This window comes from Leptopilina boulardi, unplaced genomic scaffold (genome assembly GCF_019393585.1).
Source record: "Leptopilina boulardi isolate dan_hultmark-lab unplaced genomic scaffold, ZJU_Lbou_2.1 LbouV2_377, whole genome shotgun sequence".
NCBI lineage: Eukaryota > Metazoa > Arthropoda > Insecta > Hymenoptera > Figitidae > Leptopilina > Leptopilina boulardi.
Window position 1 is genome coordinate 1,474,812 of NW_026137948.1, and position 288,358 is coordinate 1,763,169.

The 288,358-nt window shown below is 30.0% G+C and overlaps 6 protein-coding genes and 1 long non-coding RNA gene across 7 annotated transcripts; 4 read left to right on the plus strand and 3 right to left on the minus strand.

Annotated features, from left to right (window-relative positions):
• Positions 1-2,268: 2,268 nt before the first annotated feature.
• Positions 2,269-3,489, minus strand: LOC127287914 (uncharacterized). Its single transcript, XM_051315066.1, has one exon. The coding sequence runs from the start codon at positions 3,487-3,489 to the stop codon at positions 2,269-2,271; it is 1,221 nt and encodes a 406-aa protein (XP_051171023.1).
• A 5,832-nt stretch (positions 3,490-9,321) lies between these two features.
• On the minus strand, positions 9,322-13,143 carry LOC127287915 (uncharacterized). The gene has a single exon (XM_051315067.1). It carries the CDS (start codon positions 13,141-13,143, stop codon positions 9,322-9,324), a length of 3,822 nt encoding a protein of 1,273 aa, XP_051171024.1.
• A 41,123-nt stretch (positions 13,144-54,266) lies between these two features.
• On the plus strand, positions 54,267-224,682 carry LOC127287876 (ornithine aminotransferase, mitochondrial-like). Its single transcript, XM_051315017.1, has 5 exons — positions 54,267-54,735; positions 108,895-109,199; positions 124,821-125,021; positions 195,078-195,303; positions 224,472-224,682. The coding sequence occupies exons 1-5, from the start codon at positions 54,312-54,314 to the stop codon at positions 224,642-224,644; spliced, it is 1,329 nt and encodes a 442-aa protein (XP_051170974.1). The 5' UTR covers positions 54,267-54,311; the 3' UTR covers positions 224,645-224,682.
• Positions 224,683-229,734: 5,052 nt separating this feature from the next.
• Positions 229,735-230,240, plus strand: LOC127287877 (uncharacterized). The gene is made up of 3 exons (XR_007843953.1): positions 229,735-229,800; positions 229,893-230,009; positions 230,066-230,240. It is a non-coding gene; the product is annotated as an uncharacterized LOC127287877 (long non-coding RNA).
• A 7,615-nt stretch (positions 230,241-237,855) lies between these two features.
• On the minus strand, positions 237,856-238,734 carry LOC127287916 (uncharacterized). The gene has a single exon (XM_051315069.1). It carries the CDS (start codon positions 238,732-238,734, stop codon positions 237,856-237,858), a length of 879 nt encoding a protein of 292 aa, XP_051171026.1.
• A 26,798-nt stretch (positions 238,735-265,532) lies between these two features.
• Positions 265,533-267,089, plus strand: LOC127287917 (uncharacterized). Its single transcript, XM_051315070.1, has one exon. It carries the CDS (start codon positions 265,533-265,535, stop codon positions 267,087-267,089), a length of 1,557 nt encoding a protein of 518 aa, XP_051171027.1.
• Positions 267,090-267,197: 108 nt separating this feature from the next.
• LOC127287918 (uncharacterized) lies at positions 267,198-271,076 on the plus strand. Its single transcript, XM_051315071.1, has one exon. It carries the CDS (start codon positions 267,198-267,200, stop codon positions 271,074-271,076), a length of 3,879 nt encoding a protein of 1,292 aa, XP_051171028.1.
• The last annotated feature ends 17,282 nt before the right edge of the window (positions 271,077-288,358 follow it).

Below are 288,358 nucleotides of genomic sequence, written 5' to 3' on the forward strand. Positions count from 1 at the left end.
GCGTCAAGTGGGGATGGAGTTCAGTGGTGGGATGTTGTGTATGGTGGGGACTACATGTACCTCAGGCGATTCCCGTGGCAAGGAAAATCATTCTGTTCTAGCTTCCAGAATCAGCAGCATCAGACCTCTGGCACTCGCAGCAGTAGAATTAAAATAGAGAATCCCACCCACATTCCTCCCACTTGGTCACCCTCTACCACCCACTCACGTCATTTTAAGCTTCCCTCCAACTTTCCACCCACTAATTTGCATGCCGATTATATTTTTCATGGTATGTAACTATTTTACCATATACTAATGTTGTTTTTTAGAAGAAGGCGGCACTTTTTAAAACTTCTTTTTTCCATGGTAAGCCCCTATTTTTCAATGGTAACTCTACTTTATCATAGACCGATGTTACCGACTGTTGTCGCAAGATGGCGCTGTTTCTCGCGGGAATTTTTAAATTTTTAACCCCTTTGCATAATTCCCTATTTTTCAGTGGTAACTCTACTTTACCATAGATCGGTGCTACCAACTGTTGTCGCAAGATGGCGCTGTTACTCGTGGGAATTTTTAAACCTCATTGCATAGTCATTTTTTGAACATTCTACCCACTTTCCTCCCACTTGGTCACCCTCTACCAACTACTCATTTCTTAGCTCTTCTCCCACTTTCCACTCTCTTGACAACCAGAGTGGGGTTCATGCGCACTCCCTCTCTCGCCCCATCAACATTGCGCGCGCATTATTATAATAGAGTGGGGGTACATAGTATATGGTGTGTTGCGTGCGCAGTTTTTTTGTTTAAAGTGGGAGTGAAAAGAAGTGGGAGAAAAAAGAAGAGTGGGGCTGATGGCATATAATGCAGAACACAAGCCCGGAGATAGCATAACTGTTACAGATATACTGAAGCAACAACATCCACAGCTGCCACAGCATTAGCATCACTACTCCATCTTCTATAAGGTATATATTCTACTTTAACTCCTTTTTTTAACCCACTTCCCTCCCAGCTTAATTTTGATTTTTATATTAAAATTTTCCATTTACTTCTGCTTACAGATATAAAAAGAAATCATGGATTTACAAAAACTCAACGCTATTGGTCACATGGAAAGCTTCCTGCCAACAAAACCGCTTGCTGAGTTGACTCCAAATGCTTTATATACTGTAACCAAAATAAAGAGGGTGCAGACAAAATTCGGAGGTAGGATTGTAGCAGAACTAGATACTACATTCAACACTTTCCTCCCAGCAAGGTTCGCGAAGCTGTTCGAAACTGAACCTGCATCATTCACAATGATGGAAGAAGCCGCGCAATCTCAAAAATTACAATTAAAATATATCGGCGGCAAGTTTAATGTAATCGAATTTGAATATAAGTAATATTAAAAAATTATTAAAATATAAAAAGAAAAAATAATTGTAATATAAAATTGTAAATATTCATAATGTGAGAAAAAATAAATGTATTAATTTACATAAAAAAATGGTTTCTTTTCTTATTTTACCTTCATTATTAGTCTTAATACTAAGGGTATAGGTTCAAGTAATAAATAGACGTTTTTTTTTTATTTTTTAAAAACTAATAAATTAATTTATTCAGATAAAGTATTTAAAATTTATTATACATAAGATTCAGAATTTTCATAAAAAGATTTTAAAGTAGTATAAGTACAATCCACTTCATCGACACCATCTGATAAATTTCTCAATTCACTCGATACATTCAGAAACCAATTTCGAAGAATCATAACAATGTTTACAGCACAATGATTAGTTTCAGTAATATGATGTGTACATGTAGTTAACAATGATTCAGTTTTAATATTTTTAATCGCTGGACAGTCTATATCTTCTAAATTTTGCACATTTAACAAATATTTTTCTAACCACTGCTTTTTTTCAACACCTTTCGTGTAGATAGTTTTTGCACCTCGTAATGTTTCTTGTATAATAGTACGCAGTTCATCATAAGATACATCTCCAGACATCCAGTGGATTCCATGATAATTGTTTGTTAGCCAGAGATTTTCACTTTTATAACGTTGAGGTAATGAATTCCAAGCACATGGAGGTTCAAAGAGGTAAACTCGAGGTTGAGCATCAGCTTCAAGAGGAAGTATAGCCAACTCTTTGAAAATGAAATCGTTGCAGGGTTTCTTGAAGCCTTGAACGTCTACGATGAACTCCATCCTGGAATAGAAATAAATTTCTATCCCAGGAACGTGAGTTATATACCTCTCAGTTCAACCCCCACTACTTTCATTTTACCCCCTCCACTGCTTTACATCTTTTTAACTATACCGCTGATTGGTTTATACTGTACAATGCGATCATGTATGATGAGGCAATAAGCAGTTGTTTCAGCAGGTATATTATTTCTAGCTTCAAATTCCAAACGTACATCAACTGACGTTTGTTTGAGAAACTCGTTTTGTTTTGAACAATCAATAACAATTAGAGGAGCCAATGATTTAAAAGTGTCAAGCTTTAATATGGGTTCAGAATCTCTTCCATAGTAGGAAGATTGAAAATTAGCATACATATAAAGTATAGAATATTGATTTTGATTAAAATTTAAATTTAAATTTCCATAAGGATATGATTGTGAATTCAAAAAGAGTTTTACATTTGTAATGTCGCAGTGATCAAAATAACTGGCAGACTTTTTACGTTTATCTTTTCTTCCTGTTTGGAATCCAACAATTACATATCGAGGCTTCTCTAATTGTGTTGACGATTTTATTTGCCACATGACTCTTGTACTTGACGGAATTAAGGGATATTCAAACATTTCCCATGATCGAAAACTCATTGAAATTAGTGGATCTTTCTCGATAAATTTCAATAATTTGATTTTATTATTATCAGATGGTAAAACATATGGCACTAACCATTCCACTTTATTAATTTGTACTTTGAACTGTTCATCTGCACCTTCGCCCGTTTGAATAATAGAATTTAAATCACTACGTGCTCTTATTAAAATCAGTTCATGTTTCGCATTCATAACAATTTTTTTATAATCTTCAGCAAAACCAAAAATCATACCAAGTGGTACTGATACATCAAAATATCCATCTTGTAATGACATTCTTGTATTCAATTCCATATTCAAAATTCCTGCATTTTCAGCGCGGTTAAGTTGAGGTGGTGTTAATGAAACCAAGCTTTTCATAGTAGTTGTATGTCCAACGTACTTGCAACGGTCAATCTCAATACCATTCAATTCATAACGAATTTCATCAAACAAATAGGCTATCGCATTGTTGGTGAAATGAATATTTTGTGTGGCATCAGTTCCATCAGCATTAGTCAACCTTCCAAAAATATGTAATACACTATTGCTTGGTAAAATAGATAAATCTTGATTTTGTACAATAATGCGAATTTCATCACTATTGTTAAACGATGAGGATGCATATGGTTGATGACTGTGAATCTCATAATTAGCTATGGATTCATCAAAATTCACTGATGCTGAAATGCTGAGAATCTCCTCCATTTTTCTTATAACAGCGACACAAAATAAACAAGAAAAAATTTTCTCCTCTTCTCTTCTTTCTCTTCCTTAGTTTTGATTTCTGACTCGTAGACCTAGCTGCTTCAGGAATTGTCGACTCTGAGGTGTTAACACCTTGCGAGCTGTATTCAAACTGATCTTCGATGGACATGGTGTTTGAGTTTTATAACTACTTCCGACTTTTCGATTATAAACAATACCCATTACATTGATTTAATGTGTAAACGGATTGTTATTGTCTCTCCTCTAAAATTAACTAAAATACCGTTCTGATCTACTATACGTAGCTGAATGTTATGTATTGTCCTTACGGCGACTGGAAGGTAAATGATGTGTGCTGGAACTTCTACAATCTTATATCCCGGTGGAACAGTGGGGAAAAATTCATGTATAGTGTGGACTTTTTCATTATTTATATACGCTCCAGTGGTAATATTACATTCAATGCGTAGAGCATTCACTTTCAATATTTTTACAGGTAAATCAGAGGAATGTTTTACATTTGGTGGTAGTTTGCGAGCAGTGAATCCCAATAAACTAGCAATAGAATCTTCAGGAGTAAAGTCAATCCAAAGATTTGATTTAATATAGCATCGTAATGTACTATTGTTGCACTCTATTGACAAATAATTTTTTTCTGTTATTTGACGTTTTAAATATGCTTCTATATCTTTAATTTCATAACTACCAGTAGGTATAGTAATCTCAATATTATTTATATAAAATTTGTTGGAACTTTCATCAATATTAGGAATTGAGTTATATGTAAATAAATCAACAAGTCCAAGTGTATAATTTTTATTAGGTGAAAGTTCAATAGGTGGGAAGTATGAAGCCTCCAGAACTGAAGACTTTCCCGTTAACGTTAAAGTAAAAGAGTCATTCATGTTGGACATCTACTTTTATACTGAAGGTTATAATCGTTTACATATTCTTATATAGATTAAAACTGTTCTTAACGTTAAGTTGCTTACATAAGAATTTAAGACATAAATGACCACATATAAATGTATCAAAATTTTGATATCTCTCATGATTATATTTGATATAGCTACCAACACCTAGATAAACAATGAGATCCAATGGTGGTGAAAGATTTCCAAAACTATCAAAATATTCAGTTTCATTGTTTATCTTTTTATATGCTACCCAATGTGTTCCAGGACCTTCTTTATTATCAAGATTAATTATGGCTGATTCACATTTATAAGGTCCTGTAATAGGTAATTCATTTCTCATGAAAACTCCACGAAATTGAGGTATTTTCATAAGTTTAGCATATTTAAGTAAATCATAGTCGGTTAGTGCGCGGTGAGGTAGCTTCAATATTAGTTTTTTTGAACACTCTTTGTATATTTCAATCCATTTCCTTGATGTGGTTTAATATAAAGACCAAGTCCTTTACGATAGGGTTTCAAATATATACCCTTTCCTATAGCAATGGCCTCCATTGTTTCATTATGTCGATGAGTTTCTGAAAGTTGTTTTTTAGCAGCATTAGCATCATTTACTGCTTTTACAATACCACTGACTCCACCACTAAGTGCTCCTAATGCACTAAGCCCCGCAAAAATTGGTATTAGTGGTAAAATACCACCAACTTTTGAAGGTACAGGAAGAATTCGAGGAGATGAAATTTTACATTTACTACCAAGATTTTTAATTGCATTTTGTGCACCAATCATTGCTGTTTTAATAGTGTCCGTTGCGTTATGATTATTTTTCATATTATTTTTAGCAGCATGAATAATCTTCCCTAATGTCATGCGTTTATTTTTCTTGGAAATTGTATTCCTCTTCTTATTCTTCAACTTCTTCTTCTTCTTCTTCACAATCTTTTTCTTAATATTATTATTAATTTTTAAACCCATCCCAAATTTAGATTTAGCTTTCATTATATTAGTTACAGCTAATGCAGCTGCTTTTTCACTAATTTTAGCGTCCTTGGAAATTACTCGTTCCCACGCCTTTTCCGCTAGTATTTTGTCTGCAGTATTTCTTGCAGCCACGTCTTTATCTTTTGAATAGGCTATATCATGCTCCTTACAAGCCGTATCCAAAGGATTTATACCAGGATCCCCTCGTGCAAGACGTTTTGCCAACTTTGTTCCAGGTCCACAATATTGATAACCAGGAATGTGACACTCGAATGGTAATTTGTTAATTAAAGTATTGAGAAATCCTTGACCACTGCAAGAATTTTTCTTCACTTTATCGTGAGTAATCATTCCTCACTCGACAATGGTCTATAACCAACTGATTGAGGGTGACTATATAAGTGGGGTATTTATAGTTTTTTTCATTAGTCAATTCCAAGATGCAGTTCAAGGTACAAGCTGAACAACTCCCGATTGCAAATGTGGATAACCTCATTGAAACTAAAGATAATGGGGTTAAACGACATGGAAGTTTATTTTCAAATAGTATTCGAGCAGCTTTTTGTGGACCTTCAAATTGTGGAAAAACGAATGCACTTCTTTCTCTGATTATACATCCGAATGGTTTAGGATTTGAAAATATATATTTATATTCAAAATCATTACAGCAGCCGAAATATAAATTTTTGGAACAAGTACTTAGTAAAGTAGATGGCATCGAGTTTTTCCCATTCAGTGAACATGAACAAGTTGTTACACCTAAAGATGCAAAAACTAATTCAATTTTCATTTTTGATGATATCGCTTGTGAGAAGCAGGACAATGTTAAAGCGTTTTTTTGTATGGGGCGACATGTTAACGTCGACAGTTTTTATCTTTGTCAAACATATGCTCATATTCCAAAACATCTTGTTAGAGATAATATTAATTTGCTTGTGCTATTCAGACAAGATGAAAGGAATCTCAAGCATGTTTACAATGATCATGTTAATACAGATATGACCTATACACAGGTTCGAGATTTATGTTCAGTATGTTGGAACTCTGACAGATATGGATTTGTAGTTATTGATAAAGACAGAAATATAAATGATGGAAGATATAGAAAGGGATTCGATTGCTTTATTCAGTTATAAATATTAAGCATTTCAAGAGAATTGCATTAGTTCAGTTTGAGACTTTCATAAATAAACATGTTTCGAAAGGAGCGAGAGACGCTACATCAAATAGCTGCAGCAAGTGATGCTATACGTCGAAAGCATCGTATTCTTAAAAGTGGTAGAGAGTCAGCTGAAAATATGTTGAAAGAAACCTTTCAACCATTAGTTACACCATTGGAAAAATTAGTGAATATAACTAAAAATCCTATAAAGATTGAAAATTTTCAAAACCATGTAAAGAAAGAAGAAGAAGAAGAAGACTTTGAATCATCTTTTAAGACGGCCATTAGTAAAGATACACCTTTCAACAAATCTATTTATAATGATAATGTAACGTTTTATGATCCTATTTATAAAGAAGAAGAAGACATGCAAAATTTATCAAAAGAAAATATAATTGATAGATTGTCAAATCAAGAGAATCATAATGTTATTACTAACGAGCAAAATAATAATATACTTAATGATGACTTTCATGAGCAAGGCATGTATGATATTAAAGATGAAAGTAATGTGGTTAATACTGTGGAAGAAGAAGAAGAAAATTCTGATAAATTAACAAAGAAATTTCTACAAATGTTGGACAAAAATAGAAAACAATATATAGATATGGTTTATGGAGTACGTAAACTTCCTGACGGTACATATATGATTGGTGATACGCAAATTAATTTTGAAGGTTCTTACATTAACCTAGTTGGGAAGAAAAAATATTCTAAAACGGATGGATTATTGGAACTCATATTCCGACAAAAACCTGATCAAAAGTTAACAAATGCTAATGATTTCGTAAACTATAAAGAAATCCTGCGTACTACGAATGCATATAGAAAGAATTATAGCCCAAATAAACCTATTCGTAGTAATAAGACTTTCAAATATACTAATGTTATTGCAAAACTTTTGCTCAAATCTGGAGATTCTTATTTGAAGAGAAAAACTCAATTACCACAATTTATGACGGTGAAGAAAGAATCATATCCAGACTATGTCTATTGGGATGATCCAAACGAGATTGTTGATCGTCTACGCTTACTTGTCGCATCACAACAGGCTGGCAATTCAAGTCATAACAATGAAATTATGTCAATAATTGAAGAATTACGGGAAGCTCAAATTATATATTAAGAGTGAACTTGTAAAATTAAGATCATTATTATATTGAATATTGTTCTATCAAGATCATTTTTTGTTACAAATCCTTGAACATGGATGATAAAAAGTTAACAGTTGTGACAGAGTTACATAGGCAAGCTCGGAGAAATTATCCACGTCGAAAAGTAGAAATGCGTGGAATTGATGAAACCTGGCAAGCAGATTTAGTTGAAATGATACCTTATTCAAAAGTTAATAAAGGTTTTAAATATATGCTTACAGTTATAGATATATTTTCCAAGTATGCATGGGCTATTCCTGTAAAAAGTAAAAGTGGAAAAGATGTTTCTGAAGCTATGGAATCTGTACTTGTGAATGGACGTGTTCCTAAAAACTTGCATACTGATAAAGGGAAAGAATTTTATAATTCTGTATTTGAAAGTTTAATGAAATCATATAAAATTAAACTGTATTCAACTTATAGTAATTTAAAAGCTTCAATTATTGAAAGATTTAACCGCACATTAAAAAATATGATGTGGCCACAGTTCAACTTACGAGGAAATTACAAATGGGAAGACATTTTACCATCTCTTGTTAAAAAGTATAATAATAATAAACATCGTACTATTGGAATGAAACCTAAAGATGTCAGCAGAGAAGATGAAAAGAGACTGTTGAAACGCATATCCAAACAAAGGAAAATTTTACCTAAGAAAGCAAAATTCAAAGTTGGTGATAAAGTGCGAGTTAGCAAGTATAAGAATGTTTTTGAAAAAGGATACACACCCAACTGGACAACTGAAATATTCACCATCACTCAAGTAAAATCAACAAAGCCGGTAACATACAAGCTAAAGGATTATCAAGATCAACCCATCGAAGGCGGTTTCTATGAAGAAGAAATTTCCAAAGTCAAATATTCAGATGTTTATCTTGTCGAGAAAGTTCTTAAAAATCGTCAGAATAAAGTCTATGTAAAATGGCTTGGATTTGATAATTCTCACAATAGTTGGATAAATAAATCAGAAATTTAAAATTTTCTAAATGTTAAAGTTAACTATTTAAAAAGTTAAAGTTAACTATTTGAAAAGTTAAAGTTAACTATTTGAAAAGTTAAAGTTAACTTTTAGAAAAGTTAACGTTAACTATTTGAAAAGTTAAAGTTAACTTTTGGAAAAGTTATATGTAAAATGCATGTAAATATTTGAAAAGTTAAAGTTAACTATTTGAAAAGTTAACGTTAACTATTTGAAAAGTTAACGTTAACTATTTGAAAAGTTAAAGTTAACTATTTGAAAAGTTAAAGTTAACTTTTAGAAAAGTTAAACTGACTTTGAAGTAATGTTGAACTAAAATGTAATAATGTCTTGTATTTATATGGAAGTTACTTTTAAATAAAATATGTATAAAAAATGTAAACTTTTTAGTGAATTTCTTTATTTCCTAACTGTTAAACTATATTAAGGTTCTATTAAATAAAAGTAGACAAAGTTTCAGAGTATATAGAAAAAATTTTTCATTTATTTAAAAACCAATGTGTATAACAACATCAATAAAATATTTATCAATATAATAAATAACATCAATAAATATTCATAAATATACATAAAATTAGATTTCTCTTTTCTATTTACAATATAATACTTATATTCTATTACAATAAATACTTAAATTCTATTTTATAATTCTATCATTTCTACATCGTTTTCTATGGCTTTATCTCTTTCTATAATATAATGACCCCATGCAAGAGTGTCAGTGTTGTGTTTCAATAAAAATCTTTTGTCATCATAGGGACTTAGGGCTATTTTTTTCTGTTTTAAAGTAAGGACCTTGTGGAGTTTGGAGCGAATGGAATATTGAGTTCGAGATTGGATTTTAATATTTTTTAAACAATAAATGTAATCATTAAAAGTTATATGTTTCTTAACTACATTAGACTTTACACCTTTTGCCTTTTTTAAGAAATCTTGATTATCCACACGTAAACTATACATTTTACTACGCAAACCAACAAATTCAGTGACAATCCTCCCATTGCATTCGTCCTTCATAAGACCTAACACTTTTTTGTTGGCTTGCGGAATGCCATATATATTATTCATGGGATAATCAGAAGTATCAAATTTGAAAATGTCTGCTTTCATATCAGAATAGACATCCTCACATTTGATATTATAAATAAGGCTGTCAGTGTCAGTATAAAGCAGTTTACAGTTGTTTCCATACTTTTTCCTCATATAATCATAATGAAAATCGTACATAAGGGTTTTTGAGATGTCTAACACGCTAAGACCTATATAAATCGGCTTATTCATGTACACCTCAGTCTTCCTAAGTTCCACAGCTATCAAATTTTCGCTAAAGATAGCTCGCGTGTGGAAGTTAGGTTTAGCAATTAATGCTTCTGCCCCATACCTACCCTCCCACTTTGTCACGAGTTTCACGTTTACGTGATTACGTACATTCTCCATTGTCTTACCATACACCGCATTGTTCATTAATTTAAACAAGTTTTTCTCGAATTCATTACTAGCCTTTGTTCGTTGACTAGTATTGAAATCGACATAATCTTTAAGCCAAGTTGACTGTTTAAATTGTAAAATGCGGTGGATGTGAATCAACTTAAGCCCATTGGCTAATGCTTGTTTAAGTGCACGATAATGGAGAATGTATTTTCGTTTCGGTTGGAGAGTAGTTAGAAGCTTTTCTTGCTTTGACCCTGGTGGTTTCAAGTGTTCAGGACAAAATGGGAAATCATTATGCATATTATGTAGTTCTGTAGGATAATCTAAATCAACTTCCAAAATATAACCTATAGTTGCATCATCTGCAACGTTAAAATTAAAGCTATTGTCAAATTTTGAAACCCACTTGAAATCACCATAGGGAAGAGACTGTACCATGGCCCAACCATATAGATTATTAGCGTCTAAATATACAATGTAAGAAGTCTCCTCATTGACATTGTGCTCTTTCATATATTGATTATTTGCTTTGGCATAACGATTTGTACATTGACTTATGCCCCCTCTTATACCACGTTCAATAAACATTATCATATCAATGTCAGTGAGCAGTTCTAGTTTTACATTTGTATATTTTAACATAGCATCCCAAGTAAAACCCGGTGTCGTGTAATAGTGTGCAGGATCTAACCCGTATGCTTTTAAGCATTGTTCACGGCAATTTTCAAATACATCAGCAAGCAGCAAGATGTCAGTTTTCATATATAAATAAACATAATCACTAAGACTTTTACAATTAAATTCTGACCATACTTGCTGAGCATGTGAATATTCTTGATCTGATATATTTGAATCATTCAATGTACTATAAAAGCGTTCTTTTTGGGGTAACTGAGTTTCTTCGAGTTTTTCCTTAGAGTCGAGATACTCGTAAGGAAAAACTCCTTTTCGGGTTAACAAATTAACTTTATTATCACTATAAGCTGAAAAGTTTGATTTAACAATTTTATATTCATTTAAATATGATGCTAATTTGTCTAAAGATGATGCCATAAATCTAAATGAATCAATGAATCTAAATTTAATGAGACTTGCTTCAACATGTTTTGTAAAACTAATATATTTTTCCTTATTAATGGGAAGAACGTCAACTTTACCTTCAAACTCATTCGCGATTGCTTTAATAATAAAATGTGCATCATAACCACTTAAATTATGAAAGACTACAGGAACTATTCGAGAATCTTGATAATTGACATTACAATCTTGATGGGCTGCACCTCGATACACCCCAGTCAGATGGCAATGATCTCTAACTTTTACTTCTCCATGCTTGATAGTTTTCATACAAATATGGCAAATATTAGCTACTTTAAATGAGGCTTTTTGATCTGCATTTAGAGTATCCATTGGAATATTTACCATAAATGTAGGTTCAATTTCTTCCGCCAACTTTTTCAACTCTTTTGCAAACCATCTCGCCGGATCTTCTTCATTCCTGGGTGATGCCCGGTATTCATTTAAAGAGTCATCATAACTCTTTAAATAGAATCCAATGCTGAGAAGTTGATGTTGTTGAACTACTTCTGTGTGACATCCCATAGATGAAGAATTCTCCCCTGGAACTAGTAGACTCTCGCAATCTGCATATATGATGAATGGTACTTTTTCTTTATTACTAAAGTTCTTGAATTGAATACTACTAGATCCTGGTTTAGGTAAGATGATTTTGGTGTTATTCATTTTTTGGCAATCCTCAACGTGCTCGGTAAGTTTATCGTTGCTTCTGAAGTAGTGAAGACAACGATCGCAAATAAATAACGCATGTCCATCTGTCGACACTTGGTTATTTATAAGACGTGATAGAGATTTTATCCAAACATAGTGGAATTTGTTGGAAATTGCGGAATCTTCTTTATCATCGTCCTCATCAATATAGCGATCATCAACACGTAGAAGATTAACATGTTTGGATTGTTTCTGCGAGGTTAGGTGTATTGGCGAGACGGTAAATTTCCCCTTTCGTTTAACAAGACAGTAAACATTTACTGAAATATTGTTAAGCACTTCAAATCTTGCAACGTCATTGAGTGCTACGGGGAATTTAATATTTGTAAAATTTAACTGATGTTGAATATTTTCATAGTTTTGCAAACGAGATGGATTTGACGAAGCTTGATACAATGCCGATAATATTGCCCACTTGAAGCATTCATTATCCTCTTCATTTCTGACATTGACACAAGCACGTTTAGCTTTAATAGATGGCGGTAGATCAATGAAAGAACCAACACGCAAAGGATTGTATTTGTTAATATTGACATCTAATCTATGGATTGAATAGAGTTGCCAATTTGATTCTTTATCTTGAAAATCTTCAATTTCTTTAAGTGTTTTCTGTTTTACATAATCATTATACCAATCGCGTAACTCAGTTGAAGGGAAAATTGTCTCTGACTTATTAATGAAATATTTTATATCGAATTCTGTAGTACCGTCAGGTAAAAGCTTTTTATATTTTGCATTGAATACTGTATATACTTTCAACGGACCGAACGTGTCTAAGCAAGTTCTAATATGATTTTCAAAAGGAACAAAGGCATCATCTAAAAATTCATTAACATCTAAGTGACTTAAATTAATGACTGTACCGGTTTGTAGTCGATTATTAAAAGCCGAATCAGTTAGAGCCCATTTAATTTTTTCATTTGTTTGATTAAGTCCTGCACCGTGCTTCATTAGCGAATCAAAGTGGCATTTCAAGTAATTTATATGATGTAATAACGTTAAGATTCTATGTTTTTGAGGAACTGAGAAGCTATATTTTCTAAAAAATTTAATTAAAATTGCATAATTTTGTCTAGACTTGTGATGCCACTGAAATGCACTAATGAGTCGATCGTCACCGGATTTTCTAGAGCATAACTCTATATTGGCAGCATCAATGAAATTGTCTGAGGCTTCACAAATCTCATTGAAACTATCAATAGAGGTGTATGGTTTAGATGTTTCGATATTTCTACGATTAGCCATTTTTTAAAAATTCTGAAAAGGATTGTATGAGGAAAAAGCTGAAAAATCTGAAAAAGAACGCTGAAAAAATGCTAAAAAGAACTCTGAAAATAACGCTAAAAGAATGCTAAAAAGAACGCTGAAAATAACCTAAAAAAAAAAATCTGAAAAACCTATCAAAAGAATTTGGAATAAGTTGGAAAGGAAGTAGTGGAGGTGAAGGGGTGGGGTGGGGGTAGTGCTCGATTTTAAAGATGTCTGCCGAAGATGATGTTGCGAAGCTTCACTCTACTGCTTTTAGTATATCTGAAACATAAATAGAATTACAATCAATTTTATGAATATTAAGAGAAATGTATACAAAGATATGGAATTTGAGTAAACTTACAATGCTGCTATAAAATTTGGCAATGCAAATGAATGTTTGTCTCTTGTAGGAAGATTGACTTGATATTCTTGAATCTAAAACAGGAAAAAGGATTATGATTAATATAATATAATTTATATATAAGAATATAAGACTAAGGTTAACTTACGCTGATGCTCTTGGTACTGCTTCTTCAACAAAGTTTTGTACTGGAATGAGACCTCTGAAGAGGATTGCTGTAGATATATGGCTATTGTTGGAGGTCTGATGCTGCTGATTCTGGAAGCTGGAACAGAATGACTTTCCTTGCCACGGGAATCGCCTGAGATACATGTAGTCCCCACCATTCAGAACATCTCACCACTGAACTTCATCCCCACTTGACGCATGGACTACCAACGGGCCCGGTGACCGTACGCGCTCATCTGCCGCGCACCTTTCACTTTACAGTCATCCACTGTGCACCACCCACAGCCACCCACTCCTAACCACCCACAGTCCCGCGCAGTATCTCGCGAACCCTTTGTTCCTCGAGGTTCTAATTATGATTTTTGAATTTTTGGAACCATATATGTTTATACTAGGGCGGGTCAAATTTTTTTTCGATGAAGCGTATAGCAAAAACATAATCTATAGATTATTCTGAGCAAATTTGTTCAAAGAACCAGAGGTCCAAAACGAATTTCGAGCCCCCGAAATTTTCAAAATTGATATTTTTTAATTAATTTCAACTTTTTTCACTAAAATTGCCATAATATTTTTTTTTAAAAGTGGAAATAGTAATTATTAATACTAACAAAAGAGTTAAAATTGGCTTTTAACTAATAAATTATCTTTTTTTGAAATTTTTTTTAGAAAAAAAAAATGTTTTTCTTTATAAACCGTCTCAAAAACAGTAAAAAAAAACTTTAATCACTTTTGTTAATTCGTAGTTTAAATTAGATATGCACATTATTTTATATCATAGGGAAACTTTTTGAATTTAATCTATAATTTTTATTTTTTGAAACTGTTAATTGTGAAAAATAATAAGAGCTTTAAGATATAAAAATTTTTAATTGTAAAATATATTTGTCGTTTCAATTTTTTTACAATAATGTTATTTTGAAAAATTTACTTTATTTTTATTAATTTAAATTTGGCGCCATTTTGCTTAGTTCATTAATAGTGGCACTGGTGTATGTTTTTACAAGGTTGGCAGCAAGAAGAATAGAAGTTTTTAGTTTTCTTGGTTGGCAGACAAGGCAGTTTACAATTTGCTAATTGTTATCCTCAAAAGATTCTTTTGTTTTGCTTTTTAATTATGAGGAAAATAACAATTTGAAACAATATAAGGGAACTATTTGCAATTTTTAAATCATCCTCAATAATGGAAGAACAAAAGGCAACAAGTTCCGAGTTTAGATTGTCTTTTCCAAGATTTGGGATGGAATTTGATTTAAAAAAGGAAACGATGCTATACTTCATGAGTATATGTAATTTAGCATTACTGTACTTATACACATTGTGAATTATGCATATTTTAACATTAAAACTGAAATCTTTCATCAGAATTAAAGTTTTTGTATTAAATTATAAATAGATAGATTGTTAACTTCTTCCATATTAATATAAATAGATAAATTTTAAAAATAAAATATCAATTTGAATATATTAATATCAATATCAAAATACCAATGTTAAATAATAATTAAAATATTTTAATAAATGAATTTAAATAGTTTATTTTCATTATTTCTAATTTTATATTTAGAAAAAGTAAACATGCAATTTATAGGTTAGGTGTGCATACAAGTCTGATAATTAAAAGTATAAATAAAAAAATTGACAAATAATTTGGATACATATAAACGTGCTTAAAAACTTGATATTATTTTTTTATTTGTATTTAGAAAAACTAAACATGCAATTTATAGGTTAGCGGTATACATAAAAGTCTGTGATGTTTATGTATATAATAGTTCGGTGTACTAGTTATATATTATATACTTTCATATGAAAAGATCACGTAAATGGAAAAAGTTATTTTGACTTAAAAACAAATCCATAATCATTTATAACTTATCACAAAAACACATTATTCGACGAAACACGCGTATAAATATATATGCCGCAGTACATATATAGGAAATTTTGAAACTAGAAACTGAAGCGCGACATCTATGCCAATAATAGGGAAAGCATGTGATCGACACCTTTGGGCCTAAATTTTCCTAATTTTTCTCCCTAAATTGTGAGGCACATTCGACAAAGACGAAAGTGAGTACTTTACGAAAAGCCTACTTTTAACCTAACGGTTGAACATAAAAAGCCAACCTCTCGCCCAACGTTTTTTCAGTGCAGATTCATTGGCAGAATTGTTTTATATTGGTAAATGCAACTGCAATATAAAAAGTACAAAATGCTCGTGTGGTTTAATTCCACAACATTTAACAGAATTCATGATGGATCAGCACAATGATAGAAAATTGACAATACCTGAATATTTAGAAGACATTTTACCGATAAAATCAACGACAATATCAAGATTTCTAACAGTTAGTGACGATCCAACATACATTCCGCTTCAATCAAATGTAGATACAATCGAAAATGAAGAGGTTAGGAACGAAAATACTCCAGTAAAACGAGGACATTATACTAAAAGATTTGACGCTACGAATTTCGCTATGATGTGTGATAGATTTGGAATCTCGGATAGAGTGGGTTCATGTTTAGCAACATCTCTTTTCGAGGATATAAATTTCAGAGATGGTCATGGAGAACTTGTCATTATGGATAAAGCTAAAGTGGCTAGAGAGAAAGTTAAATCTAGGGATGCAGTGCTTCGTAAACAACACACAAGTTCCTGCATAACTGCATTCTCTTTCGATGCTAGAAAAAACGATTCATGGACTAGAGAGATAATTGATGGGAAATTCCATAATAATATGGTTAAAGAACCTCATTTAGTTGTTTTGAAAGAGCCAAATTCGGAGTTAATAGGATATATAAATTTGGGTCATCAAGAAGATGCAAAAACTAAACAAATAAAATTAAATGAATTTTTCGCTAACAAAACATTATCAATTGAACAATTAATTGGCATTTGTTGTGATAGTGAGCCAGTGAACACTGGCACAGAAAATGGTATTTTACGATTATTCGAGAAACAATTGGGAAAACCACTACATTGGTGAGTATATCTTCTACATTTCAATGAGCTGCCATTTCGCCATTTGTATGATACATTGGAAAAAACGGTTACAAGAGGTCCGCGGGCATCAAGTGGAAAGCTATTCAAAGACATTCAGGAATGTGAAAAATTGCAGGTAATGAATATTTTACTTATTATTATTTTGCTGTTTAAAGTTCAAAACGAATTAAAATAAGAAAATTATATTTTTATACAGAGCTAAATATTTTATTTTTAGGTAGTAAATGATTTTGAAATGATCACACTGGAAAACATGCCTCCAACAATGGAAGATAAAGACGAACGTGAATTATCTACTGATGTAAAATACTTGTATAAAATGGCTAATGCAATTTCAAATGGCTTCTATTCAATAGATTTAGCTAACATCAAACCAGGACCAATTGTACATTCTCGTTGGTTAACTAAAGCTAGTAGAATATTGCGGTTATATGCAACAACTAATAAGCCAACAATAAATTTAAAAATTCTGGCGACATATATTATTAAAGTTTACGTTCCGATGTACTTCAATGTGAAGTACTATTCATCTGTTGTATATGGCAGTGCACTGTTAGCAAAATTCATAAATTGGACACGATATTTACAACCAAATCTGCGTGAAGTAGTCGATAAGACAATTCAAAACAATTCGTACTTTGCACATCCGGAAAGTATTCTACTAACAATGTTATTTGATGATAGAAAAGCCGTGCGTGATATCGCTATTAACAAAATTTTATACTTTCGAGATAAACTGTACGATCCAACGATTCTTAGGCCATATAAAAAACATGATATAAATTTTGATTTTGCGGATTATATCGATATGGTTGACTTCGATGATGACAGTGTTTTATCCGAACCGCCGTTTACTAGAGACATCCCGTATGATCACTTATTAGAATATTTGCGCTTTGATGAATCACCAATAATCGATCCAGAAATACCTTTGCATATTCAAGAAACCGAAAGACATGTTCAATTATTGACTAGTGTTTCCAAACGTGTCGTAGATAAAAATCGCGAAAGTGTTATGGCGGTAACAATCGAAAGTCGCAAAAAAGTGCCTCGAATGGAAAGTAAACAAGATTTTAAAAAATGACAACGACACCGATAAACAATATTAAAAATAAATTAGCATAAAAATTAAACAACTGTGTTGTATTGTTTAATTCTTGAAAATAATTATTTTGAAATTTGTGTGTTTTTTTATGCAGATGATTTGAAAAATAAAAAAGTCGGCGATATCAGAAGTAATTTTAAATTATATATGCACTTTAATAGTAATAAATTTTACTTCAAAATAATCAGTGTCGAGTTTTTTTATAATTTTAAATTTCCGGTCATTTCCCGGTTTTTCCCGGTCAATTTTTTGGAATTTCTCGATCAAAATTATAGGAATTTTTTTTTGTATTTTTCAACATTTTTTTCATAAAAAAATTTTTTAAGAACATTTTTGCATACGCATTATTTATATGAAAAAAAATCACGTTTTATTTAGATCTGTATCAAATTTTTAGAATTGCCCAAAAATTCCCGGTTTTTTGGTAATTTTCCGGTTATTTCCCTGTTTTCTCGGTCCATTTTTAAAATCCCGGCCAACTCAGGAAATAGGTAGAGAAAAAATACGTTAAAAAAACAAAAAGAATATTAAAATCATAATTTATTAGTTAAAAGCCAATTTTAGGTCTTTTTTTAATAATAATAATTACTATTTCCACTTTTTTTTTAAAATACTAATGTTAATTTTTCAAGAAGATAGTAAAATTACCTTTCCAATAAGCGTATTCTGAGCAATATCCTATTATTCAATCGATTTTTATGGCGATTTTAGTGAAAAAAATTGAAATTAATTAAAAAATATCTATTTTGAAAATTTCGGGGGCTCGAAATTCGCTTTAGACCTATGGTTCTTTGAGCAAATTTGCTCAGAATAATCTATAGATTATGTTTTTGCTATACGCTTCATCGAAAAATTTTTGACCATACAAATTGACCCGCCCTAGTTTATACATAGGGAAGACATATGCAAATTAGGGGGGGTGGGTAGGCGACCAAAAGGGTTAAATTTTAAAAAATCATATGCAAATAAGGGGGGTGGTGGGTGACCAAGAGGGTGGAAAGTGGGTGGTAAGGGAGGTGACCTAACGGGTTAAAAATTTCAAAAATTCCCGCGAGCAACAGCGCCATCTCGCGACAACGGTCGGTAACATCCGCAAAGGGTAAAGTAGAGTTACCATATGTCGGTAAGGTAGATACCTGCATTACATGTGTTTTAGAACTGGTAACAGCCATACTACTCGCATCTTTCGTCCTTTACAAATACTTTGAGAATTTGTACTTTTATTAATCATTTTATTAATCATAGTTATATACAATAAATGAACAAAATATTTCAACTTTCGAGAAATTTTCGTTTTTCTACAATACTCTGAGTTCAACATTTTTTTACCGACAGCTGATTAAATTTCAAGCGCGAACTTTTGAATTCATTTTAATAAGCAATAAATTTTAATATTATTTTTATAGACATTTATTAATAAACAATTAATAAACAAATTATTTTAAATTATTATTAGATATATGTACTTTTCAAAAAAAATCGAATTTTTTTTTCATATGATATTACTCTTAAATTTTGAAGTTTTAATGATACAAAGTCATTTTTCTCATTTGACGTACTGATCGATTTTTTTTCAAAAAAACTACTACTTTTTACGACACTTTTAAGCCTGGGCCGGTAATGGGCAAAAAATTTTTATAATATTTTCTGATTTTTTTAAATTTTTTGGATTTCTTAAAAATATTTTTGGGTTTTTTCTATACTCTCTCAAAAAATTGGAGATGCAATGGCAGACGGACTTTCACTTTAGCGTGGAATAATTATATATACATATATATGATATATTATTTTTATTTAATTTAGATAAATTGTAATTGTGTCAATAATTTCTGTATCTCAAACAAATATATTTAATTAATTAAAATAAAGATTATTTATGACAAACAAACATTCATTTGATAATAATAAAGTAACAGATTATTTGATACACATAAATGATTTTCCTTAGTGTCATTTAACCCCTTAACTGCGATGACGACAATTTTGTGCGTCCAATTGTTGTCATCAGCAGTTAAGGGGTTAATTATAATATGTGTGAACATTAAAAAATTCCACGAGAAATTTTAATTCAAAATTTTTCTCCTCGAAAATTTTTTTAAAATCTGTATAGAAATAAAAAAAAGTATTTTTTTATTTTTTTATTTCATAAAAATGAAGGAAGTTACACGGAAAAAAATTTCTTGTAGCGAAAACACTATAAATTTCAGAAAAGACAATTCTATAAATTGTCATGACTATACGAAAATTGTGTTTCAAACACATAAATTGAGAACTCTATGAAATTTGCTTGTTTTTCAAATCTCAGCGTTTTGTGAATACTCCAATCGTGTTTTATAGAAACATTTTTTTATCTATTGTACTAATGAATAAAAAATTATATTGTATATGAAATTTGTTCACATTTTCTTAAATTTTTGAAATATGTGTTCAAAAATAACGCATCTATAATGGAAGCAACAAATAGAGGAAAAAATTCTTCAGTCATAAGAGATTGTAGTGCAAAAAAAAATTAAAAATCGTACACTGAAAAAAAAATTTATTTGACTCAAATACTCAATTACTTAACTATTATCAAATAAATATTTATCTGTATCAAATAATTGGTATTCGAGATAATTAAATTGTATTTGTTTCAAATACAAAAATAATTGGTTTAAATACACTTTATTTAATTCAAATAATAATTATTTGGTTCAAGTAAATATTTATTTGATAATAGTCAAGTAATCAAGTATATGAATCAAATAAATTGTTTTTCAGTGTAATTAGTGCCTCTTTTTGAGAAAACTCAATTTTTAAATTTAATTTCAACTTTTTTGTTACTTTTATTATTATAGGTAAATTATTTTTGAGCACATATTCAAAAAATTTGTAATAAAGTGGACAAATTTCATATACAGTATAATTTTTTTATTCATTAGTACAATTGATAAAAAAAATGTTTCATAAATATACTGCTGTTGATGACGTAAAATTTTAATAACTAAAACTTCCTTAGTTATGAAATAAAAAAATATTTATTTTTTTATTATTTATATATATTTTGAAAAAAAAATTTGACTGAAAATTTCCCGTGGAATGCCCCATATAGTAGTTATGATTTTTCAAAAAATCCACTGTTCACTTTCGATAAAAATGTTGCCTCATATACATATATTGTATCTGTAAAATACTTTAAAAATTCATAATGATTATATTAGCAAGCTTATAAATGTACTTTTTTAATCTGTTAAATATTAAAATTTTTAAACGTTATTCTTAATTACTAAAATTATCATTCAAACTTTTTTAAAATTTGAATTTTAAATTATTTATAATTTTAACAAATTCCAAATTCCTTTCAAATTACTAATAGAATATTTTCATTTTTCTTATTATTAATAATAATAAGAAACAACTATAAAGTAATATAAGTAGAAATAACATTTATTATTATACTCATATACTGCATTTGAGAAAGACGTATTCTTTATTCGAGTAAAGAATGTGAAAATGTTTCAAAGAAATCGCTTGCCCTGTCATCTGGTGTTTCGTGCGCTAAGTAAATTTGCATGGTAACTCGTACCCCGCAACTGCGTGGCAAGTGTGAGTAGCTGACAGTCGGTAAAGTCAGTTTGTTTATAATATGTTACACTTTTAATTATATTTATGGAATAATTAATAATTAAATAATTCTTTAATTATTAATTATCATATTTTAATATTCCAAAAAATTACAACAATTATTTTTTAATTTTTCAAAGAAAATTTTTTGTCCAAACGAAAATCACGCACAGTTCAAGTGACAGGTAAGCATCTTTCACTTTTCACATTTATTTTTAATTAATTTCAGCATAATATAATCCAAATATATGTAAATCTAACCTTTTTGCAAATATTTATTAATACCAATTGTTTTTTTGTTAAACAATTGTTTTCTATTGTTTTTTAACAAAAGGTTTAAGCAGGACTCAAGGAGGTATTTAACAGGGTCGGATTTGAACTCCCTTCAGCCAAAACAATCCGCTAGAGATTACGCCACTTTACGTATACACTTGATACCCCTGCTAAAAATAAAATCAGAAATCAGTCTCAAAACGTCAGAAATCCTGACGTTTTGAGACTATTTTGATGTTCTGTGATGCTGCTGACTAATTCTGACTTAAATAGTTTTTATGGGCCTGACGTTTTCTAAAAAGTGACGATTTCTCACTACGTTTTATTTTTTTTTGTAAAAAGGGTTCCAAGAGAGGTACCAAGGCCACTCAAACCCACCATATAACTCTATTATATTATATATTCCCTTTTTCCAACAGAAGGGTCCTTTCGAGGGTCTATCAGGTTTTATGACTTTTTAATGCAAAATAAAAAATTATTTAAATTTAAATAAATATTTTTTTAAATGTTATATTTGTAATTTATAGATTTTAACGATTCCAATGATATAAAACATTAAGTAAAAACTCTAAAATTACATAATGATTATACAATAAATACTCCATTAATTAAAATTAATTCTCAATAATTTAAAAACATTTGCAAAAAATTTTATATCGTTGTAATTGTAGTATCATGTACATTACGAATATAATATTTAAAAATTATTTTTTTCAAATGCAACAATTTTTAATTTTGCAATGAAAAGCCATAAAACCATAAAAGATCCTTCTGGCCTATACTTTTCTTTTTGTCCTTTTCTAACGTACATATAATATATATGGAATCACGTTTGTAAGACAAGGACAGAAAAGGGAAGGCGTCAATGACTACTGGGATCTGACATTCGTACACATGCCATCCACGGCGTTCCTTAACCAGCATTAAATAAAAAATGAATGGACCTCCGATTTTTTTCGGGGTTTTGAAGTAGAGGTAAAAATATTACTTTTTAGCCCAAAACGAAAATCTTCGGTCGAGCTTAGAGTTTTTTTTCAATTTTAATTTTTTATACAGGTTTACAATGCATTTTTGGAATTATTTATGCGTTATCCAGCATATATATAGTATATACATATATGTATTTATGTATATATCTATATATATGTATATTATGTATATGTATATATATACATATATATATATATATATTATATCTACACTCACACACGCACACATACACATATACACGCGCAAGCAGAATATATCTTATACAAAATAAAACACAACAATTTTAAATTTAATTTGCAGAAGCAAAAATAAAAATGAATTTTTTTAATACTCAATAGAAATTCATAAAGTTTTACATAATTTTTTTTAACTCAACGAATGATAATAATAAGATCAACAATAATAATACATATTTGAAGAACAATATAGTAAGTTGCAATTTAAACATTACTTATAGGGTAAAATTAAATGTTACAATTTAAATATGATAAGAATTATATTCACCAACTGCCCGCATCAATTTTGCACCATAATCTGGGTTTTGTTCATAAACTTTATACTTCAGCCAAGTAACATTAAAGTCGTGGTGTACGGACTCCATAGCCTGCTCCCCGTAGAAGCCTAAGCCACATTGATATATCTCACAAAAATCTGGTACATGGAAAAATACTGCATGAACCTTTGGTGTTACTGAAGTTTCTAATTTTAAATAACTTGATTTGAAATCTTCAATGTAATTTTTATAATTGTCATCCAACGTAATACCAAAACAGGCTTCTATGTGTATGTGTGCGTGTGTGTGTGTAGATATAATATATATATATATATGTATATATATATATACATATACATAATATACATATATATAGATATATACATAAATACACATATGTATATACTATATATATGCTGGATAACGCATAAATAATTCCAAAAATGCATTGTAAACCTGTATAAAAAATTAAAATTGAAAAAAAAACTCTAAGCTCGACCGAAGATTTTTGTTTTGGGCTAAAAAGTAATATTTTTACCTCTACTTCAAAACCCCGAAAAAAAATCGGAGGTCCATTCATTTTTTATTTAATGCTGGTTAAGGAACGCCGTGCATCTGGTGTTGAAAAATGTAACTAGTTTTGGATAACTGTTTGTGTCACTTGCAATTGTAGTTCCGCTATCATTGTTAATTATTTTATCATTATGAATGAAGCTACATTTTTACCGCGTGAGAAATCTTCCTGCAGAATTAAGTGTTCTGTGAGAGGCTGTGGCAGTACTGTAGCGAAAAATTTAAGCGTAAGTTTTCATAAATTTCCGAAACCAAAACAACGAGTAGTCGATGTGAAAAATACGTTCGATAATTTTGAAAAAGTCGATCAATTAAAGGCCTGGAAAAATGCTTTAAAAATAAACAGTATAAAGCCTTCTATGAGAGTATGTTCTCTGCATTTCAAAAGAAGTGATTACATTTTGCCATGTAAGTTTAAGATTTTAAAATTTGGAGGTTATATAATCTTTCATATTACCCGTGCATGTGAACATTTTGAAAGTTAATTTATCACTGTAAAAACGGATAAATAAATTTTTTTCACTTCTTGTTAACAGACTTTTACAATGAAAAATGAAATACATACATTTATAAATTTTCATATAATTACATGAAATATAAAGGAAAATACAATACTTTTCTTGCACAAGTATCGCTGGATTTGAGAAAATAATTTGTATAAAAATAAGATTTCTTTTATATTTTTATTCATGTTTGTAAATAGGAATGTAAATAGTAATTTTGTATTAAAAAAATTCACTTATACATTTATTAAATTAAGCAATATTTTTTAAACGATTTTAAAAAAGATTTTTAAACATGCATCCCATGTTATTCCCATGTAAATTCACTAAAAGTGTTACCCAATTTACGCCATATTGCTTTAGGCCCCGCCCCCATGTCAGATCCCAATACTTTTAAAGTCCCTACTTCAAATTTGTATTTATTATTTTACAGTAAGCTAGTTTCCTTACATTTAGTTATAAGAAAGCAACATATGTTGAAAACCTATTCTATTTCACATAAAAGTTTATTTTTTTACAACTAGATGAGCAAAAACATTCTGGTCTCTTGTAAAATAGAATATAAGAATTGATCGCTCAATCAATCTCTGAGCGAATTTGATCCAGTTTTCACTAAATATAAATTTGATTTGAACCAAATATTACATCTAATTATAGTGCAGTATGCTAAAAAGAGAAATTAAAATTAGTAATTATTTAGTTGATTTGTGGAAGAATTATGTTAAATTGAATTTTAATAATATAGTAATTAATATATGCATATTAATTAATTCTTATCATTATAATTAATTATAATAGTAATGAATGTGCTAAAACGTGAGCGAAAAACCTGATAAAATTCGCTCAGAGTTTACTTGAGACAATCCGACAGAATCTTATTATTCTAGACTATTTTATTTGTATATTACACATATTCTTTTAAGTTCGAATTCAAATAATATTTACATACGAATTTTTTGTTTAATTAAATATTTGCTGAAGCAAATTTTATTAATTGAATACATTAATATATGATAATTGGACTACAAATGTTTTTTGATCAATATAACAATATACCTATTTTAACTTTACTTGTTAATTTTTAAAAATTATAAAATTTTTTTAAAATAATAATAATAATTATCAACAAAATATGTTGATAAAATTGAAGAAAAGTAATAAGATCTTCTATTTTCATAAAACCGTATTCTATTTTTAAGATCTCAGTTAGGTTAGTTTAGCTCAGGGGTTAGGTATTCGGTTTGCGTTCGTTAGGTTGTGAGTTCGATTCCCTGCGTTTGCGAGATTTTCTTCGATAGGAGTAAATAAATATAATAAATTGTAAAAATAATAATTAAGAATGTGTAACGTAAAGATAAAAAAATGTTGTACGATAATTTATTTTTTTAATGATAAAATATTGATTTTTTTTAATTTTTAAATATTTGTAGTCAGAATTCATGAGAAGTAAGTCAGGAATCTTCAAAACTATTTTATAGAAAGAAATGTCATTTAACATCACAAATAGTCACAGGGTTTAATGATTTATGGTATGGCAAAAAAAAGGGTCTCCGACCCTCATAAAAAATCTGACTACTATTGACGATTCTTTGACTAAACCTCACTTATTGTGGTGTTCTGTGACTGCAATCGTAATAAAAACAGTCTCAAAACGTCAGAGATTCTGACTAATTTTTTGACGTTTTGTGATTTTATTTTTAGCAGGGACTATGAAAAACATTTAAACTTTTGAAAAATTTTGTTGAATATACACTAAACATATTATGAATTTAACGAAAACACAAGAAATTACTTTATTTAACACCAAAAAATTTAAAAGAATAGAAAATAAAGGACGCGTTATCCTACACGTCAACACTCTAGGCCTTAGTCCGCCATCTTAGAACGCAATCATATGTTTGTTCCCTGCACATGCGCAATAAATAAATCCCGCGGGAGATATCCCTAGGATCTCCCGGGGATGTCCACGGGATATCCCTGGGACATCCAAATTTCCATCCCGTGAGATATCCCAGGGATATCGCGAGATGAAAATTTGATATCCACGAGATATCCCATGCTGTGAGGGTAACAACCCTAGTGGAAAAGCGAAGAATTACAGGTTACGTGGAACATCGTTTTAAAAATGTTCACTTTTACTACAATAATTTTTATTCCTTTCCAAAAATCATACAAAAAAATTATGTTGAAACTTGTCAATAAAACAACCCACATAGCACGACTTCTTGCTTTATGGTTACTGTAAGGATATCTGTAAGGTTTGTAAGGTTACCGTGTAAGCCTACAGTAAACTTGAGGGCATCTTAAAACATCCGCCATTACAGTAAGCTTACACAGTAAGCTCGTGGTAAGTTTACATGGTAAGGTTGTGGTAAGCTTACACGGTAAGGTTGTTGTAAGCTTCTCGTGAGGTTACTTTAAGGTTGCTGTAAACATAGAGTAATATGAAAATATATTCAAAATAATTATATTATAATATATATTATATTATAAATTTTTTTTATAAAAAATTATATATTTAATAAAGTACTTCATGAACCCCAATATGGTTTGTTAAATAAAAATTTACTGCGCAACCGTATGTGCCATAGAAAACTACTGCGCATAAATATTAATAAAATTTATTTGTTAATAACATTATATGTTTACAGTAACTTTACGGAAAGCTTACAAAAACCTTACCGTGTAAGCTTACCACAAGCTTACCATGTAAACTTACAACGACCTTACTATGTAAGCTTACTGTAATGGCGAAAGTTTTAAGATATGACCTCAAGTTTACTATAGGCTTACACGGTAACGTTACAAACCCTACAGATATCCTTAACAGTAACCTCACAGCAAGAAGTCGTGCTATGTGGGAGTTATTAGTACATTTATCGGAAACTGATGAAAATATTAATTAAAAAAATAATAAAGTTAATATTGAAAGTCCTAAGTACACCGGTTTTCTGCTAGAGGAGTTATAATCGGTGATATGCAATTTGGGATTATTTAATTCTTCTAAAATGGGGCTATGTGCTTAACAATAAGTGCTCCTTATACTACTTCATGATAAAATCTAAGTTGGTTTAAGAGGAGAGAGCAGTGAAATTTCAACTCATCGAAATTAATGTTGAGTCAATTTTTTTCTGATATTATTTAGGATCTAAAATTATTGTAAATTATTAAAATTAGAAAAAAATTATGATCTTTTTAAAATTCTTTTTTAAAAATGATAAAATTTTTAAATATCTATATGATTGATTGTTCAGAATCATGAAAAAAGCCAACAAAAAATTACCGATATAAAATAATAAAAATTGTAAAAGAAGTTGAATTTTTGAGAAATAATTGATAAAATTTAAACCAAATTTAATTGGTTTGGTTCAACCCCTTCACTGTCAGCTCTAGAATCCTAACGTTTTAGGATACCTTAAAAATGGTGCATACCATATGAAAGTACAATATAAGGTACCTTTTGGCCATAAAGAAAAAAATTTAATTTACAAACAAGATTTTTTTAAAGAATTCTTTCAAATTGTTGTAAATTTCGATTTGAAAAAAGTGTCCCCAAGATGGACACCTTCATAAAATGCATTAAAAAACGGGTAAAATAAAAATACAAAAAATATATATTACATAATTTATATTATATAAAATCCAAGTAAGGATTTTTAAACCAATTTTCTGTTTCTTTATTATATTTTTTAAAAGTTCTAACATTTTTTAAATGTTAAAAATTAAATAATATTGCAAGAAAATTAATTTTAACGAGAATAATTTAATTAAATTAATTTATTTAATAAGAGATTAGTTATTTTATACTTAATTAAAAGAAATTAACAATAAATCTCTCTAAGCTGAATTGTCTGAGTCACAATTCGGACATTCGTACCAGGGTATGCAGATTTTTTCGCACTTTAAGTGTACGTTTCTCTGACAGTTATGGCACGCAATCATATTTTCTATTGATAACATCACAATTTCGAAGTAGAAAAAGAAAAATTGATTTTTAAATTTTGAAATGATAACTTCAGATTCGTAATGAGCCCCCAAGTAACAAATTTTATACTAATCTAAGAATTTTTAAAAAAATTTCTAAAAAATCATTATTTTTCAAAAAATTTGTCCGCCATATTTGATACGACTTTTTGAATTTTTAAAATCTGACTTCAGATTTGTAATCAGCGATCTCAAATACCCCTAAATACTCAGTTTCATATAAATCCATCAATTTAAAAAAAATCATATACCACCAAAAATGTGAAATGTTTCTTGAGGTTAGGGAGAAACCTACACGTGCAGGAGCAAAATGGACTTCAGATTCGTGTACATCGGCCCAAAATACATGGGGGTAGGGTACTTTGATCTCCCAACCTGGGCACTTCTTTTTGTGTGGCTGTGTTATGAGGCTTAGAGCATTATTAAGAAACTGTAACATTGAAAATAAATAAAATTAATAATGTGTAATGTCCATCTTAGGGCCACCAGACAGTCCATCTTAGGACCAATCACCCCATTTTTTTGGCACAAATAAAAATTATTTACAAATTCAGTGTCAACGGAATTATTTTAGAATACTATTATACTATAAATAAATGAGGTTATTACGATATGTACCTATTCGAAATCAAAAATATAGATAATTTTACCGACTGAAATAAAAACTGTTACAAAACTTTTTAAAACGAAAAATCCACGTGATATGTGTTGCAGGAAGAAAAATAATTCTTTCCGATCCGTGTTTATATAAAAAGCTTCATCTAAACAAACTAAATCATTTAAAAAAATCACGAGGCGACATACACTTATAGGAAAATTTTATATCAAATGTCCATCTAGGGTCTCTGTCCATCTTGGAGCACTCTCCCCTAATATTTTTAACTAACAAACAATAAAAAAAACAACTAAAAATCACAAATTTTTTTTTATAATTTACAGATACAAAAAACCCTATTACATACTAAGTTTAATAGCAATTTGTCGACCAAAATATTTTGGACATTTTGGGACCACAGTATTAATTTTTTCTTTAACAGTGAAGGGGTCATGGGTAACAAATTAAAAAAACTTTTAGAGCCTCAAATCATATTCCACTGTGAATAACGAAAAAAGTAATTTTTAACAATTTTTTTCAGTGAAATTGTCACTCGAACAAAACATTTTTTTTCGATTAATATGTGTTTTTTGAGTAAGAAAATCATATTTAAAATTTTTTTCCTTCGTGCAATTTTTTGTAACAGCAAATTATGCATTTTCGAGGTGTGACGTCACTTAAAGTCACCGGTAGAGACAGCAGTTAATCCAAATGTAAAAAATAAATCACCATTTGAAAGATAATTAAATTACCTCTCAAACCATTGGTCAACCAATAAAATCCATTCAAAATTGTCAGAGTTGCAGTCAATCAAAGTTAAAATTTCAAGCAAATTTTAATGATTTTTAGACATTTGTCTAACTTTCGCTAATTTTTTCAAAGTCACACAATCAAAAAAACGCAAGTTTTTCAAGTGATTTCGTTCTATATCAGTTTTGTATAAAACTAAGTTAAGCGATGCTCACCAAAATGAGTACTCGGGGGTTATCGGGGTCGCTGACTACGAATCCGAGGTCAGTTTTTCAAAATGCAAAATGGCGGATCCAATATGGCGGACAAAATTTTAGTAATTAGAGCTAAGTACACCAAAATGAGTACTCGAGGGTTATCGTGGTCGCTGATTACGAATCTGAGGTCAGTTTTTAAAAATTCATTTCTAATTATTAAAATTCTGTCCGCCATATTGGATCCGCCATTTTGCATTTTGAAAAACTGACCTCGGATTCGTAGTCAGCGACCCCAATAACCCCCGAGTACTCATTTTGGTGAGCATCGCTTAACTTAGTTTTATACAAAACTGATATAGATCGAAATCACTTGAAAATATACTAAAAGTGAAAAAGTACTTTGTTCAATAAATCTAGTGTAGAATTGTCATTTTTTATCCGATCGAGGTCTATAAAGGCTTAAAAGTTTTGCAATTAAATATATTATTAATAAAGATTTTAAAACTTGCGTTTTTTTGATTGTTTGACTTTGAAAAAATTAGCGAAAGTTAGACAAATGTCTAAAAATCATTAAAATTTGCTTGAAATTTTAACTTTGATTGACTGTAACTCTGACAATTTTGAATGGATTTTATTGGATGACCAATGGTTTGAGAGGTAATTTAATTATCTTTCAAATGGTGATTTATTTTTTACATTTGGATTAACTGCTGTCTCTACCGGTGACTTTAAGTGACGTCACACCTCGAAAATGCATAATTTGCTGTTACAAAAAATTGCAAGAAGGAAAAAAATTTTAAATATGATTTTCTTACTCAAAAAACTCATATTAATCGAAAAAAAAATGTTTTGTTCGAGTGACAAAAAAAAAATTGAAATTTGTAAACCTGTGAAATCCATACGATTGATTGTTTAGAACCATGAAAAATGTATAAAAAAATCAGCAATGAATAATAATAAAAATTGCGACAGAAGTTTAAATTTTTAGTTTTTGAAAATATAGACTTTTATTTTAAAAATTATTAATAAATTAATTGTTTATCAATTTCCCATAGTATATTACATTTTAAATATTCAATATTAAAAGAAAAGAATTGATAAGCATAAACGGCCTAAATTTTGAAAGGATAAAATTTTAGCAGGCTCTTGACCTGGAATTTTGGCCTTATTTTGAGGTTATGTTCGTCGGTCATATCTGTAGACATCTTCATTGAAAAGAATGAATTGTCCAGTATTTTCGAATTGCATTTCTCTTTGGTTTTTATTCTCTGTTAGAAGTATATGTATCCCTTAAAAATGAATTCTAATCTATCATAGTTTAATATTTAACTAACTTTTTATTTATTCAATTGTTTTAAATTTATTGTCTGTTTAATTTATTTAAAATTTTATTTCTTAGAATCTAGAGAGAATAACTTTGCAAAAAATTTTAATAGATAATGAAATAGAAAGTTATGCTGACTTTTTAAAAAACGTAAGTTTCTTTATATTCCCGTACTATTTATTATTTTCAACATATAACTTATTTTTAAGTATACCTTATAGAATTAAATTTTTACTTCTATTTCTAGATAAATATTGATACACAATCAGCTATCAATGAACCAGCTGCAGCTACAATTCCTGCAGCTACAATATTACTAGTAAGTCATCTTTCAAAATTCAAAATGTTCCTTGGGGGTTTCTGGGTTATTGATTACAAATCGGATGTCATTTTTTATAAATTGAATATGAGGCATTTAATATTGCGGACAAAATTTTAAAAATAAAAAAAAATCTTTATGTGAGAATTATTTTTAAAATTTTTATTAATTTTTAATATATATTTAATTTTTGTCTGACATATTAATCCCTTGACCGTGAACTTACATTCTAAGATGGGCTTACTCGAGAATTTTAAAAGTCGCTGAATACGAATCTGATATTAGTTATGCAAAATTCAAAATGGAGGATCCAATATGTCACACAGGAAAATTAAAAATCATTAGAATTTACTAATATCAAATTCGTAGTCAACGACCCTAAAAACACCCGAGTAAAGATTTTTAAGCAATTCTATCGAATTTAGAAAAATATATCCGTTATATTGGTTCCGCCATTTTGGATTTTAAAAAACTATACTGAAAAAAATGTTGCCGAGAGATTCTACTACCATAGGATAGGTGACTAAAAAGTAGTTAAACTAACTACTTTCTTAGTTAGTCTAATCATGTTTATGTAGTTAATCAAACTATTTTCAAGAAGTTAATAAGTTATAGTTGATTTTACGTAAATATGTAGTTTAAGTACAGCTACAGGTTGGTAGTAAAATTAACTTTTTTAACGTAGTTAAAACAACTGTAATTGTAGTCAACTGAAAATTTCAAGAGTAGTAAATTCAACTACTATTTACCAGTTATATGAAAAGTAGTAAAAGGAATTATTTTCTTTAATTGATAAAACTGCTTTTTGAGTAGTAATTTTTTTTGTTGATTTCTGTGATTTTAGAGGTTTTAGTAAAATTCTTGTTGTAGAATTAACAAGTCGTCTGTAATTGAAGCTACTACTTTTAGTAGTGTATTTATATTATTTTTATTAATTCGATAAGCTTGAAGAACATTTTTGTTTTAGAATTTACAAATAGTTTCCAGTTAAAACTACTTTAAGTAGTAGATTTTACTACCAAAAATAATTCAATAGGCTTTAAGAACGTTTTTGTTGTAGAATTAAAAAATCCTTTGTGATTAAAACTACTACTTTAAGTAGTAAATTTTACTATTTTAATTAATTCAATGAGCTCGATGAAGTGGATTTACCAATCGTTTCCAGTTAAAACTACTACTTCAAGTAGTAGATTTTACTACTAAAATAATTCAATAGACTTTAAGAAAATTTTTGTTGTGGACAGCAAAAAAAACCGCAAGCAAAGCGGTGAGGTGCATTAAATGCACTGATTTGATAAAGCAACTGCAGGAGTTGAACCAGCAGCTGGAAAATTCTAATATTGAAAAAGCCCGATTAGTAGCCGAAAATTCTCTTCTTAAAGAAGAGCGAGAAGCGCGTAATTTTCAACTTTTAGCTGAGCGAGAGGCGCGTGACAATTACCTTTTAGCTGGTTTTAACCAACTTAAAGAAACTGTCAAGGCTCAACAAGCAGTTGTACGGAACGAAACTGCAAATACTGTATGTACTTCATTATGTTATATTAAGGGGGAAAACACCAGTTGTAACTCAACAAATAATGCTTTTTACAAGAATATTTTCGAAAAAAACAATGAAAGTTTTTAAAGAATACTATTTATTATTTAAAAGTACATGTAAAAAACTGTAATTTAAAAGAAAAAAAATGTTTTTTAACAAAAACTTTTGGAGATATGAGCCATTGAAGTGGCGCCTTATTAAAAAAAGAGCGAATTGCTGTGACCAACATTCGGCAAGTATACTTCATCGGAAATACAAAAATGAAATTGATTTACATTTATTATAAGATTATCTAGTTTGTGATCGAAGGATTAAAAAAAAGAAAAATTTGACAAAATGACGACCTGTCAAAGTCAAAAGTATGATTTTCGTTAAAAAATACGGTCGATTTTTAGCTATATAAAAAAAATTTTGCATAAAAAAATCCTTCGATCACAAACTAGACTTATATGTGTAAATGAAGCACACTAAATTTCAAATAAATTGGTTTAATGGTTTTCGAGTAATCGTGGTCACCGACTTGGGAAATGTCATTTTGAGAAAAACGCAGTCAAACTTCCAACTTACTTTTTTTTGTTTGGAAGAAATTTTTTTTCCAAGTTACAAAAAGTAATCGATTCCTGGACCATATAATAATTATAATTTCTAAATATGTATACTTTAAGAAAATGCACAAAAAAATCGATTTTTCGAAAGTTAGAACTGGTGTTCCCCCCTTAAAGTGTGCCTAAGTGACAGTTGTTTTAATTTTTGAGAGACATTTTTTACGTTCTTTAGTATATTAAAGTTTACGAGAAATGTCATAATTTTTTTCTTCCATTTTTTATTTCATTAAATTGAAAGATAGTTTTGAGTTTTTTAATTGTTTTAATATTCTTTGGTTTTAAAAAATACAATTAATTTGTAGGAATATTTAAAAACAATTAATTAATTGTAATAATTAACAAGGTTTTTATTCTTTGCACAATTCAAAATAAGTATATCAATAACATATTAAAGTTGATCCATAATATAGTGTATTAAATATATATCAATAATAATTTTTTGTAGACTCTCTGTGCTGGTGTGTTACTTGACACCGATTGGTATCACAAAGCATTAAGCGCGCAGACAATCAGTTGTGGAGTGCGCAAAATTGCAGCAGGCTACTGGCCCAAAGACGTGATTAAAGTCATTGCGGCCAGGAAGCCTCCTGGTGTAAGGAATAAAGACTTTCTTCAAATTCATATGAAAGATTATTACAATATTGACCGTAAGTATGTTATACCCTAATTTCGTTATTTACGAAAGTTATTTAAATAAAATAAGTTAATTTTTAATGAACAGATCAAAATTGAAGAACTCAAAGTTGCTCTGATAAACACTGGCGCTTCAACGGCCTAAGATTCAAATCTATAATAGAAAATTATCACATTAACAGTCAAAGTTGTAGATCTATAACAACGTATCACACAACTGCTAGATACTTAATTCCAGCACACTAATATTGTAATTTTAAATAAAGGTGTTGTAGAGGAAATGCAAAATGATCCTAAGACAAGAATAGTTGGATTCGACAAACAATTATATAAAAAAAATTTAAAGAAACGGTACAGAAGGCTCTTTCCTGCAGACACGTTACGTAAGTTGTTTAATATTGTTTTTTTGAGTAATTTGCATGTTTCTGTTAATAATAATTCAGATTTTTTTAAAGTTAAATATTTATAAAGTAATTGTAACTGTTCCGTATAGAAAACGGGGTTGTTTATTAAGTTGGTTTTTATTTGAATAGATTGTTTGTTTGATTTGTTTCAATCAGTTTTATCGTTCGAATTTCCTTTGTTCTTTTTTTGCTGTGTTCGTTTATGGTATAAATAAAATTAATGATTTGAAATTATATAAAAATCATTGTGAACTTTTACTAGAAACTAATAAACCATTGAAAAGCAATGGTTGGCCAGATGGGCTGATTACTGACAGTTGGATAAAATGTTATCAACTGGGCTGAATTTATTTGACTGACAACTGAAACAAAGTATTCAGTTGGGCTGAAATCCCGAGATAGACACTGAAAGTCAGATTGAAATTGAATCTGACTTTGATGTGTTATTTTCTTTGATAATTGCAGTACAGAAATCATAGGTACGCCTATGGTTCATCGAAAAATTGTTAAATTTATTAATAAACGTGGAACATAAATGCTTCAAAAAAAATCTTGTAACTGACCGTGAGTGGGGATGGATATTTCTTTGTCCTTTGCGGTCAGGTATAGGGAGTAATAACGTCAGGCGCCGAACGGTCTAGACTTTTTGGCGCGACACGGTGAAAACGAGAGGGGAAGGGGACTGACGGAAAAAGGGACTCAGGCTGGAGAAGACAGAAGAGAGAAGATCAGTCTTGATTTGTAATTCAAGGAGTTAACGTCGAAATTTATAATAAAAATACACGATATAGATTTGTTATCGTTTCTTTCATTTAACCCGGAACAGTAACCTAAAGGTCGATTATGTAATTAAGCTTCATAATATTCACTGCTATTAATCCCTTGACTGTTAGGTACATCTATAGACGTACTAACAAAAGTGGGCTCTCACTGTTAGATACGTTTATAAACGTACTTACAATAAATTATTTTTGAAAGACAAAAATTCGCATATATGGCGCATCGCGAAGAAAGGGACCTTAGAAGCAAACGAATTATAGGTTACGTTTATGACAGTTTTACCTTGGTGAAAAGTTTATTGTCGTTTTTGTAACATAAAAATAAGTTTTTATTAATTATTTTAGATATAATGAAAACTTAATTATCATTGGTTTGCATTAAGAATTAATCCTCTTTGTTTTTGTTCATTTTGAAATTTCAAAATATAACCTATCATTTTTTGCTTCTTAGATCCCTTTCTTCGCGACGCGTCACAAGGCACTGACGTTATTTAAGGTATTTTGAACGCTGAATCAGGATTTGGGGTCAAAATTTAAAAATTCGAAAACCCAAATCCAATATGTCTTTTCAAAAATGATCTATTTTAAAATTCACTTGTAACTGATCACTGCGGTTGTTTTTTACGTTATTAATTACGAATATGAAGTCAGATGTAATCGAAACTCGTTACTCGGGTTTTTTATAGGTCACTGAATTTGAATCTGATGTAGGTTTTTCAAAATTCAAAATGGCGGTTTCAATATGGCAGATGAAAAAATAAAAATTGATTGGATTCGCTTGACACTTATTACTCGTTTTTATAAATGGAGGAACCAATGTGGCTAATAGGAAAATTAAAAATCAATACAATTTAGTATAATCAGATTCGTAATCAGCGACCCTAAAAACCCGCGAGTAATTTGTTTCAAGCAAATCTGTCGAATTTAGAAAAATATATCCACTATAGTGTGTCAAAAATTTTGGTGGTAAAACAGTTTCTTAACATTTGGATCCACAATTAAGATTTTGCTCCTCACAGCGAAGGGGTTAATTTTGATTTTAAATTCCATGACTTCTGTTTTCACTTTTACCGATTTTATTTTTCACATGCATTGATTTTTATCATGACTTTCCCTCTTGCTTACAAAGATTTGTATCGAATTGGTGGATGGAAAAAATTTCGAGTGGAAAAAATTAATTCTTTTTCTTCTGAAGGAGAGAGAGAGAAGAAGAAGAAGAAGAAGAAGAAGAGGAAGATTAAGTATATAATGAAAGTCTAACGCCAGAAAATGATGAAAACCTCGAAGATGATGATGATGATGATGATAATTACGACGATGTTGATGAGTTTTGATTAAAAATTTTATCTTTTAATTTTATAAAATAAAAATTTATTTTCACCTACCTACGTTTTTTACTTTGCCTTACCTATTATTGTTCCCACATGGAGGAAGCATTGTAATACCGAAATTTTTCGAATTCGAGTTTTTGATATGTTGATGTTTTTAAAATCACAGTAGGGAAGGATGGGGCAAGGATACTTAGTTGCTGTTGTGCTTAGACGACTTGCTCAAAAAATCGCGTCATACATAGTATATTTGTGCCTTAACACAAATAGATGACATTAAAAGTTGGAAGCCAATCTGCCACCATTTGCGAAGTCAGGAGTTTTTTTGTAAAAAGTCTGTTTTGCTAAAATGTCAACGTAGTATTTATCATATTGTTTTCTATATTAGTGCTTCCGAATATTTATTTACGTAAATATTTTCTAGAGTAGAATATGGGCTCATGGGGCAAGGATAGTTAGAGCTATGACGGCTAGATAAAATCCTGCTAATGCGACTGCAAATTATTAAAAAATGTTTAATTGTTCTTTTGAGGTTGATATACACAATGGTGCGTAATTATATACGGAAAACGAAGCTTAGTAACCAAGAAATTGCTGATCATCTGAAGAAAATTGGTTAAACCTCAGATTGTAGTTCAGACGAATTTTAATGCAATAATTAATATTTAGGGAATGTTCAAAACATGTTGCTAATACTTGATATATCAATATTGAATAGTATAAATCCAATAAAATAAGGAAAACGAAAATTTACTGATTTTCTATTACATTTTTAGCATTCGGATTCTGTTAAATATCCTTGCCCCGGTACTGGAGCAAGGATAGTTATTTTTTTTTACTTTTTCATTCGCATCTCGTAGGGATTGCAGTCTGCAGCAAAATAATATATAGCAAAATTATAGCCAAATAACCAGGCCCCGGTATTGAGACAAGGTTAGTTAATTTTTTTTTACTTTTTCAATCGTATCTCATAGGGATTGCAGTCTACAGCAAAATTATATCCAAACAACCAGGCTTTCCAAAAATTCTACTTGTTTGTAGATACAAATTCAGACTTGGTCACTAGATTTGAAAACGTGTTACCTAACTATTTTTGCCCCATCCTCTCCTGTAACTTTCAAGTATGATAGTCAAGAGTGAAATAATATCTGTAATGGGCCGGACAAACTGTTTATAATTTTTGTATATATATATATATATATGTTATAATGTTGTGCATTATATTTAAAAAATTTTATTGTAATTTTTAAACATCACATTTAATGAAAGACGGCCTTAAGGGGGGCGCCTACTTTATCGGGTCAAAAAAATCGATTTTTTAAAAGTTGTCTTAACTGAAAGTACAACTATCAGAGAATATGCTCTTAAAATATTATGTCAAAATACAAAGTATTTTTCGAGTTACAGCTTGTAGAACGCAATAAAGCGCGTGGCCTGGCGCGCGAATCCACTCGCGGTCTCTAATACTTTTCATAATTTGTTGCGCTTATCTACTATTACATCTACCATTAAAATTACCATGTATCAGTAAAATGTCGTCTTATCTAAGAGCTACCCATAAAAAAAATAGTCGTTCATCGAGGCCTGTGACTGCCGTAAGTTTTTAAAAAACAGCACTTATATGTTTTTCAATCTTTAAACTCGTTTTTCTCAAAACACTGTTTTTGTAGTTTGCGTACACGATAGACAAAAATCTATTCAACCGATTAAGGTCTACCTGGGCTTGTTTTGAAGATAAAAAGTGTCTCTTCTGTATGAATTAAATTTGTTTTAGATAGAGTTAAATTTAGTGCTTTTTTTAAAGAAAAAATGAGATTTTTTTTTGCGAAAATTAAATTTTTTTTAAAAAGTCATGTAAAAATGTCAGTTTTTACTTTCTATTGAAATCTTTTAATTCATACAGAAGGCAATAATGTATATTTAAAGAAAAAATTTTGTTTTTTTGTTTTGGATAAGAATTGTGGACCCTAGGTTGTACGCAATGGGAAAATTTCAGCAGCGAGACGTTACATATATGGCGTTTATTTTATTATTAAATTCTATTTTCATTTAATCAAAAAATTATATTTCAAAGATTTAAATATATAAGAAAACATACACTAAATCTCGCATCGATTTATTTAAATGTGTTTGAGAAAAAAATTCCTGAAATGTACGCAGTTTTTTACATTCTAAAGTAGGCGCCCCCCTTAAGGCTTGCTCGTAATACTGAGGCTTCTCATGAGGCACATAATAATGCTTTTTTTAAAGAAATTATGAGCAATTTTCAATCGGTTTCACATTCCTGTCAATCATATTTATTGAAATACTACTATTACTACTACTACTAATACTAATTATGCTGAAGTATAACTAAATTCTGATTTGATTTTTATGAAATATTTTTATGTTTTTAAAAGCTTTCCCATGATGCACAAAACTGGCGACAAGAATTAACATTGAAAACAAGTTGTAAATTCAGATGTTCATTACATGAACATTTTGCTTCCTCTTTACGATAAGCAAAAAAATTTGCTTCCTCGTGGAGAAAGCATTAACACTAAAATAAACATACATAAATAATATAATAATATAAACATTTGAGTACCTATACATTTGTGTTAAATTTACAGAATGAATGGAAGTTAAAAAATAAAAAATTCATATTTTAACCGAAATTTCTAAATATTAATGAAAAATAATATATAATTTATAATTATTTACAATTAAATCGATTCCTTTTAATGCAAGGAACACAATTATTTTATATTTAAACTTGAATTTAAATAAATATAAAATTTTTTAGCTAAAATGTGTATTTTGTATTTTTTAACTTTCATTAATTTATTAAATTTACCTCAAATGTAAATTTTATATATACCAATCGATTCGTTTTTATGTAAGGAATACAATTATTTCATCTATAAACTTAAATTTAAATAATCACAAAATTTTATATCCAAAATGTGAATTTTTGATTATTTAACTTTCATTAATTCTTTAAATTTAAATTAAAACTATACTTTATATATACTGATCGATTTGTCTTGACGTAAGGAATACGATTTTATTATATATAATCTTAAATTTATCTATTTAAAAATTTTTTCGATTAAAAAAAAATTTTGGAAAAAAGGCGATAAAATTTTTTTTTTTTGTGTTTTTTTTTAAATCCTTTGGTCAGATTTGAGATATTAATGTGATAAATGAGCCTACCAAATTTTATCTAAATCCATTAAAACCTGTTAAAGTTATCTTCTAAACAAAAAAAGGGATCCACACACACATACATACATCCGGACAATTGATCAGGATCTCATATAACATGTTTCTATATAGAGAAAAATTTGTTTCCGCCACTTTGAAAATTTTTATAAACGAAAGGACTACAAAGCTTCCTCCACAAAGAAGCAAAAAGATTTCAAAATTTAATTTTTTTAACAAATAATTTTTTTCTGTATTGCAGTGGGGTGGAGTCTACAGCAGCGGTATATGCAAAATAGTAAACACGGCCTTCGGCCGCGTAAGGTACTGCTCGCTTCTCTTTTTAAGAAATCTTGGCGAGAGGGGATGGATGTGTCCGAAAGTAATTTGCGGAAATTGTGGGGTGGAGTCTACAGCAGCGGTAAACGCAAAATAGTAAACACGGTCTTCGTACGAGTAAGGTACTGCTCACTTTTCTTTTTAAAAAAACCTTGGCGAGAGGGGGTGGATATGTCCGAAAGTATTTTGCGGAATTCGTTGGATCCTGAGTAATGATGAATATGATACTATATACGAGTCAAATAATATGTCTAACCATGACTGTTGTATATGTTTTCATTATCATGGTGTTTTTGGTTTTTTCGATTTTTCTTGAAAAATAATGACTTTTGGTAAAACATGCATAAAACATAAAATATGTGTTTTTTTGAGGTCTATAACTTTTGTCTAAAACTTTTTTCGAAATTTTGCGTTTTTTACGGGATAATCGCAAAAAACCATGATTTTATGGTGTTTTTTATGGTTTTTATTATGATAATCAAATTTGCGCCAATTTTCACTATCATTTTCGTAATCAGCGCACCAAAAAATGTTAGTATACCAAGTTTCATTAAGATCGGAGGTACCCCTACTTCGGAAGTACACCCTATTTTTCTATCAAATCATAATTTCCAACAATTTTGCTTCCTCGTGGAGGAAGCTTTGTAGTCCTTTCGTTTATAAAACTTTTCAAAGTGGCGAAAACAAATTTTTTTCTTTATAGAAACATGTTATATGAGATCCTGATCAATTGTCCGGATGTATGTATGTATGTGTGTGTGTGTGTGTGTGGATCCCTTTTTTGTTTAGAAGATAACTTTAACAGGTTTTAATGGATTTAGCTAAAATTTGGTAGGCTCATTTATCATATTAATATCTCAAATCTGACCACAGGATTTTTAAAAATACCTCAAAAAAAAAATTTTATCGTCTTTTTTCCAAAAATTTTTTTTTAATCGAAAAAATTTTTAAATAGAAAATTTTAAGGTTATATATAATAAAATCGTATTCCTTACGTCAAGACGAATCGATCAATATATATAAAGTATACATTTGAGGTAAATTTAAAGAATTAATGAAAGTTAAAAAATCAAAAATTTACATTTTAGAAATAAAATTTTGCTTTCTCCACGAGGAAGCAAATTTTTTTGCTGATCGTAAAGAGGAAGCAAAATGTTCATGTAATGAACATCTGAATTTACAACTTGTTGCTACAAGTTTGCCCGACGAGTAGATTCACATTTGACAGATGTAAATAAGAACTTTATCTATTTTTTATTTCTTACTTAGTGTCAGTGGTCTTAATTAAGTATCTTCATTAAGTTATATAATTTAATAAATTTAATTGTTTTTTTTGAGGTCAAAATTATGCATATTTATAATTTCCCGAAATGAGGGAGGAATAAGGTAGGAACGAGGTAGAAAGTATTTCGCTGTAAATACTTATTTTAAATTACTATTATTTATTAATTGTTGTTTAATTTAGTATAAATATTACATAAAAACAATTAATAATAGTATTGTACTGTTATTAATGGTTTTTGTTGCATTATTTATCATTTACTAATCTTTTGTTTCAATTTCCCCAAACCAGGGAGGAACGAGGTAGAAACCAGGGTCGAATTCAACCCACATTCCTCCAAAACAAGTCGCAAGGGTTTAGACATAAGACATAAGACATAAGACATAAGACATAAGACATAAGACATAAGACATAAGACATAAGACATAAGACATAAGACATAAAACATAAGACATAAGACATAAGACATAAGACATAAGACATAAGACATAAGACATAAGACATAAGACATAAGACTTAAGTCATAAGACATAAGACATAAGACATAAGACATAAGACATAAGACATAAGACATAAGACATAAGACATAAGACATAAGACATAAGACATAAGACTTAAAACATAAAAACTACGAACGGACGCCCGAGTCCCTAAAAAAGACCCTTCTGGAAATTACATATTTTTTAGGAAAATATCTCAGCTTTCGAACTAAAATATATTCAAAAAAAATAAAAATAGTCATAATTGAAAAAAATGAATTTTTAGTTCAATTTTTGAAAAAAAGAGTTCAAATTTTGATTTTTTAACCCTTTAATGGCCGAGATTTTTGTCTTTATTATTAGAGTTAATTATTTCAGTTTTCAATATGAATCAAAAATTTTTTTTAACACGTTTCACCCCTTAAAACCACGCCTAACGTTTAATACTACCCCGAAATATTGATAATTCATCTAAAGGATTAATTTAACATTTTACAGCTCCTGCGTACTTTATAATTATTTCTGAATATTTAATGGTTGCTTTAAAATTGAAAATGATAATCAACAACTGTTAAAGGCGGATGTTAATTAACAAAAAAAAATAAAAATAGATAATTTAAAGTGAAATAATAAATGTTTAGAAAGAAAACTAGTTTTTATTATTTAACAATTCCGCTTATTTGGAAATCGTAAACTGCTCTTCGCTAAACAAGTTAGAAAAAGGTAGTGGACTGTCACTCAGAAATATTATTCGTTCAATAAACCCGAATAGACGGTATTTTATTGAAAATGATTAAAAAGAGAAATGAGACAAAAACATCAAAACTTGATTAAATAAATCGAAACTTGAATAAACATAAAACCAGATTACATTTATTCACTCAACCCCCAAATAGTTTACATTTTGTTTCCCAATTGATTTTTAATAGAAAAGGTTTACAATTTAAATAATATTTACTTTAAGCTACTTGATTAACAAAATTAAGTCTTACAAAAATATCATTTATTGCAAGCACAATAAAGAGTTCAATAATAGAAGAAATGATTTTAGCAACAAGAAAATAATTCGTGTATTTGAAGTAAGTGTGATAGTGTATGTTTTACGAAATTCTGTAATTTTCAGATAGTGTATATAAATCCAGAGAAACTCACCTAAATAATAATAAAATAAATCATACCGAAAAGTATCTAATTACCTTCCAACGCTTGAGAATTTGACCTTCGTATTTATATATATGATTCTCAAACATGCGGAAGTATATTTTTCTTCCTCTGTTCTCTATAAATTTCCTTTTATTAAACTTGTAATATTTATTGACTTGAAACAATTATTTTAATATTTCAAAAATTTGTTTATTAAAAATTCAGAAATTTGGGTTTACCAAACCTGAATTTTCCAAACAGTTAATTTTGAGATATAAACAATTGTTGTAAAAAAACACTTTCTGGATTTAACTGTAATTTGCACTTTTAGCATTTATGGCTCTTAAATAATTGAATATTTATATTTTTCTTTTCTTTTCAAAACGATCTTTTATAATTCGATAGATTTCACTAATCGTAGAATATTCACTTGTATTTTATCGATAAATTCAACACTTTCAACCCTACTGCGGGGAACAAATAGAACCTCAACCACTCTCAGTGGGAGTTAAACTTTTATAATCGTCCGGCTTTTTGCGGGAAAAATACCTCCGCTCTGCGGGAAAAACAAAATAAGACTCCTCGAACAATAATTCGGTGGCAACGATCACGCCCTGTTGGTATGTAATTTTAAGTGGTGGGAGGTTTGAATTTGCAATCAGCACCTCGTTGTTTCCATGCAAGTTTTAGCAAACTTGCATTTTATTAGTGGCGTGATCGGTTCAACCACCTGAATTACCTTTATGATTTCTTATGTTTCCCAATTTTCCAAATTAATGTGGCAACTTTTATACATGTAAGTCCCACAATTAGCGAAATCGATTGACAATTTAGTTCAAATTATTTCGCAATATGAAATTCAATAATCTGAAATCATTTGCGAAATTACCATTGATTTCGGAATTTAAAATAAATATAACATAAAATTATTAATAATTGTTAAATAAATTTAAATTAATAATTGAATATTTAAGATTAGAAAAGTTTATATATGTATGTGTGTGTTACATTTGATGTTTGGTTATAATTGAGAAGAATGTTTACAATATTTTAGTAACAAATATTATTTTTAATAAATAATATTTAACAAAAAAAAATTAAAAATTACGGAAATCCGTCCGTAACAACAACCACTTGAAAACCACTCTTATAGCTAAAAACCACCTCTTAATGATAAAATTTTTGTAAATGATTAAAAAATGTTTATTAATTCTTAGTGCATGTAAATTATAAAAAAGTATTTCTAAGCTACACAGATTAGAATAATGATGGTAAACAACACCTTGGAACCCACCAACCTTCATAATTATTTTTAGATACTGACATTTGTTTTGAAAAATTTTTAAAATAATTTTGACTGATTCTGTACGTTTCAAAATTATGATTCATCATAAGTGACGAGTAACAAGTTTCAAGTGAATTTGATGAGTTTTAAAAAATTCGGCCGCCATATTGGTGTCTATGTACCCATTTTCAAGCGAATTACATTAAATTTTCAAATTGTCGTTCGACATATTGGATCCGACATTTTGAATTTTGAAAAACTGACACCGGATTCGTAATCAGCGACCTCAAAAAAACCCGAGTAAGACATTTCAGGCAAATCTGATCAATTTTAAAACTTTTGGTTTAATGGGATAGTTTTTGATATTTTTCTTTACCCATGTGGAGAATTTTTGTTACTTATTTTTTTACAAGGTTGACAATATTTGTAAACATATGTAATAGTGAAGACTGAAAAAAAATTTTACATGGAATTTATACTGTTTTTCAAATTTTGTGATTTTTCGACTTTTTGGAGGGTTATATTTCAAAAGGGGTAGTTTTAAAAAGGGCATGGATGTGTATTTGTTACTATTGACAAACCATTCAAAACGAGGCCAATGCGGAGTTAAGGGGGGAAATAGGTGTAGGACGACGTTTTTGAAGTAATTTTTATGAGTTTTTTTAACACAAGGAATTTATATACAATGGAACCTCCAACCATTGCAGCGCGCGTGTCTTATGTGCAATGGATGGAGGTTACCCTTGAAGATTATCATAAAGTTATTATTAATGCTAAACATGAGCTCATTCTAACCAGACCAAGAACTGATTTAAATGCAGTTATACAAACAGCACCTCTTGAAGAATTCAAAATAGTAATTGAAAAATTTGAATGGTTATTACCGTACATAAAATTATCAGATGCTCGAAAATTTAAACTGTTAAAGAATATTGAAAAGGATCCATCTATTCCTATCAGTTTTCGCAATTGGGAATTGTATGAGTATCCTCTATTACCTGTAACTCCTAAGCATATTTGGAGTGTAAAAACTTCAACACAACTGGAAAAACCTAGATTTATTGTGTTGGGGTTTCAAAGAAGTAGAAAAAATAATACAACACTAAATTCAAGTTATTTTGATCATTCTAATATCTCTGATGTTAAGTTATTTTTAAATTCTCAATGTTATACATATGGAAATATGAATCTCGACATTGACAAAAACCAATATTCTACTTTGTATGAAATGTTCACTAATTTTCAAGCTACATATTATGGTAAAGAATCACAACCAATCTTAACAAAAAAAGAATTTTTAGAGTACGCTCGCATACATCTGACGGAGATTTTAACATGGAAAATAAAAAATTACGCAATGTAGCGGAAGCTTCTTACAAAAATGACGTAGTAAATTTAGAATTGTTGCGCAATTTATTGCAAAAAGAAGCAGAACAAAATAATAATAATCATAGAATTTTAAGACAACAAATTAATGACACTATTCACATGATTAAAAATTTAGAGTTTGCTTTCGAGAAAGAATTTTTAAGTGACAATAAAACATACTATGCGGAACTACAAAACTTAGTACATAAAAATTCTGAAATTATTTATCAACTGGACAGCAGGCTGCAAGCACTTGAAGTTAAAAAAAATTCGTGAAAATAAAATGGAAAATCGAGACATTCGAGGTATTGATGAAACTTGGCAAGCGGACCTCGTTGAAATGCAACTATATGCGCGAGAAAATAAGGGATTCAAGTACATGTTAACTGTTGTTGGTACGTTCTCCAACTTTGCTTGGGCGGTTCCAGTCAAGTTCAAGAAAGGTGAAGATGTCACTGCAGCAATGGAATCTGTTTTTAATAAAAAAAACGCGTACCGAAAAATTTACAAGTTAGCTTTTATGAAGAAGAACTTTCTAAGGTTAAAGTATTTATACCTGATTGAATCACTGCAATTTTCTTTTCCTGTAATTGCTTTTAATATTTTTAAATCGGATTTTAAATATGGTATCGAAAATGCTTCAGATAGTTTACAATAATCTATTAATAATAACATAAATTTATTATAATGATTCCCATTCATTAGATTAAGATTCAAATCAATCAGTTTTTCTCGAATTAAGTACAGCCTGTCTTCGCACTAGTTCTTTATATTACACTTTTTCCAATGATATTAACACTACAAATCTTTTCACAAACTGTTTTTGAAAAATGTTTTAAATTAAAGGTAATAATATCAACAAATAAAGTCTTAAATTCTGAACTAGATGCATAATCGTATTTTCTTTCAAGTTTTATAAGAAATGCTTTATAATTTTTTTTTTAAATTACTTCAATTTCTTTTTCATTGAATATATTTCCAAAAAAGAAAATTTCCGCAACAGATTTTACAATTAAATTGTAAATTTCGTTTAAACGTATAGAAAATAAACATTTAAGTCGATGATCAACACAACCAATGAGATTCTTGAAAATTTTAAAAGAAGCCTCTTTTAAAATAAAAGGGTAATAAAACTGTCTGTCTCTTATATCCTCCAACGCAACTGCATTTTCTCCATGTAAAACTCCAAATCGTAAGTAAAAATTGCCGCATTTTATTTCTCGAGAAGGAGTTTCTTCACCTTTAAAATATGCTCCAATAATCCTGATATGAGTTTTCAAATTGGTCCAATCATCTAAATTTAAAGAAATATTACATCGTGGATGGCTTCACAAAAATTTAACGACACTGACTAACTCTCCATTTGATGAAAATTCGGCTCCTATTGTAAGTTGTTTTGTGTATGATGAATTTAGATTAAATGAACTTGAAAAAACTAGATGATTTTTTGGCACAAAAGTCATTTAAATTTCTCACTGTTCGATGAATTCAATAAAATTATGTGGTCCTCCCATATATTTCAGTGCAAATTTTTTTTGTGCAGATAATTCTTTCAAATGCGGTAATAAAGATTCATCTTCACTTATTACATCAGCAATTCTCTTCGGTAAAAACACTTGATATTCTTTTTCGATTTCTGCAACAACCCTGAGTCCGAATCTGGTCTGCACAGTTTTCACGTCCGAAACAGTATACAGTTTATTTTCTTCTAATTCATTCAATTTTTTTGTTGGAAGAAATCCTCGGCCAGCATTATTTAATTTTGCAAAGCTCATTTTTTACTAATGTATAATTTTCCAAAATCTTTTATTAATTGACGAAAATCTTGCAAACTTTTAATGCTCTGCTTTACTTCTTGAATCTCCTTTAAAAAACTGTTAATGCGAGACTGGAATTCGGCTCTCTTTGCACTATTTGACATGTGGATCATTCACCAAATTTTATTCAAGACTGATTGAAAACCCCTCGAATAATAATACCGTTTATATACTAAAAAAATTACTCATCAAATTCCAACATGATGAGACAATAACTATAATTAACCAAAACAATGCCCTTATGAATCATCATAATCTATAAAAAGCAAAAGGTAGAGTAATAACAAATGACGTCATATACTCTTATTTCAATATACAAGGGATACTTTTTAAAAAAAATTCTGAGAAAAAAGGAAACAAAAACAGATAAAGATTGCAGGAAGTTATAAACTTGTCAACATATTGTTTATAACATTTCTAACTGCCCAAATGTTTAAACAAATGATAAGTGAGAACAAAGAACCTGAAATACGTCATCCGTAAAGAATGCACCCTCCAAAGATACTTTCTAACAAAAAATTCTAAGAAAAAAGGGAAAAAACAGATAAAGATTGCCGGAAGTTATAAACTTGTCAACATATTGTTTATAACATTTCTAATCGCGCAAATGTTTAAACAATTAATACGTGATAACAAAGAACCTGAAATACGTCTTTGTTATTTAACTAAAATTGAACAAAAATACTTCATATAGGGCTTTTGGATGCTTGTTGTTAGTAAAAAATAAAATATTTTCAAACAAATAAAGTTATGGTAATACTGAACTTACCAATTGAAAGTTAAGCTAATTCCGCATCCAACGAGCCCTATATGAAGTATATTGGATAAGTAGATTGTTAATAAACAATTGCAATGTTAACTAATTGTTTATTAACAATCTACTTATCCAAAATACTTTATATAGGGCTCGTTGGATGCGGAATTACGTTAACTTTCAATTACTAACTTCAGAATTACGGTAACTTTATTCGTTTGTAAAATATTTGATTTGTTATAAACATTAATTAATTAATTAATTAATATCTCAAAAACTTTAAAAGATCCAACTCTGAAAATTACATGTTTTGTAGGAAATTAGTCAAGCTTTCCATTGAGATAGTTAAAAATAATTTTAAAAAATCCGTTTTTGAGATGAACGTAAATTAACATTTTGACCTTGAATTTCAAGGTTAAAAAAAAATAAAATTTTATTAACAGCGTGTAGCCCGTCAAAAAAGCTTTAAAAATCATTATATATATGTTAACTTTTATGCATTCTACTTATAAATATTGTACATTGAAAAAAAATTTTTTTTTCAAAAGTCAAAAATTAAAAACGTTGTAATTCAAAAACTATTTTATTAAATTCAATAATAATTGATTTTTAGACTTTCACCAACAATAACAACATTTTAGAAAAGTATGGATTAAATTCGAGAACTTTTAATTTTTTGTTCGGACATTTCAGGAATTTTGCCTCATATACTTTTTTTGTGTATTTGAATCTTCAAGAGCACTTCGGTGTTGTAGGTCGTTTTTTTATTACGCGCTCTTTAGCCTATGAAGTATACATAATTTCAACGTAATATTCATTTTGGTTATCAAAAATTTTGGAACATTTTAGTACATAGTCCTATACTGCCGGAAAAAAACGCACTAAAATTGACTTAAAAATATTGATTTTGTTTAAAGATATGAAAGATTTAACACTAAAGCCGAAAAAAACGTACTTAAACTTTAACTGCGTTTTTCTTAAAACGTTGTTTTTTAAATCGGTTGCAGGGATTGTGAATAAACGGATGGATATTTCGGCCTAATTTTTTTGCATATTGTTCAAAAATGTATTCTTTAGTGGTTTTACCTAAAAAATTTAAAAAAAAATTTTATATGTTTTTAAACAATAAAATCGGACAAGTGCGAGTTACACTCGCACTGAAATCGAGGGTTCCGTACTCTAAGCGAACTTATTTGGTATAAAAACAAATGTTTAAAAAATATGTGTTGTATGACAACTAATATAAGTGATACGAAGAGGAACAATTTTGTAAAATTCAAGAAAAATGTTCCTCTTCGTATCACTTATATTAGTTGTCATACAACACATATTTTTTAAACATTTGTTTTTATACCAAATAAGTTCGCTTCGAGTACGGAACCCTCGATTTCAGTGCGAGTGTAACTCGCACTTGTCCGATTTTTTTTATTTTAGAGTTGTAACGACTGAAGAAATGAACTCAATCATGTTTATTAAATTATTTCTATAATCTACACATAAAAATACGTAAAAATAGAAAATTTGAAGCCCTTTAGAAAAAATTTGTTCCGTTATTGGGAGAAAATTCATGTTTTTTTCTAAAATTATCAGTTTTTTCTTGACAGACCCAGAAAAATCAACTCCAATCATCCTCGCTATATTTTTTTGTAATCTACACGTAAAAATACGTCAAAATATATAAATTTGAATCACTTTAGATCAACTTTTTTGCGGAAAAATACATTTTTTTCTTAAATTTATCATTTTTCTTCAAAAATTTGAAAAAAATTGATCATCAACTCCAATCGTGCTTACATTTTTTCCCTGTATTTTTCACGCAAAAATACAGTTTTACAGCAAATATGAACAATTTGGGTTGAATATTGTGTGCGCTAGGGAGAATAAATCATTTTTTTCGAAATTTTTGATTTTTCCTTGACAATGCTATGTAAATTGATTCGAATCAAGTTCGCTATATTTTTCCTGTAATTTTCACGTAAAAATACGTAAGTGTGCAAAATTTGAGCTCTTTATGTCAAGAGATGTGGCTGCTAGGGGGGGGGGGGTACATAGTCATTTTTAGGTATTTTTCGTAAAAATTCATGGTTTTTCCTTGACAACGCTATGATAATCAACTCCAATCATGCTCGCTATATTTTTTTGTAATCTACACGTAAAAATACGTTAAAATATATAAATTTAATTTCCTTTAAATAAAATTTTGTTCGTTTTTGCTGGAAAAATACATTTTTTTCCTAAAATTGTCATTTTTTTTTGAAAAACTTGATAAAAAGTTAATCATCAACTCTAATCGTGACCGCTTTTTTTCCCCCGTATTTTTCCCGTAAAAATACATTTGTATACTAAATATAAACTGTCTGTGTTGAATATTGTGTGCGCTAGGGAGAATAAATCATTTTTTTCGAAATTTTTGATTTTTTCTTGACAACGCTATGTAAATTGATCGGAATCAAGTTCGCTATATTTTTCCTGTAATTTTCACGTAAAAGTACGTAAGTGTACCAAATTTGAGCTTTTTATGTCAAAAGATGTGGCCGCTAGGGGGGGTACATAGTCATTTTTAGGCATTTTTCGTAAAAATTCATGGTTTTTCCTTGACAACGCTATGATAATCAATTCCAATCAAGTTCGCTATATTTTTCCTATAATCTACACGCGAAAATACATATGTGTACTAATTTTCAGCTCTCTAGATAAATTTGTGTGGCCGCTAGGGGGGGGGTACACGATTTCAAAAAAACCGATATTAATAGGGTTCCGAACCGAGTACGGAACCCTAAAAATGGCGAAAAGAACGTCATTTTTTAAACTTTTTTGTTAAAAGTAGTGCAATTCTTTTTCAATTTTGATTTTTTAAGGTAATTTTAGGTATAAGCACTACATTAGTACTTTAACTTTAAGATTATTTTTTGATGTTTGGTTTTGAATCACTGCCCTAATGAAAATTCTCATGTAAGATAATATATATGATGGATTTGAACATAAGAAATCATATAGGATTTCATGTAGATTCTGAAATATCTATCTAAGATTTCACATGGAATTATATAAAGGAAACAATATATATATATATATATATATATATATATATATATATATTTATATATATATATATATTATATATATTATATTAATTATATTATATTAATATTATTAAATATTAATTAATTAATTAATATTAAATATTATATTAATATATATATATATATATATATTATATATATATATATATATATCAAATAATATTACTGCAATTCGACTGAAAAGAAAAAAATTTGTGCTTTGCAATAGACCTTCTCAGTTAAGAGACTCAGCTTTTATAGTATTCAAGACTGATCTCAACTGTGAGAAAAAAAATTTTCACCATCTGGCGGCGTAAGAGTGGAACTATGATGATCTATATCTATTTGGAATTTCCCATATAATTTCTCATATAATTTCCTACTTGGTATTTTAGATGGAAAATTAAAACAGTGAAATCCACACATGACATCCCACATGTATTCCTATATGATGAATTCTTACATGAGATCGTATATAGGATTTTATGTAGGATCCTATATAAGATCCTACATAAGATTTTATATCGATTTTTATATATATTCCTGTATGATGAATTCTTACATGAGATTCTATATAGGAATCCATATGAGAACATATGGAGCATCTTATATAGGTTCCTACATAAAATCTTGTATACGATCTCATGTACGAATTCATCATATAGGAATACATGTGGGATGTCATGTGTGGATTTCACTGTTTAAATTGTCCATCTAAGATATCAAGTAGGAAATTGTATGAGAAATTATATGGGAAATTCCAAATAGATGTAGATCATCATAGTTCCACTCTAACGTCGCCAGATAGTGAAAAATTTTTTCTCACAGTTGAGATCAGTCTTGAATACTATAAAAGCTGAGTCTCTTAACTGAGAAGGTCTATTGTAAAGCACAAATTTTTTTCATTTTAGATGAATTGCAGTAATATTATTTGATTTTTAATAAAATAATTTTTAATTTTTATAAATGGCCGCCTGCCAACTGAAAATCCCTATATGAAATCCTATATTGTTTCCTTTATATAATTACATTTGAAATCTTAGATAGATATTTCAGAATCTACATGAAATCCAATACGCAAAAAGTCTTTTTAAATTTTAAACTTAACTAAGCGAGAAAAATGTTGAATTTTGACATATTTTGCACACTTCTCATGAGTACCCTTTAAAACCTAATAAAAACGTTAGAAATAAATTTTTGTACATACAATAGGAAAAAGGTTACAGATGATTGAAAAAGTGGATGTTCATAAAAAATGAAAAAATTTAACCCCCTCCACATCCTACAGTTTTTGAATAATCTTAAAAATACTCCATGTCTGAAATGCTGAAACAACTTTGACAAATGTCTATATGCTATTTTAAACAGTCACATCATACCTTTACACGTGCGAGAACACACTCACATGAGTAAAATCCACATGTTACTCACTGATCACTTCGTGAATGCGATATGCGTGCGTTGTGACACGCATTAACTGACTCGCACGTCAAGTGCGTAACTTACGTCGCACTATTGTTATCTGGGATGTCATGAACTAATAAAATTGTTAAAGAAGTGTCCGGACTTTTCAAAATGAAGTCAAACTGGAAACAGCATTTATGCAATTGAGTGTACAATACTACATTTCTACTAAATTTCATAAAAAATTAAGACATATTTTTTATGAAAAATTTGACTGAAAAATATAGAAAATTTGATTAGAATTAATTTTATCAGCAGTTTAAATTAAAACTTAAAATACACAGAATGAAATGAGAATTGATTAATATTAAATTTAATAGAAGAAAACATTTCTTACAATAAGTATTTCATACACTTACAAAACAGTCAATTTTAAGGGTAGAGATCGGTGAAAATCCAACTCATCAAAATTAATGCTGTTAAAGGTTGTCAATTTTTTTTCTGGCATTATTTTGTATCAAAAATTATTGTGAATTATCAAAATTAAAAAAAAATTTTTTTGACTATTTTCAAAATTTTATTTTTTGAAAATATTAAAATTTTTAAAAATCCATATGATTTATTGTTCAGAATAATGAAAAAAACTTACAAAAAAATTACCGATAAAAAATAATAAAAATTGTAGAAGAAGTTGAATTTTTAAGGAATAATTGATCAAATTGAAACCAAATTTAATTGGTTTGGTTTAGCGGTAACAATTTTTTTTACAAATTTTTTTAGAACCTGAAATCATATTTCACTATGAAATATGAAAAAACGTTATTTTTAACAAATTTTGCATTTTTTTTAATTTTTCAAAAATTTTATTTTTTAAAAAATTGAATTTTTTCAAAATCCATACGATTGATTGTTCAGAATCTTGAAAAAAGTGTATAAAAAATCAGCAATGAAAAATAATAAAAATCGTGACAGAAGTTTAAATTTTTAGTTTCTGAAAAAATTTCGAGTTTTATTTTAAAAATTATTAATAAATTAATTGTTTATCAATTTCCCATAGTATATTACAGTTTTAAATACTCAATATTAACTGGAAAAAAATTGACAACCTGAAACAGCCTCGATTTTGAAATTTCAGCGGTCCCTCCCTTTAAAGTTAATGGGAATTCTTTTTACATAAAACTATTCCTTTTATCATAAAAGGATTCCTCTCAACATTAAAGGACTATTTTGTTTTATAATGTGTAACCAGAACGCGAATGCATCATGTAATTATATGTTTTAAATTTGGTTGCAGATTAAATTCTTTAGTATTGTTAAGAAGATAATCTAACGTGGTATTGATTGATAACATTATATTTATTTATTCAGTCAGTCATTCACATCTATTATAACCTCATTATCTAAAGAAGTAAATATATTTGTTTTTACTATCTTTAAATTTTTAGAAGCTAATTTTTTAAAATATTTTGCAGTTTATGCGATATAACTGAAAAATGTCAGTATCTTGAAACTCTTATGTTAAAGATATCGTTTCGTAGATATTTTGTAACGGATATTATGAATATGATTTCTTTTTTAAATCGAAAAATTGTTTTTTCAAGAAAAGAAATAAGTTTAAAAAGATACTTAAGTGCACAGGATATAATGGATCGAGATAAAAAATATGGAGCTCATCATTTCCAGCCATTGCCAGTTGTTTTATCAAAAGGAGAAGGAAGTCATGTATGGGATGTTCAAGGAAAAAAGTACCTTGACTTTATTGCTGGTTTTGCTACTTTGAACCAAGGGCATTGTCATCCTAGGTTAAAAAAAATTATGCATGAACAAATAGAACTTATTACTCATACCTCCAGAGCATTTTTTACAACCGCACATGGAGAATTAGCTGAATACTTGACAAAACTTTTGGGTTGGGATAGATTTTTGCCTATGAATACAGGTTTTTGTTACAATATTTAAACACTATTTATTAAGTAAATAAAGTAATGAGTAAAAATTCCTGAAGTGGATTATACCCAAATTAAAGATGTATTGTATTTGCTTCGAAATACAGAAAATTAAAACTACAAAAAACTTCAATTGTTTATAACTTTCAGAAATTTAATTTTTTTAAAAAATCCTTTGAGGCAGTTTTTCAAGTCATAATAATGTTTTAATTTTCTGTATTTCGAAACAAATACAATACATCTTTAATTTGGGTAATCCACTTCAGGAATTTTTACTCAATAAGAAATACATATTATGATTTTTTAAAAACAATAAGCAGACACAATTTTTAATTCAAAAAGCAGGTAACATTTGAAAAAAGTTTAAACAGCACGTAAATTTCAGATACATGATAAAAAACACATAACTCTATATGACTTTTTAGAGAAAATATATAACTTACAATAACACAGGTCTACAAAATAAGACTTTTTTTTAGTTGTCGGAGTGGTTTCCAATGTATTTTTGTGTGCTGAACCCGATGCCGGGTTTCAAAATTGCATATCACGTCAGGATTTTGAGTAAAGAGGGGGTAAAGTCTCCAAAAACAGTGTTTTTGAGGGTTTTCATTTTTTTCTCCTTAACCCGAAGTGCTAGACACTTCTTTATAGTCTTAAATTGAAGCTTACATCTTACACTTTAAGACTCATATACGCAAGATTAAAAAAATTTAAATTAAAAAAAAAATTAAAGTAAATACCCCAAAAACCGTGTTTTTAAGGTAAGTGTTTTAATTATTTTTTTTCGTAAATTTTTCTTAAATTTTTCTTTTTCTTAAGTTCTTTCGAATAGTTTATTTCGAATTTATTTATGTTTTGTTGACGTTAAAAATAACGATTAAATAAAAGTAAAATATGTAAATCAATCAATTAGTTTCTATGTAAGAAATGCAATTTTGCGTAAAATTTTGCGTAAATTTTTTGAAAATTTTTATTAAGAAAAAAGAAAAAATTTTTTTTAACAAAAACAAAAAATTTAAATTTTTTGAAAAATAAAAATAATGATTTCATCTATAAATTTAGGTAAAATATGAACTTAATATAGATTAAAAAATTCGTTTTAACGCAAAGAATACGTGATTAAAATAAATAAAGTGAATTTTTTATAATAAAAAGCTTTTTTATCAAATAATGTATTTTTAACTTTTTGAAAAAATGGTCCCAAAAAAAATTGTGTGGATATTTTTGGAAATCCTTGTGCCCGATTTTTGGTATTAGTAAGTAGAATTGGCATGCATAATTTCAGGGCGATCCGTCAACATTTGTTTGAGATAATTTGTACACAAGAAGCGGTGCCATATACACACATCTACACATACATCCGGACATTTGTTTCTCATGTCGATATAAAACTATATTAGTTAAAAATTTATTAAAATAATTGATTTTAGAAAGTTGGAAAATTGTCATCACTATAAAGCTTCCTACGAGGAAGCAACATTTTGAAAAAAAGGGAGATAATGATTCCAATAATCTTTTTAGGTGACTTGAAACTAATTTTTTTTCAAAATTAAAAAATTTTTTATCTTGCGCATATCAGTCTTAAAGTGTAAGATATAAAGTTTAATTTAAGCCTATATAGAAGTCTCTATCACGTCAGGTTAAGGAGAAAGAAATACTGAAAACCCTCAAAAACACAGTTTTTGGAGACTTTACCCCCACTTTACTCAAAATCCGGACTAACGACTAAGTCCCCAAGAAGCACGTGATATTAACTTAATATCACAATAATATTACATGAATATAATAATATAATATTACAAGTTATATTGATGTAATATTGATGTAATATTGAGGTAATATTACAAGTAATATTGGGGTAAAATACAAGTAATATTGAGGTAATATTACACTGCAATATTAAAATAATATTTAGATAACACAGGTCAACACTCATTTTGGTGCGCCAAGTGTCAAAGCTGTTTCTGATAGGTTTTTTCATGCTGAACACGAATCCGTAAACGAAAAATTCCTATCTCTATTGAAAACCCCTGTACAAGATCTTGTGCACAAAATGTACATGTTCAGCAGCTGAACTTGTATCTGTTCTGGTGAGAACATGTACAAGTTCTTGTACAATTTCGGCACCAGAATTTGGAACAAGTTCTTGTACGAGAACTTGTAAAAAATCTTGCACAAGATTTTGTACATGTAAATATATTTAATATTTGTATACAATAAAATGTACATGTTGTCGTACAGTAGACCGGAGCGAAAAATAAAAAAGTTTCCGAATCCAATCGTAATAGTGCGGAAAAGTTGCTATTTGTTAATACAAATTCAGAGAAAATTTTTTTTTGAAATCGGACAATATCTTCCGTTCGTGCATCACATTTAAAGTTTACTTATTTTAAGAAAAATTAAATAGATTTACCAAAAATGGTATATCATCATTTATACTTCGCAAGTGATGTCCAAAGAAGATAATTTTATGTAGACAGAATGAACTTGTGGTACACTACATAAAAATGTTATTCCTTTTGTGCAGCTCTTCTCCCGCACTTTTTTGTACGGCTTAGAACTCACCACGGGAGGGTGGCTCCACCGCGAGTTCCATCCACACCCTTCCCAACCAACGAAAAATGGATGTAGAAAATTATTGCGGAATAGCAAACTCTGATTTAGTATCAAATTTAGGCATGGATGCACGAGAGGTGAGGGTTGCTCTTATCAACCCATCACGTCTTTCGGGTCCGTAAACTTTTGAGGAGGCTTGTGTTAGAATTTTAACACAGCGCTCTACAGCCTGAGTGTGGCATGGAATTTCTGCCAAATTTATGTCCAATGTTGGTTTGTGCTTACTAGATATTAATTGTGAAATTGTATCGAAGAAAGATTTGCCAAAAGTGGGGAAAACGTAAGTTTTGCTTCTGACCAATTTATTAACTCAAAATATTCATTCGCTTCGAAATTTACTTTAGGAACCAAAAAGTTTTAAACATTTTTCCCCTTTACGGGAACTTCTTTGGATTCTAAACTCGATTAAGTCCGAGTTCTCGGACATGCTCTCTGTTATCAACTACCATTGAGAAAAAAATATTTTCTGGATGGGCAAAGAAGGCATTTGTTTGATTGACTTCACACTACTGCCTGAATAGAGGAAGATAAGTTTCTACATTTTTTAATACATTCTAAAATATATTTAGGTCTGTCAACTATCAAAGATTTTGTTTTGATTTCGGACCACAGAGGTACGTATACCGCAAGAATGTATTTTACAATATGAATCAGGTTATTAGATGGTTTTCGCAGGGAAATGTACAACCTCAGAAACCTGTTCGCAGTTGTCAACCATCGAGAGTGTGATATTGGTCCCGGATCTCGATTTGCTAGGTCTGGCGAACAAGATCCAGCATCAATGGCAGTAGCAATGTCATTTAAGTATCTTTGATCTTTACTTAGGTTTTTATCATCAACTATTTGTGGAAGAGAGCACTCAATTCTCTGAAAAACAACGACAGGCAAAGATTTGCAATGTGTCAGCTGTTTACCAAGATGACCACTGAAAGACTCAGGCCCAGTGGTTTTCCCATCAAGTGATTCGACAAGATGCCTCAAAGGTAACTCATTGAAATGAAGGAGACAGATAGCCCATTGCACTGGTCTCTTTAAACGCATTTCAATATATTTAATGCTTCATTTTTCCAGCCGCTGTTTGTTCAAGTGCCATCAGATCCAACCACTACAATGTTGGATGAATCTATTTCACTTTCGTCAATGAAGTCTACAATGCAAAATGCTGTGTCTTTTCCACTTTTTGAGGTAGGAACTAAATGACTCCGATGTGGTCCGTTTCAGTCTACATTTTTCTTTCTCTCTTCTAATTTTACTCCCATTAACGATAAGGGATTTGTCACTGTCGGTAATAAGACCTAGATCTGTAAGTACGTTAGAAGTGATAGCAGCTGTGGCTCTGTCAGACACACCAAAGCGATCATTTGTCAAAGCAGTTGCTAGAAGTGATAATCGCATCTGTAAAGTTTTTGAATAACCTGATTGAGATTACAAAGGGCGTAGAGACTGAAAGTCAGAATTATCCTTATCATCATTAACATCAAAGGAAATCTCTGCTTTAGAGTCAATGTTACTACAAAAGGGTCCAGGCAGGCTGGTTTGATTTATCTGACGTGCCTTTCTTATAACCTTAGTGTAAGCTTTTGACTTTCCTTTACATCAACTGTCCCAATCTTACCTTGTCTAAGTTGTATTTGAGTATAAAGAAATTTTATTTCTAATGGAGGTATCGTTCTGTCTTTAGGGCAAGTGCAGTTGACAACTACCGGACTGAGGCCTCCGTTTCCGGTACCGATTTAGAGTACACGCGATTATTTAAGGTGTTATTAAAAAGTATTTTTTGGAAAGTTTTCTGTGTGAAGGGTGGGAAGAGAGTGAGTGGAGAGTGTAAAGTGAAGTGTGAGTTGCAAGTGGGAGAAAAAGTGCATGTGTGGAGTGGCGTGCAAGGGCATAAAAAAGTGAAAGTGTGTGTTGTGGTAAAAGTGAGGTTAGGTGAGATTGAATTGTGTGAGTGAGAGAGAGTGTTAAATTAGACAAAGAGGTAGGGGGTTTTTTGAAATAGAGTTAGTGTGGATAAGGTAGGGAGTATGTTTAAGACTCCGCCGAAAGATGGAAGAGGGCAGGAGGAAGCGGAGAAAGCAAAGCGCGCGAGAAAGACGGAGAGCGTGATCGGTGAGACGGTGAAAAGTGATGATAGGGGCAGCAAGAGGGAAGACGACGCATCGGAAAGGCAAAGCAGCAAGGCGACGAGTGAGAGAAGCGATGGGGATAAAGCATCGGGCAGAGATGAAGCGTCGAAAAGAAAAGCTGGCAGGCTGTCGGCTCAGGAAATGAGGGAGTGGTCGGTGAGCCTAGAATCGAAGAAAAATATGAGCATGTGGAGTCAGCTAGTGAGAAGGATAAGGAGCAAAACGAAGAGGAAAAGGGGGATGAGGGAGGGGGTGATAAAGTGGATCAAAAGGAGGACTATGTGCACGGAGAGAAAAAACAAGTGTTTTTAGCATGAAAGTTCTACCCTTAAACGCATAGGACATCAGCATACTACGATTGCAAGAAGTTTTGCTTTTTCGGTATAGTTTTATGCAATTGTAGTATAAGGCCACGCCTCTTAAGTAGGAACGTCCATACAAAATTATCATAGAGGGCTCCCATGCTACAAAACCTTGATTTTTCTAACCGTGTGGGATTTGGGCAGGGATTATGGGAAATTTTGGGGAAGCTGAAGAAAATGGGGGAGGAATCGAGTAGGAAGCTGGATGACATAAAGAAGGATATAAGTAAAGATAAGAAAAAAGTGGAAGAGAAGCATAGGAGAAAGAGAGGAGGAAAATAAATATTGTGGTGAAGGGATTGAAACTGGCGAAAAGGGAACACATCAAAGGAAGAAGGGCAGAAGGAATGATATCGGGAGTGAGAATGGGAATAGAAGAGGTGGATGAGGAGTCGGAAAGTAAAGTGGAGGGATTGATGGTGAGAGAGATCAAGTTGGTTAGAGAAAAGTTAAAGATAATAGGAATATATAGGAGAAGAGGAGAGACAAAAGGATGGAAAGTACTGGAGAAGTGGATGGAGAAAGGAAGAGAAGAAAAGGTTATAGTAGGGGGGGATTTTAATGCATGGACGGGAGAGTTGGGAGGAGGGGAGTGGGGTGAAGAAGAAGAAAAATTTATAAGAAGGTCCAAGCATAAAGAAATAGACAAGGAGGGAAGGAAGTTATTAAATTTATTGGGGGAGTGGGGATGGGAAATTTGTAATGGAAGCGTAGAGGGGGATGAACAGGGAGAAATAACGTTTATAGGAAAAGGGGAAACGGTCATTGACTATGTGCTTGCGGAAGGAAGAACGAAGGATTTGATAAGAAGCATGGAAGTGGGAAGGGAAGTGGAAAGGGAAGTGTATTCGGGGCATTTTCCTTTGATAGTGGAATTAAAGGAGGGAGGAAAAATTGATAGAAGTCGGGGAGGCGCGGGAAGAGAGAAAAAAAGGGGCGGTGACGGAAAAATGAAAAAGGAGATGTCGAAAGAAGAGGTGGAAGAGAGAAAAGGATGGTGGGATGAGGAATGCGAGAGGAGTCGGCAAGATTTAGGAAATGTATAAGAGAATGGAGAATGAAGCGAATGAGAAAAGAGGATTACAACAAGAGGCACAGAATACACGGAAAATTAGTAATGAGGAAAAGGGAGGAGGGAAGTATTAAGTTTGTAGAAGAGGTGGAGAAAGCGATCAGCGAAGGGAAAGAATGGGAGGTAATAAACAGGGAAGGGAAAAGAAGAAAGGATATCAGTGGAGAGATAAGGATGGAAGAATGGACGAATTATTTCAAAGGATTAAGTGGGGGTACGGGGAATAGGGTAAGAGGGGAGAGAAGAGTAAAGAGTGGGGGGATGGATTAAGAAGAAGTTGCAAAAGAGGAGGTATTTGAGGCGATAGAGAGGTTGAGGAGACACAAAGCGGCGGGATGGGATGGAAGGGGAATGCTCAAAGTACGGAGGAGAAAAGATAAAGGAAGAGATGTGGAGAGTAGTGAATATGGTGTGGAAAGGGGAGGGTTATCCGGAGGAATGGAGGACGGGATTAATTGCTCCCATAGTGAAAAAAGGAGAGGGGAGAAAGGTGGAAGATTGTAGGGGAGTGACGCTGTTGCCGGTGGGGTACAAAGTGTACGCGGAGGTGATAAGGAGAAGGCTGGAGGAGAAAGTGGAAGAGCTAAAGTGTATTCCGGATAACCAAACAGGTTTCAGGAAAGGGATGGGCACGCTGGACAATATTTATGTGCTAAATTATTTAGTGGATAGGAATTTGGGAAGGGTAAAAGGAAAATTGTTTACTGTGTTTGTTGATTTTAAGGCGGCTTTTCCATCAGTGAACAGGGGAGTGTTATGGAGGGTGATGAGGGAATGAGGAATCAACCGAGAATTAATAGAAAGGGTAAAGGAATTATACGAAGATACGAGGGAGAGAGTAAGGATAGGGGAAGAATTAGGGGAGGTATTTTGGTTGGAAAGGGGGTTAAGGAAAGGTTGCCCCCTGAGTCCTACCTTATTTAATTTGTTAATGGCTGATTTGGAAAAGAGAATGGCAAAAAGGGGAAAGGGTGGTGTGATACTGGGCAAGGGAAGAATTTATACGTTAGCGTATGCGGATGATGTGGTGCTCTTGGCTGATAATGAAAGTGGTATGAAATTGTTAATAAAAGAGTTTGAAAGGTATGTGAGAGAGATAGATTTGAATGTGAATAAAGAGAAAACGAAGGTGATGATTTTTAGGAAGAGAAAAGGAAAGGATGAAGAAGAATGGATGATGAATGGGAAGAGGTGGATGAGTTCTGCTATTTAGGGTATTGGTTTCAGAAAAATGGGGGGCATGAATTGAATGTAAGGAGAAGAATGGAAACGGCAGGAAGAGTGATTGGACAGGTGTGGGGAATTGGTGAAAGAAGATTTAGGGATGACTGGAAAAAAAGAGTGTGGCTGTTTGATGTGTTGGTGTGGTCGGTAATGAGTTATGGTGTGGAAATATGGGGGTGGAAAGAGAGAGGAAAGCTTAAGAGTATGCATGAGAGGTATTTAAGGTGGACAATGGGGGTAGACTGGAATTGTCCGGGATATATGTTAAGAGAGGAAATAGGTAGGGATAAGCTAAGTACTAGGCAGAGGATGAGGGCGATGGGAATAGAAGAGAAATTTAAACAGGGGAGGGGAAGCGCGATCGCAAGGTAATGTTGGAAGAAAATTAAAACGGGGGAGGGAAGAGGGGTTAAAAAGATGTCAAGATGGGAAAGGGATAGAAAAGAAGCATTGGAGGAGGGAAGAGAGTGGCGGAAGAAAGAAAGAGGAGGTAAAGGGGTGGATAAGAAAAGACAGAGAGGAGAGGTGGGATAGGATATTAGGATCGAAATAGAATAGATGGTATAAGATAGTAAGGGGGGATGGGTGACCAAAATATTTGGAGAAGGTGAGAAAATGTGGAAAGTGGAATAGAGCATGCAGATTTAGAATGGGTAAAGGAATGAGGGAATGTAAATATTGGATGGATGAAGAGAGAAAGGAGTGTGTGTCCAATCTTGTCTTAGTCTCTTGGATAAGATTTACGAAGTGCGTGGTATTTATTGTTGTTGTTGCTTCAGGCGACAAAACAGAATATGCATAGACCGTATAGAGATAGCTCTCGTGCCGTGTACTTTTGTTCATGTAATTTACCACAAGGTCATGCTGCAAAAATTACTTTTAATTAATGCAACACTAACCTCAAAATTGTTGGTAACCATTGCTAAATAAGTCTCCTTTGTTCAAAGTTCAAATTCGCATCCTTATGTAGTAAAACAAGAAAAAAAAATTTAAATGAACTAACACTAAAGATGGTAAATAAAAAATAAAGAACAATATGCCGTTAAATAAATATCAATTAAAACACTAGCCTAGCCACCAGTTCTCAGTCTCAAATCTAGATTCTTACCTTTCTTGGTATTACAATTGAGTGTCGTTTTTATTAAAAATATAATTATTATATAACATTTGTCTGAATTTAATATTAATATTAAGAAATTTCCAAATTTTTTATTATATAAAAGTTTTTATAATGGATTAAATATTTGAACTTTTTTTTTCTAAAAATTGTTTCAGATTATACCAAATTGCATTGGATGAGAATTATTTATAATACCTATGTGTTAATATTAGCCCGTAAAATGTACATTGAATAGAAATCATTTTATCTTTAAAAATTACGTAACATTTTTGAGCATATGTTATTTTTCATTATTAAAAATTATTTAAAAAATTAAATTAAAAATAAATTAAAATTAAATTAAATTAATTAATTAATTAAATTAAAATAAATAAAAATTAAATAATAAATTAAAGAATATTATGCATTTCATATTTCTGAGAAAGTTTTCTATCAGTTTAAAAAGATGGACTTAATATTCATAAATTTAAATTGAATATATGTTTTAAAAATATCTTGATATACAATTCACCTATGTATGTATTTATCATATGTTTCACGTCATAATTTGATGTGTAAATAAGAGTTTACTAATGTTTTATAGACATTAATTTTAAATTTTTATTAAAAAATTACAAATTTAAACTATATAATCATATATATGAAGAATCCCATGTGAAGTGATCAAGATTCAAAAAATATTTTTTTTCCGATCACGCTTAAACTCTGGGCATTTGTGGTACTCATAGATGTTAATCTTTGGTAAAAATATTTTTTCATTTAGTCCAATATTTTTCGAAGGGGCGAGGTGAAAGTTTTGTGGTTTTACGGTACACCTCATGTTTTAATTGTTTTTTCTTAAATATCAAAATAAATTTTTTTATCAATATTAAATTCCTAAAGATTTTTTGATACTCTTTCGATTAGTAGTAGGTATGCATTTTTGAAAAAACAAATTTTTTACCAAAAAAATTAAACTTAAAAGTAAATTTAACATATTCAAAGCGAAAGGTACAATTTTTTAACAAAAAGAGAATCAAAAAATCTTTCGAAACTGATATTGATAAAATTTTTTTATTTTGATATTAAAGAAATAAACAATTAAAAGATGCGGAGTACCGTAAAACCCCAAAACTTTCACCCCCTCGCCCTCGGAACATATTAGACCAAATGAAAAAATATTTTTTCTAAAGTTTAACATTTTTGAATACTACAAATGCATCGAGTTTAAGCTTTAAATTTGTGACGTGTGTGTGTGTGTGTGTGTGTGTGTGTCACATATTTTTGTGTACAAATGATCTCAAACACGCTTTGCTAGATTGTCTTGAAATTTGTATTAGATTATTGTAGTTATCAATATCTAAAATCAGACACAAGAATTTCTAAAAATATCCACATAATTTTTTTTGTAACTTTTTCAAAAATATGTTTTTTAACCAAAAAAGTTTTTACACAATGAATTTAATTTTTTGTCCAAAAAAGTGATTAAGGGGGGAAACCACATTAGGACGCTGTTTTTTAGCCGTTTTTCGGGATTTTTTTCAAAAGGCATAAATTTTTTAAATGAAATGCAAGAATGACATTATGTTGCACATATATTTATCTGTGTCTCATAATTTTTTAAGCCTTTTTATTAAAAACATTCCTAGTTAGTAGCCATTAAACCTATACCTGTGCCGTCTGAGTTTATGATTGCTGTGCAAAGTGAAGTCCACAAATTAATTTCATCTAATAGTAAAAAATGAAGGTTATTCACATTTTGTACTTTATTATTAATTCAACTAACTTTTAAGTGAAAATATTGAAAATTGATACTACTTTTAAGGGGAGGTTCCCATTGCGGGAGTAAAAGAAATATATTTTTTTTATTGCATTTTTTTGAAAGCTATATATATGTGGAATGTGTGTGTAAAGCGATTTTTTGATCCGAAGAATATTTTCGTTTTTATAGCGTCTTGAACTCACCGACGTTCCGAAGCTGAGAACCGCTGAGGTCGTAAGTCTTCCGCCATATTGGATCCGCTGTTTTGAATTTTGAAAATCTGATATATTCGTAATCAGCGACCCCAAAAACTCAAGAATAGGGAATTTCAGGCATTTGAATCGCTTTTTAAGAGTAGACAAATACACGGAGAAAATCTGAAAGCACTGAGTATTTTTTCTCACAGCACTGGCTACTGTGTAAACCAAAAAATTAAATTCCAGAGTTCTGAAAGTTCTCCACACAGCACTGAATGCTCTGCAGAAAATAATCACAACTTTTTTTGACAGTAATCAGAGTTTTGTTTTATATTAGTTGACAACAGATTATTCAGAGCTACGAATGTAGCAATAAATTCTTTGCTCGAAGTCGTGAGTGCTGTTGTCACTGCTCTGAGTACTGTGTAGAATTATTTTTTAGAATTTAGAAAACAAAGGAACGTTTAACGTCAATTAAAAGGAAGATAGCCATGATTATTTTTTCTTGTCAAATATTAATTTTAATTGGCATGTTTATAACCAGTTAATGAATAACAGAAATAAAGAAATGAAGAATTTAAAAAGTCTTTTTAAAAACTATCGGTTTTAAAAATTTTTTTAGTTATATAGCAAATAAAGTTATTATATTATAATGAAATAATAAATAATTATTTTTAAAATAAATTACTATAGGTAAATTTTAAATATTTATTTGTATTTCACAAGTTTTGAGATTTTAAGATTTCTTAGCTAATATCAAATTACAACCTAATCTAAATTTATAGATAATTATGATTAAAAAATAATAAGTTTCAACATTATTATTTTAAATATTTATCTCTTGAAGTAAAAAAAATATAAATAATCTTAGTCAAATAATCTGTTTTTCATAAAAATATTAGAAAACATCTAAAATTGATTAAAATTGTCTTGAACGCTTGTTAAAAATTGTTGTCTATTTTTTATTAAAGGTTTAATGTTCTTTCATTTCTTTAATCCTAAAAAATAATTCTACACAGTACTCAGAGCTGTGAGAACAGCAGTCACAACTTTGAGCAAAGAATTTATTGCTACATTCGTAGTTCTGAATAATCTGTTGTCAACTAATATGAAACAAAACTCTGATTACTGTCAAAAAAAGTTGTGATTATTTTCTGCAGAGCATTCAGTGCTGTGTGGAGAACTTTCAGAACTCTGGAATTTAATTTTTTGGTTTATACAGTAGCCAGTGCTGTGAGAAAAAATACTCAGTGATTTCAGATTTTCTCCGTGTATTACACATAAAAATGCTTCAAAATTTTCCCAAAACTTTAAACGCGTTTTTCTCGAAACAAGATTCTTCAAACTGGTGGGCATCGTAGCGTCTAAACTATTTAACCAATCAACTTCGGGTTTGCGGCTAATTAAAGGTAACTAAATTCTGCTGGGATTATACCTTTAATATGATACAATTGTTAACAATAAAGATTTTTTACAAGAGGTCAAACATGAAAAAATAAGGCAAAAAACGCAGTGTTTTAAAAAATTGGCCGCCATTTTGTCATTTGTTTTACTTTTTAACTATTTTATAGGTATAACCTATTCTTTAGGATGTCACCTTTCTAAAAAATGTTAAGTTTTTGTTTTAGACTTAAAATTGCGCATTGTAGAATGCCCACCGTTTTCCCTATTTAAAAAAACATTGTTTACTAGGTGCGCCATATTGGTCGCCATTTTGTTATTTTTTGAAAATGAAATATATGTTTTAAATGTTCAAAGATGTACCTTTATTTAAGAAAAGAACTACATCACTAAGTCTTAACCGTTCCCCGTAAAAAATTGTCAAAGTTTGTGTTGATTTTGGCCTCCGCAATGGGAACCTCCCCTTAAGTTAATGTTTGATTTTTGGCATATTTTTTTGCGTCTTTGAGATTAAAAAAAAGGTATTAAAATTTTTTTTCTTTCTAACGTTTAGTTCATTTAATAATAAATTTAATAACAAACAATTTCCAATTTTCTTTTTTGAAATCGGTCAATAACATTTTGAGCTATCCTGTACAGCAATTTCAAAAAACCTGTTTCGAGAAAAACTCGTTTGAAAAAAGTATCGACAATTTGAAAATAATGATAAGAAAAAAACCATTTATAGTGCTTACGCTTTAATTTGCTATTCCTGCACCATACATTAGTTTTTCTTTTTCTTCATAAGTCAAATCATAAATTCACAAAGGGACTTCCTCAGCGACACCGTTACCAACCTGCTTCGCTACTCGGAGCAAGCTTCATTCATTGCCTGTAGCACAGAGAGGACACCGAAATTCGCTGTAAAAACTTTTTCAACATACTTTTGAATACATAAGTTGACTATTTATGCAAAAAAAACAATTCGATTTTTTGAATCCCGTAATGTGGTTTTCCCCATTAATAGTGTAATGTAATGCAATTCGCTTGAAAATGGGTACTCCGGGGTTTTCGGCGTCGCTGATTACGAATCCGGTGTCAGTTTTCCAAAATTCAAAATGGCGGATTCAATATGGCGGACGAAAATTTAAAAATGTAATGCAATTCGCTTAAAAATGGGTACTCGGGGGTTTTTTGGGTCGCTGATTACGAATCCGGTGTCACTTTTCCAAAATTCAAAATGGCGGATCCAATATGGCGGAAACTTTTTTATAATTTTACTATATTCTCTTGAAACTTGTTATTCGAGGGTTTTTGGGGTCGCTGATTACATATCTGAGGTCAGCTTCTCAAAATTAAGAATGTCGGATTCAATATGATTGTCGAATTCTTAAGAATCAGGTCTTTTCGCTTGAAACTTATTTTTGTTTTTTTCTGGTGTCACTGGTAACGAATAGAACGTTAGACTTTAAAAGTTGAAAATGTTAGATGTGACAATCTTTAAAAACCAATCCCTTATGCTTGAAACATTTTACTCGGGAGTAACAGACACAATGTCAGTAAAATTTTAGAAATTTCTCACGCTCCTCAGCCATTAAAATATTAACAATATTCGTAACGTTTCCAGACTCTCACCGCGTGGAGGTAAACGTGAATTGGAGAGTCTCTTTTTTTTAATATTTTTTTTGTGATTTTAATATTTTTTATTGTTTTTGTGATTTACAATGTTTTTAATGTTTTTGTGATTTTAAATATTTTTTAATGTTTTTGTGATGTTTAATATTTTTCAATGTTTTTTAGTATTCTATGTTTTTCTTCTTGTAAAAAATTAACTTCTTATTTATAATGAAAATTTTCAAAACACTTTTGGCAAAAGGAAGCATTGCAGGTTGGGCAGTAAAAAAACGTTCTTGTGTTACATGCATCGTTAGAGCAACATTTTCTTTTTTGTGACTTTTCGGCTTTGTGACTTTGCATTTCACCAGTTTTTGATTTTGCCAAATAATTTCTGGCAATACTCATTGCAAATTCTTTAGATGCTTTCTTTTTTCCATCCTTTTCAACAGCATTTGAAAGAATTACAGCATTAGTAACAGACGATTGAATTAATCGCATTAGCACTGGCCAAGTACATTTTTTGCTTCTAAATGAATAAAAAATAATATATGAAGGATAGAATATAGCAAACAAATATTGTAAAAATTAATTGAATTTGCTTGAAACTTCATACTTGGTGGTTTCTGAGGTCGCTGATTAAGAATCTTAAGTTACATTTTAAAAATTCAAAATGACAGGTCCAAAATGGCGATAAATTTCCTGAAATTCCAGTCATTTTGCAAAAAGGCTTAATTTTTAAGAATCAGACAAATATTTTGGATCCGCCATTTTAAATTTTTAGAAACTGAGACCAGATTCCTAATCAGTGACCCCGAAAACCCCCGAGTACCCATTTTCAAGCGAAATGCATTACATTTTTAAAATGTCGTCCGCCATATTGGATCCGCCATTTTGAATTTTGGAAAACTGACACCGGATTCGTAATCAGCGACCCCGAAAACCCCCCAGTTCCCATTTTCAAGCGTATTGCATTACATTTTTAAAATGTCGTCCGCCATATTGGATCCGCCATTTTGAATTTTGGAAAACTGACACCGGATTCGTAATCAGCGACCCCAAAAACCCATATATTGTAAGAGTTATAAAATATCTTCACGTTATCAGAATTTTGTACACCCTACTAAGAATTTGCAATAAAAAATCTACTTTAGTCGCCATTTTTCGGCCGCCATTTTAAAATAAAATTTCAAAAATACTCTTACCTTGAAGCTTGACTATCCATGCCACGATATATGTATCAATAAAACATTCCTTTTCGGTAAAGTGCCCAAAAAAATTCATAAATCAAAAATAAAACTAAAAAAATCGTGTTTTTTATTAAAAAATTGCTTGCCATTTGTTTATTTATAAACATACATTAATTTTCAGTGCGGATTTGGAAAGAGCGATTCTTAAACTATAAGAAATGGGCATTGCAAAATTTTTCTCTTTAATTTTATCACAAAGAACAGGAGTGAAACTTCAAGAACAAATCGTGTACATTTGGTCCTTAATGGGTTAATGAGTTTTTCACCAAAAATATAAATTTTTTAAATATAAGCATTTTTAAACTATTGTTAATCTATTTGTATTCTTCAGAATCTTAAATATATAATATAGTTGAACGAGTCTTTTTTCTCTTCTTTTTTTAATTTTTAAACTAAATCGCCTCGGTTTTGCTAAAGTTGGGCGGGCGAGCTGTCAGCTGATCGAGGCTAGGAGCAGATACCAAGTACATTTCACGACACGCTTCGAGAGGTAGCCACGAGAGCGTGCTAACGCAGTCCGCTACATTAGACACAGTATACATATGCTATTAATGACATTTTGTTAATTAATATTAATTATTGAACGTACTTTCGGTTGGGTATACAGAAAAATTGTATAAAACACATGACCAGAAAGCTGATGCCCTGGCGGGCGAGATATATACAGGCAATCCCCGCAACCTGCATATTTCGCAACTTGACCATCCCCGCTACTTGACCATTTCGTATCCTCGCAAGCTGACTAAGAAAAGTGTCAGTTCTCGTACGCGAACAGTGCTGTATCTATACATAGTGTCCAGTGGTCAAATTTGAGTAGTGTCAATTTTATATAAATTTATTAAAACGAAAATATTTTTGAAAATTGAGTAGTTTGTCAACGAAAGTAAATATTTTTAATTAATTAAAAACATTTTATAATATTTCAAATTTTAATGTAAATATAAAAGTTCTAATTATTAATTACATAATTTTAATAAAAACATATTATTAAATAATTATTTATTTAGTTATTGATGTTTAACATTCAAAAAATAATTGATTCTATTTTTACTGATAGAAAATTATTTATAATACTATTCAGAAATAAAATATAAATAGAATTTATTTTTCGTCTATTTTGTTTTAATTTTTTATCAAGCTGATATAAGGAATATTCATTAACATTGTAATTATTAATTTTATATGAATTAAAATATAACTTCTATATTACAACGCAACGATATGTTACATCTGGTCATTTTTTCCGACTTTATTTTTTTTCTCTATATTTAATGTTTTCCACGTTTCTTATCTTTTTAAGAAAAAACAACATCTGTTTATTTAAAAAATCATGTTATTTCTTCTTATTCACCGACTCATAATGTATCTGTTTTTTCTCTTATTTCTTTTTTTAAGCAGATAATGAAGCGTGAAACCTTAGTGGTCAACATATACAGAATGCACTTTTTCTAAAAATCTAAGAAACTGAAACATCCGTAAGCAATAAAATTATAAAATACAACCATAAAATCTTTTCGGAACTCTACTAGTGCATCCTCCAGATGTCGATCGCTGGGGTCCTTTTCCTTTCATTTTCGTTTTTCTTAAGACAGGTCCGAGAGTCCCTGTCGCCTAGATTTCCTTCAGTTTGTAATAAAATTTGTCTAGGTTCCGAAAATATATGTTATACTAAAATTCACACACACTTATATAGTATGAATGAATGCATAAAATATTTTAGAAATAATATAAATTTTTAATAACAATTAACTTTAATAATTAATTTCATTATTATTATTATTATTAATAAATAATTAAATTTTTATTTTTCAACAATTTATATTAAATTTTAATAAAAACTAGTAATTGTCAAATTTTACATTCATTCAAAAAGTTATTCGAACACAAAAATTTCTCCATTCAAACTCATAAAGAGTCATTCAAAAGTTATTTTCAAGACTCAAATTCGTATACACCAACTCAAATCAAAATTCTAAAAGTTATTCATATATTCCAAATTCTAAATTTATTCAAATTTTATATTTTTAAATTCTCAAAAGTTCAGTGAATTTTCTACAATTATTACCGAATCATAAAATATCAAGGAAGGACGATTAATCCAATATATTTTGCATCTTCAGGGAAAATTATCTTTGATAAATAAAAAGTAAGTTTTAAAATTATAATTACTATATTTACTTTATTTCTTTTTGAAAACTTCTTTCACTTTTTAAAAAATCTTTCACAATTTCCCAATTCCAAAGAATACTGCCGTATTAAAGCTGGCGGTTATTCTTTAAAATTGTATTATTTTTACCTATGTGATTCCAAATTATTTCAACCTTTGATTCCAAAATTTGTTAACGTCACTTTATATAGTTGTGATTAACAAATTTTACTGCTTATTTTATGTATTCCCTTTATTTTTCAATTTTCTATAAGAAAATTCAATAGAGATTAAATAATCAAAATCAATTCCCAAGCTATTGGATGAGAATCCAGGCTTAAAATTGTAATTAAATTTTTATAACTATAATTTTAATTTAAAATATAAAAATTAAATTATTATTATTTGTTATAAAAATTTTAAAAATATTATTTATGTTACATTACGTAACAGATATAAATTATCATATTCATAATAATGTTGCGGAGAATATTGTTCTCTATGAACTATAGTCAAAGTATACAGTCCTGAAATCATTGGTTTTTAGTGGTGGGGGAAGATGGTCAGGTTGCGAGTTTGAAAAGGGGGGAAAATTCTGGAAAATAGTCAGGTTGTGGGGATTGCCTGTAGTGCCGAGGCGAAGACGAAGCCCTACTATACTATTTTTAATTGTAGGTAACTAATCTTTTCTTTGAATAACAAGCAGTAAACCACCCTTATTAAATGATTCAAAACAATAGGACCAACATTATTGAGGATCTGTTTTTGAGATTTGATTTTCTTTGAATAATAAAGCAATAAACCAGACGTATTGAATCACAAAGGAAAAACTTACATATATCCAGTTGCGTTGAAATTGAGAAAATTGAAAAAAACTGTTTGCTTTGAGAACTTTGATTTAAAATAAAATGAAAAAACAAATTTCACTTTTCTAATAAAAGTGCATGTGTAGATTCATATTTTCATAAAAAAGTTAATTATATGAACAAACTCTATGCAAAACTGGACATGCGTTGTCTACAGTTTGCAAATACGAAAGAAAAAGTTACAGATGGGGACTTGCGATCTTTGTTCCAAACGAGCCATCGAGCTCGGGCTGCCTGTCATGAACAAAAACTTACACAAATCCAGTGCCCGCGTGGTGAAAATCTGTTCTTTAAAAGAACCTTAAAATACAAATTTCTTTACAAAATTATTAATACTAAAACATGATTTTTTATTTTAATATAAATAAGTTTTGAATTTCTTTAACGAATAATAATTCTGATAGTTAATTTTAATTATACATTGAATTAAAAATAATCATATTTTTACATATCAATATTTTCAAATAATTTAGTTTTAATGTATGTGAATTTCTAAGTTCATTGCTGTAAATATTACGGTGTAAATTTTATTTCGTTTTAAATTATAATTTATTATTATATAATTATTTTATTTTTAAATATTGATCTGAATTTGGAAATTTTATCAAGAAAAAAATTTCAAAATTTTTCAAAGTTTGTAACTTTTTCTGAAAGCTTCAAAAAATTTGTGTTTCGCACATATTTTAATGTTGATTTAATTTAACTGTTATAAAAATTTGATAAGGGTATTTTTCTCCGTTTTAGAAATAATGAATTTGAAAAATTGTTTCTTAAAAAGGTTAATTCTCATAAAAAAAGAGAGAGATGTGGTATATTTTGTTAACTTCAACTCTTACCGATAAAATTTATTAATTTTGAAACGAAGCAAAATACTCTCATCAAATTTTCATGGCAGGTAAATAAATTATATTAGTATTAAAATATGTCTGAAACCCCAAATATTTTGGAGCTTCCAGGAAAAAGTTAAAAGCTTCAAAAAATTGTAAAATTATTTTACTGACAAAATCTTTAAATTTGAATTAACATCTAAAAATATAATAATAATATAATAATGATATAATAATTCCATAATTTTTTTATGTATCTCCGAATTGATCCGACAAACATCCAACGTTACCGAAGACGCACTAGCGTGGTGCCTCGGCGAAATTTCAGAGAGAAGAACTTACATATATACAGGGCATGGAGATGCGATGTCTTTATTTCTGACGCAAGGTTCTCACTCGACTACCGGTCAGAGTCGACAAGAACACAAATAACATTGTGTAAACTTTTCAACGTATTTCATACCTGCACTCGTTGACTCGTCAGATTTTCTGAGCACGCAAAGTATTATCTATAACTTTTTGTAAAGTATTTCTTCGTTTTCAACACTTTCTTCGATTTTTAATTATTGTTTTATTTAGTTCTTAATTAATAATTTCAATATTTGTTAACATAGTTAGATGCAGCTTTTCTTCCCGCGTCGATTGATACCAAAAACTCAATTTGGCAAAAATGGCGTTTATGTAAGTTTTTCCTTAGCACGTCAAAATAGTAGACTTGTAAAATATAAATTTAATTCTGATTTGTCCTTTCGGTCTGTTATGAAAAATCTCGCAAGGCATTGAGGATTTTTGCTGCATCATAAATACGTTGAGGACATCACTCACACATCACATCAATTTGAAGTCACCAAGGGAAGTGCTCCTGGTGTATATATTTGGATAAGAGTCCCAAAATATAAATCTTGATAAATCGTCCTTCTAACACTTTTATAAATTTCACCTTTAAAATTTGAAGTGAATATTAATAAATTGTGTTATTGTTAAATTCTGTCTCATTAATGGTGTTTCTCCTTATCCCCCCTCTCCGGGGAATTCCTGACCTGATTTAGTTTTTCCTAATTAGAATTATAAATATTAATTTTCGGGCAATTTTACTATTTTTTTGGTTTAGTTATTTTCCACAAAATAATTTGGCCTCTTGGCATAAATAATAATAATTAAAAATCCAGTTAACGTTGATAATATTATTATAAAAAATCTAAATTTAAAGTAAAAATTAATAACTAACATAAATTCATCGTTACAAATGGCAATAAATAAATAAAAACCAAATATAACGGGTATTTTACGTAAATTAATAATGAAATTAATTAATTATTGAAAATTTCATTAAATTCAATGAAATAAATAAAATACATATTACAGTATGTATATATGTGTCTGTATGTATGTCTAAATTTTTGTGCATAAGGATGACTTCAAGTAAAAGGGAATTCTGCCTCTGGTGAATGTTGGATTGACATTTTTTAACTAAGGTGTTACCAATATTTTTTTCGGGTCATTTATATCTTCAAAATTACGGAAATAATATTGGCCGAGCATAAAACGGCAGAATTTTTGTAAAAAGAACGATTTTGTGGCAGAAAACCGTCAAAATTCTGCCTTTTTTTACCTTGACAAATCTAACTGAATTGAAAACTTATAAACTTGAATATTACAAAATAGTAATTTATTATATTTTTATGATATGAACAGACAATAATATCAGATATTTTTGTATGCAAGTGGCACAGTAGAAAACTACAACAACAGGCAGAAATTGACTCTAAAAAATCAAATTCTGCTTTCGAACTTCTGCCACGGTATGAAAATCCAGTCTTTTCTAATAAAAGCTACGTAAGAATACTTTATTAACCTCCCACTGGACATAATAGAACACACTTTTCCTTTTTTCCAGTAAAATTTTCCATTACGAGGGCAAAAATCATCAGATGAAGCGTGGGACAGTAATGACATTTGGATATGAATTATGTTAGATTAAAGCATACAAGTATTTTACAATATATTTTGTCATCTTTGGGCAAAGATTTAGAATCAGACTTTTCTTTGGCCAAAGGTTTCGACTTAGATTTAACTTTGGGCTATTCGAAGGGATCATAATTTGGTTTTTCAAGATCGCACAGATTGCAAGGCGAGAAATCTTCAACATGAAGACAGCTACGTTTTCTCAAATATAAAGTATCTTTTTCGGATTTCCAAATCACTTGGTGGATCTTGAGGGTTCCAACCACAGCTTTTGATTCCTTGGGTAGAATTTTCTCAATTTCATCGATGTCTTCTGTGGTGATTTCGATGAGTTCTATAATCTCGTTTTCGACTTCATCAATGAATGATTTTACATCCACTATATCGACTCCATGAGCAACTTTGTTGTCGGCTTTGCATTTGAGAACAGCACCAAAGCTGTCTGATGGACCTTTGCCATGCCCGGTTTCTCAAAAATTCCAAACAGCAGTATTGAAACCAAATTCCTTAGCAAATTCAAACAAGAGAAAAAAGACAGACTTGTTTTTATATTGTCCTGTCGAACCATCAGGGGGTCGATTACGTAACTTTCCTACTTCCCACATCCCACATCTCACTTCCCACATTTTACATCCCACATCTCACTTCTTACATTTTACATCCCACTTCTCACTTCCCACATTTTACATACCACTTCCCACATCCAACATCTCACTTCCCACACTTTACATCCCACTTCTCACTGCCCACATTTTACATACCACTTCCCACATCGCACTTCCTACATCTCACTTCCCACATTTCACATCCCACATCTCACTTCCCATATTTCACATCCCACATCCCACTTCCCATAAATCACATGCCACTTTCCACATTTTACTTCCCACTTCTCACTACGCATCTTTCACATACCACAAATGTGGGAAGTGAGATGTGGAATGTGAAATATGGGAAGTGGGATGTGGTATGTGAAATATTGGAAGTGCGATGTGGTATGTGAAAGATGGGAAGTAGGATGTGGGAAGTGGGATATGAAAAATGGGAAGTGAGAAGTGGGATGTGAAATATGGAAAGTGGGATATGAAATATGGGAAGTGAGAAGTGAGATGTAAAATATGGGATGTGGGATGTGAAATATGGGATGTGGGAACTGGGGTGTGAAATATGGGAAGTGGGATGTGAAAGATGGGAAGTGGGAAAGTTACGTAATCGACCCCCAGTGAAAATGTTTAGATTTTCAATGCCCATCTCCTTAAATCTGGCGAATAATGGTTTAATATGAGCAAATACTGCAGATGCTGTGTGACGAACATCACTTGAAACACTACAAAATTTTTGGCATTTAACTTAATTTCTGTCTAAAATGTAATAAACGCATGTATGCAACGTCAATAACATTCGAGAACCTCCGTAATGCAGTGCCTGGATTTCAGTATTATACTTCGTGGCATAGTTCTCGGAAAATTCGCAATTGAGTATCGCAGATGCAGAGTCAAAATTTTGTTTGATTCTTTTTAAGTACTCGTGTTGATTGCTAATATTTAATTGATGTATGAGAAAATCGGGGATCGATTCATTCGTATCAGTCACAATTTGCTCTAGAGTCTTGGAAACTTTTTGCTTTGTCATAGCTTTGAAGGTATACTTTTCTCCCTTTTTATTGGTTCTCTCCTCTTCACATCTAAGCCATTGACAGTAAAAAGCTTCTGATTTCTTATCGTAATCTAAGGTTTGTAACTGCTTGACATTGCAGTTTTCGCATAAACCTAGCATGCATTTCTCTAATCGCTGACTATCGCATGTGGTGTTTTTCATGACTTCGTGCAAGTTTTTTGACTCAACGATTTTATGCTCTTTCAACTTATCTAATTTCAATTGCGCATTCAGATGTTTGACACATGCGCAAGTATCTCTCGCATTGCACTTGAGATGGACCACGTAAAAAGGCTTATAACTCGCGAAATTATTGTAACTGAGCTTTATTTTGTTAAGCTTCATGAACTATTGGTGCAAATTAGGCAAGGTATCTGTCATGTATCTCTTCAAGCGTTTCATTCGCTTGAAAGTTTTGAAATCTTTCTTATTTAGCGATTGAACAGTTATCTCATCATCGTGAAAAAAATCTGAAATGAGCTTTTGCAAATGACCTTTTTTGAATATATTGCGTTGCTGTTTTTTTAGCAAAATTCCGCGCTCATTTTTGTGATGAGTGTAACGTTTCAAAGATACTAGCTTTTTCAAATTACCGAGCTGCTTACATTTTTTCATACTTGGCCCTGCTATCGCCCGAGATATCAGTGTTTTCTCTTGAGATGAAGCTGCATTATAATTTTCTTTGATTTGCTTTAGCAGCGCGAATGAAAAGCTCAATTCTTTCCTAACCTCATCTGAACCCTCTGCCATTACTCGATCTGCTTCTCGATTCGGTGTAGGGGATCTTATTATTGTCCGCTGACGCTGCAACCGTTTTTTATATCTATCGGACTTTCGTTTCAAGTTGATCTGCTCACGGATTAACTGTCGATTTTCTTCTTTCAATGCAGCAATTTTTTTCGTTTGTCGTTTCAGATTTTGCCTTGATACATTCTTACCAACGATTCTTCCAGAACTTCTAGACGATTTGGACGATTCAGCAGCACCAGAGCCATTAGTCGCATCTAAGCCATCAACAACAACCGAGTCATCAACAGCATCTATTTTCTCCTCAGTTGATTGAGAATTCTTCGATTTTTCTCGACAATTGCGTTGGTTTTTCCGCCATTTCGATCGTTGGATGTTTTTTTCCTTATCAGTCATAACAGAGATAGATTTAAGAGATCCTCTCTCTTTTCTTATATGATAGTCACGCTGCGATTTCAATAAGAATTTTCGATGTAACTCCACATCTAAATAAATTTTTGCTCGTTGTTTTCGTTTTCTTTCTCTCTCATAATCTCTTTTTTCTTTCTAGGACTTGACATTTTTTTCATTTTGGTAAGTAAATGGGATTTTCCTTTGTTTACAACCAGGTTTCTATTTTTCTTTATCTTTAAAGATTGATCGTCATTAATAGTTTTTGAAGTCTCATTACTGATCCGTTTTTTGTCGTGATACCTTTTTCTCTCACGCAAACGTTTCAATTCTTTTTTCTCTTCTTCTTTTTTTAAACGTTTATTGCAGGCTTTGTTTCTGTCTTCTGTCAACTTTCGTCTCAATTGTGCAAATTTTTCTTCAAAATCTTGGAGAGAAAATTATAAAATCAATACACGGCGTCAATTAGTTTGCGAGGTTACATGAAGCTCATTTACATTTTGAATCATTTTTTAACTTGAAATTAGAAAACTTACCATATCTGCTTTTTGGCAATACTACATTACTATTTGTCAATAACAAAAACATTTTTATTACATTTGAAGAATGCAAAATATTCATGAACGACAACTATTTGTTGTGTACAAAACACTAACAAATGTGTCGTCTGCTCGAAGTTGCGAACCGATACGCGTTTTACGGGATGCGTGCGTCTATCGCTACAGGCTGCTGAAATTCATACGCGGTTAAATTTAAATAAAAAAATTTTAATATATTTGAGTTTCTGACAGCAGATAATGAAAAAGTAAAAAATATAAAAGAAATTTTTATCGAAAAAATAGGATATTTTAGGACGTCGTTAAAAATCTGTTAAATCAATAAAAATATTTTTTTTTATCTTCTGCAAAATCACACTCATTGCCCAATAATTATGGATAGATATGCACAGAATAACACATAAATTCGAACACATGCGTATAAATTTCACGTTCTGACAGTAATGACATTCTGCCGAAAATTGAATTTTATTCATTACATATGTGTTTTAAAATATTGTGGCCAAAGACATTCAAGAATGCCTTCAAATGCACTTTTAAATTCGTTATTTCTAACTAATTTCTACCATTTCCTGAAATCTGGGCAGACGTGACAGTAATGACAACAAAAGCTCGAAATATTCTGCCGTTTTTTCTACCTGCCTGTCAAATGCTAACGATAATCCGAAGGTGGCAAATTTCTTTTTTATTTTCGAGAATATGAATCAATATTATAGAAAATTCCACTCTGAAATACATATGTGAGATTAAAAATTTTAAAGATATTTCAGAAGTAGGCAGGTTCTTTCCCAAGATACAATTTACAAATCGGGCGACACCTGTCCGTGATTTTTTTTTGCATACAAAAATTGAAAAAAATTGTCAAAATGCGTCGGATTGTCCGACTTTAAGTGTAAACAAAACCGAGAAAATTTTTTTCCATGTTTCAGTAGACCATGTAAGAACAGTATAAACGTTTCAAGCTTACAGAAATATCCTGGGGACCGGGACAGTAATGACATTTCTGCCTACTTTTGCCTGTTTCTGCTAGGTTATCTCGTTTTCTGTTCTACCAATTTGTACCAAACTTGGAGGATTAATTAATTACACCACCAACTATCGAGAAAAAGCCTAACATTGGCAAAAACAAACCTAAAAGTCGATTTACGGAGCAGGGGACAGCAATATTCCCTTTTATTTGAAGTCACCCATAAATAATCTCAAGTTTGCTTTGACATCTTGTTCAGAAATGTAGGTTTATTGCAGTTTAATATATAAAATCAGACACAAGAGTTTCCAAAAATATCCACATAATTTTTTTATCACTTTTTAAAAAATTCGAAAATACATTTTTTAACCAAAAAATTTTTTACACAATAAATTAAATTTTTTAGTCCAAAAAAGTGATTAATGGTTTTTAAAATAATCAGCCTTCGGTGAGCAGCTGTTTCACTTTTGTGAATGGAAGTGGTATACCCTCTCTCTACCAGTCTTACCTCGAGTAAGACAGTGTGTCTGATTGTGAGTGACCTTCGCGGTCTTAATAAATTTTATTATTCTCATTAATGATTTTTTCACCAATAACATAAAATTGAACGATTAAACGAACTTACCTTAAGGGAAGTTCAATCGAAATTATGTAAGTACGTCTCGTCCGAATAGATCAAACCCTCCCTTACCCAAAAACTCTAATATATATAAATAAATTGCGATTTCACGTAAGGAAAAAGCGTAATGGCGATAGGCGAGGACCGGCACTGGCAAGAGGGGATAACATCCTGCGGTAACAAGGAGAACCATTTTAGCGCGCGTATCTTTAAAATTCTGTGGATTGAATCGAGCAACTGGCGTTACTACAAATTTGATTTAGAGGACGAGAAGACGTAACATAATTTTTAAATATAAACATTTTTGTCGATTTTGGAAATTTGTTAACTTAATATAATAGAAAATGTTTAGGTTTGAAATAAGAAATCGTGAATTTTTAAGTTGAAACAATTGATTTGAATGATATTTAAAATAAGGTACAACATTATAGGTTCGTAACCAAAAATATGAAAAACAACAATAAATAATAAAAAAGCAATTAAAATAGAACACAGACACACAAAAAAAAAGTTGTCTGTTTTTTGAACTAGACATAAATTTCCTATAGTATTTTGGCCCGCTGAAACCGAATCTGTGCTCAGAATTGCTCCATCACCCTCAGTTTTTTTTTAAATCGACCAAAACCACCCTTAAATGGACAAATTCACACTTCGGAGATAAAAAATAAATCAACTTATTTTTTTAAAAAATCGAATTTTACATCTACGCAACTTTGCTCCACTAACTCAAAAACAAAGCCAGCATTGATCCACCACCCTCTGAATTCTTTTAAATCGAAATATCTTCCCCTAATCTGAAGAATCATATTCAGGATGTAAAACAATAAAATAACTGATTAAAAAATTTTATAACCAGGTATTTTTACTCTAGCAATGCGGAAACAAAGCCAGAAATGCTCCTTCACCCTCTAAAATTTTTTTAAATCGAAATAACCACCCTTGAATAGAAAAATTCAAGTTTAATAAGTAAAAAATATTAAATTACCGGTTTTTTTGGAAAACAGAATCTTACATGTATGTAGTTTTGCTCTTCTAACTCAAAAAAACAAAGCCAGCATTGATCCACCACCCTCTGAATTCTTTTAAATCGAAATATCTTCCCCTAATCTGAAGAATCATATTCAGGATGTAAAACAATAAAATAACTGATTAAAAAATTTTATAACCAGGTATTTTTACTCTAGCAATGCGGAAACAAAGCCAGAAATGCTCCTTCACCCTCTAAAATTTTTTTAAATCGAAAAAACCACCAAAGAATCAAACTTAGAAGGTAATACAATATAATTATATTGTGTTACCTCCTAAGTTTGATTCTTCGGGTTAAGGGTAGTTTTTTTGATTAAAAAAATTCAGAGGGTGATGGATCAATGCTGGCTTTATTTTTTGAGTTAGAAGAGCAAAACTACATACATGTAAGATTCTGTTTTCCAAAAAAACCGGTAATTTAATATTTTTTACTTATTAAACTTGAATTTTTCTATTTAAGGGTGGTTATTTCGATTTAAAAAAAAATAAAGAGGGTGAGGGAGCATTTCTGGCTTTGTTTCTGCATTGCTGGAGTAAAAATATCTGGTTATAAAATTTGTCAATCAGTTATTTTATTGTTTTATCTCCTGAATTTGATTCTGCAGATTAGGGGTAGTTTTTTCAATTAAAAAAATTCAGGGGGTGCTGGATCAATGCTGGCTTTGTTTTTGAGTTAGTGGAGCAAAGTTTCGTAGATGTAAAATTCGATTTTTTAAAAAAATAAGTTGATTTATTTTTTATCTCCGAAGTGTGAATTTGTGCAATTAAGGGTGGTTTTGGTCGATTTAAAAAAAAATAAGGGTGATGGAGCAATTTTGAGCTCAGATTCAGTTTCAGCGGGTCAAAATACTATAGGAAATATATGTCTAGTTCAAGAAACAGACAACTTTTTTTTTGTGTGCCTGTGTAATAGAAGATGTTTAGGTTTGAAATAAGAAATGATAAAATTTTTAAGGTAAAAACAATTGATTTGAATGACAGTTAAAATTAGGTACAATATTATAGGTTCGTAACTAAACTTTGAAAAACCACAATACATAATAAAAAAACAATTAATAGTATATTTCGATACAAGGGGCCAAACGAGCTCAGCTTTTTTTTTCGAGCCACGTCGTTACACGAGTAATGGGCATACGCTCGTGAGGCAACGAGTATCGAACCATATTTTTCTTTATAAGTGCAGGCATAACCTCGTTTGACAGCTACTTGCAGCTATTCAAAATGGCCGACTCCCTCATTGTGCGCGCGGACGATGAGCAAAATGTTTTGGCCACCGCTTAACGGTGAGCAAAATACTTTGCTCATCGTCCGCGCGTACAGTGAGGGATTCGACTATTTTGGATAGCTGAAAGTGGTTGCCAAACGAGGTTTTTGCATGCACGTATAAAGAAAAAAATATTAAAAAATTGTTTTTGAGTAGCTTTCTAAAAGCCGAGTATTTTTATAGGTTTATATCCAAAAATTCCAAAACATTGCTTAAAATTACAAAATAACCCTTTTTTTAGGATTAAAATTACAAAAACATGTTAAAACAGTAAAATATGTAAGACTTTCTAAAAGCATTTGGCTATTACGTCTCGGAAGGAGATGCACAAATCTTATAACATAATGTTTTATTTATGAAGCGGAAGGCTTCGAACTAAGGGAACAGGTAGGAAACAGAATGCTGCTGTTTGATGAACCAAAGGTCCAGGCTGACGGAAATCCAAAATAGAGCAAACCGACTCAAAGCTGTCGGAGATCCAAAATGGAGCAAAATTTGCGGAGATCCAAAATAGAGCAAACAGTCTAAAAGCTGGCTGAGATTACGATATAAAACAGGTGTTCATCGTGCTACAGATCGATAATTTGCAGACATAATGTCGCAAAAACGTGACATGGCAATGGATTTTAATTTATTTGAAAATAAGTAAAAATAAATTTTCCAAGTTCGGTGTCAAGGTCACGGTGTCGCTTTTGGAAATTTGTTAACTTAATATAATAGAAAATGTTTTGGTTTGAAATAAGAAATCATAAATTTTTAAGTTAAAAACAATTAATTTGAATGACATTTAAAAGTAGGTACAATATTATAGGTTCGTAACCAAAAATTTGAAAAACAATTATAAAATATTTAAAAAATTGTTTTTGAGTAGCATTTTAAAAATGGAGTATTGCTTCCTCGTGGAGGAAGCTTTGTAGTCCTTTCATTTATAAAACTTTTCAAAGTGGCGGAAACAAATTTTTTTCTTTATAGAAACATGTTATATGAGATCCTGATCAATTGTCCGGATGTATGTATGTGTGTGTGTATGTGTGTGTGTGGATCCCTTTTTTGTTTAGAAGATAACTTTAACAGGTTTTAATGGATTTAGATAAAATTTGGTAGGCTCATTTATCATATTAATATCTCAAATCTGATCAAAGGATTTTGAAAAATATCCCAAAAAAAAAATTTTATCGTCTTTTTTCCAAAAATTTTTTTTTAATCGAAAAAATTTTTAAATAGAAAAATTTAAGGTTATATATAATAAAATCGTTTTCCTTACGTCAAGACGAATCGATCGATATATATAAAGTATACATTTAAGGTAAATTTAAAGAATTAATGAAAGTAAAAAAATCAAAATTTCACATTTAGGCTATAAAATTTTGTGATTTTTTAAATTGAAGTTTATATATGAAATAATTGTATTCCTTACGTCAAGACAAATCGATCAATATATATAAAGTATACATTTGAAGTAAATTTAAAGAATTAATAAAAGTTAAAAAATCAAAAATTGACATTTTGGCAATAAAATTTTGCTTTCTCCACGAGGAAGCAAATTTTTTTGCTGATCGTAAAGAGGAAGCAAAATGTTCATGTAATAAACATCTGAATTTATAACTTGTTTTTATAGGTATATATCCAACAATTTAAAAAAATTTCTTAAAATTACAAAATAACCATTTTTTCGGGTTAAAATTGCAAAAACATGTTAAAACGGTAAAATATGAAAGATTTCTTTTAAAGCATCTGGCAAAGGATTTTGATTTATTTAAAAATAAGTCAAAATAAATTTTTCAAGCTCGGTGTCGAAGTCACGGTATTGGTGTCGCTTTTAGAAATTTGTTAACTTAATATAATAGAAGATTTTCATATGAGTTTGAGGGCACTGACTTCATATTGATAAAAAATAAATAAATAATAATAATAAATAAATACTTACTTATCAGATATGATTAGGTTAATGAAATACTTAATAGGAGACACCTATATTTACCATCTTAACTACAATAGTAAAATTCAAAAACAAAATTACCATCCTCACTAGATATTTTCTAAAGTTCTTAATATTGACGTTGAAAAGTCGTGTGCATGGTTTCTGAATTCAGTGGAGTCGGGTCTCTCTGTAGCTGAATTGGTAGAGCATCTTACCGGCAATAAGAAGGTTCTGGGATCATACTCCAGCAGCGAAAAACGACCCTTTTTTTCAGAAACCATGTACGAAAAATATTTGTACGAGTTTCGTACATAAAAATTTGACAGTTTGTCAATTAAATTTCTACCTTATCAGTTATGATTAGGTTAATGAAATACTTAATAGGAGACACCTATTTACAATCTTAACTACAATATTAAAATTTAAAAACAAAATTACCATCCTCACTATCTCAAAAACATTAAAAATTTCAAATTCAAAATTTGTACACTTATTTAGTACCACTATCACTATAATTTACCAAATTTTGACAAAAATCCGCGACATGACCCCGTACTCTCATATGAAATGCCTCATATAAGTGTATAGTTTACAATGACTTCACGCGCTACAAAAGCTAAATAATTTTTTTCTCGGAAACTATAAGACATACCATCTTTTCCAAGGTCTTAAATTTTTCAGGACATTGTAGAGAATGTTCAAAATTGTTTTGAAAAAATCAAAGATATACTTTTCGAATTATTTAAACAATTAAAATTGTTTTTTTAATAAAAATTGAAATTTTCGAATTTTTTTTTCAAGATTTTTTTTCATGAAAGAGCATCTAAATACGAGTATTTTTAAAGAAGAATTCATCCCGATTGGTTAAAAATTACGAAAAATATAATAAATCAAAAAAAAATATAAAAATTTTAAATGTGCAATATTTTGAAAAATATTTTGAATTTTTTAAAAATACTTAGGTTTTTTTTAACCCTCAAAGGAACCCAAATTATCAATATTATAAAAATTTATCAAAATTGTCTAAATCCTTGCGATCATTTCACGTGGAGTCGCTCAACCTCTATATGAGACGGGATATCCGGTTTTTTACAATTTATACAATAAATTTTATCCTTAAGAATTTCATTTTTTAAAGACGCCTGACATTCGCCTGGTCCATGATCCATATCGCATTTTACATATGAGAGATTCTTTTTCAATCGCCCCAGCCCAAAAAGTCAATGTTTTGGGATTGGCTTCATACTTTGGTAAATTGTTGTCCTATATGATAGTAATAAATCCCTAAAATATAAACTCATTAAAAAAATATTTGTAGAAAGTAGAGGGGGTTGAAGTTTTGACGTTAAGGGTAACATTGTCATTTTCAAATCCGTATAACTATGACAAAAGTTAATGGATTTTAATTTACCTATAATGAATTTTAATGCATTTTTCACGTACTTTACAAAAATGTTTACAAAATTTAAAAAAAAAATTTTCACCCCTTTTTTTCAAAATCAACCCTTATTTTTTGTTTTTCACCCTTTCGGGAATTTTTTTTTAATTTTTTTTATTTTCATTGGAAAGCTAAGGTTTTTTCCCATGAGCTATGTAAATATGAAAATGGGACAACAATAATTTTGTGAGAAACAGAATATGAAAGTAGGCGGTGGCAATAAGGGTGCCGTTAAGGGTAACATTGTCATTTTCAAATCCGTATAACTATAACAAAAGTTAATGGATTTTAATTTATCTGTAATGAATTTTAATGCATTTTTCACGTACTTTTCAAAAATGTTTACAAAATTAAAAAAAAAAAATTCACCCCTTTTTTTCAAAATCAACCCTTATTTTTTGATTTTCACCCCTTCGGGATTTTTTTTTTAATTTTTTTAATTTTCATTGGAAAGCTGAGGTTTTTTTCCATGAGTTATGTAAATATGAAAGTGGGACAATAATAATTTTGTGAGAAACATATTATTAAATTAGGCGGCGGTGCCTACCTAAATCCTCAAAGATGATCTCCAGGTATACCTCTTATCGGCACCGCCTACTTTAATATTCTGTTTCTCACAAAATTATTGTTGTCCCATTTTCATATTTACATAGCTCATGGGAAAAAACCTCAGCTTTCCAATAAAAATAAAAAAAAATACCCGAAGGGGTGAAAATCGAAAAATAAGGGTTGATTTTGAAAAAAAAGGAGTCAAAAATTTTTTTTTTTAATTTCGTATACATTTTTGAAAAGTACGTGAAAAATGCATTAAAATTCATTATAGATAAATTAAAATCCATTAACTTTTGTCACAGTTATACGGATTTGAAAATGACAATGTTACCCTTAACGTCAAAACTTCAACCCCCTCTACTTTCTACAAATATTTTTTTAATGAGTTTATATTTTAGGGATTTATTACTATCATATAGGACAACAATTTACCAAAGTATGAAGACAATCCCAGAACATTGACTTTTTGGGCTGGGGCGATTGAAAAAGAATCTCTCATATCTATATTGCCGACTAAAATATTTACTCTCTATACCTGAATTAGTAAAAATGTTTACTAATTTAAATTAGTGACTCACTTTACTCTTTAGAATTAGTTTAATTTTACTAATTGCGAAGTAAAAATCGAGTCACTAATTCAAATTAGCAAATTTTTTACTAATTCAGATTTGGAGAGTAGCCACGTGCCCGAGTAGTTGACAGTTAAAACATTGTATTGGGTTTCTGCACGGAAAAGTTTTTGGGTGGACTGCTCTCGCCAGCAAGTGAGTTCTTCTACAAAAGTGACAGATTGATGAAATGCTTCAATTTGAGAGAACTGCTGTGCTCAATGTGAGAGCGCTGATGTCCCAAAGAGGTACAGCAGACGTCTCATATGACTTAACACCACTGCTGTGAGATAGCTGCTCACCCACAATGGGAGAGAAGCTCTCTCACATTTGTTCTGCAGAGTGACTATAGTTAGTGTAGCTAAGCGTAACTATAGCTAGTACATCAGATTACCCAAAAATTTTCCCGTGTGTGGACAATTATCTGAAATCATACCATTTGATGTGCTATGCGCGATATACCTGTTAATTCTGAGCTATTGCTGTCTCTGGATATTTTAATAAGGAAGGCCTCCCCCCTCTCTTTGATTTGGAAAACTCTTACATATTTACTTTTTTTACATTTTTTAATTTTATTGATTCAATTTCAGAGCAAAGATGCTGCCTCCCAAAATCACCAGATATGCGTTTTACTAGCCATGTAAAAATGTTTTCCTCTTTAGGGGCTCTAGAATGAAATTCGATTTTGTTTTTTTTTAAGATGTCAAATGCAATTTTTAAATCTGTGAATGTGTGCACATATAACGCGATTTTATTTTCCGATAAATTTTTGAATTACAATTATTTTTGATAACAAACTTACTATTACCGCTACCTGCCTTGTGAATGATGAAATGTGGTAGATTTTTTTACATTTACCCTTTGCGTAAAGACTTTTTTGGGATGTCCTAAGGATATCTTTAGAACGACTTTTTAACAATGTGCCAAGAACGTTCCGAAAAGAATGTCCTTGGGACATCCAGTGGATGACCGTGCCCATTGGGTTTAGTCTATACAAGGGGAATTTCATTTACGTTAAAAAAACAAAATCAAAAAACATTATAAAACAATAGCAAAAAAGAAAATACAAACACATACATTATCAAATTCCCGAGTGCTGGTATCAAAAATATTCCCTAAAATTAAATATTTCATTAATCATATAGACCATTTTTTGACTATGACGTACACTTTTTTGACATACAGTATAAAAGATTAAAATATGTCAATTTTTACGTGGAAGACTTTTTTAATTTTTTTTCTGCAATATCCTCTATTTTTTGGAAACAGTCGTAGTAATACTGTAAAAATTCACTACTACTTGACATCCAGCTTTTGAGCAATTTCAAACTGTCAAGTGGTTTTGATGGCGACATTTGATTTAATTGAGAATTATGGTTGTTATTTTCTTCGCCATGTAAAAATGTTTTCCTCTTTAAGGGCTCTAGAATGAAATTCGATTTTGTTTTTTTTAAACGTCAAATGCAATTTTTAAATCTGTGAATGTGTGCACATATAACGCGATTTTATTTTCCGATAAATTTTTGAATTACAATTATTTTTGATAACAAACTTACTATTACCGCTACCTGCCTTGTGAATGATGAATTGTGGTAGATTTTTTTAAAATTTACCCTTTGCGCTGTTTGCCGATGATCCGACTGGCTGGTGGTTGTCACTTGAATTAGTATTACTATCTTCAATTGGGTCTGTGTTGGTGATTTCAGTTTCTATTTTCCTCTTCTTTGATGTTTCGTTGTCTCTTTTCTTGCATGTACCCGACAGTTAGTTCTCTTCCTTGTTTGTGTTGTCCCTCGGAGAATGAATACTGTCCATTAATTCTATAGTCGTGTAGTAGTTGCCCTGTTTTTGCATGTTGTAGTGCCACTGTTGAGACTTTATGCATAGTGTTTAGCGTTAAGCTGTTTAAAGTGGAATTAATTATTATTGATGTATTTCCTGAAAACGCTGATAAATCTTTTATATTTTTTAACGTTTTTGTCTTTTCTCTTCTTAAGTTTGTTTTGGTGCTCCTTGTTAATAAAGAAGGTCTGCTCTTGGTAGGTGTTTTTATCGCTTCGGATGTCACATTGGAGATCAAGTATATTACACTCTCTATATATTTTTCTACAGGATATGTTACCTGTGAACCTTTTTTCTCAAGAATACTGTAAGAACTTAATCCCGCATGTATTTGCACAGATTGACCACACACTAAGTTATAATTGCACCATACGATAAAGTTCATCAATCATATAATTTAATTATTCCTCACGTGTTCTTTCGCGCCAAAATAGGCTTTGTGTAACGTCACAAATTACAATTTTACTGTTTTGCACTGTTTCTCTGTGAAATATATAATAAAATATGAAAATGAAATATATATATAAATATATATATATTATATATATATATATATATACTAGAGGGGCTACGCCCCCCTGCGCGCTTCGCGCGCCAACCCCCCTATTTTTGGCGGGAAATACAGAGAGAGATGAGGGAAGGGGGAAGGACTTACTGCTTTATTAGGTTCTTAAAACAAACATAACCTCAAAATTTAGGTCAATTTTTGGCGGAGGAGGGGAAATGAGAGGAGGGAGGGGGAACTTGCGGCTATATTCAGAGCCTTGAAACGAACATAACCTCAAAATTTAGGTCATTTCTGGCGGGGGAGGGGAGGGGACTTGCGGCTATATTCAGAGTCTTGAAACGAACATAACCTCAAAATTTAGGTCATTTTTGACAGAGGAGGGGAAATAAGAGGAGGGAGGGGACTTGCGGCTATATTCAGAGCCTTGAAACGAACATAACCTCAAAATTGAGGAGGGGGGACTCCCCCCTCCTAGGTCAAGAATTCTTGAAACAGCGGCGGCGGCGGAGGCGGCGGCGGCGATATCTTTTTGTTCTATATATATATATATATATATACTGTAAAAGATTTTTGTTATTATATTTTTGTTATTAGTAAAAAAGCAGTTTTGTCTTTATTTTTAGAAAAACTTGAAAAATATCTCTTTTGTATGTAAAAATGCAATTAATGTTAAAATCACGGCATACATTTTTAAAAAAATATTGTAATTCATTTGTAAACGGGAATACAATGCAATTACTGCAGTCAAAAAATTCGGCAACATTATTCTCGTCAGAAAAAATGTTTTTTAATCTATAATTTATATATTTTGTTAAAAAATGTGTAGGATAATTATTTTCTTTGAGGGTATTAAAAATAAATTGTATATTTTCTTCGTAAAAATCGACATTAGAAAGTTTAATACCTTTATCAACTAAACCGTAAATAATTGAAATTTTATTTTTTATGGAAGCCATAGAATCAAAATTCAAGTATCTTCCGGAAAAAGTACTTTTATGACACAAAAATCGTATACAGTATATCTTGTTAATATGGGTCTTCCTTTATTGGACAGACTATTCAATATATTAAAGATAGAATTACACAACATAAAAGTGACTGTAGACTCGATAAGAGAAACACCGCACTAGTTACTCATTCTCATGAATATGATCACATTTTTAATTTTGAAAATACTAATATTACTTGTTTAGAATCTAATTATAAACGCAGATTATTTAAAGAAATGTTTCACATTTTAAAATGCAATAATTCAGATAATAAAAAAATGCAATTAACCTCCCTACGGTTTGTCCCCAGTTAACTCGGGGTAAATTGACTGTGCCAAAACGGTTAACCCCGAGTATACTTGGAGTAACTGAATATTTAATAACTCGTTAACAATACATCGGAATTACATGATCCAATGTGGAAATTGAAGCTAATGCTCTATGCTTTTAAAAAATATTAGTTTGCAATGATAAAAAATTTTTTTGTCAAAGTTACATAACTTTAAATATTAGCTAAACAAGTAAGTTTTTCAATAAGTGGATAATGTGTATTTAATCAGAAACTTTATAAAAAAAATACTAAAATCGTTACTCGGGGGTTTTCGGGGTCGCTCATTACGAATCCGATGTCAGTTTTTCAAAATTCAATATGGCGGATCCAATATGGCGGATATTAAAAAAAAGATTTTTTTTATTTATCGGATTCACTTGAAAATCGTTACTCGGGGGTTTTCGGGGTCGCTGATTACGAATTGGATGTCCGTTTTTCAAAATTCAAAATGTCGGATCCAATATGGCGGATATTAAAAAAAAGATTTTTTTATTTATCGGATTCACTTGAAATCGTTACTCGGGGGTTTTCGTGGTTGCTGATTACTAATCTGGCATCAAATTTTCAAAATTCAAAATGGCGGATCCAATATGGCGGATATTAAATTTTTTTAATTTATCAAATTGGCTTGAAAATCGTTACTCGGGGGTTTTCGGGGTCGCTGATTACAAATTGGATGGTAGTTTTTTAAAATTCAAAATGGCGGATCCAATATGGCAGATATTTAAAAAAAGTTTTTTTTTAATTTATCGGATTCGCTTGAAAATCGTTACTTGGGGATTTTCCGGGTCGCTGATGACGAATCCGTTGTAAGTTTTTTAAAATTCAAAATGACGGATCAAATATGGCGGAAACATTTAAAATTATATCGGATTCATTGAAAACTCATTATTATCTGGGGGTTTTTGTGAGCCCTTATAACGAATACATTTTAAATATTTTTATTTTGAAAATTCAAAATGCTATATCCAGTAGAAAAATAATAAAACGTTTAGGATCTGTTGTTTCATAAACCAAAACATCCAGGATGCGCCGCGAGAAGGCTCTTAAATCCGATTTCGCACCCCATTTTTTTTTTAATTTTTAAAAATTTTTTTATATTTTTAGTTTTTTATTTTTTAAATACTTTTTCAGTTTTAATAATAATTTTTTTTTAATTTTTGTGTTTTAATTTTTTTATTTATTGCTTAGTAAAATTCAAGAAGTGATTAATTAAAACTCATTTTTAAAATATTTTAATAAAACTCTGGTTTCGTATTATACGTGTTAAAGATGAATTTTGAAAATTAGAAAATTATTCAATATCAAAGATTGATATTTTCTAAAACTCTAAAAGATCTTGGTACTTTAACATACGTTGCCCTTCGGACAAATTATATTGTATAGGTAGTGGATCCCTTCCTTACCTCACTATTGGGTGAGTTGGTTGAGCTCCCATATTTATCAGAACAATTGGTTAGGAGTATTTGAAATAAAAGATCAAACAAATATTTAATTAATTGTATATAAATATATATTGTGTAACAACCCAAACAGTACAATATTACAGTATTCTGTATTCTAGTACAATTTACGTGTGAATGAATGTATGTGTAAGAATGTTGTGTGTGTATTATGTTAAGAGTGTCTGAACTCTTACGTACATTTACCTTTGGAATTCCTCGTGTCTCAATTCAAACGTTATTTCAATTGTCCAATTTATTACAGTTATTTAATATTCTCTTTATCTCAATCAATTATGGTAAACAAATCTCAAAACTCAATAGAAAACATAAACTCAATTACTATTTATTTTCAATCTTAATTTCAAAACTAAGTGATCTCAAAAGAAATTCATTTATATACTCTTTAAATCAAACTCAAAAATCAGTTTCTCTTTATTCAACTACTTCAATTATCAATTCTTTGTAAAACTCAATACTTTTAAATCAAATCACAATTCAATACTAAATACTCTTTTTGTCAAAAAATCTTAACTCAAAAATAAATACTTTAAATAATCTCAACTCGAAAATCAAAACTCAGATAAAACTCAATAAAACTCCAAATGGAAACAACCTCAAAACTAGAGGTTGTAACGCTATTCTCTATCTCTCTCTACGAATTTCTTATATTCCCGTCGAACATGTGCTCAACGGAAAATTCCATAGAGAAGACGCTACAAAAATGGCGTTGATTATACACTTTTCCGATTTATAAATTCCACGCTTGGAATTTATAAAAAGATCCACGGTGATCCGTTTAGAGGTTCCTCCTCAGTGCCAGGTAAAAGATTACCCGGATCCCCGTTGACCGTTTCGAAGTGTGAACTCTACCCGGTCTAGCTCGACTTACCGCGAGTTCACACATTACACTAAGCGAAACATTTATTCTATTCTCAGGACGTGAGTTACACACACAGGTGAGAGAGAACGACACACTACACTGAATTTAATAAATAAAACACTGTAATTAAAATAATTATTATATAAATTATTTCTGAATTTATTAAATAACTCAATTATTACACTCGAGAAATCCACACTACTAGGCGGTGAGAACAGGTTGGCGTCCATTTTCCTTGCCATGCGGTCGGCCAATATTTTCCTGTTTATTCTCGGTTTTTCCGTGCAATTTCACTACAAGGAGGCCAAATGACAGGAAGAACTGCTCACTAACCTTTTATTTTATTTAATATCTTCCGATATTCCATATCTGCGGTTATACCGGTAAAACAATTAAACGAGATAAATAATAAAAAGTGATTTTGTGTCTTAATCGGTGAGTAGCCAAACTCGAACTGATTTGCAACAGCAGGGTCGCCTGACCCAGTGACCTGCGCAATGCGTGTGGCCCCTAAGGGTTGACATCCTCGGTATACTTCCGTGTCAGATCCCAATCAATATCGGATGTGATTATTAATTATGTGAATAATTAATAATATAAAGTCCAAAAATGTGAAGATCTTCTTCATTGAAATCTTCTTTCTCACCCGACTGATCAAGTTTTATAAAATAACAAAATAATAATCTGAGCAAATGTGTATTTCTCTATTTATTGAGAAATATATTTTCGCTCTTTTTCAGTAATAATTTGTACATGTTTTTTTTAAAAAATTATTATAAACAAAGTACATAAAGTAAGATTTATATATAAAAAATACAATAGTTATCTTTTACAAAATAATAACCAATAAGGAAAAATATAAAGGTTGAGTCCGGGTTTGGCTATTATTTTTCTTACTTTTTATTAAAAACGCGATATTTAATTAATATTAAAAATTCTAGTAATAACTTAGTTTTCGGCGAAACCTCTGAAAACTGTTTTAAACAAGATAATTAAATTACAACGTTACAAGGTGTATTTCAAAGAGTCTCTTACTTAGAGACTCAAACTCTAACTCAAAACTCTCAAAAAAACTCCAAGCTCCACACTGAGCTCACTTTCTCTCCCAAACAATTACTTACTCACTCTAAACAACCCTGGTCTAAGGGGTTGTTCCACCTGTCTCACTCGGAGACCACACTTGGAAGACCTCGATCTTTGTGTGTCAACTGATTTTATTAAGTTGACTTTTGGTGGGTAAAAGAATATTTTATTTAACAAATTTATTGTTGTCAATGTTTTTTTATTGCAACCTTGCAATATTGGGGTAGTGTTCCAGTTCAGTTTGAATGGACATACCTTGGATGCAGCAATCTTTATTGCGCCATCCTTTGTTTCTTGAATTAAATTAGTTCACATAGTTTCTCAATTTTATCATGAATTTTAAATAGGTCTTCTTTAAAATTGAGGTTATTAATTGAAAGTTAATATTTAATTTGGACATCTCTAAGAGATTCTAAAGGCATTTCTTATAATGTTTATAAAGTGTTATTTGTTTGTGTTGCATAATGTGTCCTCTTTTTCAAGTATTGTATTAATGAATTATTAATAATGTTAATAATTTATTAATAAGAAGTTACGAAATTCATACGTAACAATACATTTTGGTAAAACACGTTTTTAAAATATTTTAATAAAAATCTTGTTTCGTGTGGTACGTTTCAAAACAGGGAGCAGCACACAGTGCTACATTGCATTCAAGGCAAAAATACCGAGATTCTTTTCGACTTTTTTTTCCATCATTATCTCGTTTGTGACAACAGACAACACACATTCTAGTGGGATTAAGTTTCTTTCCAGTAGGCAAAATCATTTTCGGAAAATGACGAGCTGTCAACCTAAGTGGTGCAAATTCGAGATTGGCGTTTTCATAACTTGGCCTACTTCGTTTGCTTGGCGTCACAATACTTGGTAAATACTTTTAAAAAATTGCTTCACATAAGTGTAACTGAAAATCTGCATTTGTCAAATTTTTATCACAATACTTCTTATAAAGAACAAAAGAGTTAAAAGCAGTCTGTTCTAATAAGTGGCGAAATATTTTTTTGTAGTACTTCTTTTGTTGCTTTCTCTTCATAGAATACGAAGCTATTTGCTGGTCTGCTTTATCCACGCCACCCATAGTTGCATTGTAGTCTACAACTATTTGTGGTTTGTGGATGATTTTTCCAGTTTTCGTTGTCGCATCAACAAAAGAAGTGTCATGAAAAGTACTTATAAGAGAAACATCTCTCTTATCTCGCCATCGCATCACAACAAGATTTTCTTTCATCCAGCTTACAGACTCACCTTTTTTGAGATTCTTTTTTCCAAAATTTGTTGCGAGATTCTTTCTGTTTATTCTAATTGTCCCAAATGCATCAGTGTCGTTCTCTATACGATATTGAAATAACTGAGGAGAATTGTAAAAATTGTCCATAGTCAACCGATAGCCCTTATTTAGAAGTTTTTCAGAAAGAGTAAGAACTACCTGACCTGTCATGCCAAATTCTGCATATTTCTCATTTAAAATTGTGGTCTTTCCAGTATAAATTATACTGTTCCATATATAACCACTTTCACTTTCGCACAATACGAAGCTTTTGATCCCAAATCTTGATCGTTTACTGGGAATGAATTGTATCCAAGACAATCTTACTTTGTAACTCATCAAGCTCTCATCAATACATATGTCTTTTTCCGGTGTGTATACACTCTGGAAATTTTCTGTTAACATCGTAAATAATTCGCAAATCTTTTTTAGCTTTGGGCATGGATGCGTAGCTGGATCAAATGTTTCATTATTTGAAAAATGAAGATATTTCATAATGAGCTCAAAACGCGCAGATGTCATAACATCACTAAAGATGGGTGTCTCAATTGTTTTGTTATTTGTCCAATACCAGCGTTGTACTGGTTTGTGTACGACTGACTGTAAAATTAATAATGCCACGAACATCCATAACTCCTCAACTGTTATAGGAGTCCACCGTTTTGATCGCGAAAACGTACTTTTGCTCGATTTGTCCTGAACAGCATATCTAGTGTTGCATTCAAGCGAGAACTAACCAAAAAACATCAAGATTGAGAAGTTTGTTTACTTGTCAAGAAAAAGTTTCGTTCTTGTCTTGTTATTATTAATCAAGATTCTTGATATCTCAACCAAGATCAAGACGGAAATGATTTGAATGTTGCAATATGATCGAGAAATAACCCTAGTTTTAAAAATTGTTCGTAGAAACGTATTTTATAAATAATCTATTTAATAAGAATTTTTTAACAGTTAATTACCAAAGTAACTTAAAATCAATTTAACAACATTAATTAAAATAGTAATAAGAAATTATTTTTTTTATTTCTTTCAATAATTGGACTTTGTTTTTTTTAACAATTTATACTTAACTAGTATAAATTACAAATTTATAAAAGAAAATATAAATATCATTTTCTTTTTGTAAAGAAATTGAAAATATAAAAAATAATTGTGGTTGGACAAATCAAAACACAATTTCCTGAATCAGAATTTTATATTTTTATTCACAATAATTGTAATTTTAAGAAATAAATTTTTTAAATAATTTTTGTAATTATAATAGCTAGCGTTTATTTTAAGAAAAACTTTAAACTACCGTAATTTTAACAGTTTTAATTTTATTAATATATTAATTTTTGTGAAAAGTAAAAAATTACAAATGTATTTACAATAATGTAATTTTTAAAAAAATGTCATGTTAATATTAAAATCAAATAGAATTATTATTTTGACGTTTTTCCATTTCTATTTAGCAAATTCAATATGGAATTCGACAAACTGCAAGTGAGCCAAGAATTCAAACACATGCAGACTCTAGCCGATTCACTGTTCAGTCGGTTTCTATGCTTCCTAATTGTTAAACCTGCTTTGGAAAATAACCGTTCAGCTGGCACAGAGGTGGCCTGTATAGAAAAATAATCTCTTGCCATTTTGCTCAAAGTAGGATAAATATCCATGTGCTTCTTCCAGCATTGGGCTATGTCAGTTGCGGCATCAGCACACGGTGCTTCGAGATATCTACAAATTTCCTCTCTCCACGACAATGATATTTCGTTGTTATAATAAGTATTGATGTCAATTACGCTATCGGTATCACTACTCTCATCGTCATCAAATAAATGTCGATTGTTGTTCTGATTTGAATTTTCTTGGTTGGTAACTGTCTCAAGATTCTGGTTTCCACAGTAATCTTTGTAAATTTTTTCAAACTTTGCAGATGCTCCGGACTCCATTTCTTTCCCCCATTCTGTCTTTTTAAAAGACGTCATTTTGTGTCTTGGATCAAGAAGTAAAACTGCACAATAGCTCCAATTTGTTTTCTGATAGTGCTTCATAAGTTTTTCATAAGCAGATATAAGCGCATTATACAGTTGACTTTCAATATTTGTTTTACTTTTGTTCTGTAATTTTTTGATCGACAATTGCAATTTGTCTAAAAGTATGTTAAAGCCAACAACGACTGATGGGATAGTGATATATTTATCACCACAAAGTATTTTTGAGAGTATTTTGAAATTTTTCAAATGTTTAACAACCAAAGTCAAAAGTTCCCAATCAGATTTCTTCAAAGCATAATTTTTTAATTTTGGATTGGTAACGCACAATAAATCTAATGCTTTTTGCATTTTAAGTCCTGATTCTATCATGTCATTTGTCGAGTTCCAACGAGTTGACACATCCACGATAGAGGCTGACATTTCTATTCCCAGAGTACTGCAGCATGATTCCAGCTTCATTTTCAACTGCTCTGAATATTTTATTTTCTTAAAAATTGTTCTTAATTTGACTACTACTTTCTTATCGTTTACATTTTCGTAAGTCGTGTTTTCTGTCTCTTCAAAACTTTCCCTTTCTTCTCCATCTTTAGAGTCCAGGAACTCAACTTGGTCTTCCACCTCATCATCGTCATCACTACTGTCATCATCGTCATCTACTTGTAAATTTTTAATAAAATCTTGAGCAGCCAAATGTATAATGTGGGCGAAGCAACGAAAATGCAAATCCAAGGGATCGAAATTTAAGCCAATGAACCTATCGTTTAAGAGAATCGATAACTCGGTTACGAATTTAGTATTAGCTGCTGCATTGTCAAGTGTGATTCCTTGAAGCTTATCGAGTAATTTATACTTTTCCAGAACTTGAAAAAATAATTTGGCGATAGCTTTTCCTGTGTGTTCACCATTTGACTCTACAAAGTCTATAACCAGTGAATGCAAAACCCATTCTTCATTAATAAAGTGCCCAGTGATCCCATAGTATGACTTTCCATTGATAGAAGTCCATCCGTCAAGTGTGAATGAAATTTTGGAGGTGTTATTTTGTAAAATTTGTAGTACGATTGCTTGAGTTTCTTTAAATCGTTCAAATATTAAGCTTTTAAGTTGACCACGTTTTGGTATTACAGCCTCACTCCTTAAATATTTAAATAAATTTTGGGTACTCTCGTCATCAAAGAAACTGAACGGCAAATATTTTATTATTATCCAATCAGACACAAGAGTATTTAGTTCCCCTTGATTAAACTCTGCCTGAAATAGTAAAAAATTTAATTACTACTTGAATTTATCATTATTTATAACAAAATAAGTAATAATAATTAATAATTATAAAATTTGATTTACTTGTCCATTTATTTTCAAACAATTCATGTAAACATTTTTTTGGCAATATTAAAAATGATATGATTTTTATAAATTTAAAAATAATTTAATTAAGTAATTTTAAAATTTCGTGAAATAATAGTTGTTACGATTTGCAAAAAAATAAATATTATTAACAACTTATAATTATTTTTATTGAAACTAAATAGGTTAAAAAGCTTTTAGGACGGTTTTCGGGACTATTAGATTTTTTATTGACAAATTAAAAATTATTAAATATGTATGGTACTTTATTTAATTTTTAGCTTTGATTTTAATGAAGATGGTGCACCATAAATTTCTGCGTAAGCATCAGAATGACAATTTTCAATATGTCTTTTAACGCCGGAAGTGTTACTATTTTTCATTTTTATAATTTTTTCCGATTCGTTTGTCTTCTTACATTCTAAACATTTCGCAAATTTTTCCCCATTTGCATTCGTTCCAAATTCCATGATTTGCCTTAACCTTACGTCTCGATCAATTTTACATTTCTTTCGTGCTCGTTGTACACTAATTAATTAAATATGGAATAAATCAATTCATGTACATTTTACAAATAAGACTACCTACCTTTCCACTTCTTCTGATTCTGACGGTCTTTTCTCACCACTCGCTGTTGCATTAGCCATTTTTCACATTTAATAAAAAATAAATAGTTATCGTGTCACACCTGTCAAGAAACTCGCGACATTGATCTTGGTTTTATTAACAAGACAAGCCAATACAAAACAATAGAATGTTCAAGTTTTCTAACTTCAAGACTCTTATTATAACAAGAAATATCATTCAAGAATCAAGAAATTCTTGTCTTGAACTGCATCACTAAGCATATCGGTTTGTTTCTGTCACAATCATTTTCATGATGTTTTCGTCAAAAAATAATTCAAGTATTTGTAATGGATTTGAGTTTTTATTAATTGAAACTTTTAAGCCTGGTGTACCTACAAATGAGAACTCACTGTTAATTATTTTTTCACCAATGTGAATGGTAACCCAAATTTTATTTGATAGTAGAGGTTCTTTATCAGTTGCAAGACTATCAGCTTCTGATTCTGAAATATCTCCTTCAGATGACAAACTCTCAATGTCACTGTCATCTAATTCGTCACTGCTTTCACTCTCATTTCTATCATTTGGCAAAGAAGAGTTTACTTTTTCTGATAAATTTGATCTTCGAGACATTTTAATTATTTGTCTTGAAAGTACACATAGAAAAAATTTAAAATTAATTGACAGAAAATTAAAAGATGAAGATAATTATGATCGACGTTTTTAGCTATAGGCAATATGTAAGTTAATATAAATGATTTAAAATCAAATCACTTTTAAATTAAATATATTTTTTACATTTATTATGAGTTAGACAACTTGTGAAGAATTTCATATGCGGCAGCAGTCTAACACAACTTCTTAAATTTTTGACAGCCAGATTGGATCCGACATTTCAAACTTTTTTAAATACCCGCCATATTGAATCCGCCATTTTGAATTTTGAAAAACTGATACCAGATTTGAAATCAGCGAACCCAAAAACCCCCGAGTAACAATTTTTAAACGAATTTGATGAATTTTAAAGCTTTTTGTAAAATGTCCGCCATATTGGATCCGCCATTTTGAATTTTTGAAAATGGACACCGGATTCGTAATCAGCGACCCAAAAAACTATTAAAGCATGTTGAAATATAAAATTTTCTATGCAGGGTAAATTGAACCATTTTGGTACCGATTTCTGCAATTTAATTAATATATAAATCTCCTTTTCTCAACAACTTAAAATCATACTACTTATTTGAAAAAGATCCAAACAGCTTAACATCAAAACTATATATATATATTGTGATTGACGTTATTTTTTGTGATTGACGTCACAATTGCACCAATCGCAACTAAACTTTTGAATCTTTGTATTTTTGAGTTTCGCTATAAATAACGATTTAATGTCTACCGCATTTGAGTATTTCCTATACACTAAACTCTCGCTCCAATAGATTCGAATGTGCTGTGGTCCATTGCAGCAAGAGTACCCTTGACTCAAAGTCACGTAAACATTCAGGACCGTATGAAGCTTTAGAAACATGGGTTCCAATTATATTCCTCGATTTTATTTTTTCAATTATGCATATTTTTTAACTGAAAATAAATAATCAAGGAAGGGAAAAATAATTTCAAAAAATATTTTAGTTATTAATGACAATACGGCTCAATGAAATAGAAAAAAATTAAAGTAAAATTGTATTACTATACATATACGAAATAAAATTTACAATGAATAAAGTAAAATAATGTAAAAATTAAGTCACTTATTTAATTATAATTAATAAATAATAATAGTAAATAATAACTAATATTTAAATATTATTATTATCACTCTTAAATTATTTTTGTTAATTAATAATAAATAAATCTACAATAGTAGTAGTGTAGTGGTCGTTTATTGAAATTAAACGAGTAAGATATACTTGGTAGGAGACTATTTAGTCTATATAAGGGGAGTTTCATTTACGTTAAAAAAACAAAATCAAAAAACATTATAAAACAATAGCAAAAAAGAAAATACACACACATACATTATCAAATTCCCGAGTGCTGGTAACAAAAATATTCCCTAAAATTTAATATTTCATTAATCATATAGACCAGTTTTTTGACTATGACGTACACTTTTTTGACATACAGTATAAAAGATTAAAATATATCAATTTTTATGTTTATTTTTATGTTTTATCCTTTAATTTTTTTTCTGCAATATCCTCTATTTCTTGGAGACAGTCGTAGTGATACTGTAGAAATTCACAACTACTTGACATCCAATTTTTGAGCAATTTCAAACTGTCAAGTGCTTTTGATGGCGATATTTGATTTAATTGAGAATTATCGTTGTTATTTTCTTCGACACTCTCTTCTTCCATATTTTCAGTACTAACCGCTTCTTCATCCGAGTCCACAACTCCACGAGTAACCCATTTTATAATGTCTTCGTCGGTTGACCATTTCCAACCGCAATCCGAATCATCTGAATAAAACCACGTTGAAAGATTTTCTTTTAATTGCTTTCTTGGTTGTTCTAATCGCTCTAGAACTATAGATAATTGTTTGCAGATATTCTCAGGAAAATTAACTGCTTCATCATCCGTGATATTATTAACATTAACAAGTGTGCTTGGACAGTCATCAAATAAACTTTCTTCACTTATTAAGCAAGAATCGCCCAAAAGTAGCTTCCACATTTTATTGAGGGTGGAGGCTCTCAAGCTGTTCCAAGCATTGTAGAGATGAATAAAACAATCAGTAATATTAATCTCTTTAAGATATTTTAATGTTCCTCCACGATATAACAGTGTTGTTCTCAATAAATGGTGTTTGTAATGCTGTTTTGTTAAAGGAATCGCACCTTGGTCCATAGGCTGCGCGATGGCCGTAACGTTTGGATTCACCGCATACAGGTCATCTGCCTTTGGATGCAATGGAGCGTTATCCAATATGAGAATTACTTTTCCTGTCGTTCCTGACTTTTTTTGATGTTCGGTGACAGAAGGAATAAATAGTTCCCTAAACCTATAAGGTTTTAAAAATTAACAAAATGTGAACAAAATGTAAAAACAGGCCTTGAATTGTTTGATTTTTAAATTTTTTCAACAACCGTGGGTTTTTTTAGTTAAATATTTGTCCATTTTATTTATTTACTTCATCTTCTTGACATAAATTAGAATAATTTCCATTAATCATACTTCAAAAATTTATATGAAAAAATAAACTTAAAATTCGTCTTAAAAATCTAAAAAATTATTTCTCTTCAATTCTGAAATATTCTAAATAACATTTCTTAAACATATTTCTATGAATTATTCTTATAAAAAGATATTATATAATTAATGTTTATTTAATATTTTTCTATAAATAATAGTTAATAAAAAAGTTTTCATCATTTAAAAAAAGCTTTTTTCTACTTTTTTGTAATGCGATGCGACTAACGTGACTTTTCTGTGACTTATACTCGATTGACTTGATTCAAGGCCTGTAGAAAAAAATATTACACAAAAATTATGCGTACCATAACTTGAAGATTTTTGCATCCATCCACGCACTAGTTTGATGAGCATATGTGATTCCATATGCAGGTAAAAATTTCAAGGGTTTTTTTCTCATCGTTGGTGTGATGACTTTATTTAAACAGCGAGGTGTCGCAGATTTACAAATAATCAAAAGCGGAATTCTATGGCTGCCAATAGCGTTGGCGCAAAACAAAGTTGTTACACGTTCTTTATTTTGTTTATGGCCTGAAACTTGGGAAAAAGTGTAAGATAGTAACGTCTTCCAGTGAATACCAGATTCGTGAGCATTATAAATATTTCCCAAAGTTAAGTTTTCTTCGAGAATTTTTCGCCTTAAAATTTTCCCAAATTTGTCAGCACTCTCGAGATCATTAGACAGTTTTTCTCCTTTTAACTTATATTGCTTAATACCGTAGCGTTTTTTAAAGTTTGTCAGCCAACCAGAACTTGCCTGTAAAAAATTATTTGTATAAATATGTAGGGTCAACCGGGGTAAATCCGAACGCTTTTAGTAAGTTTCAACAATAACATAAGTTTTTTCTTAAAAAAAAAATACTTCCGGTAATCTGGTGCATGAAGTTGTTACTTTACTTCCATAGAACAATTTTATGGGGTAGAAAAAATTTTTGATAAATTACAATCGCAGGAAACTTAGCGTTCGTATTTACCTCGATACTTTGCAACTTTCCTAAAATATGGGGGTAAATACGAACGCCACTGTATTTCAGAAAAATCTTAGGGAAAATAAATTTAAAGTATTGCAATTGTTAAACTTATATAAAAACTAAAAAAAAATACGATAATAAACCTATTATGTAATAATGCATCATATATAAATACAAAAATCAAACAGGTTAAAAATTAAAATGCATTACACAATTAAAACCTTCAATAACTTTATCAAATCATAACGGATTTTTGCAAAACTTGCTACAGAAAGTATTTTGGAGTGATTGAATGTAAATACAAAAATAAAAGTTAAATTTTTTAAACTCAAAATGGCGTACTTTCCTAAAACTTATTTTTAAAAATGATCAAATTTGCTAACCCTGAAACCCCCCGAGTAACAATTTTCGAGCGAATCCAATGAATTTTTTAATTCTCGTCCGCCATTTTGAATTTTGAAAAACTGACTTCAAATTGGTAATTAGCGACCCCAAAAACCGTAGAATACCAAATTTTATTAAGATCCTGAAAAACTTTTTTCAACAAACCATTTGGCAAAAAAAATTGAAACACACCTTCGAGAGAACAGAGATTAAGTTTCTGCTTATTAATTACTAACGAGGATACGTATAGAAAGAAAAACTTTTTTCTATGTACTTTTATAATGTTAAAATAATAGTGTAATGAAATAAAAACAATTTTGTGTGGCTCTGATGTAAAAAAAAATGATTGAAAATACCGTTCGGATTTACCCCGGTTTTCCAATTTTCCTGGGTAAATACGAACGGTCTGATATTATTAATAAAATTTTACAGAAGGCAAAAATCAAAAATAGTCTCTGTTCTAGTATTCATAACAAACAATTATAAATAATAAAATTAATTTTTAGCTTCTTTTTCTTCAAATACGAGACAAAATACTGAAAGAGTGTCATCTTTGATTTTCAATCTTTTTTGCAATACTTGTTATCTTTGTTTATGCTGTTGCTAATTAACAAACAAAAAATGGGATAATACTTAGAATCTCTTCAAGACGATCTGAGGTAAAAATTCTCATATCGAACTTATTTTTAAAAATTTTAATTAAGCTGAAATAATTAGCGTTCGGATTTACCCCCCGTTCGGATTTACCCCGACTGACCCTAAATATTAGATTTTATTTTATTTAATCTCAACCGGGATTTTTTATTGACATAATTATTATGACTTTTTACTGAAACAAGTAATTTGTATAAACTAGAAAATTTTTTCATAATATTGTATAAATTAAAATTTTTATATTTGATTTTACCCTATTGAAAAAAGACGTATAATAATACGTATAATAAATATGTATAATAATACGTATAATTATACGTATAATTATAATTCTATTTAAAATTTAATAATAATTTTATTTTTTCATTAGTATTAATAAATCATGTGAAAAATAGAATTTCTTTATATTGTTTATTTAAAAAATTTGTCAATTCAAGAAAGGTACAAAGATAACCACAATAATATAATAGTTAATTGTTAATTATTATTTGTCGTTATGCAATTTATCGAAGAAATTATAATAACAAACAAACATTCAACAGAAGGTTATAGGTTTAACAATTGTTTAAACAATTAAGTGTTGTTATTTTCTAACTTTTGATATACATAACCTGGCAACTAGAACATTTTTGCAAATTTTGTATTTAATTAAGCTGATTAATGTGACTTAATGATTTTTTATTGCTTAAACGATGGTTTAAACAAATAATTGTGGTTATTTATTAACATTCAACCAAACAACATCTAGAAAATTTTGTTTTTTCTTCATTTGTTATTTACAAGTTGAGTAATATAAAACGAAGATATTTTAAGAAATTCAGCAATTGTTTAAACATTCAATTTTTATTAACAATATTTTGATTCCGAAAAAATTGTTCTTAAGTAGCTTCTGTTAACGACAGTTCAAACTTAACAATAGTAAACAAATTTTATAAATTGTGGTAACACAGTTATTGTACCGTTTAATAATATACTTCATTAACAAAAGTATCAGTACTTACAAATCTTAAAAAATTAAATATTAAAACAATTTTAAAACGTGAACATAACCTAAAATTTGAACGCAATGTGAAACCTTTATCTATACACGTAATTTTACTTAAAAGTTTTATTAACAAAAGAACAGCTTTTACTTATTTAGGTAAAATAAACAGATATTATTTACTTACCTTAAATCTTGGTAAAAGGTTAAGTTTCTCAGCAAAAATAAGTGCCTTTTCTTGAAGAATTGGCCCGATAATAGGCTCACCTTTGTCTCTGGTTTCCTGAAAACAGTTAATCATTGCTTCGTCTAAAACACTGTCACCATAAAATTTAGAAGTCTTTCTATCGATGGTAATACTCGAATTTATTTTTTCTAAAACAAATTTTTCACGGGAACACATTTTGTAACACGACGATTTACTAATACCATAATCACGTTGTATCACCTCTGGCGAGACACCAGATTTCAATTTCTTTATTACTTTCGCTTGATCTTTGTAAGTCAGAAATTTTCTTTTCTTTTTTACGTCTTTTTCACTCATGATCACAATTTTCTGCAACACGATTTCACGTAGAATAGCGCCCTAGTTTGTGAACCCGCAAAGGTTAGAAATTAGTACTTCGTTGGTGGCGCTGGGTTGACAAGCTCAGCGCTCCCGCTTCCCCGCTCACCACCTTATCACCAAACCAGTCTACTGCATCAACGTCCACTGCAGCAATAGTTCAGTGTACTTGACACAAGTCCACTTGAAATACTGGCGCTCCAGTTTTAAGAAATTTTGCATTAATTTAGTTTATGTTTGTCTTAGGTTTTCAGGCTTTGTCGAATTTCAAGTATGACAGGTAATTCAGAATTCTGGGAAAAGTAAGGTACGAAAATGTTTTTGATTAGTTTAAATTAAAAAAATTGTTGCATCATCTAGTGTCAATTTTAGTGTGAATTATAAATTTAGTTTAAAAACTCACTCTCTTGCCATCCAACCCTCATCGAGTCAACATATTAAGTTTTCAATAGTTTTACATTATGTGTTTCGAGTTACAGTTTTTGTGGTTACAGACATACTAATAAAATCTGAATTATTTCTAATTAAATATTATTAAAGTTTAACAACAATAAGTTCAGTTTATTTCAAATTAGTTACAATAACTCGTTTTTCTACCATGGGTCCAATCATCAATGTAGAGCATATCTGTAAGTCATTTTTTATAATTGTTTGTGAGAATCTTTTATTATTTACTATTGTTAACATAATAACATTAAAAATAAAGCCAAAAAGTAAAGGTTACAGATATTATATGGAAATCAATTAATGTCAATGGTTTATTTAATTACAATATAATGTTTCTTTTATTGTTAATTTATTGATTACAAATTATTTACTGTTACCATGAACTCTCTTATTGCTGAAGAAACCATCCCTCTCTCCACGACCTGCATAACTGACTAACACCGGCACGTGCAGAAGACTTAATTAATAATTCTCATTGGTCGATCTTAATTAGTGTTTTATTAGTTATAAGATTGAGATTTGTTTATTTGAGATTTAGATATATTGGTAAAAATTCAAATTTTTTATCAAAAAAAAGTTGAAAAAAATTAATTTTAAACGGACATAATTTATTTATTTATTTAATTATACACGGGTTTACAAAACACCCTTTATAATACATAAAAATAGTAAAGAACAAAATAAAAGTAAAAATGAATAGTGCGAGGCTGGAATTCAATCAAAAGTATTCAAATATTTAGACAAATCATTCATAAATCTCGATTTACAATCACCAAAAAAATCTAAATTATTTGCATGATTTGCTTCTCTACAAAGTCGTACCAAAGTAGAATTGCTGCTATGATTCGTACGACTGAAAGGCACCGTAAACGTCGATCTGTTTCTTAATGTTCTGTAAGAAACCGACAGCGAAATCCCAGACAGTAATGCAGGACACTTAATTTGACCATTAAGTATATTATAAAAATATTGTAGATCAAGTCGCAAAAATCTATCATGAATAGAGGGAATTCTCATAATGGAACGTAGTTCCGAGTAATCATGACTATAATAATTAAACGGTATGTTAAGCTGTTGTTAGAAATATTAATAGTTAGAAACCAAAAAGTGTCGGTCGTTGACGAATATAATCGAAAATAAACTATATGAAGGAAAATTGTGGAGAGAGACCAGTACACGACACGCAAGCAATAAATACACATTCATATTGTACATAATCTGATTTTAATTATAAATGAATGTGAAATGACTTTTTTCTTATTTATACATATTTTAAAGAAATGTTATATAAAAGTTTTTAAAGAATATTGAATAGCGATAAAAGTGTATTTAATTTTATATTGACTGTTATTATTATATCCATCAGCCACGCAATCATACTAACTAATACTATTTATTAAAAAACAATTGCGTTGAACAGCTGTCTTGTAGCGAATCTTAAAAATCTATTTTGAATTCTTTCCAATCTCACCATATGATAATTATATTGAGGTGAGTAAATGACCGAAAGGAATTCATAGTGAGGTCAGACGAAAGAAAAAATAAATCTTTAAGAACGCAAAGATTAAAAAAGACTGAGGCTTTTCGCACAATTAGACCAACAACGGACAGAGACGTCTTTACAACAAATGAAACAATAATGCTGAAAAAATGTATTATTTTATCAAAAATATTAATATTTTTGATAAAACAATTTTTTTATGAATATTTCCTTTAAAAAATAATGTTTTTTCAGACATTTTGTTTGAAAAAATAATTCATTTTTTCCAACAATATTTTTGATAAAAAAATTAATTTCTCACCAATATGCTTGTTTAAGTAATACATTTTTTTACCAATATTTCTGTTTAAAATTAATATCTTTACCTTTTTTTGATAAAAAAATTAATTTCTTTCACTAATATTTTTGATAAAAAATTAATTTTTTTCATATATATTTTTCATAAAACAATTATTTTTTAATGAATGTTTCCTTTAAAAATTATTCTTTTTTAGCCATATTTTTGAAAAAATAATTCATTTTCTTAACCAATAATTCATTTAAAAATTAATTTTTTTACAAATATTCTTGATTAAAAAATCAATTTCTTTCACCTTTGCTACCGTTTAAAATTAATTTTTTTCAACAATAATATTTTTATTAAAATATTTTTTTTTTAAATACATTTTTTGGCAATATTTCCGTTTAACAAATAAGAGTTATGCTTTTGAATTAAAAAATACAGAAAAAATTGAAAGAAAATAAACTGAGAGTGCTGCCACCTACCTGCTGAAAAGCGCGGCTGTATTGAATTTATCCACAAATGTTGATTGTAAACTGTAATAGATTGAAATTAATAAAAACATTAAATTGTTATAATTATTTATTAATAATGTGTGTGTGATATGATATACGCATTAAATAATGTGTACATTTGACATATTACATTTGATGAAAAGTATATTTTTAAATAAACATTGCAGGTGTTGAAGCTGGAGATACGGCATTAAAACTAGCTCGCAGATGGGGATACAGAATTAAGCGAATTCCAGAAAATAAAGCTGATGTTCTTTTTTCAAATAATAATTATTGGGGACGTTCATTAGCAGCTATATCAGCTTCTACAAACCCATCATTTTACAATGACTTTGGCCCATTAATGCCTAAATTTGAAAAAGTTGCTTATGATGATCTGGATGCTCTGGAATTAAAATTTAAAACCAACCCCAATATTTGTGCATTTATGATGGAACCAATTCAAGGCGAAGCAGGAGTCATTGTACCAAAAGTAAATAACTTTTGTATAAAAAAATATTGAGAGATATAAATTTACGCAAATAATAAAAATTTAAGTCAAAAGATGCGATTGAAACAATAACAGTGAAGTACTGAACGGAAAATTCATTTATTGCGAACATTTTTACGTTTTGTATTATAGGAACTAAAACTTTTTTAAATATGCCATGTGAGACAAAAAGTTCAAACTTTGACCTCCTTTAGTTTTTACATTTGTTAAAATAAATTAATAATATTTGGTATTTGTAATTGTATATAATAAGAGTACAGTTTGTGCAAACTTTTATCCTGATCCCAGACGTTCCAAATTTCGATCTCGATCACTTCACGTGGAGTGCCACATAAATGAGGCATTTTACGTGTAATGTCCTAAGTTGAAAAATTGATTTCTCGAAAAAGGGAAACTTGGGGAAATTGTTGTTCTATACCTGATAGTAAAATATCCCCAAAAAATTTTTTGACTTTTTTCAAATTTTGGGGGAGAAAGAGGGGGGTCAATTTTATTAGTTTTCCCTGATACCGCCTACTATTTGAATTTTTGCTGTCTATAAATGCAGTAAAAAAATTTTGGCATGTATGTTTTCTAAAGGTTTTTTCATGCTCTTTTTAATGGTGAATTTTGTTTTAAATTTTTTTTGAATTTTAACCTTGAATTTCTATAATTTAACATAAATTTGCTATTTTCACAAAATCGGTCTGTTTTTTAAAATAAATAATTGCAAACGAAGGCTGAGGTTTTTTCCGATCTATATATAAATTTTCAGAATGTCGATTTTTTTTGTTTTCGAGATATTAAATATCAAAGATTTTATGTTTTGACCTATATGTTTTCAAAAGGTTTTTTTCTGCTATTTCCATTAGTGAAAATTTATTTTTTAAAAATTCAAAATTTACCTTTTTTTTGTGAATATCAAAAATGAAATATTTTACAAACAAATAAAATTACCGTGATTCTGAAGTGAGCAATTGAAAGTTGACCTAATTCCGCAAACAACGAGCAACAAAAGATCTTATAGTACTACTCTTCAGCTTTAAAAGTCATTTTTTAAAATTATTTTATGATTTTTAAAAAAAAAGGTATGACATTTTGAAATTAACACTTTTAGTAATGTTAACATACACTTTGGCCATATATGGCCACTTTAGAAAAAAATATTAAACATAATTCAATTTTTTTGTTAATGAGTATTTATTAAGGTTTTTAGGGTCACTGAATCAAAATTTTAAGTCAGATTTAAAAAATTCAAAATGGCGGACACAATATGGCGTCCAAAAAATTAAAAATTTACCAGTTGTACTTGAAAATTGTCCCTTGGGGGTTTTTGGGGTCACTAAATGCAAATTTGAGATGAAATTTAAAAATTGAAAATGGCGGCCAAAAAATTAAATTTTTTTACTGCATTTACATGAAAATTGTGCCTCGGGGGTTTTTTGGGTCACTGAATCCAAATTTGAGGTCAGATTTAAGAAATTAAAAATTTATATTCATAGACCCCAAAAACCCCCGAATAACGATTTTTGAACGAATCGAACCAATTTCAAAATGTTCCGCTATATTGGGTCCGTCATTTTGGTTTCTAAAATCTGACCTCAAATTTAGATTCAGCGACCACAAAAAATTTTAATACGGTGATATGATATATTTTTACACTAGTAGGATCATTCTTTATTTTTACCTTTGTAACGGGTTTTTGATTTATAATTAAATAAACTTGCATCTAACTCGCCAATTCCACAAATGAATAATTTACTAAAAATTTTAAAAAGGGATTCGCCGAAAACAAGAACTTCTGATGCGTAGACGTTAAGGCAGGCCGAATATCTCACCACGCTTACCTTGAAGACGTTCAGCTGACTCTTGACCTGAAGCCGCTTGCCAGAAATGGAAAAATACTCAATGAGGAAACTTTTAATTAATTACGCCAATCTCGACGATTAAAACACAACACTTACAAGAACACTATTTATTTAGTAACGAGAAAAACTAATATAAACGAGTTTCCAATTACTTACAAGCTTGCGGCAAGTTAACAGCGCAAACTTGTTGCAAGCTTGTCTGAGCTAGCGAAATGTCCCACCCAGGGCAAGCTTGCCGTGAAAGCTTGCTGTAAGCTTTCCAGAAAAGGTTGCTGCAATCTTGCCATGAAAGATTGCTGCAAGCATACTAAGAATGATTGCGGCAAGGTTGCCGTGAAAGATTGCTGTAAGCTTGCTACGTAAAGTTGCAGGAGAATTTCAACAAGCTTCTGGAAAGGTTGCTGCAATTTTAAAAAAATACATTTTAATTTTTAAAAAAATTTATTTGTTTTTTTTTTAAATTTGAAAATCCTTGTGACGTTTATTATTACTAATTATATCCTGTTTATTTTCATTTGGAAACTTAACGAGAAAATTTTCGAAACAAATTTGAGGGGACTGGGAATTGAACCCGGGTTCGACAGACACTAACCAAAGACCCTAACCGAGAACCTACTCCACCAACTATCAGAGAATAAAAAAATCTTGCTCTTAACCCTCGTTTTTCAACTCATAAAAACAGTCGAGGGTTAAGAGCAAGATTTTTTTATTCTCTGATAGTTGGTGGAGTAGGTTCTCGGTTAGGGTCTTTGGTTAGTGTCTGTCGAACCCGGGTTCAATTCCCAGTCCCCTCAAATTTGTTTCGAAAATTTTCTCGTTAAGTTTCCAAATGAAAATAAACAGGATATAATTAGTAATAATAAACGTCACAAGGATTTTCAAATTTAAAAAAAAAACAAATAAATTTTTTTAAAAATTAAAATGTATTTTTTAAAAATTGCAGCAACCTTTCCAGAAGCTTGTTGAAATTCTCCTGCAACTTTACGTAGCAAGCTTACAGCAATCTTTCACGGCAACCTTGCCCTGGGTGGGACATTTCGCTAGCTCAGACAAGCTTGCAGCAAGCTTACACAGTTAACTTGCCGCAAGCTTGCTGCAAGTTTCCGTGTTATCTCGGTATATATATATATATATATATATATATATATATATATATATAACACATCTGCTTTATGCGAGTCTTCCGCATTCAGAGGTGTTATATTACATCTATCTTTCACTATTAACATCGTGAATGACTCATATGTATGTAATGACCTTTATTTAAAAGAGATAATTTAATTTGTTCATGATCCAACTTTTAAGAATTTTTTGGTACCGGGATGTAACAATAGGTGTTGGAACATTACCAAGTGCCTATTCTGGCTTTTTCTAGAAGGGAAGTCAATGCAATCAGCCGCCACTACAGTCTAAGGTCGTTCCACAATCACCTACATATTCCTCAGACACTTTAACACACTGTGATCCGTTATGGCCTTGAATTTAGAACCTTTCACATATGGCCTAAATTTCAGAATTGCCCACAATAGGGCCAAAAATTCTCTTTCAGTAACGCTATAATTGCGTTCCGCCGATGTTAATGCTCTACTGGCATAAACAATGGGATTTTCACCAACATCAGTCTCCTGTGTAAGCACAGCTTCAATCGCTAAGTCACTAGCGTAACATTGGATAGTGAACGGCTTAGTGAAATCAGGACGGGCCAACACTGGTTGCGAAACCAATTTCCGCTTCAACTCTTGAAACGCCTCTTGTTGGTCACTTTCCCATTCCCAATTCTTACTTTTATTAAGTATTCGCAAAAGTGGTATTTTTAGATATTTCAGAACCGGTGCTATTTCATCCGGATTTGGCCTCAAACCGTCTTTATCCAATACATATCCCAAGTATGTTTCGTTAGGACAATTTCTAACTAATAAAGATGTACTTGATAATCGTTCGTCACGATAATGATGTCATCCAGGTATCCGGAAACAACTGGTTTAAATTCTGGACCGAACAAAGAGTCGACCAGCCGCTGAAATGTCATGGGCGTGATCGTTAGTCCTAAGGGCACTCTTTTAAATTGGAATAACCTTAAGCCTGGAATTGAAAAATCTGTGTACTTTTTGTTCTTACTTGACATTGGTACCTGATGATAGGCCATCTTCAGATCTATCTTGGATATATATCTGGCCTTCCGTAATTTATCCAAAATTGAATCCACGCTAGGGATCGGATAAGCGTCTCTGATGGTTACTTCGTTCAGGTCTCTGTAATCGAAACATAGACGTAAAGTACCATCACTTTTTTTAACAACCACTGGTGATGAGCTCCACTCGCCACGTTTTTATAAGCCCTGAGTGAGTTTTTCTCACTCGCCAGCAACTCATTTTGTAAATGACTCAGAGCCATCTCACTGGGTGATCTCTCACCCCTACACTCTTTATCTCTATTTTAAGCCTTAAGTCAGTCCTTCTCTCTCGTCCTCTTCTCAAATGAAGTCTGTTGGACAGACCTCACTTTGGGTAAACACTTACCCCTCCTCTTTTTCACACTTTTCTCATTTTGAGCCTTGAGTGAGTCCCCTTACTCGTCATCTGCTCAATTTGGGTCTGTCTCACAGACCTCACACTGGGTATACACTCACTCCTCCACTCCTTCTCTCTCCGTTCCTGTTGATGTTTCAGTGGGTCCTCCTTACTCTTATCAGAATACACCTTCTCTTGCACTCTCAGGAACATTTCTTTTCTTATGGTGACTGAGCCTAGGGTTGGGGGGAGTGTTTATCTGCCCCCCAAACTCGTTTCCTCACATTGCTCGTAATGGGGTGCAATTTCGACAATTTTTAATCACAGTGCCTTTTGGTCTCACAGACCTGACACTGGCTATGAGAAGATTTAGATTGTTAATTCGGGCATTCCAAAGCAAAATGTCCCTTAACTCTTCAATTAAAGCAGACCCAAACATTGGGACGCTCTGTGTCCCACCACCTGACACATGTTGCAGATGCCGAAAAATGGCCGTGGTTCCGGTACAGTACCACTGATCGTACTTGTCTCGGGTCCTTTTTGTCCCGTAAACCTCTTTGGAGTCACCCCTACGAATACCTGTCTTGCTGACCGTTTTGCCTCGGGTTTATTTGCTCCCGCCTTCCACTGCCCTTTTTAGGTTTGAAGTGCATCGACCTTCTCATCGTTCGTCTTCTTGGTCGCCTTCTTTTTCTTGATGTTAGACTTTTTTCTTGCAGTCTTTTTTTCGTTATCTGAACTCTGAATCCGACGCGGAATCCTCAAGCAACGCATCAAACTTGCTTGCCATTGCTCCACCTCTTGGTGCCGCCAATGGAAATCTCATTTTTTCCTTGGTGGGGGATGCAATATAGCGCTTATCAAGATCACGAATCTTCTCGTATCTTCGCGCAATTTTCTCCAAGTCACCCAAGTTTTGCACTTCGTGGTTTGCAATAAATCGCTTATAATCGGGGGTCAGTGCCCTAACACTATCTTCAACAATTTGTCTTTTGAAAGGGGCCAATCTCATTTCTCATTACTCTAAACCACCTAGTGGGTGACTGCCGCAGAACTTCTGGGACTGCTCCGAAAATTTGACCATGACTCAGGCCATTGCAAAACTTGCAATCTTCTAAACGTTGAATGAATTCTTCAGGATCTTCTTTCTCGCCTCCCGAGAATTTAATCGCCTAGTCTTAAAGTAATTTGACCGTCCCCTGAACCGAGATTGATTGTTGGTTCTGGTCCTGCCTATTTTCGACACAATCCGAATCCCTTTCCTATTCCGATGACGACAATGTTTGACATGACCGCCTGTTACTACACCTAGACATAACATCATTGTCCTTTTTGCCCCCTGAATGAAAGCTTTTGACGCAATCCTCACCACAGGACTCCTGTCGTGTAGGCCTCTTTTTCTTTGGTGTGGGCTCACCCTTAGCCCGTCGTCCCCACTCCTTATATTCTGGGGCCTCCAATAGTCGCTTCATGTCTTGTATTATTTTCGACATTTTCTCAATCGTCTCGTCGCAACTCTTTTTTCTTGATATTGACTGATTTGTTTCCTTTTTAGGAATAGCACCTGGTCCTTTTTGAGTTAAATTCTTGACAGGTGGAACCCTTCTTTTGTCCACTTCCGGATTGCAACCTCGTTGTTCGGCGCAGGCTTGGGTACCCGTCTTCCACCAACCTAGCGTTTTTTGACTGTGGATGTAGAAGGTTTGTGCTTCAGACCCCATTTGCAACCACTGAGCTAAGTAACTCATATTCCACGTTCCTAAAAAATTGGCCAAGTTAGCGTCCGCATCGACAACACCCGTCATTGACACTTCTGTCCTACCATAACTGGACCTGGGTATTTGTGTCCGCTGTGATCCAATCGAATCATTTTTATCAGTACTATTAAGATCCTCAGTCATCGCCGTGTCAGCGCCACTAATTTGTCCCCCTACTGTCCCTAGTGATTCCTCATGATCATTGGTTCCTGAATTCGATCTACTATTACTTTTTCTTAAAGGGCCAGGAAGTCCTTCCAAAATGAACACATTTGGCGAATCTGACGCATCGTATTTATCTGCCCACGGTACATACAATGTTTCTTCCAAAACAATCCTTTTTCGAAGTCTCAAAAGTCGTTCATGCAGCACTTGGACTCATCCTTTGATGCTGCATCCTTGACTATTCAATTCGATGACAACATCTGCAATTGTCATTTGTTTTAATTGTTCTTAAATTTTTTGAGCCTTGGGATCTTTTAAGCCCGCCTCTATTTGCCGTTTAAAAACGTGTGACTCCCTACTCATTGTTGATATAAATAAAAAAAATTCCAAATTCAAAAGAAAAATTTTTTCAAATTCAATCGGCTTATTTTTCAAATCTTTTCACCAAAATGGTGCCACAAAAATTAAAAAATGTCAATACACAAAAAAATTTTAAATAAATTTTAAAAAAATGTATGGTTGACACGTTTATTTTGAAAGAAATTTCTGCTAACTAAATTGTAGCTAGCGCCCTCTTTAAAATGGACAAAAGTACGCTGATAAATAAAATAGTACCGTACAACGCACAAGAACAATTAATTAAAATATTTAATTTTATATTAATTTATTTACGACCTTGCACTAATGTGCAGCCGTCAAAAAAAGAATTTAAAATACACCCTTCGCTCATGCGAGTCTCAACGATTAAAATTTTCAATAATCTCGCCACGCAAGCGAGTCAATATTTTACTCTACTAATTTAAATTTTTTTTTATAATTACAGAATTTTCCGAGAGAAAAGAAAAATATTATAAAATTAATCCTGACAACACACAACACTAATCAATACTAATTTCTTCATTATTTTTACTAATTTCAGGTTTTACTAGAACCGAAAAGGCCACAAACACTTGCGCGCGATTTTTCGTTCCGTGACGTAATTCCTGATACCGCCAATTACTCTTACTATGTCGTCACTTCCGAGCACATGGCGAATAAATTAGTTTCACGCTAGAGATTCAATTATCCGATGTATATTTCATTAATATACAAAGGCCAGTCAAATACATAAAAATTCAAAAATTATTTCTCGTAACATAAAAAAATGATATTTACCTTGTAACGTGGATTCTTATATCCACTTTAAGAAATAATTATTCCTTGGATTTCGCCGAAGCTTGTTTGAATAAAATTAATACTCACGTTTTAATTTAACAGAAAAATAGACGAGTTTTCTTAAGTTTATACCTTGAAGGTCGGAAGAGCGTGACCTTCAAGGTATTTCACTTTTGTTTGAAATAAAATAGAATTTTCGTCATCTGGAAAGTTTCCGGTAAGGTTCAAAGTACCGTAAATTTCGAAGAATTTAAAGGAAATTCCAGATAAGTATAAAACAAAATAATTAACTTCATTTTACCAAATGGTAACGTGGTGAAAATTTTAGATTAAATTTTGCTAGGAATATTGTTAACACAATTTTTAATACAGAAAATAGCAACCCCGTTACAACCTCCAATCAATGAAATACACAAATATAAAATTTTTCCTCTGCCTCAATGTCATGGCGTCGCCCACGTTGGGCGCTAAAATTGTAACGGGTTTTTGATGTATAATTAAATAAACTTGCATCTAACACGCCAATTCCACAAATGAATAATGTACCAAAAATCTCAAAAGGGGATTCGCCGAAAACAAGAACGTCTGATGCGTAGACGTTAAGGCAGGCCGAATATCTTAACTAGTTTTGCATGTCGAACGAACCGGACGATAAAAAAACGAACACATGACAGATGATCGTCTACTTTGCACTGAATTTATCTCGAATCGTCTTCTTTCGAACGAACATCTCGTTAAAACGATAATTCGTTCGATTTTTACAAATACGAATAAAAACGAATCGATTGCATTTAATTGAAAAAAATTAGTTAGGTTATTTAAATAACTAATCCTTAATAATATTTTTCAACATCTTTAAAAATCTATCTACAAACGGGAACAATTATTACATTTAATCAATATTAATTTTTTAAATAAATTATAAAATGCTACCAATTATATTTTCTGTAAAATTAAATGTTTATATTCATCAAAATGTTTTTATCACTTTATATTATTTCAAATTTTGTAGAAATTAACTTTGAAAATTTTAAACTCAAAGTTTAATTTCTTTATTTAGAGAAAAATTAGTTACGTTTAAAAATATTGATTTTAATTATTTATAAATTTTACAATTTTATTTTAATTTGAAAAAAAATTTGGGCATATTTCTTAAGTGTTTGATTTAAAAAATTTTTATATTAATAAAATCCAATAATTGTATAACCATTTTTTTTATTTTTTTATTTTTTAACATTATTCAGTTAAAAACAATGTTTATTTTATTAATTTATTAATTATTATTTATTTATTTATTTTATTAATTTAATATTGTAATAATTATAATAATTAATAATATAATTAATTATAATATAATAATTAGATGCAATAATTATAATAATTTAATATTATCAACGCTACATTTGTATGTAAATATATAAATCAAATTTTTGTTTTTTTATATATAGACGACACAGATATTTTTACTGTTAACAAAATTATAGAAAATAACAAGAAATTCAAAAGTTATAAAGAAAATTACAAAAAAATACATCTTATACTCTGGACAAAAAATATTGAATTTCGTCTTTTAACGAACACGTAACCCAAGAATTAAGACACATGAGATATTTTATGCTATCATTATTGAGTCTATTTCTATATTTCCTAATTGTTAATGACCCACGTGAAAAAAGACGTTCAGCAGCAACAGAAGTTGCTTGAATGCTTAAAAAATCACGAGCCATTAAAGCTAAAGTAGGGTACAAGTTTTCATTTTTCTTCCACCAATCTAAAACATCTTCGTCTGCGTCTGCACAGGGATGAGATAGGTAAAAATCAATTTCTTTTCGCCATTCTTGTGGCGATTTGCAACTTTTAGCTGTTTCTTTTTTGCATGTAAAAAACCCTCGCAAATTAAGAGTTTCGTCTTCATCAACTTCTGATTTTGATGTACATGCTACGACGTCTTGTACCAGGTCATTCAGAGTTTCCTAATTAAGTACATTATAAGTAATTTCATTTAAAATTTAAAAAAATTTAATAAATATTATTATTATTTATTGCATAATAAAAATATAATATGTAATTATAAATAAAATATAAACATAAAAAACAGAATAAATTACAATCAAAATGAAATATGAATAATTATGAAATTAAATCTTTTAAATAAATGATAATTGGATATAAATTTAAATCCTTATAATTTTTTTGAATAAATTAAAATTTAACCAAAAAATAGAAAATTATATTAATGACGACAATTTAAAAAAAGGAAAACAATATAATAATCTGTATGGTTTTACCTTCGGTTTATAATAAGTCATTTTATACATTGACTCAAATTTTTCTAATGATTCTCTAACCATTTCTCTGCCCCAAGACGATTTGTAAAACGATTCGACTTTAAATCTTGGGTCCAATATAAGCACAGCACAGTAAACCCAATTACTTTTGCTATAGTGCTTCAAAAGCTTACACAAACATGGTTCAAGCCCTTTTAACATTGTGTCATCTACCCAATTCATCTCAATATCTGACTTTCCTCGTAAATAATCAATTTCTGCCGTGATTTTATCCAAAAGCAAGTTAAAGCCAATGACAACTAACGAAAGAGTAACATATTTGTCTCCACTTAAAACTTGTGTCAATTCATTAAAATATTTCAGGAATTTGAATACTGTCATCAAAATTAGCCATTCGTTTTCCAAAATCAGGTAATCTTTTAGTTGATCGTTTAGTTCGCATAATAAATTCAATGATTTTTTCATTTTCAGAGCCGTATTAATCATAGAAAAAGTGGAATTCTACCTCGTAGAAACATCCATATTTGGAAGATACATTTTGTCCTCGATGACGTCGCAACAACTTTTTAACTTTACTCGCCATTGCTCGGAAAGTTTCAAAATTTTAAAAAGCTTTCTCAATTTTAAAAGTGGAAATTTTTCTTCAGTTTTCGAATTATTTGAATTTAGTAAATTTTCTATTTTCTCGTCTACATCGATTTCACTTTCTTCATCGTCTTCATCTTCAATAGGACCATCGTAATCATTTTCATTGTTTGCGCAATGAGAATTATCAATTTTTAAGACATTGAGCAAGTCTTGCGCTCCCAAATTCAAAATGTGCCCGTAACACTGAAAGCGTTGATCTGTTGCATCAAATTTAATAAGCTTTGATGTTTCTTTCACAAACGTTGTGTTCGCTGCTGCATTATCCAGTGTCACACCTTGAATTTTGTCATGCAAGCTACTATCAGTAACTGCTTTGGAAAAAGCTTCAGCGATATCTCGGCCCGAATGATTGCCATTTGATGGGATAAAAAAGAGGGTCAACGAATGCATTTTCCAAGAATTGTCGATGAAGTGGGCAGTTACACCAAAATACGAGCGATTCGATATAGAGGTCCAACCGTCGAGGGTATACGAAATTTTTGAACTGTTATTTTGTAAAATGTTTAAAACAATTTTTTCCATTTCTGAATATCTTGTCTTGGTCAAGGAGTGAAGTTCGTTCCGAAGAGGAAGATTAGCTTTTGGATTCAAATAGTGAAAGAGGTCTTGCGTTTCTTTATCATCAAAGAAAGAAAATGACAGATATTTCAGAGCCACCCAATCAACTAATTTTTTGTTGAAATTTCCTTGAACAAAAACCTATATGAAATGTAACATAAGCATCAAATATATAAATTCATTCTATTTAAATTCACTGATAACTTGAAAGTGTCAACTTGCAAAGAATTAATACAAAAAACGTGGATCAAAAGAAAAAATGATCAAAACTTTTAGTATCAATTTGATCCACTTTAGTATCAATTTGATACTTTTAAGAAAACTGTATTTATAAATGTTGAGTTTATTTTTTATTTCCTTTCAGAGTACAAAAGTTTAAAAAAATATCAGAACAATAAAAATTGTTTGAATATGTACGTTAAAACTTTGGAAACATAATTTTAATTCAAATTTTACTTTTAAAAAAAAATTATTTTAGTTTTTATAATATAAAACCTCTAATTTTTATTTTAGGTCAAGGAAGAAATGAAAATTGGGGTTGGAAATTGATTTTTAAAAGTTCTTTAAATAAATTTTAATAATTTTAAAATAACAAATAAAAGAAAAAAATAAAGAAAAGTATTTTTAACATGCAAAATTTATTAGTTTTATTGTGATAAAGTTTTTTTAACTAAATTAAACTTATTGAATTACTTCTTTCTTTGATCCAAGAGTTAATTCGCTATCTGGATAAGTTTTCTTATATATTTCAGGGTGTTTGTCTCGAAGATGCCGTTTTACTCCAGTTGTGTTGCTGTCCTTCATTTTGACAATAAATTCCTTATCTGTGGGACACAGTTTGCATTTCCCCATTTTACAATCATTTGAAAAGAAAAATTCGAAAGAATCTCCTAATGGCAATCCGCCGTGTTTCCTTCTTTTTGATTTAAATGCAACGGGATTTTCTTGTCCATTGCTATATATGTACATTTTTTATAAAAATTTGGAATGTTTTGTAAATATTTTTAGAAAATTATGAATAATTAAGTAATAATTCAATTTATTAATTTCCATTTCAATTAAATTTTCAGGATTATTATTTTAAAAATACACCAATAACCTTAATTAATTTTCATTATTTATATTTAAGCAAATAGCAATTAGTAACGAAATTATAATACACCTGGACAAATCCTGATTTTCCTCCAAGACGCTCTCCTTTTTTCTTTTAGGATTTTCCATGATTAAATTGTGAATTAATTTTAATTAACCAAACGTCAAAATTAGGACGGCTTGCTCGATTGTTCGTTCGGATATTTCGAACGATTCAGAGCGAACAAAAACAAAAGAATAACATATTACCGTCACTCGAGAAAAGTGATCGACAAACGAACTTCATCGATCAATTACGAGAATTTATCGGTTCGACATGCAACACTAATCTTAACACTCTTACCTTGACGACGCTCAGCTGACCTTTGACCTGACGCCGCTTGCCAGAAATGGAAAAATACTCGATGAGGAAACTCTTAATTAATTACACCAATCTCGACGATTAAAGCACGACACTTACAAGAACACTATTTATTTAGTAACGAGAAAAAATATAAATTTATATATAAATTATTGAGAGAACGTCTGCTCGATACAATTGGGAAATTGAACTGCTGTGAAGATTCCTCTGCCGGTCCTTTGATCCCCATTTGTGGTACCATCTCTCTTACTTCTATAGACAGCATAAACCTAAGGAATATTCATTCGGCCCTATCCGCCGCTCCCCGTGAACGTTCGTACGTCACGCCTAGTAAATTCAGTCTTTCGACAGATTTCGCGATAGATACTTATCCTAGACTGCCACATAGAAGTGCAAAGACGATCTATCGATTCAACGACCCAAAAATCATATTAACGAATGCATCGTTACACTTTTGTTAAACAAATCTTCCACTATTCTTACCTTTGCTGGATTTTTTTTCATTGCGTGTCATTTTGTATCGGATATTTAAAATTTTTAAAAACTGACATTTGATTCTTTATTAGAGACCTCAAAAACCATCATAACGATTTTTATGCTAATTCAGTATTTTCTAATAATATATGCCTGCCATATTGTGTCAGTCATTTTGAATTTTTTAAATGTGACCTAAAATTTGGATTCAGTTACCCCAAAAACCCCCAAGACACAGTTTTCATGTAAATCTGGTAAAATGTTAATTTTTTAGCCGCCATATGGCTAAAATAGCTATTTTTTGCCCTTTAGGCTACATTTACTAAAAATCTTAACGTGACGGGTCATTTTGGAGGGCTGATTCGTTTTCAGCACAAAAAAATCTACAAGAATCATCGAGAACTATTTTAGGTAGAGGAGGATGGGGCAAGGATAATTAGGGGCTAAAATGTCAACATAGTGTTTATCATATTGTTTTCTATATTAGGGCTTCCAAATATTTATTTACGTAAGTGTTTGCAGAAGTGGAATTTCCTGCTGAACACGAATATCGAATTTGTTGAAGCTACTGGTGCACAATAAGAACTTGTGGAAGCTTGAGCATCGTCTACTAAAGGGATAGGGGTATCTTCGACTACCACCTGCTTGGAAAATGCTTCCGGACTTTCGTCATGTGTTCCCACATTTTCGACATGTGCTGTAACTACATTTTCGGAACCATCATTCAATACAATGTTTAAGCCTGGAGCAATAAAAATTAAATATATAAATTTAAATTAACTGACTAAAATTATAACAGTTATTATACAAAAAATAAAACATCTATAATAAAACAAATGAGCCAGCAAAAAAAAAAGAAAACACAAATAAACATACCAGGAAGTGTAGTTTTGTATATCGGACAAGTATAATTTCTGTTCAAAGAACCAACGAATCGACCACTGTAACAAAATGCTGATCCTGTCACTAGATTTCTAATAAAAAAAAGGAAACGAGAAACAATTTATATAAATATTACGTGTACATACTGATAGAACTTAACTATTTGCAAGTTACAGACTGATCTGAACTACTTACTTTATTCTGCTTTCTCGTGGAAAAAGCTTTGTACACGGAAAAAACAAACTAACTATTTTAGCACCAAACTGCTTTATCCTTTATTAGTATGCAATTTCGTTTACCTATTAGAGTATGAAATAATGCTTTTTTAGTTTAAAGTAAGTCCATACTAAATAAGTATAATGGTTATACTCGTATAGTAATAGTGACGTACTACAAAAGTATAAAATTGATGCCCGCGAAGTACGACATATAGTCTACCTAAAATAGCAAGAGCTTCTTCCTTTTTGGTGTATAAATTCTTGCAACCTGCGTTTTGGCCACGCCTCCCTCCCTTTCCAACCATTGATATATCGATATAGGCCAAAACGCAGGTTGCAAGAATTTATACACCAAAAAGGAAGAAGCTCTTGCTATTTTAGGTAGACTATATGTCGTACTTCGCGGGCATCAATTTTATGCTTTTAAAGTACGTCACTATTACTGTAAGAGTATAACCATTATACTTATTTAGTATGGACTTACTTTAAACTAAAAAAGCATTATTTCATACTTTAATAGGTAAACGAAATCGCATACTAATAAAGGATAAAGAAGTTTGGTGCTAAAATAGTTAGTTTGTTTTTTCCGTGTAGTTCTTTCATTTATAAAATTTTTAAAAATGGTAAAAACATATCTTCCTCTATATAGAAACATGTTATATGAGATCCTGATCAATTGTCCGGATATATGTATGTGTGTGTGTGGATTCCTTTTTTATTTAGCAGATAACTTTAACAGATTTTAATGGATTTAGATAAAATTTGGTAGGCTCATTTATCACATTAATCTCTCAAAAATAACGAAAGGATTTTTAAAAATACCCTTAAAAAAATTATATCGTCTTTTTTCCAAAAATTTTTTTAATTAAATAATTTTTAAATAGAAAATTCTAAGGTAATATATAATATAATCGTCTTCTTTACGACAAGACGAATCGATTAGTATATATAAACTATAGATTTGATTGAAATATAAAAAATTAATGAAAGTTAAATAATAAAAAATTCCAATTTTAACTAAAAAATGTTGTGTTCATTAAAATTCAAGTTTATATATGAAATAATTTTATTCCCTGCATTAAAAGAAATGGATTGGTTTACATAAAGTACAGATTTGATTTAAATTGTAAGAATTAATAAAAATTAAAAACTCAAAAATTCATTTCTTAGCTAAAAAATTTTGTGTTTTTTTAAATTTAAGTTAATGCATAAAATAATTGAATTCCTTGCATTGAAACGAATCGATTCGTATATATAAAGTATATGTTACATCCAAAATAAATTACAATTTTCTTAATTTTTCAAAAAATATAATGAATTTAAATCAGTTTTTAACTCGAAATGTTTTTAATCAATTAATTAAATTAGAAAAATTCATAGCTTCTTCCACGAGGAAGCAAAATGTTTATGAAATAAACATAAAGGATCCCCTCCTTGTTTTACTTAGTGCGCCATAGAAATTTTACCCCATGGATAAATATTAATTTATTAGAATATTAATGAAGTTTTTTTACAATTAATTTATAGTGTATAAGGAATATAATAACTGAATAAACCTAAATCCCAGAATAATGTAACAATATTTAAATTATGTTGAAGTGAAAATATATCATTCTTTTTGGAATAATACATTTAATTTTACACTTAGGTAGGATATTTAAAAGGCGTAAGAAAATTATGTACAAAATACAAAGTATTATGGATTGCTGATGAGGTTCAAACTGGATTAGGTAGAACTGGAAAGCGTTTAGCTGTGGATCACGAAGATCAGAAGCCTGACATTTTAATTCTTGGTAAAGCTTTATCAGGTGGAATGTATCCTGTATCTGGTGTTTTGGCTGACGAAGAGGTAATTATTTCTCCATTACATGTCATGTAAAAGTGCAAAATGTATGTTTCAGTGCGCCCGAAAACTTTTCTGTGTAAGCACAGTTCAGATATCGTATCTATTATTTTTTAACACAAAAATTGCTCTGATACTTAAGATAAACAATTATTACTAAAAATATGCAGATGCTATACAATTATACTTAATTAACTCAGTAACAATCTAAACGATGTCCCTACTGAAAATTCCTATATAAGATCCTACATGGATTTCTATTCAAAAATCCACATGGAAGCCCAGGTTGATTATAGGAATCCATATGGAAATCTATAAAAAAAACCGTATATAAAATTGGGACATGATTTTGAGTATGAATTCATGTGGGAATTTGCATTTGTGTTTTAACATAGGAATTCATGTGGATTCTCTTATGTAATTTCTTACATTTTTTATCAATTTCCCATGTCAGTTTACTTCATAATTACCCACATTAAATTTTACAAAAAATATCATATAAAATCCTAAAGATTTTCTTACATAAAAATTTACATAAATGTATTAATGTAGGAAGCCATATGGGATTTCATGTAGATTTTGAAATATTAAGAATATATATGGGGTTATATTCCTGTATATAAGTGAAAAAAAATTGATCGGATCGGGCTGTAACTTGCACATAGTTTATCCCTAGGAGTGAGTACTTTAACCACGAAGTATTGTTAGCTTTCTTCGAAAAAAAATTGAGATGTCCTTTTTTGTTATTTTTGAGATATTAATTAATTAATTAAATTATTAATGTTAATAAAAAATGAAATATTTTACAAATAAATAAAGTTATTGCAATTCTGATGTTACTAAATACTAATACTTACTTTAATTAATTTTTACACATAGCATTGTTTAAACAACCCTTAATTAACAAATACATAATACCGCTACTTTTACATGTTTCAGATTTGGGTTTGCTTAAAGTTTTTTTAAAGATAATGTATTTTTATAATATTTAACAAAGTCAATAATTAATTAAATAATTTTTATATTTTTAATAACAATTTTATATAAACAAAATATCTTTTTGTTATTTTTACCTCGTCTCTTTAAATCTCTTTTCTTTATTTTTTAATTATTTCTCTCATATTTTTATTTAATGTAAATACTAGCAATATTAAAACTAATTTTAGTTAAGAAATTTACAAAATTGTTGCTACATGGAGAAAATCTGAAAGCACTGAGTATTTTTTCTCACAGCACTGGCTACTGTGTAAACCAAAAAATTAAATTCCAGAGTTCTGAAAGTTCTCCACACAGCACTGAATGCTCTGCAGAAAATAATCATAACTTTTTTTGACAGTAATTAGAGTTTTGTTTCATATTAGTTAACAACAGATTATTCAGAACTACGAATGTAGCAATAAATTCTTTGCTCGAAGTAGTGACTACAGTTCTCACAGCTCTGAGTACTGTGTAGAATTATTTTTTAGAATTTATAAAACAAAGGAACGTTTAACGTCAATTAAAAAGAAGTTAGCCATGGTTATTTTTTCTTGTCAAATATTGATTTTAATTGGCATGTTTATAAACAGTTAATGAACAACAGAAATAAAGAAATGAAGACTTTAAAAAGTCTTTTTAAAAACTATCGGTTTTTAAAAATTTTTTTAGTTATATAGCAAATAAAGTTATTATATTAGAATAAAATAATAAATAATTATTTTTAAAAAAAATTATTATGGGTAAATTTTAAATATTTATTTGTATTTCACAAGTTTTGAGATTTTAAGATTTCTTAGCTGATATCGAATTACAACCTAATCTAAATTTATAGATAATTATGATTAGAAAATAATAAGTTTCAACATTATTATTTCAAATATTTATCTCTTAAAGTAAAAAACAATATAAATTATGTTAGTCAAATAATCTGTTTTTCATAAAAATATTAGAAAACATCTAAAATTGATTAAAATTTTCTTGAACGCTTGTTTAAAATTGTTGTCTATTTTTCATTAAAGGTTTAATGTTCTTTTATTTCTTTAATCCTAAAAAATAATTCTACACAGTACTCAGAGCTGTGAGAACAGCAGTCACGACTTCGAGCAAAGAATTTATTGCTACATTCGTAATTCTGAATAATCTGTTGTCAACTAATATGAAACAAAACTCTGATTACTGTCAAAAAAGTTGTGATTATTTTCTGCAGAGCATTGAGTGCTGTGTGAAGAACTTTCAGAACGCTGGAATTTAATTTTTTGGTTTACACGTTAGCCAGTGCTGTGAGAAAAAATTCTCAGTGCTTTCAAATTTTCTCCGTGTATCAGCCATTTTAAATAATTTTTATATACGGGGCAAAATTCCTGTAGCGTACTAAGTGAAAAAAAGTTAAGCCTTATGGGTGAGTTTCTTATGAACGAAGTATTGTTAAAATAATTTACGTGATGCAGAATTATATCATCTTTAAAATAAGACGTCAAAATCGATTGAAAGTAGGCTTTATGTTAATTTGTCCACGGCCCACTGTGTAGCGTAGAGCGCGTGGAGCTTGCACGCAATTTTGAAAAATTCATTTAATCTTATTTAACTCATCAGGCCCATTCCGGCTATTTTTGTAAAATCTTCTGTATATTTTCAGACATGAATAAATTATAAAAAACAAAATTTAATCTGGCCTAAATTTAAAAAAAATTAATTTGTTTAGGGTCAACCGGGGTAAATCCGAACGCTTTTAGTAAGTTTCAACAATAACATAAGTTTTTCCTTTAAAAAAAAAAATACTTCCGGTATTCTGGTACATGAAGTTGTTACTTTACTTCCATAGAACAATTTTATGGGGTAGCAAAAATTTTTGATAAATTACAATCGCAGGAAACTTAGCGTTCGTATTTACCTCGATACTTTGCAACTTTCCTAAAATACCGGGGTAAATACGAACGCCACTGTATTTCAGAAAAATCTTAGGGAAAATAAATTTAAAGTATTGCAATTGTTAAACTTATATAAAAACTAAAAAAAAATACGATAATAAACCTATTATGTAATAATGCATCATATATAAATACAAAAATCAAACAGGCTAAAAATTAAAATGCATTACACAATTAAAACCTTCAATAACACTATCAAATCATAACGGATTTTTGCAAAACTTGCTACAGAAAGTATTTTGGAGTGATTGAATGTAAATACAAAAATAAAAGTCAAATTTTTTAAATTCAAAATGGCGGACTTTCCTAAAACTTATTTTTAAAAATGATCAAATTTGCTAACTCCAAATTCGTAATCAGCGACCCTGAAACCCCCCGAGTAACAATTTTCGAGCGAATCCAATGAATTTTTTAATTCTCGTCCGCCATTTTGAAATTTGAAAAACTGACTTGAAATTGGTAATTAGCGATCCCAAAAACTGTAGAATACCAAATTTTATTAAGATCCTGAAAAACTTTTTTCAACAAACCATTTGGCAAAAAAATTGAAACACTCCTTCGAGAGAATAGAGATTAAGTTTCTGCTTATTAATTACTAACGAGGATACGTATAGAAAGAAAAACTTTTTTCTACGTACTTTTATAATGTTAAAATAATAGTGTAATGAAATAAAAACAATTTTGTGTGGCTCTGATGTAAAAAAAAATTATTGAAAATACCGTTCGGATTTACCCCGATTTTCCAATTTTCCTGGGTAAATACGAACGGTCTGATATTATTAATAAAATTTTACAGAAGGCAAAAAGCCAAAAATTCATAGCTAAAAAATTTGGACGATTTTCCAAAAATAAAAACACGTATTTCATGTTTTTCTACAAAGAATAAGAAAAAAAAATTAGGGACGCATAAATTCAATTATTACAATTATTGATTATTCGATTCTTAAATTTTTGAGCCAGATACTTTGATTTTGCAATTTGGAATTTCTATTATTTTGATGTGACTATCTTAATCAGATATCCTAAAACTACCCCTGAATTAAGTTTGAATGCACTTGGTTACAATAATAGTTATTTCGATTTTTTAACCCCAAAAACAGTTTTATAGCTATATCTCAGTTTTAGCTTGTAATTTTTGTAAAATTATGCTAAAATGTGACTAAATAACATTAATTATTTAAGTATAGAAAGCTTTGAAACGATTTATTAAGAATTAAATAGTTTGAACATTTTTGATTTTTCGAATTTTTAAAAAGTAGCATATCTTCCATACAAATTAATATTTTTTAATCGGGTATGGCTAAGATTTTAAGTTAGGCTAATACCTAAGAGACTGACAAGTTTCACTTCAATCGGTCAAACCGTTCTTGCATGATGCTGGAACAAAATATTGAAGACATACATACATACCACGGTGCTCCTGAGTGAATTTAAATAAAAGTTTTAGCTAACTAAATTTTCGAAGCAAATTTTCTTTCTAGCTGGTAATAGGATGAAGAAAACAAAAAAGAAAAAAATCCACTTGGCGCTTTTTTTGGTAGCAAAAATAAGTTTTTATTTATGATTCTCGAACAAAACTATAACGTATTGCTCTAATACCGTAGTCATTTTTCTGTTTTTAAACTAATTTACTATTTCCCATCTCTTGTAAGCATAACTTAACATAAAATGTAATTTTTAGACTATTTTACTTTATGCGGGAAACCTAATTGTGTCTCTTATTAAACTAAAAGTAAGTTTATAAGGTAATACATCAAAATATAGTTGTTTAAGATAGACTTTTAATTTACATACTTAATTTCTTTAGGATGTTCCTTCCTAATTATTAGAAGTCTGGGAAACACTGTGAAAACCGTTTAAAATGTCTGATTGTTGCAAAAACAGTAAAAAAAATACTTATAATTTAAAATAAAATTCAAACGTAGCTAAATAAATTGCTGGATCAATTTGATTTTTCTGATGAAGGTTTTCCTGGTGTGATATGTTGTGCAAGCGATTTGTCTGTGGATAAGGCACTATAAAACAAAAAGCGGTTTAATGTTCCTGATTATAATAAATAAAAGAAAAGTAGGCATATACCTTCTATAATTGAAAATTAATAGATCAAAAAGAGTTACTAAAAAACAATGTTCTTTTTCTAAGTCCCTAATTTTTTTGGACTTACAAAAAAAACCTATATGTAAGATTTTCTAAATGCATATGGAAAAGGATTTTAATTATTTATTCGAAAATAAATTTTCCAAGGTCGAAATCGGTGTCGAAGTCATCTGTCGGTGTCGCTATTGGAAATTTGTTATCTTAATATAATAAAAGATGTTTAGGTTTGAAATAAGAAATTTTTAAGTTGAAATCAATTGATTTGAATGACATTTAAAATCAGGTACAAAATTATATGCTCCTAACCAAAAATTTGAGAAACAACACTAAATAATAAAAAAAAACATTAAGAAATTGGTAAAAAATTCAAAAAACATGTTTTTGAGTAACTTTTTAAAAGAAGAGTAATTTTAAAGGTTTATTTCCAGAAATTCGAAAATAATTCTGCCGTGCTAAGGAAAAACTTACATAAACGCCATTTTTGACAAAATTGAGTTTTTGGTATCAATCGACGCGGGAAGAAAAGCTGCATCTAACTGTGTTAATAAAAATTGAAATTATTAATTAATAACTAAATAAAGCAATAATTAAAAATCTAAGAAAGTGTTGAAAACGAAGAAATACTTTATAAAAAGCTATAGATAATATTTGGCGTGCTCAGAAAATCTGACGAGTCAACAAGTGCGGGTATGAAATACATTGGAAAGTTTACACAATGTTACTTATGTTCTGGTCGACTCTGACAGGTAGTCGAGGACGAACGTTGCGTCAGAAATGAAGACATCGCATCTCCATGCCCTGGATATATGTAAGTTCTTCTCTCTGAAATTTCACCGAGGCACCACGCAAGTGCGTCTTCGGTAACATTCGATGTTTGTCGGATCAATTCGAAGATACATAAAAAAATTATGGAATTATTATATCATTATTATATTATTATTATAGTTTTAGATATTAATTCAAATTTGAAAATTTTGTCAGTAAAAAAATTTTACAATTTTTTGAAGCTTGTAACTTTTTCCTGGAAGCTTCAAAATATTTGGGGTTTCGCACATATTTTAATACTGATATAATTTATTTACCTGCCATGTATTTTGCTTCGTTTCAAAATCAATAAATTTTATCTGTTAATTTAAAAGGTTAATTGTAAGAGTTGAAGTTAACGAAAAGTACTGTTAAAGATGAATTTTGAAAATTAGAAAATTATTCAATATCAATCAAAGATTGATATTCTCTAAAACTCTAAAAGAACTTGGTAATTTAACATACGTTGCCCTTCGGACAAATTATATTGTAATAGGTAGTGGATCCCTTCCTTACCTCACTATTATTCAGTGAGTTGGTTAAGATCCCATATTAATCAGAACAATTGGTTAGGAATATTTGAAATAAAAGATCAAACAAATATTTAATTAATTGTATATAAATGTATATTGTGTAACAACCCAAATAATACAATATTACAGTATTCTGTATTCTCATACAATTTACGTGTGAATGAATGTATGTGTAAGAATGTTGTGTGTGTATTATGTTAAGAGTCTCTGAACTCTTACGTATATTTACCTCTGGAATTCCTCAGAATGATATCCTTCAAAATAATCGACGTATCTCAATTTAAGTATTAAATTAATTCTTCAATTTATTATAGCTATATTATATTCTCTTTTTCTCAAACAATTATTACAACAATCTCAAACTCAGTATAAGCTATAAACTTCCCAGATAACAAAATGTAAGGCTAATGCCTAGCCCTGCTCTAGCCCGGGGTCCGATTGATAGGACCGGGGTGTAGGCCAAAACGCAGCGTTTTGTGCGCGCCATTGTCAGCCATATGGCTCGCCCCGTGTGACAGGCACCCGCGTGCCGGCAGGCTGCATACCCTTGATGTCGACATCATTCGAACGTATTAAAATATAATTCTTTTAAATGAAAATAGGTAAAATGAGATAAAAACAATATTTATCATCTGTAATCAAAAGAATTAATTTCTTTTTCAAAGAAAGTTTCAAAGAAAACACTGATCAGTCGTAAATTCGTTATTCATAAATGGAAATAATAATCTCAATAGAAATATTTTGAAAAATACGAAAATAATTTTTTTCAAAAATTAAAAAAGCAGAAAATTATGTTCATTTCATGAACATTTTTTACTTCATGCAAGAAATACAATCCTGACAACATTATATTAAAAATTTTATAAAGAAAAACTTATTCCAAAAAATAAGAAAAACGATTTTTTTTTTAAATTAAAGTAGCAAATAATTTCATAAATTCTGATAAAATACATACTTTTTATACATGAATCGATTCGTTTTCCTGCAAGGAATACAATTTTCACAAAAATTTCTCAAAATTTTAATCGAGAAAGAAGTTATTTTTAAAAATATGAAAAATGATTTTTTTCAAAAATTAAAAAAAATTATTTAATCTCTAGATTTAGGTAAAATATGGACTTTTTATAAGTTAATCAATTCGTTTCAATGCAAGGAATACGTTTTTCAGTAAAAAAAATTGATTGCACAAAAGAAAAAAATTTATTTTTCGATTTTCGAAAAAAGGCATAAAAAAAATTGCATGGATATTTTTGGAAATCCTTGTGTCTGATTTTAGATATTGGTGAGTGCAATAACCCTACAAAATTTCAGGCTGATCCCTCAAAACGTGTTTGAGATATTTTGATAACAAGGAATTGGTGACACACACACACACATATCCACACACATATTTATCACCTTTACTCCACCACGAGGCCAGAAACATTCATTGCAAGCAATGGATACAATCAATGATATTGGTCAAAGGTCGCGTTTCACCTGATCGAGCCGTTTGTACACCATGAACAATGGCGCGTGCGCGTGTCGTAAAAACGAATAAAGGTTAGCACACAATATTTTCCAATTCACACTTCCTAAGGTTAACGCACAATACATTCGGAAAACTGAGAACGATTACCAATTTAATTTTTATAAAATGTTTATGTTTATATTAGCAACGTACATTTTCATGCATTCCTTTTCCTTTTTTTCTTTCATTTCTGTGCGAGTGCTCATATTTTCGAGTTATGAATTTTCAAAAATTCCGTTTAAAAACAGACTTTGTTACGGACGGATTTCCGTAATATTTAAAATTTTTTTTTAACATAAATATTATTTATTAAAAATAATACTTATATAATTAACGTTACAAATACTTTGTCAAATATATACCTACATCTATACAACACAAACACACACACACATACTAAGTTTCGGACACTAGAATATTCCAATAATATTTCTAATTAATTCAATAAATATTTATAATTTCATTTTTTTATTTAATTTCTAAATCAAAATTATTTCGCAAATGAATTCAGATTATTGAACCTCATATTGCGAAATAATTTGAACTAAATTATTGATCGATTGCACAAGTTGTGGGACTTACACTGTATAGAGTTGCCACATTATTTTGGGAAAATGAGGAAACATATAAAGTATACCGATAATAAAGGTGGTTGAACCGATCACGCCACGATTAAAATGCAAGTTTTGCTAAAACTTGCATGGAAACAACGAGGTGTTGATTGCAAAATCAACCCTCCCACCACCTAAAATTATATACTAAATGGGTGTGATCGTTGCCATCAAATTATTGTTCGAGGAGTCTTATTTTGTATTTCCCGCAGAGCGGATGGTTTCTTTCCCGCAGAAAAAGGCGGATGATTATTAAGTTTTATTTCCCACTGAGAGTGGTTGAGTGTATTGTTTATTCCCTGCAGTAAGGGTTGAAGAGAATTTTCCACAATCAGTGAAGTCGATCATTATATAAAAGTGCGTTAAAAAGAGTTTAAAAATTAATTATCCAATAAAAGTGTTATTGATGATGAAGGTGCAAAGTCTATTTGAAATTTAAAGGTGTTTTATTTAATGTCACAATTATTTATATTTCAAATTAACTGTAAAATGAATTCAGACTTGGTGAACCCAATGTTCTGAATTTTAATACTGTATTTGTGATATTGAAATAATTGTTGAAAAGCAATATTTGAGGCAAGCGTATTTAAAAAGAAAATAAAAAGATTAAAAGGAAGGTAAAAGACTTCCGCAGATCTGAGAATCATATGTCAAGCACGAGTTTTAAACTCTATGAGTTGGAAAAGTAATTTGATACTTTTCATAACACTTTATTCTTTATTATTCTGGTGAGTCGCATTAATATTACATATATTAATTAAAACATATATATATTCTAAAAACAAGAAACATACGTTACTATACACAGACCACACACACAATTTGTCTTCTTTTATTAAAAGTTTTTCTTTTATTAATTCTTTTGTTTTCCTTGTCATTTATAATAAATGACATTTTTTTTGTGAGACTTGATTTTTTTTTAATCAAGTAGCTTAAAGTAAACGGTAAATAAATTGTAAATCTTTTCTAACAAAAACCAATTGGGGAACTGTATGTAAATTATTGGGGGTTGAATGAATAAATGTAATCTTATTTCATATTAATTCAACTCTTGATTTATTTAATCACCTTTATACGTATTTATCTCATTTCTTTCTTTATAATCATTTTCGATAAAATACCGTCTACTCGGGGGTGTTGAATGGATAACACTCTGAACAACAGTCCACTACCTTTTTCTAATTTGCTTAGCGAAGAGCTATAACGCTTTCCGAATAAGCGGAAATGTTAAGTAATAAAAATTAGTGTTATTTCTAATCTTATTATTTTTTCTTCAAAATTATTTTACTTCGTTTTATTTTTGTTAATTAACATCCGTCTTTAACAGACTTATTTTCAGTTACCTGTAGGACGTTTTCGGGAGTTCCTGACAATCACTGACATTATAATGCTATGATTGGCCGATCCATCAGCACGATTTCAATTTTTATTTTTCTTGGATCAAAATTTCTCAAATATGGATATAACCTAAAAAATACTTTAATTTTCAACGTCAAATCTTTTTTTAATCCTGTTGCGATTAGAATAAATTTCTGAAATTTTTGAACCAAAAAATTTTTTAATTAAAGTTATTATAACAATTTAAATTTTTTAGCAGTCGTAAATAAAAAAAATTTCAAAACCCAGTTGATCAATTTGAAAATAAAAAAAAATTTCTTGGTCTTAAAACGTACTTTACAAAAATAATATTTGTTTTAACATTTTTTTATTTCTAATAATTTTTGAAATTATATTCAGAAAATTTTACTAAAAAAAATTGTTTTTTATGTCCAATCAAAAATTTAAAAAATGTTTTATATTTCACATACATTTCTAAGTATAAAACCGTTGAGAAAAAAAATTCCACTGAATAAGAAAGAAATTTAATAGCAATATTAATTATTTAATTATATACAATAACATTTGAATATAAAATAATAATTAATTTTATTTTTTAAAATTGTGCATAATTATAGCGTTTAACCTTAAACCTCTAATTTGCGTACTTATTAATATTAAGAATAATTATAAAATTTTAGAGATAAATAATTTTTGTTAATAATCTATTTCTTATTCAGTGAGATTTTTTCTTGGGTGTTTTATACTTAAAAATGTACGTGAAATATAAAACAAAGTTTTAATTTTTGATGGGACATAAGGAATATAATTTTATATTAACATTTTATAAATAATCAATTTGAATAATTATTAAAAGCAAAAAATTTTTTAAACAATAATTATTTTTGTATAGTTTGTTTCATAACGAAAAAAATTCTTTTATAATAAAAATGCTGGAACAAATACAAAACATTTCTTTGACTAACGCTTTTTTATGTGAACATTGAAATTTTATTATTTTAACTTTATTTCCTATTATATATTTATTTTATTTGTAAGTACATATAATTTAATTAATAAATTGGGATTAATAAAATCTAGCCATTTGCTGGCTCTCAGCGAGCTCACGGTCTAGATAATGTGTAAGCGAATTCTCTAGCCCATTGCTAGTCCGCTTGATCTACAACAAGTGCGCCAGCAAGTGCTAGTTAAATCGCAGCGTCACAGCAATTCCACATGTATGCGAAGTCGCAGAGACGTTGCGAGCCCCGTATCCCCACTGCGCCATCTACTCAATGCACTCCCCTTCTGACGTCACGGAGGGGAGTGCATTGAGTAGATGGCGCAGTGGGGATACGGGGCTCGCAACGTCTCTGCGACTTCGCATACATGTGGAATCGCTGTCACAGCTTACACTCGGTGTCTCGGCCGCAGCTTGCCGGGCGGGCCGGAGACCTTTGTTATCTGGGTTTATTTCTCATTTACTATTTAATTTTCAATCTCAATTTCAAAACTAAGTGATTCTCAAAAACTCATTTGTATATCCTTTAAATCAAATTCAAAATTAAATTCTCTTTTTCCAAAACTACAATTATTCACTCTTTAAAATACTCAAAATTTAATACTCTTTAAATAATCTCACTTCAAAAATCACAAATCGAATTAAAACTCAGTAATAAACTCAAAACGGAAACAACCTCGAAACTAGAGGTTTGTTTCAAAAAGTCTCTTAACTCAGAGACTCAAATTCCAAGCTCCACACTGAGCTCTCTCTCGATCTCCTCAACTCACAACTACTGACACTAAACAACCGTGGTCTATGGGGTTGTTCCACCTGTCTCACTCGGAGACCACACTCGGAAGACCTCGATCTTCGTCTGTCAACTGATTTTATTAAATTGACTTTTGGTGGGGAAAAGAATATTTTATTTAACAAATTTATTGTTGTCACTGTTTTTTTATTGCAACCTTGCAATATTGGGGTAGTGTTCCAGTTCAGTTTGAATGGACATACCTTGGATGCAGCAATCTTTATTGCGCCATCCTTTGTTTCTTGAATTAAATTAGTTCACTTAGTTTCTCAATTTTATCATGAATTTTATATAGGTCTTCTTTAAAATTTAGGTTTTTAATTGAAAGTTAATATTTAATATATAATTATTTGGACATCTCTAAGAGATTCTAAAGGCATTTCTTATAATGTTTATAAAGTGTTATTTGTTTGTGTTGCATAATGTGTCCTCTTTTTCAAGTATTGTATTAATGAATTATTAATAATGTTAATAATTTATTAATAAGAAGTTACGAAATTCATACGTAACAGTTTTAATTTTGCAGAAAGAAAATTGGATAATTCAAAAGAATTAGAGAAAAAAAATTTAAAAATGATGATTATTATGATTATTTAATAATTATAATTAAATGAAAATATAATAGAATTATTATTATTATTTATTTTATTTATTTATTTATTTACTTATTGAAAATATACGGGCAAAGCCCATTCGTACAGAGTACTATAAAGATACATTATGTTTATTGTATATTAATTGGCTGCATTGTTATTATAATCATTGAAAATTAAGATACGCAAGTTTTTAATGAAAGTTGTGAGTGAATTACAGAAAAAATTAATGCTGTTGTTAAACTGATTTGCCTCACTGCTCAGTCTGTTGATCACTGAATTTGTAGTGTAATTTTCTTTAATGAAAGGTAATTTAAATAATGGAGGGTTTCTAGGCGATCTTTGCGGAACGTAGAAATCAAATAAAAACAACAGGTCTGAGCAGTTAATTCGACCATTGATGATTTTAATAAAAAAAGAAGATCAGAGAACAAAAATCTTTCAGACATTAGTGGTATTTTAAGTTTACGTCTAATTTCACTATAATCATGACTATTATAGTCTAACGGCAAACCAGTTTGTCTGGCAGCAAAACGAAAAAATTTGTTTTGAACTCGCTCTATTAAAATAATAAATTCATCTTGGTAAGGTCGCCATAGTACTGATGCAAATTCAAGTATTGGTCTAACCAAAGAGAAGTACAAGCATTTCAAAGCATCAATATTTTTGAAGCGCCTTGAATTTCTGGTGATGGAGCTCACAACTCTGGTGGCTTTATTTACTGTATATATAATGTGATTAGTAAATGAATATTTATAGTCAATAAGTATACCGAGATCACGGATAGAAGATACCCTGATAAGCTCATCATTGCCAATAGAGTACTTACAATCAGAATATTCTATAGATCTGCGAAATGAAATGATACTACATTTTTTTATGTTAAAAAATAGATTATTACTTATAGACCACTCGCAGAGTTGCTCAAGATCCGACTGTAAGTCCTCCTGGTATTTTATAAATATAAAAAAATTTATAGTATTTTAAAAAATTCATTTCAGAAAAGGAAATTAATCAAAATAAAAATAAAAAAGAGGATTGTGAAGGTTAGTTCAATATAAAAAAAGTATTTATTAATATTTAAAAATACATTTCCATTTTATATTTAACAGAGTGTCCAGCAAGTATAAAAAAATTCAATGGATTTTCTTTGAAAGTACCTGACTTTTTCCAAACCTTTTTTCAACTTTTCTTTAATATTCTTTAATAAACATTTAATATTAAAATAATGAAAAGTATCAAATATTAAAGTATTTTTAATATAATAAAAAATATTTTATTTATTACCATTATAAATTTTTTCTTGCAATAGGAAATTTAAAAAATTCATAAATATTCTCTTTTTTGGCAAATTTTTTTTAGATAGCCTTTTTTATTGTACGAGACCTTCGTGCGCTTATTTTTATTTTTTAATCATTAAATTAATTTATATTAATAAAACAGTAGTATAATGATGTTTTATATTGACATTATATTCGACTATTTCTAATTTATTAATTAATTAACATTCGTTATACACGTAAGGCATAACGCTTTGGCATGATTTTTTATAATAGGAATAATAATAATTATTATTATTACAATAATTATAATAATTATTATTATTACAATAATTATAATAATTATTATTATTACAATAATTATTATTATTGTTATCATTATTATTATTTTCATTATCCCGTGTAGGGTTGCTGGTCCCCCATCGGGCGCTTTCCTGGGTGGTGGATAGGGTGTATAGGGTATACCAACTTGGTTGTAAATCCAGAGCGGACCAAAAACCAGCAAAACAAGACAACATGATGAGCGAAAGTAAAACTGACGGAAACTTCCTGCAGGGTACCCAGTCCCTTATCGGTTCCGATCGTCAAATGCATGGCGTGGGGGCGGTGGCCAGTGGCCCTTGGATGCAGGCGGGCAACAACGCTTTGAGTGTTCCACAGATCATCGTGGATACGGTGGAAGCAAGAAGGGAAAGGAGAGGTAGCACTACGAGTATGTCGAGCTGTCACAGTGTTTTCAGCTACGCTTCGGTGGAAGACATACAAAGCTGCAACGAAGATAAGGAGAAATGTATAATGCTGCGCGAAGAAGAGGGAGCATGCCTTCAAGAAATCGAGCTAGAAGTAGCAAATATGCTCAAGTCATGTGAGGTACAGCGAAACCTCAATATGACGATTAAGGATGGGTTGAAAAACCTCATCCAGATTGTGGGAAAGGTAAAGGCCAAGCATGAAGAAGCAAAAAAGGAAGAATTAGCAACAAGAGGATCAATGATGATCATACGAGTTGCTGAAGGTAAGACGTTTGCCGACGTCTTGGGAAAGCTCCGATAGGAGGTTAATCCGGACACCAGCAAGATCAGGGTTGTCGGGGTTAGGCCCACTAAGAATGGAGACCTTCTTTTGAGGATTGAAGGCTCCGCAGATAAGGAGACTTTCTCCAAGGAAGTAACGAAGGTAGTTGGAGACCTGGGTGAGGTGCAGATGGCGGATCGAAGGGTGACACTCGAGATCCGCGACCTGGATTGCCTCGCCCAAGAGGAGGAAGTTCAGGAGGCGCTTACTGTTCTCCTGGAGACTCCAGCACAAAGCAGAAATGTGTCGGTCCTCGGACCCAACAAGCGAGACATGAAGCTCGCTGTTGTGGTCACTGGTCAGGAGGAGGCTGAAAGGTTGGCTTTATGTCTTGCCCGATAAGAAGGTGAACCATAGTGACAAGATACCACAGATGCCTGGACTATGGGCCTCTGGGCAGAGATTCAGGTTCACTGATTGGTCGACTGCGTGTTTTAGATGCGGAGAAGTCGACCACAAAGCCGCGAATTGCATCAAAAGAAGTCAGGTGCTTCCTGTGCCAGGAGTCATTTAAAGGGAATGAGAGCACGTTCCACGTAGCTGGCAGCGGAAACTGCAAAGTTTTCAGAACAGCTCTGGAAGAAGCAAAGAAGACGATCGCAAGAACGCGAAATAAATAAGCGTACGCGGAAAGCAAAATCCAAGCAGGATAAATCAGAAGAAGCCCGATCACGGCTAAGAGACGCCGATAATCTTGATCCCTGAAGGAAAGCGAAAGTCGTACCGAGGGTCTTGATTGGTGTAAATGGGGTTTTTTTTTAGTGCGGTATGAGCGGCTGCAAGAGCACGTCCGGCTCAGTCCCACACTCAGTGCTTAAAGAATTTTTACCTCCTCCTCACAAAAAAAATTATTTTCATTATTATTATTGTTATTATTATTTACTTAACTCCTTTCTTTTTATTTATAGAATTAACAGAATCTGATGAGGAGGTGTTAGAATTTTTTTACAATAGGAAAAAGAGTATAATAAGAAAAAAAAGAAAACGAATAATAAAGAAAAAGAAAAAATTATTGTCAAAAGAAAAATATTTAATTATTTTAAAAGATATTAATTTGAACTTTTAAATAATGATAATTAAAAGTAAAATTTAAAAGTCATCTACACTATACATATTATTTTTTTATTTCAACTTCATTTTTATTTTTTGAAAAATTTTTTTTTTCATATTTTATTTCTTTGGAAATTTTCAATTTATTTTTTTATCTATCTTAACCTTTTCAAGTGCTTTTCTTGAGTTTTTTAAAAATAATAATAATTCATTCACGATAATTTATTCATTTAATAATAATAATAATTAATATAAAAATTTATCTATATTAGTATACGTATTATTTTCTTCATTTAATTTTTTGGAATTTCTATTTTATTTTTCATCTATTAGAAGTTTTTTAGGTTCTGTTCCAAGTTTTTTTAAAAATTCAAATTTATATTTCATAAATTCAAATTATTGAAAGAAAAAATTAAAAAATGTTTGGATTCATAAAAAAATTTTTGTTAATGAAAATGAAAAGAAAACTGAAAAAGTAAATAAAAAGGAAAATAAAAAAGAAAATGAAAAAAAAATGTAAAAGAAAAAGAAAATTATATAAAAACTGAAGAAGAAAAAAAAGAACAAGATAAAAATTTCATTCACAATATAGAAAAAATAGATTACAAAATAATAGGAAAGCATACTGAAAGAAATTTAAAACGAAGGTTGAAGGAAAAAGAATATAGGAGGTAAATATTTAAAACAACAATTTTTTTGAGAAAAAAATGTGTTTATTTATTTTAAAAACTTTCAAATTTTTTCAAATATTTTATTATTATATTAAATTTGCTGAAAATTAAAATTTTTTATGTTAAATTTTTTAATTATTTTTTATTAATTTTTTAAGAATTTTCTATAGGGTCAGGTGGGGTAAATGGGGACAGGGGGTAAATGGAGACATACAAATTTGAAAATCAAAGTGAAACTGTTTCCCCAAAAATTTGAAAACTCAGGGTAAATGGTTCAAATATTAGATATATATACTTCAAATATTTTTAAAGTTTTTTCATCTTTTAATACAGTAATATACTGAAGGAAACTTTTTTCTTAAATCTTTCTTAGAAATTATGCTATACCCATTAACCCTAAATTTTATAAATTTTGGTGTAGATGGGGACAGTCAGTTTCCTACATTTAAAGCTTATTTAAATTTTTTTGTGCTGCATAAAATTAATCCTGGGAATGTAAATAACACCTTGAAAAAAACCCCGCAAATATTACCTTTTATAGGGAGAAACTTACGTAATTTGTGAGAAATAGGGAATTTGTCCCCAATTACAGAAATTTGTTTGTTTTTCATACATTCTAAAATTTTTCGACAAATAAATTATTTTTATTAGTAAAATACAATTATAATTAATAATTATAATTCTAACACAGGAGTGTTAGAGTTGTATCAAGAATGGAGAAAACAGAGGAGGAGAGGTTTTGTCCAGATGGGAAAAGGAGAGGAAGGAAGCAATAAGGGAGGCATTGGAATGGTCGGGATGGGGAAGGGACTTATTGGGGGATGGTGTAAAAAGCATAGCGAAGAAAGATGGGAAAGAATTATAAAATCAAAATATAATAAATGGTATAGAGTGGTAAGAAGGGATGGGATTCCAAAATATTTAGAAAGGGTGAAAAAGTATGCTAAATGGAGCAGAATTTGTAAATTTAGAATGGGTGAGGGTATGAATGAATGTAGATATTGGATGAGTGAGAAGAAAAAGTTGTGCAGAATATGTGGGTATGAGAGAGAGGATTGGGCGCATGTTCTGGAGAGGTGTATGGGAGGAGGATGTGAAGAGCAGAAAGGAATTGAGGAGAGAGTGAGATGATGTTTGGATGAAAGTGGAAAAGGTGAAAGATGGATGAATGTTTTAGAGAAATGGAGTAAGGAAAGAATGGAGGGGATAATGTAATATAGCAGATTAAGGGTGGGATATATATATATATATTTTAGATACGTTAAGGACGATGCCAAAAAGGGGCAAACGAAACTGGAAACGGAAGCCCGGCACTGGCAGATAAATAGAATAATTAGGTTTAAGATCCGTTTTAGATTTAAGGTTTATTGTGTATATAGTTTTTATAAGATTAATGTAATTGGGTCCTCGAACCCTGCGTAAAGCAGGGAGAGTAAATAAAGTATATAATTAATAATTATTAATTATAATTAATTTTTAATTAATAATTAATTTTTGATAAACTTTTTGAGGGATTCAATTATGTAATAAATTAATAATTAATATTTATTTTTAGAGAATTTCAACGACAGAAATTTAGAAATAGTCGAGGTGAATATTGTTCAACCGAAATGTGCGAAACGCAAGAAATCCATATCCATCACACCCCTCATACCCAGCACATTTACTACATACACCACATACATTGTACTCAACACAAACACCATACCCAAGGCGATACCCAACATAAAGACAGTTCCCTTTACAAACACCGTAGGCAGAACAATCACAATACCCAACAGAAACACCGTATCCTCCACAAACACAATTTCTAGTCCAATCACAATATCCAGCACAAATACCGTACTCAGTACAAACACCGTACTCGTCACAAACACCGTACTCAGCACAAATACCGTACTCAACACAAATACCGTACTCAACACAAACCCCGTTTCCAACACAAATACCGTACCCAAAACAAACATCATACCCGATGAGTCAACCATACCCACCACATCCATCATCCTTTTATCATCGTGGAGAAATTTTGTATAATAATTATTAAATTAGTTGTTTTTTTTTATAAAATTCATTACATTAAAAAAAGATTCTTGCCAAAAATATGTTATTTAAATTTTTTTTATTTTAAGCAAAATATATAGGAATTCATTATGTTTAAACTTAAGTTTAAATAAACAAAAAATTTTAAAGCAAAAATGGTACCTTTTGATTTCTAACTTTCATTAACTCTTTTAATTTAAATAAAATGTATATTTCATACATACCAATCGATTTATTATAATGCAAAGAATACAATTATTTTATGTTTAAACTTGAATTTAAACAAACACAATTTTTTTATGTATATTAATTTCATTGTCAATGCTTCCTCCACGAGGAAGCACATTTTTTGCTTCATATAATGAGAAAGCAAAATGTTCATGAAATGAACATAAAGGATGTTGATGTTAAAGTGGTTTCGGCTTTCGGCGCATCCAGTGCACCGAATACAAATGACAAATTAGTACTTATGTGCGATTTGGAAATGATTGGTTGCATGGTTTTGTTTCTTCGTTTTATCCAGTTTCCAATTTCATCTATTGATTAAAATAAATTTTACTGTAAATTTGGTGACCAAAATAAAAAAGGCGGGGCCCGTAAGCAATTATTTCGGCACTGGTTACTTGGTGTAAACTTCAGAAACGTCTGGAGAAATCGTTATAGTTTGCGTGCGAGTTTGTGATCTTTTAATCTTGTGATATATGTTCATGAAAAATCATCAACAAATATTCGTGACATAATTAAGCAGGTTTGTACATTATTCAAAAAAATTACTTACTTTAGTATGAATTTTTTTGTATTTATCTATTTTTGTGCTTTCATAGTAATTTTGAGGTTAAGAGAGAAAAAAAGTGCACAGTATATATAATTATATTGTGCGACAAAAATTAATTTAGTATTCTGAACAGATAAAATAATTCTCTACCTATAAAAAAATAGTTAATATTTAAGTTAAAATATTAATATTACTATTATAAACTACACTTTTTTAAGTATTAGGCAATTTTAGCTTTTTTCAATCTTTGCTTTCGAGATAAATTTTTGAAATACAAAATTTTTACACGTGTAAAAACTTTTCCTTATGTATGTACACGTGTTTTTATATGTTCAAATCGACACTTATCATAACATGTGTTTATTTTGACTAGGGAAATATATACTATATTCATACAGTTGTTGTAAATAAAATTTTCTTGTTTTTTAGCAATAACCTGAAAAATGGAAGACGATTTTGTCAAGAAAAAAAGATACAAACTATATTTGGATCCAAACTACGGTAACCAAAATGTATCACAGCAAACTCATGATGCTTGGTCTAAAAGATCAAAAAATTGGAAACCACGGAGTAAATAATCATCATATAAAATAAACTTTTAGGTTTAATTTTAATAATTGTGTGTAATATTTTTCTAAATTAGGTCTAAATATTTCGAAACTTTCTTATGTAGTTTAAAACCGATAAGGTTTCTTTCTTTGAATATATTTTTTTAAAATTGTATTTCAGATGATTTGAATTTTCGGATGACTTTACTAAAATTGTTAAAAGTAGTTAAATTTTTAAAGACTTTTAGATAACAATTCATTGAATTTTGGAAGAGCTACAGTTCAGACTTTTAACTTAAAATCTTTTGTCAATTTACATTTCTAAAGGTTTATTTTTATAGTATATGATGTTTATTTTTTTATTTTTTAAATTAATCCACTTTTTATTATTAAAAATCTCTTAGTACATAAGATTCTATTATATATATTCTATTATATTTATTGTAACGTATTTTTTGACTCTAAAATTACTCTTCAACTTGATTTCTAAATTTTATTATAACAACCGACAAATAATTCTAATTACCAAAATTACTAAACTTGGACGAAATTGGATTCAAACTTTAATGCAAAATGACTCGATTTTGGAACTTAATTTATGTTACTTTAAATCTTAGAAAAATCAAATAACAAAATAAGCAAAACGTTACTGTCCGACTTAACTTTTTTATTCTTATGGACGATCCCCGGTATGGAAGGGCGCCAGACAACTTTTGTATCGCCGGTATTCTCAACCGGACTAAACTATAATCCAAATCTTAAATAAACAAATCTCAAACTTATAACTAATAAAATACTAATTGAGATCGACTAATAAGAATTATTAATTAAGTCTTCTGCACGAGCCGGTACTTGTCAGTTATGTTATGCTGGTCGTGGAGAGAGGGATGGGTTTTTTAATAATAAGAGAGTTCATGGTAACAATAAATAATTCGTAAACAATAAATTAACAATAACATAAACATTATATTTTAATTAAATAAACCATTGACATTAATAATTTTCTTTATGACATCTTTAACCTTTCTTTTGGGACTTTATTTATTAACATTATTCTACTAACAATAATAATGAACAAAATTCTTACAAACAATTATAAAAATGACATAAAGTTATGCTCTGCATTGATGATTTTACCCATGGTGGAAAAACGAGTTATTGTAACTAATTTGAAATAAACCGAACTTATTGTTGTTAAACTTTAATAATATTTAATAAGAAATAATTAAGATTTTATTAATATGACTGTAATCACAAAACTGTACTCGAAACACATGATCGAAAAAACTATTGAAAACTAAACATGTTGACTCGATGAGGATTGGATGGCAAAAGAGTGAGTTTGAAAACTAAATTCTTAATTAAGAATAAAATTGACACTAGATAACGCAACGATTTTCTTTAATTTAAACCAATTAAAAACATTTTCCTACCTTACTTCTACCAGAATTCTGAATTACTAATACTACTTAAGTGACTTTTCCAATATCAAGCCCGCGATAACATGAATATTGGAACATGTCATACCGGAAATTCAACAAAGCCTGACAACCTAAAACTGACTTAAACTAAATTAATGCAAAATTCTTTAAAAATGGAGCGCCAGTATTTCAACTGGACTTGTGTCAAATATAGGAAATTCTCAAACGCGGTAAACATTAAATCGTTATTTATATCGAAACTCAAAAATACAAGAATTTAAAAGTTTAGTTGCGATAGCCCCCTCCAACTTGTGTCGCAGGGTGCTCAAACCTCAATTTTCAATAATCATGTGTTAATAATTTAGATTTGCTAAAATTGTTATTTATACTGGTTATATTTAACACAAAATTAGATAATCCTCCAAATAAAAAAAGAATTGACGATTTATTTTCATTTCTTCAAATGTTATTAATTATTTAAATAAATTTTTTTTATTAATTATTAATTTAACACCCGCTTATTATAAATTGTTCATATAGGGCTCGTTGGATTTGATAAACATCCTAATGGTGTTTTTAAAATTACTCTAATTTTATTTGTTCGTAAAATATTTCATTTTTTATTAACTTTTGTTACTTAATTAATTAATATCTCGAAAACAAAAAATAATGCCATCTCAAAAATTTAACCATCGATTTATTATGACTCAAACAATATTTATGATTTTTTTCGCGCTTCTAAATGAGGGAGAACATGTTTAAAAGTCATAAACAAATTTAATTTTTTAAACAAAGTGTTTAAAAATTAATATTTTTTTAAGAAAATAATTTTTTTCTAAAAGTTTAAGGTCTTCTGCCAAAAAAACATTCACAACATTTTTCTCTATTTTTAGTGGAAAAAAAGTTATAAGTAAATTAAAAAAATATTGCTCAAATTTGTTATTGTAAATATCTCGAAAAATATTAAAAATTTCAAATTCAAAAGTTGTACACTTATTTAGCACCACTATCACTACAATTTACCGAATTTTGAGAAAAATCTGAGACATGACCCCGTACTCTCATATGAAATGCTTCTAGTATTAAAAATTGGAAAAGAAAACCTTCAATTCGTAACTTTCTTAAATTTATAAAAAACATTTTAAAAAATTATAAATTATTATTTTTTTTTCAATGTCTAATAATAATAAGTAAAAAATAGCATCCTTTTCATAAAAAAGTAAAAAACCTATTTTCTAATAAATTGCGGATAGGTTTTGAAAAATTCAATTTTTATCAAAAAATAAATTTTTTGATTTTAAATTAGTTTAAAAATTATTTTGTCCGAATTTTTTGTTAATTCCTTTCTATATAGCTGAAAATGTCTCAGTCTCCCTTCAATTATTTTATATCATAATTTTGTTGCACCTTTTTGTCACTTGCTTTAGAGAAATTTTTCACCTATTTATCTATTTGAAAGCAAAAAGATACAGCTGTGATCTCTGTAAAATTTTTTGCATGATATTTATTTATTTATTTACATATTTACAGGATATTTTTAAGATTTAAAAAAAACTTTGTCAATTAAATTTCATATAATTTAAATATTACGATATTAATAATAATAATGTTCTTTACTTTTAGTGTTTGCAAATGAAATGTGTAAATTTTTCATTTTAAATTAGAACACTATCATACATGTTTCAATTTTATTGTATTAAATTTGTGATTTTTAACTTTAATTAGTCTTTAAACTTTAATACGCTAGTATATTTGACAGATATCCAGCTGAAAACCATCGGCATAGCCAAGTCACCAATTGAGAATATTGAACCAGTGAAGCCAGAACACCTTCTTTAATTAACATGATTGTGGCATTCTCGACCCGATATTCTGTTACTTTAGAAGGTCGTTCAAAAATGTTTGAAATGTTTAAGGTATCACATCGGCACTAATCGGAGTCAAAAGTTTGTAGCTCGCATTACTACTTCCCGCACTATACTTTCGCCCTCAACTCCCTATACTCTCAGCCCTTACTGTACCTACTTCTACAAATACACTCGTACACGTATACCCCACACTAGCAGCGATTGGAAGGAGTAGGAGGTTTGACAACGTCGCTATAAGTCTCGCTTTGACTACTGTCTCTCTCTAATTAATGTTACCATCCTGCGATGTTGCCACATCAAAGTGGCGGGTGTGCTATATATTGCAAATGACGTCATGAAATAGAATTTTTAATTTATAATTACAAATAAACGGCACGGTAAATTATAAATTTCTTTGTATATTTTAGTTCCAAATTTATTCGTGAATTCAACATTAGTTTTTGAAAAAAATTTATAAATTCTGATGATATTTATGAAAATGTACTTCTCCCCCATACATTAGTCCCGTCTCCCATGCAAAATAAGCAACTTTGATTGCTAATATCTCTGGTTTCGTACGGCGAAAATTCTTCATATTTTGCAAATTTGTCAAGAATGATAATAAAAACATATGGTAAAATTTTCAAGAAAATTTATAGAAAACGGTTTTACCGATGTGATACCTTAAGATTTAATATACCATGTGAGTTAAAATTCCTGAATTGGATCACCCAAATTAAAGATGTACTGTATTTGCTTGGAAATATAGAAAATTAAAACATTATTATGAGTTGAAAAACTGCATCAAAGGATTTTTCAAAAAAATTAAATATCTTAGAACTAAATGAACGGATCTTTATAAAAATTGGTATACTTACACAGAAAATGATAGAGTTTTGGTTGAAAATTAAAATTTTTCGATTTTTAATAATTGTTATAGCAAAATTAATTGTTTATTTTAAACAAAACCATGTTCTCGTTGTCGTAGAAAGTTAATCCAAAGTTTATTGGAAAGGGAATTTCATAAGGACTCGAAACCCGTTTTAAAATTTCCTGTATCGCAATTAGCAAAAAAGTTATCGCGTTTTATGTGCGGCGCTGCGTTTCTCTAGCGCTAGTATGCATAATGTATTTTGAACAAAAAGTATGGAAACTTGCAAATATCTCGAAAAGTACGAATTTTTATAAAAAATGTTCAAGACAAAAGTTATTCCTAACAAAAAGATCTACATTTGTGAACCCAAAAAATTAGTTGCTTTTGTTAAATAAAATCCTCTAATTTTCAGAATCAAATTCGCAATCCCTATGAAATTATGTGTTTTAACGTAAGAAGTATATGACCAAAATATTGGGCTGAGGAATCTTACATTGAGCTCTAGGCCTAATGCGAAAATTAGCTTCGAATTTCTAATATCTTATACCAAAAACCCCATAAGCCGCGGTTTTTTTAAATTCACTTATTTGAAGAAAAATATTGGGATCAATGTCTAGGATTGGGCCTAATATTTTGTGCATTTTTACCACATATGTGAACGCAGAATTTTATAAGGATTACAATTTCTATACACAATATTAATGGTCATTTTAAAAGACTACTTTTTTCGCTGTAAGGCCTCACATTGGGCCCTGGGTCCAATTTTTTTGGTTTAAAAATAGGGACGCATAAATATTCCTCAAATTATACATGCCGGAATTTTGTTGTGTCGAATTAACAATTATCTTATTTACATTTAGTAGAATTAAAAAAAGTAGATTTTACAATGAGCCAAATTGTAATATCGAAAAATATCTATATAAAAAAATTCTTATTTTATAGAATTTTAATTTAACTAAACTTTGATGATTTTCTAATATATCGAATTTTCAAATAATACAATTTCCATTGAACAAAATTTATGTCTAAAATAATTTTCATAAAGAAGAAATTTTATTTATCAAAATTGTTCTTTTGTCAAATTTCTATTTTTTCGAATATTCACTTAAAAGTATTTTTATTAACAGAATTTTCAATTAAAAGAATTTCTATATAACAAAGTTCCTATTTAATAAAACTTTTATTAGGAAATAAAATTTCTTTTATATTTAATTTTTATTTAAGGGTATGTAGGAATTTCCTACGTGACCTAGTATGGGAAAATGTGTTTTGGTAGTATACATCTTACTCTAAAATGAGAAAATATTCCTGTCTAAAATTTTGAGGGATGATAGATTTGGTTTCAAGAAATCTTGCTGTTCTCCGAAAAATAGATAATTTTGCGTTTAATTATTAAAAAATGAAGTTTAAAAAGTGGCATTTTTAAACGAAACTGAAAAAAAATACGGCGGCAATACACAGACGTTGCGTAAGTGTCTCCGTGCTCCAGGGAACAGCGCCAATTCGAGCGAGTGGCTACTAAATGAACTATGATAAAAAAATTATTTTATTATTTATTGCTTTATTTCTATTATTTTTGCGTTATGTTATAGTAAATGTGAAGAATAGCGAGATTCCTTGTATCATACAATATCATTGCTCCATAATTTTAACCCGAAATCATTTTTTATTTCAGAGAAAGTTTCAAACCACAAAAGAACGTCCTTTTTCCACATACCCTTAATAGAATTGTCATTTAACAAAAAATTTTACTTAGCCAAATTTTTAAGACAGAATTTTTATTTCACTGATACTTTATTCGACTGAAGTTTCACTTATCCGAATTTCGTTAGATAGAATTCTAGACATTGGGCCCAATATTTTTCTTCAAATAAGTGAATTTAAAAAAACCGCGGCTTATGGGGTTTTTGGTATAAGATATTAGAAATTCGAAGCTAATTTTCGCATTAGGCCTAGAGCTCAATGTAAGATTCCTCAGCCCAATATTTTGGTCATATACTTCTTACGTTAAAACACATAATTTCATAGGGATTGCGAATTTGATTCTGAAAATTAGAGGATTTTATTTAACAAAAGCAACTAATTTTTTGGGTTCACAAATGTAGATCTTTTTGTTAGGAATAACTTTTGTCTTGAACATTTTTTATAAAAATTCGTACTTTTCGAGATATTTGCAAGTTTCCATACTTTTTGTTCAAAATACATTATGCATACTAGCGCTAGAGAAACGCAGCGCCGCACATAAAACGCGATAACTTTTTTGCTAATTGCGATACAGGAAATTTTAAAACGGGTTTCGAGTCCTTATGAAATTCCCTTTCCAATAAACTTTGGATTAACTTTCTACGACAACGAGAACATGGTTTTGTTTAAAATAAACAATTAATTTTGCTATAACAATTATTAAAAATCGAAAAATTTTAATTTTCAACCAAAACTCTATCATTTTCTGTGTAAGTATACCAATTTTTATAAAGATCCGTTCATTTAGTTCTAAGATATTTATTTTTTAATTTAAGACTACAAAAAACTACAATTGTTTATAATTTAGAGAAATTTAATTTTTTTGGAAAATCCTTTGATTAGATATCCATTTGAAGAAACTTGTTCTGAATTGCGATCAAATGAGTCTCATAAAATTGACTTGTCATCAACGTCAGAATCTAGCAGTTTAATTCGTTCTAGAGGTGTAAAAAAAGAATGTGCTCTATGCTCTTTGTCTGATTTCGATATGATTTGGGGCTTCTGTTTTGATTATCTTCATACTGCTCTTTTGGGTGCAGTTGAAGATATTACTTATAGCTCTATAAATTTTCCAAAGAAATTGTTAAAGTTGGCGATAAAATGTTAACAGCTGTGCGACCTAGTCATGAAGTTTACAGACCGCCTGAAAAACTGAGTAGTAGATCGGCATGGAAAGTAACTTATTACAGATCATGGCTTTTATATTACTGCCTACCAATGTGTAAAGATTTGCTGACACTCGATGTTTTGGAAAATTTAGCTTACTTGGTAAAATCGATGTATATGCTTTTGAAACTTGGGACAACTGAAAATGAACTTGATGAATGCGACGAAATTATTAAAAAAAACTTTAAAAACCTATCAGAAAGTTTACGAAATTCGTCCTATCCACATGATAGGACACGCTCCAAAATGTTACAAAAAAGATGGACCCATTACTTTGTCATCGACTTTCGTTTTCGAAAGTAATATGGGTTTTTTAAAAAATCTTGTTGTTGGAACGAAAAATGTTGGACTTAAAATGGCAATGAAATCTATGAAATTCATGTCGTACAAGTGTCAGACTCGAGATTATTTATGTCAGCCCGTTGTAAAAGCTTTTTGCGAAAGATTATTTTCGGAAAAAAAGTATACACTCAGTGCGCGCATCAAGAATGAAGTAACATGCTTTGGCAAACCAATTATTTCAAATGATGCGGAAACGAAAGATGCTGAAATATAAATACTAAATGTATATATCAAAAACAAACATATCATAGTGTAAACTACAACCGTGGATCAAATTTTAATGACACTATGATTCAGCTTGAATGTGGAACGATTGCTTAGATCTTAGAAATACTTGCTATGCCAAACGATCAATGTTGCTTCCTTGTCTGGATATTGGAGAGCGAGCAAATGATTGTCGAAAATGTGGAAATACCACATATCTGGTAAATCAAAGGAATTATTGAAAAATCTTTGATAATATTAGAAAATGTGTCAACAAAAATTGTTTGTTTACAATTTGAAAACAATATCTACGCGTGTCGGCCTCCCAAAGTTGTAGAAAGTAGCTAAAATTAAGATTGAATATATGGTAAATAATGTCAATAAAATTATATTTTATAAAAATGGCTTTTGCATTTATATTTTATAGAAATATGGCTATTTTTTTTAAATAATTTTATAACTTGTTGCTTAGAAATATAGACATTTATTCATAGAAATTATTTAAATACACAAAAATTATAAAAAATATTAAAATAACTAAAAATAAAAATAAATAAAACAAGTTGTAAATTGAGATGTTCATTACATGAACATTTTGCTTCCTCTTTACGATCAGCAAAAAAATTTGCTTCCTCGTGGAGAAAGGATTAACATTGAAATAAACATACAAAAATAATATAATAATATAAACATTTGAGTACCTATACATTTGAGTTAAATTTAAAGAATTAATGGAACTTAAAAAATCAAAAATTCATATTTCAACCGAAATTTCTAAATATTAATAAAAAATAATATATAATTTATAATTATTTACAATTGTATCGATTCGTTTTAATGCAAGGAACACAATTATTTTATATTTAAACTTGAATTTAAATAAATATAAAATTTTTCAGCTAAATTGTGTATTTTTCAATTTTTTAAGTTTCATTAATTTATTAAATTTACCTCAAATGTAAATTTTATATATACCAGTCGATTCGTTTTCATGTAAGGAATACAATTATTTCATCTATAAACTTAAATTTAAATAATCACAAAATTTTATAGCCAAAATGTGAATTTTTGATTTTTTAACTTTCATTAATTCATTAAATTTAAATTGAAACTATACTTTATATATACCAATCGATTTGTCTTGACGTAAGGAATACGATTTTATTATATTTAACCTTAAATTTTTCTATTTAAAAATTTTTTCGATTAAAAAAAAATTTTGGAAAACAGACCGAACTTAGAAAAAATGTTAAAAAATTTTTTATTTTCAGAAGAAAGGATCAAATTTTGAATTTTTTGAAATATTTTTTTTTACCAATCGACAGAGCACAAAAAAACATTTGGAAAACATATATGTCAAAATTTTTTTAAACTACTTATGGGTCAGTCCACTGACATTCGTCTAATAGTGGTTGCGACTAAATTTTTAAAAAATCTAGTTTTAATATATGTGAAACTCGATGATTTCCTGAGTTCATTAACCATAATATTATGGTAAAAATTTTATTCCCTTTAAAAATATTAAATATCAAAAGTAGAAGGTTCATAATGTGATTTTGTAACCTTAAATTTTTCAATTTGTTTAAAAACGCTATTATTAAAAAAATATTAAAAATTAGATGTTGGAACTCACCAAAAACATAAATCACTTTATTCTGCACAGAGGAACGAAAGAATTATTGCAAAAATTTATTATGTTTGGATGATATACGATTTTAAAAAAAATTTTTATTTAAATATTCTCAAGATTTTTATTTACTTATAACTTTTTTGTCGGTGCTCCAAAGAAATTGAGGTTTTGCACAAAGATTTTTTACAATATTCTTTACCTTCCTTTAAAATCTCACGAAGATGTTTTGCTTCGTTTTGGAGATATTATTTTTCAAAATTTTTTATTTAAAACGGTTAATTAAAAGACTTGAAGTTAACTAACCAAATTTAAACTGCTCCATTTTTTATAAAAATATATTAAAATGTAGCGATTTGAAATTGGTCAGTTAACTTCAAGTCTTTTAATTAACCTTTTTAAATAAAAAATTTTGAAAATTAATATCTCCAAAACGAAGCAAAACACCTTCGTAAGATTTTAATAGAAGGTAAAGAATATTATAAAAAATCTTTGTGCAAAACCTCAGTTTTTTCGAAGCACAGACAAAAAAGTTATAAGTAAATAAAAATCTTGAGAATATTTAAATAAAATTTTTTTTAAAATCGTATATCATCCAAAAATAATAAATTTTTGCAATAATTCTTTCGTTTTTCTGTGCAGAATAAAGTGATTTATGTTTTTGGTGAGTTCCAACATCTAATTTTTAATATTTTTTTAATAATAGCGTTTTTAAACAAATTGAAAAATTTAAGGTTACAAAATCACATTGTGAACCTCCTACTTTTGATATTTAATATTTTTAAAGGGAATAAAATTTTTACCATAATATTGTGGTTAATGAACTCAGGGAATCATCGAGTTTCACCTATATTAAAACTAGATTTTTTTAAAATTTCGTCGCAACCACTATTAGACGAAAGTCAGTGGACTGACCCTTATATAATATTTACAATTTTTAGTTAATAAATTCACTATTAAGGTTAATAAAAAATGATATATTTTATAAACAAATAAAGTTATCGTAATTCTGATGTTAGTAAATAAAAGTTGACATAATTCCTCATCCAACGACAATAATATACAATAATAACGACAACAAAATAAAAGCAATAATTTTCAATAATTTTTCTACTTACAAGGACATAAAAATGATTTTCATAATATTGGCAGAACAAAAAGCAGGCAAAATGTCATAAGTGTAATGCGTCCCCGGAGACATTTTCAATGTTCAAATGAATGAAATGTCGAAAATATAGTGTTTAAACCAGATTAAAAAAATGTTTCGTTAAGTATTAGTTCTATATTTAAGGAAAATCAAGTGTTGGTAATTAAACTTTATTTTATACAATTTCCAGAAAATGAAAATGACGTGTCCCTCACTTTTGTATTTTTACGTTAATTTCCTACTTTTACCTGCTATTTAAATTACCTTATGAGCAAAAAAATTTCTTAACATCGTATAAGCAGCAGAACACAACAACGAAGTGTGTGAAAAAAATGAAAACGATATAAGTATAAATCTGCTCGTTTGTCATGGAGGCAGAAAAAGCCGAAACACTTTCGTAATTGAATTTCTGTCAACAGTGTAACGCCTTGAAAATGGTTAGAAAATATTTTGAATTTTATATCGGTATGGAATTTAATCTATTTTTGCATTCTCTTTCGAATGAGACCAATCCCGTCGATATAAGTATAACCGTTTTCATTTTATAAGCAAAAAACGAGCAAAATGTCAACAGTGTAATGGTCATAAGTATAATGCAAATTTGTATATATGGCTTCAGTAAACGTAATAAATCACAGAGGCCTACAAAATAAAACTTTTTTATCTTGATATCAAAATAATTTCTAATGTATTTTTGGGCGCTGAACACGATCCCGGACCTTAAAATTGCCTAGCATGTCAGGATTTTGAAAAAAGTGGGGGTAAAAACCCCCAAGAAAAATCTTTTTATGGGTGTTTAATATGATTTTTCTCTTTAACCTAACGTGGTAAAAACTTCAAAAAAGTTTTTAATTATAGCATAAATCGTGTACTACATGACCCGTACACGCAACCCTCCCCCCTAATTTTTTCCATTAAATGGGGTTATAACCCACCCCCAAAAATTTTTATTTTAATTCTTTCGGCGAAATGAATAGATGTTTATTTGTTTTATGTTCATAATGTTTAAGGACATAAATTTTGCATTTTGCCTATATAATTTTTAACCCCTTCGCAGTCCATTTAAAAATCACTTATAGGCCTAATAAGGTTCCAAACAGAGCTTTCAAAAAATTTTATTTCATCGTATTTAAGATTTTTGGGTTCATCTGTCATCAAATTCGAATTCAGCGACTCCGAAAACCCCCGAGAAACAAATTTCGACCGAATCGCATCAGTCTTAAAATTATTCGCCATATTGGGTCGCCATATTGGATCCACCATTTTAAATTTTGAAAATCTGACGTCACATTTGTAATTAGCAACCCAAAAACCCCTAAGTAACGAGTTTCAAGCGAATCAAATCAACTTCTAAATTTTCATTATTATTATTTTATCAAAAATTGACAGAAAACAATTTTTATTAGATATGAGGATTTCTGCCAAAAAAACCGTCTGCCATAAGAAATATATGACTTTAATTTTGTGACCACTATTTATTTTGTTAATTTAACATGTTAAACTGTATAAAAAAATTAGTTTCAACCTTAAAATCAAAATTTTCCAACTCAACTTTTCTGGAAGCTGAATATGACAATTTAAATGAAATGAGCCATATATATATTTATATATATCAAGATTGGCGGTAGAGAATCGACGTCAAGTAAAAAAAAACTTTCCGCGAATATATTTTTTTAAAATATTGGCATTTTTCGACCAAAATTGGATATTTTGAAAAGTTCTTTATCGATTTCATTCAAACCTTTTTAGCCACTAAAAAATTAATTTATGTTGTGAAAATGGGAGGATTCCTAAAGAATTATGAAAATTAGGCTTAAAAAAATGAAAAATTTATGATTCTTTGATTTTTAGGTAGACGTGGAGCTCATAATTCTTTACCGATTTGCATAAAACTTACCAATAATATCAATTATGTTAAAATCTCAATATATAAACAATGACATCTAAATATGCTCAAAAATGTTTGAAATTTTCAATTTTTTACGGTAAAAAGTTGATTTTTTTGATAATTAGACACACCTGGAGCTCATAATTCTTTAATAATTCGCATGAAAGTTACCAGTAATATTAATTAGGTTAAAATCTCGATATGTTATTGTGGATATTTAAAAACACACAAAAATTTTTTTAATTTTCATTTTTTTATGATAAAAATCGATTTTTTGGTAATTAGACACACTTGGAGCCTATAATCCTTGACCGATTCGCATGAAACTTACCAATAATATCAGTTAGATTCAAATCTCGATATATAATTGTCGATATTTGAATACACTCAAAAAATTTTGAAATTTTTATTGTAATTTTTTTGTAACTTTTTATTCTCTTAGATAATATTATGTTTATTTAAAAAGTTGTTTTGGTCATTGTTTCGATGGTTAAGATAGTTTTTAATATTTTTGTTTGTTTTCTTTACTATCTTATTAAAATGTTATCTGATACAGACATGCTTCTTAGATGATTCATCACTGAATCATGATATTTAATGATACTTACAAAATGTTTTGAAATACTAACAAAAACATCTTCGATGCAAAAAGTTACACCAAGCAAAAATTATTTTAACCATTGAAACTATTCGTGAAATGAATGTTAGCCAAGTAAATTTTAGGATTATGTTAACAAATTTTAGAAAAAAATTTTAACTCACTATCTGTAAATAGACGAAAAATAAGTCAAAAGATGACGGGTACCACTTAAAAAGTTAGTTCTTAACAAGAAATGAATACGCCAATATTTATAATTTGTCATATTAATTGACATATTTTTTCTCAAAACTGATTCCTCGGGGGTTTTTGGGGTCGCTGAATACGAATCTGAAGTCAGATTTTAAAAATTCAAAATGTCAGATTTAATATTACGGTATGTTTTCTTAAAATTTAATTTTTTTATTAAATATGTTATTTGGGTGTTTTAGAGGTCGCTAATTTTTAAAGCAAAGGAGCACTTGTATATTTTTTAGCCAAGTGTCTTTGAAACCTTTTATGAACCACTGCATTGTAATTAACAGTGTACATTTTTTAGTGCTTTGATTTAACCTATGTAAAAGAAAGATTTAAATTTACATTAAATGTGATCAACTTACAGAAGTTCTTAAGTAAACCAAAATTTGACAACATATTAGCATTCTGCGACATCAAAAACCCCCAAGGAACCAGTAGTAGTAAGTTGTAAGTTTCGAGAAAAAATATTAAGTTTTTCAAAATCGACCGTCATTTTGGATCCGACATTTTGAATTATTAAAATATGACTTTAGATTCGTATTTAGCGACCCCAAAAAAGCTTAACAGGGTATTTTTTGATTCAACTTAATTAATTTTGAAAATTTTATTCATATTTCATATATTCATGACGTATATAAGTAGATATACTGTGCTGATTCTAGACTAATTGGTATTGTGTCGGTGTGAGGCATGTGTGTAGGTGCGTGTCCGTGTGATAGGCCAAGGCTGTGCCAATAAAGAGGAGTTTGCGGGTGAAAAGGGGGTCGGCGTAATAATCGTAAGTATGTAGCGGAGATGCAGGAAAGGGGGGGATTTGTTTTTAAGAAGTATTTGGGAAGGGAGGGGGGGTTTATTATGAAAAACACTTCTCAGAAATATTTTTTTTCCGGATAAGATGACTAATTTATATACATATTTCGTTTTTCTTTTTATTAATTGCACGATTCACGCAGTTTTTTTTCTGACAAAAGTCAAAGTGGAAGTGGTAAGTATAAAATTTCATTGATAATATAAATAAAATTTTCTTTTTTCGAAGATTTTACAATAAATTTTTTATATATACTAAATTAGTTATTTTCGTATCAAGGGCGCAAAATAGGTGATTGTGGCGCAGGCGAGATTTAGGAAACCGAGGGGAAAAAGAAGTACTTTTACGCCCGCTTGCCTAACCCCGAGCGACAATGAGATACTTTGGGCCCACTCAAAGTGCCCGAAATGACATACTTTTCGGGCAGGTAGGACAAAAAAAATTTTTCGTTCCTTCGTTCTGTTTACATCTTTTGGTTTTATTTTAATTGTTCGATGTATTTTATTGTAGGATAAAATTAATTCTTGTAAAATATCTAACCACCTGTAATTACCGTGTAAACTAAATTGCATCCACATTTTATTTTTTAATGTACGATTAAATCGTTCACAAATTGCAGCTTTTAAATTACTAAATGTAGAATACATATTTATTTTATATTGTTTCATGAGATTCTTAAAGTGCGTATTGTAGAATTATTTTCCTTGATCAACGTGTAAATTTTTTGGCACGCGACCTTGATCCAGTACTGACTTCATAGCAGCAGTAACGTCTTCACCAGTTTTATTCTTTACAGGGACAGCCCAGGCAAATTTTGAGAAAATATCGATGACAGTCAAATAGTATTTGTAACCTTTATTTTCCTTTGCATATGTCGTCATTTCAACAAGATCGGCTTGCCAAGTTTCATCGATTCCTCGAATGTCAAATTTTTGTCTTGAATAATTTTCAAAAAATTCTTCATCCCGATCAAACGTTAATTTTGTGATAGCAGAAGTAGCGTCATTAACTTGTTGTCTTAAAACTGCAATACTATTGTACAATTCTTCTGCATCTTTTTCTAATAAATTTTGCACCAATTTTAAATTTACTGCATCATTGTTTTCCGAAGCTTCAGCTACATTGCGTAATTTTTTATTTTCATTATTAAAGTGTCCTTCAGTGGTGACCTTGAAGCCAACACCAGGAGGTCCACGAATTAAATTTTCACTTTTTCTAAGGGAACGTCCAAATACGTCGAGAAACATTGTTCAACTAATGTTTCTTTTAATTAACATTCATTAATAAATACTTTTAGCTTCTCATGGAGGTCCACGAATTTGAATTTTTTCACTTTTTTCTAAAGGAACGTCCAAATACGTCGAGAGACATTGTTTAACTAACGTTTCTTTCAATTAACATTCATTAATAAATAATGTTAGCTTCTCGTAATTCTTCGATAATAGATAAAATTTCGTTTGTATGACTTGAATTTCCTGCTGATTGTGATGCTAATAGTAAACGTAATCGATCAACCAATTCATTTGGATCATCCCAACAGATATAATCCAATTTATTTTCATCTTTAGCAGTCATATATTGTGAAATAATACCTCCACCTAAAGAACTCTTATCGCTACCACTTTTTCTAGAAGTTGATAAGAATTTTTCAATAAAATGTTTAAATTTAAAGGCTTTACTTGCACGAATATCACCATTAGCGCTGTAGTGTTTTTTATGAGCGTTCGTTGTTAAAATAATTGTTTTAAAATTTTCTAGATCCTCTAAACTCACAACAGATTCACTAGGATTTTTATTAAAAAGAAGCTCAAGTAACCCTTTACTACTGCGAAATGTCATGTTACCAACATGAATATAGTTTTGACTGAAACTTATTGCAGAATTACCAATCATCAATCTGTCTTTTGTTAATTTTCTTACACCATATACAGTATCGATATCTTTATTCCTTTGATTTAAAAGTGTAAGATATTCTCTTGTATTTTCATCAGTTGATGGTGTAGAAGACGCTATTGGCATTTCTTGATCAGATAATTCTAAAAGTTGTGACTGTTCTTCAAATGTTGCTGATTTAAATGATTCTTCATTTAAATTATTATTGAAACTGTCAAATTCTTTCTGTCTTTCTTTATACCATCAACTGTTTTAAGTATTTCAATATCACCAACTAGCTTTTCCAGAAGATTAACAATAGGTTTAAAAGTGTCTCCTAATGCTAGCTCAAAGGACTCTTTACCTTATTACAATAATTTATGTTTTCGACTAATTGCCTCGCTGGCTTTTGCCAAATTTTGTGCGAGATCTTTTTTTTTATAAATATGATCAATTTTTGCAGAAGACATCTTGATTAGACAAAGTCTCTAGTATAACTAAATCTAAAAACTAAGGGAAAATCTTTTTTGAATTTCACAAACTATTATAAAACAATCAAAACCCTTTCTATATCTACCACAATTGAGTTCACTGTCTTTGTCAATGACAACAAAGCCATATTTATCACTATTTCAACAAGATGAACATAAATCTTTAAATTGTGTATATGACATATCTGTATTTACATAGTCGTCATATATATGTTTAAGGTTTAATTCATCTTGTCTAAAAATTACTAAAAAATTAACGTTATCGTGAATTAAATGCTTAAGAATTCGTGTTTAAGTTTGACATAAATAGAAACAATCAATAAGTATATGACGACCCATTGAAAAAAATGCTCGAATGCTATCCTGATTGTCACATACTACAACGTCCAAGACAATTGTTGAATTTGGTTGAGCTTCATTAGGTTGAATAACATCTTTATGCTCTTTAAATGGAAAATACTCAACACCTTCAACTAGTTGAAGAAGAATTTATACTTTGGTTGATTTACAGATTTAGAGAAGATATAGATATTTTCAAAACGTAGTCCATTTGGATGTAAGAGTAGTGTGAGTAGGGCATTTGTTTTTCCACAATTTGAAGGCCCACAAAAAATAGCTCGCACCGTATTGGGTAATAAATTTCCATTACGTTTTTTTCCGTCTTTTGTTGCGTCATTTTGTCAAAATTTGTAACTGGTAATTTTATTGATTGCTCTTTGAACTACATCTTGATGCGTACTGAGATGAAAAACTATAAATACAAGGTTTTTATTTGTTTATGCCTCAGTTCATAAAGGTCCTTTCTTTAGTGAAGAGGTATCCACATTTTGTACTTTTTGATTGCCAGGAGTTTTGAATCTCGAATTGAATCTTCAATATGCGATTGTTGTGGGAGTTTAAAGCACTTAGAATCCTCAAATGATTATAAAATTGACTGCATAATTGACTATTACTGTCATAGGTTCTTAGAAATTTTCAAACCCTGTTGAAAATTCCTATGTGAGAACACATATGGGATCCCATCCAGGATCTCTTGTGAGTTCTTATGTGGGTTCCCATACAGGTTATATGTTATATGTGAGGTTATATGTGAGAACCTATGTAAGAACTCATACAAGATTTCGGATAAGATCCCATGTGTGTTCCTATTTATCGTGTTGTTCATATAGGAACTACACAGGAAACCTCATGGGATCCTGTGTTATTGCTTTTACAGAGACATAAAATCGTGCGCTTGATCTCACGCAAGTTCATCCCAGGAACCTTTTCATACAGGATCTTATGTGTGAACCTGTATGGGAACCCACATAAGAACTCACAAGAGATCCTGGATGGGATCCCATATGTGTTCTCACATAGGAATTTTCAACAGGGAATTCAGTAAAAAACGCTGAATCTGACTAAAATCAACCTTCAAGGTTGAATTTGCACCTTAAACTGACACAAAAACCTATAAATGCCTCGCTTTTATACCTTTTCACTTTAGTCTTTAAAGAAACATCAAATGAATATAAACATGCGTGTAAAGAAAAAAGCAATCAGTCGTCGAAAACCTGTCAAACGTGGTAAAGGTCTCTTAAATAAAATTATCAACAGTTTGCCTGTGGAACTACATATTCTTGGTTATCAATATTGTGTACCTGGAACAAAATTAGCAAAACGATTGGAACGCGGTGATCCCGGTATCAATTATCTCGTTCAAGCTTGCAAAGAACACGATATAGCATATTCTCAAAATAGGAATAACCTTGAAAATCGCCACGCAGCAGACAAAGTCCTTGCTGAAAAAGCTTGGAGTCGTGTACACGCTAGTGACGCAAAACTTGGTGAAAAAGTAGCAGCTTATGCTGTCGCAAACGCAATGAAATTAAAAACAAAATTAGGAATGGGATTAAAGAAGAAAAGAAAAGTTATTAAGAAGAAAAACAATAAGGCTATATTTCCATTAAAAAAAATTATTTTGGCTGCAAAAAAATCCATTGCACCCGACAATGGTAGTACATCTTCTGCTATTAAATCAGCTCTAGGAGGTGCACGTTTAGCTGTGAAAATCGCAGGTAGAAAACGAAAAGTGAAACAACCTCGAATTCTACCTGTACCAAAAAAATTTGGTGGTTTTCTACCATTTCTTGTACCACTTTTTGCTGGACTTAGTGCAATAAGGGCCCTATCTGGTGGTGCTGCTGGAATTACAAAAGCAGTTAATGACGCAAAAGCAGCAAAAAAGCAACTCGAAGAAAGTCAACGTCATAACAAAACAATGGAATCTATAGCTTAGGGAAAAGGTCTCTATCTCAAGCCATACAAGCAGAGATTCGGATTAGAATGTGCTGTAACAGAAAAAAACTAAAGATGAAAAAAATTGTTAACTTACCACATCGAGCGTTAACAAATTCTTATTTACTTAAATATGCTAAAATTTTGAAAATTTCTCACTTTCGAGGTGTTTTTATGCGTGATGAATTACCAGCTAAAGGACCACATAAATTTGAATCAGCTATAATTAATTTAGATAGTAAAAATAGTATTGGTACACACTGGGTTGCATATAAAAAGAAAAAAAAATAATGTTATATATTTTGACAGTTATGGAAATCTTCAACCACCTAGAGATCTTGTAAAATATCTCACAGAAAAAACAATAAAATACAATCACAAAAGATATCAAAATTATAATACTTTTGTGTATGGTCATTTATGTTTAAAATTCTTGTGCAATCAATTGGATGTAAAAAATTTCTATTCTCTCTCTTTTGGCATAAATAAAGACTAGAAACAATTTTTTTCTTCAGTTTGCATTGAACCAGCAAAATGAACGATTCATTAACGTTAACCTTGTCTGGCAATACATCGATTTTAGAGACACAATACTTTCCACCAATTGAATTATCACTTAATAAACAGTACGCTCTTGGACTCGTTGAATTTTTAACCTTTAATTCAATTCCCAATATAGATATTAGACAAAATAAATTTTATGTCGATAAAGTAGATATCACAATACCGATTGGTAGCTATGAAATAAGTGATATTGAACGTTATTTACAGACAATTTTGACACCAAAAGGAATTAAACTCAACATTAAACCAAACAATAATACTTTACGTAGTGAGATTAAGTCTAATTTTGAGATAAATTTTAAAAAGTCTGATACAATAGCAAAATTATTGTGCTTTAGAGCATAGATACTTGAAGCCAATAAATTTCATCAGTCAGATTCACCAGTTTCTATTATAAAGGTTAATTCATTGAGAATCGAGTGTAACATTACAACAGGTGCGCATTTAAATAATCATACAGTACACACTGTTCATGAATTTTTTCCCAGTGTACCACCAGGATATAAGATAGTTGAAGTCCCATCTCAAGTTATTTATTTATCAGTCGCTGTGAAGACAATTAATCACATTTAATTACGAATAGTGGATCAAGAGAGAGACATTGTAAATTTTCGTGGCGAAACAATAACTATTTGATTACACATTAAATCATTATAGAAAAAAAATCATGGGAATTGTATTCAATAGAAAAATAACTGGTTACGGTTATAAGAAGAGTGAAGGATGTCAAAAAAGATTTAGTTACAAATCTACAATCAAAATGTTAACACCAGAAAACATTTAACTATTGAAGAGTTTAGGATTAAAAGTGATCAAACAACAGAAGAGAAGAAGAAATCGAAAAAAATAAAAAAGAGAATAAAAAGAATCAAATTTATCTGCAATTGTTTCATTGTTTTTCTCTTTAGAAAACTTAATTTTTGTAAAAGAAAATAAAAATGGATGACGAAGTGTTGAATATTGGAAAACCAATTGTTTTTGATGAATCTGTTGCTCACTATGAGATACATGCGCATTTACCGTACGCTTCATCAACATTCAATAACAGCGATGAAATTCGAATTGCCGTACAAAATCAGGACCACTGTCTTTTACCGGGTAAAAGTTCTCTACACATTCAAGGGAAATTGGTAAAGGAAAATGGTACAGCAGTGACCAGTACGAGACTTATTATTAATGCAATTTGTCATTTATTTGAAGAAGCACGCTATGAGTTAAATGACATTGAAATTGATAAAAGCAAAAATGTCGGACTCACGAGTCTAATAATAAATTACTTGTCAATTTATAGTAATCAGAGTAAATTTTTGGAAATGCCGGTTGGTTTCCAACGTGCAATGCAAACATCTCTCTAATTGATGAAAATGGTAATTTTGATGTTGCAATACCTTTAAGCACTATTTTTGGTTTCGCCGAGGATTATCAAAAAATTATTGTAAACGCTAGACACGAATTAATTTTAACACGAGCGAGAAGTGACGTCAACGCAATTATACAAACGAATGCAGAAGAGATAAAAATTTCCATCGACAAAATTGAATGGCTACTACCCAATGTCCGCTTATCAGATGCAAGAAAATTCAAACTACTCAAATACATTAAAAAGGATCCTCTGATTTCTATAAGTTTTCGAACATGGGAATTATACGAGTATCCTTTAATACCAACAACAGCAAATCACGTGTGGATTGTTAAAACATCAACGCAATTGGAGAAACCACTTTTTGTTATTTTAGGTTTCCAAACAAATCGAAAAAATGTATTAACGCGAAATGCAAGTCACTTTGATCATTGTAAAATTACAAACGTTAAGCTATTTTTAAACAATCAATGCTATCCATATGGTAATCTTAATGTTGACATGGATAAGAAACACTATGCTGTACTCTATGAAATGTATATAAATTTTCAAGCAAGTTACTATTATGATAGAGAATCACAACCATATTTGACAAAAGTAGAATTTTTAAATTATGCTCCACTAATACTAATTGATTGCTCAAAGCATAATGAATCTTTAAAATATGGTCCTGTTGACATTCGACTTGAATTTGAAGCTAAAGAAAATTTTCCCGCTCCAACTGCCGTCTATTGTCTTATTTTACACGACAGAGGAGTGGAATATAAACCTATAAGTGGGGGAGTAAAAAAAATTATATAAATTGATAAAATTTTTCGTTTTATTAGTCATTTGTCAACAGAATGGAGTACGTTATAGATGTTCAGGGCTTTAAAATGTCTAAAAATAAATTTATTGTCAAAGAACTCGCTATTTTACCGTTAAATGAAAAAAAAGAAAAAAAGTACGACCGTATAATTTTTTATTTCAACCACCATGTGAATGGATAGAAATTAATTCACAATATAAAAAAATGAATTTTTGGTTAGAGCAAAATTTATATTGTTTAAGATGGTCATCTAGTGACATTCCATATACATTATTAGCCGTTATATTGGAAAACATATTTAAAAAAGCGACAAAAATCTATGTGAAAGGCTTGGAAAAGAAAAATTGGCTCAAGAATTTTATTAAATCATCAATTACTGTCGTTGACATGTTCGATTTAAAGTGTCCATCAATACAAAACTACTGTATAATTATTCTTGTAATAAGAAACCGTGTCACAATCATCAACATCAAGGAACAGCAATAAAATTAGAATTTGTAAAGTGCGCTTTACGAAATGTACTTGTGTTAAAAAAATGGCTATTAACTGAATATATTATTAAATATCAATAATAATAATATTTTGTAAAATTAAAAAAATTATATATAAGAAGCTTCTTTCTAATTAAATATTCAAAAAAAATGAATTCGATTATTTGCGTATATATAACCTGAAACCTTCATTAAAGTACATATTATATAACATTAACTTTATGATGTAGTTGTTTTTTTTACTACAAAAAATCTCTATTTTCTATTATTATTTTTAAGAAATTTTTTTTATGTCTATATATTTATAAATATTAATTTAAATTTAAGAAAGTAAATTAATTTATCTAAAAAGCAAAAAAAAATCATATTTTTTTTATATGTGTTGTAATATAACACCTCCTTTATATATTCTTATTATAAAAAAAAGTTTCAAAAATGTAGAATATAATACAATTTTTTCTATGAAAATTGATTTTCAAATATTTTTTATAAAAAATTAAAGATAGCGAAATAGTAAGTTATGTCAATTAGAAAATTAAAAAGAAAAAAAATGTTTCCGTCGCTTCAGGGAATAAAAATAATTTTTTTTCTTATCAGTCGCATTTACTTTATTAAACGTATATTGGTAATATGATACCAATTTTATTATACTTCTGCTTCATGGATGAAAAAAATTTTTTTTTCAAAAAATATATATTTAGTGTAAATAAAAATTTAAAGTATAATTTAATTAATTTTTATAGTTGACCGTCGCTAAAGTAAAATGTGAAAAATTTACTATTTTTAAAGATAAACTTTAATAATAATTTATCAATTAATATGTATTACTATTTCTACTGTAATAATAAAAAAAAAATTTTAAATGTAAAAAGAAATGCGAAATTTTTACGTTATTATAAAATCTCAATAGAGTTTGTAGGTATCTCAAGTGGAGCATGGCGGACGGCGTGACTAAAGGAGATCATGAAGCGGGGGACGGATGCATAGAGCGAAGCATTGCCTTGAGAGGACAGCGGAGCGAACGGGGAGACCAACGAAGCTGAGGAAGTGGAGGACAGACGAAGAATTCCAAGCGATGCTTTGCCACTACACACAACTTTCTACTTGTGCGAGTGCTATAGCAGTTATGCGTGCTATAGCAGTACTACGTGCCGAGATAGATGTGTGTGGGTTTATTGTATGGCTGCATGTATGCGTGTCCCCATATGTCTTATTATGATATCGCTATTTTCTTTTTAAATTTATAAAAATATTTTTAATAAAATTATAACTAACAAACAATTTAGTTTATTTTCTTTCTTTAATAATAAATTAAAAAATCTATTATTTTAATTTTATAATTAATAAAATTCTTTTTTTATGAAAAAATAAATCAATTTTTTTTTAATTTTAATTATTTTTTTTATAAAAAGGATTAAATGAAAAAAATTATTTATATTTTTTTTGATATATTTAATGTTTTTTCAAAACTTTATTTTTTTTTGATATATATTACATATTATTATTACATACGTACACTGAGAAAAATATGCTATTGAATCAATAGCATTTCTGCCAAAGGTATAAAAATTATTGATTCAAAAGCATATGCTATAGAATCTATAAAATATGTATTTTACAAATTTTATAGCATTTGCTTTTGAATCAATAATTTTTATACCTTCGGCAGAAATGCGGTTGATTCAATAGCATATTATTCTCAGTGTATTACATCATACATACCGTTTAAAGTTTTAATTTAATTCGAGTGTCATGGAAATTTTTAATAAGTTAAATTTACCTATACCGGAGTATGCCGTGACTGATGCATTTCGATTGGGGAAAAAATCGGTACGTCCAATTTTAATCAAGTTTTTGGGCGCAAAATGGATAAAATTCATGTTTTCCCAAATCAAGGAGTTTAAGTCGATGGATTTGGGGATCTCGAGAGATTATTCGAAGGAGGAGAGAATGCTGAGAAGAGAGCTGAAACAAAAAGTTCGAATGTTGGTGGACCGTAATGTTGTTGCAACAATTAGAAACAACAAAATTCTCATTGATGGATCTGAGGTTCAAATGGAAATCGTTGATAAAATTATAGAGGACAATAAGAAACGACAAACAAAGAGACCCTTGGAACAACAGTCGAATGACTCATCTCCCAACTCTAATCGGGAGAAGAGGCCTCGTTGTCGACCATGTAAACAGATACAGGAGTCAAAAACTAACAGACAACTGCCGGATTACTTCAATTCACCGACTACGAAACCCAAGGAAACAGAAAATATTGAGAGCCCAGTGTTACTTAATGGTCAATAGCAAGTAGCAGAGTCGAATCAAGAGGGAGCATCGTACCTTTCGGAACTGATTGGGGAAAAGGCAGCACATCTTTTGAACTCAGCAGAGGGGAGTACAGCATATCTTTCCCGAGTAAACTTGAATGCTAATATCTACTCTGAATCTGGAAATTGCATTTTGTGGAATTGTAGTGGCTTCGCAAACTTCAAGGACATCTCTAGTAGTGTAAATGACTCAAACATTATATGCTTGTATGAAACTTGGTTAGTGAAGCAGGAATTGAATATTCCAGGTAACCTTAATTATATAAATGTTCCAGCCAAAAGAGTTGAAAATTTCGGAAGAGCTAGTCGAGGAATTTTAATTTTATATAGAAAAAACTGTTATACATTGAAAGAAATTTTAAGATCAGGTAATTATATTTTTATATTGGTTGATGATAATTATAATAATAGGTTTATTCTAGGAGTTGTTTATCGTTCTCCTCTTACTAATTTCCAATCCTTTTTAACTGATTTAAAAAATAACTTAGTAAAATTATCAAATGAATATCCAAATCATCTATTTAACTTAGGGGGTGATTTTAATTGTAGAGTGGCTCTTTTAAATCAAGTGGGAAATGATGTGGTGCGTGACACTTGTTTTAATCACAAGAGGTCATCTTTGGATAATATTCAAAATAGTAACGGCAAACTATTGGTTCAAACACTCGAAGCTTTTGGATTTTTGTTAATTAATGGTAGAACAAAAGATGACCCCTTGGGCAGCTATACGTTAATTAATAATATTGGAGAGAGTGTGATTGACTTAGTGTGGGTCTCATTGAATAGTTTAAGGGGTCTTCCTCATGTAGAGAGGGTAAAACAATGACATTTTCTTGAATTTTTTCTGGACATTCCTTTTATTCAATTTAAAAACAACCTTTTAAGTATTATTATACGTATCTTAAACTGTATTTTTTCATTTTTTGTTTGTTTGACTGTACTCACGTACAGCTGTCGTGAATATTGACAGTCGTTTTTGAGGTTGAATTTTGCCGGAACGATATCTCGGGTTCTATAACAGATAATTGCAAAAACTTTAGGTCATTTTAAAGATAGAGACCTAAACGACGGGATCCACCTAACCCGACCTCAAAAAAATGAACTAGAAATATTTTGGAGCACTCTAAAAAAATGTCATGAAAAATTGCTTATTTTCGGTTCTTAAAAAGTTTCTAAAATATTTCTAGTTCATTTTTTTGAGGTCGGGTTAGGTGGATCCCGTCGTTTAGGTCTCTATCTTTAAAATGACCTAAAGTTTTTGCAATTATCTGTTATAGAACCCGAGATATCGTTCCGGCAAAATTCAACCTCAAAAACGACTGGCAATATTCACGACAGCTGTACGTGAGTACAGTCAAAGAAAAAAGCAAACAAAAAATGAAAAAATACAGTTTAAGATACGTATAACAATATTTAAAAGGTTGTTTTAAGTTGAATAAAAGGCTTGTCCAGAAAAAATTCAAGAAAATGTCATTGTTTTACCCTCTCTACATGAGGAAGACCACTTAAATTTGTTTCAAGACTTGAAGGTTTTATACAGCAATAAACAGTGCGGCTTCTACCCTGAATATGAGGATACCGGTTGGATCAAGGGTTAACTTCTTTACTCCTTCTAAAAAACCTTGGTTCGATGAAGAATGCTTAAATAAAAAAATTGAATTAAAAATCCTTCTAAAAAATGTAAAAAAGAGCTTTTTTCACGTTATTTTAAAAAATTATATTTAAATTTAAGAAATTAGTTTACAAAAAAAAACTGAATATGAACTAAATAGAGTGGATGCATTGAGTAAATCTAAAGATTCAAAAACTTTTTGGGGAATTATCAACCAGGCAAGACCAAGAAAGTATATCTCAGAGAGTTTGGATTGGGAGGTCTGGCATGGATATATGTTAAATTCGTTCCCACCTAGGATTTCAATGCAAGGTATACTCCCATATCAAACAGATCCATTCTTGGATCTGCCTATTACAATAGAGGAAGTAATCCGTAGTTTAATCAAATGTAAAGGGGAAAAAGCGCCAGGTCCCGATGGGGTGAAAGTAATATTTTATAAAAACTTGCCTCCTGATTAGATAGCTTTTTTATGCTTGTTTTTTAATAAAATTTTGGAATCCAGGAAAGTTCCAAAAGAGTGGGGACGAATACAAATGTCTATGATCTATAAGAAAGGGAACTTTTTTGATCCATTTAATCACAGGCCAATTTCGTTGGTTAATATACTACTAAAAATTTTTACATTATTGTTGAACTTTAGAGCGACTCAATGGGCAAATAAAAAGAATTTATTAACGGAATTCCAAGGTGGATTTAGTCATTTTTGCTAATACCCCAATGGAATGTTCTCCTAAATTAAAAGCACTATCCCTTTATTGCAAACTAAACAAATTAAAAGTTAATATAGAAAAGACAAAAATAATGATTCTTATCAAATAAAAAAAACAATTACACTAATAATATTAAATCTTTTAAATTCGAAGAAGGGTCAATAGAAGTGGTAAATCACTTTGATTATCTGGGGCTTGTCTTCTCGGAATCGTTATCATTTTCGGAAATGAACCAAAAAGTAGTCTCTACAGTCAATTTGGCTATTTCATCGTGTTTAAAAACTATCCATAAGTTGAAAGCAGATAACTGGAAAACTTACAAAAACCTTTTTCAGAGTTATGTCTTAAATGTGCTGTCTTATGGAGTCTTGACCTGGGGTTTGGACTTTTTGGATAGTTTAGAACAATTACAAATATCCTTTTTAAAAAAATTATTGAATATTCCAAAAAACAGTCCGAGCAAAGCCGTTAGAATAGAAACAAAAACTATTTCTTTGAAATATGAAATCTTAAAAACGGTTTTAACGTGGCTTAAAAAATTGAATAAAATGGATGGGTCAAGATACCCTAGGATATGCGCAGAAGAATTGATAAGGTTTGATGAGGCAAATCCGAGTAATTTAAGGAGAAATTGGTATTTGAAGGTTTCAAAAACATTTGACCAGTCTGATTTCAAAAATATCTGGAATACTTATTCGTTAACATTTGTTGCAGAGATGGCTGATTTAATGTTAGAGAGATTCAGAGACGATCTGAGGAGGGAAGACAGAGAATATATTGAAACAGCTAGTAGCTGTCAGATTTGGAGGTGTTTGGCACTGTACCCTGCGGATGACTCATATATTCTAAAGAGAATTCCACTTTTTTATAGACGAATCTGGGCACAAATAAGGCTTTTGAATGTATATAACCCAAGAATTATTGTAAAATCAGTTAAATATTCGGTCCCAATAAACAGCCTTTGCCCCTTTTGTAAATTAGAAGACGAAAATTTAATACACATGTTGTCATTATGTCCTCTCTATAATGTAGTTCGATATAGATACCCAGAAATTTTTATTGATACATCGGGTTCACCCGATAAATGGCTTTCAAAACTAGTACATATTGTAATAGAAATGTTGAAGATTAGAACGAGTGAGGTTTCTTTCATGAATGTTTGATTGTAATTATTTATTCGGCTCTTGTAAATACTCCTTATTTGTATGATCTAATGTGATATAAGACAAATAAATCTATCTATCTATCTACATACAAGAAAAATAATTTTTTTATATAGAAGTGGTACATTTTTTTTTGTTTTTTTGTTTTACACTTTCACAAAGTGATAGTGGTTGTTTTGATATTCCAGCTTTGCTGGAATACCTGCAACGACTGTAATTAATTGGACAGAAAAGTCTTCATTTTCACCTGCAATGATGTCAAATACCGCAACGGCATTATGACAAACCTCGATCAATGTAGAGTATAGTGTATTCAGAAACCACTCAACCGGTAGTGTGATGTTAGGAGTAAGCAGAACATAATTTATGCTAAAAAAATAAAAATTATATATATTTTAAAATTTTCAAAAATTTTATTAAAAAATTTTGATGATATAAAAAACTAAAAAATTTTCATTAAATAATAATAAAAAAAACCTCTTGCAGAATTTTTCAGAATTTATTTTTATTATAAAATAAAATGTAATCACACCAAATCTGTTTACAACGTTTTATTCTCCTTATGAAGTGTTGAAAAAAATTGTTATTGTTATTTTTTGTTTTAATGAAAAACATATAATTTTTTTAAAATAACATCGAAGAAAAAATATTCTGAAATTTAGAATAAATCCAAACTGTTTCAGTATTTTGTCTCGAATTTCAAAGAAAACAGATTTAAAAATCATACCAAATTTTTTTTATTCCTTATGACTCCTATAACAGAAATTCACGTGAATTTTCGATTTTTTATCAATTTGGTTAATAATGACAAGTTGTCCCCATTTACTCTGAGTTTTTTTTAATTTTTGGGGGTAAATAGGGACTGCTTGTTATTATTAACCAAATTAACAAAAAATTAAAAATTCAAGTGACTTTCTGTTATGAAAGTCATAAGGAATAAGAAAAAAATGAGGTATGATTTTTAAGTCTGTTTTTTTCAAATGTGAGACAAAATACTAAAATAAAAAAATTTTAATTGGTTCAACCATTATATATCTACTAAAAAATTTTTTGAATTTTTTTTCATCCCTTAATACAGTAATATACTTAAGGAAACTTATTTCTTAAAACTTTCTTAGAAACTATGCTGTCCCCATTTACTCCAAATTTTCTGAAATTTTTTTCTAAATTTTGGGGTAAATGGGGACAGTCAGTTTCATGCGTTTTTAAAGCTTATCTAATTTTTTTTCTGCTGCATAAAATTAATCCTGGGAATGTAAAATAACTAAAAAAAATAAACCCGCAAAAATTACCTTGTAAAGGAAGAAACTTACGTAATTTGTGAAAAATAAAAAATAATATTATTATTGTAGAAAAAACTAAAAAAACTTACTCCACATTATCGAACATATTGTGCTCTTCTCCATCAGACATTTTTGTTGTTGTTTTTTTGGTGAAAGTTGCTTTTTCAAAATTCTAAAAACAAAAAAAAATGTAATTAAAATACAATGTTTTACACTTTTATATATATACATCAATATTGCGCAATATAGATGTATATGCAAATAAGAGTGTATTTTAATTAAATTTTTTTTTAAATATATTTTTTATTTTATTGCACTGAAAAAAACACTACTTTTTTGAAATTATTAATTTTTTTTTATATTAAATGACTTACTTCTTCCGGGTATCATAAAGAACTGGGGCACAAAGTGGGATACATTTGCATAAGTGGGGTGATATCCCCCAATATGTCTTCCACTTTGTTTATATTTTTTAAAGAATGATGAACAAGGCTAAGATTTTGCTGCGACGAAACCTGCGGACCCAGGATGGGAGGTTGTTGAGTCTATCGCTTTGGAAGTTTTCCTGCGCCTCTTAATCATTTATGTTATATCAATTATAAGATGTATCATATTACATCTTTTTTTTATATGTGACTTTTTTTTCTCTTATAGCCCCAAGGAAGTGTATCAGTTGTTGATGATTAGAGATTTTTCGTGCGAATTTAAAGAATGCTTATAATCCTCAAAACTTATTGTTTTTAATGTACTCTTTTTTATTCCCTTTGCTTTTTTATTTTTAGAATTTTTGCTAAAAATTTTAAAAGCATACAATTTTGAACGTAAACCAATAAATTCGTCCATAATTTCACCACAACACTAGTCTTTCATAAGACCTAAAACTTTTTTATTACACAACGGTATTCCGTAAACATTGTTTGGAGGATATTCTGATGTGTCAAATTTTATAATATCTCTTTTTATGTATTCGTAGAAATTAGGAACTTCAATTTCATAGATCAAACTATCTGTATCGGTATACAGTAATTTTGCCTTTTCACCAAAAGTATTTTTTATATAATTATAGTGAAAATCATATGTTATTATTTTTGAAACATCTAAAATAGTTAAACCAGTATATATTGGTTTATTAAAAGTGAATTTCAATTTATTTAATTTAATTATAACCATGCCCTCGTCGAATATGGTGCAACTATTAAAATTAGGTTTACCTATTAGTGATTTTGCACCATACCGCCCCTCCCATTTGGTAACCAATCGATCATCTTTATATTTTCGAACATTTTCCATCGTTTTACCAAAAACAGCGTTATTCATTAATTTATAGAAATTTTTTTCAAACTCATTAGAGGATTTTTTTCTCATTTCCGTATTCAAATCAATGTAACTCTTTAACCAAGGTTTTTGTTTGAATTGAAGAACTCTGTAAATTTTTGTTAATTTCATACCTAAAGCCAAGTACAATTTTAAATATCTATAGTGTACAATGTATTGCTTTTTGGGGAAAAGAGTTGTCATTAATTTTTGAATTTTACACTTTGAGTGTGGTGATACAAAGTGCTCTGGACATAAAGGTAAATCCTTATGAGAATCGTGTAATTCGACAGGATATTCCAAATTAACTTCGAGAATATAGCCAATTGATGAATCATCAGCTATATTGTGAATGTTAATTTTTGAAATATCCAACTACCATTCAAATTCTCTATAAGGTAAAAATTCTGACATAGCTGCACCATATTGGTTGTTAATATCGAAATACATAATATATTTTTCAGGTAAATTCAAATTAAATTCTGGCCCCATGTATCTATTATTTGCTTTAGAATGTCTATTGGAGCATTGAGAGACACCACCTCTGATACCGGATTCAATAAATAATAACATTTCAGGATCTGTTAATAATTCCAATTCAATTTCTGTAAATTTTAACATTGTGGCAAAAGCAAGTCCAGGTGCTGTGTAGTAATGTAAAGGATCTAATTTATAGGTATAAATACAAGTTTTTCGGAAATTGTCAAAAATATCAGCCAAGAGAAGTACATCTGTTATGAGATAAAGATCAGAATATTGTCCTAAATTTTTTATATTAAATGTTTCCCTTACATTTTGTACATATTACCAGATATTTACCAGTAAAATGACAATGATCACGGTGTTTAAAATCTTCATCATTATTTTGAAAAGGTTTCTCACAAATGTGACACAATTTAGCATTTTGAAAATCTAATTCCTCTTGTTTAGTTAATTCATTCATAGGGATAATTTTGGAAAAATATTTCTCATTTACATTGTTGGCAATACTTTTTAATTCATTAATGAACCATTGAATACAGTCATGATCACGATAGAGATTTGTTTTTGAAAGTGACTCATCAAAGCTACAATGTAAATAATAAGCAACACTGGTTGGGATATGCTTTTGAAGATTACATTTATTTGTGTCTGTCTCTGTAATTGGCTCTAATAGGCATTCAATATCTGCGTATATTACAAAAGGAACCTTATCTTTATAGCGATAATTTTAAAATTTTTAAATATTATTTTCCTTATTAGGCAAAATTACTCTACACTTGTTTTTTTCACAAGACAATCTATGTCTTTCATATAAGCATACTTTAACAAAATGACATAGACAGTGTAAATCAGTGTAAGTGGAATATCCCACTAAAAATGCGTCATATCTATTGATATTTACAACTAAATTTATAATTTCTTTTAAACTCCAACCAGATTCTTTGTCTTGAAATTCCTCAATTTCCACTAATACACTATCTTTCACTTCATTATTATACCAATCATCTAAATCGGTAGTGAGAGAAAGAATTGAATTTTTTGTAATAACATGCTTTATATCATCAATCATTTTTCCTTCCTTTAAACTTTCAAATTTACCATAAAAATTTACATTTACCTTTAAATTTAAATGTTGAATTAAATTTTCTTTAACTTTTTTAATTGTAACTAATTTTGCATCCTCCAAAAAATGTTTCACATCTCTATGTTTTAAATTAACTATTGAACCAGTTTTAATTCGATTTTCAAAAGCATTCTCTAAATTTTGCCACTTGATTCGATTATCACTCTCATCATCATCATTATCATCATCATCATTATCATCATCATCATTATCATCATCATCATCATCAAGCTTCTTCCTCTTTCTCTTCTTCTTCTCTAGTAGCCGCCAAACGTCCACCACTTTTTTCCAATAACAATTGTTGAAATTTCTTTCCAAATGCTTTTAATAATGATAAAGATGCAATGACACTACGTTTTTCTTGCACATGTAAATTTTTTCTGTTCTCTCGAAAATATTTTTTCACTTTATATATACTACGTTTATTCAATTTAATTAATTGTTTACACTCTATGGGGCATGGTCCATCTTCTCTTTGACCAATAAGCTCATAAGCTTCTTTAGCACAAGTCACAAATGTTTTACAAAGCTTCGAATCCATTGTACTGTAAATTTTTATTTTTTTTAACTAATTACTTTAATGTTTCAACAAGAAATGATTTTTACAATACATTTAGAACACAATTTATAGAAGACCCCCCACCACTTAAATCACTTTTTTATAACACATCTTAAAAAAAAATTTATATATATATACGTATCTTTATCGAGAATTATTTTATAACGCATTAGTAAAGAAAAAAAAGAAAATATGACAAACACATTATTATTTTAAAATTTTATTTATATTATCAATGAAATTTTATACTTACCACTTCCACTTTGACTTTTTTTCAGAAAAAAACTGCGTGAATCGTACAATTAATAAAAAGAAAAACGAAATATGTATATAAATTAGTCATCTTATTCGGAAAAAAAAAATATTTCTGAGAATCGTTTTTCAGAATAAACCCCCCCTCCCATCCCAAATACTTTTTAAAAACAAATCCCCCCCTTCCTGTATCTCAGCTACATACTTACGATTATTACGCCGACCCCCTTTTCACCCGCAAATTCCCCTTTATTGGCACAGCCCTGGCCTATTACACGGACACGCACCTACACACATGCCTCACACCGACACAATACCAATTGGTCCAGAACCGGCACAGTATATCTACTTATATATATGGGGTAAAATGTGTTTTTGTGAACACGATATCTTTAACAGGTTTTAATGGATTTGGTTAAAATTTGGTAGGCTTATTTATCAAATTAATCTCTCAAAAATGACAAGAAGAATTTTAAAAATACCTCCAAAAAAAATTTTATCGTCTTTTTTTCGAAACTTTTGTTTTAATTAAAAAAAATTTTTAAATAGAAAAATTTAAGGTAATATATAATATAATCGTCTTTTTTACGTCAAGACGAATCGATTAGTATATATAAAGTATAGATTTGATTGAAATTTAAAGAATTAATACAAATTGGAAAATCAAAAATTCATATTTTAACTAAAAAATTTTGTGTTTTTTTAAATTCAAGTTAATATATAAAATAACTGAATTCCTTGCATTGAAACGAATCGATTCGTATATATAAAGTATATGTTACACCCAAAAAGAATTACAATTTTATTAATTTTTCAAATAGTTTAATGAATTTAAATCAGTTTTTAACTCGAAATGTTTTAAATCAATTAGAGAAATTCTCTACGAGAAAGCAAATTTTTTGCTCCAGTCAATAACGAAGCAAAATGTTTATAAAATAAACATAAAGGACCCTTTTCGACCCCCTCCTTTTTGTTTATAAAATATATAACATTTTAAATTAACCTTAATAGTTAATTAATTAACTAAACATTGTAAATACTATATAAGTACATAAGAAGAATTTTGAAATATGTGTTTTTAAAATGTTTTTTTGTGCTCTTTCGATTAGTGAAAAAAAAATTTCAAAAAATTTAAAATTTGACCCTTTTTCTATAAACTCAAAAAATTTTTTGACTTTTTTTTTAGTTCGGTCTTTTTTTTGTTACGAACCGAAAAAATATTAATTATAAAAATTATTATTCCTTATGTCCTGGAGGCACCAAGCTGCCGAAATTAAAAAAATTCCGTTTATTTTATGGGATCGTGTATCCTATTTTAAAAGAAACTGCCAAGTTACGTTATTCGAAAGTGAATTTAAGGGATAAACACAATAAAACAATTAAGACCCTTTTATACATTTATTTTATAAAAGAAATCTCGATTTTAAAATATTGAAATAATACAGTAAGATGAGAAGATGGAACGATACATGTTTTAAAGACTTACTCTACTGCTTATTATACCGTCGCAAGCTAACGAGGGCGAGGCGTCGAGCTGCTATCCGACGGGCGGAAAATATACACACTTATCGAAGCGCGAAAATGTCAATTGGTAGCGCACAAGAATGCACTCACGGGTCCACCGAATCTAAACAGCGCAGGCACCACACGTGCGGACTGGCCGGTCAAAAATTCAATAATTTGATTTTATTCAAATTACTGAATTTTTATTAAAGACGACTTCCGTTGGACTTCGTCGGCGTGAAGTATTTACTTTAACTTTTCGTCCGTCCAATTTTAATCACTATCTATGTAGTTGATTGTGAAAATTGAAAATCCGACTCACGGACGGGCTTAGTCCCGGCGTCTCAAAATCGTTTTTATGCCTCTGAAAAATTTTAGAGCTGACTCGCGAATGAGAGTTGTACTGCCATTAATTGACTTCCGCGATATTCTTTTATATGAACGTTTAGAGACTTCAGGTGGGAAAATTTTGTGGACTAAGGGTTTTTAACACGTGATAAAGGCGTGAGCTCTGGGCCTGTTACTATGCCAATAATGCTGAGTTTCTATTTTCTTTTAATGGTATAGCCAAATATAATTATATGCACTTGATAAAATCAAACATAAATTATCATTAAAGACTTGTTGCCTTTAGGATTTATTTTATGAATTTCCTTGTTGGAAAATATTTTGATTTTGGGTATTTTTACCCCTTTTTCATTTGTGACAATTACAACTTTGATGTTCTGTTGTCGTGGGCATGTAAGATTGTTAGGCCCAGAATACGTAATAAAAAGAGTGGGGGGGGGTAGAGTAAGAAAGGATGGAAGCTGAAGAATTACGTTCAAAGAAAAGCTCATCGCGTAGATTTATTTTAACTATTATTATTATATCCCTTTTTTTCGCGAGAAGTCCAATTCCTAATGTGATTCCTGTACTTATCCATACTCATTTTTAGACCCACAAGTGATAATAACGAACCTCATAAACAGAGGATGTCTACTGTTGTTACTTGCGATCAATAATTCCGGTAATTTTTAATTATGAACATTGCCGCAACGTCCAACGCATTCAGGGCGCTGCCGCAATGTTCATTAACACATTCGCAACATTCCCATTTATCAACTTTTACAATTTTGGTTTGGGAACATTGCCGCAACGTCCAACGCATTCAGGGCGCTGCCGCAATGTTCGTTAACGCACTCTCAACATTCGCAACATTACCGTTCGCTACTTTGTTCAATTTTAAGTGGGGAACATTGCCGCATCGTTCAATGCGCTCAGAACGCTGCCGCAATGTTCATTAACACATTCGCAACATTTACAGTACTAAAATTAACGATTTTCAATTAACTATGTGAATATAATTTTTATTTTTTTAATGTTATATTCAATTATGAATGTTCGTAGAAATAATATTAGAGTATACATGCACATATTTTTATTGGTTATATTTAGGACATTTTGTTTTAGATATTTGTAATAATAATAATATGTGCATATATGACATTTCAAGAATCAAGCCCGAGTCCGTTCCCATCGCATTATGCTGACGATTGAGTTTTATTATCAAAGTATTGTATTAAAATTTACGAGAAGTAAATTTCACCACAATACAAGAAAAAAAAATTAAATTTTTAGGTACTACCGTGACATTTTTAGATTTCTTTTTTTTTAATGTTAAAAATGTGCATTTTTACCTTAAGAAATATTGAGATGTCCTTTTTGTTATTTACAAGGTATTAGTTAATTAATTAATTAATGTTAATAAAAAATTAAATATTTTATAAACGAATAAAGGCATGGTATTTCTGACGTAACTAAATGAAAGTTGAAAAAATTCCGCATCCAACGAGCACTATATGAAGTACTTTGGGTTAGTGGATGGTTAATATACAATTGGCTAACATGGCAATTGTTTATAAAAAATCCTCCAATCCAAAGTAGTCCATATAGGGCTCGTTAGATGCGGAATTACGTCAGCTTTCAATTTGTACCTTCAGGATTGCAATGACTTTATTTATTTGTAAAATATTTTATTTTTTATTAAATTAATTAATTAATTAATTAATTAATATCTCGAAAATGACAAAAAAGGACATCTCAATATTTTTTGTGGTGAAAATACACATTTTTAGCTTTAAAAAAAATAAATACAAAAAATACAAAGACCGAACTTAAAAACAAATTAAAAAAAAGTTTAATTTTCAAAAAAGGGTCAAAATTTGAATTTTTAAAAAGTTTTTTGCACCGTTCGAAAGAGCAGAAAAAACCTTTCGAAAACATTTAGGACAAATTGTTTTTCTTCTTTCCGTCTAAAAGTTACTAGTCTTCAAAAATTCATTGTTTAAATTTTTCAAAAAAATTCAACCCCCTCCCTCTCCGACAGTTTTTGAAAAAACCTAACAATACTTCGTGGTTAAATTACTCACCCTTAGAGCTAAACTATGTGCAAGTTGCAGCTTGATCTGATCAACTTTTCTTTCACTTAGTTCGCTACAGGAATTTTACCCCATATATGAGGCAAAATTCCTGAAGTGATCCAACTTTAAAATTAAAGGTTTCCGGATTGGGCTGAAATTTGCACAAACTTTAGTACTATGGGTAAGTACTTTACCCACAAATTATTATTAAGTTTTATGCACAACTGTAGAAGGTGGAGGGGGTTTAAGTTTTTTGTCAAAAGTGAACACTGGAATTTTTAAAAAATCGTAACTTCTATATGAGTGAAAAAAATTTTGACCTACATGTTTTCGAAAGGTTTTTTTGTGCTCTTTCGAATGGTGAAAATTTGTTTTCAAATATTTAAAATTTACCTCTTTTTTTAAAATTAAAAATATTTTTGAATCTTTCTTTCAAAAAGGCACTTTTTTCTCTTTTTTACCCTCAAAATAAAGCTGAAGATATATACTTTTAATACCAAAAAAATTAGAATGACGTTTTTTTGTTTTCGAGATATTAATTAATTAATTAATTAATTAATGTTTATGACCAAATGAATATTTTACAAAAAAAGAAAGTTACCGTAATTCTGAAATTAGCAATTGAAAGTTAACGTAATTCCGCATCCATTGAGCCCTATGTGAAGTATTTTAGATAAGTAGATTGTTAATAAACAATTAGTTAACATTACAATTGTTTATTAACAATCTACTTATACAAAATACTTCATATAGGGCTCGTTGGATGCTGAATTACCTTAACTTTCAATTGGTCAGTTCAGATATACGGTAACTTTATTTGTTTGTAATATATATCATTTTTTATTGTTATTTTACTAAAATTGAACTAAAATACTTCATATAGGGCTTTTGGATGCTTGTCATTAGTAAAAAATGAAATATTTTACAAACAAATAAAGTTACCGTATATCTGAACTGACCAATTGAAAGTTAAGGTAATTCCGCATCCAACGAGCCCTACATGAAGTATTTTGGATAAGTAGATTGTTAATAAACAATAAGTTAACATTGCAATTGTTTATTAACAATCTACTTACGAGAGATTCTTTTTCAATCGCCCCAGCCCAAAAAGTCAATGTTCTGGGATTGGCTTCATACTTTGGTAAATTGTTGTCCTATATTATAGTAATAAATCCCTAAAATATAAACTCATTAAAAAAATATTTGTAGAAAGTAGAGGGGGTTGAAATTTTGACTTTAAGGGTAACATTGTCATTTTCAAATCCATATAACTATGATAAAAGTTAATGGATTTTAATTTATCTATAATGAATTTTAATGCATTTTTCACGTACTTTTCAAAAATGTATACGAAATTAAAAAAAAAAAAATTTCACCCTTTTTTTCAAAATCAACCCTTATTTTTCGATTTCCACCCCTTCGGGTATTTTTTTTTAATTTTCATTGGAAAGCTGTGGTTCTGTAGGTAAAAAATTACCATGGATGGTAAAAAATTACCATGGATTATTGTGCGGTTGTTAGTTCTGAATGTGCATAGAAAATTTCAGTCAATTTCAGCAAAAAGTTTAAATTAAATTTTAAAATTTCATATTTTTACTTTTGCAAAACAAATTGTTTATAACAATAACACTGGTATTAAAAAAATTATTTAACCATAAAAATCGTGTTCAGCATAAAAAATACATAAGGAACACTTATCTAGGTCCTTTGAAATATATAATGTTTCAAGAAATCTATTTCAATTAGTAGTAAAACTTTAAACGCGTTTTTCTCGAAAAGTTGATTTTGGTCGATAGGTCGTTTTCCAAGACTCGGTTACATAATATTATAAATGATAAAATTAATAATAATTATTATAATAATTATAATTATAATAAATTATAATAATAATTATTATTATTGTTAACATATTAATCATTTTATTAATTAATTTTAAAAATTATCGATGGCTTTGCGGAATGTGATTATTTTACAAAAAAAAACTTAAAAATTTCCTTCACGAATTTCTCACCAAAAACAGACACAAAAATGTAATAAAAAATTTAAAAAGGAATAAAACACCCTTTTATTAAATTGAAAATAATTTTTGTTCATTTGATAGACAGTCTCAATCCTGTAGAATGCAGAGAGCTGTTACTGATGTAAACAGGAATAATATAGGTACATACAACGATGGGTACTCATCTTTGCGTCGATAGCGCGGGTGCACCGCCTACTTTAATATTATGTTTCTCACAAAATTATTGTTGTCCCACTTTCATATTTACATAGCTCATAGGAAAAAACCACAGCTTTCCAATAAAAATTAAAAAAAAATACCCGAAGGGGTGAAAATCGAAAAATAAGGGTTGATTTTGGAAAAAGGGGTGAAAATTTTTTTTTTAATTTCGTATACATTTTTGAAAAGTACGTGAAAAATGCATTAAAATTCATTATAGATAAATTAAAATCCATTAACTTTTATCATAGTTATACGGATTTGAAAATGACAATGTTACCCTTAAATTTCAATTTGTCAATATAGGACAACAATTTACCAAAGTATGAAGCCAATCCCAGATCATTGACTTTTTGGGCTGGGGCGCTTGAAAAAGAATCTCTCTTATCCAAAATAGTTCATATAGGACTCGTTGGATGCGGAATTATTTTAGCTTTCAATTGGTAAGTGTTGTTGCTTTCTTCTAATAATTTTAAGTAAATGATCTATTTGAAAATAATTAAAAAATAAATACACTTATTTTTCTTGTGATTCATTTTTTAATGATTCTATACATGCTGGAAAATATTATTTTTAAAAAATGGTAATTTCTATGTATAGACAGAAAATCTTCTACTTTGTCGAAATCATTCTGTTCGTCGTTAAATTAGTAAAGGATGAAAAGTTTTTAACTTTGGTACTTTTTTTAAAACTTAATAAAAACAGTGAAATCCAGATAGATTTTTAGACTAATTAATATTTTATTTAAATGAAACTAAGTATATTAATCACTCTTTTTACGTTGAAAAACTAAAGATTAAATAATGAACAAATTTAATATTTTAAATATTTGTAAAATAAGTATTTATTATATTTTGCCTTACAATTCTTCCCTCTTCAATTTTATCTTCATTCACCACTTCTTTATCTAATTCTTCGTTCTGAAGATTTGTTTGAAATCGCTCATCTACATTGTATTGTTTGCGAATATTTTGTAGAGCACAACGCATGTTTACAATTCTTGCTATTTAATATAAAATATTCACAAACCATACAAAGTAGATAAGCGATGTCAAATAAATCTTCTAAACGAAGAATTAGATGACGAAGTTGTGAATGAAGATGATATTGAAGAGGGAATGATTTCGACAAAGTAGAAGATTTTTTGTCATTACCTAAAAATAATCATTTCTTAAAAATAATATTTTCCAGCATGTATAGAATTATTAAAAAATAAATCATAAGTAAAATAAGTGTATTTATTTGTTAATTATTTTCAAATAGATTATATACTTTAAATTATTTGAAGAAAGTAAACAACAAACAAACACTATTTCCGTCTCTTAAGGGCAAGTCCAACATGTGAAATGTAAACAAACATGAAATGTAAACAAACCATGCACATTTTTTCGCACCTCTCATTTGCGTAGAAATTAAAAATTTGTCGTTTTCTATATGAAAATGGTAAATTAATGTATTAAAGTTGGTTACTATACTTTATTTAACTAATTATATGAAAAAATAAGTACAATTATAATGAAATGAAAAGTGCACTTAATTAGCAATTTTTTCAAGGTTTCGAAAAAAAAACCATTTGAGTATATCTGAGGCACGGACGTTGAGCGCTTAGGTGGGAGAAGAATGTTGAGCCATTGGACGGTCACATCTTGGAAAGGGTAAAATTCTGAAATTTTACCCCTTTTCACACTTTCTCCCACCTAGGTCCTCAACGTCCGTGCCTCAGATATACTCGAATGCCTAAATTTTTCGTAACCTTGAAAAAATTCATATTTCAGTGTACTTTTTATTTCATTATAATTATACTTATTTGTTCACATAATTAGTTCAATAAAGTATAGTTACCTAGTCTAATATATAAATTTACCATTTTCACAAAGAAAACGACAAATTTTTATTTTCTACCCAAATGAGAAGTGCGAAAAAAATGAGAAAATTGGTAATTCAGTGTACTTTTCATTTTATTATAATTATACTTATTTGTTCAGAAAAGTTGTTAAAAGAAGTATAGTAACCTAATACAATATATCAATTTACCATTTTCACAAAGAAAGTTACAAATTTTTATTTTCTATTCAAATGAGAACTGCGAAAAAATGGGTATGATTTGTTTAGATTTTGAACAGTTTTTCGCAGTTCTCATTTGAAAAGAAAATAAAAATTTGTTATTTTCTTTGTGAAAATGGTAAATTGATATATTGTATTAGGTTACTATACTTCTTTTAACAACTTTTCTGAACAAATAAATATAATTATTATAAAATGAAAAGTTCATTGAATTACCAATTTTCTTACATTTTTTCGCACTTCTCATTTGCGTAGAAAATAAAAATTTGTTATTTTCTTTGTGAAAATGGTAAATTGATATATTGTATTAGTTTACTATACTTCTTTTAACAACTTTTCTGAACAAATAAGTATAATTATTATAAAATGAAAAGTTCATTGAATTACCAATTTTCTTACATTTTTTCGCACTTCTCATTTGCGTAGAAAATAAAAATTTGTCGTTTTCTTTGTGAAAATGGTAAATTTATATATTAGACTAGGTAACTATACTTTATTGAACTAATTATGTGAACAAATAAGTATAATTATAATGAAATAAAAAGTACACTGAAATATGAATTTTTTCAAGGTTACGAAAAATTTAGGCATTCGAGTATATCTGAGGCACGGACGTTGAGGACCTAGGTGGGAGAAAGTGAGAGAAGGGGTAAAATTTCAGAATTTTACCCTTTCCAAGATGTGACCGTCCAATGGCTCAACATTCTTCTCCCACCTAGGCGCTCAACGTCCGTGCCTCAGATATACTCAAATGGTTTTTTTTCGAAACCTTGAAAAAATTGCTAATTCAGTGCACTTTTCATTTCATTATAATTGTACTTATTTTTTCATATAATTAGTTAAATAAAGTATAGTAACCAACTTTAATACATTAATTTACCATTTTCATAATGAAAACGACAAATTTTTATTTTTTACGCAAATGAGAGGTGCGAAAAAATGTGCATGGTTTGTTTACATTTCATGTTTGTTTACATTTCACATGTTGGACTTGCCCTTAATGTTTTTATGTTATTTTATGTCCACTGTAATCCACACGAAAAATACTCACATTCAAGAAATTTTAATAATCATTGATTGCTTTCTAGTTTATAAAACAGTTTTTCTAACATATCAAATTAATACAAAAAACATATCAAAATTTTTACGATGCAGCGTTTTCATACGTTTTTTGTCTAAATTTGATGTGCTTAGAACAATTGTGAAATTGTATAAAGAAACACAAAATAGCATTTTTTGCATTAAAAAACTTACATTAAAAGAAAATTAATGACTCGGTATCTAAGACGTTTACTCTGTAGGCGTCGATGAGAAATTCCGAATCTTTAACAATCGTATATTCTTTTGATACCTTAAGAACATCTTAGGGATATCCCCAAGTAGCACGATATATCAACCAGATGTCACGGTGATATCACCGAGGAATGTCACCGTGACATCAGGAAAATGTCAAAATGTCCGCCTTACGGTGATATCACACGGTGACATCGAGGTAATATCATGGTGATATCAAGGTGATATCACCGTGATATCATGTTGATATTTTACAGGGACTTAAAATTTTTAATAATTTAAAAAATAATAATAAATAAAAAAAATAATAAAAATAATAAAAAAATAATAATTTTTTAAAAATTTTAAATCTCTGTAAAATATCTACATGATTTCACGGTGATATCACCATGATATCACCTTGATGTCACCATGATATCATCTCGATGTCACCGTGTGATATCACCGTAAGGCGGACATTTTGACATTTTCCTGATGTCACGGTGACATTCCTCGGTGATATCACCGTGACATCTGGTTGATATATCGTGCTACTTGGGTCCTAATTTTTTTACGTAATATCCACGTAATATGGGCAAATCTCTGGAACTGTTAACTTTTGACTTCGAAAAATAAAGAGAAAAGAATTTAGTAGCACATCAATATAAACTTGTATATAAGTTAAGATTAATATTTAGAATCAGATTTTACAGTTGAAAATTTAATATTTTGAAGGTTTTATATGTTTTTACTTTTTTTTAAAAAAAGACGATTTTATACAGGTTAGAATATCAATTGTTTTCTTTATTTTTGATTATTTTAGATTTGAATTTTTAGGTTCGATTTATTTTTTCCTCTTTTAACATACCTATTTATACTTATTATCTATTTTTAAATATTCTTTGCATTTTACATTTAAAAAAATTAATTTTTTAAAAATGAGAAATTACAAAATATATATTAATTTTGAATAAAAAGAGTAACTAAATCAAATTACAATTCTGCAACAATATTATTATTAATAATTTTTAAAATATAGTAACATAAATATGTACATATCTACATTTTTTGTAGTGAAAATAAATTATAAAAGGTATAAATTAAGTAACCATGCGAATATTAACTTTACAAAATTCAATGATACTTCTTTTATTCAACAACTTTTTTGTCTCGACTCATTTTCCTAAAAAGGGCAGTAATACTCTCATGTTGATCGTCATTCAACGCGAAAGTATTTTTGATTTTGTTTGTTTCTGTTACTGAAGGATTGGAAATTTTGCAGATGAAATTCACTTTATCGATCCATAATATTTTTGATTTTTTTGGCCATTTCAATTTCATACCGATCCTATTTATACAATCAACAAGTAGTTTTTCGTCTGATATTTTTTTCACAATTCCTAAGACCCAAGTTTCATTAATTGAAACAGCTATCCAATCAGAGTTGTGTATCTCATCATCCCATTGTGAAGATGAAGAAGAGTTTTGACATTGCGCGGCATTGTCTTCATTCAAAACATTTGATGAATTTTCTGATGAATTTGAGTTCACCAATTGAAAAGTGAAGTTATTCGTGCTCAAGCTAAAATGAGTACAAGGCGGACAATGTACACAAAGAGTACAAGACAAACTATTCAAATAAATAGTGTTCAGATTTTCTTTCCTCCAAATAATCTGATAAATAAATTTTGTGTGTGGTACCGGTGTCACCCTACTGAAAATTCTCATGTAGGATCTTATATAGGATTTCACATAAATTCATATATTAAAATCCACATAAAATCCTATGTGAGATGTAAGAAACTATATAGGATCTTATGAAAAACCATATAGGAAATTGAGACATGATTTGAAGTGGGATTCGATGTAAATTCTTATAAACGTATTCTTAAGTAATAAATTATATAAATTCCTATGTGAAATCCTACAATTTTTCTGGTCCCATTTTTTCCTTTAATTTCTTATGTCAATTTCCTTCGTGTTTTCTCATTAAAAAACATACTAAAAATCATTGCTCAATCCTTAACCAGAAATTTTCCTATATCAAATCATACATCAAATCTTTTTTCGATTCTTGAATAAAAAATTATTACAAAAAATCTGCCATGAAATCATATTAAAAATCCTCACGTGGGATCATATATATGATTGATTTGAACATAAGAAATCATATAGGATTTCATGTAGATTCTGAAATATCTATATCTAAGATTTCACATAGAATTATATAAAGGAAGCAATATATGATTTCATATAGGAATTTTTAGTTGGCAGACGGCAATTTATAAAAGTTAAAAATTATTTAATTAAAAATCAAATAATATTACTGCAATTCATCTGAAAAGAAAAAAAATTGTGCTTTGCAATACACCTTCTGAGTTAGAATTTCCCATATAATTTCGTATATTATTTCCTACATAATTTCTCATATAATTACCAACTTGGTATCTTAGATGGACAAATAAAACAGTGAAATCCACACATTCTTACATGAGATCCTATATAGGATTTTATGTAGGATCCTATATAAGATCATACATAAGATTTTACATAAAATCCTATATAGGATCTCATGTAAGAATTCACCATACAGGAATATATATAAAAATCCATGTAATATCTTGTGTATGATCTTATATAGGATCCTACATAAAATCCTATATAGGATCCTACATAGGATCTCATGTAAGAATTAATCATATAGGAATTTATGTGGGATTTCATGTGTGGATTTCACTGTTTTATTTGTCCATCTAAGATACCAAGTTGGAAATTATATGAGAAATTATGTAGGAAATAATATACGAAATTATATGGGAAATTCTAATATAGATGTAGATCATCATAGTTCCACTCTTACGCCGCCAGGTGGTGTTAATTTTTTTTCTCACAGTTGAGATCAGTCTTGAATACTATAAAAGATGAGACTCTAACTCAGAAGGTGTATTGCAAAGCACAATTTTTTTTCTTTTCAGATGAATTGCAGTAATATTATTTGGTTTTTAATTAAATAATTTTTAACTTTTATAAATTGCCGTCTGTCAACTGAAAATTCCTATATGAAATCCTATATTGCTTCCTTTATATAATTCTATGTGAAATCTTAGATATAGATATTTCAGAATCTACATGAAATCCTATATGATTTCTTATGTTCAAGTCAATCATATATATGATCCCACGCACAGTGGCCGATTTCCCGAAAAACCTGGCCAAAAATCGAAAAATGATACGATTTCAACAAAAATTGGTATACCCATGTTTTTTGCCCTTCTGAATTCAAATTTTACATTGGTTGTGTCAAATTCAAAATGACGGATCCAAAATGGCCGTTTAGATTTTAAAAAACTTTGCTGAAAATCGAAAAATGATACGATTTCAATCAAAATTGGTATACCCATGTTTTTTGGGCTTCTGAATTCAAATTTTACATTGGTTGTGTCAAATTCAAAATGGCGGATCCAAAATGGCCGTTTAGATTTTAAAAAACTTTGCTAAAAATTAAAAAATGGTACGATTTTAACCAAACTTAGTATGCTTACGTTTACTGGGTTTTTGAAATCAAATTTTACATTTGTTTTATCAAATTCAATATGGCGGATCCAAAATATTTGCTGGTATTATAAAATTGCGTATATGTGTTAGAGTTTATTTTTTTTAAATTACAGACAGTGCTTAAATTTTAGTTTAAAGCGAATGCGAATGAAGAAAAAGTCAGTCTTTCACGTTCAGTTGCACGGCCGGCCGGTGCAACGCGCTGTCGGTAAACCACGCTGGGTGAAATAAAAAGTGATACCAAAACTGCAGGGGCAGCTTGGGGCAGCTGATTTCAATTAAAATGAATCAAAAATATATTCTAGTTTATGATAATACCAGGTAGAGCGCGGATATCGGTGGATTTCACAACTATTTTCATGATTTACGTTGATAAAACAATACAAAAATCGTAGCCATGAATAGCGATGTTTAATGTCATTTTTTAAAAACTGTACGTTTTAAATGTGATGATAAGTACATTCAACATATTTCATACACCTTTGTTAATAATTCCCAAAAAAAGATATTCAAAAATCTGCTGTATATTAGTATATTTTTACTATTTTAACTGTGACGAAAATTTATAGTTATGAAACGTTCTGAGTAAATCTCTGGCAAAGATCACTTTTACTTGTTCACATAATAAATTGGTGATAAAAAAAGTGTAATTTTTTTTCGCAAAATTATGCAGTGAACCCTCCTTTATAATATTCAACAATAAAAAGTATAAATTTCTAAAAAAAAATTTTTGACTTTTGGCCAGGTTTTTCGGGAAATCGGCCACTGTGCCACGTGAGGATTTTTAATATGATTTTATGGGAGATTTTTTGTAATAATTTTTTATTCAAGAATCGAAAAAAGATTTGATATAGGAAAATTTCTGGTTAAGGATTGAGCAATCATTTTTAGTATGTTTTTTAATGAGAAAACACGAAGGAAATTGACATAAGAAATTGAAGGAAAAAATGGGACCAGAAAAATTGTAGGATTTCACATAGGAGATCCTATATAAGATCCTACATGAGAATTTTCAGTAGAGCAGATTTTTGGGAATTATCAGATCCATGTCTTCGATTTCTTTCCTGGATATGGAAAACATTTTAACTTTTGCATCCTTGGAAGAGGTGACAATGTTGATCATATCTTGAGCAGATGTTATATCTTTTCCACAGTTTACGGCTCTATTACACTGATTTTTAATTGATCCCCCAATTCCATCAGCATAACTTTTCTTATGACCTGCAGTTGAAAAATTCCATGTCGCATGAGACAAACCCATTTCGTGAAAATAATAAGTCATTGAAAAGAAATTTGACTTATTCTTATACTGAGCATAAGGACCATCACTCTGAAAGTGCACCGTATGTAAATCTGGAACATGGATTTTCATAAGATTCAAGACTGGTTGCATGTGTGCCCAAATCGCTGAACAATCATGACGCAAACATTTATCAGAAACAGAACCAATCGATATACATTCGATTTTATCTGTTACTGTATCTCTATAAAAAAAACTACCTGTGTGTATAGCTATTTGATCTTTTGATGCACCGAAATGAGCAGCTTGAACTTGTTTCGAACATTTTTTTTCATAATTTTCTGAAAAATCGATAACAACGTACACTTCGTTTGGTAGTAAATTTTCTCTGAGTGCTTTAAATGTTTTATACTGATGCATGTAATCGTAAGCATGTCGAAAAAAGGAGTTTATTCGCGAAATAATTTCCTTTATAACACCGGCAATTGTTGAATTTACTTCAATTTTTTTCGTTTTCTTCACAATGTATGTAAGACCTTTGGCTCCCACCTGACTTTCAGTAATTTTTTTTTCATTCATAGTAACTACAAGATTCCAACTTATTTTCAGGTTCAGTAATTATTTTATTTGAACATTTTTCACATGTTCTGTACATACAATCTTTATTTTCGATTGAGCATGACCTTAATTTCATGAAATCTTTCACGTTTTTGGTTGGGATAATTTTTTTGTTGAAAAGCGCTAGTAAGAGTAATTCAAAATTCGTGTGAGCTTCACATTGGCAACTGTTAAAACATGATGATTTGGGTTTCAGTATCTAAAACGGTTTAAAACGATAAAATGAGGCACGAGAAACTTTGATGACTGACTCACTTTTATAAGTTTCGTACAAATTATCCAAGGTGTCAGCTAGATAGCGTATTCTCATTGTTTTACCATTTTTCGTGATATTATCTTTTGCACCAGGAGCAGGAATTGAATTTTTATCATTAGTTAAAAATGTCTCAACAGAATTTTTCATTGTTAAACGCGCAGATTCTTTCAGTTTATTATTTCATTTTAAAAGAAGTTTGTTGGAAGCTTTCATATTTTTGCGCTGAGTATACATGCTTACAAAACTTGATGCTTGACTCATAACCCGATACTTTTTGATAATTTTTCCTGCAACTATTTGCTTAAACAGAGATTTATCGCGTTCAGATTTTAATTGATTTTTACGTTGTTCCAATTAAGAAGTTAATGCTTTACAAAAAATCAGTCTTTTCTTAATTGCATCTTTTCCATCTTCCACAATTTTTTCAACATTTTTTTCTTCTTGTGTCATTTTTTTTTCTTTATTGACTTTATAAAATTTTTTTTCCAACGATTTGCTATTTTCTTCTGATCTATAAGTTTATTTTCCAATTGCAGAATTAATTTACCACGTTGTGATGTTTTTCGCCTATTTGTTTGCATTACATCAACAACAGGATCAAGCCTTTTCTTCAATCGCTCTTTTCTTTTATATTCTTTATTTCTTTTTGGAGCTTCAATTTGCTGAGCTGGATTTAACTGAGATAGTTTCTTTAATTTTCCATTTAAACGTCTTCTTTCACTTTTCAATCGCTCATTTTCTTTATATTTTGAAAATAGATCGGGATTTTGTTTAATTTTTTCTCTATGCTTATCTACTCTTTCCTTCACCGATTTGGGAAACTGGATAGAAGTTGTAGGATTGGGGTCACAGGAAGTTTTGGAATCAGGCAGAAAATCAATTTGTCTAAAAATATATTTATCACTTCAACATCTAACCTTTTAATAATAACGCTTTTAGAATTTTGCAATAAGGAAAAGTAAATTATATGTATAATACCTATCAAGATTTAGTAAGAGTTCTTCCTCTGTATTTAAAACCTTTGCTGGTTCTGGACATTTTTCATCGCAAGATGTAGTTAAGTTTGACATATTTTTACTACGAAAAAAATTGAAAACATTAATTTTTTTACTTATGATTTATAATTCGTAACTAATAAATATAATGTAATTTTCAAATAATTTGAATGATTCTTATTTAAAAAATTACGGAAGTATATTAAATTTTTTTCAAAATAACCTTTGAAGCTTCTTTTGTTGACGCAAATTTCTCAAATATTCCGCTTTTTTCCTTTTTTTTCTTTTTCTTTCCTTCTTTTTTCTCTCACTTATTCGTCTTTTTTATTCAACATTTCCATTTTTTCCGCATTATTAATTTTTAACTTCTTAATTTCAAAAACACATTACCATGTTGATGTTTTTAAATTAAAGCTGTCAAAGTTCAAAGTGAGCTAACCTATTTATCCAATTGCCAACTTCAAACCAGAAAAATTTGCGATTAAAAAATTAGTCGTTACGGTTCTGGCTGTTTCGGTACTGACATTTTTACAAATACCTCCTTGTAGTAAAAAAAAAATACTGAAAATTTTAAAGCGTGCTTTCCCCTATATGTAAAGAAAATCATTCATTAAATGAGCTTTTAAGTTTGATCTTTTTTAAGCTTCGTTCAGTTGTACAAAGACCGTTACGGTCCTGACTTATGGCGCACTCACACCTTTTTGGCTGCCTGCCTGCCTGCTTGCAGGAGTTGTCATGGCAACGTGTAGGAGTAACACAGAGAGAAAATTCAAATTTGAATTTACTATCTCTGTTACTCCTTCACGTTGCCATGACAACTCCTGCAGGCAGGCAGGCAGCCAAAAGGTGTGAGTGCGCCCTTATCCCTGTTCACTGTCAATTTAAATTCAATATTCTTCAATAATTTCAACATGAGTTAAGTATACACTTTATTTTCAACTGGCCACAGTTTCAGTAAGTCATAAGCTTTCATTCTACGTATTTTTTATTTGATTATAATTCGCTACTCTTGAAATATTTAGAAATACATTTGCCGTTACGGTCCTGACTCGAGACTAAGGGAACGTTTAAAAAATAAATATTTTTATTTTGCGAATGCGTATTATTCTCTAATTGCTCTCAAAATTACCCTCAGATATTCATTTAAACTCATGTATTCGACAATTCATTCTATTATCATGTGACAACTTATAAAATTAATTTATGTTTGAAAAAATGCCTAAAAGAATGCTCGTGGTTTGTTTACTTTTCAACGTTGAAAAAAAAGTTTAATTTAAAAAACGTAAATTGATATTTCTAAAACTAACATATTTCAATTCTTTAAAACATGCTTTAAATGGAGCAATAATAGTTTTTATCAAATTCTTAACGTATATTGCGTAATTATTTGATAAACATGAGACACCTAAAGGTTAAATGTTTTAGATATTTGCCCATATAGTAGTTTCATAAATTCTCAAGTCAAAGTGAAAATCAAAGTCAATATGAAATCGAATGTCAAAGTGAAATTACAAAATTGCACACCAGTACCGTTTACTTTTTACCAAAGCGCATCCGTGTGCTTCAAAAAATAAAACCAGTCACTCCCTCAGTAACAACGGCTCAGTTTAAAGTAACTGCTTTACCTGCGGGTTAAACCGTTTTCTTTTTTTTCTCCGTGTATATACACTTTCTCATTTACGATATATAAAAAATAGATCGTTAATAAAATAATGATACTTTTTTAGATAATGTTATTACTTGAGGCTGGTACACATGGAAGTACTTTTGGTGGAAGTCCATTAGGTCAAAGGATATCAATCGAAGCTGTAAGGATATTGGAAGAAGAAAATCTTGCAGATAATGCTGAAAAAATGGGTGCTATTATTAAAGAAGAATTGCAAAAAATACCCAAATTTCAGGTTTTAGAATTCAGAGGTCGCGGATTATTAGCTGGATTAGTGCTTAATAAAGGTAAAACACACTTTTAATACACGAAACACATGAGACGTATTTTAAAGTTTTCATTATTATGACAAATTAAAGCGTTGTGACACACTTAACTGAGAAAAATCATATTTTACACAGTCCTGCAAAAAAATTTTTTGTCCGGCCAACTCAAAAGTAAATTCTTTGGGAAGATGAATCTGAATCCGAAGTCAAAATTCAAAAGTTAACTTGTTTTTTTCCATCTTTTAAAAAAACAAATTTTTTTAGTTTATTTTGTGCCGTAATGAAAAAACGAGATCTAGGTTTAAAATTGTGACTGCGAATTTACATTCAGAAATTTAAATTAAACAAGAATTGACTAGATTTTTTAAATTAAAAATGGTGGATCTAATATAGCGGATATTTTAAAAATTGATCCGATTAGCTTGAAACTTGAACCTCACGGGTTTTTTGGGGAAATATATATTATAATGTGGATATGAATTATTATGTACAAACGGTTCCCTGTAAAGTTTCGCCGAAATATATTGATTCAGTTTTTGGTAGATAAAAATAAAATATTTATTTATCAGGTTTGTTTCTGGAACAGACGGTAATTGTGTGACCTCTGCTTTTTCAACAAAAATAAAACAGTTTAAATCTTCAAAAATATTAAAACTAAAATTTTTTTCTATTTATTTTTTTAAATCTACACTGAAAAAAGAGGGCGTATTGCCTTACTTTTTCGAGTCTTGGAGCGCGACTAAGCTTTGAGGACTACTGTTCGACTTTGAAAGTGTGGTGCAGGCTTTTCTGGGGCGCGCAATGCACCCCAAACTTGTACACCTCAATCTGGGGCGTGCTACGCTCCCCAGAAAAGCCGACAGCACACTTTCAAAGTCGCAAAGTAGTCCTCAAAGCTGAGTCGCGCTCCAAGACTCGAAAAAGTAACGCGATGCGCCCTCTTTTTTTCAGTGTAATAAAATTCTGAAGGAAATTCTCTTGACAAAGAGAATATGTTAATTTTTCAATTAGATATCTAAGAAAAACCCAATTTTCTATGTTTTTACTATTCTTTTTATTTCTCTAGCAAAAATTAATATTTTTAAACGTTCTTGGGCTCATTGGAATCGTATTTTTTTATGCGATTCAAATTATTTAAAACAATTTATGTACACCCTCATAACAAAAGTATATCCATAGGATATCCATATCAATGGTCGATATCCTAGAATGGTCCCCAGGATATCTTGGGATAACCATAGGATATCCAAACCGCCGGTCTGTGGGACATCAACAGGACATCCCTAAGACATCCGCAAAATATCTATTGGATATTATATCGCAGGATATCCTCAGGATGTCCGTGGGATATTCTTAGGATATTCACGGGATATTTAATATCTCAACATATATTTATAAAGGTTAAAATTGTTAAGCTAATATAATGAATAATAATATAATAAAAACAAAAATCTTATGAGCTTCTAATTTATTTTAAATGAAGATTTGAAACGCATTTTTCAAAGTTTTTAAATAAACTCATGCACTTAATGTATAATTAATATTAATAGTTATTCGTTATTTGCGGAGAAGAATTTATATTGTTTAAAGCCAATTTATTTTCTGACAATATTAAGCATATGAATAAAGGAATGAATCACGAATGAGAAAAAAATTAGTTAATAATTTTTCAAATTAAACAACTTTCTCGAAAAACAAGTTGCATTTTATTTTATTTATATAAAATTTAATTCACAGAATATTCTCACTCGTAGTCTCATAATGACTTTAAAAACAGTATCCTGAGAATATCTTCTTGACATCCAGAAGATATACTGAGAATATCCTGAAAATATCTGTGGGATGTCCTGACGATATCTATGGGATATCCTGATGATATCTGTGGGATATCCTGACGATATCTATGGGATATCTAGAGGACATTTATGAAAGTCTGTAGAGATATCCAGAAGATATCCTGTGGATATCCAAAAGATATCCAAACCGCCGATTTTATGGATATCCTTAAGAGATCCTTTTGATATCCATAGGACACTTTGTTGCAGAATTGAACTTTAATTTTTTGAGTTTTTATAAGCCAACTTTCACGGTTTGCATACGTTAGGGTAGAATGTTTAAATGGATTGTTTTAAATAATTTTAATTGCATAACAAAATACGATTCAGCTGACAGGCGTGCGCACGCAAACTATAGAACGCGAGACCTAGGCGAAAGACCCAGGCAAAGGCACGGACGGTGGACAAAGGCCCCAGTGCATGGATCAAATAACCTAAAGTTTTACTCTAATAAATTATGTATGTCGACTTTTACTCGAACACATAGAATTCAAACGTGGAATGCTTTTCGTTCTTTAAAACAGGTTTTCAGATATACTTAGAGTTTTACTCTTTGTATAAGGGTCAAATCATGCCTAAAAAATCAAAGTTGTCCCCTAGGTTTTCGATTTTGATGAAACTTTGGAAAAATGTAGTGAAATACATGCTAATGAAAAGTACACAAGCGATTTTTGAAAATTTTTAAAATTTTGGGATTTACAGGACTTTTAAAATTTTTTTTGAAATTTTGAAAAATTTGTATCTCAAAGAAAAACGAATCGATTTTAATGATTTTTTGAGGGAATACGTATTATTAGATAACAATTTAGAAAAAAAATTTACAAAAAAAAATTTTATTTGAAAAAAAAAATTAAAAATTATTGTTTAAACAAATTTTTCTTTGAAAAGCGTATCTTTAATTTTTTTCTAATATTGATATTTCGATTCCTTAGGATCTCACGAGTATTTTCATAAAAAAAAATCGATGGAGACTTTTAAACTTTCTGAGATATTGAATTTTTTGTCTTTTCGCGCAGCGGCGAACTGTGCTTTCAATGCTAGTCGTTGTATGCAAGCTGCTGTTCAAAACTACTAATAGCCCGTAAATCTTAACAGAATTGAATATTTCCTCTTGGCTAATGATGATCAGTGATAAATATAAGAGAAATCGGGTTGTTGTTATTGCTTAATTATTAATTATTTGTATTTTTAAATAAACAACTAACACATATTTATTGAATTCTTTAAAATTTTATTTTTTTACAAAATATAACAACAAAAACAATTGATAAACTATCCAAATGATTTAAACTTTGTTTTAAGGATAAATCCATTTTATTTACATTAAAAAATAATTGTTATAAACAATTATTTTAAACAAATTTTTTTAAATTTCATATATTTTTTTAGAAATTTTACTGTTCTTATATAAAAATTTTAATAATTTCCCTAATCTATCAACTTACTGTAAAATTGTTTTTCATGATAAAAAAATTGTTATAAATAATTTTATAAAAAATTAAATTAACTTTTGTTTCTTTTTCAAGTTTACAATATTGTTTCTCAACAATAATTGTTGCAATTTTGTAATCGTTTTAATGAATTGAAATGTGGATTAAAACAATTATTGTTGAAAAACAATATTGTAAACTTGAAAAAGAAACAAAAGTTAATTTAATTTTTTATAAAATTATTTATAACAATTTTTTTATCATGACAAACAATTTTATAGTAAATTGATAGATTAGGGAAATTATAAAAATTTTTATATAAGAACAGTAAAATTTCTAAAAAAAATATATGAAATTTAAAAAAATTTGTTTAAAATAATTGATTATAACAATTATTTTTTAATGTAAATAAAATGGATTTATACTTAAAACAAAGTTTAAATCATTTGGATAGTTTATCAATTGTTCTTGTTGTTATATTTTGTAAAAAAATAAAATTTTAAAGAATTCAATAAATATGTGTTAGTTGTTTATTTAAAAATATAAATAACACAGCCCCACAAAAAAAAGTGTCGTGCGCGGCAGACCAGACTAGTCATTTCCCATGTATTTTGACGCGCTGAACACGAATCCGAAGTCCGTTTTGCTCCATCACGTCAGGATTTTTTTCTAACCTCCAAAAACCTGTCGGATTTTGAGAGGTAGGCTATTTTTTTTAAAAATTGATGGATTTACTTCAAAATTGGTATCTAGGGGTTTTTTGGGTTGCTGATGACGAATTTGAAGTTAGATTTTCAAAATTCAGAATGGCGGCTCCAATATGGCGGACGAATTTTGTAAAAATTGATGGATTTACTTCAAACTTGGTATCTAGGGGTTTTTTGGGTCGCTGATTACGAATCTAAAGTTAGATTTTCAAAATTTAAAATGGCGGCTCCAATATGGCGGACGATATCGACCCTTCAAAGGTGATAATTCCGCCCTTACACACGAAACTAGGAGCAATTAAACAGTTTGTCAAAGCCTTAGATAAAAAAGGAAACTGTTTCAAATACCTGGAACAAAAGTTTCCAGAAATCTCTGATGCGAAACTAAAAGAAGGGGTTTTCGACGGACCACGTATTCGCAAATTGTTAAAAGATGAGCAATTTATCACCAAGATGAATAAAAAGGAGAAAGCCGCATAACTTAGTTTTAAAGCAGTTGTCGAAAATTTTCTGGGTAATCACAAGAGTGAAAATTGGGAGCAAATAGTTAGTGATATGTTTAAAAACTTTGGTAAGTTAGGATTGCATTAGTAATGCATTTGCATTACTTAGACTCGCATCGGGATTATTTCCCTGAAAATTTGAGAGATTACAGTGAAGAACAAGGAGAACGATTCCATCGAGATCTGACAGAATTTGAGCGTCGGTATCAAGGAAGATGGGATGTAAATATGATGGCCGACTACTGTTGGATGCTGTAAAGGGATATTGTACCTGGAGGCACCAATTTGAAAAGAAAACCATTACACAAATCCTTTGAGGACAAAAGAGTGCGCTACCATAAAAAGACGTGAATACCTTACTTATGTATATAAGAATTTTCATTTCTAGTTTTGAAAATCTAATTTCAGATTCGTAATCAGCGACCCAAAAAACCCCTAGGTACCAAGTTTGAAGTAAATCTATCAATTTTTACAAAATTCGTCCGCCATATTGGAGCCGCCATTTTAAATTTTGAAAATCTAACTTCAGATTCGTAATCAGCGACCCAAAAAACCCCTAGATACCAAGTTTGAAGTAAATCCATCACTTTTTACAAAATTCGTCCGCCATATTGGAGCCGCCATTTTGAATTTTGAAAATCTAACTTCAAATTCGTCATCAGCGACCCAAAAAACCCCTAGATACCAATTTTGAAGTAAATCCATCAATTTTTTAAAAAAATAGCCTACCTCTCAAAATCCGACAGGTTTTTGGAGGTTAGAAAAAAATCCTGACGTGATGGAGCAAAACGGACTTCGGATTCGTGTTCAGCGCGTCAAAATACATGGGAAATGACTAGTCTGGTCTGCCGCGCACGACACTTTTTTTTTTTGTGGGGCTGTGTAATTAATAATTAAGCAATAAAAACAACCCGATTTTTCTTATATTTATCACTGATCATCATTCGCCTAGAAGAAATATTCAATTCTGTTAAAATTTACGGGCTATTAGTAGTTTTGAACAGCAGCTTGCATACAACGACTAGCATTGAAAGCGCAGTTCGCCGCTGCGCGAAAAGACAAAAAATTCAATATCTCAGAAAGTTTAAAAGTCTCCATCGATTTTTTTTTATGAAAATACTCGTGAGATCCTAAGGAATCGAAATATCAGTATTAGAAATAAATTAAAGATACGCTTTTCAAAGAAAAATTTGTTTAAACAATAATTTTTAATTTTTTTTTTCAAATAAAATTTTTTTTTGTAAATTTTTTTTCTAAATTGTTATCTAATAATACGTATTCCCTGAAAAAATCATTAAAATCGATTCGTTTTTCTTTGAGATACAAATTTTTCAAAATTTCAAAAAAAATTTAAAAGTCCTGTAAATCCCAAAATTTTTAAAAATCGCTTGTGGACTTTTCATTAGCATGTATTTTACTACATTTTCCCAAAGTTTCATCGAAATCGAAAACCTAGGGGACAACTTTGATTTTTTAGGCATGATTTGACCCATAACTAATCACGAGTCTTACTCGTGATTATACAGGGTCACCAAAATTTCACACCACCATTGAGAAAAGGATCATCACTCGAGCGGAAGATTTTTCAACGGTTCCAAATACCCCGGTTGAACGCTTGCCTACAGAATTTCGCGGCTCGACCTGTATCGAATCCGATTCGACCCCGCGGCTCAACACACCCGATGGACGCCGGTTAAATCGAGTCTCGAGTGGATATCGCGTTTTTCCTTAAATGTTATAATTAGTAGACCCTCTTGAATTTCGAACTGACCATGATTAATTTTCTTTTATTTATCATTACCCGTAATTCCGTTCAATATAACTAATTTTTACTGTTCTGTATATATCCGTAAATGTTTCGCGAATCTTGCGAGCTGATCGCTATTATCATTGTTAACGTAGTTTTCGTCACTACCATTATATTGTCTTATTCTTTTCATGTAACGAAACCGATAGCGCGGTACATTATCTATTATTGAAGACAATCAAACTTGATATCAGTCGGTATCCGTCAAACGTAAAGTGTCAGACAATTTTATGTTGTATGTAAATAGTGTTGTAAATAAATAAGATGTTTTAGTTTGTAATCAACCGTGTTACTATTTTATTTTTGAATCAAAAAACCCTGGCTCGGCGAGCTAATTAGATTCATTAATTACAAACGTTACAATAGAAATGTCAAAAATAATATTTTTCTAATTACTTTTTTTGTAATAAAGCTTTAAACATAACCATGTCAATCGCGTTCCAGCACGTACTACGGAAACCATCCCCACCACAATTACTACTAGTATACTTGTTGTATTCGTGAGACGTAGGAACGATGTAGATTTTCGCTAGCGCGTCTCAGCCAATCAGAACGTTCGACTTTAAACGCCTTTCCTGTATAATTCTGTTCTGTCGCGATAGGTCCCTTTTCTCGTGGAGCGTCACATATTCTCTTTGTCATGGTGTCATTTCTCTCAGAATTTAATTAGCTTTTATAAAATAAGAAAAAAATTGTAGTTTTATTATTTTTGAAAATTTAAACTGTTTTATGTTCATCGCAAAAGCACATGTCATTACTCAGGGGTATTTGGGGTCACTGATTGCGAATCCAGTGTTAGTTTTTAAAAATTCAAAATGGCGGATCCAATATGGCGGACGATTTTTTAAAAAACTCTTCCTACTCACAAAAAATCAATTTCTCTATTCGTAGAATTGAAAGAATATATTTAATCAAAAAATAATATTTTGTTTTAACCCAGCTATGAGAAAATTATGATTTGACATCGAATTCTTAGTCAAGGCGATTCCAGAATGGGTGCAAAAGAGAAGTCCAAGTACAAATCCCATGAGTACAAGAGATGAATAGTCTCTTTGTCTCTTTTGCTCTCATGGAATATGCAGTTGGACTTGGATTTGCCCTATCCTTTTGCACCAATTCTGGAATCGCCTTCATCGACCCAAAAAACCTCCAAGTTACATGTTTCAAGTGAATTGGATGTATTTTTTAAGAAAGTCGTCGGCCATATTGGATCCGCCATTTTGAATTATTAAAAACTAACACTGGATTCGCAATCAGTGACCCCAAAAAACCCTGTGTAATAAGTTTCAAACTAGTTAATTCAATTATTTGGGTTCAACTCATTTTTAAGTGTTTACATCTGGCTCACTTCGAACTTTCCACTTTAACCTCATTTTACAAAAAATCTGTCCATTTTTTTGGATTTTGTCATTAACATTTTTTGTTCGGGAGGTCAAAAGCTGCAAAATTGCAAAGTTACAAGAAATTTAACCGAGAGTATTTTTCCCATGTATTTGGTGCGGTGTCCTTTCAAAAATTTTTGAAAATATTAAAAAATTGTTTACCCACGATCGGACTAGGCTTAAAATTCTTGTAAAAGGAAGTAGTTTTTTTTGAAAATTTTTTGAAAAAAATCGAAAGATAGAAACAGTTTTAAAAACAAGATTTTCTCGTAAGAGGCTTGATAAAAAATGTGAAAAAAATCATTAAGCTCTTTTTTGGAGGGTATAAAATGTTAAAAAAAATTTGAGCCAAACCAAAGAGGTCAAAGTCGACGATATATTGGTATGGCATGGACCTAACCATATACACTACATTTTCATAAATATCACGAATACTATAAGAGCTAAAGGGTTAAATTTTTATTTTAATTGTAGGTTTCACTGTCGGACAAATAATGAGAGTACTTTAAACTATATCAAGAAAGATTAACTAATATGTTTTTTTCATTTAAAAATTTTTGAAAAATCGTTTTTTTGCCCCTAACTTTAAAAAATGTTAGGACACCTATGAATATTTTTCTTTAATTTTGTAGACTTTTTTAAGACGCATCTTTTGAGCTGTAAGCGAACCTTCTATTGTTATTCTATCTATAGTTATTAAATTTTTAAAAATTAGAAAAAAAAGTTTTTTGTTCATAACAAAAAAAAAATGTTTTGACAACAATAGGTATTTTTTTGCAAAGTTTTTGAAGATGCATCTTCTGATCAATTAGCGAATATCTTACTATTATTTTATTCAGAGTTATTAACATTTTGAAATTGAAAAATTTTAAACAATCTGCCATTTTTTCATTATTCCTTAAAAAAATTTTATGTAACTTTAAAAATATTATAAACAACTTGGATAATATTTAAAAACGAGTCAATTTATCTATTATTGGACCTTCTATTTTAAAAATTACGAAGTTATTGATGTTAAAGATCTATCTCTGCAAACGCGCAAAAAATACTACTTAAAACCTTTAAAATTATTATAATATTAAATAAGTTACCATAAACTGATCACAAAAGATATCCATGATGAAGCAAAGTGTTCATTTCATGAATACAAAAAGTTCATACTTGAACTTGGCAGCGGTTTTTCCCATTATTTCATCAAGCATAAGACAGGCACACAAAAAAAAAGTTGTCTGTTTCTTGAACTAGACATACCATTCCTATAGTATTTTGTCCCGATGAATACGAATATGAAGTTAGAATTGCTCCATCACCCTCTGATTTTTTGTAAATCGAAAAAAACACCCCCTTAATCGTCAAATTCAAACTTAGGAGATAAAAACATTAAATAACAGATTTTTTAATAAACAGAACCTTACACCTACGTATTTTTGCACTACTAACACAAAAATAAAATATGAACTGATCCAGCACCCTCAGATTTTTTTTAAAACGAAAAAAACCACCCTTAATCATACAAATTCAAACTTAGCTATTTTGATAGGAGAAAATTCGAAAGCAAGTACAAATAAAATTTTCTGTACCTATGATACGGAAGAAACCATCATGCCAAAAAGAATTGCTACTTTTGTAATACTTACAAGTTTAAGTTTGTCCGATGACGAGTGGTTTTTTAAGGTTGAAAAAAATAAGAAGGTACTAGATCAGTTCTGGTTTTGTTTTTGAGTTAGTGGAGCAAAAATAAGGTAAGGTGTAAGGTTCTGTTTATTAAAAAAATCTGCTATTTAATTTTTTTATCTCCTAAGTTTAAATTTGTCCGATTAAGGGTGATTTTTTCGATTTAAAAAGAATTCAGAAGGTGCTGGATCAGTTCTGGCTTTGTGTTTGAGTTAGTGGAGCCAAAATACGTAGTTGTAAGGTTCTATTTAATAAAAAATCTGCTATTTATTTTTTTTATCCACTAAGTTTGAATTAGTCCGGTTAAGGGTGGTTTTTTTAATTTACAAAAAATCAGGCGGTGATGGAGCAAGTCTGACTTCATATTCGTTTTCAGCGTGCCAAACTACTATAGGAATAGTATGTCTAGTTCAAGAAACAGACTACTTTTTTGTGTGCCTGTGTAATTGAAGATGAGGAGGTAGAAATTCTTGTCTCCAGTTTTGTGCATCATCAAGAAGCCTTCACATATTTCTAATAAATTAGGCAAAGTACTAATTTAGCAATTAAAAATCCCAAACTACAAAACTGTTTAAATATCGATGATATATTGTTTAAAAAATCAGTATTAGTTGTGCGTTATGGGGAAACCTTTTGCACCATGGAATTTCCTTCTAGAAATACATAAATATTCTTAAATCCCAAAGATTTTATATATATATATATTTTTTTTTTTTTATTTAATTTTTTAGGGTGTGTTTCTGTTTTTATCTAAAATTTCTTAATACTCCTAATATAATTTATACAATGAGAAAAATGATCCATTAAACTTCAACCCAATTTCCTTTTAAATCAAGTCCTCTAGCCGTTAAAAGAATTAGTTTTTTTGTAAAAGCAATCTTTAAAAATTTTTTTGTTAATATTTGAAGTTTATTGCTAAACAAAAAGTTTAAAGAATAAAAATTTCTTTTTTTACTTCAAATGAAATCCTGTTGAAAAAGAGGGTTAAAATTTTACTTGAAAATGAAGTGAAAGTGAAGTGAAGTTACAGAATGTCACCCCTGTGGATGTTGTCACGTATGCTCCAATCACTACATATTTTCTTTAAAATACAGCAAAAAGAAACTGTTAATAATGCAAAAAATTTTTTTTTTATAAATTAACAACTGTAATATTTATAAATTGAAATTAAATATCATTTTTTAAAACATTTTTATTATTTTATAATTTATTTATATTTATTATAATCATTTATTTATTAAATAAATCAATTTGTTTAATTAATTAATTTTTACGAAATTAATTTTCGGAGATTAATTTTAAAAGATTAGTAATATTAGTAATAATTTCTTTATAGTTATAACGCAGCATTAGTAACGCTAGTTTAATATACGCGTAGAATTAGAGTCAATTTTGTGATAGTAGTAATATCCACAAACATCCTAGTAGTATCAGTAAACTACTGATTTACTACCCGATAATTAAAAATTATTGTATTTAATTTTAGTGTAATTAATAAAAAAAATTTTGCTTAAAAAAATTAAATTTATTTATTTGTTATGTAGAGTGTCAAGATTTTCTTTTAATAAGAAGCGGCAATACTCTTATTTTGAAAACACAGTAGACACGTATCGCGAACCATGCGATTGTGAAGTCGCGGTCATTGATAGTAACTTGACACCTGAAGAGTAATCTAATGTATTTCGTAGTACATTAAAGTCTCACTCCAATAGACTCGAATGTGCTGTGGTCCTTTGCAGCAAGAATACCCTTTACTCAAAATCACGTAAACATTCAGGACCGTATGAAGCTTTAGAAACATGGGTTCCAATTATATTCCTAAATTTTATTTTTTCAAATGTGCATGTTTTTTAACTGAAAATAAATAATCAAGGAATGGAAAAATAATTTCGAAAAATATTTTAGTTATCAATGACAATACGGCTCAATGAAATAGAAAAAAATTAAAGTAAAATTGTATTACTACCCACACAGCACAACATCTTACACCAGGCCTACAGCAGGCTTACATGTAAGGTTTGTAAGGTAACATCGTAAGCCCATAGTAGACTTACAGTAAACCTAAAATGTCCGCCTTACAGTAAGCTTACATGGTAGGGTCGAGGTAAGCTTACACGGTGAGGTCGAGGTAAGCTTACACGGTAAGGTCGAGGTAAGCTTACATGGTAGGGTCGAGGTAAGCTTACATGGTAGGGTCGAGGTAAGCTTACATGGTAGGGTCGAGGTAAGCTTACACGGTAAGGTCGAGGTAAGCTTATGAGTAAAGGCTGTGGTAAGGTTATTATTAAGTTGTAAGGTTGAGGTAAGGTTGTGGTAAGCTTACAAGGTAAGGCAAGTTATATTCAAATAATAATATTAATAATAAATAAATATTCAATAAAAAAATTTTTCTTTTGCCTTATTCTATTTTGGGAACCTATCATTTCGCAGAAAGTTTTGAAAATAAATTTGGGAGGAGTAGGATTCGAACCCGGGACCGAAGTATATACCTAACAACCTAACCAACTGAGCTAAACGGGGAACTGACAATGAGAAAAGTAATCTTGCTTTTAAGGAGTTGATTATCTTCTTGGTTCCACTTTAAAAGTAAGATTACTTTTCTCATTGTCAGTTCCCCGTTTAGCTCAGTTGGTTAGGTTGTTAGGTATATACTTCGGTCCCGGGTTCGAATCCTACTCCTCCCAAATTTGTTTTCAAAACTTTCTGCGAAATGATAGGTTCCCAAAATAGAATAAGGCAAAAGAAAAATTTTTTTATTGAATATTTATTTATTATTAATATTATTATTTGAATATAACTTGCCTTACCTTGTAAGCTTACCACAACCTTACCTCAACCTTACAACTTAATAATAACCTTACCACAGCCTTTACTCATAAGCTTACCTCGACCTTACCGTGTAAGCTTACCTCGACCCTACCATGTAAGCTTACCTCGACCCAACCATGTAAGCTTACCTCGACCTTACCGTGTAAGCTTACCTCGACCTTACCGTGTAAGCTTACCTCGACCCTACCATGTAAGCTTACCTCGACCCTACCATGTAAGCTTACTGTAAGGCGGACATTTTTGGTTTACTGTAAGTCTACTATGGGCTTACGATGTTACCTTACAAACCTTACATATAAGCCTGCTGTAGGCCTGGTGTAAGATGTTGTGCTGTGTGGGTGCTTGTCAAGGAAAAATCGAAAGTTATCTAAAAAATAAAATTTGTTTATTAATTCCAGAAAAATCAACTCCAATCATCCTCGCTATATTTTTTTTGTAATCTACACGTAAAAATACGTCAAAATATATAAATTTGAATCACTGTAGAAAAACTTTTTTCGTTTTTTGCGGAAAAATACATTTTTTTCTGAAATTTATCATTTTTCTTCAAAAATTTGATAAAAATTGATCATCAACTCCAATCGCGCTTACATTTTTTCCCTGTATTTTTCACGCAAAAATTGAGTTTTACAGCAAGTATGAACAGTCTGGATTGAATATTGTGTGCGCTAGGGAGAATAAATCATTTTTTTCGAAATTTTTGATTTTTCCTTGACAACGCTATGTAAATTAATCCGAATCAAGTTCGCTATAATTTTCCTGTAATTTTCACGTAAAAATACGTAAGTGTGTCAAATTTGAGCTCTTTATGTCAAAAGATGTGGCCGCTAGGGGGGGGGGTACATACTCATTTTTAGGTATTTTTCGTAAAAATTCATGGTTTTTCCTTGACAACGCTATGATAATCAACTCCAATCATGCTCGCTATATTTTTTTTGTAATCTACACGTAAAAATACGTTAAAATATATAAATTTAATTTCCTTTAAATAAAATTTTGTTCGTTTTTGGTGGAAAAATACATTTTTTTCCTAAAATTGTCATTTTTTCTTGAAAAACTTGATAAAAAGTTAATCATCAACTCTAATCGTGACCGCTTTTTTTCCCCTGTATTTTTCCCGTAAAAATACATTTGTATACTAAATATGATCTGTCTGGGTTGAATATTGTGTGCGCTAGGGAGAATAAATTATTTTTTTCGAAATTTTTGATTTTTCCTTGACAACGCTATGTAAATTGATCCGAATCAAGTTCGCTATAATTTTCCTGTAATTTTCACGTAAAAATACGTAAGTGTGTCAAATTTGAGCTCTTTATGTCAAAAGATGTGGCCGCTAGGGGGGGGGTACATAGTCATTTTTAGGCATTTTTCGTAAAAATTCATGGTTTTTCCTTGACAACGCTATGTTAATCAATTCCAATCAAGTTCGCTATAATTTTCCTGTAATCCACACGCGAAAATACATATGTGTACTAATTTTCAGCCCTCCAGATAAATTTATGTGGCCGCTAGGGGGGGGTACACGATTTCAAAAAAACCGATATTAATAGGGTTCCGAACCGAGTACGGAACCCTAAAAATTAGAGGTTTTATATTATAAAAACTAAAATAATTTTTTTTTAAAAGTAAAATTTGAATTAAAATTATGTTTCCAAAGTTTTAACGTACATATTCAAACAATTTTTATTGTTCTGATATTTTTTTAAACTTTTGTACTCTGAAAGGAAATAAAAAATAAACTCAACATTTATAAATACAGTTTTCTTAAAAGTATCAAATTGATACTAAAGTGGATCAAATTGATACTAAAAGTTTTGATCATTTTTTCTTTTGATCCACGTTTTTTGTATTAATTCTTTGCAAGTTGACACTTTCAAGTTATCAGTGAATTTAAATAGAATGAATTTATATATTTGATGCTTATGTTACATTTCATATAGGTTTTTGTTCAAGGAAATTTCAACAAAAAATTAGTTGATTGGGTGGCTCTGAAATATCTGTCATTTTCTTTCTTTGATGATAAAGAAACGCAAGACCTCTTTCACTATTTGAATCCAAAAGCTAATCTTCCTCTTCGGAACGAACTTCACTCCTTGACCAAGACAAGATATTCAGAAATGGAAAAAATTGTTTTAAACATTTTACAAAATAACAGTTCAAAAATTTCGTATACCCTCGACGGTTGGACCTCTATATCGAATCGCTCGTATTTTGGTGTAACTGCCCACTTCATCGACAATTCTTGGAAAATGCATTCGTTGACCCTCTTTTTTATCCCATCAAATGGCAATCATTCGGGCCGAGATATCGCTGAAGCTTTTTCCAAAGCAGTTACTGATAGTAGCTTGCATGACAAAATTCAAGGTGTGACACTGGATAATGCAGCAGCGAACACAACGTTTGTGAAAGAAACATCAAAGCTTATTAAATTTGATGCAACAGATCAACGCTTTCAGTGTTACGGGCACATTTTGAATTTGGGAGCGCAAGACTTGCTCAATGTCTTAAAAATTGATAATTCTCATTGCGCAAACAATGAAAATGATTACGATGGTCCTATTGAAGATGAAGACGATGAAGAAAGTGAAATCGATGTAGACGAGAAAATAGAAAATTTACTAAATTCAAATAATTCGAAAACTGAAGAAAAATTTCCACTTTTAAAATTGAGAAAGCTTTTTAAAATTTTGAAACTTTCCGAGCAATGGCAAGTAAAGTTAAAAAGTTGTTGCGACGTCATCGAGGACAAAATGTATCTTCCAAATATGGATGTTTCTACGAGGTAGAATTCCACTTTTTCTATGATTAATACGGCTCTGAAAATGAAAAAATCATTGAATTTATTATGCGAACTAAACGATCAACTAAAAGATTACCTGATTTTGGAAAACGAATGGCTAATTTTGATGACAGTATTCAAATTCCTGAAATATTTTAATGAATTGACACAAGTTTTAAGTGGAGACAAATATGTTACTCTTTCGTTAGTTGTCATTGGCTTTAACTTGCTTTTGGATAAAATCACGGCAGAAATTGATTATTTACGAGGAAAGTCAGATATTGAGATGAATTGGGTAGATGACACAATGTTAAAAGGGCTTGAACCATGTTTGTGTAAGCTTTTGAAGCACTATAGCAAAAGTAATTGGGTTTACTGTGCTGTGCTTATATTGGACCCAAGATTTAAAGTCGAATCGTTTTACAAATCGTCTTGGGGCAGAGAAATGGTTAGAGAATCATTAGAAAAATTTGAGTCAATGTATAAAATGACTTATTATAAACCGAAGGTAAAACCATACAGATTATTATATTGTTTTCCTTTTTTTAAATTGTCGTCATTAATATAATTTTCTATTTTTTGGTTAAATTTTAATTTATTCAAAAAAATTATAAGGATTTAAATTTATATCCAATTATCATTTATTTAAAAGATTTAATTTCATAATTATTCATATTTCATTTTGATTGTAATTTATTCTGTTTTTTATGTTTATATTTTATTTATAATTACATATTATATTTTTATTATGCAATAAATAATAATAATATTTATTAAATTTTTTTAAATTTTAAATGAAATTACTTATAATGTACTTAATTAGGAAACTCTGAATGACCTGGTACAAGACGTCGTAGCATGTACATCAAAATCAGAAGTTGATGAAGACGAAACTCTTAATTTGCGAGGGTTTTTTACATGCAAAAAAGAAACAGCTAAAAGTTGCAAATCGCCACAAGAATGGCGAAAAGAAATTGATTTTTACCTATCTCATCCCTGTGCAGACGCAGACGAAGATGTTTTAGATTGGTGGAAGAAAAATGAAAACTTGTACCCTACTTTAGCTTTAATGGCTCGTGATTTTTTAAGCATTCAAGCAACTTCTGTTGCTGCTGAACGTCTTTTTTCACGTGGGTCATTAACAATTAGGAAATATAGAAATAGACTCAATAATGATAGCATAAAATATCTCATGTGTCTTAATTCTTGGGTTACGTGTTCGTTAAAAGACGAAATTCAATATTTTTTGTCCAGAGTGTAAGATGTATTTTTTTGTAATTTTCTTTATAACTTTTGAATTTCTTGTTATTTTCTATAATTTTGTTAACAGTAAAAATATCTGTGTCGTCTATATATAAAAAAACAAAAATTTGATTTATATATTTACATACAAATGTAGCGTTGATAATATTAAATTATTATAATTATTGCATCTAATTATTATATTATAATTAATTATATTATTAATTATTATAATTATTACAATATTAAATTAATAAAATAAATAAATAAATAATAATTAATAAATTAATAAAATAAACATTGTTTTTAACTGAATAATGTTAAAAAATAAAAAAATAAAAAAAATGGTTATACAATTATTGGATTTTATTAATATAAAAATTTTTTAAATCAAACACTTAAGAAATATGCCCAAATTTTTTTTCAAATTAAAATAAAATTGTAAAATTTATAAATAATTAAAATCAATATTTTTAAACGTAACTAATTTTTCTATAAATAAAGAAATTAAACTTTGAGTTTAAAATTTTCAAAGTTAATTTCTACAAAATTTGAAATAATATAAAGTGATAAAAACATTTTGATGAATATAAACATTTAATTTTACAGAAAATATAATTGGTAGCATTTTATAATTTATTTAAAAAATTAATATTGATTAAATGTAATAATTGTTCCCGTTTGTAGATAGATTTTTAAAGATGTTGAAAAATATTATTAAGGATTAGTTATTTAAATAACCTAACTAATTTTTTTCAATTAAATGCAATCGATTCGTTTTTATTCGTATTTGTAAAAATCGAACGAATTATCGTTTTAACGAGATGTTCGTTCGAAAGAAGACGATTCGAGATAAATTCAGTGCAAAGTAGACGATCATCTGTCATGTGTTCGTTTTTTTATCGTCCGGTTCGTTCGACATGCAACACTACGGATTGTTTTATTCATCTCTACAACGCTTGGAACAGCTTGTGAGCCTCCACCCTTAATAAAATGTGGAAGCCACTTTTGGGCGATTCTTGCTTAATAAGTGTAGAAAGTTTGTGTGATAACTGTCCAAGCACACTTGTTAATGTTAATAATATCTCGGATGATGAAGCAGTTAATTTTCCTGAGAATATCTGCAAACAATTATCTATAGTTCTAGAGCGATTAGAACAACCAAGGAAGCAATTAAAAGAAAATTTTTCAAGGTGGTTTTATTCAGATGATTCGGATTGCGGTTGGAAATGGTCAACCGACGAAGACATTATAAAATGGGTTACTCGTGGAGTTGTGGACTCGGATGAAGAAGCGGTTAGTACTGAAAATATGGAAGAAGAGAGTGTCGAAGAAAATAACAACATAAAACATATAACATATAATATAACATAAAAATAATCATAAAAATTGATATATTTTAATCTTTTATACTGTATGTCAAAAAAGTGTACGTCATAGTCAAAAAACTGGTCTATATGATTACTGAAATATTAAATTTTAGGGAATATTTTTGTTACCAGCACTCGGGAATTTGATAATGTATGTGTGTGTATTTTCTTTTTTGCTATTGTTTTATAATGTTTTTTGATTTTGTTTTTTTAACGTAAATGAAACTCCCCTTATATAGACTAAATAGTCTTCTACCAAGTATATCTTACTCGTTTAATTTCAATAAACGACCACTACACTACTACTTTTGTAGATTTATTTATTATTAATTAATAAAAATAATTTAAGAGTGATAATAATAATATTTAAATATTAATTACAATTTACTATTATTATTTATTAATTATAATTAAATAAGTGATTTAATTTTTACATTATTTTACTTTATTCATTGTAAATTTTATTTCGTATATGTATACCCACACAGCACAACATCTTACACCAGGCCTACAGCAGGCTTATATGTAAGGTTTGTAAGGTAACATCGTAAGCCCATAGTAGACTTACAGTAAACCAAAAATGTCCGCCTTACAGTAAGCTTACATGGTAGGGTCGAGGTAAGCTTACATGGTAGGGTCGAGGTAAGCTTACATGGTAGGGTCGAGGTAAGCTTACACGGTAAGGTCGAGGTAAGCTTACATGGTTGGGTCGAGGTAAGCTTACATGGTAGGGTCGAGGTAAGCTTACACGGTAAGGTCGAGGTAAGCTTATGAGTAAAGGCTGTGGTAAGGTTATTATTAAGTTGTAAGGTTGAGGTAAGGTTGTGGTAAGCTTACAAGGTAAGGCAAGTTATATTCAAATAATAATATTAATAATAAATAAATATTCAATAAAAAAATTTTTCTTTTGCCTTATTCTATTTTGGGAACCTATCATTTCGCAGAAAGTTTTGAAAACAAATTTGGGAGGAGTAGGATTCGAACCCGGGACCGAAGTATATACCTAACAACCTAACCAACTGAGCTAAACGGGGAACTGACAATGAGAAAAGTAATCTTACTTTTAAAGTGGAACCAAGAAGATAATCAACTCCTTAAAAGCAAGATTACTTTTCTCATTGTCAGTTCCCCGTTTAGCTCAGTTGGTTAGGTTGTTAGGTATATACTTCGGTCCCGGGTTCGAATCCTACTCCTCCCAAATTTATTTTCAAAACTTTCTGCGAAATGATAGGTTCCCAAAATAGAATAAGGCAAAAGAAAAATTTTTTATTGAATATTTATTTATTATTAATATTATTATTTGAATATAACTTGCCTTACCTTGTAAGCTTACCACAACCTTACCTCAACCTTACAACTTAATAATAACCTTACCACAGCCTTTACTCATAAGCTTACCTCGACCTTACCGTGTAAGCTTACCTCGACCCTACCATGTAAGCTTACCTCGACCCTACCATGTAAGCTTACCTCGACCCTACCATGTAAGCTTACCTCGACCTTACCGTGTAAGCTTACCTCGACCTCACCGTGTAAGCTTACCTCGACCCTACCATGTAAGCTTACTGTAAGGCGGACATTTTAGGTTTACTGTAAGTCTACTATGGGCTTACGATGTTACCTTACAAACCTTACATGTAAGCCTGCTGTAGGCCTGGTGTAAGATGTTGTGCTGTGTGGGCAGCTACTAGCCTTATATCAATATCTTAAGTTTTATCTCTTTTTGACTTAGAAAGATAAAATTTAATATTCAATATATTTTTAAAATGTAAATACAATAAAAATATTGCGAGTTGAAATAAAATTATGTTTCTTATATTTTTTTAGTAAAATATTTTTTAAAAAATAAAATCGGACAAGTGCGAGTTACACTCGCACTGAAATCGAGGGTTCCGTACTCGAAGCGAACTTATTTGGTATAAAAACAAATGTTTAAAAAATATGTGTTGTATGACAACTAATATAAGTGGTACAAAAAGGAACAATTTTGTAAAATTCAAGAAAATTGTTCCTTTTTGTACCACTTATATTAGTTGTCATACAACACATATTTTTTAAACATTTGTTTTTATACCAAATAAGTTCGCTTCGAGTACGGAACCCTCGATTTCAGTGCCAGTGTAACTCGCACTTGTCCGATTTTTTATTTTATGTCAAGAAAGAAATGAAAATTGGGGTTGGAAATTGATTTTTAAAAGTTCTTTAAATAAATTTTAATAACTTTAAAATAACAAATAAAAGAAAAAAATAAAGAAAAGTATTTTTAACATGCAAAATTTATTAGTTTTATTGTGATAAAGTTTTTTTAACTAAATTAAACTTATTGAATTACTTCTTTCTTTGATCCAAGAGTTAATTCGCTATCTGGATAAGTTTTCTTATATATTTCAGGGTGTTTGTCTCGAAGATGCCGTTTTACTCCAGTTGTGTTGCTGTCCTTCATTTTGACAATAAATTCCTTATCTGTGGGACACAGTTTGCATTTCCCCATTTTACAATCATTTGAAAAGAAAAATTCGAAAGAATCTCCTAATGGCAATCCGCCGTGTTTCCTTCTTTTTGATTTAAATGCAACGGGATTTTCTTGTCCATTGCTATATATGTACATTTTTTATAAAAATTTGGAATGTTTTGTAAATATTTTTAGAAAATTATGAATAATTAAGTAATAATTCAATTTATTAATTTCCATTTCAATTAAATTTTCAGGATTATTATTTTAAAAATACACCAATAACCTTAATTAATTTTCATTATTTATATTTAAGCAAATAGCAATTAGTAACGAAATTATAATACATCTGGACAAATCCTGATTTTCCTCCAAGACGCTCTCCTTTTTTCTTTTAGGATTTTCCATGATTAAATTGTGAATTAATTTTAATTAACCAAACGTCAAAATTAGGACGGCTTGCTCGATTGTTCGATCGGATATTTCGAACGATTCAGAGCGAACAAAAACAAAAGAATAACATATTACCGTCACTCGAGAAAAGTGATCGACAAACGAACTTCATCGATCAATTACGAGAATTTATCGGTTCGACATGCAACACTAACAATCCGTAATATTAATCTCTTTAAGATATTTTAATGTTCCTCCACGATATAAAGGTGCTTATATACCTCAAATTTCGATCAGATGAACATTATTTCTGGACCGTGAAAATGCGTGAAAAGTCATTTTCACGGCGGGTATTTTTGAATTGTTTTAAACAAAAAATGTTTTTTTTAAGAAATATAATATTAAATAATTGTTTTAATATGTAAGAACACTTTAAAATAGTGATAAAAAGATGATTTGATTGAAAAATTTAGCAAATTTTGCTTTAAAACGTTTCTGCTACAAGAAAGTGTAAAATGACGATGTTTGTGAAATGGTTTGTACAGTGTACATGTGTACATGTTTCTTTCAGTTATTCGAAACAATTAGTTGAATTTAAATTTATTTGATAAACATTTCAACTTACCGATTTATTTTCAGCACTCATTATTTATTACAAGTTAAAAAGAACCGACATAACATAAACAAAACTCTGAGAGACACTAACAAGGAAGAAGCACTGTACAAACCATTTTACAAACATCGTCATTTTACACTTTCTTGTAGCAGAAAACGTTTTAAAGCAAAATTTGCAAAATTTTTTAATCAAATCATCTCTCTATCACTATTTTAAAGTGTTCTTACATATTAAAACAATTATTTAATATTATATTTCTTAAAAAAACATTTTTTGTATAAAACAATTCAAAAATACCCGCCGTGAAAATGACTTTTCACACATTTTCACGGTCCAGAAATAATGTTCATCTGATCGAAATTTGAGGTATATAAGCACCTTAACAGTGCTGTTCTCAATAAATGGTGTTTGTAATGCCGTTTTGTTAAAGGAATTGCACCTTGGTCCATAGGCTGCGCGATGGCCGTAACGTTGGGCGGCAAATAGACAATTTCAAAGTTTGGATTCTCCGCATTAAGGTCATCTGCCTTTGGATGCGATGGAGCGTTATCCAATATGAGAATTACTTTTCCTGTCGTTCCTGACTTTTTTTGACGTTTGGTGACAGAAGGAATAAATAGTTCCGTAAACCTATAAGGTTTTAAAAATTAACAAAATGTAAAAACAGGCCTTGAATTGTTTGATTTTCAAATTATTTCTCTTCAATTCTGAAATATTCTAAATATTTCTTAAACATATTTCTATGAATTATTCTTATAAAAAGATATTATATAATTAATGTTTATATAATATTTTTCTGTAAATAATAGTTAATAGAAAAGTTTTCAACATTTAAAAAAAGCTTTTTGCTACTTTTTTGTAATGCGATGCGACTAACGTGACTTTTCTATGACTTATACTTGATTGACTTGTCGCAGATTTACCAATAATCAAAAGCGGAATTCTATGGCAGCCAATAGCGTTGGCGCAAAATAAAGTTGTTACACGTACTTTATTTTGTTTATGGCCTGAAACTTTGGTAAAGAGTATAAGATAGTAACGTCTTCCAGTAAGTACCAGATTCGTGAGCATTATAAATATTTCCCAAACTTAAGTTTTCTTCAAGAATTTTTCGCCTTAAAATTTTCCCAAATTTGTCAGCACTCTCGGGATCATTAGACAGTTTTTCTCCTTTTAACTTATATTGCTTAATACCGTAGCGTTTTTTAAAGTTTGTCAGCCAACCAGAACTTGCCTGTAAAAAATTATTTCTATAAATATGTAAATATTAGATTTTATTTTATTTAATCTCAACCGGGATTTTTTATTGATATAATTATTATGACTTTTTACTGAAATAAGTAATTTGTATAAACTAGAAAATTTTTTCATAATATTGTATAAATTAAAATTTTTATATTTGATTTTACCCTATTGAAAAAAAGACGTATAAATATACGTATAATAATACGTATAATAATACGTATAATAATACGTATAATAATACGTATAATAATACGTATAATAATACGTATAATAATACGTATAATAATACGTATAATTATAATTCTATTAAAAATTTAATAATAATTTTATTTTTTCTTTAGTATTAATAAATGATGTGAAAAATAGATTTTCTTTATATTGTTTATTTAAAAAATTTGTCAATTCAAGAAAGGTACAAAGATAACCACAATAATAAACTTAATAATTGTTAATTGTTAATTATTATTTGTCGTTTTGCAATTTATCGAAGAAATTATAATAACAAACAAACATTCAACACAAGGTTATAGGTTTAACAATTGTTTAAACAATTAATTGTTGTTATTTTCTAACTTTTGATATACATAACCTGGCAAGTTGAACATTTTTGCAAATTTTGTATTTAATTAAGCTGATTAATGTGACTTAATGATTTTTTATTGCTTAAACGATGGTTTAAACAAATAATTGTGGTTATTTATTAACATTCAACCAAAAAACATCTAGAAAATTTTGTTCTTTCATCATTTGTTATTTACAAGTTGAGTAATATAAAATGAAGATATTTTATGAAATTCAGCAATTGTTTAAACATTCAATTTTTATTAACAATATTTTGATTCCGAAAAGATTGTCCTTAAGTAGCTTCTGTTAACGACAGTTCAAACTTAACAATAGTAAACAAATTTTATAAATTGTGGTAACACAGTTATTGTACCGTTTAATAATATACTTCATTAACAAAAGAATTAGTACTTACAAATCTTAAAAAATTTAATATTAAAACAATTTTAAAACGTGAACATAACCTAAAATTTGTACGCAATGTGAAACCTTTATTTATACACGTAATTTTACTTAAAAGTTTTACTAACAAAAGAACAGATTTTACTTATTTAGGTAAAATAAAGAGATATTATTTACATACCTTAAATGTTGGTAAATGGTTAAGTTTCTCAGCAAAAATGAGTGCCTTTTCTTGAAGAATTGGCCCGGTAATAGGCTCACCTTTGTCTCTGGTTTCCTGAAACCAATTAATCATTGCTTCGTCTAAAACACTGTCACCATAAAATTTAGAAGTCTTTCTATAGATGGTTATACTCGAATTTATTTTTTCTAAAACAAGTTTTTCACGGGACCACATTTTGTAATACGACGATTTACTAATACCATAATCACGTTGTATCACCTCTGGCGAGACAGCAGATTTCAATTTCTTTATTACTTCCGCTTGATCTTTATAAGTCAGAAATTTTCTTACGTCTTTTTCACTCATGATCACAATTTTCTACAACACGATTTCACGTAGAATAGCGCCCTAGTTTGTGAACCCGCAAAGGTTAGAAATTAGTACTTCGTTAGTGGCGCTGGGTTGACAAGCTCAGCGCTCCCGCTTCCCCGCTCACCACCTTATCACCCAACCAGTCCACTGCATCAACATCCAGTGCAGCAAGAGTTCAGTGTAGATTTACATTTGTTGTAAAAATTATTCCTTTATTCTCTTCTCTCTTTATTTTTATTTTTTAATTCACAACTTTAAATTTTGTTCAATAATTATTCTTTTAAGAGTCCAAAATAAATTAAAGTAACTTTAACAAGTTTTTTAGTTATAAGCATTACACTAGATAAGAATATTATAAAAATATATATAAATTTCTTTTTTAAATTACTACAAGAAGGATTTGTAACCCATATAGAAAAACAAAAGTAAAAAAGAACATATTTCTTAGCTTAAAAAATATAGGGAAATTATAGGAAACTCGGAAAATTTTAAAATGAGAAAATTTCGGAAAACTTTGAAACTAAATTTTCTTTTTATTTAGTAATAATGATACTAACAAAAGACTGGAAATTGGAATACTTTTTGAATCTTTTGGATGCATACATATATCACGTTCCATAGGTGGTTCACCATTTTTACTAACAAATATTATAGCTACTTCATTACAATGCGGAATGTTAAATTCTGATTTTATAATCTATCACGTTTAATCCACATTTCACTATTTCTTACAGTTACATTTAAAGACTATACTCGTTCATTTTCTTCAATTTCAAAATCTCGCATCATTTTAAATGCTTTAGTAAACAGATTAATATCTCTAAGTAAAATATCTATTTCTGTCAATAATTTTGGTAAACATTTGTTGTTATATGTAACACTCAATCTTTCTGGTACAGCTTCATCTGAGTCAATTATATATAATTGACCATATTTATGTCTCTCTTTTTCATTTGGATGTAAGGATAACAATGATACAATGATTCTCTTGTCCATGTATTCGAAACACATATGGTCTATTTTCTTCAGGAACCTCTAATTTCGCTCCCATACTTGCCAAAGCAAATGTGCTATTATATAAACGAATATTTTCTCTAAAATTTTTACCCTTTGTATTATTAACGTTTAATAAATTTTTTAAATAATCTAGATATGGAGTTAATTCAGACAACTTTACTTGACCTTTATAACAACACGTACTTAATTTATTATCAGACAAACTTTCACACTAAAAATGTAACGCATTTCACCATTCACACATAATATTCATCAAACCTAAATAATTTTGTGAAACTTCATTTTCATTAAAATCTTCTACATTTTTAATAGCAATTACTAACGTTTTTAATCTCCTATTATTTTTCTTATTCTTTTTCAATGTTAATTTTTTTATTAGACGTTCATTTTTTGTTCCTCATTTTCCAACGATAATTTTTTCCTTTTGCACAATAAATTTTTTTCTTAACGTTTTTTTATTTTAATTTCTGTTTCAGGAAGTTTTCGTTTATTACGCGTCTTCTTCTCCTTAATTATCTCACTTTTCATCAGTTTATCTTTTATAATAATTGATTTTCCTAATTGCAGTTCTTTAGATCTATCATAAAATAGACTTTCCCAATCATTTTAACGACTACATTTCTAATATTAACAATTATAACTGATGGAAAATGTATTAAACGATTATTCCTTAAAATTGAATATAAATGCTGTCTCATTTGGCAGTGAATGTAATCTACCGTATCTGGCTTAACATTAAAATATATGAATGTTGCAATAGCTATTGCATAACGACCACAATCAATACCATTTGGTTGTTGATGAACTGCTGCAAAGATTACTTTTGGTTTAGAAGGAAATAATCTAATGAAGTATTTTCTTTGATCCTCATTTAAACATCCTTTATTAAGACTGTCAAATACACTACCGTCGGAAATTGTCGGTACGATTAACGTTCGAGGAGTGGAAATTCGGCGCTGACTTTAAAGCAAGATTTTTCTAGTTAGAAAAAAGTAAGAGACTTCTAACTTAGATAGGGTCAACTGGGGTAAATCCGAACGCTTTTAGTAAGTTTCAACAATAACATAAGTTTTTTCTTTAAAAAAAAAATACTTCCGGTATTCTGGTGCATGAAGTTGTTACTTTACTTCCATAGAACAATTTTATGGGGTAGAAAAATTTTTTGATAAATTACATTCGCAGGAAACTTAGCGTTCGTATTTACCTCGATACTTTGCAACTTTCCTAAAATATGGGGGTAAATACGAACGCCACTGTATTTCAGAAAAATCTTAGGGAAAATAAATTTAAAGTATTGCAATTGTTAAACTTATATAAAAACTCAAAAAAAATACGATAATAAACCTATTATGTAATAATGCATCATATATAAATACAAAAATCAAACAGGTTAAAAATTAAAATGCATTACACAATTAAAACCTTCAATAACTTTATCAAATCATAACGGATTTTTGCAAAACTTGCTACAGAAAGTATTTTGGAGTGATTGAATGTAAATACAAAAATAAAAGTCAAATTTTTTAAATTCAAAATGGCGTACTTTCCTAAAACTTATTTTTAAAAATGATCAAATTTGCTAACCCTGAAACCCCCCGAGTAACAATTTTCGAGCGAATCCAATGAATTTTTTAATTCTCGTCCGCCATTTTGAATTTTGAAAAACTGACTTCAAATTGGTAATTAGCGACCCCAAAAACCGTAGAATACCAAATTTTATTAAGATCCTGAAAAACTTTTTTCAACAAACCATTTGGCAAAAAAATTGAAACACTCCTTCGAGAGAACAGAGATTAAGTTTCTGCTTATTAATTACTAACATGGATACGTATAGAAAGAAAAACTTTTTTCTATGTACTTTTATAATGTTAAAATAATAGTGTAATCAAATAAAAACAATTTTGTGTGGCTTTGATGTAAAAAAAAATTATTAAAAATACCGTTCGGATTTACCCCAGTTTTCCAATTTTCTTGGGTAAATACGAACGGTCTGATATTATTAATAAAATTTTACAGAAGGCAAAAATCAAATATAGTTTCTGTTCTAGTATTCATAACAAACAATTATAAATAATAAAATGAATTTTTAGCTTCTTTTTCTTCAAATACGAGACAAAATACTGAAAGAGTGTCATCTTTGATTTTCAATCTTTTTTGCAATACTTGTTATCTTTGTTTATGCTGTTGCTAATTAACAAACAAAAAATGAGATAATACTTAGAATCTCTTCAAGAGGATCTGAGGTAAAAATTCTCATATCGAACTTATTTTTAAAAATTTTAATTAAGCTGAAATAATTAGCGTTCGGATTTACCCCCCGTTCGGATTTACCCCGACTGACCCTAGTTGGAAAGCTGATAAAATTGTGCTTCTGAATGTATATCAAAAAAATTTTATTCTTCTTTTTTTGTATTTATAAAACCGAAAAGATTTCAAGCAAAAATTATGCAATTTTCGTACTGTCGTACTAATGTTTTTGACTTCCGGCATAATCTAGAATAATGTATGGAAAAAGTTGACATTTTTACAGCATGTTTTTCTACAAATCAGTCGTCAATCATCACTTTTTGCCGCCTCGCTGCTCGGTTGTAGAAAAACAAGCTCGAACATTTTTAAATATATTTGAGGAACTACAAAACATTTTTTAAGTTTTAAAAAATAAAATTAAAGCTAAGAACTTAAAGATTGGGTTAAAATTTTGATAACTTAAAAAATCTTTTGTAGTTCCTGAAATATGTTAAAAAATGTTCGAGCATGTTTTTCTATAAGCCAGCAGCGAGGCGGCTTGTTGATTATCATTTAACATTAGTCCTTCTGTCATTATAATTTTATAGTCGTCATTACTTAAATTAATAAATTTTTCGTTATTTGACATTTTTTATTAGCTTATTAGATGTCCAAAAAAATATTTTTAAAAGAAGTCTATTAGTAAAAATAAGTGAACTTTCTTCAAATGAAATCAAGAAAATCTTATATTTCACTAATCCTATATTTTAATTCCAATTAAATATTAAGTTACAAAATTAGTATTTTAACTTTAAATCAATATTTTAACTTCAAATAAGTAAGGTTTTTTTCTTACTTTTGTCTACTTTGAGTATAATACTTAAATTACGTAAATTACTTAAAAGAGATTGTCCACAAAATACTTTCGGACGTACTTTTGTCTAATTTAAGTATAATACGTAAATTACGTATTATACTTAAATTAGACAGAAGTACGAAAAAAACTTACGCAGTCACCTGGGCCGCTACTGCGGATCCCACCCGACTTTGTCCGTAAAATACTTTCATCATACTGCCTCATCTATTCTAAATACTGGTAAAATAATAAAAATGATTTAAACTTCAGAAAAAAACTGTATCGTAAAAATGAAGTTCCCTTCAAAAAAAACAAAAAACTACTCAACTTTCTCAATGTCTCCCCGTTGATTATTCATTTTAGTGCAAAAATATGTACGAAAAAAATTATTCGAGTAGAAAATATTAAAAATCGAGAAAATTTCTTATTCTGCAATATTACCTAAAAGTTTTTCAGTTTAAAAAATGTTTTGATTGATGAATAAGAGAGAAAAGGCCCGGGGACTAAAATTGATCATGGTCCTTTAACTTATTGGAACAATTAATTCTTACTCAAAAATATGAAAGGAGTACCATATTTTTGCTACACCTTGTATGTATACTAAAGAGCCTCATCAAGCACCATTCCAAAAATGCCCCTTTTTCGTACATAAAATTTTGAAACTTTATTCCAAATGGTAACATATGATGACTTAATGATCCCTGCAAAATTTCAAGATGAGCATATGCCCCCTATCGGAAATACAGGGGGTCAAAACGGACCATGTCAAAAAAAAGAACATGCAATATTATCAAATAATAATATTAAAAAAAAATCAGGCGAAATGGTTCCTTCAAGATTTTTGTCTGCTGATTACGAATTTGAAGTCCGTTTTTACACCACAGGAGGTGTAAACTTTTGCTATGATGGACTACAAACTTTATTATAATAATTATAATAATTACTCTGGCATCAGTCCGGCTTCACAAAGTACCCCTCCTACTCATGTTTATGGTATAGTAAAAATACAAGGTAAGAAATTGATCTTAACTCAAGAGTAAATAGCAGTTTGTCAAAGCCCTTAATAGGATAGGTAATCTGAAGAATTTTTCAAAAATGTGACTGACATTTTGAATTTTGAGAATCTGATGTTAGATTCATAATCAGCTACCCCAAAATCCCCCGAGTTTGGATAACAAAAACCAGATTACGAAAATAAATTTCTTTTCGAATTAATTTTAGATTTCATTTGAATTAATACGGATAACTCAAAAATGTTATCTAAGTTAATGAATTATATTGAACCTTTTAACTAATTTTGCGTTTATTATATTTTTTAATTGTAGATTTTGCAGACGGCTGGGATTTTTGCTTAAAATTACGAGACGCTGGTTTATTATCCAGACCTTCTTATGGTCAAATCATCAGAATAGCTCCACCACTTGTAATTACTGAAGAAGAACTTCGTGAGGGAATAAATATTATTATTACTACATTGAACAAATACATAAAAAAATAAAATTTATAAAGTGTAAAGCAATAAAGAATTTAAAAATATGATCACTGGTATACGTAGTAAAAGCATTGAGTAACATCTGCTTGGGTACAAAGCATAAAGAATGGATAAATTTAAATTAGTAAATTTTTTTTATCTAATTTGGATTAGTGACTCTCTTTTTGCTTTTGAATTATTTAAATTTTACTAATTTATCAATTTTACAAAATTTAAAATAAAGTTGTTCAAATTGAGTGGTGTAAAATGTAAAGTTGAACGAAAGCTGTATGACAACTTCACATTGGAAATATATGGAAGAAAATTTTTTTTTATTCGCTTGAGCAAACCTGAAATTTCATTTGACATAAATTGAATTAGACATAAAATTAATTTGATATAAATTGTATATGACATAAATTCCATTTGACATAATTCTCATTTGTCAAAAATTGCATTTGATATATAATTTATTTTATAGAAAATTCATTTGACATAAACTTCATTTGAAATAGAACTCACTTCACATAATTTTAAATTGACATAATTATATTCCGCATCCAACGAGCCATACACGCAAAAAAAATTAAAATATGAGTTCTTGAATCAGTGTTGTATTTATTTATTAAACACTGAACGAAAAACAAACACTGCAGTACTACTATTGTCATTCTTAAACAGCCATCGAAATTATCTCATTCATAGATTCTGAAAATATTTCATATTGTGAAAAATTATAAAGAGAAAGAAGGTAAATGTCCCAGTCGCCGCTCATGTACCAGTGGCTGCACGTTTATAAATAAATTAAGTAAAAATAAGATCTGTTTCGATTTTTTTATTTATAATTATATTTTGTAGAAAGATAAATGTTTTAGGATTTTAAAGAATATAAATATCTTGAATTTGAAGTTTTTATTTTCTTTAAAAAAATTATTTATTTGCACATGTTCATGAAACCATCGTTTGAGTGACCATTTTTTATTTTTTTCGTTAGATATTGCTCAAGTTTCGAATAATAAAATATTTATTACCTTACTGAACATAATATTCGCTATAGTTTTATGTGCATTATAATTCTATATAAAATGCATATCATTTATGATAATTGTTTTTTTTCTTATTTTAATATAAAATTAAGAGTTTATCGACTGGTACGACAAAATAATAAGTGTACATAGTGTCTGAACGTAGCGTCCAGCGACTGTATTTGTTTATTATTCTTCATGTCCCAAACGCTGGAAAGTGCATTTGACAGACGTTTTGAAAACAAAAATAACCTGTCTAACCGTAAAAATGTAAGTATTTATTTCATTTTTTCTACTTTATTGGCCCAATTTTAAGAGACCAGTTTGAAGGAATTTGATTAGGGTCAGTTGGGGTAAATAGAAACAGATTTGCTAAGTTTCACCAATAATGTAAGTTTTTTCTTTTAAATCGCAATACTTTTCGTTTTTTTGTGTATGGGTAAATATGAAACAGTCATTATTTCTCACAAAATTTAAGAAAAAATTAATTTGAAGTATGCAATATAGATGAATACTATTTTTAATGCATATTTATAATGCTTAAAATAGTGTTGTACACGGAAAAAAATAGTTCGCGAAACTTTCGTAAACTAGTTTTTCACTTTTGGACGGTCCCAAAGTTTGGAAATCTTTGATTAATTTTTTCCAAGATTTCACGAACGTTCATCACTCTCTTCATAACAATCAATGTCTGCGCACGCGCACAAAAAAAAGTTCGTGAAATCTTGGAAAATGTTAATGAAAGATTTCCAAACTTTGGGCCCGTCTAAAAGTAAACAACTAGTTTACGAAAGTTTCACGAACAATTTTTTTCCGTGTAGTTGATAGAAACAATGTTCTCTTTATCTCTAATATAAGAAATATTGTTGAAATTTCTGTTTCCATTTACCCCGAATTTCCAGTTTTTAGGGGTAAATAAAAACACTCTCCTATTTTTAATTAAAATTTGCAAAATGAAAAAATCAAAGTCAATTTTTGTTGTATTATTTATAAGAGATAACTATAAAAAATAATATGAATTTTTAGTTTATTTTTTTCCAAATGCGAGTCAAGAAAGTGAAAGGGTGTTTTCTTTGATTTTCAATTTTTTATGCTATAAGAAATAATTTTGTATAAATATTGCTGCTAATTGACAAACGAAAAATGGGAGAATAATTAGAACCTATTGGGGATGATCTAAGGTTAAAGGTTTAAGGCCGTATTTATTTTAAAAATTTTTTATTTAACTGAAATATAACTACTGTTCCGATTTACCCCTTATTTCAATTTACCCCAACAGACCCTAATACATATTTTGCTTTGTAGTCCTTTCAATTATAAAAATTTTCAAAGTGGCGGAAACAAATTTTTTTGTATATAGAAACATGTTATATGAGATCCTGATCAATTGTCCGGATGTATGTGTGTGTGTGTGTAGATCCCTTTTTTGTTGAGACGATAACTTTAACAGGTTTTAATGGATTTAGATAAAATTTGGTAGGCTCATTTGTCATATTAATATCTCAAATCTCACCAAAAGATTTTAAAAAATACGAAAAAATAAATTGTATTGTCTTTTTTCTAAAAAATTTTTTTTAATTGAAAAAATTTTTAAATAGAAAAATTTAAGGTTATATATAATAAAACCGTATTCCTTACGTCAAGGCAAATCGATTGGTATATATAAAGTATAATTTCAATTTAAATTTAAAGAATTAATGAAATGTTAAAAAATCAAAAATTCACATTTTGGCAATAAAATTTTGTGATTTTTTAAATTGAAGTTTATATATGAAATAATTGTATTCTTTGCATGAAAACGAATCGATTGTTGTATATAAAGTATACATTTGAGGTAAATTTAATAAATTAATGAAAGTTAAAAAAAAATTCTTATTTTAGCTGAAAAATTTTGTATTTATTTAAATTCAAGTCATTGTGTTCCTTGCATTGGAACAAACCGATATAATTGTAAATAATTATAAATTATATATTATTTTTTATTAATTTTTAGAAATTTCAGCTAAAATGTGAATTTTTGATTTTTAAACTTCCATTAATTCTTTAAATTTAACTCAAATCTATAGGTACGCAAATGTTTATATTATTATTATATTATTTTTGTACGTTTATTTCAATGTTAATGCTTTATCCACGAGGAAGCAAATTTTTTTGCTGATCGTAAAGAGGAAGCAAAATGTTCATGTAATGAACATCTGAATTTACAACTTGTTTAATATATATTTCTTTTTATTTTTAATACTTCTTTTACAATAATTAATAATTAATTAATAATTAACTAATTAAATATTAATAATTAATTATTTATAATAATTAAAAAAATTCTTGATAATCACACCTCATTTTAATTCGTTCCATCCGATTACAATAAATTATTTATGACCTGAATATTGTGCAGCAACTGGTACTGCACGACTGGGACAACAACAATTTTACCGTGCAAGCACTACGGCAAATGACTTTGCTCTTTTATAATAAGTTTTTCAAGTTTTAAATGGATAAAAATGGTTTTTCAGCATTGCATTCGAAACATTCAATATCTTATCTTTCAAAATAATATATTTATTTCCATGATAGTATCAATTTTATATTTTGAAAACATCAAAATATAAACATTTAACCTTAGCTGTGCAGCGACTGGGACATTTACCTTATTTTATTTGATGTTGTGTTAAAAGTGTGTCACACTGCGAAGGAACAAATACAACATTACGACAAAAGGACCACAGAAGAGGACTCAGTCCAGTTCTGTTAAAGAATCAAAGTGGCGCGCACATTTATCAGTCCCTCGGAACTTTCTGTCTTCTTGGAGAAAGTAATGCGCAAGCTAGTAGCTTAGCTAACAGACACGAAGCACATGGCAAGTCGCTGAGATTTTGCTCAGATATAATATTAAGCGTAGATGATAATTCAGTTGTTATCGAAAATATTTCAGTTAGTTAAGTTAGTTAAATAGTCCAGTTGTTTGATTTATTAAATCACGTTTTTTCTACCTCCATTTTTCTTCGTGTATATGAAGTATTTTGGATAAGTAGATTGTTAATAAATAAACTAGTCCAAAATACTTCATATATTTCAAGAAAATCGATTTTCTAAAACCTGCATATTCTTGTAGTGGATAGATGTAAAAATGCTATGGAAACTATTATTTTGGTTGGAAACTTAGGTAACATATCGAAAAACGGGGTACAATGGAAAATCCATGCGCCTACAGAGCGTACTCTACGCGCACACAATGTATTCTTTGATATACTATATATGTTACGGTCAATGTCGATTTTTGGGCAAGGTCGACCTAGGATTAATTTAAAGATATTAATTGAATTCATTTTAAAGTAATATAATTTCAAATAAAATTTAATTTATTTATTAAGGAAACAAAATATGATTTTATATTTATTTATTTTTATTTTTTGATTTTATATTTTAGCCACAGAAGATATCTACCTAGAGTGTAATAATAGTCATGAACATTTGTAACCGCCGAATTCTTCTTATCATTCAATTTTACATTTTCCACTTTTTGCACACATTCTTCATATTAGACGAAAGAAATATACGCACTATTATCTGCACGTTTTGCAGATACTAAATCGTTTATAGCATTATTGAACCAGATTTTATAAACTGAATTTTCCATAGCGCATGAAATAGAAAACGCGTCGTCAACTTTAGATAGTTGATTACTCACTAATCGATTGGTTTATAGTGACATTGCAAAATCATTACTGTCGAAATTTGACTTCAAAGGCAATAATATAAGTAATATAGCAAGGGGCTTCTACGCCAGGTTCTGATTTTGGCTAAGTACCTGCAGTCGGTAACTGCTCGGTCGGTAATGCAGATTTCTACTTTACTAGCAACTGTGCTGCGCTCTTTACCTCATGGTAAAATTCTCGCTCGGTCGATAGTTGGTAACTGGTCGACCGAGCGTGCGAGCTAGTTGTGTACGGTGCCGCGCTAGTGGAGCCGCGCGAGTAGTACCCTTACCCGGCGGCGGCGCGCGCCGCTCCGTGCCTGCGGTAGTGGTGGGGTACTGCCTATAAGAGTCGGACTGCTCTCGTGGATCCACATAGTCTGTTCTAGATGAGCCACGAGAGCAGTCGCAAAATGGAAGGGTGCCACTGCTGGCAGTGTATTGAGGAGTAATTGAGAAATGTAAGTACATAATAATTACTCATTAAATATATATATAATATAATATATAATATAAAATATAAAATATAATATAAAATATAATATATTTTTAGAGAGAATATGAGCTTCTAGAAACTCCCCCCAATTACCCCGCAGAAGGGGGTCTAGAGGTGGATGAAGGCTTCTATGAGCTGTCTGCGGGGGAAGATAATGAGGAGCCACCACCGGCAGTAAGTATAATTAATTTTCAAAATTTAAATTTGAAATTAACTCTTTTTCTTTTTAGTTCAAAACTCCACCACCAGGGGAAGGGGGAACTCCCAGTCCAGAGTCACCCAACTCCTGGGTGACTGAAATGGAGTCGCCGGTGGTGGTAATTCCGAGGCGCCGCCACCACCGCCATCATCGCCGCCATCGTCGTAGCTTCCACTACCGGCACACTCATCGCCACCGCCATCACCTTTCCACCGGTGGGTATATTCTTACTACCAGGACGGTGGTGGTGAGGGTGACGGCGGTCGTGACTACAACGATGGCTTCATAGCTTTTTGGAAAAAGAAAAAAAAATAAATTAAAACAAATAAATAAAAAATAAAATAAAAAAGTTTTCTCGACTCATCTCTTTGCGCATGCGCAGTAAGAGTAAGTCTATCTACGCTTGCGTGAAAAGTTCAGAATATTAAATATATATGCTATTGTATATATAAATTTTAAAATGATCGAGTTTACAATGTGTGCGCATGCGTGAATAGTATTCTGGGGAGGCCCATGCTATTGCGCGTGCGCGGTTATATTTAGCTATAAATACAAGGATTGCAAGCAGTGAAACTCATTCTATTCTGTCAGCTAGTGCAGCTTAGTCGCAGCAAAGCAAACTGTAATAGAGCGATCTTTTATTTATTGTATTTTTTCTTGCGTTTTGACATTTAATTTTATTTTATAAGTTTTTTTTGTGTGCTTGGTTCTTTTTTCTTGCGTGTTATTAGATTAAGGATTAGTATATAAGTACATTTTTTCTTTTTTTATTAATAATCGCGTGTGTTGGGCTATGTGTGAGTCAGCGTTTGAGTGCCGATTGTACACGTATGTCATATTAAATATTGTACATGTAGATATAGGTGCGTTTTTGAACGATACGGCCATTTTGTTTCAAGAGCATATTCAAGATGTCTTAAATCAAAATGGACCCATTATCGTATATGGTGTTTTAACTGCTAATTTTAAAAGAGTGCAGAATGAAGTGGAGGTAGTGCAGCCAATTCCATTCTCTTCTAAATCTAACAGCATCTTCCCCACAACTTTATTGGAGGACTGGTTCGAGGTCAATTTGAAGCAGCCAATCCTGAGGAATGTGGAGGAGTTCCATGAAAAGGGGTCCAGCTGGAATCTACAGTCTATAGTTAAGTTAGAAATTAATGTTAATAAATATAACCCCATGCGTGAAAGTTCATATATCAGTTTACCCCCAAAAATAAGAGCCAAACATGCGTGTATTAATGTAGAAAATGAAAAACATAATAAGTGTTTTAAATGGGCTATACTTTCCGCTTTACATGACGTGTCACATCCCAAACGTGTGTCTAGTTACACTGATATTGAAAATGAATTAAATTTTGATGGTATTGAATTTCCTGTAGCGCTGAAAAGTATACCTAAATTTGAAATGCTCAACAATATCTCGATAAATGTATACGGTCTTACCAAAAGATATGGTAATTTCTCTGTTCACCCTCTTCATCTGACCGCAGAGAAGAGGGATCAGCATGTAAACCTGTTACATGTAGTAGATTATTATATAGATGAAAGTGTTAATGAAGATAATGTAAACAATGATTCTAACGATATTGATTTTATGAATTTCCAGTATGTTTGGAATTAAAATTTATCGCGGTTAGTATCCAAACAATTGACTAACCATAAATGTAAAAAATATAGTTGTGATCGTTGTTTACACTATTTTTCATCAGCGGAAAGATTGAATGTACACGATGAAAATTGTAAACGTATGAATGTATGTAGCGTAAAATTACCGAATGCTGAAAATTGTAAAATTACCTTTAAAAATTATGATAATAAGGAGAAAGTTCCTTTTATCATCTATGCCGCTGTGAAACTTTACTTCTTTCCGTTGAAGAAGATACAGATAATTTAAGTAGAACTGAAATTTTCCAGCGTCATAAATTGCTTAGTATAGGTTATTATGTAAAATGTAGTTACGATGACTTTAGATCCGTGTATGTACCGTGTCCGAGGCAGGAAAATGATCCTGCCAAGTAGTTTGCTGACGAGTTAAGGCAATTTTCCGAGAAAATTGATAACGTATTTAAGAATCCTATTTCTATGGATGCCTTAACTCCTCAGCAAATCGCTGATTTTAAGAAAGCAAGCGTATGCCATATTTGCCGTAAGAATATACCAGCTAATGTTAAAAAGGTTCGCGATCATTGTCATCTTACTGGCAAATACAGAGGTGCTGCGCATGAATCATGCAACTTGAATTATCATGAGTGCCAAATCGTACCCATTGTATTTCATAATTTAAGTGGGTACGATGCACACTTTATAATTCATGCTGTATCGACGAGCTTTGAAGGTCGAGTTGACCTCCTCCCCTTGAACAAGGAGAAATATATGTCCTTTACGAAAAATATCAAGGGGAGTGTGGTTAAATTACGCTTCATTGAGTCGTTTAGATTCATGGCAGCATCTCTACAAAAATTAGCGTCATATCTTGACGAATATAAAATTGTTGGATCCGTATTTGCCAGTACGGTGAAAGATCGCGAAAAAATTAAATTATTAACGAGAAAAGGTGTCTTCCCTTACGAGTATTTAGACTCGCGAAGTAAGTTGGATGACACCGAATTACCAGCCAAAGAGAGATTCTATAGTACTCTCTATGATGCTGGTATATCCGATGGTGAATATGAGCATGCGCAAAAAGTCTGGTCTGAATTTAATTGTCAAACCTTTAACTATTACGTTCACCTTTATATGAAAACAGACGTGTTATTACTCGCCGATGTCTTTGAGAACTTTCGCGAACAATGTTTAAACGCGTACAGGTTAGATCCAGCACACTATTATACTACCTCCGGTTTAACTTGGAATGCTATGCTCAAATATACGGGCATAACATTGCAACTTATAACCGATATAGACATGATGATGTTTATTGAGTCGGGTATCAGAGGTGGTATTAGCCAGTGTTGTAACCGTTACGCTAAAGCGAACAATCCCTATATGGATCAGTTCGATCCTACGCAAGACACCCAATATATTATGTATTTTGACGCAAATAATTTATATGATTGGGCAATGGCACAAGCGCTGGTTTCAAGTGGATTGCCAACCCAGACGAGACCTTTAACTTCAACGTACCCGACGACTCTTCAGTCGGGTACATGTTGGAAGTCGATCTCGAATATCCCGAGAGCCTTCACGATTCTCATAAAGACATACCGTTTTGCGCAGTTAATGCAAAACCTCCAATGTCTAAGCAGGAGAAATTACTCACAACTCTCCTGCCTAAAGAGAAGTACGTGATGCATTATCGTGCATTGAAACAGGCTTTCGGGAACGGTCTCAAACTAGTCAAAATACATCGGGTGCTCCAATTCAACCAATCACAATGGTTGAAACCCTATATAGACTATAATACTGCCATGCGAACAACTGCGAAAAATGAATTTGAAAAGAATTTATTCAAATTAATGAATAACGCAGTGTATGGTAAGACCATGGAAAATGTTCGCAAGCATGTAGACATTAAATTGGTTACACACTGGTTTGGCAGATATGGTGCCGAAGCCCTCATTTCTCGGCCCAATTTCCACAGTCGTGCAATATTTGATGAAGACCTTGTGGCCATCGAATTACGAAAGACTGAGGTCCTACTCAATAAACCGATTTATGTGGGTTTAAGTGTGTTGGATGTCTCGAAAACGTTTGTCTATGACTTTCACTACAGTTACCTGCTTCCGAAATATGGTGAAGCATGTAAACTGTTGTATACAGACACTGACAGTCTAGTGTACGTAGTGAAATGTCAAGACATATATAAAGATATGAAAGAAGACATCCACAAGTTCGACACATCTGACTATCCGGTAAACAATGCGTATGGTATTCCGCAAATCAACAAAAAAGTTCTCGGCCTAATGAAGGACGAGTGCAATGGTAAAATTGTTACCGAATTTGTTGGCTTACGGAGTAAAATGTATAGCATTCGCGTTGAAGGTGAAGATTTCGTTAAGAAAGCTAAAGGTATTAAAGCGGGAGTCGTCAAAAAGTCTATTCATTTTGACGATTACGTTGAATGCTTGCGTGATTTTAAGATTCAGACTAGAACTCAATACAACATTAGGTCACGGTTACATAATATAGAAACTGTTAAACAAGTTAAAGTAGCATTAAGTCCATATGACGATAAAAGGTACTTGCTTACCGAGAGTACCGATACTCTACCCTGGGGTCACTACAGGATCCCAGAAATCGAAGAATTGTAAATATTTTTGTAAAATAAAATGTAAGGATTTTCATGTTAAATAAATGTAAAAAAATATTATAAATGTTATGTATTTTTTTATTTATAAAAACCTTGTATATACATAACTCATAATTAAAATTGATCTAATTTAAATATTAATAAAAATTTGCTTTTTATAATTTTATTCTAATAATAAACATTGACAATGCCAAATTTAAATATTAATCTCAAAATTGAAACAAGCAGAAATCAATTTGAAACAATTATCACAAAGTGAATTTAATACTCTCTATAATGTAACTGTTTAATAAAATATAACACCGTCCGACACGATTTCTCACACACGAAAAAATCAATGATTTTCAGAAACTAGGACCAAAAAAAAGATACCCGTGTCTGGCCGTTTTGTTAGATCAGGTCATTTTTTGCTTTTAGGGGTAAAAAAACCCTAAAATGAAAGCTGATAGACAATCTTGTACAAATTAATAATTTTTTATGAAACCTGGCATCTGGGGGTTTTCCGGGTCGCTGATTACGAATCTGATGTCAGATTTTCAAAATTCAAAATGTCGGATCCAATATGGCGGTCGAAATTTATAAATATTAATTATTTTTTATAAAACTTGGTATCTAGGGGTTTTTAAGGTCGCTGAGTACGAATCTGAAGTCATATTTTTAAAATTAAAAATTTCACATTCAATATGGCGTTTCAAATTTAAAAAAGTTCGTCGAATTCACTTGAAACTTTTTACTTGAAGGTTTTTGGGGTTGCTGATTACAAATTTGATGTCGGGTTTTCAAAATTCAAAATGGCGGATCCAATATAGTGACCGAAATTTATAAATGTTATTAATTTTTTATAAAACTTCGTATCTCTGGGTTTTTGGGGTCGCTGAGTACGCATCTGAAGGTAGATTTTTAAAATTCAAAATAGATCTAATAATGTATAAGATTAGAAAACAAATGACAGTTGTTTATATGTTCGTTTTCAGTTGCATAGTTACGGAAAATAGTACATAAAACAAATGACAATTGTAGACTTTTATACTTTGCACAGCAGTTTTAAACAATCACTTCACATCTTTAAATTCATCTTACTTGAGCTTATTACTGTTATCTAATAAAAATATTCTTAATTACTACAAAGCCTGTGATTGTTTAAAACTGCTGTGCAAAGTAAAAAAATCTACAATTGTCATTTGTTTTATGTAATATTTTCCGTAACTATGCAACTGAAGACGAACATATAAACAACTGTCATTTGTTTTAACTTTGTCCAATATACAAAAAACACATATGTGGAAATTTTTATTTTTTATATATTGTTTTCTAATCTTATACATTATTAGATCTATTTTGAATTTTAAAAATCTACCTTCAGATGCGTACTCAGCGATCTTAAAAACCTTTAGATACCAAGTTTTATAAAAAATAATTAATATTTATAAATTTCGACCGCCATATTGGATCCGACATATTGAATTTTGAAAATCTGACATCAGATTCGTAATCAGCGACCCAGAAAACCCCCAGATACCAGGTTTCATAAAAAATTATTAATTTGTACAAGATTGTCTATCAGCTTTCATTTTAGGGTTTTTTTTACCCCTAAAAGCAAAAAATGACCTGATCTAACAAAACGGCCAGACACGGGTATCTTTTTTTTGGTCCTAGTTTCTGAAAATCATTGATTTTTTCGTGTGTGAAAAAAAAAGTTGAATTTTGTCGGACGGTGTAATTTACACATTATTGTAGAACTCTAGTCCTCGAATAAGATCTTCGACAAAGTGTAACATACTTTCATGATATGCACGTAGTAATTTTACATAATTTAAGGTTAAATCATTATAATGATTTAACCTTAAATTATGTAAAATTACTAATCAATAATTATTGATTCATTATTGATTCATTATTGATTCATTGTTGATTCATTATTGATTCATTGTTGATTTAACCTTAAATTATGTAAAATTACAACGTGCATATCATGAAAGTATGTTGCACTCTGTGGAAGATCTTATTCCAGGACTAGAGTTCTACAATAATGTTTAAATTATATTTTATTAAACAGTTACATTATAGAGACTATTAAATTCACTTTGTGATAATTGTTTCAAATTGATTTCTGCTTGTTTCAATTTTGAGATTAATATTTGAATTTGGCATTGTCAATGTTTATTATTAGAATCAATTTTGATTTAAGTTATAAATTTGCTTTCTCTTCCCAAGTATTGTGAGAGTTAACAAAGCCAAGCCATTTGACGAGAACTTTATTTCCACGTGTCTTGAGAATTTTTTCAACCAGATAAATATCTGGATATTTTACTTTAAGAAGTTCCTCTGCATAGAATCCTCCACTATTGGGTTGATCTTGATAGTCTTTGAGTTTATAAGTTATAGGTTTAGTTGACAAGACTTGATCTATTGTGAATATTTCTGTTGTCCAATTGGGAGTGTAACCTTTCTCAAACACGCTTTTATACTTGCTGACTCGAACTTTGTTACCAATTTTAAACTTTGCTTTCTTTAAAGGTATTTTTCTTAGCTTCAAAAATCGTTCTTTCAAAATCTCAACATCTTCTGCAGTAACATCTTTCGGCTTCATTCCAATAGTCCGATGTTTAGTGTTATTATAATTGGAAATGAGTTTAGGTAATATATCATACCATTTATAATTTCCACGTAGACTGAATTGCATCCACAATTTTCGTTTTAGAGTTCGATAAAATCGTTCAACAATAGATGCTTTCAAATTACTGAATGTTGAGTAGAAATTAATTTTATAAGTACTTTTTCATTACAGCTTCAAACTGAGAATTATAGAATTCTTTACCTTTATCAGAATGTAGATTTTTTGGAATACGTCCTTCTATGAATATGGATTTCATTTCCATTTTTACTTTTTACGGGAACAGCCCAAGCGTATTTGGAAAATTTATCTATAACTGTTAGTAAATACTTAAAACCTTTAGTTACTTTGGAATAAGGTAACATTTCTACTAAATCTGCTTGCCAAGTCTCATCAATATCACGCATGTCGACTCGGCGGCGATGATAATTCCTCCTTGCCTGACTATGAAGTTTAGTCACTACTGTTTTCTTTTTGTCGTTCATTTTCTAGAGTACTCAAACGAGCATCCAATTGACTGATAATTTCAGCGTTTCGATATGATAAATCAGTATTTATTTCTCTTTCTAAGACTTTTAATTTTTCGTTTATAGAGTCTTCGAGAATTTTTAATAATATATAGTTATTATCAATTTCTTTTCGCAGTGAAGACGTTACTTGATATATTAGTCTTAACTCGTTTTCGACTAAACGTTGTGCAAGTTGTAAATTAACTACATCAGTTTTTTCTTTTGCATCAGCAACATTGGAAATTTTTCTACCCTGTAAGTCGAAGTGACCTTCTGAGTTAATTTTAAAACCAATTCCAGGCGGACCTGGAGGTCCTCTTGCGACCCTTACAATTCCTCTTTCATTAAGAGGATGTCCGAACACATCAATGCTCATCTTAAGACTGAGAGAAAGTTGATGGAACACCTCCTTATATACTTTTCTTGACTAAATGAAACAATAATTTTCAATATATAATTTGCGCTTCACGTAATTCTTTTATGATTGACATAATTTCATTATTGTGACTGGGATTCCCAGCTGCTTGAGATGCCATAAGCAATCGAAGACGGTCAACCAATTCGTTAGGATCATCCCAATAGATATAGTCTGGTTGAAAACTTTTTTTTTCAATCATAAAATGTGGTAGTGAAGTGCCACTTTTCGATCGTCTTTTTGGTGTTTCATTATGAGGAAAAAGTTTTAAAATAATATTGACATATTTAAAAGTTTTACTTGTACGTATAGGTTCAGAAGAACTATAATTTTTTCTGTGAGCATTGGAGATAATGAGAATTTGTTTATAATTATTCATATCACCATCGCTAATGTATGACATTTCAGGTTTATTTTTAAATAACAGTTCCAATAAACCGGAAGTAATATTAAAACGTTTATCACCAACATTTATTAAGTGATCTTTAAAACTTATTGGTGCATTACCAATCTTGAGAGAACCATTTTTAACCTTATATACGCCGTACAACGTATCTATACATTGCTTTCTATTATGATCTAGCAAGTATATATATTTATTAACTACTTTATCATATTCAAAGCCTGGAATTACTGATGTTTCATCTTCATCAGCACTCAAAAAATTCATACTATCATCTAATTCATCTTTACTTTTAATTACCTCCTCCTTTCTTTCTATCTTATGATTTTCATGTTTAACATCAGAGAGGTTAACAATTTTCTCTAAGGGTTGAACTATAGGTTTAAAAGTTTCACTCAAAAGATTTTCAACAGCTTCTTTTTCAATTTTTAACATGCGATGTTTCCGTCTAATGGCCTCACTATCTTTGGCAATTTGGCGGAGATACTCTTTCTCCTTACGAAACATGTTTTTAGTTCAAAGATGTACACTAGACTAATGCTCATGGAACCAATCACCTTCTATTTATAGTGTTATGAAGCAGTCAAAACCTTTCCTATATCTCCCCTCATTCAGATTGCAGTCTTTATCAATGACTACGAAGCCATATTTATCAGAGTTCCAACATGTTGAACAAAGCTCACGAAACTTGGTAAATGTCATGTCTGTATTAACATGATCATCATACACATGTTTTAAATTTGTTTCATCCTGACCATTTGGATGTAAAATTAGAGAAAGTAGTACATTTGTTTTACCACAATTTGATGGTCCACAAAAATTGCACGAATACTACCAGACAACAAACTACCATGACGCTTCACTTTCTTTTTTATCGTACTGTTCTACAATCGCATCTAGATTCACGACTAGAAGCTTGTGATGTTGTTGCTTGAATCTAATTCTGAAATAGACTGCTGTAAAAGGTATAAATACAGCCCTTATATAGCTTACGAGTCATTCTACTTTTAACTTTCATTCAGTGAGGTATGATTATACATCACCGCTCCCGAGGTAGAGGTTTAGTTAACAGTCTTATAAATAAGTTACCATTTGAATTACACATAACTGGTTATCAGTACTGTGGTCCAGGTACTAAATTGATAAAGCGTTTAGCACGAGGTGATACAGGTATAAATCAATTAGACGAAGCTTGCAAAGAGCACGATATTGCATATTCAGAGAATCGTAATAACGTTCAAGCAAGAAACGCTGCTGATAGGATTTTAGCTGATAAGGCGTGGCAACGAGTTTTAGCTAACGATTCCAGTGTAGGTGAAAAAGCTGCTGCTTTAGCTATATCTGGTACAATGAAGGTCAAATCAAAATTAGGTATGGGAATGGGAAGAAAAAAGACATCTAAAAATAAGAAGAAGAAGAAGCAGAAACAAACAGTATTAAGAAAAATTGTTGATGCTGCTAGACATTCCATTATTCCGGGAAATGATACTCAATCTACAATCAAAGCTGCAGTTGAAAATGCTCGAAAAGCTATTAGAAGAGCAGGTGGTAGAAGTAAAATTTTAACACCTCGCATTCTACCAGTAACTTCAAAAGTTGGTGGTCTCTTACCATTAATTCCAATTTTTGCTGGACTCAGTGCTCTTGGAGCTCTTGCTGGTGGAACAGCAAGTATAGTGAAAGCAGTAAACAACGCGAATGCAGCAAAAGAGCAGTTGAAAGAAGCTGATCGTCACAATAGAGTAATGGAAGATGTTTCTTTAGGTAAAGGTCTTTTCTTGAAACCCTATCGACAGGGATTGGGACTTTATTTGAAACCTTACTCTAAAGGATTAGGTATAAGGCAAAAAAAAGATGTTTAAAAAAAAAGTTCTCATAAAACTTCCTCAACGAGCATTAACTAACTATGATTTGCTCAAATACGCTAACGAGTTGAAAATTCCTCACTTTCGAGGAGTATTCATGGGAAATGAGTTGCCAATAGGAGGACCTCGGAAAAATGAATCTGCCATTATTAATCTCGATAATAAGGATGGTCCCGGAACACATTGGGTTGCTTATAAAAAGCTTCAAGATAAAGCATTGTATTTTGACAGCTTTGGTAACCTTCAACCACCTTTCGCGCTTATCAGTTATTTAGGCTATAATACCTTGATACAATATAATCATGACAGTTGTCAAAGTTATGATACTTTTCATTGTGGACACTTATGTCTTAAATTTCTAAGCGATCAACTCAAATTCTCTAACAAATATAACCTATATAAATACATGTAATCATATGTGAGCAATCAGTCTATAAAAAGTCATCATCATGGATGAATCATTTACTCTATTTCAGGTAAATTATCTATACTTGAAGCAGAATATTTTCTACCAATAGAATTATTGCCAAATAAAAATTATGCTCTTGGTCTTGTTCAACTTCTAACTTTTAATTCAATTCCTAATGTTGATGTAGGAAAAAATAAATTTTATCTTGGTAATGATGTGATTACTATACCTACTGGCAGCTATGAAATTGAAGATATTAAAAAATATATTCCAAATTCCATTCAACAAGGATCGCAAGTTATAAGCATTAAACCAAATAATAATACCTTGCGTTGTGAAATTATGACTAGACGTGAAATTGATTTTACACATAAAGATTTAATTGGTGAATTATTGGGATTCATTGAACGCATTCTCGAAGATAATGCAATACATACGTCAGATTTCACAGTAGCTATTCTTAATGTAAATGCTATTAGAATTGAATGTAGTATTAGAACTGGTGCATATATTAACAATAAAAAACTACATACAATTCATGAATTTTTTCCAATTGTTCCCGCTGGATATAAGATCGTGGAAGTACCATCTCAAGTCATTTATCTTCCAATCGCCGTGAAGACAATACATAATATTCAAGTGCGAATCGTTGATCAAGAAGGAAATTTAATAAATTTTCGTGGTAAAACTATAACAATTAGATTACACGTTAAGTCAACGTAATGGGTATAGTATTTCACAGAAAATCTGGTGGAAGCTATATAAACGAGCAACCATGTCAAAAAGCAATCAGTCTTCAATCAGTTCGCAAAAGGCTAACACCTCAGAACATTCGTTTCCTAAAGCAGCTCGGTCTACGAGTTTATCAAGAAAAAAAACGGAGAAAAGAAAACTAATCATTAAAATATTTTTCATTTGCTGTTGTTTCTATAAAAGAAATGGAAGATATTCTAAACATTCTTAGACCAGTTAAATTTGATGATTCTCTAGCGCACTATGAGATTCATTCTCACCAACCCTACAATTCATCAGCATTTAATAACACAGGCACACAAAAAAAAAGTTGTCTGTTTCTTGAACTAGACATATATTTCCTATAGTATTTTGGCCCGCTGAAACCGAATCTGTGCTCAGAACTGCTCCAACACCCTCAGTTTTTTTTAAATCAACCAAAACCACCCTTAAATGGACAAATTCACACTTCGGAGATAAAAAATAAATCAACTTATTTTTTTAAAAAATCGAATTTTACATCTAAGAAACTTTGCTCCACTAACTCAAAAACAAAGCCAGCATTGATCCAGCACCCCCTGAATTTTTTTAATTGAAAAAACTAAACCTAATCTGCAGAATCAAATTCAGGAGATAAAACAATAAAATAACTGATTGACAAATTTTATAACCAGATATTTTTACTCCAGCAATGCAGAAACAAAGCCAGAAATGCTCCCTCACCCTCTAAAATTTTTTTAAATCGAAAAAACCACCAAAGAATCAAACTTACAAGGTAATACAATATAATTATATTGTGTTACCTCCTAAGTTTTATTCTTCAGGTTAAGGGTAGTTTTTTTGATTAAAAAAATTCGGAGGGTGATGGATCAATGCTGGCTTTATTTTTTTGAGTTAGAAGAGTAAAACTACATACATGTAAGATTCTGTTTTCCAAAAACACCGATAATTTAATATTTTTTACTTATTAAACTTGAATTTTTCTATTTAAGGGTGGTTATTTCGATTTAAAAAAATTTAGAGGGTGAGGGAGCATTTCTGGCTTTGTTTCTGCCTTGCTGGAGTAAAAATACCTAGTTATAAAATTTTTTAATCAGTTATTTTATTGTTTTACATCCTGAATTTGATTCTTCAGATTAGGGGTAGTTTTTTCGATTTAAAAAAATTCAGAGGGTGGTGGATCAATGCTGGCTTTATTTTTTTGAGTTAGTAGAGCAAAACTACATACATGTAAGGTCAGTTTTAAAAAAAAGCCTGTAATTTAATATTTTTTTACTTCTTAAATTTGAATTTTTCTATTTAAGGGTGGTTTTTTCGATTTAAAAAAATTTTAGAGGGTAAGGGAGCATTTTTGGCTTTGTTTCTGCATTGCTGGAGTAAAAATATCTGGTTATAAAATTTTTCAATCAGTTATTTTATTGTTTTATCTCTTGAATTTGATTCTGCAGATTAGGGGTAGTTTTTTCAATTAAAAAAATTCAGGGGGTGCTGGATCAATGCTGGCTTTGTTTTTGAGTTAGTGGATCAATACATTTTACCCTCAAAAAGTACATTACACGTAACAGGAAGATTAGTAAAAGTTAATAATACTAATGTGACTAACACAAAGTTAATTAGTAATAGCGTTAGTTTTTTATTCAACGAGATTCGTTATGAATTGAGTGGAGTGGAAATTGATCGCTGTAAAAATGTTGGTCTAACAACCGCTATGAAAGCCTATGTTTCTCACACACCTAATCAATTAATTTATGCTGAAAATGCTGGCTATCTTGAATTCGATGACGATCTTAGAATAACCAATGTGAATGGTTATTTTGATGTAAACATACCATTACACATGAGTTTTGGATTTGATGAAGACTATCGAAAGATTGTTGTTAATGCAAAACATGAATTTATCCTCACAAGATCTCGTACAGACCTTAAGGCTATAGTTGATATTCCGGCAACTGAAGAGCATGAGCAATTTAAGATTATAATTAATAAAGTGGAATGGTTGATACCATATATATTCCTTGGAGATCATCAAAAAATTTAATTATTAAAATTTATTGAAAAAGACCCTCTTATATCTATGAGCTTCAGATCGTGCGATATGTATGAATACCCATTGTTACCTACCACTCAAAAACATGTTTGGACTGTAAAAACTTCTACGCAGGTTGAGAAACCTCGATATGTAATCCTTGGATTACAAATAAATCGAAAAGATCATCCTGGAAGATATGCAAATATTTTTGATAGCTGTAATCTCATAAATGTAAAACTTTTCTTAAATTCACAATACTATCCTTATAGTAATTTAAATTTGAATTTTAATCAAAATCAATTTTCAATTCTTTATGAGATGTATTGTAATTTTCAATCATCATATTATGGTAAAGATCCTGAGCCTATTCTGTCCAGGAATGAATTTAAAGATTATGCACCATTAGCTGTCATAGATTGCTCCAAGCAAAATGAATTTCTTAAACAAGCTTCTGTGGATGTGAAACTAGAATTTGAATCTAGTGAAAATTTTCCAGACAATACAGCAGCTTATTGTTTAATTATTCATGATCGAATTATTCAATACACACCCATTAGTAATGTTGTGAAGAAAGTATCGTAAAGAGTGGGGGTAAAAGTGAGTAGTGGGGGTAATGGTAAAAAAGTGGAGATAAGAATATAAATACAGCAACTCTTAGAGGCTAAAGTCATTCATCTGTTATAGATACCATGGCGTACGTCGTAGATTTCCAGTGCTTCAAAAGACCCTATAACGAGTTTATCATAAAAGAGCTAGCAATCATCCCACTTCAAGAAGATGCTCATCCATTGGTGTTCCTCTTCGAGCCGCCATATGCCTGAAGCCGCCTACCGAGAAGATACAAGAGTCAAAATCGATGGACTGCATTTAATTATCATGGTATTGATTGGAATGCTGGTGACATACCTTATGAAGATTTACAACCAATTCTGAAAGAAATATTAATAGGTACACCTACAGTTTATGTAAAAGGTTTAGAGAAACAAAAATGGTTAAAAAGCTATACACAAAATGTATTAAATTTAGATGATTTGAATTGTCCGACGTTGAAAAAATTAGCCTTAGATCAATATACTCCATGTACAAATCACACACACAATAATTTCCATTGTTCTGTAAAAAATGTATATAATATTCGAAAATGGTTACTACAACCATCTAATGTACCAACAAATATTCCTTTAGGTCACGATGAAGTTGATAATAATTCAACATTACAAGATTTTTATAATAATTGTGACCACTTTTTATTAAGTCCATAAATGTATAGACATGTATTTTTGACGTCATAGAATTAAAATTGAACGCGCATGCGTACTATGAAAGTGGGCGTGGTTATTCAAATGATTTTGCGCAATTGGATAGAATAGGGTGGGGGCTTTAAGCAATTGCGCATGCGCGAGTAAAATTTTAGGTATAAATTTAGCGTGCATGAGCAGTTTTGCTCATTCTTTTTCTCAGATATCGTCTAGTCTTTAAAGATGGATCTAAGTAAAATAAATGCTGTTGGTCGTATGGAGAATTTCCTGCCTACGAAACCGCTTTCAGAGTTGACTTCTGGACATAAGTATTCCTATTAGTTTAGTTTAAGAATTAATTATTATGTTAAATTTAAGGATAGGATACAATAACTTTTAATTAAAATATAAATATATTAAATATCAAAAAAACATATGTACATATATACATTACCTAAAATTGTTTTTCTTAATATTTAAAAAAACACTATATACATATATACATAAGAAACATTTAACCTTCGCGCTACCGGGAGCCACCTGGGGAGACCCGGCGATAAAAAATGTTTAAAATCTACTTGAGTTGTCATCAATTACTAAAAAATTATTACAATGCATTACTGGTAAAAAAAACGTTTGGGTCACCCCGGGTGGCTCCCGGTAACGCGAAGGTTAAAAAAAAGCATGCAAAAAAAAATTTAGAAAAATATATACAAATAAAAAAATAAAACAAAAATCCTTTTTTTACGAAAAAAAATATTCAAAAAAACAGTGTTATTTGTATATATATATATATATATAAAAGAAAAAAACTATTAAAAAAGAAAAAAAATATTTTAAAAAATTAGAAAAAAAATTAACGCTTTCGCGTGGCCGCCGTCAAGTAAGGCGCGTTTTTTCGCCCTCTTCCTCTCCCTCTTCTCATTGGCAATAGCTCAATTACCATACTTGAGCGGGAGGGAGGGGGTGGATGTTGGCGGATTTGTTGTGCGACCTCCTCCAGCCGCCCAGGGTCCTCCTCAACAGCCGCTCTGGGCTGATTCTGCTCCACAGATGGTTCGAGGGGGAACATAAACCATCTGTGGAGCGGACGGAGCGTGTTGGGCATCGTAGGCCTCGTTGGCCTACGATCCCATGGGTGAGGACCGGTCAGCTCATGCTAAACAAAAAAAAATTATTAACTATTATTATTATTATTATTATTACCAGAGGACGGACCCTTATTAGTTGCCCAGCTTGTTGAGGTTGTTCAACCTAAAAAAAAATTAATTTTTATATTCTGACGTCATACTTATTATCAGCGACCCCGAAAACCCCACGGTAACAAGTTTCAGAAATTCCGCCTGAAATTTAAAAAAAATATTCGCCATATTGAATTCGCCATTTTGAATTTTAAAATTCTGACGTCAGATTCGTAATCAGCGACCCCGAAAACCCCACGGTAACAAGTTTCAGACATTCCGCCTGAAATTTAAAAAAAATATTCGCCATATTGGATCCGCCATTTTGAATTTTAAAATTCTGACGTCAGATTCGTAATCAGCGACCCCGAAAACCCCACGGTAACAAGTTTCAGAAATTCCGCCTGAAATTTAAAAAAATATTCGCCATATTGAATCCGCCATTTTGAATTTTAAAATTCTGACGTCAGATTCGTAATCAGCGACCCCGAAAACCCCACGGTAACAAGTTTCAGAAATTCCGCCTGAAATTTAAAAAAAATATTCGCCATATTGAATTCACCATTTTCAATTTTAAAATTCTGACGTCAGATTCGTAATCAGCGACCCCGAAAACCCCACGGTAACAAGTTTCAGACATTCCGCCTGAAATTTAAAAAAAATATTCGCCATATTAAATCCGCCATTTTGAATTTTAAAATTCTGACGTCAGATTCGTAATCAGCGACCCCGAAAACCCCACGGTAAAAAGTTTCAGGCATATTTTTGATACATTCTAAGGACATATTTGGGACAATCTCAGGATATGGTTGGAACATTTTTAGGATACTCTGAGAACATTTTTTGACATTTCAGGGATATTTTTAGGAAATTCTGGGGACTTTCTATAGTCGTAATAAAGACATTTTTGGGACAATTTTAGGACATTCTTAAGACTGTTCTGGGGAAGACATAGAATATACTTTGGGCGTCTTTAAGTCGTCATTTTTATGTCTTTGGAACATTGACGCAATGTCCTAAGACACTTTGGAACGTTCTAAAGTCATCCTAAAGATTTCGGGATTGGTGCCCACTGGGTATACACATTTGAACTAAACATCGTTAAACCCTATACAAACTTTAAAAAAAATAAAAATTATTATCGTAAAACTCTACACAGTTAAATTCTACAATATAATGTTCTTCACATTTAATTAGCTTTATTAAATTCTACACACGTTTATAAAATGAAAAAAGGGGTAATTTTGTTAAATTCTACACAATTAAATTGTATACCGTTAAACTCTACACACGTTTATATATAAAATGAAAAAATTAATTTTTATTAAATTCTGCACAGTCAAATTGTACACCGTTAAACCCTACACACATTTATTTATAAAATAAGAAAAAATTAATTTTGTTAAATTCTACACAGTTAAATTGTACAACATTAAACTCTACAAATTTTACTTTATTAAAGGAATTTTTTTCAAGTAAACGCAGTTTAAATAAAATTGTACATATTTAATTTAGGGTTTGTTTAACTCTTTAACTGCAAAAAAAACACTGCCCAGCAAATTTCAAATTTTTTTCTGCGAATAACACGGAACATAGTGTTTCCGAATGGATTTTTTGTGCTGAACACGAATCCGGGGTTGAAAACTTCCTATCACGTCACATTTTCGAGAAAATAGGGGTTGAAATCCCACAAAACAGGGTTTTTGGAGATTTTTGAAAAATTATACAGCGAAAACCTGACGTGGTACAAACTTTGCTGATATCAGAAATTAAAGGTTGGTTCACGCCCTTTCAAACGAGCCCTATTCGAAATTGATCGCACTCACCCTTAGAGCAGGGGGTGTGTTTTTATCTAGGGGTGCACGAAAAAAATGTACACATAACATAAAAATTCAAAATGGGTAACAATTCAATAAATCATGATAGTTAAGGGGTTTTCGAGGTCGTTGATTACGAATCTGAAGTCAGATTTCAAAAATTCAAAATGGCGGATCCAATATGGCGGATGTCAAAATAAAAATTTAAAACAATTCACTTGAAAATGGTCACTCGGGGGTTTTTGGGGTCGCTGATAACGAATCTGAAGTCAGATTTCAAAAATTCAAAATGATTTATTGAATTGTTATCCATTTTGAATTTTTATGTTATGTTTACATTTTTTTTGTGAACCCCTAGAAAAAAACACACCCCCTGCTCTAAGGTTGAGTGCGATCAATTTCGAATAGGGCTCGTTTGAAAGGGAGTGAACCAACATTTAATTTCTGATATCAGCAAAGTTTGTACCACGTCAGGTTTTCGGTGTACAATTTTTCAAAAATGGCAAAAAACCCTGTTTTGTGGGGTTACAACCCCTATTTCCTCGAAAACGTGACGTGATGGAAAGTTTTAGACCCCGGATTCGTGTTTAGCACAAAAAATCCGTTCGGAAACAATATGTTCCATGTTATTCGCAAAATCGATACAGGGCAGTGAAATTTTTTCTCTTATTTTAATCTCTTGGCAGTCGATAACGTATGTATACACGCAAATAATAGCCCAATAATAAGATGAAATTGTCCACAAGTTTGTTACTCGGGGGTTTTCGATTCGTTAATTCCGAATTTCATGTCAGAATTACAAAATATCAAAATTCAAAATGGCAGATCTAATATGGCGGCCAAAATTTTGAAAATTGGCCTGATTCACTAGAAACCTTTTACTTTGGGGTTTTTGGGGTCACTGATTACGAATTTGATGTTAGAATTACAAAATTTCAAAATTTAAAATGGCGGATCCAATATGTCGACCAAAATTTTGAAAATTGACAATATTCGCTTGAAACTCGTTACTCTAGGGTTTTTGGGATCGATGATTCCGAATTTAATGTCAGAATTACAACATTTATAAATTCAGAATGTCTGATCCAATATGGCAGACTTTTTTTTATAAATTCGCTATTTTTTCCTGAAAAATGGTAACGTGTTACCATTACCTTTTCTAAAAAATGATTTGTTATTATTAACGTTATTTTTACAAAAATAAACTCGTTACAATTTCTTTAGGGGAAGTAACGCCTTAATAATTAATGTAATTAATTAACTAGATTTAGTATTCTCAACTTACCTTTTTAAACCCTGGTCGGTTACGCTGTTCCTATATTTTGGAACGTTAAAAAACTGATTTCTGATTTTTATTTGACAATAAAAAACTATATATTATAAATTTGAAAAAAATTGCTAAAAGCATACTTTTTAGCAAATTAGACTCCAACTTTTTCTCCAAAATGCTGTGAAGTGATGGAATTGGGATTTAGTGTATCATTAAAAATGGCAATGCATTAATGTCATAAAAAATACAGCATACGCATATTTAAAATCTAAAATAATTTATTTAAAACATTTTTCACATTTTTAATTAATTTAAAAATGTTAATTTATTTAATTTAAATATTTATAAAATATAATAAATCCAGAACAATAAATATTTATCACAATAAGAATAACAATAAAAATATGTATGAGTATATAACTCAGCTAGTGAAGATTACGTCGCTAGTATTGCTTGTATAAATTGACATTAATATATCTATTTTAATGTTAAATTAATGTACTTTTAAATTTAATCACATTTTTAGGGTTCCGTACTCGGTTCGGAACCCTATTAATATCGGTTTTTTTGAAATCGTGTACCCCCCCCCCTAGCGGCCACATAAATTTATCTGGAGGGCTGAAAATTAGTACACATATGTATTTTCGCGTGTAGATTACAGGAAAATTATAGCGAACTTGATTGGAATTGATTAACATAGCGTTGTCAAGGAAAAACCATGAATTTTTACGAAAAATGACTATGTACCCCCCCCTAGCGGCCACATCTTTTGACATAAAGAGCTCAAATTTGACACACTTACGTATTTTTACGTGAAAATTACAGGAAAATTATAGCGAACTTGATTCGGATCAATTTACATAGCGTTGTCAAGGAAAAATCAAAAATTTCGAAAAAAATAATTTATTCTCCCTAGCGCACACAATATTCAACCCAGACAGATCATATTTAGTATACAAATGTATTTTTACGGGAAAAATACAGGGGAAAAAAAGCGGTCACGATTAGAGTTGATGATTAACTTTTTATCAAGTTTTTCAAGAAAAAATGACAATTTTAGGAAAAAAATGTATTTTTCCACCAAAAACGAACAAAATTTTATTTAAAGGAAATTAAATTTATATATTTTAACGTATTTTTACGTGTAGATTACAAAAAAAATATAGCGAGCATGATTGGAGTTGATTATCATAGCGTTGTCAAGGAAAAACCATGAATTTTTACGAAAAATACCTAAAAATGAGTATGTACCCCCCCCCCCTAGCGGCCACATCTTTTGACATAAAGAGCTCAAATTTGACACACTTACGTATTTTTACGTGAAAATTACAGGAAAATTATAGCGAACTTGATTCGGATTAATTTACATAGCGTTGTCAAGGAAAAATCAAAAATTTCGAAAAAAATGATTTATTCTCCCTAGCGCACACAATATTCAATCCAGACTGTTCATACTTGCTGTAAAACTCAATTTTTGCGTGAAAAATACAGGGAAAAAATGTAAGCGCGATTGGAGTTGATGATCAATTTTTATCAAATTTTTGAAGAAAAATGATAAATTTCAGAAAAAAATGTATTTTTCCGCAAAAAACGAAAAAAGTTTTTCTACAGTGATTCAAATTTATATATTTTGACGTATTTTTACGTGTAGATTACAAAAAAAATATAGCGAGGATGATTGGAGTTGATTTTTCTGGAATTAATAAACAAATTTTATTTTTTAGATAACTTTCGATTTTTCCTTGACAAGCAGCTACTAGCCTTATATCAATATCTTAAGTTTTATCTCTTTTTGACTTAGAAAGATAAAGTTTAATATTCAATATATTTTTAAAATGTAAATACAATAAAAATATTGCGAGTTGAAATAAAATTATGTATCTTATATTTTTTTAGTAAAATATTTTTTAAAAAATAAAATCGGACAAGTGCGAGTTACACTCGCACTGAAATCGAGGGTTCCGTACTCGAAGCGAACTTATTTGGTATAAAAACAAATGTTTAAAAAATATGTGTTGTATGACAACTAATATAAATGATACGAAGAGGAACAATTTTCTTGAATTTTACAAAATTGTTCCTTTTTGTATCACTTATATTAGTTGTCATACAACACATATTTTTTAAACATTTGTTTTTATACCAAATAAGTTCGCTTCGAGTACGGAACCCTCGATTTCAGTGCGAGTGTAACTCGCACTTGTCCGATTTTTTTTTATTTGATTTAAGAACAACGTATTTGAACAAAAAATAAATATGGTAGTGGAATTTTTTTAAAAATACACAAAAAGTCTATCGTCAATATTTTGCCTGCATATGGGGCACCTTTCGTCCTCTAATCTATCGTTACACATTTCGCATAAGCAGAGATGGGCGCAGGGAAGCAATACGTATGTTGAATTAACATCCATGCATATGCAGCTCCTTGCTCTCTGTGGAACCGCAAGTACTGGAGACGGTACCCGTGCTGGAGGACGAGGTTGCTGTGCTACATGCTGATGATTAGGAGGAAGAGGATGAACTGGTAGTGCTGCCCGTCGTTGGACTGGTAAATTGTCACGGTAGTTCAATAGGTCCTGTACTATAAATTTATTAAATTAATTAATTAAATAGTTTATTTAAGGTATTATTAATCTTTTTTAACAGAGGAAAACGGTTTCAAACGGAAATTTTTTTCAGGTTAACAATTTTATTTAAAGAAACGAAATTGTTTATATAATACTACGGACCAATATTTTTTAAGGAAAATAAAAATAAATTTTTTGTATTGGGTCGGTTTGGTCACCAGCATCGATTTAACCCATTTAGGCCCAAATGTCCTATTTTTTCAAATTCTAGCTTTCCGTTCTACGATGTGATTTTTTTTAAAATTTGGCATTAAGTTTTTTTATGCTTTTGAGTGTCATGTTTCATTTGCAAGAAAATTCCAATTTCGACTTTATGATAAAAAGTTATAATTGTATGAACAAAAAGAAAAAATACGGTTTTTATTCAGTGTCTTTTTTATTTAAAATTAGATTTTCGAATCGAAATTGTTTTTGAAAAATTCAAAAACACCAAAATATCGTATACAAAATGTTGGGACTATCAGATAGGCATGATGACAAAAATAGATTTTTTCAAAATTAAAAATAGCGCCTCAAAAATGGCAGCCAAAATTTTCAAACTTGTAAAAATAACATAAAGAATTTTTACCTTGATTTGTTTTGAACTTATATCCTTCAGTTCAGTAAAATAATACTATTGCATGAATAAACATTGTTATTCGATGTTATTTAACAATATTATAAACAATTTCTTTAAACAAATTACAAACTATCTATCAAAACTTTAGGAAAAAAAAAAATTTTTCTTCATTAAATGGTTTTTTTTGTACTCGGAATTGATATTGATTGTACAAAATTTCATTGACAACGATTTTACATTGTTTAACAATGTTATAAACAATTTTTATAAAGAATTTGTAAAAACTGAAGCACAATTGAAGAAAAAAATTATTTTTTCATTATTGTCAGAATATAATGTGTGATTTCAATGTATTCTTGTTAAATGCATTCAGCGTGATTCAAATTAGTACCATGTTCAACCGCTACGCTTTGTGAGCGTTGAAGTTAGTTCGGTCTTGCACCTCGACGAGAGAGTTTTGTTTGAGTTTATAATAAAGTATTTCTTATAATAAATTAACTTGAATTAAATTAATATCTACCCCAAATACTAACAGGTTATGTGCCCCCTACTATCCACTTCGCGAAGTGATTTATAAATGTGAAAAGTGAGATAAAGAGAAAAACGGGACTTAAATAAAAAAATAAAATACTCTAGGAAGAAAAAGTTTTCCATTCATTCAGTCTTTTATCATACATTTATATTATAAGAGTCAACCCAAAAATATACGGCGGAGAAGATAAGAGGTGCAGACTCGATGAGATTCATGAGAAGATATGGAGAGCAATCAAGAGACAAGTAAGTAAAAATTAAAATTTGTTCTAACATTTAACCTACAAATAAAAAGTGAATTGTTCATCCAACACGATAATTTTTTATTGCTTTACACGAGAAAGAAAAACAAATAAATAAAGTAAAGTATTTCCTTTTTTCTGAAATACGAGAGTGTGTTTAACCGATTTATTGATAAAATTAGAGATTTTCCTTTCATAATTCCAAGTGACGCTTTAAAACAAAAATGGCCGCCAACCGGTCCATAAAGTCGTGAAAAGTACAAATGTGGCCACAAAAACTAAAACGGAAGTTGGTAAAAATTACGTTATTGTGCGAGATTTACGTGTCAGTAATACGTAACTTACGTTTATTTACGAATGATTTTTTTACAAATGAGAAAATATTGATACAAAATACGTAAACGAGGAAATGTACAAAATTAATAATATTAGACAAAAAGGTGATTAAATACTTATGTATATTGATTAAAAAAACGAATCAGTATGCATTAGTATAAAGTGTAAATTAAGAAGAGAAAAATAGAGTATACTTACATGTGTAAATCTGTCACTATTCTTATACTTATAAATGAGTAAAGGTGCATACACAAATAAATAAAGAAATAAAAATATGAGAGTGAGAATAAATTATTAAATAAACAATCTAACATTTTTAGGGATCCCTGAGTAGAGAAAAATAAAATAAATTGTGTAGATTGTAACAGAGAGGTTTAAATGCACCGGAGAATGGTTAACCGGAGTAGGTTTGAAATAAAACCAGGTTAGGTTTGAAATAAGAATTACGCATTCCACATTCCGCATACCACTTTTCACATTGCGAATTCCGCATACCACTTTTCACATTCCACATTCCGAATTCTGCATTCCACTTTTCACATTCCACATTTCGAATGCCGCATTCCACTTTTTACATTCCACATTTCGAATTCCGCATTCCACTTTTCACATTCCACATTCAGATTTCCAGATTCCACTTTTCACATTCCACATTCCGAATTCCGCATTCCACTTTTCACATTCCACATTTCGAATTCCGCATTCCACTTTCCACATTCCGCATTCCACTTTTCACATTCCACATTTCGAATTCCGCATTCCACTTTTCACATTCCACATTTCGATATCCGTATTTCACATTCCGCATTGCGTATTTTACTTTCCACATTGAGAATTCAACATTACACTTTCCACAATCTACTTTCAGAATTCTAAAATACATTATATACTTTCATTAATTACCTTCGAATTCTTATTAATTACTTTCGAATTCTTTTTAATATTTTATAAATACTGTATTCTCTTTTTTACGTGTTGGATTGTAAATTTCAAGTCTAACTTTTTACTATTCTGATTTTACTTTTTTACTTTCTGATATAGGGTGAAGGAACCAATTGCCGAGCCGGCACCAGTTTTCGAGCCGCGTTGACTAATTTAAATAATAAATAGTAAATACCATTATAAACTTGAGATGTAAAAATATTAAAATATTCCTGAACAATATGTACGCACATAAAAAAATATTTCGTCACATATTTCAAATCCAATTTTCTACAAAAAATAATTTTAAATACGAAATCGGAGAACAGACGCCATCTGCTATTTTCATTCGTAGTGTGACACATATTTTGTATTTTCAAAAAGCAGAAAATTTTTACATTTTTTAAATAATGTCATCTATTCCATCTGATGCAAAAAATGACAAGGATTTCGGAAAACCTATCAGCTATTTCTTGTGAATTTTTGAAATTTAAATAAAATTAAAACTCGGTAAATGGTGCTGTATTTTTCTTAATCTCCAATTGTCGAGTTATCAACTCGGACACTGAGTTCGACGTGTTTTTTGTAGGTTAGGTTTCCCTTGGTTATTTTTTAGAAACGTCAAATACTAAGAGCAGTAATTAATTTTTTTAATTTTCATAAAATATTAATTGTACTATTGAAATTTATATATTTATTGTATTTTTATATTTATAAATATGTTATGTGCGCTCTGTAAATTGAAAACGCGAAAACTGGGTCCCGAAATCGAACACTGGTGTCAGAGACTCGAATACTGGTGTTTAGCACACCATGCAGTCTTATATTAATTTTTTCATAAATAATTTACTTTTTTAAAATAAATTATACCAAAATTAAAAGCTTTGAATGCTCTTTTTTCAAAAATCTATTTGCAAAGTGTATTGATGGCATTATTTCTGAGTTATAAATTTTTTAATTTATAACCTCACTATTTCCTCGTCAAATGGTTCCTTCACTCTATTCCATTTCTAAAAAATATTTAAAATTTTTTAAATAGTTTTGTAAGTTGACCAAGTTAACTTTATTTTTGATGAATTAATTTGACATCTTTTTGGAGCATTAAATACGATAAACATTTCAACGTATTATTAAATTAAACTTGAATTAAATGAACAAACAAGAATAATAATTTAGGACGTGCGGCTGAGTTAACAAATTAATAAAACCAAATTTTAACAATTTAAATATAACTTATTGAAAAAAACTTAAAATTAAACTAACAAGAAATTACATAAAATGTTCTCGAATTATTTGCGTCCTCACTTCTTCGCCAATTGCAATATCTTCTAAATTTGTCAATTCCTCCTCATCATTTTCTATTTCAAGTTCTCCAGCAATGCGTGGTAAACGATAAAATTTTCTTATGTTGTGAAGAATACAACAAGCGTTTACTATCATTCCTAAGTAAATAACAAGTTTTATTGTATATTGTATATTTTATTTATTTTTTTATTTTATGTTTATTATTTTATTTTTATTTTATTTATTTATATTTTATTGTATATTATCTAACTATTAAGGCTATGTGAGAGCTTTCTACGCGATTCCCATGAAAATTTTTTTTAATGTAATTCCAATATTATTCTCTGAAATGATAAAAAAATTTGGACTAAAATTTCGAGGGCATGATAGATAACGTTATCCAAAATTGCACTGATGTTCTCGGTTTGAAACATCAAGTACAAAAAATAAGTTTTAAAATTCCCATTTGGAACAAAAGTTTGCAGCAACATGGTAGGGAATATACAGACATCGCTTGAATGTGTTATTGGTCTTGGAAGTAACTCCAATTCGAGTTAGTGGTCGCTTAGTAAAGAACTTCTCTTTTAAAATTGTTTCGCATTAAATTAAAGTAAATAAATAGAGAAGCAGAATTCCTTGAACCCTTTTCTATTCTTCCTCAAAATTTTATCTCAAAATTTCTTTTCATTTCCCAGAAATATTGAAAATCACAGAAAACGTCCTTGTCTCACATCGACTTTAACAATACTTTTCCTTTAAATTTTGCTTTTATAATTTGAAATTTAAATAAAAATAAATTTTTTCTCAGGGCATTTGAAACTTCGTGATATCATAAATCATGTAGCAAATTTAGAAGTGGATAATAGTTTTTAATATTTTTTATGCAAATTGTTGGAAAATGTTTATACTATACAATCTTTAAATTCAATACCTGCAGTTTCTGGGTGGTAATGTAATGCCCTTTCTTTTCGCAAACACCTAAACGTTCCTTTTAAAATCCCAATGGTTTGCTCAATAATAACTCTAGTAGATTTTAGTCTACAGTTAAAGAGCGCTTCTGGTGAATTTTCTTCAGGATTATTTACCGGAGTTATCAGTACTGGACTGCATCCATACCCTGAATCCCCTAGTTTATTGTATATATTAAAGTAAAAAAAAGAATAATTAGCACTTAGCATTTTACGGCCTTGGCGGCGGCCGTTGCAATTAGAAATTGGCTGATTGACGAATTACAACGTTTTCCCTAAACAGTGATGTTGTAATTCATAAGAGTTTCAACAATATAGTTTTAGTCATTTTTTATTATTTTAAATCCGAAAAAAGTTTGAATAATCTTAATATTAAATTATTTAAATAAAAATACTTCATCGGTAAGTAATTAATGGTATAAAAATAAATTTCTGAAATTAAATTATTACTTATAGCAACTTATAGGCGTTCTAAAGCACGTGTAAATGGCGCATCTTCATTAACAAATGAAATAAATTTTCATTGGATTTATAAAATTCTCATACTTAATAAAGAAATTTAATTTATTTTTAAACATACATTTGTTTCATGGGAACAAATAAATATAAAATTTTTTTAATTTTAACGAAAAATTATATTATTTTTAACGCTAAAATCTACAATGTCTATGGGCTCTTTAGTGCGCATATAGTTATGATATTTTAACACCTTTAAAAATTATAGTCGATTTTTGGGTATCCAAAAAATCGAGTTCACACATTAAAATAATTTTGTTTTGTCAATTCTTTTAAATTTAAACAAGTATTTTCATATGTTTTCTATTAAATAAATTTTCTCGAGTTATTTAAAACTTTTTCAGAAACGTAAACGATTTTCGAGAAACTAAGGTTTTCCACTTTTTTAAAGTAATGTAAATTGACTATTTTTTTAATTCTTAATGAACTTAATAAATTATCAAAAAATTTAGAGGAACTTCACTTTGAGAAATGTAGAACTTTCCAAAGAAAATTAACAAATGCTTTACAATTGTAAATACAAAAACATAAGCAAATTATAAATTGTCAAAAGTCAAAATCTATCAAAAACTAAAAAACATGATCAAATACAACCAACTTTAAACTGCGGACAGAATGAATAAATGAATGAATGAATGAAAGAATACGAAGATCATTATAGTTAATTTAATTTTTATTCTTTTTAAATTTATTATTCTTATTTGTATTGAAAAAAGAAGCAGTTTCCATCATACTTAATGTATGATGGAAATTTAATGTATTTTTTTAATATATGTTACGGACAATGTTCAAGAACCGGGCAAGGTCTGAGAATGCCCGGGCATTGTTGACAATGCCCTAGTTTTTTCGGGCAATGTCAAAAAATATTGGTAACAGTCAAATTTTCTGGGCAATGTCGACATTGCCCGGTGTGATTTGAGCAAGGTCAACAATATACAATAGAATGTTAATAGCTTAAGAAATAACGATATGAACATTGGTTTATATTATTAAGTTTTCAATAAACTATTGAAAGTTAATGACTCAGTAATATAAACAGGATTTCGGTATATTGATTAGTACACGAAATGAAAATCTCAAACCCAAAAAACTGTTTCAACGAAATTTTAAGTGAAATATTGTCTAAAAAAATAAATAATTAAACAATGTGAACATATCTAATTACAAAGTTTTTATCCAATTAAATTTTATTAAACCGAAGTAAAATAATTAACTAATAATTACTACAACATTTCTATCTCACGAATATGGACTACCCCGTCTACGAATTTCAGCCGTATTTAACATTTTACATTTAATATTTAATTACAAAGGACCCCGCACGTTTTGCATGGAAAATGGCTTTCAGCCAATTTTTCTGAAACTTTGTAGTTTTGTAGTTTAAGGCCTCCTGAACAAAAAATGTTAATGTCAAAACTTAAAATAATGGACAGTTTTTTTGCTACAATGGCTCAAAGTTAAAAAACTATAGCATTATGGGCATAGACTTTTGTGAATTTAAAACTTTTAAAACTTAATTAAATCTGCTTAAAACTCGTTACTCGGGGGTTTTTGGGGTCGCTGATTACGAATCCGAGGTTTGTTTTTTAAAATTCAAAATGGCGGATCCAATATGGCGGACGGCTTTCCTAGAATCTGATTGAATTCGCATGAAACTCATCACTCGGGAGTTTTCGGGGTCGCTGATTACGAATCCGAGGTTTGTTTTTTAAAATTCAAAATGGCGGATCCAATATGGCGGACGACTTTCCTAAAATCTGATTGAATTCGCATGAAACTCATCACTCGGGGGTTTTCGGGGTCGCTGATTACGAATCTGAGGGCTGGTTTTCAAAACTCAAAATGACGGATCAAAAAAGGTCGATGATTTTAAAAAATAATCATTGAATTCTCTTGAAAATGGTTATTCGGGGGTTTTCGGGGTCGCTTATTATGAACGTGAGGGCTGTTCTTCAAAGCTCAAAATGACTGATCAAAAAAGGTCGACGACTTTTTGGAAAATCGCTTGAATTCGCCTGATTTAAAAGCCAATGACTCCATACTTAGGTACTTTGCCAAATTGTAATAGTTACAGTAACGTTAAAATCGTGATGGTATTGCAGTACTTCTCAAGAGTTTTTTTTTGCATCCCAGTCCTTCCGACTACATACTATCGAAACAAAAACGTAAGGTTCAGTATGTCCCCCGAGTGATGAGTTTCATGCGAATTCAATCAGATTTTAGGAAAGTCGTCCGCCATATTGGATCCGCCATTTTGAATTTTAAAAAACAAACCTCGGATTCGTGGTATTTTTCAACTCTAACACAATGCACTTTCTCATTTAAGGGGGCACCCGCAGTTGTAGCGCCAAAAAATAGACATTTTTATGAATTTTTTTCTTTTAAACCACTAAATTTTTTTTAAATATCTATTTATTATCTAAAAGTACATGATTCAAAGTTGAATTTAAAAGAAAAAAAAGTTAAAAATATTGAGTAGTTCTAAAGTTATGTCCTGTTGAACTGACGTCCTTCTGGAAAACATGGTTTGCGGTAACCAACACTACGGAAATTTTGATCGTCGGAAATCGAAAATTGAAACGGATTTACATTTATTGAAATATTATGTAGTCCTTGATCGAAGGATTTAAAAAAAATATATTTGACAAAATGGCGACCTGTCAAAGTTAAACGTTCGATTTTCGTAAAAAAACCGGTAGTTTTGCATAAAAAAAGCAATCCTTCGACTAAGGACTAGATTATTATGTATTGAAACAGTATGTAAAATTTCAAGACAATCGGTTCTGCAGTTTTCAAGTAAGAGTGGTCACCGACTTCAAAAATATACTTTTGAGAAAAGTTTAAAGTTTTACCTTACATTTACATTAAGATGATATTTTTTTTGGAAATCACATAGAATCATTAATTCCGGGGCTCTATAATAGTCCTTCCGCAGATGAAACTCCCTCCGAAATCCCGATTTAGAAAAACCAAACGCGCTCGAAGTGTGCCGTTAGCCCGTTCTCGACCGACCTGACGCGCCGCCTCCTTTTCAGCCTGTATATCTAATTCAATTTTCATCGGATCATCTTAAAACTTTGTAGACATATTTTTGACAATATATTCTCTAAGAAAATGAAAGAAAAAAAAATTGATTTTTTGAAAGTTACTGCTTTAAAATCTTACAAATTACAATAAAACTGTTCACGAATTTGGAAAAAATTTATAAAAACGTCGTAATTCGTCAAACCGACAATTTTGGATTAGAGCGACCTCAGCCAAATCCGTCAAACGTTAAGTGTGTTATAATTATTCTTTTTTTACTTATATATAAATATACATATTAAAATGTATATTGCCGCCGCTATTTATAAAGACCTAGAACCTACAAGACAGAGGTTGACGGGAACAGCAACCCTTTGAATATTTCCAAAATTTAGGTAAAATTTAAGGTCAGTTTTGGGACAATGATTAAGGGGGATTATTCTCTAATTTCATAGGTAAGTATGGTTTATCATTATAATTTCTCAAAAGTTATGTCATTTTTTAAGTGTCCTAGAGGTCAAAGGTTGAGGGTAATTTTTCTCCCAAACCCCAATCGTCTAAAAATTTATGTCAAAATGAATATAAGCATAAATGTTTGTATTTATCAAAGTTCAGAGGTCATTTTTAATTGACAAGTTAAAGATCGAAAATTAAGTTAGCTTTTAAAAATGTTGATCTACAAGTATTAATTAAATTTCCCGAAACACGTTCTTTTGAATGTTCAATGTCTGTAATTGACTGACAATAATGGAGCGGTATTGGTACTTTTCCAGCGCCATTAGTCAATTCTGGAAATTTTCTTCAGATTATTATTTATATACTTTTAAACATTATTATAGGAGTTTGCATTATAAATCCACTAAAGCATGAACTGGGTCTTTAAATTAGTTTTAAAAATGATCTCTAAATAGTTCAGAGTTTTACTACCTAACAGCCAGAATCCTCTCAATGCTTCTGTATACGTTTGTTCCATAAAAGCCCGAAGAATTGAATTGTTATAAACTCGAGCATCATTTGCTCTGCCACCATACCTGGCATTAATTGCTAATATCTTGTTGTCAGCATCTGATACCTATTGTTATTTCATTAATAAGTATTTCAATAAAATTTATAAAAATTTATAAAATTTCTATTGAATAATTAATATATATATATATATATATTGTGACGTGGCATTTTGCCACACACAATAATTAAATTATTTAAAAATCACTCCATCAAAATGGGAATCTTCCTTTTCCTAAAATGAATAAAATAAGAGATTAGAGAAAATAAATAATTATTTGATTGTATTAATAAAATTAAAGTAAAATAATAAATTAAGCCTGCCAACTCGTCGAATCACTCTCGTATTATTTTGATTAATATAAAAATTGTATACTCGCGTTCCCAAAATGTGTTTTATGTTATCCTGAGGAATTGTCGACAATATCCATTTCTGGTCGCTCGCCTGTTACGATGTCAGCAGGGGAAGTGCTTCCTGGTGCATATATTTGGATGAGATTCCTGAATATTCAAGAGCACCAGGAAGTCGAAAGAATATTATTTGTTTTGATCCTGTCAATAATGGGGGCAACCATTTTGGATTAGAGGACACCACTACGCCTTCTGGTCGAGTTGCGATCTACTTTACCAGCAACATCGATGAAATTTATCGACGCGCGATATATTGATTATCGACACAGAGAAAGTAATTAATTACTTTCACTGGGACTCACCACCAAAAAGAAAGCGTGAAAGGTGACGCCGACTAAAGTCAAAGTTCAGCCATTTAATTTTATTCTCGTTTTGATGGTACTCGAGGCAGCACGCCTAGAAAAAAAAATTGTATAAAAATAAATTTAAAAGTGACCATGACTGGACGAGGCGGAATACGGGGTCGGCGTCGTATTAGCGGTGAGTCCCAGTAATTTAAAATTTCCATTTCTCACCAGATTGGCAATAAATAAAAGAAAAAAATAAATAAAGAAAATAATCAGTGAAAAATAAAGTGATGTTTGCTCACCGCATGGCAGGCGGAATAATTTTGTAAATTCGGCCCTAGGCCGAATACTTTAATTAAATTTTCAATTGTTTTTTTGCAGAAAAGTGATAAATTAATATTAATAGAAAAAGATTAAATTTGAAATTAATAAATTATAGTCAATGTAAACTCAGTGAAACGATTAATGTGTTTTTTCTCCTTACCTCCCCCTCTCCGCGGTTTGCTAGGAAACTTTCCTAACAATTTCTGAACTAGTTTGGCAAATATTTAAAAATAAATCTATAATTAATTTTGTATATTTTTTATTATAAAATATTCTGGCGCTAAAAATATTCTCTTCTAAAATTCAAATAATTCAACTAACCTCAAAGTGTAGATAACATTTTTCTAAAATAATTAAATTTAAAATAATTGCTATTAATCCAATTATTAATAAATTTTAGTAAAAAATAAAATTAAAAAATAGCAAAAATGTTATAATATATACACGTACAATCATCGCATTAAGAGAGTGATATCCCTTCCGATTGAAGTATCCTTCTTCAATATCATTGCGTGGTGGTGTAATAGCTATAAATGTCCCGTCTATAACTCCTACTACTCCAGGAAATTCAAATTTCTCTAAAAATCTGCAATATTTTCAAATATTTATTGAATCTTATCAGTCAGTAAATATCAACTATTACATTTTCAATGTATTAGTTAATAATTAATTGTGGACGTCCACATCAAAATGGCCCATTTGAGCACTATTAAAATTACATATATAAATAAATTTTACACAAAACTTAAAAACTTTTGATAAGCCTTAGGTCACTTTATGTGTAGAAATCGATGAGTTAAAGCCTTTTTAATTTATTGACTGCCAAACACCTGATTTCGAAAAAAACTTTTTAAACTTTTTCCCCTCCTTTTTTAAAATACGGGACATTTGACAAAATGGGCCCTTTTATAAAAATGCTATTTTTAATTAATATACCGAGTTTTTCATTAAGTTAAAGAGTAAATATTACTTAACTGACTTATTTGAAGAAAAAGAATAGAAACTAAACATTAAATACTTTTTAAATGTCTCCATTTTGAATAATAATAGATTAATTGATAAGTAAGGTACAGCGACTTTTTTATGCCTTAAAATTTTTTCATATTTAAAAAAAATATTTGTTCTATCTGTGGGCGTCTGCGTGAAAAGGTCTCACTTTGGCACTATTAGACTTATATATAGGCGTATTCTTGGCAAAATTTGAAAAATTTTAAGCGGTTTCAGAACCCTCTAAGTGAAAAAACTGTAGAGTTAAATTATTTCAAAGTTAATAATGCCTAAAACCACATTTTGAAAAAAACAAAATTAAAGATTGAAGTAAGAATACCTCGGCTATTTCTGCAAGTTATTCAGGTTATATATTTTGTTTGAGCTAGAATAATTTCTCTGATGACAAAGCAATAGGTTTAAAATTTTTTTGTGCTCATTGTTTGGAAATGATGATAAACCGACAAAGTGGAACCTTTTATTTAAAAAAAAACAATGAAATAAAATATTTAAATTAACAAGAAAACTATGTCATGTTCATTTTTCGACTTGTTAGACCCTGTAGACTGATTTAAAAAAGTAAAAATATTCCAGATTTTTCATCAAATTTAGTAACTTAAGATTTCATTGAAAAGTAGAACCGACAAAGTGGGACCTTCTCATACGAACGTCCGCATCTATTTAATTAAATCCACTAGATGTGTGAATGTCAGAATATATTTTTATCCAGAAGCACAACAAATGTTACATGAAACTGTCAGAAATCGCAATTTTCCAAAGGAATGACAAAATGGGCTCTTTTTTTAAAAAGAAACAATTAAATTAAACATTTAATTAAAAATAAATTAATTAAGCCTGCAGAATTCGACGTGTGAAACCCTCTAGTTTAAAAAAATAAGAAATAATAAAGATGTTTCACCAATAAATTGCGATTATCTCGAAAACATGAACTGACAAAATTATACGTTTTCATGTGAATGTCCACCAAATATTTAATTATTATATTGCAATTAGGATATCCATAGGATCTCCCAGGGATATCCGTTGATGTTCTATGGATATCCTAAAGATATTCTAATTTCTGGATACGACTAGGACGTCCGTCGGATGTCCTAGAATATACTTTGATGTTAGGGTTCCCATCCAAGATTATTAAAATTGAATGAAAATTTTACTGTAAAGTTATTTAAATTATTTCTGTTTTAACTAAGGATTTTAAATCATACAAAAAAATATTTAAATAATATCAAACCTTTTATTTACTTTAAAGTTGCAGTAAATTGTTTTCATTGATAATAAACTTATTTACCTATTTCTAACTACTTCCATTTCTTCACGAGTAGATGGAAATGCAATCCATCTGGGCATTATTTCTTGCATTGCATTAATGGTATTGTGAATCGAGTGACTTATTGATGATTGAATTCTGTACTTTTTTAAATTAATGATTTGATTTAGAGGTGTACAAACTACAAACATGAATTGTTTTATTCGAATATAGAAATATCAAATTCGACTCCAAGAAAAAATTCGATTTAAATTATAAAGATATGTCAAAAATTTTGAATTGTTTAATTCAATTTTGCATAGCTCTCGAAAAAAGGTTGAATTTTTAATCAATTTTTTTTTGTGTTCAATTCTGAGTGAATTGAATATTGTGAAATTTGGTGTTGTGCGCGATAATTTGAATTTACGCATCAAGTTAACACGTGAGGGCGCTAACATGTCACGGCGTCGTCGTTCCGCGCATCTCTTTAAATTTTAGTACTCACCAGATATCTCTAGAGGTTAGATCTCATCTATCTCAAGGCATTAATCTGTTCATTTTCTAAGTTAATAATCACTTAACTTTAGTTTATTTATCAAGCTCAATTTTATAACAAGGTATTTTATCACTCGGGTTGTCTCTCACACAATTATCGGTCGCGAAATCAAAGGTTAATCTCACGTGCGTCGAAAACGTGCTCAGACCGGCATTGCCGCCAGCTGAGAAAACCAAGACAATTCTAGAAACTCTAAGGAAATTCTCACCTTCTTAAGTGTAAATATTGTGTGTTCGCTGATCAGCAATAAAGTGTTGTTTTTTTTGTGTAAACTTTCCGAGGTTTTATTTCACTGTGAATTTTTGATAACAGACCTATTTCCTCACCAGTAAGGTTTTGCTCCCTCTCAAACATTTTTTGGTCCTTCGAGCCGGATGGCCTGTGAAAAAAGTGCATAGTGAAATTTCGAAGTGTTTGCCACAACGACATTTTCAAGGAAAGTGCTCAGTGAACAATCAACGAAGGAATCATTCTCGTGGCGTCTCAGCGTTGCACGCCTCAAGGATTCTCTCAGTTCCCGCCATCTTGGACTCTCTCTCCCTACCAGTGGTGCGCGCTCTCTCTTTCTCATTGGGAAGTGATCTCTCTCTCAACACGTGGTGCGCGCTCTCTCTCTCTCTCATTGGAAACGAGTTCTCTCCTGTGTGCGCGCTCCCACTCTCACGGTTCCCCTCCTCTCGCAACGTCACAGTGCCGCGCTACAAGGATCCGCTCACCAATCTTCAGTGAGCGCCATATTGCTTCTCTCCCCTCTGCTCGGCGGCTACAGCTGACGACCGGTGCACGTTACAGCTGTGCTCACGCATCGAGGCTTCACGCACCCTTTCTCTCTCGCTCTCGTTGCGCGTCGCACTATTGCTTACACACCACTCAACTCCATTTGGTCTCGTTTTCCCTCGTTCTTTCAAATCTCTAAATCATGTCAAATAACGAGAAAAATTCAATTGAGGAATTCTTTGATGGCATGGAAAACCCCGACAAGGAAAAAACCGACAAGGATAATCTCACCAAGGACGAATCAAAAAAGGAAAAGTCACCTGAATCAATCTCCAAGGTGCATCTTGAACCTAAGATCCTTCTCAAGGTCCCTTCTGATCACGTGTCACGTGTCAGCTCAAAGGTAACAGATGACGATCAATCAAAAATCGATTCTGCTCGCAAACCATCATCCAAGGTAGAACTCAAGGTATCAACTCAGTTCACAAGGCTCAAAATCATGGAAAATACGTTCGCAGATTTACAACGAGGACTTTTTGTGGACAATGCGGATTTTTTGGAACTAAGGATTCAGATTCTCGAGAAGAATTATGAGGAGTTCTGCGAGATTCATGATGAACTCATCACCAGTAGTTCGGCCAAATTTCTTAAACACCCTTATGTACAGGAGGATGTTTTCGGACAATTTGTTGAAGCTTACACCAAGGCAAGGGACGCGATGCTGTACCACGTGTGCAAGCTTCGAAAATCGGAACCTCCCGCTCTCACCCACTCACCCTCATCATCGGAAGTGCGATCTTCAGGGAAGCTCCCCAAAATTCCTCTTCCAACTTTTTCGGGCGATTACTCAGCTTGGAATAGCTACAAGGATCTCTTCTCTTCTTTGGTCACAAATGACCCAAAGATATCAACTGTGGAGAAGATGCAATACCTTAAGGTTAGTCTTACTGGTGAAGCGGCTCAACTCATCTCAAATCTCTCAGTTTCCAATGACAGTTTCGAATCTGCCTGGAACATTGTCGTTTCTCGGTACGACAACAAAAGGTTACTCATCACTCGACACATGGAACAGCTCTTCTCAACCACTATCATCCCCCCAAAGTCCGCGCAAGGTTTAAACACTCTCTTGTCCTCAACTACGGAAGCGTTAAACGCCCTCTCAACTCTCGGTTTGCCAGTGGACCAATGGGACCAAGTTTTGGTGCATCACATCTCAAAACGGCTCGACACTCACACTCGAGAAGGTTGGGAGATCAAACTCGGATCAAGGCTGGATCCCCCCACCTACACTCAACTCAAGGATTTCCTCACTGGTCGAGCTCGTGCTCTTGAGAGTATCTCCAGCTATTCTCAACCAACAAAGAACCAAGCATCAACATCAGGCAAATCTCAAGGTAACTCATCATCTCAAAGGGCATTCGCTGGATCCACTCAATCCCCAAGCCAACAAGGTTCATCATCATCATGCTCAATGTGCGGTAAATCTCATTTCGTGGTCAGATGTGAGAAATTCCGAGATCTGAAGCCTACCGAAAGAAGGCAATTTGTCATCAAGGAACGCCTTTGTTTCAACTGCTTGGGACCCCACAGTGCTAGTGCGTGTAGGAGTGAAAAAAGGTGTCAAGAGTGTGAGGGTAAACATCACACCATGATCCATCAATCCACTGCACCCAAGATCAACAAGGATACTAATCAACCATCAAAGGACAAGGATCAAGATCAAGGAACAAGTACATCAAACAGCTCCAAGGTCAATTGACGTGGGACGCAGCTCGACGGCGAAGGATTTCACTCAAGGCCAGTGGTTCTCCTCGCCACTGCACGTGCTCTTCTCATCACTCAACAAGGTACTCCTCATCCAGTTCGTATGCTCATTGATTCCGGATCTGAACTCTCTTTCATTTCGGAATCAACGGTATCTCATCTCAATCTAACAAGGTATCACTCAAACATCTCAATCATCGGCATTGGAGCAACAAATTCTGGTAACACTCGAGGAGTTGTTTCAATCACTCTCAAATCAATCCATTCCTCAAAATCAATTTCTCTCCACGCATACGTTCTTTCAAAATTGTCGTCAACGCTTCCTACCACCACTCTTCCATCTCTCAAATGGTCTCATCTTCAAAACATCCCTCTTGCCGATCCCGATTACATCATTCCAATGAAAGTTGATCTCATCATTGGAGCGGACGTGTATGCTCAAATCATTCAACCGGACATCATCAAGGGACCTTCCTCAACACCCATGGCTCAACTTACCATCTTTGGTTGGGTAATTCTGGGACCAACCGATGGCAATTCAATCAAGGAACATTCATCTCATCATCTGATTGTGGATCAGCAACTGGATGATCTTCAAGATCTTCTCACTAAATTCTGGACTCAAGAAGAAGTACCTACCAAGGAAAAGGATCAACTCACAACTCAAGAATTGGAATGCGAGGAGCATTTCAAGGCCACTTACTCAAGGGACTCCAAGGGCAAATACATCATTCGACTTCCAATCTCATCATCACCGAGTCAACTTGGCGACTCATTCTTCAAGGCTCAACGGTGTCTTCATCGGCTCTTCAAACGATTTTCAACTCAAGGACTTCTTAAGGATCGCTACTTTGCATTTCTTACGGAATATGAAGCTGATGGACACATGGTCAAGGCTCCTCCAAGGGATAGTAGCCTTACAAACTATTATCTACCTCATCACGGAATCCTCAGGGAGCAAAGTACCACAACAAAATTAAGGGTTGTTTTCAATGGTTCAAGCCCTTCCACATCCGGTGCCTCTCTCAACTCAATACTTCACACTGGTGCAAAACTTCAAAAGGACATCTCCGACATTTTACTCTGGGTAAGAAGATTTCGATACATCTTTTCTACGAACATCACCAAGATGTTCAGACAAATCAAGGTACATCCGGACGATTGGGATCTACAACGAATCATCTGGGTGGATTCAAACAACAAGGAAATCTCTTACCAACTCACCACGGTCACCTACGGAACAAAATCTGCACCATTCTTGGCGGTAAGGGTACTTTTACAACTCATTCAAGACGAAGGTTACAGGTTTCCTCTGGCTGTGCCCGCACTTCTCAATGGTCGATACATGGACGACATCTACGGTGGTTCTGATGAGGTGTCAGAACTCAAGGACATAGCCAAGGATCTCATCGATCTTCTCAACTCTGGCGGATTCCCTCTAGCTAAATGGCAAAGCAATCACCCCGATTTCTTCGACGCTGTAACAAGGAAAGGCGACTTGAATTCCCACTTAATCGATCACACTCAAACCAAGGTTCTCGGTCTCTCATGGTGTCCAAGGTCAGATGAATTCAAGTTCTCATTTGAGCCAACATCTCTCCCAGGTCAAGGAATATCCAAAAGGTCTATCTTATCCGAGGTATCTCAATTGTTTGATCCCCTAGGATTTCTTTCTCCCGTCATCATCCGAGCCAAAATGTTGCTGCAGGAACTGTGGCTTGAGAAATTGGGTTGGGACGACCCTTTATCTGAGAAACTATCTTCAAGGTGGATCAAATTCAAGGAAGAGCTAGCTCAACTCCCCGCGATCTCAATCCCTCGATGGCTCAATCTCACATCAACCTCAACTACGGAAATTCATGGATTCTCGGACGCATCACAACTCGCAATGGCAGCTGTTGTTTTTCTCAAAACCTCGGAACCAAACCAAGAATCAAAAGTTACATTTGTTTGTGCCAAAACCAAGGTTGCTCCCCTCAAACGTCTAACCATTCCAAGGTTGGAACTCTCGGCTGCTCAACTCTTGGCACGACTTGTGAACTACGTTCAACGGACCCTGGAATTATGTCAAGTTCCAGTATTCCTGTGGACAGACTCATCGGTAGCCCTCACTTGGATCAACAGCCACCCCTCTCGTTGGAAGGAATTTGTACACAACAGGGTATCTTCGATCCATGACCTCGTCCCTCAAGGTCAATGGAGATTCATCAAAGGAAAAGAAAATCCTGCTGACTGTGCATCAAGGGGCCTATCAATTCAACAACTCTCTCAACATCACTTCTGGTGGAATGGTCCACCATGGCTCAAGGACATCAAGGAAAACTGGCCCTCATCAACCTCAAGGTCGGATTCATCAGCTCAAGTCGAAGAAAGACCAGGATTAACATTTACTGTTACCACCTCTCACCCCCAATTGTGGGATCTGATTCATCAATACTCAGATCTGCACTCATTGTTAAAAATCACCTCAATTTGCCTCAGATTTCTCGCTATTCTCAAAAGGATTTCCAACTCTTCTCTGGCCAACCCAATCGGACTCAAGGATCTCGATCTTGCAAGGACATTCTGGATCAAGAATATTCAAGTGGCCTACTTCTCAGCAGACATCAAGGATCTCAATCGAGGCACAAAATTCTCAAGGTCTCATCCGCTTTCCAAACTCAATCCATTCATCGATCATCAAGGTATTCTCAGAGTCGGAGGTCGACTCAAACACTCAAGTTTGGATCACGAAAGCAAACATCCTGCTATTCTACCCAAGGATTCTCCCCTCACTCGACTTCTGATAGCGGATGCTCATTCAAGGACTCTTCACGGAGGAACTCAACTCACCTTGACTCATCTAAGGAATTCCTACTGGATCATCGGAGGAAGACAACCAGTAAGGTCATTCATTCTCAAGTGCATTCCTTGTGCTCGACAAAGAGGAATTCGTGCTCAACAACTCATGGGTCAACTACCTTTGGAAAGAATCACCCCTTCAAGGCCATTTCTCACTTCTGGGGTTGACTACGCCGGTCCAATCACCCTCAAATCCTGGACAGGTCGTGGAGCTAAAACGAAAAAGGGATGGATTTGTCTCTTTGTGTGCTTCTCATCATCGGCTCTGCATCTCGAGGTAGTGACGGATTATTCCACCAACGGATTTCTCGCAGCCTACCGCCGATTTGTCTCAAGGAGAGGTATTTGTCAAACACTCTACAGTGATTGTGGTACCAACTTCATCGGCGCGGACACTACTCTCAAGCAACTCTTCAAGGACGGATCTCAAGAAGCCAAGGAACTCTCTCAACTACTGATCAAGGACGGCACCTCCTGGAAATTCAACCCTCCAGCAGCTCCACACATGGGTGGAAAATGGGAAGCTGCCGTGAAATCAATCAAGTATCATCTCAGAAGGACGATCGGCGAGACGATTTTGACGTACGAGGAATTTACGACTCTTCTTACGCAAATCGAAGCGGTTCTCAACTCCCGACCATTGGAACCTCTTACAGAGGACCCTGACGACTTGTCAGTTCTCACACCAGGACATTTTCTCATCGGGGAACCACTCACATCAATACCGGAACCATCCCTCTTGGACCTGAAAACTTCAAGGTTAACAAGGTGGAAATTGATTCAACAACAAGCTCAATTTTTCTGGGCGAAGTGGTCCACCTGTTATCTTCAACAACAACTCGCTATCTCCAAGTGGCATCATCCAACACATCAAATCAAGGTTGGTTCTCTAGTTCTCCTCACTGACGAAAGGTTCCCTCCCTCAAAATGGCCTTTAGCTAGGGTCACTGCATTATACCCTGGCAAGGACGGTCTCACCAGAGTCGTTTCAATTAAAACTGCAACGACACATCTCAAACGACCAATCACCAAGTTGGCTGTGCTCCCTATCTCGACGGAAGAAGCTCTCAAGGACATAACTCAACCTAAATGGATCGTCAACTCCGTTGCCGATGGGGGGAGTATGTTCAATTCTGAGTGAATTGAATATTGTGAAATTTGGTGTTGTGCGCGATAATTTGAATGTACGCATCAAGTTAACACGCGAGGGCGCTAACATGTCACGGCGTCGTCGTTCCGCGCATCTCTTTAAATTTTAGTACTCACCAGATATCTCTAGAGGTTAGATCTCATCTATCTCAAGGCATTAATCTGTTCATTTTCTAAGTTAATAATCACTTAACTTTAGTTTATTTATCAAGCTCAATTTTATAACAAGGTATTTTATCACTCGGGTTGTCTCTCACACAATTATCGGTCGCGAAATCAAAGGTTAATCTCACGTGCGTCGAAAACGTGCTCAGACCGGCATTGCCGCCAGCTGAGAAAACCAAGACAATTCTAGAAACTCTAAGGAAATTCTCACCTTCTTAAGTGTAAATATTGTGTGTTCGCTGATCAGCAATAAAGTGTTGTTTTTTTTGTGTAAACTTTCCGAGGTTTTATTTCACTGTGAATTTTTGATAACAGACCTATTTCCTCACCAGTAAGGTTTTGCTCCCTCTCAAACATTTTGAATTTTCGAATTTTTTTTTTTGAATATTTTTTTTCGAATATTCGAACCTTTGTGGAAATAATTTCAATATATTTTCAAAATTGTTCCTAAATAAAATATATTTTTAAACCTGCAAATGAATTGGAATTACACTTATTCTTTGTCCTTCTGGCATAAATGGTCTTAACTCTTTAACCAAATCACGAACTGCAATTCTCGATAAACTAAATATAGAAATAATTAGAATAATATTTCAGTTTCAAATATAGATAACAATTTAAATAGAAGTACACATTTATTTATTTAAAAGGAGACATAAAAAATACAATAAAAAACAACATGTAAAAATTATCAAGGTTATATTAATTAATGAATTAATTAAACAATTATTATAGCAACAAAACTTTGTAATTTAATTTTTTTACCGGTATACATTTCGAAATTCATTTTCTGGAATTTCAAATTGATTACTTTCGTCTCGTAATCTTCTTCGAAGGAGTTTTAAATTACGTTTTTCCCTTTCGTTTTGACGTTCCATTTCTCGAAGTAAAATAATATATTCCATTTTTTTTAATATCAGTTGATACTTTTCCTTGATATTTTAAATAAAAATTGACGTGATGACACAAAAAAAATGAAACTTAAAATATCTGAATTAAAAAAAAATGTTTTAGCTCAAATTCTTTAAATTAAAAACAGTCGTTTGTAACGAACAATGTGAAGTTATAAATATGCAATTCAAATATCAGCAATTGTTTTTGGGATATAATGACAGTTCTCGTAATCATTGTCTTCTGAATCAATAAAACATATTAAGTGCGTATTATAATTAAATATAAAATTCATTTTTCATTTTTATATTTGGAAATAGAATATCTACAACAATTAATTCATTTAACATTTTAGTTCATCTACATTTTCAATAAAAGAAATGTCACGCGATATGTCGAATTTGCAACGTGAAATTATGCTGCGATTTATGGCCAAAAATCGGATTTTTGCATTTAGTGAAAAGGGAAAAATCAGTGTTTCAAATCAGGTACATTCAGAAAAACATTAAAAAATTTCATTTAGGAATAAAAAATTATAATTAACAAATCTTACACAAAAAAACATATTATTCAATTTAAAAAAATTAACTTACACTTTTCTAAACATTTTTTTTGAAAAAAAATATTATTTATCTATTGAACTTATTTTATAAGATTAATTAATTAGATAATTAAAAGATAATTAAAAGATTAATTAAAAGATTAATTTTATAAGATTAATGTTTTAAATAATTACATTTAATTTTTGTATCTTGTCTTAAATATAAAATTTATGAGAGTGTTCTAAAAGATAATTTTTGTCTTAATTCTAAACAATTTTGCAATAAGAAAATTTCCAAATAAAAAAATATGAACAAATGTTTTTAAGCGAATTAAAAGTTTTTATTTTTATTATTCCTATTTATATATGTGCAAAAACTTAAATAACTATTTTTTCATAAAATATTTTATACGATATTAAAGTTACGCTTAATATAGTTGACAATAGTACTTTTTAAGTTTATTATAAAAAACATTAAAATTGCGTTCTCATAATTATTCAATTACTTTCTTTAAAACTATTAATTTTGCACAATGAAGTTAGTAAAACATGTAGGTAAATATCATATTCAAAAAATAAAAAGCTCTATTTAAAATTTGCTTTTAGTTGATACTTCTATTAGCTATACAGGAAAAGAAAAACATGAACAAATTTATTAGCCTTTTTTGCGATAAATTACAATTATTAATATAAATGTAAAATCAGCTCTTACAATATAATTAATTTAAATTAAAAATGTTAAACATAATAATATAATAGATTTTTTTAATTTGCATTAAAATATTAATAATTTATTAAAATTTAAAAAGTAACTAATTTTTTTATATAGAAGAAATTGTGGCACGTTTTAACCACATTGTTAAATATGGATATGAAGGGACAAATCAATACCTCAGAATCATGGATGAAGGTAATATTTTGTTTCTTTTACTGCTAAAATTATACCAGTAGGAAAATTTTTTAATATTTTATCAAAAATAATTTATTTTTTGACAAATTTGTTTAGAATGTGATTTTTTTACGTATCTTTATATTTTTCGATGTAGGGAATAAAAAACTCACATTTTTAGTGAATGTTATTCCGTTTGAGTGTTAACATTAATCTTTCATAAATATCTCAAATTCAAAAAGAGCTGTAGAGACGAATTTTTTTCTTAAAAAAATCTTACACATTGACATAAAGTAAAATTACATCTAACTAGATTATCAAATTATTTTTTGCATTCAAAAAATTTTAAAAATCTTTTTTTATCCATGACTTTGAAAAATTTATTAAAAAAATTTATCTATATTTTCTTTCATTTTGGAAAGTTTTTTTAAGTCTCATTGATTAAACTATTCCAAAGTGTTTATAGCATATGCAACCGCGTCTGAGAAAACGGTGCTTGCAGTCAAAGAAAAAGAATTTTTTTTTAATGTCGTTTTCTTAGAGTCTGAAAAATTCAATACTATCATTTTTAAGACAAAATTTTTTTGGTCGTAAGTACCGCTTTCTCAGATGCGGTCACATATACACACAATTCTTTCTTTATGAGATATCAATTTACTTCTTTTATATAGGAGGAACCTACTTCTTGTTCTATTTAATTATATTATATATAAATATTTAAAATATCATTCAATTATCAATTTATTTTCTTAAAAATATGGATTTTTTACAAATTATAATAAACAGTCCTAAATAGCACGAAATATTCTATTGGAATATTGGAGAACAATATAAAAATAATAATAATGATGATAAATAACTAAATAAATAAACAAAATAAATAATTTATTAACTTTTGACGAATTTAAAATAAATGGATTATAGAATTAATTTAATTAATTAAAAAATTAATTTAATTTTCTTATAATATTCCTTCGGATTGTTGCTGGAATAGGAATAAAACATGTTATTTGAGTTTTAATAAAATGGTTATATTCAATTTTTATAAAATTTATTAAAATTTTTACTTATTAAGTACCAAAAAAACTAATGTTTATCAAAACAAAATTTAATAAGTTCATATAATATAATATAAATTTAGATTTGGAACAAGTGGAAAAGCGACGTAAGAATAAAAATGAGGGATGAGAAAAAAAATCGTGATGCAACAGGAGGTGGATCCCCAATTGCAATAGATTATGGAGTTTTAGATGAGCAATTAATACTGCTTCTGTCAAAAGAGCAAAAGTACTGTTTAAACTAATATACATGGGTCATTCCATTACATTTCACCTAAAGTCGTTGCGGCCTAATGTTTAAAACAGCTGATACTTTCAGAAATAATTCTTTATGGTATTTAGGAAACAAAATAAAAAGAATTAATCATTAAAAAATAGATAATTAATCGATTCTTAACAAGAACAATAATTTTTTTACACTTTTAACAATTTTTCTATGTTTTTAAAAACAGTTTCTAAATGCTAAAAAGGTGACATTTTTCCGCACTTTGTCGACTTTAAATACATATTTTAAGATAAATAATAAAAATTTTAACTTAATTCTTTTTATTTCGTTTCCTAAATATCGTAAAGAATCATTTCTGAAAGTATCAGCTTTTTTAAAAATTAGTCCGCAACGACTTTAGGTGAAATGTAATGGAATGAACCACATATAATTTGCTATTACTATTATTATTAATTTAATTCTTTTATATAATTTATTATATATTAAATATTATATTTATGTTATATGTATATAATATGTAATATATGATTTAATAAATTAAAATTAATACTGTTATTAATATTGGCAGCGATTTAGTTCTTCCTCCCGCAAAAGAATGGGAACTAAAAGCGTTAAACCAATTGATGCCAAACAATAGCGCTATTATAGGTAAAAAGAGCAGTACGACAGTGGCAAAAAATCCGAGTGTAAGTCACGGTTTTAACATTAAAAATTGTGTTTTAAAATTTTTATAATTTTTCTAAAAAATAATTTTGTCAGTTAAATTAAAAATTGTATAGTTTTTATTCAATTTTCAAAAAGAAAAATTTGAATGATTACACTCATTTATTTAAAAATTAATTTTATGCAGACTGAAAGTTGTACTAAAGCAGATAAGATGGATCAAGAATTTAATACTTCGGAATCTGAAGGTATTATAATATTATATCCTCCACACTTGCTCTGAAAGTACTACTTTTCATGTTGAAAAAGTGCGACAAAAGATTCCCTTCTGATTTTGAAAACAGTGGTAAAAGTAAATTTATCGTGTGGAAAATATATTTTAGTGTGGCAAAAATGAATCTCATGACATCATTCACATTTTTGAGATCTTCTACTCATACATTTTGTGTAAAACAATAATAACACGTTTAATTAAAATTATAGAAAATATAGGAAAAAGACTTTCCTCGCAAGGCGTTGGGAAGGACATTATAAGCAACTCGTGGTAAAAAATGATTTCATTGTGACTGCTGGTTTGAATATGTTCTAGCACCAACTTCACACCCGTGAAATCGCTCATTTTTACCACTAATTACACAATGTATTATTAAAAATACTTTTTCATTTTTTTACTTTTATTGTATGATAATAATTTATTTACTTTTTAAAATACCTTCTTTGAAGAAGATGACGTTATTATTATCGAGGACGATTGTGATAAATTAAATGAAAATAACCACGATGGAGGAAAACAAACTCCTGACGCTGCATTGTTTAAAGAATTCGGATTAATTGTTAGCCAACAGAAACCATCAGAACCGCCAAAAAATGATTCTATTCAAAGTAAATTCTGATACTATCATTATTTTATTTATCTGATTATTATTAATAATTTTTTCGAATAGTTGTATTCATAAATTTTTAAATTCTTTTCTAAGAGTTTAAATTTAATATCTTATTTTTTAATACATAACTATTATTTCAATTTTATGTGTCATAATTTTTTACTTTCTAATTTATTTAAATATTTTTGATTATAAAAATAAAATCATTTTGTTCATTTTTTGAGATCTTTTGTCTTCAAAAATTCTACTTTATCAATTCAACTTTATACAAATGATTATATAAATAAGTCGCCGGAAAGTAAAACAACATATAAACTTCTGACTCCCATTGAATTAACATGGCCGTCAGAATTTTATGTGTGGTTTTACTTTCCGGCGACTCAAATGTTTATTTTCTTATAATAGTGTATATGTTATAGACTAAGTATTTATAATATAATTAAAATTTTTTATTTCATAGAGGTTTGCTCTTTGTCTATTATATTTGAAATGATTTTTTATTATTTTTTTACGTTTAAAAAGTTGTCTTTTTTAATTAATCGAAATTCTTTTCGGGAAATGTAGCTAATATATATTTCTCTTAAATGTTTATTAAATTAGTCCTAATATTACACAGTAAATTTCATTTAACTATCAATTTAACTATTAATTTAGTAAACTAATTTACTTGAATTAACTAAAAAATACATTTACTATACAGGAAAGAGAAAACCAGGGACTAAATTTTTCAGCGCTGACAAATTAAATGATTATCAAAGATGCGTGATTGCATTAAAGCAAAAGAAAATAAAAATTATGTCCGAGGCTTTGGAATATCAAAAAAAGAAAGATAAAGTCCAACTCAACATTCTCAATAAAATTAACGACAATTTTTCCAAAACATAAATTATATATTAAACATAAATCCTCACATGAAACTTTTGTTTGAATCACTATTTTATTTCATGTTATGGATTTTTTCTAAATGTATTCTTTAAGAATAAAATGTTAATATTTAGCCTAAAGTTGTTATTTGTATATTTTCATTTATATTTAAAATTTTTTATTTTTTAAAGTTATATTATTTATAATCTTTTTTTTGATTTTTCAATTGTGTCTTCTTTACAAGAGAAAAATTTTACTATACTCCCAAGTTAAGTATTTTATATTTTCAATATTATGCGCAAACTTTTACTTATTTTTTGTCTCTGAAATTGTAAAAATTCAATTCAATTGTAAATTTCTTTTAATGTTTTGTTTCAATTAAAGCAAACTTATAAAATATTGTTTTACATATTAACCAAGAAATTATTAAACTAATAAGTGTTTTTTTCAAATTTTTACTTTTTATTAAAATACACAAATATTAAAAAAAACGTACGTCAAAAAAAATTATTTAAAAATTTTTGTCTCAGTCAGGTAAAAAAAAAAATTATCAATATTTTTTAAAAATTTATATTTAATGCCGGAAAAACAAACATTTTTCTAATAGAATGAAATTAAATCACGTGTATATAAAAAATAGATTTTTGAAAAAATATTAGATTTCTTTATTTTTTTTAAATATTTATTTAAAAAAATAAAAATTTGGTTAAACAAATAAAATAATTTTGTAGGAGTTTAGGCAAAGAATATTTTTGGATAAAAGATTTTATTTAATAATAATTGGTTATCTCAAAAAATATTTTATTGGTCTAATGAAATTTTTGATGGAGAAAAATTATTACTTTTTTTGAGTTATGCAAAATTTGGTTACTGCAACCAGAGTTTTTTAACAAAATGATTTTGTTTCAAAAACATTTTTTAAAGATTAACCCTTTTTAAAAAAAAATTAAATATTTTTTAAATAATTCATTAAAAATATGAGAATGGATTTTTGATAGGTAAAGTATCAAGAAAAAATATAAATAAATTATAGGTAAATAATTAAAGTGAGCAATTTTTGTGACTAAAAAAATTATATGTGACAAATATTTTTTACATAAGTTTATATTTAGGAAGAATATTATTAGTTTCACTGGAAAAAATATTCATTTTAAAAGTTATTTTAAATTAAATATTATTTAAAAAATATTTACCTTCAATTGAAAAGAATTGTTCAATTGTTATTTTTTTCTTTCAATTACATTCATTACACCCAGACAGCACTGTTTTTCGCAGGGAGTTCGCGGGGAGTTCCCCGTGTTAAGTTCGGAAACTAAGTTGGGGAGCTTCAGGGGAAGTTCAGGCGAGCTCTATATGTCCTCGGTTTTAGAACTCGCGGTGCGAAGTTCAGGATAGTTATCCGATTAAGTTTGCCGAAAAATTGTGGATAAAAGTTTAGGAAATATTAAATTTTGAGTTTTACAGAAATTTGCTTTGTGAATTTCTTTAAAACTATCTCCGGAAAGTACTCTAAATAAGATATATAGGCAAATTTCCTGTAAAATTAAAATACAAGTTTTCAGTGAATTTTATAAGGTGAGTTTATTATAAATGTTTTATAATATTTATTAAATAAGAGTAAAATTAAAAAAATTTATTTTTCCCTTATTGCGCTTTCTTTTATTTTTCCCCAACATTAACGGCGCAATTTTCGGAAATAAATTTGGAGGAGCTGGGGATTGAACCCAGACGCGCAACACAACAGCCAAGAACCCTAACCACTAACCTAACCAACAACCTGAAGGTGGGTAACTTTCAGGTCTTTATAAGCTGCAAGCCTTGTCGTGATCAGTTGACACGAATGGCGGGAAAATTTAAAAATGTTTTCAACGAAATATTTTTCAATTCTATTATTAAATTAGTGTCATAATTAAAAGGGCATTGAAATAATATTGCAATGTTAATATTAATATTATTTGTGAAACTAGCAGCTATATAAAACGATTTAAGGTAATTCTTTAAAAATGAAATTTATTAAATACTGAATCTCGTTATAAAAAATTCTGGACTTGTCAAATTTTTATTAAATTATTATTCAATTAAAAGTAACATAATTAGAAAAACTTTTTGAACATTTATCAACGTATGTTTATGGCTTTTATCATTAATTAATTAATTAAATTTACCGAGATGTATGGTGGACATTTAAATCGTCAATTTGTAATTTGATAAATTAATTTAAAAATTAAAGTATCTGCATTTTATAATAAATATTTATAATTATTTGTCAATAATAATATAAATTATTTATAATAATTGTAAATAAATTTCTTGCATTCTTTAAATCAAAATTTTTTATACAACGCAATGTTTTTTCATATTTTTTATAATAAAGTTAAATCCTTCTATAATTAAATTGATTGATCAATTTATTTATTTGTTTATAAATAAAACCTCCTTTCAGCCTCCAATATAGCAGATATATAATTATAGAAGGATTTAACTCATCCAGTCACTTTTATTAGATTTAAAAAAAAGTATTAAAATCTAGTGTTGTGGGATAATTGTTTTTTCAAATAACTGTGAACCGTTTTGGAAATACAATTGTTTTTACAATTTTCTAAAAGTCTTAAATAAAAATTATGTCTTTATCGAATTTTGAAAAAAGACAAGTTTTTCACGTAACCGTCTTAAAATCCAGCAATAAAGCTTTTTCCTGTTTTTCCCTGGTCAATTCACAACATTGCTCAATAGGTAAATATTTATTAAATAATAATATATTAAATATTAATACTTAAATAATATTAAATAGTTAAAAATATAAATGAAATAATCGTAGCTAATTACGATTTTTAATTAATTTATAGATATAAAAATTAATAATAAGTTTCTTTATTATAAAAAATATGAAAAAACATTGCGTTGTATAAAAAATTTTGATTTAAAGAATGCAAGAAATTTATTTACAATTATTATAAATAATTTATATTATTATTGACAAATAATTATAAATATTTATTATAAAATGCAGATACTTTAATTTTTAAATTAATTTATCAAATTACAAATTGACGATTTAAATGTCCACCATACATCTCGGTAAATTTAATTAATTAATTAATGATAAAAGCCATAAACATACGTTGATAAATGTTCAAAAAGTTTTTCTAATTATGTTACTTTTAATTGAATAATAATTTAATAAAAAGGGTATAGGGGGTTAAGGATACAAAAATTGCCGTTGCAGGTATTCTGTTCAAATTGACACCATATATTGCTACCCCTGTGAATATAAAATTCTGCAAGTATGAACCCATAATTCGAATTTTTGGGGGAGTTATGGTGGGGGGAAAGGAAAATAAAGAAATCCATTTTTCTCGAAAACTACTGAACCGATTTTAATGAGCTTTGAATATGTTATACATGTCGCTAAGACAATTCTAAAAAAAAATCTCAAAATTTTTTTTTGAAAAAAAGTCAAAAAAAATTAATTTTGAAATTTTCAAAAATTTTTTTTGGGGTGATTTTTTGAAGTGACCACTTTAATTTTTTTTAAAAGTTACCTTATAATATCCCCTTTAACATATATTTTTTTCAGATTTTTAAAAAATGTAGTTTTTGAATAATTTAACGAAAACCATCGTCGCGCTACATGACGCAGCGCGCACAGTGTGCTGATGCAGTATACGGGTGTTCCAAAAGTATGGAAACTTTCAAATATCTCGAAAAGTACGAATTTTTGTAAAAAATGTTCAAGACAAAAGTTGTTCCAAACAAAAAGATGTACATCTTTGAAACCAAAAAATTGGGCCCGGAGCCCAATGTTGGGCCCTACAATGAAAAAAGTGGTTTTCTTAAATGAGACCACTAATTTTCAGTATCAAATTCGTAATCCCCATGAAATTCTGCGTTCAAACATGTGGTATAAGTGCCCAAAATATTGGGCCCAATCCGAGATATTGGGTCCAAAATTTATCAACAAATAAATAAATTTTAGAAAATCGCATCTTGGAGGGATTTTGAGATCACAGGATTAGAAATTGAGCATAGAGCCCGATGTAAGATTCTGCAGTCCAATGTGAGGGCCCAATATTTTTGGAATTTGTACCACAAGTCTAAGCCCAGAATTTCATAACGATTACGAAATAGAAGAAAACTATTTTTTTTACTGCCTCACATTGGGCTGCGAAATCTTACATTGGGCTCTGTGCCCAATTTGAAAAGTAGCTTTGAATTTTTAATCCTGTGACCCCAAAAACTACAAAAGATGCGATTTTATAAATTTATTTATTTAACGAAAAATGTTGGGCCTAATCCCAGACATTGGGCCCAATAATTTTTGGCTTTTGTACTACAAGTTTAAACCCAGAATTTCATAACGATTCTGAAATGGATACTGAAAATTAGTGGCTTTTATTTAAACAACTAATTTTTTTAATGTGGGCCTCACATTGGGCCGCGGTATCTTACATTGGGCTTTGTGTACAATTTGAAAATTAGCTTCGAATTTCTAATCCTGTGATCTCAAAATCCCTCCAAGATGCGATTTTTTAAATTTATTTATTTAACGAAAAATGTTGGGCCTAATCCCAGACATTGGGCCCAATATTTTTGTCATTTTTACTACAAGTCTAACCCAAGAAATTCATGGGGATTACGAATTGGATACTGAAAATTAATGGGTTTTATTCAAGACAACTAATTTTTTTTACCGTGGGCCTCACATTGGGCGGCGGAATCTTACATTGGGCTCTATGCACAATTTCTAATCCTGTGATCTCAAAATCCCTCCAAGATGCGATTTTCTAAAATTTATTTATCTGTTGATAAATTTTGGACCCAATATCTTGGATTGGGCCCAATATTTTGGGCACTTATACCACATGTTTGAACGCAGAATTTCATGGGGATTACGAATTTGATACTGAAAATTAGTGGTCTCATTTAAGAAAACCACTTTTTCCTTGTAGGGCCCAACATTGGGCTCCGGGCCCAATTTTTTGGTTTCAAAGATGTACATCTTTTTGTTTGGAACAACTTTTGTCTTGAACATTTTTTACAAAAATTCGTACTTTTCGAGATATTTGAAAGTTTCCATACTTTTGGAACACCCGTATACTGCATCAGCACACTGTGCGCGCTGCGTCATGTAGCGCGACGATGGTTTTCGTTAAATTATTCAAAAACTACATTTTTTAAAAATCTGAAAAAAATATATGTTAAAGGGGATATTATAAGGTAACTTTTAAAAAAAAAATTAAAGTGGTCACTTCAAAAAATCACCCCAAAAAAAATTTTTGAAAATTTCAAAATTAATTTTTTTTGACTTTTTTTCAAAAAAAAATTTTGAGATTTTTTTTTTAGAATTGTCTTAGCGACATGTATAACATATTCAAAGCTCATTAAAATCGGTTCAGTAGTTTTCGAGAAAAATGGATTTCTTTATTTTCCTTTCCCCCACCATAACTCCCCCAAAAATTCGAATTATGGGTTCATACTTGCAGAATTTTATATTCACAGGGGTAGCAATATATGGTGTCAATTTGAACAGAATACCTGCAACGGCAATTTTTGTATCCTTAACCCCCTATACCCTTTGACAAGTCCAGAATTTTTTATAACGAGATTCAGTATTTAATAAATTTCATTTTTAAAGAATTACCTTAAATCCTTTTATATAGCTGCTAGTTTCACAAATAATATTAATATTAACATTGCAATATTATTTCAATGCCCTTTTAATTATGACACTAATTTAATAATAGAATTTAAAAATATTTCGTTGAAAACATTTTTAAATTTTCCCGCCATTCGTGTCAACTGATCACGACAAGGCTTGCAGCTTATAAAGACCCGAAAGTTACCCACCTTCAGGTTGTTGGTTAGGTTAGTGGTTAGGGTTCTTGGCTGTTGTGTTGCGCGTCCGGGTTCAATCCCCAGCTCCTCCAAATTTATTTCCGAAAATTGCGCCGTTAATGTTGGGGAAAAATAAAAGAAAGCGCAATAAGGGAAAAATAAATTTTTTTAATTTTACTTTTATTTAATAAATATTATAAAACATTTATAATAAACTCACCTTATAAAATTCACTGAAAACTTGTATTTTAATTTTACAGGAAATTTGCCTATATATCTTATTTAGAGTACTTTCCGGAGATAGTTTTAAAGAAATTCACAAAGCAAATTTCTGTAAAACTCAAAATTTAATATTTCCTAAACTTTTATCCACAATTTTTCGGCAAACTTAATCGGATAACTATCCTGAACTTCGCACCGCGAGTTATAAAACCGAGGACATATAGAGCTCGCCTGAACTTCCCCTGAAGCTCTCCAACTTAGTTTCCGAACTTAACACGGGGAACTCCCCGCGAACTCCCTGCGAAAAACGGTGCTGTCTGGGCAGTTAGTAATTGCGTAATTGACATTTTCTGTCTTAAACTGACATCTTGAAAAAATCTAAGTCTGTTGGTATATTAAAAAAAGTCATCTCTTAAAAATGGGATTGACAAAGTGCAGTACGACTCAAAGAAAAGTCATGTTGAATTTCATGATGATAAATAAAGATCTTGCTTCCGGAAAAGTGAAACATGCAAGCGATTATAAGGGAAAGAAGGTACTTTCCCTATTGAAAAAAAACACGTATAATAATACGTATAATTATACGTATTATTATACGTACAATTATACGTGTTTTTTTCAATAGGGTTTAGATTTATAATTGTAAATAAAATGCGGAATTAAAATTATGTATTTAAAATGCAGTTTAAAAAAAATTTCATTTAATTATTCACTTTTCAATCTACTAAAATGATTAATAAATTTTTTCACAAAAAGTAAAATAAATAAAAATTATAATATTTAGATTAAATAAAAAAATATTAACTAATTATTCAAAAATGGTGGAAAATTTGTGGAAAAAACTTGCTGGAGTATTAAATGCTGTAGTAGGTGGAGTAGAGAAATCAAGCGATGCGTGGAAAAAAGTAAATATTGATCGTAATTTTTATAAAAACCTAACCCAAATCGAAAATTTATTTATTTTACAGTCTTTATTTTTTATTCGTATTATATTTAATTTTTTTTATTAATCCATTTGCTCTTTTTAAAATAAGTCTATGTCCATTTCATGAACATTATGTTTTCCGATAGAAGATGATTTCTTCAATTTCTTTTTATAATATTTTCTTTAATTTAGTTTTTTATTTATTTTAGTGAAAAAAGTTATAAACTAAATAAAGAACAAACCGTTTATCTGAATTTATAAAATTAATCATTATTTTATTTTACATAAAATTCAAATTTTCCCTTTTTTGTAATAAATTCTTATTAATTTTTAGATATTTTTTTATACCAGCTTTCGAACCAGCCTTCAGCGGGCACGAAATCAAGTGGCGTGCGATCGACAGTATTTTTGTTTAAATAGTATTTTTACAATCGCTTTCTATGTCCTTAAAAATCTCAGACTTTTGTTTGAATATTGCATGTAACTTAAAATATTACCCTCATGAATTTCATAAATTTACATTTTAAAAACGTATATTTAAAATTTTTTTACACCCTCAAATATTTTATATACTTAAAAGTCTTAATGATGAAGTTTATCTACTTTAAAATCCGAACAAAAACCTCAATTAGGGACCTCAGAAAATTTCCATATTTGTTAAGAGAGTCTCCTGATTTAGAAGCCCTAAAAAAATTTTTTTTTGAAATTTTTAAGTAGTGGAAAATCTTGCCCAGTGAAACTTATAGTACATTTCTATATTTTTACACTGTAAAAGTTTAATAAGAAATTTTTAAAAACTTCCTATAAAATTTGTTAAAATAGTTAAAATAGTTTAAATATAGCCTTCAAATAGAAGAAAATTTCATACTCAAAAACAAATAAATTTTAGTCTAAAAAAATTAAAAAGACAAAAAAAATAAAATAAAAAAATTTATGAATATTATAATAAAACTATTAATTACTTTCGAAAAATAGTCATGGAATGACTGGAAAACATACACGATTCAAAAAGTCGATGAAATAACAAAACAGGAGGAGGAAGGATTAAAGCCGAAAAAAACTATCACCGTTGGAAGAACTTTTAATCAAAGAATTTCTCCCAAAACTAAAATTCGGTGCCAATGTTGCAGAAGGAGGTTTTGGAAAGATGACAAGAAAAGATGTATTTGACGGAAAAATGGTATTATTTCCCTTTTAGAACCCTGTAAATTACACGTTGATTAAACACAAAAAAATTTTTTATATGTCGACGTCCGCATGAAAAGGTCCTACTTTGTACGTTTATTATCGTTTTCAAAGCCCGAAGTAAACAAAATTTAAAACCTATTGGTTTATTACTCGGTTTATTATCAGAAAAGTGTTTTCGACTCAAAAAAGTTGTAACCTGAGTAACTTGCCAGAAATAACCGAGAAACCGAGTACTTCAATCTTTAATTTTGTTTTTCTCAAAATGTGGTTTTTGGCATTCTAAAATTTGAAATGCTGTAACTCCAAGGTTTTTTTACTTAGAGGGTTTCAATACCGCTTAAAATTTTCCAAATTTTGCCAAGAATTCCCCCTAAAGATAAGTTTAATAGTCCCAAAATGGGACCATTTCATACCTTTTCACCCTTTCATTTATAAACCTACATATGGGTTTATAAATTTTTTTATTTTGTTTATTAAAATTTTAATGTAAATAAGTTAAAATATTATATATATTAAAAATAATTTTATTAAAAATGTGTACTATTTACATCAAGATTAATAATAATATTCATTGATGAAAAATACTTAAAAAAGGAATACTTGTCACTCGTTATTAATAAAATTAAATGCAAATTAGGAAAATATAAAGAAAAAGGAGAGTCTCGAAAGTAAAAGTAATGAAGTGAGCAAAGAAGGGAATAAAATAATTGAAAAGATTGAGGATGATGTAAGTGAAATGGATTTTGATGATTCATCGAATGAGTTAGATGAAGTTGAATTTGAAAGCGAGGAAGAAAAATTTGCTTCTGAGAAATTGGAAGCTTTGTTAGAAGAAAATAGTTCTTTAAACTTCAATATGTCAGATGGTAAACAATAATAATTTTTAAATTTAAATATACAATGAGAAATTAGGATTCACTCCTTTGAAGAAGACTGTTAAAAATTTTTTAAAAAATTTTCCAAAATCATGTATCTTTTATTCCGTTTTTATACATTTTGATCTAGAGATCACAAAATATGCATTCTCATGTATTTTCACATGCAAAGTTAAGGAAAAAATATAGCAAACCTGATTAAAATTGATTTACTTCATGATTTTATTAAAAAAACTCGAAATTAAGAAAACTAAAAAGATTTACTTTTATCCCTCATCCGTGCTTACATTTTTTTATGCAGATGGCTCAAATTTTTTAAAATTAAGTTATTTTATGTGTAGTTTATAGAACAATTTTCAAAAAGTGTAAATAATATACAAATGAAATATGTATTTTAAAGAAGTCCTTTACGTGTATAAGGAACCCTCAGTATCAAAGGAGTGCGTAACTCGCACTTGTCTAATTTTGTTTTATTTTGTACTATATTTATTAAATAAAAAATGTCGCAAAATAAATTGACAATCCTAAGCAGCATAAGTAATTCTATTTATAGTGAATTGAATAAATTAATTAAAAAATTTATTATAACCAATATTAAAAATGGACAAATATTAAACTCACTTTTAGAAAATATTTTTGTCTTTAAATTTATAGACATTTTAATAAGTGGCTCTGAAGAAGAAGAAAAAAATAAACCTTTTAAAAAAACAGAAGTAAAAGTCAAGACAAAGATAAATGTGAAAGATGAAGGAAAGGCACTTCTTGAGGATTTCGAAAACAAATTCGATATCAATAAAAAGCATCTAAATTACAAAAATGAACAGCCTGGTAACTCCTCGAAAAAGATAAAACTCGATAACAGTATGTTAAATAAATTATTTTAAGCAAAATTAAAAAAAATAATTAAAATTAAAATGAGTCTCTCGAAAATACATAAAAATTTGTGAAATAATTGAATTTAATTTTTGTTGTTCCAAAAAACGACATTAAAAATGAATTTTATTTAATATAATTATAATATTTATTACTACAGATATTAACATTTATTTTTTAAATTACAAAGTTTCAATGAATTAGAGTTAGTTTTAAAAAGTAGTTAAACTTTTAAATTTTTAAAAATATTTTTAGTGTTTAAGATTATTTGTTATTATAATTACTATTCTATTATAATAATATATAATAGAATTATATTCCTATTAACTATTATTTGTTAATTACAAATATGTATACAGCTAATTAATACTTATAATAGGCAAAGTAACTGATATAAATGCCGTTGAAGTAATACAAGGAAAGTTAAAATTGAACGAAGAGAAGTTACAGGAAATGAAAAGAGAACGAGAAGAAACAGCAATTTATAGAAAGAAAAAGTTAGATATTATGAAGGAACAATTGCTTGCCTTTCAAAAAACGGAAAACCATTTAAAAGAATTAAAAGGCTTCTTTATTAATCAAAAATAATTTATATATTAAAAATCCAAATTAGTTTTAATTTATATACTTTTAATGTTAATTATTATTAATTGTTTGAATAAACGAAAATAGTGAGATTAATTTTCTTATTTTAATAATTTCCATTAAAATCTTTATTTAAAAATGGGTATAAATGGGGTTGCCACGGGTTAAGGAAATCAGGGAATTCAGGGAAAAGTCAAGGAATTGCATAATTCTATAATTCAATACAGACGAAAAATGTAAAATCTAAAAATAATATAAAAACTTTAGTTCTCGGAAATTTACCCACAAATTTTTACATAGAAAATTATTTTCATATTGTATAAGAGTCAGAGAAAAAGTTAAGAAGAGGGACCAGTGAAATTTCAGCCCATCGAAATTAAAGTTTTTAAGAGTGGTCAATTTTTTTTCTGGCATTATTTAAGACCTAAAATTATTATATACCATTAAAATTTTAAAAAAAAATTATTTTTGGCTATTATAGAAATTTTATTTTTTCAAAAAATTAAAATTTTTTAAAATTCACATGATTGATTGTTTGGAATCATGAAAAAACATATAAAAAATTCGTAAATGAAAAATAATGAAAATTG

Coding starts and splice junctions, on each gene's coding strand:
- LOC127287914 (XM_051315066.1), bottom strand. CDS start 3,489: ATGGAGGAGATTCTCAGCATTTCAGCATCAGTGAATTTTGATGAATCC.
- LOC127287916 (XM_051315069.1), bottom strand. CDS start 238,734: ATGTTTCGTAAGGAGAAAGAGTATCTCCGCCAAATTGCCAAAGATAGT.
- LOC127287917 (XM_051315070.1), top strand. CDS start 265,533: ATGTCAAATAACGAGAAAAATTCAATTGAGGAATTCTTTGATGGCATG.
- LOC127287918 (XM_051315071.1), top strand. CDS start 267,198: ATGCTCATTGATTCCGGATCTGAACTCTCTTTCATTTCGGAATCAACG.
- LOC127287876 (XM_051315017.1), top strand. CDS start 54,312: ATGTTAAAGATATCGTTTCGTAGATATTTTGTAACGGATATTATGAAT. Junction 109,200..124,820: donor CAGGAGTCATTGTACCAAAA/GTAAATAACTTT, acceptor TTTTACACTTAG/GTAGGATATTTAAAAGGCGT. Junction 125,022..195,077: donor GTGTTTTGGCTGACGAAGAG/GTAATTATTTCT, acceptor ATACTTTTTTAG/ATAATGTTATTACTTGAGGC.
- LOC127287915 (XM_051315067.1), bottom strand. CDS start 13,143: ATGGCTAATCGTAGAAATATCGAAACATCTAAACCATACACCTCTATT.